We start from the raw sequence: 205998 nt of genomic DNA on the forward strand, positions 1-205998 counted from the left end.
GTACAGTTGAGACAAGTAAACCTGGTTCCAGTTGAAAATTATATTGCTGACAGCTGTGATCAGTTAGACTGGATTCTGGCTCAACTCGTTCCATTTGAGACCAGAGGGGTGGTGTTGTACTGATGGGGAGCTGGTTGGAAGAGACCTTGTTTTCTGTGTATTTAGTGAAAGACCCATTTTCCCTTATTCTTCAGAGAAGGAGTCGACAATGATCTGGAGCTCAGTTTCAGAGTGAGTGCACACGCAAGCACCATCTGCATACTAGTTCGAAAAATAATGTTGGAGAGAATTTGGTTTTGGATTGAAGGTAGTGTAGATTCCCATCTGTTCTGTAGATTATCTCCAGACCTGTGGGTAGTTTGCTGGAGGTGAGGTGTAGCATTTCAGTGAGGAAAATGGAGAAGAGGGTTGGTGCAATGACACAGCCTTACTTGTCGCTAGTCTTGACTGAGAAGGGGTCTGTGTTCGTTCTGTTGGTGATGATCACAGTTTTCATGTCATTGTGGAGCAGACGGAGGATGATGACAAACTTCCGAGAGCAGCCAAATTTGCCATAAGCCTTCGTGGTTGAGAGAGTCAAAGGCTTTTGTGAGGTCAAAAAAAGGCCATGTGCAGCAGTTGGTGTTGTTTCCTGCATTTTTCTTGGATTTGCCACACAGTGAAGATCATGTCTCTGGTGCCTCTTGATGGGTGAAAACTGCACTGTGACTCGGGAGGAGCTCTTCAGCCACTGGGAGGAGGTGATTGAGGAGGATCCTTGCAATGATCTTCCCTGTGGTAGACCACAGGGAGATTCCGCTGTAGTTGCTTCAATCGGACTTGTCTCCCTTCTTCAAGACAAATCCAGTGGCAAGAAAGACGGTCCATAGGCAGCATCCTCTCCCAAGCCAACCTGGCCAACATCAGGGTGCTAATCACCCAAAACCAACTCTGCTGGGTGGGACATGTCATTCACATGACTGACAGCAGACTACTGAAGCAGTTCTTCTATTCAGAGCTTGGGCGTGGCAGGAGACTCCCAGGGGGACAGTGGAAACACTTTAGATACTTACCTGAAGTCCGGGGCAGCGGCAGTCAGCGGCAGACCTGGGAGCAACCGAGGCTGGGGCAGAGCTGTTGAAATACAGAGCGGGGCTCAAGGCCCTTCACTTACCTGAAGTCCAGGGCAGTGGCAGTCAGCGGCGGACCTGGGAGGAACCGGGACTGGAGCGGAGTTGTTTAAATAGAGCGGGGCTTGATGCACCTTTACTTACCTGCTCTACGGCAGCGAGGCCTGGACAACGTATGCCAGCCAAGAGCGACGTCTCAATTCATTCCATCTTCGCTGCCTTCGGAGAATAATTGGCATCAGGTGGCAGGACTATATCTCCAACACAGAAGTCCTTGAAGCGGCCAACACCCCCAGCTTATACACACTACTGAGTCAGCGGCGCTTGAGATGGCTTGGCCATGTGAGCCGCATGGAAGATGGCAGGATCCCCAAAGACACATTGTACAGCGAGCTCGCCACTGGTATCAGACCCACCGGCCGTCCATGTCTCCGTTATAAAGACGTCTGCAAACGCGACATGAAATCGTGTGACATTGATCACAAGTCGTGGGAGTCAGTTGCCAGCATTCGCCAGAGCTGGCGGGCAGCCATAAAGACAGGGCTAAATTGTGGCGAGTCGAAGAGACTTAGTAGTTGGCAGGAAAAAAGACAGAGGCGCAAGGGGAGAGCCAACTGTGCAACAGCCCCAACAAACAAATTTCTCTGCAGCACCTGTGGAAGAGCCTGTCACTCCAGAATTGGCCTTTATAGCCACTCCAGGCGCTGCTTCACAAACCACTGACCACCTCCAGGCGCGTATCCATTGTCTCTCGAGATAAGGAGGCCCAAAAGAAAGAAAGAAAGAACTTACCTGAAGTCCGGGGCAGCAGCAGTCAGCAGCGGCTCTCTGGCTGTGTCAGCGTGCGCTCTGTTTGATAAGTGGATAAATAAAACCTACCAGTGACGTCACGGGAAATCTGTGGGCTGATTGGTCAATGGGTGGCGGCTGTTGTTGCCTGTAGATAGCTTAGATAGAGCAGAGTAAAAAAAAAAGTTCTTTAAAAAAAAGCCCTCGGATAGCTACCTGTAATTTATTAGTGATTACTAGTTGTAATAATGCTGTTTGCACAGAGTGAGGCTGTGAGTTGTGTGTGGTAGAGGTCTGCTACCCGACCCGATCCCGACGGGATTCGGCGACATGTATCGGGTTCGGGTCGGGTCGGGCCCATCTTCAGGGTCAGGCTTTCGGGCTCGTGTCGGGTCGGGCCAAGTCCAGGTCGAGTCGGGTCGGGTCGGACCGGACACATATGGTAAGTGCTCTGCTGGTAAGTATTAAAAATAAAACAAAACTTACCTGAGATGGGAGTCCGGGCGAAACTGAGTCTGTGGAGTGAGCGAGTGATGTCACTATGACATCATCGCACAGGCGCTGCAGCTTCTTGCAAGTTTGATGTCAGGAAGGTAAGTAAAAGGATGGTCGGGTCGGGCTCAGGTCGGGTTGAATAGTGGCGGGTTCGGGTCGGGACGGGCTCGGGGCCAAATCGGAGGGACTCGGGCTGGGTGGGTTTGGTCGGGTTCGAGTCGGTTTCTTTTGCCCGACTTAAAACAGGCCTCTAGTGTGTGGGGAATTTCGCAGGTTTGGGGAGGGGGAGGTGCTCTTTGGTCTCTTTCTTTTCTGCCTTTTCAGCCTCCACGGTACAGGGGATAAAGCTGATTGCAAATAGCTGGTAAGTTATTACACTAGTTAAATTTAAGTAATGGCAGGGCAGCTCGGCCAAGTGGAATGTGCCTCCTGTGGTATGTGGGAAGTCGCGGACGTACCATGTGACCTTGACGAACATATCTGCAGGAAGTGTCTCCGGCTGCAGAAGCTTGAGCCTCGGGTTTCGGAGCTCGAGCAGCGGCTGAAGTCATTGTGGCGCATCCGTGAGGCAGAGAACTTTGTGGATGGCACATTTCAGGATGTCGTCAACCCGGAGCTTAAGACAACACAGGCAGAGAGGGACCGGATAGCTGCCAGATAGACAAGAAGGTCAGGGAAGGTAATGCAGAAGCCCGCAGAGGGCATCCCATTTTCTAACCGGTATTCAATTCAGAGTACTGGTGGGAAGGAGGGTTTCTCTCTAGAGTGCAGTGAGAGCCATGACTGGAACAGGAGGGAGGGAAAAGGACAAGAGAGCAATGGTGGTGGGGGATTCTATGGTTAGAGGAACAGATAGGCGTTTTCTGGGTCGCAGACATGATTCCAGGATGGTATATTGCCTCCCTGGCGCAAGGGTCATGGATATCACTGAGTGGCTGCAGGGCATTCTGGAGGGCAAGGGTGCACAGCCAGAGGTCGTGGTCCGCATTGGTACAAACAATATAGAAAGAAAGAGGGATAGGGTCCTGCAGGCTGAGTTTAGGGAATTTGGAAAGAGATTAGCAAGCAGGACAACAACGGTAATAATCTCCGGATTACTCGCAAGGCCACGTGCTAGTGAGTTTAGTCATAGGAAAATACACCAGATGAATGTGTGGCTGGAGAGATGGTGCAGGAGGAAGGGCTTCAGATTTCTGGGGCATTGGGACCAGTTCTCAGGTAGGTGGAGCCTGTATAAGCCCGTCTACACCTGAACAGGACTGGGACAAATATCCTTGCAGGAACGTTAGCTAGTGCAGTTGGGAATGGTTTAAACTAGATTGGCAAGGGAATGGGAACCTGAGTGTAGTCTTAGGACAATTTCAAGGCAGGAAACTTGACTCAGAAAATTAGCAAAATTGGCGAGTGACACTACAAGACAGAAGAAGAAAAGGTTAAAAAGTGTGCAACTCGGGAATTTGGCAGTGTTAAAGGATATTTATTTAAATGCAAGGAGTATAGTAAATAAAGCAGATGAGTTGAGGGCACAGATAGACACATGGCAACACAATATCTTTGCTATAACAGAAACTTGGCTTAAGGAGTGGCAAGAATGGCAGTTCAATGTCCCTGGATTTAGGGTGTTCAGGTGTTATAGGGAGTGAGATAATAAAGGAGGGGGTGTCGCATTATTAGTTAAGGAATCAATAACAGATTTGAGGAGGGATGATATGCTAAATGAATCATCAAATGAGGCCATATGGGTGGAGCTCCGAAATAAAAAGGGGGCAGCCACATTACTGGGAGTGTACTATAGACCCCCAAATTGTGAGAGGGAAGTAGAAGGATAAATATGTAGGCACATTTCTGAGTGCAAAAACTTTATGGCGGTGATGGTTGGGGATTTCAACTACCCCAATATCAACTGGGATACAAACAGTATGAAGGGCACAGAAGGGACAAAATTTTTGAACTGCATTCAAGAGAACGTTTTTAGCCAGTACGTAACAAGCCCAACGAGAGGGGGCGCATTTAGTTTTCAGTAATGAAGCTGGGCAAGTGGATGAAGTAACAGTGGGTGATCATTTTGGAGATAGTGACCATAATACAGTATGTTTTAGAATCATGGAAAAGGACAAAGATAAAACAGGAGCAAAGTTTCTAAATTGGAGGAAGGCAAATTTTACGAATCTGAGAGGTGACCAGGCAAAGGTGGACTGGATACAGCTACTTGAAGGAAAATCAGTGGCAAACCAATGGAAGGCATTTAGGAGCAAGATATTACAGGCACAGTGTAGGCATGTCCCCAAAAAGATAAAGGGTGGTGCTGCCAAATGTCGAGCCCCCTGGTTATCTAGAAGCTTACAGGGTAAGTTAAAGCAGAAAAAGAAAGCTGATGACAATCACAAATATCTTAATACTTTAGAAAGCCTAGAAGAGTATAGAAAGTGCAGGGATGAAATAAAAAAGGAAATTAGAAAAACAAAGAGAGGACATGTAAAATTATTGGCAGGTAAATCAAGGAAAACCCAAAGATGTTTTATCAGTACATTAAGAGTAAAACTAAAGAAAGGGTCGGGCCTATTAGAGATTTACAGGAAAACTAATGCATGGATGCAGAAGATGTGGGCAGGATTCTGAATGAGTTTTTTGTCTCTGTCTTCACAAAGGAGAGGGTTGATGCACACATTGTAGTTAAAGAGGAGGAGTGTGAGATATAAGATATGAGCATAATGAGAGAGGAAGTGCTTGAGGATCTGACATCCCTGAAAGTGAATAAATCACCAGGACTGGATGTTTTGCATCCCAGTCTGTTAAAGGAAGCCAGGGAGGAAATAGTGGATGCGCTGAGGATCATCTTGAAATCCTCACTAGATATAGGCGAGCTACCAGATGATTGGAGCTCTGTGAACATTGTACCTTTGTTTAAAAAGGGTGCGAGGGATAAACCAGGTAATTATAGGCCAGTCAGTCTGACCTCAGTGGTGGGTAAATTGTTAGAATCTATTCTGAACGACAGGATAAAATGTCACTTAGAAAGGCACTGATTAATCAAGGATAGTCAGCATGGATTTGTTAAGGGAAGGTCATGTCTCACAAACTTGATTGAGTTTTTTGAGGAAGTAACAAAGAGCATTGATGAGGGTAATGCAGTGTATGTGGTTTACATAGATGCTAGTAAGGTATTTGACAAGGTCCCGCATGGCAGACTGGTCAATAAAATGAAAGCCCATGGAATACAGGGAAAGGTGGCAAGTTGGATCCCGAATTGGCTCAGTGACAGGAAACAAAGGGTAGTAGTCGACAGATGTTTTTGTGAATGGAAAGCGGTTTCCAGTGGAGTTCCACAGGGCTCAGTATTGGGTCCCTTGCTGTTTGTGGTATCGTCAATAATTTGGACTTAAATGTGGGAGGCATGATTAGGAAATTTGCTGATGACACAAAAATCGGCCATGTAGTTAATAGTGAGGAAAAGAGTCGTGGAGTCCAGAATGATATCAATGGTTTGGTTGAGTGGGCAGAAAAGTGGCAAATGGAATTCAATCCTGAGAAGTTGAGGTGATGCATTTGGCGAGGACAAATAAAGCGAGGGAATACACAATAAACGGGAGGATATTGAGAGGGGTAGAAGAAATGAAAGACCTTAGAGTGTATGTCCACAGGTCAATGATGGTGGCAGGACAGGTAGATAGAGTGGTGAAGAAGGCATATGGAATTCTTTCCTTTATTGGCCGAGGTAAAGAATACAAAAGCAGGGATGTAATGCTGGAACTGTATAAAACGCTGGTTAGGCCACAACTGGAGTATTGCGTACAGTTCTGGTCACTATTATACAGGAAGGACATAATTGCTCTGGAGAGAGTACAGAGGAGATTTACAAGAATGTTGCCAGGGCTCAAGGGTTGCAGCTGTGAGGAAAGATTGGATTGGTTGGGATTGTTTTCCCTGGAATTCAGGAGGCTGAGGGGTGATTTGATTAAGGTGTTCAAAGTTATGAGGAGCCTTGAGAGAGTAGACAGAAAGGACCTGTTCCCCCTGGCGGGGAGGTCAATTACCAGGGGACACAGATTTAAGGTGATTAGTAGAAGGATTAGAGGGGACATGAGGGGAAACTTTTTCACCCAGAGGGTGGTGGGTGTCTGAAATTCACTGCCAGGATCGGTGGTGGAGGCAGGACCCCTCAATTCTTTGAAAAGGTACCTGGACATAGGCCTAAGGTGCTGTAACCTGTGGGCTATGGACCAGGTGCCGGATTAGTTTGGGTGGATAGCTTATTTGGCCGGAGTGGATGTGATGGGCTGAATGGCCTCCTTCTGTGCTGTATTTTGTTCTATGTTTTATGTCTTCAAAGACTCACCGAAGAGATTAAACATCCCTGTCGACTTGTGGGAGTCCCTGGCTCATGAGCATCCGAGATGGAAAAAGTTCATTCGGGCAGGCATGGTGCACCTAGAGGGACTTGCCAGGAACATACAGAGGTGAAGTTGTGGCATTGGAGTTAGCACACAAACCTCCAAACTTCTCATCTACCTGACCCTTCAAGCACCACCTGTCCAGCATATGGCAAAATCTGCAGATCACGCATTGGAGTAACCAGCCATCTCAGAACCCATCGAACCGGAGTGGAATCAAGTCATCCTCAATCCTGAAGGACTGCATGTGAGGAACAAGAGTGTAGCTACACTGCACATCCTGTGCGTCTGTGACACAACATAACTGCAATGTACAGCTGAACTGACACCAGTCTGTTATTTTGCATTGAAAAGAAACCACATGGAAGAGAGAGCCTCAGTGTAACTGGAGCAGAGAGTGTCAGTGTAACTGGAGTGGAGAATCTCAATACAAATTCTGGAACAATGTGATTCCAAATGGATAGCAGTGAAATTGCGACATTTATATAGAAGTAAAAGTCCAGCAATTTTCAATATGTCACTGAGCTTGTGTCCAAAGTGAAAGTAATGCCGACCAGAGCATAGAAATTGAGACATTCCCTCAGTGACTTTCTCATTTTAAAATGAGTTTATATGACACAAACAATTAAATTTGTGTTTTAAAATAATCCAGCTGCTAGGTTATTTTAAAACACAAGGTTAAAGGCTTGCAGCCTCCTTTTCATCTGGGGGTGGTCACATTACAATTTTTGTCTTACATAGGGAGCAGGTGTGATAATTTTGGAAAAATAAATGCATTAAAATGTCTTACTATTCATCAAAACAACAACAAAAGTGAATTTTTGTGAAGAAGCTTGAAATAAAACTAATTTATTGATTACTTTCTCGTCACTATGTTGGACACTAATTTAGTGAGATACCTGGCATCATATTTGCTTGCACAAATAGTCAAATATCTGCACAAATATCTGCAAGCAAATTTATTGTCTATCTGCTAGGAGTGATCTTGATCGCTCTCTCTCTCCCTTTCATGCAAGCTCCCACCTGCCAAGAATGAGGCACATTAATTTCACTACATGGACATTAAATTTCAAATTGTTGCTGGGAAGAAGAGAAGGCCTATTACAAGGGCTGCCAGACAGGCTGGAAAGACATTTTTCATATTGATAGACAGTACTTGAAAGGACAAAGGGGATACTCCCTGCTCAAATTTAACCCGCAATGGATTTTTAATCACCAGTGTGTCGAGGAGACATTCCAAGGTCTTCTAGGACAAGACAATTCACAAGGGGCAGGGCTAATTAGGCCATCTGGTCACATGACTAACTGGCTGCTGCACTTTTTTTGAACTCGCCACAGAGAATTTTAACTTAGAAAGCTGTTTGCTCCTGGGCTGAGAAGACCTCTCTTCTGCCTGCTCCCATCTCATTCTCACAGAACTCCAAAACCAACTGAAGACACATGAATCCCAAGAGAGAAAAGTCTCCGACATTGAACAAGGTTAAAGAAGAAAACTGAACCCCAACGAAAAGTAGGACTACCTACAATCAAGGACTCTACAGCAAGCTCGAAGCACAGTAACAAACCCCCGTCAGAGGACGCCTCAAAACTTTTCACTTTATTTTTCTTCTGCTCTTTTCTGTCCCAATTTGCATGTGTGTATCACATGTGCATGTTCGCGTGGGCGAGTTGTGTATCCATAGGCGTTAACCGAATTCGAGTTTAAATTTAATAAAATTTCACTTTCTTCTTTAAACCTGAGAAAACCTGGTGTGCTGGTTTCTTTGCCTTATAATTGGAAAGCGGTGAACAAGGATTCACCAATGGGGAGCTAAAAACAGTGTGTTTAAAATTAAACCCTGTTAAATTAAGACCAGGTGAAGGCTGAAAGGGAACCCCTGGACCTCTTTCTCACCTGGTCGTAACACCCTCCACTCACTCTCCCTCTCTCTCTCTCTTTCTGTCTCTCTCTCTTTACCTCTCTTTCTGTGTTTCCACCCCTTCTGTGTTGCTCCCTGCCCTCTCTGTGCTGGCCCCCTCTTTTGTGTTGTCACGCCCTTTTTATGTTTCCCATCCTCTCTGTGTTGTTCCCTCCCCCTAACCATGTCATCCACCTCTATTGCTTCCCCCCTCATCAATCACCACTCCGTGCCATCTCCCCACATTGTTACCCCCGTTCTGTGTTGTCCCCCTCTCTGTTTTGTCCCCAGTGCTGTTCCCGCTCTCTATGACCTTCCCTCGCTTTCTGTCCCCCATCGCTCTCTCTATCCCCCCTTTGTGTTTCTCCCTCTCTTTGGTTGTCCCTCCCTTTCTCTGACGGTTGCTGATAGTGGGAACTTTAAACTTAAAAAAAAAATCACAACTGTCAGTTTTAGAGTTGATAGGTGCTGAGAGCAGGAACAGCAACTTCCAAACTTCAGACAGCTGAAGGGGTTTTCCGGTGGGCTTTCAAATAAAAACATTGGACCGCAGGAAAGACAGGAAGCTGTCTGAAGTTTGGAAGCCACTACTCCTGTCAGCTGTGAAACTTTTTTTCAAGCTGGTCTAGTTGCAACGAAGAAGCCAATGGCTGATTTCCAAAATCCCAATGTCGGAAATCTTCCATTTGGTGGAAATTTCTCGTCCCTGAAATTGCCAGTCACGGACGTCAATATTTTTTTTACCACGGACATTGGTGTCCATGTACGGACATGTTGCTGACACCTGATTAGAGCACACTGTCCCATATTTGTACAAACACACTCAGAGGACTGATTTGCCTGAGCTCTTGATTGGTGCAGTTTCACTCGGTGCTATCCCCTTTAAATATTGCCGCTGTTGTCAAACCTGTTGATGCAGAAGAACGGCACTTTGCTACTGAATACAGTGAAACTGATGTAAGTAACATGCAATGGGAATACTTATTATGGAAATGGATTTATTAACAGAAGAAATACTCTGGGAACTTGATATCACCAGACCCTTTTAAACAGCGTAAGGGACCAGATTCGAACTGTGGAAGAGTCATTGCCTGGTGAGAAGCTGAATCGTCATCGACCAAAGTCCCGGGGCAGTACACAGTTTGAACACTTTTGGACAAAACTGTTGTCCTCAATGTTTACATTCAGCGCCTGAACAAGTGGAAGAATCATTCATCATTGTACCAAAAATGGACAATAGAGAATTGGCTTTTTCTAGGTTCTCACAGAATGGCCACCAAACGCACCCTCCAGCTGACATGATGAGTATTTGATCAAACCATGACACTAAACTCATGTAACACTCAGATGTGCTGATGATTTGTGGATTTTGGTTGTTGTGAATTAAAGTTCTCTGTGGGGTTCTGGGTGTTTTTAAACTACCAAGCAATTGCAGCTAAATGGAGAACAACACAGTGCATGTGTAGTGGGTGAAAACTGTACTTTTTGCTTGAGGTCTATTCTGACAAAGTCTAATTTCTGAGTCAGTTGTTTCCTCTTTTCCCCCAGGCTGTAAACAAAGAACATGTGGGTGAAAGTGACGAGAATGTGGAGCGAGGGAACTGGTCCTCGAAGACTGACTACTTGCTCTCAGTGATCGGCAATGCTGTGGGTCTGGGCAATGTCTGGAGATTCCCTTACCTGGCTTACAGAAATGGAGGAGGTACTGTAGTGAAATCCAAAATACAGGGCAGAGAAAGGCTGAAATAAATTCATTGATTGATAAAGAATATTTCATTCAATGTACTGTACTAAATAAATGATACAAAGCTGAACATTGTTGAAATAAGGAACAATGAATTGAATCTCACAGCTTTACATTTTTGTCTATTTATAAAAAAAAAATTTTGAGGGATGTGGGTGATGTGACAAGGTTGTATTTACTACCCATTCCTCGTCGAACTATCTCCCCTTGACATTCAACGGCATTGAATCCCTCACTATCAACATCCTAGGGGGTTACCATTGACTAGAATCTGAACTGGAGTCGCCATATAAATACTGTGGCTACAAGAGCAGGTCAGAGGCTAGGAATCCTGCAGTGAGTAACTCACCTGCTGACTCCCCAAAGCCTGTCCACCATCTACAAGGCACAAGTCAGGAGTGTGTCCTGGATGGATGCAGCTCCAACAGCACTCAAGAAACTCGACACCATCCAGGACAAAGCAGCCCGCTTGATTGGCAGCCATTCACAAACATTTACTCCCTCCACCACCGACGCACAGTGGCAGCAGTGTGCACCATCCACAAGTGCACCACAGCAATACACCAAGGCCCCTCAGGCAGCAGCTTCCAAACATTCGACCTCTACCACCTAGAAGGAGAAGGGCAACTGATGCATGGGAACACCATAACCTGCAAGTTCCCCTCCAAACTACACACCATCCTGACTTGGAACTATGTCACCGTTCCTTCAGTGTCACTGGGTCAAAATCCTGGAACTCCCTTCCTAATAGTACTTAGACTACAGCAGTTTAAGAAGGCAGCTCACCAGCACCTTCTCATGGGCAATTAGGGATGGACAATTAAGGCTAGCCTGGCCAGCAACGCCCACATCCCATGCAACGAATCATAAAAAAATGCTGCTCTGAGGGCAGTAAGAGATAGTCACATGGTGTGGAAATGGAGCCATGTGTAGGTCAGTCCAGGTAGGGGTGGCAGTGATCTTTTCAGCTGAGGACATTAGTAAATCAGTTGGGTTTGCACAACACTCCATTACCTGTTATTGTCATTTTTTAGTTGCAGTCCACAGATTCCCAGATTTATTGAATTCAATTTCACAGTTTGTCTTGTGGAGATTTGAACCTGTGGACTGTAGGGTCCTAGTCCAGTAACGGCACCACTGCACTTACAGTGCTTCTCCATGATTCCCTTACCTGACTTGCAAAACTGCAGGAGGTATTGTTCACCAGGACGTTACCAGGGATGAGGGACCTCCATGATGAGGAGAGGTTGGAAATGTTAGAATTGTTCTCCTTTGAGCAGAAAAGATTAAGCAGTGACGTAAAAGTTTTTCAAGATGATGAACTGTTTTAAGAGAGTAGATAGAGAAAACCTATTCCCTATGGCAAGTGGGGCAATAGAGATTTAAAATCATTGACAAACAATCTAGAGTGGAAATGAGGAGAAATGCTTTCACTCAGAAAGTTGTCGGGATCTGGAACACATGACCCGAAAAGGTGGGGGAAGCAGATTCCATAACTAATTTTAAAAGGGAGTTGGGCAGGGATTTGAGGATGAGGAACATACAGGATTTTGGACAAAAAGCAGGGATTTGGGACAAAACATGACTGCTCTGTCAAAGAGACAACACAGGCACGATGGACAGAATAGGCTCCTTTTGCGCTGAAGGTTTCTGCTGTTCTTTGATTCTATGATTAGCTGGAGAACAGGGAATGACTAAAGTGATTATTCTCCCATTCCCTTCCACAGATAAAGCTGGAAACTTCATGTATGGGCAACTGCGACCTGTTGTCTGCAATTCCTGTGCCATGTGGGAACTCCAGGACTCTTCATGTCTCTTGGGGCACCACATGTGCAGGAATTGTCCCCAGCTGCTTCAGCTCGAGCTCAGGATTCCCGAGTTTGAGGGACAGCTGGAGTCACTGCGGAGAATCAGGGAGCCAGAGAGTTTCTTGGATCATATTTTCCAGGAGATTGTCACCACACAGACATTAAGAGTAGTTGTGTGGCCATGCAGAAGTCTGTGAAAAGGCAGGAGGTGCAAGAGTCTTTGGGTGTGTGCAACCTTCTAGCAGATACTTTCAGGGGAGACGGTGACATAGTGGTAATGTCACTGAACTAGTAATCCAGAGGCCCAGGCCAATGAACTGGGGGTACAGGTTCAAAGCCCACCATGGCAGCTGGTAGTATTTAAATTCCATTAATTAATACAAATCTGGAATTGAAACATCGATTGTCATAAAAATCCATTTGGTTCACCAACGTCCTTTCAGGAAGGACATCTGCCATCCTTACCTGGTCTGGCCTACATGTGATTCCAGACCCAGGCATTGTGGTTGCCCTTTAACTGTCCTCTGAAATGGCCTAGCAAGGCACTTAGTTGTCAAGGGCAATGAGGGAGGGCAACAAATGCTGGCCTTGCCACTGATGCCCACATCCCATGAAAAAAAAAACATTGGAGACTTCTGGAAGTGATGATACCCCGAACGAATGCAATCCAGAGCATGGCACCAATGGGCAAGGGACTGCACAGGAGGGAGCAGCAAAGAGTAGACATGAGTCATTATAGAAGATTTCATAGTCAGGGGGACAGACGGGCATTTCTGTAACAGTCATTGTGAGTCCTGCATGATGTGTTGCCTCCCTGGTGCCAGGGTAAAGGACATCATGGAGAGGGTGCAGGATATTCTGCAGGGGCAAGTGAGGCAGAAGCTGTGGTACACATTGATACTAACACCATAGCAAGGGAAGGCATTGATGTCCTACGGTCAGATTTTCAGGAGGTAGGGAGGAAGTTAAAGAGTAGGAACTCAAAGGTAGCAATCTCTGAATTACCCACAGTGCCTTTTTCTACTCTTACTAAGGTGTGGAAAATAGGGAAGATGCATGTGTGGCTAGAAGCATGGTGCAGGAGGGAGAGCTCAGGTTCTTGGGGCATTGGGATCAGTTCTGTGCAGAAGATACCTATTCAAAAGGGACAGGTTGTGCCACAAACGGACTGGGACCAATGGCCTAACCTTTGCCAGCTCTGATGAAAGGTCACTGACCTGAAATGTTAACTCTGCTTCTCGCTCCAGAGATGCTGTCTGAATTGCTGAGTATTTCAGCACTTTCTGTTTTTATTCCTTCCGGCGAGGTTCACTAGTGCAGTTGGGAAGGGTTTACCTAAATTGGCAAGGGAATGGGCACCAGCATATAGAAGTAGAAAAGAGGAATAAGGTGCATGATGTGAGGGCATTGGACAGTACGACAGAAGGGAGTAGTTCCATATTAGATGAGAGCAGACTGAGAAGGACTAGGTGGAATGCAAAGGCAGGATTACAATGCTGTATGTAAACATACAAAGTGCAGTGAATAAGGTTGGTGAGCTACAAGCACAGATAGCAGGATGTGGCAATAACGGAAATGTGGCTTAAAAATGGTGAGGACTACTACTTAATATACAAGGACATAACATGTTCAGAAAAGCTAGAGAAGGTAAAAAGGGAGGTGGGGTGTTAGTACTGATTGTAGTGTTGGAAAGAGAGGATTTCCTTGAGGGGGCAAGAACAGAATCCATTTGATTAAAGTTGAGAAGCAAAAACAGTATGATCATGCTACTTTGGGTACAGGCTTCCAAATAGTAAGAGAAAGATAGAGGAACAATTCTGCAGGGACACCACAGAGATGTGCAAGAACTATAGAGTGGTGATATTGAGGGACTTTAGTTACCCAAATATCGAATGGGATAATGTTAGAGTAAAGGGAAAGGAGGGGGAGGAATTTCTGAAATGTGTTCAGGAGAACTTGCTTGATCAGTATGTTCTTGGCCCAACTAGAAAGAGGCATTGCTGGATCTGGTGCTGGGAAATGAGGTGGGCCAAGTGGACCAAGTGTCTGTCAGGAGCACTTGGGTAAGAGTGATCATTGCATCATACGTTTTATACTAGTAATGCAGAAAAGCAAGCAACAATACAAGGTACAATGTCTAAATTGAAAAGGCTTAATCTCAATGCAATGAGAAGGGATCTAGCAAGGGTAAAATAGAAGCAAAGACTGACAATTAAAACTGTAATGGACAATGGGTTATCTTTAAGGAAGAGATGCTTCAGGTACAGGTGAGGTACATTATAATGAAGGCGAAAGATATTCTTGGCCAGTCTCCCACATTCTGCCCTCCATAAACTGTGTCCGAGGTTGCACCAATTCCTGTTCACCCATCAGCCTGTGTTCACTGACCCACATTGGCTCCTGGATAAACAATAGCTCGATTTTAAATTCCCATTCTGTTTTCAAATCTATCCAAAGCCTTGTCCATTCCTATCTCAATAATCTTCTCTAGCCTCACAACCCTTTGTGATGAGTTTATTGATGAGGTTACAGAGACGGTTGATGAGGGTCATGTGGTTGATGTGGTGTGTATGGATGTGAAGGCATTTGAGAGGGTGCAGGAAGGATTTACAAGAATGGTTTTGGGGATGAAGGACTTCAGATAGGTGGATAGATTGGAGAAGCTGTGTTGTTCTCCTTAGAGAAGAGAAGGTTGAGAGGAGATTGAGTAGAGATGTTCAAAATCATGAGTAGATAGAGAGAAACTGTTCCCATTGGCAGAAGGGTCGAGAACCATTTTTCAATTCTGTTCTTCTCTGGACTCCTCCACTGTTGCTAAATTATCAGACTGCTTATCTGACATCCAGTACTTGATGTGCAGAACTTTCCTCCAATTAAATATTGGAAAGACTGAAGCCATTGTTCTTGGGCCCCGGCCCAAATTCCATTCTTTAGCTACTGATTCCATTCCCTTCCTTGGCAACAGTCTGCGATTAAGCCAGTCTGTTTGCAAACTTGGTGTCACATTTGACCCTAAGATGCACTTCCAACCTCTTTTTGTGTCGACACTAAGTCCTCCTATTTCCACCCTCATGACATGGCCAAACCTCACCCGTCTCAGCTCATTTGATGCTGAAATCCTCATTCTTGCCTTTGCTACCTCTAGACTTGACTAATCCAATGAACTTCTGGCTGATCACCCACATTTTACTCTCCATAAACTCGAGGTCATCCAAAACTCTGCTGCCTGTGTCTTCGCTTGCGCCAAGTCTGTTCCTCTATCACTCCTGTGCTCGCTGACCTACATTGGCTCCCAGTCCAGCAAGATCTTGATGTTAAAATTCTCATCCTTCTTTTCAAATCCCTCCATGGCCTCGCCCCTCCCTATTTCTGTGATCTCCAGCCCCATAACCTTAGACGGTATCTGCGCTCCTGTAATTCTGGCCTCTTATCCATTCCTGATTTTAGTTGTTCCACCATTGGTGGCCGTGCATTCAATTGACTCAGCCTCAAGCTCTGGAATTCCCTCCCTTTCTGCCTCTTCACTTCACTTTCCTCCTTTAAAACACTCCTTAAAACCGACCTCTTTGATCAAACGTTCGGTCATCTGACCTAATACTTCTTTGTGGCTTGGTGTAATACTTTGTTTCATAATGTTCCTGTACAGCAGTTTGGGACATTTTATTATGTTCAAGGCACAAAATAAATATACATTGTTCTTGTATTAAATATTCTACGGTGGTTCTGTTATTGTTTGACTGATAGAACCCAAAGTGATATAGAGAGTGTCTTCGACCTGGGCGAATATTGCCAGTGGGATCCCATGGGGGTCTCTTTTGGCATCTCTTTTGTTTATCGTCATAAATGGTCTGGAACTAGGAGTCACACACACAGAAGCTAAATTTGCAGATTATACAGATGTGATGAAGGTGGAAAAAGAGAGAAAAAAGTTTGGCAGTGCTCAAGGGTATCTATTTCAATGCAAGGAGTATAGCAAATAAAGCACATGAACTGAGGACACAGATAGACACGTGGCAGTATGATATCATAGCTATTACAGAGAGACAGGAATGGCAGCTCAACGTTCCTGGTTACTGGGTTTTCAAACGCAATAGAGAGGGGGATAAAAAAGAAGGGGGAGTGGCAATTTTAGTCAAGCAAACTATTACAGCTGTGGGGAGGGATGAGACGTTGGAAGGTTCATCAAATGAGGCCAGAGAGATTTAGCTAAGGAACAAAAAAGGGAGAATCACACTGCTGGGAGTGTACTAAAGACCCCCAAACAGTCAGAGAGAGATAAAAGAGCAAATATGTCAGCAAATCTCTGAGAAGTGCAAGCACAATAGGGCAGTAATAGTAGGGGATTTTAACTATACCAATATTAACTGGAATAGTTTTAGTGTGAAAGGAATTGAGGGAGCAGAATTCTTGAGATGCATTCAGGAGAACCTTTTTGCCCAGTATGTAGCAAGTCCAACAACAGATGGCACAGTTTTAGACTTCATTTCCTAAAACTAAGATAGGCAGGTGAAAGAGGTGGCAGTGGGAGAGCATTTTGGTGGTAATGATCATTATTCAGTCAGTTTTAACATAATTATTGAAAAGGACCAAGATAGAACAGCAGTTAGAGTTCTCAATTGGGGCAAGGCCAATTTTACTAAGCTGAGGAGTGATTTAGCATAAATGGACTGGAAACAGCTATTTAATGGTAAATCAGTGGGAGTCATTCAAACGCCAGATTCAAGGGGTTCAGAGTAAACTTATTCCCACAAAGTAAAAGGGTGAGATGGCCAAATCGAGAGTCACATGGATGTCAAGGAGCTTACAGAGTAAGATAAGGCCGAAAAGGAAAGCTTATGTCCGACACCGAGAACTCAAAACGAGAGAAAAGCGAGGAGTATAGAAAGTGAAGGGGTGAAATCAAAAAGGAAATTCGGAAAGCAAAGAAAGGGCATGAAAGAATATTGGCAAGCAAAATCAAGTTGAATCCAAAGATGTTTTATCAATACATTAAGAGTAAGAGGATAACGAAGGAGAGAGTAGGGCCCATAAAAGACCAAAAAGGTAAACTATGTGTGGCGGCGGAAGATATTGTTATGGTTCTTAATGAATACCGAGCGTTTGTCTTCACAAAAGAGGGGATGAAGCAGATGTTGTAGTTAAGGAGGAGGAGTGTGAAGTATTGGATGTGATAAACATAGGGAGAGTGGAAATATTAATGGGATTAGCATCCTTGAAATTTAGTAAATCACCAGGGCCAGATGAAATCTATCCTAGACTGTTAAAAAAGCAAGAGAGTAAATAGCAGAAGGTCTGACCATCATTTTCCAGTCCTCACTGGATATAGAACTGGTGCCGGAGGATTGGAGAACTGCTAAAGTTGTACCTTTGTTTCAAAAGGGAGCGAAGGATTGACTGAATAATTACAGGCCAGTCAGTCTAACCTCAGTAGTGGGCAAATTATTGGAATCTATTCTGAGAGACAGGAAAAACTGTCACCTAGAAAGGCACAGGTGAATCAAGGATAGTCAGCATGGATTTGTGAAGGGAAGATCTTGTTTGACCAACTTGATCGAAGTTTTTGAAAAGGTAACAAGGAAGGTAGATGAGGGTAGTGCAGTTGATGTGGTCTACATGGATTTTAGCAAGGCTTTCAACAAGGCCTACATGGCAGACTGGTTAAAAAAATAAAATCCCATGGGATCCAGGGAAATGTAGCGAGGTGGATACAAAATTGGCTCAGTGGCAGAAAACAAAGGATAATTGCTGACGGGTGTTTTCGCGGATGTTTCCAGTGGCATTCCGCAGGGCTCAGTACTGGGTCCCCTGCTTTTTATGGTATATAGTAACGATTTGGACGTATCTGTAGGGGGCACGATCAAGAAGTTTGCAGTCGACACAACGATTGGCTATATGGTAGATAGCGAGGAGGATAGCTGCAGGCTGCAGGAAGATATTGATGGTCTGGTCAGATGGGCAGCAAAGTGGCAAATGGAATTCAACCTGGAGAAGTGTGAGGCGATGCATTTGGGGAGGTCAAACTTCTTTGGCCTCCTTATCTCGAGAGACAATGGGTAAGCGCCTGGAGGTGGTCAGTGGTTTGTGGAGCAGCGCCTGGAGTGGCTGTAAAGGCCAATTCTAGAGTGACAGGCTCTTCCACAGGTGCTGCAGAAAAATTTGTTTGTCGGGGCTGTTACACAGTTGGCTCTCCCCTTGCGCTTTTGTCTTTTTTCCTGCCAACTGCTAAGTCTCTTCGACTCGCCACACTTTAGCCCCGCCTTTATGGCTGCCCGCCAGCTCTGGCGAACGCTGGCAACTGACTCCCACGACTTGTGATCAATGTCACAGGACTTCATGTCGCATTTGCAGACGTCTTTAAAGCGGAGACATGGACGGCCGGTGGGTCTGATACCAGTGGCGAGCTCGCTGTACAATGTGTCTTTGGGGATCCTGCCATCTTCCATGCAGCTCACATGGCCAAGCCATCTCAAGCGCCGCTGACTCAGTAGTGTGTATAAGCTGGGGATGTTGGCCGCCTCGAGGACTTCTGTGTTGGAGATACGGTCCTGCCACCTGATGCAGCGAAGATGGAATGAATTGAGACGTCGCTCTTGGCTGACATATGTTCTCCAGGCCTCTCTGCCATAGAGCAAGGTACTGAGGACACAGGCTTGATACACTCAGAGTTTTGTTTTCCGTGTCAGTGCGCCATTTTCCCACACTCTCTTGGCCAGTCTGGACATAGCAGTGGAAGCCTTTCCCATGCGCTTGTTGATTTCTGCATCGGGAGACAGGTTACTGGTGATAGTTGAGCCTAGGTAGGTGAACTCTTGAACCACTTCCAGAGCATGGTCGCCAATATTGATGGATGGAGCATTTCTGACATCCTGCCCCATGATGTTCGTTTTCCTGAGGCTGATGGTTAGGCCAAATTCATTGCAGGCAGCCGCAAACCTGTCGATGAGACTCTGCAGGCACTCTTCAGTGTGAGATGTTAAAGCAGCATCGTCAGCAAAGAGGAGTTCCCTGATGAGGACTTTCCGTACTTTGGACTTCGCTCTTAGACGGGCAAGGTTGAACAACCTGCCCCCTGATCTTGTGTGGAGGAAAATTCCTTCTTCAGAAGACTTGAACGCATGTGAAAGCAGCAGGGAGAAGAAAATCCCAAAAAGAGTGGGTGCGAGAACACAGCCCTGTTTCACGCCACTCAGGATAGGAAAGGGGTCTGTGAGGAGCCGCCATGTTGAATTGTGCCTTTCATATTGTCGTGGAATGAGGTGATGATACTTAGTCGCTTTGGTGGACATCCAATCTTTTCTAGTAGTCTGAAGAGACCACGTCTGCTGACGAGGTCAAAGGCTTTGGTGAGATCAATGAAAGCAATGTAGAGGGGCAAAGGAATACACAATAGATGGGAAAATACTGAGAAGTTCGGAGGAAGTGAGGGATCTTGCAGTAAATGTCCACAGATCCCTGAAGGTAGCAGGACAGGTTGATAAAGGTGGTAAAGAAGGCACATGGAATCTTTCCTTTATTATCTGAGGAATAGAATAAAAGAGCAGGGAGGTTATGCTGGAACTGTATAACTCATTGGTTAGACCACAACTTTACTGTGTGCAGTTCTGGTCATCTCATTGCAGAAAGGATATAATTGCACGAGAGAGGGTACAGAGGAGATTTAGGAGGCTGTTGCCAGGACTGGAAAAATGCAGCGATGAGGAAAGATTGGATAGGCTGGAGCTGTTCTGCTTGGAACAGAGAAGGCTGAGGGGAGATCTGGTTGGTGGAGGTCTGGAATTCACTGCCTGAAAGAATAGTTGAGGCAGAGACGCTCAACTCATCCGGAAGGAGTCTGGATATGCACCTCAAATGCCGTAATTTGCAGGGCTATGGACCAAATGCTGGAAGGTGGGATTAGAATAGGTGGATAGTTTTTCAGCCAGCACAGACACAATGGTCCAAATGGCCTCTTTCTGTGCCTTAAACTTTCTGTGATGTCTATGGTGAACTCCAAAGGTGAACAAGATAAGCTACATTGAGAAATAAATATCCTTGGGAATTGGGCAGACAAGTGGGATATGACATTAAATATAGAGAAATGTAATGTGTTTAGCAAAGGGATAAAAATTTCAGGAAGGGACTATAACTTAAATGGAAAGAAAGTTATGTGCACGGGAAATGAAAAAGACCTGGTAATAAATTGAAACTATCACAACAGTGTTCAATGGCTTTGAATAAAACAAATCAGGTGTTGGGATGTATTAAAAGGTCAATATTGAGGCCAACTAGTGAGATAATTCCATCATTTTATAAATCATTGATTTCACCGCACTTAGTGTACAGTCCTGGTCACCACACTGTGAAGGATATTGCAGCTATTGAAAGGATACAGAAGAGAGAAACAGGAATGATTGAGGGAATTGGATTAGGAGGAATGATTATGTATATTGAGGAAGTTCTCGCTGAAAAAATGAAGATTGAGAGGTGATATGAATGTTGTTTTTAGGATTCTAAAGGGTCCAGGTAATGTAGACCATGACAAGATGTTTCACCTTGTCCAGATCAGTCGATACAGAGGACACAGCCTTCACTTGACAGGGTGTAAATTTTAAACTAATCTGTGGCAACATGGCCTCGATATTAAATCCCCACGATGGGCAGGAGAGGGTCAGGGTTCATGGGGGTGGCGGGGATGTGGGTGGTGGGTGGTGGATGGTGGCAAGTGGCTAAACCATCCAATGGTAACATAGCAGTAAAGTCACTGGACTAATAATCCAGAGGCCTGAACTAATGATTCAGAAACATGAGTTCAAATCCCATTATGGCAGCTGGAGAATTTAAATTTGGTTCATAAAATAAATCTGGAAGATAAAGTTAGTATCAATAATGGTTGCCTCTTAAATGCCTTGTGAAATTGCTTAGGAAGCTTCTCACTGTGTTCAAGAAGGCAACTAATAACTACCTCCTCAACAGCAATTAGGGATGGGCAATAAATTCTGGCCTGACCAGTGGCTCCCTTATCCTGAGAACGAATGGATTAAAAAAATGAATGAAAACCAAACCTAACCCATCATGCACACTGCCTTTCATTTTTTACAGAGTCTCTCTGGACAGGCAGGGCACTTCATGAACATATTTAAATCAGACTCCACTGTAATTGGAAGCCCGATTCGAAATACACTGCCAAGTTGCCTTGGGAATCTCCCTCAACAGTGAAAGGGAGGCAGGCAGTGCAGGCGCCACATTTTAAGTGTCTTTCTCAGCTCTCCTTGTGGGCCAGGAGGAGCAGGAGTGCTACCCCTACCCTTCAAGGAAGCCTTCAGCCTTCACTCTCCCGATCACAGCCTCCCTCCTCCCAATTGGAGATGTCCTCCCATAGTCCATAGTCTCACTCCCCCCGCAATAGGGCAGGAATAATGGGAATTTGGACTCATGACCTCATCCTTTCGTTACTGTTCAGTTTTATTTTGAACCCTGTTAAAGGAACAGGTGCAGAAAGGCTGGTTTGGATTTCCACTGGGAATTTCATTGGGGACGAAACAGGTGGAAAACTGATGAGAATAGATCACACTCTGAATTCAGCTCAAGGGAAAAGGTCCAACACAGACATTGTGGCTTCGTCTAAAAATAGCAAGGAAATTCAGGACGATGAGAGATCCTCCATTTCCTGGTGAAAAATCAATGCCAGATGTTTGCACTGGGAGCACAGACTGTATTTTTACCTCCAGCGCTGATCCCATGATGAATTCCCTGTAAACTACTTGTCTGTGCTGAAATAGAGCATTGATTTGTGTCAGATTTCATTTGAGACTCTCAAGTGAAAGGAACTGGGGTCTTGGGGGTTATGCAATAAGATAGGAGCTCGAATGTTCATTGTGGCTGTTTAGTTTTACAATCTGATGCTGAATAAACTTACAATCTGCAGTCTACTGTTCTGTCAATGAAAATACTAAATTCCTGTGTTAACATGAAATAAATTGTTTAGTTGGTTAACAGTCAGAGGGCTGAATTTTTGCCACGGAGGGGGAAATAAGAGTCACGTTTGTTTTCGTGTCAGTGGGAAACTGATTAAAGTTATGATTTATGCTGGGGACTCCTTAATTGGTATGGAGACAGCTTTCCTGTCCACTTAGAGTCAGTGGGAACAGGAATGGAGGTGGGTCATTTGAAATGTGGGATTAATTTCAAGATTCACGGGAGCCATCACCATGGCCGCTGGTTATCCGGAGGGAGAGATCTGTGGTTTGTGCCAAAGTCTTCCACTGCACCAGAGGGAAGAGAGATGTCACAGGGGAGGTGGAAGCCTAGCACCCTGGGCAGGGCTGCCACTCATTTCATTGATGCAGACGTGGATCTAATGCTGGAGGGTGTGAGGGAGGGGATGGAGGTCCTTTTCCCAGAGGGTGGCAGTAGGAGGCCACCTCTTGGTGCAGCAGGGGCACCTCTCTGTTTAGCATCATCTCCCTCCGCCTTCAATTCCTCCTCCTCTCTCTCTCCTGCTCCTGGCCTGATGAGCTGTCTCCTTCCAGGACCTCATCATCCTCAAGGGCCACCTCTCTATGGAGTGCTGTATAATGGAGAGTGCAGCAAACCAACAGAATGACTGTGACCCTTGCAGGAGTGCATTGGAGGGCACCACCCAACTGGTCCAGGCACCAAAATTGTGTCTTCAGTGATGGGGCACAGATGTCTGTGATCATCTGCCTGGAGAGTCAGTCTCATGTAGCACTGGGTCACAGTCATCTCCAGATAGCTCTGTCTTCAGCGGTGGATCCTGCACTGAGGGCATGGCCTCTGTTGCCTTTCTGCCCCTCTTTCCTTTACCATTCCCTCCTGATCCTTGAGGTTCCAACCTTCTTGCAGATATTGTTGCCCTTCATCACCACTGGGCCCAAAATCTGAGAGTCATGCTCCCATTGCCAGCTGCAGCTTTCCTTTGAGACAGGTGGCTGTCCTATTACCCCCTGTTCTTCTGCCCCCGCAATGCCTGGAGGTGACGACCCCATTCATTCAGAATGCCCACTTGCCTCGCCACATGTGCAGCACCAAAGGCACCTCCTTATCAAACTCTGACTCCCTCTTTGCCCCACTGACCCTCTTATAGGGCCAGGTTGATGCCCTCGGGCAGCCTTGACTGGCTCCCCACTCTGTACCCACCTCCATTCAGCTGATCAGAAACTGAGCTTCTGAAACCCATACGTCCCTTTAAGTACTCCACCCTCCCCCTCCAACAAGCTTTTAGTGAGCTTTTTAACTAATTTACTTGGCCTCAATAGGGAAGAGAACAGGATTTTTGTCCTGCCCCCCCACCACCCTGGTGAACATTGCCAGCACTCAGAACAGCGTCCTGTAACTGACATGCTGGCCGGCACTGGTATTTTCAGGGCACCCGCCTCCAATCCCGTCATTGGGGAGCCCTGAAAAATCAGCTCTCTGCAGAGCAATTCAATCAGTCCCATTCCCCAGCTCCATCCCCATAGCCCTGAAAGTTTATGTCCCTCAAGTGCCCATCCAATTTCATTTTAAAATCATTGGTTGTCTCCGCTTTCACCACCCTTGTAAGCAACAAGTTCCAAGTCATTACAGCTCACTGAGTAAACCTCTCTTCCTCACATTCCTCCCTGCATCTCTTGCCCAAAACCTGAAATCTCTGTTCCCTAGTCCTTGTAACATTAGCTAATGGGAACAACTTTGCTTTGTCTACCTTATCTAAAACTGTCATAATCTTGCACACCTCTATCAGATCTCTACTCAATCAACTTTACTCCAAGGACAACATCACAGCTTCTCCAACCTAACCTTGTAGCTAAATTCCCTCATCCCTGGACCCATTCTGGTAAATCTCCCTTGCACCCTCTCAAGGACCTTCTCAACTTCCGAAAGTGTGGCTTAATCAGAGCTTTATAAAGGCTTCGCAAAACTTCCCTGCTTTTGTACTCAATGCCTCTATTTGTCAAGCCCAAGATCCCATTGCTTTGCTACCCACTCTCAATACGTCTTGCCAACTTTAAAGCTTGATGCACATGAAGGCCAGGTCCCTCTGTCTTGCATGCACTTTAGAACTGTACCATTAAGTATATAATGCCTCAACCTATCCCTTCTGCCAAAATGCTTCACCTCATATTTCTCTGTATTAAATTGCATTTGCCACTTATCTGCCCATTCTGCTGCCCTCTCTATGTCCTGTTGCAGTTGGTTAGCATCATCCTCACTGTCTACCACACCTCCAAGTTTGGTTTCATTGGCAAATTTTGAAATTTCACTCTGTATTGCAACATTCAAATCATTTATGCATCGCAAAAAAAGCAGTGGTCCCAGCACTGACCCTTGGGGAACACCACTGTCTACCATCCTCCAGTCTGAAAAACAACCATTTACCACACTGGCTGTTTCCTGCCCTTAGCCAATTTTTTTTAATCCAAGCTGACACTGACCCTCATGTCATGAGCCTCAGTTTTGTTAACCAGCCTTTTATGTGGCATTTCAAGCATTTTTAAAAATCATATAGACAACATCCACTGCATTCCTTTCATCAATCTTCTCTGTGACTTAGTCAAGAAATTTAATTAAATTAGTCAAACACAATCTGCCTTTTACAAATCCTTGCTGGCTCTCCCTATTAACTCAAACCTTTCCAAGTGCCTGTTATTTTTTCCCCTGATTATTGTTTCTGAAACCTTATCCACCACAGATATTAAACTGATTAACCTGTCATTAATAGGATTATCCTGACACCCTTTCTTGAATTTGCCTCTCTCCAATCCTTTGGTGCCTCCCCTGTATCTAGGGAAGATTGGAAGATTATGACGAGCTCTTCCGTTATCTCCACTCCCACTTCCTTTAGCAACCTGAGATGTAAACCATGCAAAGCAGGTGATTTATCCACTCTAAGCATTACCAACCTTTCCAGTACATCCTTCTGATTAATTTTAACCCCATCCATTACCTCTACCATCTCCACTTCCACCACTACTTTGTCAGCATCCTCTACCTTAGTAAACACAGGTGCAAAGTACTCATTAAGTATTCTAGCCTTGTCCAGTACCTGTAAGCATATATCACCCTCTGTTTCTCTAAAAGGACCCACCCTGCCTCTTATTACCCACTACATACTATTTCCATGAGGATAGAAGATTTTTGGGTTCCTTTTTTGTGAACTACTATTTGATTCTCATATTCTCTCTGTCAGACGTATTTCCTCTTCACTTCCCTTCTTGACTGATTGTATTTGGCCTGGTTCTCGCTTGAAGAATTCATCTGATATGCATCATACACCCTCGTTTTTTTTGTTTCAGCATCTTCTCTATCATGTTTTGGGTCAAAATCCTGGAACTCCTTTCCCAACAGCGCTGTTGGTATACCTAGACCCCAAGGATGGCAGCAGTTCAAGAAGGCAGCTTACCACCACCTTCTCAAGGTCAATTAGGGATGTGCAACAAATGCTGGCCTTGCCAGCAATGCCCACATACCATGAAAGAATTTGAAAAACTATCTTTGAGGTCCTACTTTTTAACTTCCTCCCTAACTCTTGAAAATCTGACTGTAGGATGTCAATACCTGCCCTCTTTATGTTGTTGGTACTGACATGTACCACAATCCCTGGATCACTCCCTTCCCCCTGCAAAATATTCTGCACCCTCTCCATTATGTGCTTTACCCTGGCACCAAGAAGGCAACAAACCATATGGGATTTATGATGACAGTTACGGAAATGCCATTCTGACTATTCTGACTAGTAACTATGGAATCTCCTATAACGACTGCATTTCTACTCTGCTATTCCTGCCCATGCGGTCCCTTGCCCATTAATGCCATGGTCTGGTTTGCATTCTGTCAAGGTGTTGTCAATCCCAGCAGTCTCTGATGCTGAGTACTGGTTTGAGAGTGACACACAGCCTGAAGACTCCTGTACTTTCTGCCTCTTCCTACTCTTCTGTGTGGACACCCATTTGCTATCTTGACCTCTCACTGCCTGTGGGGTGATCACCTTCTGAAACATAGGATCCAAGAACCTCTCCAGCTCCATGATGCTCTGCAGTGACTCCAGCTGCCCTTCAAGCTTAGAAATCCTGAGCTTGAACTCAATCACTTCCAATACACATGGGTCCCCCAAGGCACATGAAGTGCCCTGAAGTTCCCATATAACTGGAATTGCAAGAAACAGGTCTCAGCTCAGATCCATGATCTAGGGAAAACATCTTTATTCCCTCTTTTAGAATGGAGTTACTGCCTTGTATAAACTACAACTTTTATCTCGACCTGCTCTGTGTGAATACTCAATACTAATTCCCTTATTATACTTACCCTGATTGAAATTTGTAAAATTAGTTCAACTTGTTAAGTTGTAAATTAATTACAGTTCTTTAAAGTTTCCTAGTCTGAGTTTAAAGCACTGCCCTATTTTAAAAACATAATACTCACCAATCAATCACCTACCAGCTGCCCTTGCTTTTTTGGAAGTACATTGATCGGGTCTGTCCTGTTCTCACCATCTTCTACTCTCCGTCGCTGCTGGCGGTGTCTCTGATCAGGTCCACTCCAAAACTGCATGAATATTACTTTATTTTCCAGGTGCATTTCTTATTCCCTACACGGTCATGCTGGCACTCGTTGGGATGCCAATGTTTTTCTTGGAATCTTCCTTTGGGCAGTTTGCCAGCCTCGGACCCGGTGCAGTGTGGAAAGCCGTGCCAATGTTACAAGGTAAATGTTTATTGAGCAATAGAAACTCGGCAACAGTTTAAATGATTTAATAGAGTTTAATTCGTATTGATATACTGGTTAAATTTTCCTCATCCGATGGTGCTTTCGGCCATCCTTGCTGAAATACTGCTCATAATCTGATCTGTCGTAGCCTTTGCAGAGTCAGATACAGACAGACAATGAAAAGCCAGACTCAGAATGAAATGTTTTTTGTCCCTCATTCCAAATTTAGTCAGATATTAGTCCCTCTCTCAATAAAATAAGTGAAGAGGTTCTTCAGAATGGGAATCCCAAAGGAGATCTTAACAGACCAGATATTCGCTTTGTGTCCAAACTAATTAAAACCTTTGTACCCAACTCCACATTTAGAAGGTAAGGAAATTCATGTACCATCGTCAATCTGATAGCCTTGCAGAGAAGTTCAGGAGAACTCGCAAGAGTATGGTGAAATTTATTGTGTTTAAGGATGAGAAAACTGGAATACCCTCCTGCCATATCTCATGTTTATGAGGTCCCTAGTCTCAACAGGGGTGTTTGGGCTGTGAAACAGCAGCACAGTGGTAGCTTTACTAGATTAGTAATTCAGAGACATCAGTTCAAATCCCACTATGGTCGCTGGTGGAATTTAAATTAAATCAATCAATAAATCTGGATAAACTATAATGGGAATGATTTTAAGAGCCCTCTGCTTATCTTGGCAGCGAGCTCAAAAAATGGCAGCCCCTACGCCAGAGAGCCGCCGTGATCTCGCACGTGGCAGCTCATTTAAATGGCTGGGATGACCCGCCTCCCCCAATCACATGGCGGGGCGGCTGTCCATCCCCAGCAATTGTATCAGCTGCCTGTGCACTGGCACTGGTGCCATTTTTAAAGGACTTTAAAGGACCAGCCTTGCTGGTCAATTTGAGTTTTTGATAAACGCCCCCCAAAATGTATTAAATTAATTTCTAATGCCCCTTTCCCAGCCGCCAATAACAATTACCTTATATATTTGCACTTCCCCCACCCAAAATACTAACCTTCCATATTTGACTGTCCCCCCGCAGACGACACAAAGTTTGAAGTTCACCCCTTCCCACCATCCACCACACCAATGACATTTATTTGACCCCGTCCCTCCGCCCCCCGCACTGAAAACCTTCACTCCTTCCCCCTCCCCACCAGTGTCACACTGCCTTTCCCCGAACGGGGAATTGAAGGCGTGGGAGTGCGGACTGCTGTGCCGAAGATTGCAGCAGGCCCTAAAGATTGCAGGTAAGTCCATTTAAATTTATGCATGTAATTAATTAAAATAGTGAACTCCAGGCCCGGTCACCCAGTGCAGGCGGGCTGCCACAGAGACTCGCCACCACAAGGATCGGGCAGGGACTTCTTGACATTGGGCTCCGTGGCAGACCACTGCCAGTCCTATCTTTTGGCCCCCTTCCCGCCACTGAGCCAGACATCAAGTGCTTGGTAAAATACAGCCCAATGTCAATAATGGTGACCATAAAACTGCTGATTATCATAAAAACCCATCTGGTTCACTAATGCCCTTTTAGTGAAGGAAATCTTCTGTTTGTCATGCCCAGTAAAGACATACCATATTCCTACTTTAAAGATACAAACTTTATTCAAGGTAGAATCTTTAAAATTGACTTTACCTTTAACAAAAGTGAACAATGCTGTAAAAGGTGGCCACCGAAGGTCAGATGACCCAGCTTGTGTATGAGACACAAGCAACATCACAGAAGGCAGTTGAACCAGGGGCTGGGAAAGATCCAGCCAAAACAAGGAAGGAGTCCTGCTGCAAATGCTACATTTTAACTTGATGCAGCACAAAACTGAAAGTGACCCCGTCACCTCCAATCAGAAATCTTAATCAGAAATCTACAACATCTCAACAAGTCAAGACTAAAACAATCCAGTCCTGTATCTTTAAAAAAGACTGTTCTACTTAGAAGATTCAACAAGTTTGCTGTAAGCCCTGAATACCCACTCTTTACCTTCTATCTTCTCTTGAGAGTGCATGTGAGAGTAAATGCATACATGAGTGGTGTTATGAACATTTCAGGGAATGAATATAGCTCAACAAAGAGTTACTCTTCCGTTTTAAACCGACAAGAAAACCTGTCACTGTCTGTTTATTTGGCAACTAAAACACTCATGGGTTAACTCATCATTTTAAACAAAACACGATTGCAGTCAGTTGGGAGGTGACCAGTGGGAATCACTCACACCCATTACCACCTGGCCAGAATGCACCCTTACCCAGTCTGGCCACATATGACTCCAGACCCACAGCAATGTGGTTGGCTCTTAACTGCCCTCTGAAATGGCTGAGCAAGCCACTCACTTGTATCTAACCATTACAGAAAAGTCAAAGAACAATAAAACCGGATGGACCAACCCTCATCGGCTTAGGCACCAGAAACATCACAGACACACCCTGCCCAGTCAACACTGCAAAGTCATCTTTGCTAGTATCTCAGGTCTTGTGTCAAAATTAGGAGAGCTGTCCCACAGACTAGTCAAGCAACAGCCCGACATAGTCATCGTCATGGAAACATACCTAGCAGACAATGTCCTAGATTCCTCCATCAATATCCCTGAGGTTGCAGCACAGTGGTATAGTCAGGAGGGAGAGGCCCTCAATGTCCTCAACATTGACTCATGATCCCATGAAGTGTCACAGCATCAGGTCACATATGGGTGAGGAAACCTCCTGCTGCCTATCACCTATTGCCTTCACTCAGCTGAAGCATCTGTACTCCTCCGTGTTGAACACCACTTGGAAGAAGCATGGAGGGTAGCAAGTGCACAGAATGTAGTCTGTGTGGGGGACTTCAATGTGCTTCACCAAGAGCAGCTCAGTACCACCATTATTGACTGAGCTGGCTGAGTCTTGAACAGCATATTTACTGGACTGGACCTACGGCATGTGGTGATTTAACAAACTAGAGGGATAAACTACTTGACCTCGCCCTCAGCAATTTACCTGTCGCAGAAGTCAAATGGGAATCAGGGGAAACTTCCACTGGTTGGAGTTATACCTAGCACAACGGAAGATTGTTGGAGGCCAACCATCTCAGTCTCAGGACATCAGTGCAGGAGTCCCTAGGCTATTGCCCTAGGCCTAACCATTTTCTGCTGCTTCATCAATGACCTACCCTCTATCATAAGGCCAAAAGTGGGAATGTTCGCTGATAATTGCACACTGTTCAGTATCATTTGCAACTCCTCAATTACTGAAGAAGTCCATGCCTGCATGCAGCAAGGTTTGGACAACATTGAGCTGGGCTGCTAAGTGGCAAGTAACATTCGGGCCACACAAGTGTCAGGCAGTGACCATCTCCAACAATAGAAAATCTAACCATCTCCTCTTGACATTCAATGGCATTACCATTGTTGAATCCCCCACCATGAACATCCTGGGAGTTGCCATTGACCAGAAATTTAATTGGGGTACTGGAACAGCCATATAAATGCTGTGGTTACAAGAGCAGCTCAGAGGCTGGGCATTCTGCAGCTCATAACTCACCTTCTGACTCCCCAAAGCCTGTCCACCATCTACAAGCCACAGTGATTAATTGCTCTACACTTGCCTGGATGGGTGCAGCTCCAACAACACTCAAGAAGCTCGACACCATCCAGGACAAAGCAGCCCACTTGATTGTCAACCCATCCACTGCCTTCTACATTCACTCCCTCCACTACCAACGCACATTGGCAGTAGTATGGACCATCGACAGGATGCACTGCATCAAATCACCAAGCCCACCTTCGACTGCACCTTCCAAACCTGCAACGTTTATCATCTAGAAGGACAAGGGCAACAGGAGCATGGGAATGCCACCATCTGCAAGTTCCCCTTCAAGGCACACACCATCCTGGCTTGGAACTACATTGCCGTTCCTTCACTGTTGCTGGGTCAGAGACCCGGAACTTCCTTCCTAACAGCACAGTTAGTGTACCAATACCAGATGGAATGGAATGTTTTAAGAAGGTTGACTCACCACCACCTTCTCAAGGACAATTAGGTTTGGGAACAAATGCTGCATTGCAAACAATGTTGACATCCCATGAACAAATGAAATAAGCTTGATGCAATCCTTAGCATCTGAGAGAGGAATGGAAGGAACAAAACCATTTCTCAAAAATATTGTGGAATATGCAGTGGAGGCAGCAGATTGAGATGGTTGCACCCTTAATGAGGGTTAATTTAGAGAAGGCACAGAAAAACCAGAAATCTCAGCACAATGAAGAGGTTGTGGTCAGGAGGTACCAAACAGGCGACCACTTTATGTTTTTGGCTCCATACCTGAAAACAAACTTTTTGTCTGGCAGCTCTGAGCTTGAGGTTATCAGGGTTGTGGGCCCAGTGAACTATAAGATCAGACAGCTTTAGAGAAGAGGTCCTGAGCAGATACAATACATAAACCTCCTGAAGTCAGAGAGAGAGAAAGATAAAAAGAGAGAGAGCGCGGCCGCAAGGGGGAGAGCGAGAAAGAGCGAGAGTGAGACTCTCACTGTGATGAAGGAACCACTATGGGGGGGGTCTGACCCCAACATATAGGAACTAGTTCACCTCTCTAGTGAACTGACTGATGTTCAGTATCGACAGACTCAGGACATGGTACTCCAGGACCACAGTGTTTTCACTTGACCAGGGAGGCTGAGGATAAGTTGCCATGAGCTGGTGACACCACCTGGGGTAATAATACAGGTAAGACCTTGTTCAAACCCAGAAGCCAAATGGAGGGAGGTTAGCCAGGAGATTAAAAGGATGTTGAGACTCAGTGTGATTGAAGAAACACATACTGTATGTATTAGTCTCATTGTTTTAGTTCTGAAACCCAATGGAAACTAATGGCTCTGAAATGATTTTCAGAAACTCTTTGAGGTATATAAATTTGATGCTTCCCTGATGCCCTGGGTGAATGAGTTTTATAGGAATTTCAAAGGAATATAGAAACAGAGAAGGCCATTTAGCCCCTCGAACATGTTCTGCCATTCAATGAGATCATAGCTGGTCTGCAACATAACTCCACATACCTGCCTTTCCCTCCATATCCCTTAATGTATTTGGTCAACAAAAATCTAATCAATCCTAGAGTTAAAATAAACAACTGATCTAGCGGTCTCATTCTGGTAAATCTATACTGCACTCCCTCCAACACCAATATATCCTTCCTAAGGTGCGGTGCCCAGAACTGCTCACAGTACTCCATGTGTGGGCTAACCAAGGCTTTGTATAACTGAAGCAGAACTTCTATCCCCCTTGTATTCTAGTCCTTTGGATATAACGGGCAGAATACATTAGTCTTTGATGATTTTCTGTTCATAATATTTCGACCGTCATTGATTCTAACTTTTCACCATTTAGAAAGTATCCTGCTGTATCCTTATTAGATTCAAAGTTGGTAAAATCACATTTTCCTGCATTAAAATCCATTTGCCAGTTTTGGCCTTTTATTTAATCTATTAGTACCTCTTTGTAATAATATGCGGTCAGAACAATATCACCTATGTTTTTGTGTTGGCAAATTTGTGATGTGCCTTTCTATCCCTTCATCGTGCCTGTGCCAGCTGAAAAACAATCCACCTATTCTAATCCCACCTTCCAGTAATTGGTCCGTAGCAGATCACGGCAGCTGAGGTGCAAATCCAGCCTCCATTTGAAAGAATTGAGGGTTTCTACCTCATCTACCCTTTTAGGCAGTGAGTTCCAGACCCCCATCACCCTTTGGGTTCAAAGGTCTTTCCTCATCTCCCCTCTAATTTTTCTACCTTTTTGATTTCCTTTTTGGCCTCCTTGTCTCGAGAGACAATGGGTAAGTGCCTAGAGGTGGTCAGTGGTTTGTGGAGCAGTGGTTTGTGCAGCAGCACTCAAGGCCATTTCTGGAGCGACAGACTCTTCCAGAGGCACTGCAGGTGAAGTTGGTTGTCGGGGCTGTTACACAGTTGGCTCTCTCCTGACACTTCTGTCTCTTTTCCTGCCAACTGCTGAGTTTCTTCGATCTGCCTCTCTACAGCCCTGTCTTTATAGCTGTCTGCCAACTCTGGTGATCGCTGACAACTGGCTCCCACGACTTGTGGTCAGTGTCGCAGGACTTCATGTCACATTTGCAAATGTCTTTAAAGCGGGCACACGGACCGCCGGTGGGCCAGTGAAGAGCTCGCAGTACAATATGTCCTTGGGGATCCTGCCATCTTCCATGCAGCTCACATGGCCAAGCCATCTCAAGCGCCGCTGACTCAGTAGGGCGTACATGCTGGGGATGTTGGCTGCCTCGAGGACTTCTGCATTGGAGATACGGTCCTGCCACCTGATGCCAAGGATTCTCCGGAGACAGCGAAGATGGAATGCATTGAGACGTCGCTCTTGGCTGACATACGTTGTCCAGACCTCACTGCCATAGAGCAAGGTACTGAGGACACAAGCTTGAAACACTCAGACTTTTGTGTTCCATGTCAGTGCGCTATTTTCCCACACTCTCTTCGCCAGTCTGGACATAGCAGTGGACGCCTTTCCCATGCGCTTGTTGATTTCTGCATCGAGAGACAGGTTACTGGTGATGGTTGAGCCGAGGTAGGTGAACTCCTGAACCTCTTCCAGAGCGTGGTCACCGATATTGATGGATGGAGCATTTCTGATGTCCTGTCCCATGATGTTCATTTTCTTAAAACTGATGGTTAGGCCAAATTCGTTGCAATCAGCCGCAATCCTGTCGATGAGTCTCTGCAGTCACTCTTCCGTGTGGGATGTTAATGCAGCATCGTCAGCAAAGTCCTGATGAGGACTTTCCGTACTTTGGCCATCGCTCTAAGACAGGCAAGGTTGACCAATCTGCCATCTGATCTTGTGTGGAGGAAAATTCTTCTGAAGACTTAAACATGAGTTCCAGACCTCCACCACCCTCTGGGTGAAAAGGTTTTTCCTCATCTCCCCTCTAATTTTTCTACCAATCACTTTAAATCTATGCCTCCTCGTCACTGACCTCTCTGCTAAGGTGAATAGACCCTTCACCTCCACTCTATCCAGGCCCCTCAAAATTTTGTACATTTCAATCAGATCTCCCCTCAGCCTTCTCTGTTCCAAGGAGAACAACCCCAGCCTACCCAATCTTTCCTCATAGCTGCATTTTTCCAGGCCTGGCAACATCCTCGTAAATCTCCTCTGTATTCTCTCTAGTGCAATTACATCCTTTCTGTAATGAGGTGACCAGAACTGCACACAGTCCTCAAGTTGTGAGTTATAAAGTTCCAGCATAACCTCCCTACTCTTATATTCCATACCTCGGCTAATAAAGGAAAGGATTCCATATGCCCTCTTAAGCACCTTATCGACCTGTCCTGCTACCTTCAGGGATTTGTGAGCATTCACTCTAAGCTCCCTTACTTCCTCGACACGTCAGTATTTTATCATTTATCGTATATTCCTTTGCCTTGTTTGACCTCTCCAAATGCAACACCTCACACTTCTCCAGGTTGAATTCCATTTGCCACTTTTCTGCCCATCCTCCTCGCTATCTACCACACGTTCAACCTTTGTGTCGGCTGCAAACATCTTGATCATTCCCCCTACATTTACGTCCAAATTGTTAATATATACCACAAAAAGCTGGGGACCCAGTACTGAGACCCGCATACCGCCACTGGAAAAAACCCTCCAGTCGCGAAATCACCCGTCAACAATTACCCTTTGTTTCCTGCCACTGAGCCTATTTTGTAGCCACCTGGCTGCATTTCCCTGGATCCCATGGGATGTTATTTTTTTAACCAGTCTGCCATGAGGGACCTTGTCGAAACCCTTGCTAAAATCCATGCAGACCACATCAACTGCACTACCCACATCTATCTTGCTTGTTACTTCAAAAAATTTGATCAAGTTGGTCAAACAAGATCTTCCCTGAACAAATCCATGCTGACTATCCTTTATTAACCTGTGCCTTTCTAACTGGCAGTTTAACCTGTCGCTCAAAATAGATTCCAATAATTTGCCCACTACTGAGGTTAGACTGACTGGCCTGTAATTATTTGGTCTATCCTTCGCTTCCTTTTTAAACAGGGGTACAATGTTAGCAGTTCTGCAATCCTTCGGCACCACACCTGTATCCAGTGAGGACTGGAAAATGATGGTCTGACCTTCTGCTATTTCCTCTCTTGCTTCTTTTAACAGCCTGGTGTACATTTCATCTGGCCCTGGTGATTTATCAAATTTCAAGGATGCTAATCCCATTCATACTTACTCTCTCCCATTGTTTATCACATCCAGTACTTCACACTCTTCCTCCTTAACTACAGTATCTGCATTGTTCCCCTGTTTTGTGAAGACAGATGCACAGTATTCATTAGGAACCATACCAACATCATCCGCCCTGACACATAGCTTACCTTTCTGGTCTTTTATGGTTCCTACTCTCTCCTTCGTTATCCTCTTACTCTTAATGTATTGATAAAACATCTTTGGATTCAACTTGATTTTGCTTGCCAATATTCTTTCATGCCCTTTCTTTGCTTTCCTAATTTTCTTTTTGATTTCACCCCTCCACTTTCTATACACCTCGGTTTTCTGTAGTTTTGAGTACTCGGTGTTGGACACAAGCTTTCCTTTTCGGCCTTATCTCACCCTGTAGGTTCCTTGACACCCATGCTCTAGATTTAGTCATCTCACCCTTTTTCTTTGTGGGAACATGTTTATTCTTAACCCTTTGAATCTCCCCTTTAAATGCCTCCCATTGTTCTGACACTGATTTACCTTCAAGTAGCTGTACCCAGTCGACTTTCGCTAAATCACTCCTCAGTTTGGTAAAATTGGCCTTGCCCCAATTGAGAACTCTAACTCTTGTTCTATCTTGGGCCTTTTCCATAATTATGTGAAAACTGACTGAATTATGATCACTACTACCAAAATGCTCTCCTACTGCCACCCCTTCCACCTGCCCATCTTCATTTCCAAAAACTAAGTCTAAAACTGCGCCCTCTCTTGTTGGACTTGCTACATGCTGGGCAAAAATGTTCCCCTGAATGCACCTCAAAAATTCTGCTCCCTCAATTCCTTTCACACTAAAACTATTCCAGTTAATATTGGAGTAGTTAAAATCCCCTACTATTACTGCTGTATTGTTCTTGCACTTCTCAGAGATTTGCCTACATATCTGCTCTTCTATTTTCCTCTGATTGTTTGGGGGTCTATAGTACACTCCCAGCAGTGTGATTGCCTCTTTTTTGTTCCTTAGCTCAATCCATATTGCCTCATTTGATGAATTTTCCAACATATCATCCCTCCTCACAGCTGTAATAGTTTCTTAACCAAAATTGCCACTCCCCCGCCTTTCTTATCCCCATCTCTAATGCGTTTGAAAACCCAGTAACCAGGAACGTTGATCTGCCATTCCTGTCCCTCCTTAAGCCATGTTTCTGTAATAGCTATGATATCATACATGTCTATCTGTGCCCTCAGCTCATCTGTTTGATTTGCTACACTCATTGCATTGAAATAGATACCCTTGAGCACTGCCAAACTCTTATTTTCTAACCTTTGTTTCCTCTGTCTTCCAGACTCATCCATTAATTTTCTGCCTTCCATTTTGATTTCTGATCTTGTCCCAACTGAGTCTACCCTCAGATCTCTATCCCTAACAGCACTTGCAAAACATCCCGCAAGGAACTCAGTCTCGGTTCTGTTCAGGTGCAATCCGTTCGGCCTGTACAGGATCTATTTCCCGCAGAGCCGGTCCCAATGTCCCAGGAATCTAAAGCCCTCCTTCCTGCACCATCTTCCCAGCCACACATTCATCTGCCTTATCCTTCTATTTCTCTACTCAATTGCGCGTGGAACTGGGAGTAATCCGGAGATTATTACTTTTGAGGTCCTGCTTGCTAATTTCTCACCAGCTCCCTAAACTCTGACTGCAGGACCACATCCCTCTTTCTACCTATGTCATTGATTCTGATGTGGACCACGACTGCTGGCTGTTTACCACCCCACCCCCCTTCAGGATGCTCTGCAGTCGCTCAGTGACATCCTTGACCCTGACACCAGGGAGGCAACACACCATCCTAGATTCACGTCAGCAGCCACAGAAATGCCTGTCTGTTCCCTGACTATTGAATCACCTATCACTATGGCTCTTCCAGTCTTCCCTGTACCCCACTGTGCAGCTGAGCCACCCATGGTGCCATGAACTTGGCTCTGCCTGCACTCCCCAGGTGAAGCATCACTGTCCTCAGTATTCAGAACTGAATACCTGTTGGATAGTGAGATGGACTCAGGGGTCTCCTGCACTACCTGCCTGATTCTTTTTGACTGCCTGGTGGTCACCCATTCTCTCACTCCCTGCATACTCTTAAGCTGTGGGCTGACCACATCTATAAACATGCTATCCACATAGCTCTCATCCTCATGAATGCACCGCAGTGTCACCAGCTGCCGCTCAAGTTCCAAAACCCAGGGCTCGAACTACCACAATTGAAAACACTTCCTGCACAATTGGTTCTCCAGGATATGGGAAGCATCCTGGAGCTCCCACATAGCACAGGAGATGCACTCTCAAGGTTGAAGCACCCCTGCCATTCCTTTATTTATTACTTACCCCTTTGCTACTGCTAAAAAGACCTTATCAATGCTGCTACAGCTTAGAGTTATGAATAAAACCTTACTAATACTGATCAATTCTACTGAAATCAATACAGTTCAGTAGTTAAAATAAACCTGACTCAAACAAAAAACTCATCAGCTACTCATTTGTTCCTTATTATTAATACTTAATTTATATACTGTTTTAGTCTGCCAGTTGTTGAGATGCTATACCCAACTATTTACACACCCACCCGAACAGTGGTGTGCAAACCCAGCTATTTACTGATACTCCCTAACAGGAGTTACTCACCAACCAATCACCTTGCAGCTTTCCAATGATGCCACTGTCCACTTTGTTTCCGGACTCTAGCGGGCCTGGACTCCTGTCTGCTCCGCTCTCACTGCTTCCCGCTCTGAGTGAACTCTCGCTCACTCTCTCCCGGTCTCTTTGTGCTCCGTTCTGCTCTCACTCATGCCCGCTCTCTGAGTGAACTGATTTTTATGGCTCCTGAGGGGCTCCAACAGCACATTGTCATGCCATTGGATTGCATGGAGCCCTACATACCTTCCAAAGCCTCATGGACCAAGTATTAAGGCTTCATATCTGGTATTCTGCACTTGGGTGGTGTCATCTATACTCCAGAATTGGCTTTGCTTCGACATAAGTCCGAGGCAGTATTAGACAGCCTAAGGATATTTGAGCTTCTGTCACATTGGGCTGTCAGAGTCCAAATCCAGAGGGTAGGGTGTTGGGCAGTGAAACCTCATGTAAACTAAATAGAAGCCATAAAAGCCTGGTGCTGAGAGGTAAGAAGCAAGTCAGAGAGATTTTGGGGTTATCATTTATTCCCAATGAATTATTCCAGACTTTACCTCCTCAGCAGCCCTGTTACTGACCTGACAAAAGCTAAGGCACCAAACTGGGTACAGTAGAGCACAGAGGCAGAGGCTACTTTCAGAGACCTGAGCCAAGTGCTGTTCACTAATTCTGTGCTCATGGTCTCAGATTTTAGAAAATAATCTTTGTTGCAAACCGATGCTTGGTTATGTTGTGTTTGGGAGGAGTAATCTCTCACATAGTTAAAGGAGAGGCACATCCCATGCTCTCTGAGCAGAACACCAGAACCTAGGAACAACAGTAGAAAAATGTCAATGAAATGGGCTGTAGAAACTTTATGGTACTATCTACTGGGGCGCCTATTTTCCAAGTGACCGTTCATGCCCGATGTGGTTCAACAATGGAACAAATGCTCAAGTTAGCGGGGATTTTTGTCTTGCATACCTGATTATTCGAGCTGGGATACCTCATGGGAATGTCAATGCCCTCTTCGGGTCATGCAGCAGGGCGCTTGAGCTGGTGGCTCTATAGTGGTGGGGAGAGTGGGGTATTGGACTGTATCAGAGTGACTGAAGGCTGGTATTTCAGTTGCAGGATGAAGGCCCTGATCCCAGAGGAAGGGTTTGGCCCCTTTGAGAGCCACCCCTTTAAAGATATTTGTACCTGGAGTGGAAGTAACTGCAGTGGGTGGAGACATTCCTCAGCAAACTAAGCATAAAGGGGGAAGTTCAAGAGAATTAGGTGTTGAAATAGGCTGTGAGTTGAAGAGATGAAAGACGTACTGTGTGGTCTTGCTTTGTCCCATGTGCATTAAAAAAAGGTGTTTGGAACTTGGATTTCGCAAGAGCTTGTAAGAACATAAGAAATAGGAGCAGGAGGAGGCCAGACAGCCCCTCGAAGTTCATCCACCATTCAATGATCATGGTTGATCTTTGACCTCAATTCCACTTTTCCACCATATCCCGAAATCCCATATTCATTGATTCCCTCATGTCCAATAATCTATCAGACTTCAATATACTCAATGATTGAGTAACCACAGCCCTCTGGGGTAGAGAATTCTAAAAAGATGCCCAATCCTCTGTGAAGAAACATCTCCTCATGACTGCTTTGGTTAAAACTTAGTCCGGAGTTGGTGGTGGAAGTCCTGGTTCAATTTCTCAGAGGGGGAGTTTAAGGTGATGTCATGCAGACCCTCACCTGCCAAGAATGATTTTAAACTGTTTCTGTAGTGAAGAAATGACTTGTTTGAAGATCACCAGACACTTGGCTGGAAGAACATAAGCATATTAAGAGACAGTGCTTGGAGAGACAAAAGAATTGCTCACTGATTCAATTAACAGAGATTGCTCTGGCCAGTGGTTCCACATCATGTTGGTAAGAGACAGCCCTACACGTCCCCCCTCCCCCGCTGCACCCTCCCGCCACCCCCCCCACCCCCCCGCATCACCCCCGAGAGCTTTGAAATCAACAAAGGCAGGACTGGTTAAACCAAAGGGGCACATGACTGACTGGCTGATCCAGGCTTTTGAATGAGACACAGGACAGTTTGAACTGAGACTGAAATTTGCAACTGAAACTGGAACAAGGAAGCCTCTCTGTCCTGGCTGTCCATCTCTCGCTTTCTCCCAAGCCACCGGACCCACGGAAAACACGTTAACCTCAAGAGATAAAAGACTCCGACAATCGAAACAAGTTGAAGCGTGCACTGGACCCTAACGAATTGCAGGACTTACTGGCAACCAAAGACTCCACATTCAACTTAAAGGACTAATTATAATCCCGATATTGCCTCAAACTTTTCCCGTTTATTCTTTTCTCCTTTTTCTGTCTCTATCTCTGTGTGTGTTTATCACGTATGCATGCTGGTGTGGTCGGGTCACATATTCGTAGTTGTTAACTGGATTAGAGTTTAAAATTAATAAACTTCCACCTTTCTTATTTAAATCTAAGAAAAGCTGTCTGATTTCTTTGCCTGACAATTGGAGCTGTGAATTGAGGGGGAGCTAAAAACATGGTGTTTCTAAAATTAAACCCTGTTTTGGTTAAACCAGGCAAAGGCTGAGAGGGAACTCCTAGACCCCTTCTCACCTGGTCGTAATAGTGACCTTGCAATCTTTCTGCCTCAGTCGTTTAAAGATGGTACTGACAGGTCTCCTTCGTAAGCTGGATCAATCTCATAGCTTCTGTGGCTGGAATGGCTTTCTGTCTGAGTATCCCTGAGAGAAAATACCTTCCTTTAAGGTAAAATCTTATCAGGTTTTGGTTTCAGTCAGGTGGTTCAAGACACTCCCCTGGGTGTTGATGCAATGTTCCAGGATGTGGGGACCATTTTTACATTACGGTGTCTGAATGAGGTCCATTTTGATAAATAGCTGTTATTTCACACCTATTATCTTGGCCTTGGCTTCAGAGTCACTATGTCTGCAAAAGCCTTTGCTCGCCCAATGCTTGATTATAGGAGTCGTCAGCATGGAATGGGCTGTTTTGCATGTCAATGTGCCTCCTCAAGGTTATCCCAGACATAAATAATTGTTCTGTCTTCAACAGACAAACATGTTTATTGGGAGTACAGGAGGGGATCACTTGACCTCTCCCTCCATGTTGCCAGGTAGCAAAGTGTGAACTTTCTTGTAGTTTAATTCAACAATTTATTTTTATTTCATAATTCCTCCAGTTTATTTATATTTCATCACTGTTCCTTCTGTGAACAGAACATCTTCCCACAAAAAAAGGAAAAAAATGAAATTCCTAGGTATTTCACTTTCTTGCGTTTCTTGTTTTTCAGAAACAAAGAAAGTAAACATAGGTTAGCACACATCCGTACACATTCATTCCATGCATTCTTCAGGTTTTCAGTCCTGATTCTTTCATAGTTGCTGGTAGTACAGTGTTTAAATTCTAGACAGGGCGTCTGCAATAATGTTGTTCTTCCCAGCTATATCTACAATTTTCAAGTTGAACAGCGGGAGAAGTAAGCTCCATCGGAATAGTCTGGTATTTTTAATTTGGAATTTTTCCAGGAATATTAGGGGGGTTGTTGTCAGTATAGATTTGAATTTCTCTCTGTTATTTACATAGACTTCAATACGTTGAAGGGATGTTAGGAGTCCCAACACCTCCTTCTCATTGTGGAATATTTACATTGGTCTTTATATCATTTTGTGAAAAATGGCCAATCGGTCTCTTGAGGCCTGCATTGTCATTTTGGAGTAAGACCGCTCCTACTCCAATATTGCTGGCATCAATAGCCATCTTATAGCATCTGTTAAAATCTGGGGCTGCCAATAAGGGGTCATTGGTTAAAATCACCTTCAACTTTTCAAAACCCAGCTGGCATCACTCTGACCACACTACTTTTACATTTTTCTTTCACAAGTCAGTTCAGGGTGGAGCTCTTCAGGGTGCTGAAGTTGCGAACAAATCTTCAGTAGAAACCATACATTCCCAGGAATCGCATGATTTGCTTCTTAGTCTTGAACAGGCAATCTATCAGGGCTTTCACTGTTACTGCCCTTGGCAAAACCTGATGTTGGCCTACAATGTGGCCTAAATAGGTTACTTTTGTCTCAGCAAACTCACTCTTTGCTCAATTGGCCATGAGGTTAGCTTGCTGTAGACCATACACATTAGGAGCAGAAGTAGGCCATTCGGCACCTCGAGCCTGCTCTACCATTCAATAAGATCATGGCTGATAAATAAGTTCCGGTTTCGAATTCCACACTCCCATCTACCCCCCATCCCATCTTTGATTCCCTTCCCTAACAAGAATCTATCTGCCTCTGCCTTAAAAATATTCGATGACCCCCACCTCCACCACCTTCTGAGGCAGAGAATTCCAAAGTTGCACAAATCTGAGAGAAAAAAATTTCTCCTCATCTCTATCTTAAAAGGGCAACCTTTTAAAACAGTGCCCCCTGGTTCTGGACTCACCCACAAGAGAAAATATCCTTCCCACATCCACCTTGTGAAGACCGTTCAGGATCTTATATACTTCAATCAAGTCTCTCCTCACTCTTCTAAACTCCAATGGAAACAAGCCCAGTCTGTCTAACCTTTCCTCGTAAGACAACACTCATTCCAGGTAACAATCTAGTAAACCTCCTTTGAATTGCCTCCAAAGCATTCACATCCTTCCTTGAATAAGGAGACCAAAACTGCACACAGTATTCAAGATGTGGTCTCACCAATGCCCTGTATAACTGAAGCATAACATCCTTACTTGTATTTTCAATTCCTCTCTTCATAAAAGGATAGCATTCCAGGAGCCTTCTTTATTACTTGCTGGACCTGCATACTAACTTTTTGTGACTCATGCACTAGAACACCTAGATCGCTCTTCACCCTTAGAGAGTTCTCAAATGATCCAAGTGGTCTTCCCAAGTATCACTGTAAACTAACAGGTCATCCAGGTAGATGACTGTTATTTAAACCAGCTCTCTTTGGCCTCCTTGTCTCGAGAGACAATGGGTAAGCGCCTGGAGGTGGTCAGTGGTTTGTGAAGCAGCGCCTGGAGTGGCTATAAAGACCAGTTCTAGAGTGACAGACTCTTCCACAGGTGCTACAGATAAAATTGGTTGTCGGGGCTGTTCCACAGTTGGCTCTCCCCTTGTGCTTCTGTCTTTTTTCCTGCCAACTGCTAATTCTCCTCGACTAGCCACACTTTAGCCCCGCCTTTCTGGCTGCCCGCCAGCTCTGGCAATCGCTGGCAACTGACTTCCACGACTTGTGATCAATGTCACAGGACTTCATGTCGTGTTTGCAGACATCTTTAAAGTGGAGACATGGACAGCCGGTGGGTCTGATACCAGTGACGAGCTCGCTGTACAATGCGTCCTTGGGGATCCTGTCATCTTCCATGCGGCTCACATGGCCAAGCCATCTGAAGCGCCGCTGGCTTAGTAGGGTGTATATGCTGGGGATGTTGGCCGCCTCGAGGACTTCTGTGTTAGAGATACGGTCCTGCCACCTGATGCCAAGGATTCTCCTGAGGCAGCGAAAATGGAATGAATTTGGACGTCGCTCTTGGCTGACATACGTTGTCCAGGCCTCGCTGCCATAGAGCAAGGTACTGAGGACACAGGCTTGATACACTTGGACTTTTGTGTTCTGTGTCAGTGCGCCATTTTCCCACACTCTCTTGGCCAGTCTGGACACAGCAATGGAAGCCTTTCCCATGCGCTTGTTGATTTCTGCACCAGCTACCACCCGGTTAATTCGTGTCTGAAATGTTGCTGATGCATTCTTTAACCAAATGACTTTACATTGAAATAAACCATTGGGGGTTACAAATGTTGAGATTTCTTTTGCTTGAGTGGTCATGGGAACTTGCCAGTTTCCTTTTACTAAATTAATTTTACTAATGTCGGTGGAGTTTCCTACTCGGTCAATGCAGTCTTCACTATGAAGGATTGGTTATGAGTCTGTTTGGGTTACTGCATTAACTTTGCAGTAATCAATGCAAAGTCTGGGTGATCCATTGGGTTTAGGGATTTGTGCAATAGGTCAACTCCAGCTGCTTTGACTGGGTTCATTTGAATCATTGTCCAACATATAATGGATTTTTGGCGGACCTGAGACATTTTATCAGAACTAAAAACCGAAAACACTGGAAATTTGCAGCAGGTCTGGCAGCATAGGAAACATAGGTAATAGGAGGAGGAATTGACCATTCGGTCCCTTAAGCCTGCACTGCCATTCAACTAGATAATGGCTGATCTTCTACCTCAATGCTATTTTCCTGCACTATCCCCATATCCTTTGTCTTTAATATCTAGAAATCTATTGATCTCTGTCTTGAACATACTCAATAACTGAGCCTCCAGGGGAAGAGAATTCCAAAGATTTTAAGTGAAGAAATTCCTCCTCATCTTCGTCCTAAATGGCCTACCTCGTACTCTGAGACCGTGTTCACCTGGTTTTAGACTCTCCCCCACCCCTCTGGGGAAACATCCTTCCTGTATCAACCATTTTGAGCCCTGTAAGAACTTTTTAAGTTTCAATTATATCGCCTCTCATTCTTTTAAATTCTAGAAAACACAGGCCCAGTCTCCCAATCACTCCTGATTGATTCCTGGCATGGCATGATTATCCTGTCTGGTGAACCTTTATTGCACTCCCTCTATGGCAAGTATATTCTTCCTTGGTTAGGAGACCAAAACTGTACACAATACTCTGGGTATGGTCTCCCCAAGGCTCTATATAATTGCAGCAAGACCTCTTTACTCCTTTACTCAATTTCGTTTGCAATATTGGCCAACATACCATTTGCCTTCCCAATTGCTTGCTGCACCTGCATGTTAGCTTTCAGTGACTTAAGAACAAGGACACCCAGGTCCCTTCGGATATTAACACTTCCCAATCTCTGAGCACTTAAGAAATACTCTGCATTTCACTTTTTCCTACCAAAGTGGATAATTTCATATTTATCTGCCATGGTCTTGCCCAGCCTTCCCCCTGAAGCCTCTTTGCATCCTCCTCACAACTCATATTCTCATCTAATTTTGTGTCATCAGCAAACTTGGAAATTACTGCATTTGGTCCCCAAAAACCAGATCATTGATATAGATTGTGAATAGCTGTTAACCAAGCACTGATCCTTGTGATACCCCACTAGTCACAGCCTGCCTACTTGAAAAATGATCCATTTATTCCTACTCTCTTTTCTGTCCATTAACCAATTTTCAATCCATGTCAGTATGTTACTTCCAATCCCATGTGCTCTAATTTTGCTTGCTCACCTCCTGTGTGGGACCTTATCAAAAGCCTTCTGAAAATCCAAATACATCCGCTCCACTGGTTCTCCCTTATCTATTCTGCTAGTTACAACCTCTAAAAACTCCAACAGGTTTGTCAAACATAATTTTCATAAAGCCATGTTCACTCTGCCCTATCCTACCATTATTTTGTAAGTGTCCCGTTATGACATCCTTTATAACAGGTTCTAGCATTGTCCCTATGACTGATGTCAGGCTAACAGATTTGTAGTTCCCCATTTTCTGTTTTCCTCCTTTCTTAAATAGTGGGTTTCATTTGCTACCTTCCAATCTTCAGGAAGGGTTCCAGAATCTATAGAACTTTGGAAGATGATCATTAAAGTATCTACCTCTTTCAGCACTCTGGGGTGTAGGTCATCAGGTCCAGCAGATTTATCAACTTTCAGTCCCACTAATTTCTCCAGTATTACTTCTTTACAAATACTAATTTCTTTCAGTTCCTCATTCTCGTGAGTCCCTTGGTTTTTTAGTATTTCTGGGCGTTTTTTTGTATCTTCCTCCATGAACACAGACACAAAGTATTTGTTTAGTTTGTCTGCCATTTCTCTATTCCTCAGTCTCTGCCTGTAATGGGCCTACATTTGTCTTTGCTAAACTTTTCCTTTTTACATACCTATAGAAGCTTTTACAGTCTATGTTTATGGTTTTTGCTAGTTTACTTACATATTCTATTTTCTCTTTCTTTATCAGTTTCTTGGTCCTCCTTTGCTGAATTCTCAAATGCTCCCAATTCTCAGGATCACAATTTTTTTGGCAACTTTATAGGCCCTTCCTTTGATCTAATGCAATCTTTAACTTTTCTTGTTAGCCAGGGTTGGCTCATCTTTCCTGGTTGGGTTTTTGTGCCTCAAAGAAGTATAAATTTGTTGTAAGCCATGTATTAATTCTTTAAATGCTAGCCATTGTCTGTCTACAGTCACACCTTTTAATATATTTTCCTAATCTACCAGAGCTAACTTGTCCCTCATAACTTGGTAGTTTCCTTTGTTCAGATTTAAGACCCTAGTTTTGGTTTGAGCTGCATCACTTCCAAATTTAACATAAAATTATATCATATAATGGTCACTCTTCCCGAAAGGCTCCTTTACACTGAGATCATTCCTACTCTCTTTTCTGCCCATTTCTCATTGCACAATACCAGATCTAAAATAGTCCATTCTGTAGTTGTTTCCTCAACATACCATTCCAGAAAACCAACTCACATACATTCCAAGAATTCATCCTCCACGGCATTAGTGTTAATTAGGTTTACCCAGTCTATATGTAGGTTCATGTCCCCCATGATTACTGCATTACCCTTGTTGCATGCACCTCTAATTGCCTGATTTATGCCGTGCCCTACATTACCACTACTGCTTGGTGTCCTATAAACAACTCCTACCAATGTTTGCTGCCCCTTGCTGTTTCTTAGCCCTACCTAAACTGATTCTACATCTTGATCTTTCGATCTAAGATCCTCTCTTCACTAATGTACTGACCTCATCCTTTGTTAACAGCACTATCCCACCTCCTTTTTGCTTATCCTTCATAAATGTCAAATACCCTTGAACATTCAGTTCCCAACCTTGGTCATCCTGCAGCCATGTCTTCTATTTGTTTACTTCTATTTGTACTGTTGCACTCTTAAGTTTGTATGCTCTGTCCCTTCCTGCCACACTAATCATCATTACCCTTATTGCTACCTTGCTCTTTTGACTTCGCATATCTTCCTTCACTTGATCCCTTGCCCCAATATTTAGTTTAAAGCCCTCTCTAATGCCCTCATTACACAACTTAGGGGAACACCAGTCCCAGCACGGTTCAGGTGAAGATTGTCCCAATGGTATATCTCCCACTTTCCAGGTACTGGTGCCAGTGCCCCATGAATCGGAACCCATTTCTCCCACACTAATCTTTAAGCCACGCATTTACTCTCTAATCTTATTTACCCTATGCAAATTTACTCATGGCTCAGGTAATAATCTGTTTTTTTTAAATTTAGTCCCTATGCAGGACCTCTTTCCTAGTCCTATCTATGTCATTGGTACCCACATGGACCACAGCAACTGAATTCTGTCCCTCCCACTGCAAGTTCTTCTCTAGCCCTGAGCAGATGTCCCAAATGCTGCCACCAGGCAGGTGACATAGCCTTCTGGACTCTCGCTCTTGACCTCAGAAAACTGTGTCAATCTTCATTACTATACTATATCCTACTATCACTACATTCCTATTTGCTCCCCCTGCTTGAATGACTTCCTGTACCACGATGCCATGGTCAGTTTGCGCATCCAGCCTGCAGCCCTTGTTCTCACTCATACAAGCTGAAAGAACCTTAAACCTGTTGGACAATTGCTAGGGCTGAGGATCCTCCACTTATTTCTACTTGGTCCCCTTACCTGCCTCATTTGCAGTCACACTCTCCAGTCCCTGACCACTGAGCAAATCTGAAGACCCTATCCTAAGGGGTATGACTGCCTTCTAGAACAAAGTGTCCAGGTAACTTTCCACCTTCCTGATGCATCGCAGTGTCAGTAGCTCTGTCTCCAGCTCATTGAATCTGAGCCAAAGCGCCTCGAGCCATAGATACTTACTGCAGATGTGTATGCCCTGGCATCCACCAGATCCCACATACTGTAGCCACATCGCCTGCTGTGTCATCCGTATGAGTTAATTAATTTATTTCTCTTAATTAATAAGACCCCACTACTACTATTGGGGAGATGGTGGCACTGTGGTAATGTCAGTGAGCTAATAATCCAGAGGCCCAGGTAAATGCCCTGGGGTCATGGGTTCAAATCCCATCACTGCAGCTGGTGGAATTAAAAATAAATTAATGCATTAAATTAATTTTTAAAAACTGGAATTGAAAGCTGGTCTCAATAATGGTGAATTGAAACTATCATTGATTGTCTTAAAAACACATCTGGTTCATTAATGTCCTTTAAGGGAGGAAATCTGCTGTTCTTGCCTGGTCTGGCCTATATGTGACCGTACCCACAGCAATGTGTTTGGCTCTTAACTGCCCTGCGAAATGGCTTCACATACCACTCATTTGCCAAGGGTAATTAGGGGTGGGCAACAAATGCTGGCCTTGCCAGTGATGCCCACATCCCATTAAAGAACAAAAGAAAACTAAGCCCATGACTACTAATCAGCTTTACCACTGCTAGGAAACCTTATTAGTAAATTACCCGAGTCTCAGAAAATTCATATTCTTATTATTTCAATTAATGTTCAACTAACCTCAATTAAATTTCCTTAGTTTAGATAAGAGAAAAAGAGGAAATATTTACCAACCAATAACTTACCTTCTTTGCTGTAACATCACATGTCATTTTTTTTCGGAAATAAAAACAAGAAATGCTGGAACCACTCAGCAGGTCTGGCAGCATCTGTGGAAAGAGAAGTCGAGTTAACGTTTCGGGTCAGTGACCCTTCTTCGGAACTGACGAATATTAAAAATGTCACAGGTTATAAGCAAGTGAGGTGGGGGTTGGGCAAGAGATAACAAAGGAGAAGGTGTAGATTGGACAAGGCCACATAGCTGACCAAAAGGTCATGGAGCAAGGGCAAACAATATGTTAATGGTGTGTTGAAAGACAAAGCATGAGTACAGAATAGGTGTTAACAGACTGAATATTGAACAGCAGCAAGTGCAAACATGAAAAAAAACAATGGGTAAGCAAACTGAACAAACTAAGATGAAATGAAATAAATGCAAAAAAAAGGTTGTAAAAAATGTACAAAAGAAAAAAAGAAAAAAGAAAAAGCAACTAAAAATGAAAGTAAAATGGGGGGCTGTCATGCTCTGAAATTATTGAACTCAATGTTCAGTCCGGCAGGCTGTAGTGTGCCTAATCGGTGGATGAGATGCTGTTTTTGTTCGGAATGTTCTGAACCCACAGACTCACCACCCTCGCTCTTCAAACTCTCACTGCTGTCTCTAGGTTACCCTTTATTTCTGGGAAGAAACTTGCATCCTCTACAGCTACTGGAGACTGAAAAAGGAGCACCTCTTTTCCCCCTCTGCAGTGAATTTCCACACAAACCAAATTCCCACCTCACACTCTGACTACGTCTCACTCAGACAACATCTCCTCTTCATGGTTACACTGTGTGGTTTAAAAACCTGACTGCTTTTCGAGAGCATCTGTTGAATCACTAGCTAGCTTAGCTTTTTGCAACAATGGTTAACACCTATTGCACCAACTATTTTCAGCTGATTGGCAGATAATTACCAGGCAGCTCCCTGTTTAACAAGGCAATTTAACTAACTTGAAGTTTGGAAGGTCTGTGTCAGAGTCTGACTCTAAACCTAAATTGAAACTTGAGAAAAACTTGCAAGAACTTACCACATGAACCAAATTCCCACCTTCACACTGTGATTACATCTCACTCAGGCAAAGTCTCCTCTCTGCATGCCCCTTACTCCGTCATATGTGGAGAGAGAAACAGAGTTAACATTTCAGATCTGTGACCTTTCATCAGAACAATTTATCACGACTCAGTCTATATGGGTGTTGTTTTATAGATGAGGTCTCTCCTACATCTACATTCTGTATAATTAAAGAGGTCTGACCTGGTTTGTCCCTACAAACTTCCTCAAACTCCTTTAGCGGTGTTGCTAGGTCCTTTCTCTGCCGGTCAGATAGATAGTCAAATATGGTGTCTAATCTCCTTAAAATGTCTGTATTTTCCAATTTTACTGTAGGGGGTTCAGTTTGAGAATTTTCTGTGTTCCCTTCCTCTCCTAGTTTGTCTTCACTTGTATTGTCCTCCTCTACTGTTCTCACTGTCTGACATACACTCACTAGTCTGTCTGGTTCCCGACTGTGTTTTTTTTTAGCATATTTATGTGGCACAGTCTTTGTTTTTTCTCCCATCTGATGTGTTAATGTGACAGTTCACTTCACTCACCTTTTTCCCTACACTGTATGGGCCACTAAATCTGGCTTTTAGGAGTTTGCCCGATAATAGGAACAGAACCAGATCCTGGACCCCTTGTTTAAATTCTCGAGCGAGAGCCTTTTTTATTCTGCTTGCCGTTTCCTGTTTTCCTGAGAGGCTTTCAGGTGTTCTTACACTAATGCACACACTTTAAAAAGTCTCTCATGAAAAGTGGACCAATAATTTATTCATGAAGTTTCCTCCCTTTGATCTCAGAAATTTTACTTGATTAATTTCAGGGGGCTTCTCACCTCATGTCCAAAAACCAATTCAAATGGGTTGAAGTCTGTAGATTCATGAGGTGAATTGCTGATACTGAACAGCAAAAACGTTAACCATTTGTCCCAATCATGGGGGTACTTACGACAATCGGCTCTGATCATGGTTTTCAGGGTTTGATGACTTTGTTACAGAACCCCTTGTGACTATGGGTGATATGTTGAAGATTTCAGCTGTTCGATACAAAGGCTGTGTATGACATCTTGGACTGTTCAGGACATGAAATTAGTTCCTTGATCGGATTGAATTTCTTTGGGCAGTCTGTATCGGGTGAAATATTGCATCAGCCCCTTAACTGTGGCTTGAGCTGTAATTTTCCTCAAGGGTATGGCTTCTGAGAATGAGGTGACCGTATCCATGATGGTTAGGAGGTATTGGAAAATTGTCTTCATTTTGAGTAGAAGTCCCACACAATTGACCAGATCTCTGCTGAAGGGTTCCTTGAGAGCGGGAATGGGGATTAGTGGAGAAGGTTTGATTGTAGGTTGTGGTTTCCTAACAACCTGGCAGGTATGGCAGGCCCTACAAAATTTAACCACATCCTTGTGGATTTGAGGCCAGTGAAAGTGTTACCTTATCTGCGCCTGGTTCTTTCGGATACTCACGTGCCCAGCCATAGGGATTTCATGAGCAATCTTCATGATATCCCTGAAATACCTAGGAGGAACAAAAATTGGTGGGTCAGTGCTGACTCCTGCTCTGCAGGTTGCTGAGGAGGTCTCCATTTCCTCATTATTACTATATTTTTAAAGTAACAACTTTCAGGCATTTTTTTCTGCCTCTGCCTCAAAACAGGCAGTCTGTGTGATTGTTTTTTTAAACAGGGTCTGCCTGTTGGGCTTCAATTAAAGAGGATTTACTGTATACTTCCTTCTCCCTAAAATCTTCAAAAATGTTTCAGCCAGCCTGACCCCAGGGTCTTCTGGCTGAATTACTGGCTCAGCTCTCTCTGGGAAGCTTGCTTGGCCATGGACCTGGTTACTACACAGGCAGGGAATAATCCAGGGACTTGATCCCGTATTTGTTCTGTCTCCCTGGCCTCATTTGGCTGGTCTAAGAACAGTAGGGCTGCTACCGCTTCACCTCCAGCCACATTATTGCCTAACAGCAAATCTATTCTGGCTACAGGCAGACTAGGGACAATTGTCACGGTAACCAGTCCAGAGACTAGGTGGACCCGATAGAAGGGCATGGACATGTTTCTGCCTTCAATGCCTTTTACCAAGACCTTCATTTTTAACGGGCCCTCTGGTGGAACGGTCATGCCTTTATCTAACAGTAAGGATTGTGTGGCCCCTGTATCTTGGAGCAAAACAATGGATTTGCCAGTCTCATTAGAGAAGTATGGGGATACATTTCCTTTCAAAACAAAAACCTGATGACTGTCAGGAATTTTTTCTGCTTCTGGGCTAGCCTTGAGAACTCCCACAAAACCCACTGGCTTCCCCTTCAATTTCCAGCAGTCGGCTTTCACACACCTTGCTTTTCTATAATGGGAACACAAGGGTCAGTGGAAAACATTCCTGCCCTCTACACTTTCTTTCTTGACTTATGGAGGGCTTCCTGTATTCTCATTTTTAGTTTCCCTTTCACTAGCGCCCCATCTATGTCACTATCCTACTTTTTGTTCTTCCTGGACCTCTGGGAATTATTATTAAGGCAGGGTTTTCCCTGAGTAAAGGGTTTATGTGTGAGCTCATAGTCGTCTGCCATTGCAGAGCTTCTCTCACCATTGTAAGCCTTTGTTCCTCGATATGCGTTTTTATATTAATGGGAATGCTAGTTTTAAATCCTTCTCATAGGATTACTTCTCAAATCTTCAGATGAGTTTTCTAATTTTAGTGATCTTATCCAGCAATCAAAAGTCATGTGTTTAATTATTTCAAATTTGATAAAGCTTTGAGCACGTCTTTTCCTAACACTTCTAAATGTTTGTCAATAGGCTTCAGGGACTAACTCAAATGCATTCAAAATCCACCCGGGATTACAGGTATCTCTGAGTAATACAACGTTCCTCGGACTGCTGTTCTCGCCACATCCTGAGATCCCACACACTGCTATGCGCCACCACATGTACACACTGGACCTCTCTCTCCAGAAGCACCGCCTCACCTTATCTCAAAGCTGTTCTACTCTGCAGTTTCATTTCATCCTTCATCTTATCTAAGGCATTAACAAAAAACTTTTTTTCTTCCTTTCAGGTGTTAAGGAATGCAAGCTCCAGCAGCTGATGGGGACTAATGCCCCTCCAGATCCTTCTTCCCCTTCACTATACCCTCTGACCCAACCCCTCTCTGACACTGAACGTTCTGTACTCAGCAATGAATTTCGTGCTCGGTATGACATTGAGCTCTTCTTCCTTCTTCCATCGCCTCCGCCTCTGGGCTCACTTCTTTGACCAGGAGTCCTCCCCTGACCAGCAGATCCATTCACCTGCCTCTATCATTCTCCCTCTACCTGGACCCCTCCATCTGGCCTCTTACCAGCTCTTGATCTTTTCATTGAAAACTGTCGGCGAGACATCGGCCATCTCAATTTCTCTGCTCCCCTCACTCATTCTAACCTATCCCCCTCTGAACATGCCGCATTCCGTTCTCTCAGGTCTAACCCCAACATTGTCAAAAACGTGCAGACAAGGATGGTGCTGTTGTTGTCTGGCATACCGACCTCTACCTGGAAGAGGCTGAGCGCCAACTCTCAGACACTTCTTCCTACCTCCCCCTGGACCATGACCCCATCACCGAACATCAAACAAATGTCCACAGGACTGTCATTAACCTCATCTCCTCTGGAGATCTTCCCTTTACGATTTCCAACCTCATAGTCCCACAACCCTGGACAGCCCGCTTCTACCTCCTTCCTAAAATCCACAAACAGGACTGTCCTGGCAGACCCATTTTCTCAGCCTGTTCCTGCCCCACTGAACTTATTTCTACCTGTCTTGACTCTCTCTTTTCTCCCCGGTCATTACCACCCACCGCGTAAAAAAGTGCTTCCTCATATTCCCCCTGCATCTTTTGCCCAGAACATTCAATCCGTGTCCTCTCATCCTCGTACCATTTGTTAATGGGAACATTTTTTCCTTGTCTAACTTAACTAAGCCTGTCATAATCTTGAACACTTCTATTAAATCTCTCCTCAATCCCTTTGTTCTAAGGAGAACAAACCCAGCTTTTCCAAGAGAAACTTGTAACTAAAATCCTCCATCCCTGGACCCATTCCGGTAAATCTCCTCTGCACCCTGTCAAGGATCCTTGCTAAAGTCTGGTGACCAGAACTGCATGTAATACTCTAGTTGGGGCCTAACCAGAGCTTTATAAAGGTTCAGCATAACTTCCCTGCTTTTGTACTCACTGCCTCAGTAAACTGTTCAGAATTAAAGTACAGCTTGTCCCAACCTATAAATAATACTCGAGAATTACACAAATAACAGCAGAAATTACAAATAAAAACAAGAAGTGCTGGAAATACTCAGCAAGTTTAGCAGCATCTGTGGAGAGAGAAGCAGAGTTAACATTTCAGGTCAGTGACCTTTCATCAGAATTCCAATGCTGACTGGCAACTAGACACAATTGTTTTGTCCAATCATCTGAATTCACTTGAAAGAACTGATTTCAAATAAATAGTCTTTAATCTAATCTCTCATTCCTCATTCCATTTTAAGGTCTGGGTGTAACTACGCTCCTGTGTTGTGCAATTGTTGACATGTCCTACTCCTGCATCATCGGCTACAGCCTGTACTACTTGTTTGCTTCCTTCCAATCGCCCCTGCCGTGGGCAGACTGCTTCAGCTGGTGGGGTGCAGATGAAACCTGCAGCAGGATTCCCAAAGGTAATGTGTTAACTTCTATTGGCTAAAGTATAAACACTGACGATTCACATTTCATTCTGTCAGTCTGAAAGAGAGAGAAAAGTTGACAATAGTTCCAGTGACCATCTTCATTTTGATCATACAGCAGAAATGCTTGGATAGAAATCAGCAGCAGGAATTATGGGCTGGATTTTATCAAGCCCTCGATGTTGTGATCTGTGGTCGGTTGGGAGGGGTGGAGGTGCCTGAAGATGGCTCCGGATGAGGCCTGTCACGGTCCTCGACACCAGCAGGACCCAGCCCAATTCTCCTGGCGGCAGTGAGGCTCCGTGGTGCCCCCCACTGCCGCTGGACAACGGGATCTCAATTTAAATATGAAACTCAATAAATTTAAATACACTTCCCTCCAATCTAGAGGGCCCATCATGATCTTCAGCACAGTGGCCAGCATTCCCATCCAGGGAAATGTGGTGCCACACTGGTGGGGAGGGAGGCGGAGATAAATTTGTCAGTGCAGGGTGAGAATGGTGTCAAATGCACGTAATGGGGGTAGAGGATGGTGGGAAGGGTTGAAGTTTAAACTTTGTGCAGTTTGGGGGTGGGGGGAAGGTCAGATGTAAAAGCTGAGAGTTTTGAGGAGGGGAGGTGAAGGGCAAACTGTTATTGTGATTGTTTTTGGGGCAGTGGGAAAGGGGCATAAGAAATTATACCGGCTGCAGAAGCTTAAGCTCTGGGTTTTGGAACTTGAGCGGCGGCTGGCGTCACTGTGGTGTATCTACAGGACTATGTGGATAGCACGTTTCAGGAGATCGTCAAGGTAGTCACCCCAGAGCTTAAGAGAGCACAGGCAGAGAGGGGCTGGATAGATGCCAGATAGACAAGAATGTCAAGGCAGGTGGTGCAGGAGTCCAGAGGGCATCCCACTTTCCAACCACTATTCAGTTCTGATAACCGATGGGAGAAAGGGTTCTTCTGGAGAGTGCAGCGAGAGTCATGACCAGAGCACCATGGTTGGCTCAGCTTTGCAGGGAGGGAGGAGAAAGGACAAGAGAGCAATAGTGATCGGGGATTCTATCGTTAGGGGAACAGACAGACGCTTCTATGGTCGCAGACGTGATTCCAGGATGGTATGTTCCCTCCCGAGTGCAAGGGTCATGGATATCACCGAGGGCCTACAGGGCATTCGAGAGGTCAAGGGTGCACAGCCAGAAGTCGTGGTCCACATTGGTACCAACTATATAGGAAGAAAGAGGGATGAGGTCCTGCAGGCTGAGTTCAGGGAGTTAGGAATGAGATTAGCAAGCAGGGCCTCTAAGGTAGTATTCTCTGGACTACTCCCAAGGCCATGTGCTCGTGAGTATAGTGTGGCTGGAGAGATGGTGCAGGAGGGAGGGCTTCAGATTTCTGGGGCTTTGGGACCGGTTCTGGGGAAGCTGGGACCTGTAAAAGCCAGACGGTCTGGACCTGGACAGGACTAGGACAAATATCCTTGCAGGAAGGTTTTCTAGTGCTGTTGGGGATGGTTTAAAGTAGAATGGCAGGGGGATGGGAACCTGAGGACAGTTTCAGATCGGACAATTTCAGGGCAGGGAACAGGAGGTAGAAAATTAGCCAGTGACTCTGAAAGACAGAAGAAGCAAAGATTAAAAAGTGTGCAGCACAGGAATTTGGCAGTGTTAAAGGGTATTTATTTAAATGCAAGGATTATAGTAAATAAAGCCGATGAGCTGAGGGCACAGCTAGACACATGACAACACAATATCATTGCTATAACGGAAACTTAGCTTAAAGAATGGCAGCTCAACTTCCCTGAATATCGAGTTTTCAGGCAGGATAGAAAGGGAGATAAAAAAGGAGGGAGGTGTAGAATTATTAGTTAAGGAATAAATAACAGCTTTGCGAAGGGTTGATATGCTAAATGAATCACCAAATGAGGCCATATGGGTGGAGCTCAGAAATAAAAAAGGGGCAGCCAAACTAATAGGAGTGTACTATACACCCCCAGAAAGTGAGAGGAAGGTAGAAGGACAAATATTTAGGCACATTTCTGAGTGCAAAAACTATAGGGCAATAATAGTTGGGGATTTCAACTACCCCAATATCAACTGGGATACAAACAGAGTGAAGGGCACAGAGGGGACAAAATTCATGAACTGCATTCGAAAGAACTTTTTTAGCCAGCACGTAACAAGCCCAACGAGAGGGGGCGCAATTCTAGATTTAGTCTTCGGTAATCAAGCTGGGCAAGTGGATAAAGTAACAGCGGGTGACCATTTTGGAGATTGTGACTATAACACGGTAAGTTTTAGCATAATCATGGGAAAGGACAAAGATAAAACAGGAGTAAAAGTTATAAATTGGGGGAAGGCAAATTTTAAGAAACTAAGGGTTGACCTGGCGAAAGTGGACTGGATACAGCTACTTGAAGGAAAATCAATGGCAAGCCAGTGAGGGGCATTCAAAAGTGGGATACTACAGGCACAGTGTAGGCATGTCCCCACTAAGATAAATGGTGGTACTGCCAAATGTGGAGCCCCCTGGTTATCTAGAAGCTTGCAGGGTAAGTTAAAGCAGTAAAAGAAAGCTTATGATGATCACAGAAATCTTAATACTTTAGAAAACCTAGTATAAAAAGTGTAGGGGTGAAGTAGAAAAAGGAAATTAGAGAAGCAAAGAGAGGACATGAAAAATTATTGGCAGGTAAAATCAAGGAAAACATGAAGATGCTTTATCAGTACATTAAGAGCAAGAGGATAACGAAGGACAGGTTAGGGCCTATCAGAGATGTACAAGGGAACTTATGTATGGATGCAGAAGATGTGGGCAGGGTTCTTGAGTTTTTTGACTCTATCTTCACAAAAGAGAGGGTTGATGTAGACATTGTAGTTAAAGAGGAGGAGTGTGAAATATTAGATATGATCAGCATAATGAGAGAGGAAGGACTAGAGAGTCTGACATCCTTGAAAGTGGAAAAATTGCCAGGGCCGGATGGAATGCATTCCAGGTTGTTAAAGGAAGTCAGGGAGGAAATAATGGATGCGCTGAGGATCATCTTCAAATCCTCACTAGATACAGACGAGGCACCAGACGATTGGAGGTCTGTGAACATGGTACCATCGTTTAAAAAGGGGGTGAGGGATAGGCCAAATAATGTAGGCTAGTCAGTCTAACCTCGGTGGTGGGTAAATTGTTAGAATCTATTCTGAGGGACAGGATAAACTACCACTTAGAAAGGCATGGATTAATCAGGGATAGTCAGCATGGATTTGTTAAGGTAAGGTCATGTCTTACCAACTTAATTGAGTTTTTGAGTAAGTAACAAAAAGGATTGATGAAGGTAGTTCAATGTATGTGGTCTACATGGACTTTAGTAAGGCATTTGACAAGGTTCCACATGGCAGACTGGTCAGTAAGATGGCAGCCCATGGGATACAGAGGAATGTGGCAGGTTGGATCCCAAATTGGCTCAGGAACAGGAAACAAAGGGTAGTAGTCGACGGATGTTTTGTGAATGGAAAGCTGTTTCCAGTGGCATTCCACAGGGCTCAGTGTTGGGTCTCTTGCTGTTTGTGGTATATATTAATGATTTGGACTTAAATGTGGGAGGCATGATTGGGAAATTTGCTGATGACACAAAAATTGGCTGTGTAGTTAATAGTGAAGAGGATAACCGTAGACTCAAGAAAAATATCAATGGTTTGGTTGAGTGGGCGGAAAAGTGGCAAATGGAATTCAATCCAGATAAGTGTGAGGTAATGCATTTTGGGAGGGCAAGCAAAGTGAGAGAATACACAATAAATGGGAGGATATCGAGAGGGGTAGAAGAAGTGAGAGACTTTGGTGTGTATGTCCACAGGTTCCTGAAGGTGGCAGGGCAGGTAGATAGACTGGCGAAGAAGGCATATGGAATGCTTTCCTTTATTGGCCAAGGTATAGAATTCAAAAGCAGGGATGTAATGCTGGAATGCTGATTAGGCCACAGCTGGAGTATTGCGTACAGTTCTGGTCACCACATTACAGAATGGTCATAATTGCTCCGGAGAGTGTATAAAGGAGATTTATAAGAATGTTGCCAGGGCTTGATGTTTGCAGCTATGAAGAAAGATTTGATAGGCTCGGGTTGTTTTCCTTAGAAGTGAGGAGGCTGAGGGGTGACTTAATTGAGGTGTACAAAATTATGAAGGGCCTAGGCAGAGTAGACAAGAAGGACCTTTTTTCCCTAGCAGAGAGGTCAATTACCAGGGAGCATTGATAGAAGGGTTAGAGGGGACATGAGGAAAACTTTTTCACTCAGACGGTGGTGGGTGTTCAGAATTCACTGCCAGGAATGGTGGTGGAGGCAGAAACCTTCAATTCGTTCAAAAGGTACCTGGACATGCACCTGAAGTGCTGTAACCTGCAAAGCTACGGACCAGGTGCTGGAAGATAGGATTAGGTTGGGCGGCTAGTTTTTTCGGTCGGCACGATGGGCTGAATGGCCTCCTTCTGTGCTGAAATGTTTCTATGGTTCTATGATTCTAATTTTGGGGGATCTTCTTTTAAACATTTAAATATGCTGGCAGATTTAGCTGCCCTTTAAAAATGGCGCCAGCGCCTGCGCACAAGCAGCTGACGCCATTGCCGGGGACAGACCGCCCGTCCCTGCCACGAGACTTGGGGGAGGTGGGGGGGGGGTGCGCGGGGAGGCAGGGATAGGCCGCCCTGCCTATTTAAATGAGTCGCCGTGCTTAAGATCGCGGCAGCTTTTTGGCGTGTGGTCCACACGGGTGGGCCGCCATTTTTTGAGCTCTTTGGGCTCTTAAAATCCAGCCCCATGTTACAGTGTCATTAGAATTTTAGGATAGTCAGTAATAAATTCTTTTTTGAATACAGGAGAGGTTTGGAAGGAAGTAGTTGCTCATGAGAAAAATGAATAAACTGAGAGGTATCAATTCACCATGGGCTTCAGAAGTGAAAGGGAGATAGTGAATTTGCATCCCAGATACACCTGGTCTGAATTTCTTTACCATTAATTTAAATGAGGAATAAACCTACTGTGTCTCTTTCTTCCTGTAACTGTGTCTCTGCTCACCATCTATTCTCTAATTCTTTCTATTGTTTGGGGGTATTTCTACTGTCTCTGTTTCCCTTTTTTTATTCCTTTGTGTTTCACTGTTTCTGTGTTTGTGCAGGAACGTTTTTAGCACTTTCTCCCTTTAGGTGAGTTTTTTCTCCAGTGTGTCTTCCATCTTCTGTTTATTTCTTACTCTATCTGCCTCTCAAACTCTGCATGTTTGTCTCCTTTATTTCAATGTCTTTTCCTTTCCTTTTATTCTCACCCCCAGTGATTCCTGCTGCTCAACTCAGGACTCAAAACCCTGTTTATTTTGGGATATCAAAGCCTGATTCTGTCTGAATGGATCCTGCTCTGTGAGTGGCTAGGTGAATAGATCCTGCTCAATGATTGGCTGGGTGATTGGATCCTGCTCAGTGAGTGACTGGGTGAATGGATCCTGCTCCGTGAGTGGCTGTGTGAATGGATCCTGCTCTGTGAGTGGCTGAGTGAATGGATCCTGCTCATTGAGCAGTACAGTGATTGGATCCTGCTCAGTAAGTGGCTGGGTGAATGGATCTGGTCAGTGAATGGCTGGTTGAGTGGATCCTGCTCAGTGAGTGGCTGGGTGAATCAATCCTGGTTAACTTCAGTCTTGTTGGAGGTGGTCATTGCCTGGTACTTGTGTGGTGCATATGTTACTTGCCACTCATCCCAAGGCTAAATATTGTCCTAGATTTGGTGCATGTGAGCACAGACTGCTCCATTATATGAGGAGTTGTGAATGGTACTGAACATTGTACAAGCATCAGCGGACATCCCTACTACCGACCTCATGATGGAGCGAAGGTCGTTGATGAAGCAGCTGAAGATGGTTTGGCCTCGGACACTGCCCTGAGGAACTCCTGCAGTGATGTCCTGGGGCTGAAATAATTGGCCTCCAATAATCACTGTTGTGAAAATTATTCTTTTTTGTTAAAAATATTTTCAAAAGAATTAATGGTTAAGCTGAATAAATATTGGACCAGGTTTTTTTTCAAAAGGAAGCCATCAAGAGGACACTGAGGGAGCCAGGTTGTCACGTGGCTCGGGTTGGAGATGGAGCAGAAACCTTGGTAATGGGCAGAAAAGTGACAAGCACTCCTTTGATTAGACAAGCCCAGTAGTACCAGAGAAAACCTGGAAGGGCAGCAAACTGACAAGATTTCTGTGTCAGTGTGTGTGTGTTTTACCTTCTGGAAGGAGTTAAAGTCAAGTCTGAAAAAAAAGTCAAGAAAGGACAGCAGACCACAACCCAGCTCACTTTCCAGAAAATCCCAAGGAAAGACCCTGTGAAGTCTACTGTGTCGATTCGTTATGTTCCCTGCATTTCAAGAAAGCCAGATAAAATAATTCCCAATGTCGTCGGAAGAGAGGTGTTCGAAAGATTTCAGTGACCTGTCTGCATGTGCTCAGAAGTTAGACTGTTTGCCAGTTAGGAACAACAGATCTCATCTGCTGTTTCATTCAAAAACGAGCAAGTAGTTAACCCAAATGTTTTTTGTCTGCAACAGAGCTCTGATCTAAATATGCCTTTTTATTTATTGGTTAACCGGTCTGTGCGTGTGTGCGCGCGCGTGCGTGTGTGTGTGAAGGGATTAAGGTAAAAAGGGACTTTAAAATTTGGCTAAGGTAGAAAGCGGACTTTTAAAAATTTAAAATTGGATTTTTTAAAAAATGATCTGTGTGATACTGTTTTTACTTTATTGCTAGTTAAAACTTGTTTGATGATAACTAATACATTTTTATCAAGCAGAGGGCACATAGAATTAGTAAAATGAATACATGGCTCAAAGACTGGCATGGAAGAAGTGGGTTTCAGTTTGTGGGGCACTGGCACCAGTACTGGGAAAGTAGGGGCTGTACCATTGGGACGGTCTGCCCCTGAACCATGCTGGGACCAATGTTCTAGCAAACCACATAACTAAGGAAGTAGAGAGAGCTTTAAACTAAACAAGGGGGTTTAGGAGATCTGGATGTAGAATCGGTTTGGGTGGAGATGAGGGATAGTAGGGGAATGAAGTCACTAGTGAGAGTGGTCTACAGGCTCCCTAACAGTAACCACAATGTGGGACGAAGTAAACAAGAAGAAATATTGGGTGCTTGTGATTAAGGGTTGGCAATAATCATGGGTGACTTTCATCGACATATAAACTGAAAAAATCAGATTGACAACAGTAGCTTGGATGAAGACTGCATAGAATGCTTTCAAGATAGTTTCTGGAGAGCAGGTTGTATTAGACTTGGTATTGTGTAATGTTACAGGATTCATTAATGACCTCAGAGTAAAGACCCTTCTAGTTAGCAGTGACCACAATATGAATTTTACATCCAGTTTGAAAGACAGAAGAGTGGATCTAAGACTAGTATTTTAAACTTAGATAACAGCAACTACGTAAACATGAAAGCTGAGCTAGCTGAAGTGAACTGAGTTATTAGGCTAGGAGATAGATCAATAGAGAAGCAGTGGCAGACATTTAAGAGGAAATTTCAGAGTACTCAGGGTAAGTATATTCCTACTATAAAGAAAAATTCGCAGGGGAGGACCCATCATCCATGGTTAACTAAAGAAGTTAAGGAAAGCATCAAATTTAAGGAAAAAACATATAATTGCACAAAGATGAATGGCAGGTCAGATGATTAGTCAGAATATAAAGAACAGCAGAGAATGACTAAAAGGTTCATCAGGAGAAAGAAATTAGAGTATGAGAGGAAGCTAGCTAGAAATGTAAAAATGGATAGGAAGAGTTTCTACAGGTATTTAAAAAGGAAAAGAGTAAGTAAAGTGAATGTTGGTCATCTGGAGAGTGAGAAATGGGAGTTGATAGCAGATAATAAGGAAATAATGAATGAAATGAGCAAATATTTTGCTTCTGTCTTCACCGGAGAGAACACAAAAAAAACATTCCAGTAATAGCTGTAAATCAGGAGGTGGAAGGAACAGAGGAACTTGGTGAAATTACAATCACCAGGAAGCGGTACTGACCAAGCTGATGGAGCTGCAGGCTGACAAGTCCCTGGGTCCTGATGGGTTTCATCCCAGGGTCTTAAAAGAGGTGGTGAATGAGGTAGTTGGTGTTAATCTTTCAAAATTCGCTCGATTCTGGAAAAGTTCCATCAGACGGGAAAATAGAAAATATAATCCCTCTATTCAAGAAGTGGGGGGAGGCAGCAAATAGGTAACTATAGGCCGGTTATCTTGATGTCTGTCGCAGTGAAGGTGTTAGAATCGTTCATTAAGGAGGTTAGAACCGGGCAATTAGAAAACCTCACGGTAATCGGGAATAGTCAGCATGGTTTTGGATAGGGGAAATCATGTTTAACCAATTTATTGGAGTGACATGTGCTGTGGATGGACTGTACTTGGATTTCCAGAAGGCATTTGACAAGGTGTCACATAAAAGGTTATTGTGCAAAGTAGGAGCTCATGGTAACATATTAGCATGGATAGAAGATTGGTTGGCTGGCAGAAAACAGAGAGTATGCATAAATGGGTCCTTTTCTGATTGGCAGGATGTGATGAGTGGAGTTCCACAGGGGTCTGTGCTGGGGCCTCAACTTTTTACAATTTGTATCAATTACTTAGATAAGGGGATCAATTGCATGGTAGCTAAATTTGCAGATGACACAACAATAAGTAAGAAAGTATGTTGTGAAGAAGACATAAGGAGGTTGCAGACCGAGCAAGATAGGTTGAGTGAGTGGGCAAAAATCTGGCAGATGGAGTATAATGTGGGAAAATGTGAAGTTGTTCACTTTGACAGGAAGAATGAAAAAGCAAAGTATTACTTAAACAGAGAACGACTGCAGAATTTCGAGGTGCAGAGGGATCTGGGTGTTCTAGTGCATGAGTCAGAAAACGTTAGTATGCAGGTGTAGCAAGTCATAAAGAAGGCTAATGGAATGCTATCCTTTATTACCAAAGGAATTAAAAATAAAAGTAAGAATGTTATGCTTCAGTTATACAGGGCATTGGTGAGACCACATCTTGAATACTGTGTGCAGTTTTGGTCTCCTTATTTAAGGAAGGATGGAAATGTATTAGAGGCGATTCAGAGGAGGTTTACTAGATTGATACCTGGAATGAGTGGGTTGTCTTATGAGGTAAGGTTGGACAGACTGGGCTAATTTCCACTGGAGTTTAGAAGAGTGAGGGGAGACTTGATTGTTTGGTTCCTTATTGCTAAATAAAAGCAATATGGTGACAGGGAATAGATTCTGAAGATTTCTTTGTCGACTTTCAAATGCATCATCCTCGACATTGTAGCAGTCTGTGGTCTCAAAAGCAGCATGTCATTTGCAACGTGGTGATAGCGACACACGAGGAAGATCACAGCTCCAAGATAATACTAATACAGAGAAGCAAAGAAACAGTACTCACAGGGGCCAGCAATTTCAGGCAGGACGTCGAGACCAGCGATCTCCCCCATCGTAGTCCAACGCAGACAGGACAGCACAACTCATCATTGAGGGCAGCCGCAATCTGGCACAGGCAATTTCGACAACTGTTCACAAAGTTGGTGCTCAAGACACAGTGACTCCATGAAGGGAGTTGCTCAGAGTGACGGTGGCCGGAAAGAAACAGCAGAAATTAGGCAGAATCGTGCTCGGAAACAGTGAACCAGGTTGGTTCTTGTTGAGGCTGCGATTGGCATTGCCATCACATGCCGGGTGTTTTCCTGCCATTTGCGCTTCATGCACTGCAGGAACAGCTTTTGGGTGTGGTGGAAACTCAATGCCGCAGACACAGTAAACCTGCAGGTTTCTCTTTCCCTCCAGGGAAAGGCTCAAGCCAAAAAAAAAAGAAAGGCTGCAATTTAAAGTGAAAAGATCCAGCTGCATTTTGACACTGGGAATTTGACATCATGTCCACAAAATATTCTTCCATGAATTGGAAAGCCCAAGGCCTCCTCCACAAGTTTCAACTCTTTAAACAACGCCTGGAGTTGTGTTTCTTGGATCTGGCCATCATGGAGCTGGAAAAGCAAATGGTTAAAATAAAAATAGCAATCGGTAAAGACAGGTTACACCAGATTAACACCTCGGGACTTTGTGAAGCAGAGCAGAAGGACCCAGCAAGTCTATGGTCCATGTTGGAGGACTCGCTCAAAGTCAGGATTAATTTCAGAATTAGCTGGTGACATGCAGGCAGCAAACAAGAGAGACCATTGACCAATTCATGAGCAGATGCCAGGAAAAAGGCAAACTCTGTGAATTCTCAGAGGTGGAATTATCAGAACGGATTATGAATTTGGTGGTTGCATCTACCCTGATAGAAGCTTTTCAGAAAGAGCTACTAGACAAGGAAAAATGACATGATGCTGAAAGTCTCCTAAGAGAAGGCAGGAAATTTAAAGTAATTGCTGCAAGTAGGCAGTGCATATGGGCCCTTGGTACTACAGCTATAAGTGAGGTAACCAGGACAACTCAGCCAGGCAAGATATGTGGCAAGTGCAGCCTGATGCACCAACCAAGGAATTTCCCTGCCTTCATGGACAACTGCAAGGTCTGTGGCAAGAAAAGGTACTGGACAAGGCTGTGCAAGAATTATCTCTTTGCCAACACTTCGTAGTTGAAACAGATAATAAGTCATTGGCGATGATCTGGTAGAAACCACTGACAAGTGTGTCTCCACAGCTGCAAAGGCTGTTGATAAAAGTGCAAGGATATGACTGTGAAGTCAAAAACAAACCAGGGAATCTCATGGTGACCTCTGATGCTTTAAGTAGATTACCTAATCCCAGAAAGTGTGAAGATGTCCCATTAGATGTCCAGGTTGATGAGATTGACATCGAGCTAGAGGATGTGTACCACATCAATCTGATACGTTTCTGGCAGAAAAAATATGAAGAATTATGGGAAAAAAGCTCAACTGACCCAATCTTGAAGACACTGTGACAACTCATTTTTAAAAGATGGCCTGACAGCAGACAAGAGTTTCCTGCAGAGCTCAGAACTTTCTGGCCATACTGGGATGACTTGGATATTTCTCGCTGTGTTATCTTCAAAGGGAGGCAGGTAATCAGTCTGTAGAAGCTTCACCCTGACATCCTCTCACAGTGATATATCGGCTATAGAGGTGTTGAGAAGTCTATAAGACTTACGTTTGAGATTGTCTACTGGCCGGGTATGATCATTGTGCGAGTTACGTGATGCTTGCCAGTAGCACCAACCATCCCATTGTAAAGAGCCATTCCTTCCTCATGACATTCCGTCTCAACCTTGGTCAAGAATAGCCACCGGTCGCTTCACAATCAAAGGTGATGATTACTTGCTGGTCACCAATTACTACTGTAAATTTCCGGTAATATGTCAGTTAAGGGGCACTTCCAGCTGATCAGTTTCCAACACCTTCAGTGCAATTTTCAGCTGGTTTGTTTCCCCGGAAGAGATAGAATCAGACAATGGTCTGCAATATATTGCCAAGCCATTTCAAGACATGTGCAGGTGATAGGGTGTAAAACATATCACTTCTTCACCGCATTAACCTAGATCGAGTGGCCTAGCAGAAAAAAATGGTACGTACAGTCAGATCATTGATTGTAAAGTGTCGTGAAGCAACACAGGATCGACATGTTACACCTGAGGGTGACACCAATTGAGACAGGGCTGCCATTCCTTGCTGAAATCATATTTGGAAGACAGGTTAAGTCAGCACTTCCATCTCATAAAATCCTCCTCGATACAAGATAGGCTCCTGATAAAACAAGAGAAGCTGAAGACGACACCTGGTAAGCATGCAGAGGTGGAACTAACACCATTACCGACAGGGCAGAAAGTTGGGTAATTCATCCACAAGAAAAAGTGTGGTTCCCTGCAGAAGTGTCCAGAGTCTGCAATGAACCAAGATTTTATGAAGTAACCACCCTCAATGGAGCAGTGCTAAGAAGAAATCAAAGTCAGCTAAGAGAACTAGTTAATTATACTGTGCCTGACAATCCTATTGCATCGAGAACACGGTCACACTCAGATCTGCAGAATGTAGCACGAGAAAATGACCAGTGTAACAATCGAGCACAGGATGACTGTCAAAACACACACAGAAGTCAAGCAAAGAAAGCTGATAAGTCCAGTTCTTCATCTGGCTACACTGTAACAAGATCAGGTCGAGTCAGTAGATTGCCTGTACTGTTCACACACACTTTACTGAAGAACATTAGAGTTAATGCATCTGTAAATATTTTTTAAGGTCGTTTCATTCCATTATGCACATGGTTTGGTCTGAATTTTACAGATCGCCCCCAACGTTGGAGGTCATGGCAGGGGGGCCTGAAAATGCCTCGGAGAGGGCCCCCACGCACCTCGACGCTGAGAGGGCCCGGCCTGATATTGCCAGCAGTGGCAAGGCCTTGTGGTGAGCCCTGCCCTGTCGCTCAGCGACAGGACTGCCATTTATTTATAAATAAATTAAAATCAATGAATGAGTTATATTTACATTACCGCCGTCTGTCCCGGTGCGATCTTAGTGCCACTGGCCGGCACTCCCACGCCTTCAGACCCCAGTCCGGGGAAATGAGGCGGAACAGTGGTTGGGAGGGGGGAGGAGGTAAGATTCTCAGTACTGGGGGGGGCAGAAACGGGGTCAAAGAAACATAATTGATGTAGGGGATGGTAGGACGAGTTTCAGGTTAAAGTTCATGCACTTTGTAGGAGGGAAGATCAGGTGGTCAAGGTAAATGTTTTGAGGGGGAGAGGGCAAGTAATTAATTTTATGGTTATTGGAGGGGTGGGAGAGGGGCAAAATTAATGTATTTAATTTTTTATTAAGTGTTTCTTTAAATATTTAAATTGAATGGTAGGGCTTGAAGCCCTTAAAAAATGGTGCCAGCGCCTTCACACGGGCAGCTGGCGCCATTGCCCGGGACGTACAAAGCGCTGGCTTTGTGACGTGTGGCCCACCTGGGTGGACCGCCATTGTTTTCTCCCGGTGCCAGTTTTGGCGGCAGGAGTATAAATTTCAGCCCTTTATTTTATTTTTTTTTCGAGATACAGCACTGAAACAGGCTGTTCGGCCCACCGAGTGTGTGCCGACCAACAACCACCCATTTATACAAACCCTACAGTAATCCCATATTCCCTACCACCTACCTACACTAGGGGCAATTTACAATGGCCAATTTACCTATCTGCAAGTCTTTGGCTGTGGGAGGAAACCGGAGCACCCGGTGAAAACCCACGCGGTCACAGGGAGAACTTGCAAACTCCGCATAGGCAGTATTCAGAATTGAACCCGGGTCCCTGGAGCTGTGAGGCTGCGGTGCTAACCACTGCGCCACTGTGCCTTTATCTTTTGTGTATTTCCATTTTAAGAAAAGGGGATGTTATGATATTGCTTTAGCAATGTAAGTACTCCACACAGCATCACAGGAAGTGATGTCATTCAGCATGTGATTATTTAGTTGGAATTGAGCACGACAGCTAGTCACATGTGTAAGACAGAGTCTCTCTTGTAAATATGTTACTGTACAAATGAAGAACTCACAGTTTATGACCACTCAACTTCAGATTGCTTGGTTCCTTATTGCTAAATAAAAGCAATAACACACCGATCACCCTCCCTCAGCTGATGAATTAGTACTCCTTCAAGTTGAACATCACTTGGAAGTAATACCGAGGGTAGCGAGGGCACAGAATATACTCTGTGGGGGATTTCAATGTCTATCATCAAGAGTGGTTCAGAAGCACCACAACAGATGGAGCTGACTGAACCCTGAAGGACATAATTGCCAGACTGGGCCTGTGGCAAGTGAACAGAGAACCAACAAGAGGGAAAAACCGACTTGAACCTCGTTCTCACCAACATACATGTCTATGACAGTATCAATAGGAGTGAGCATCACACAGTCCTTGTGGAGATGAAGTCCTGGCTTCACATTGAGGACACCCTCCATGTCATGTGGCATTACCACCATACTACATGGGATAGATTCAGAGCAGATCTCGCAGCTCAAAACTGGGCATCCATGAGCTGCTGTGGGCCGTCAGCAGGAGCAGAATTATATTCAACCACACCCTTTCACCACTTGGCCCAGCATATCCCTTACTCCCCATCCCCACCAAGACAGGGAACCAAGATTTCCTCAATGAGAAATGTAGGGCAACATGCCAAGAGCAGCACCAGGCATATCCAAAAACAAGGTGCCAACATGATGAAGCTACAATACAGTTACATCCATGTTTAACAGCAGAAGCAGCATGTTAGAGACAGAACAAAGAGCTCCCACAACCAACATATCAGACCAAAGCTCTGCAGTTCTGTCACATTCAGTCATGAATATCCTTCCCTCATCACAAGGTCAGAAGTCAGGATGTTCACTGATTGTCCAGTGTTCAGTTCCATTCACAACTCCAGATAATGAAGCAGTCTGTGTCTGCATGCAGCAAGTCCTGAACAACATTCAGGCTTAGGCTGAGAAGTGGCAAATAATGTTGCCTGGCACTTGTGTGGTGTGATTGGCTATCTCCAAGAAGAGACTCTAACCACCTCCTCTTGACATTGAAGGCAATACCATGTGTCTGCGTGGGTTTTCTCCGGGTGCTCTGGTTTCCTCCCACATGCCAAAGACTTGCAGGTTGATAGGTAAATTGGCCATTAGCAATTGCCCCTAGTATAGGTAGGTGGTAGGGAAATATAGGGACAGGTGGGAATGTGGTAGGAATATGGAATTAGTGTAGGAATGGTATAAATGGGTGGTTGATGGTCGGCACAGACTCGGTGGGCTGAAGGGCCTGTTTCAGTGCTGTATCTCTAAAACTAAAACTAAAACCATCACTGAATTACCCTGTCATCAACATCCTGGGGGTTAACATTGACCAGAAACTTAACTGGACCAGCTCTATAACGCCTGTGGCTACAAGAGCAAATCAGACACTGGAAATTCTGTAGCAAACAGGAACACAAGAAATAGGAGCAGGAGTAGGCCATTCGGCACCTCGAGCCTGCTCCACCATTCAATAAGATCATGGCTGATCTGATTGTGGCTGTAACTTCATTTTCCTGTCTGCCCCCCATAACCATTGACTCCTTTGTCAATCATAAAAACTGTCCAATTCAGCCTTGAATATATTCAATGACCCAACCTCCACTGCTTGCTGGGGAAGAGAATTCCAAATGCAAAAACTCCTCTGAGAGAAGAAATTCCTCACCTCCCCTTAATTTGAAACTGTGTTCCCTAGTTCTAGATTCCCTCATGAGGGGAAACATCCCCTCAGCATCTACCCTGTCAAGTCCCCTAAGAATCTTATACATTTCAATAAGATCAACTCTAAATCTTGTAAACTCCGATGAGTGTCGGCCCAACCTGCTCAACCTTTCCTCATAAGACTAACCCCTCATCCCAGGAATCAGCCAAGTGAACTTTCTCTGAACTGCTTCCAATGCAAGTATGTCCCTTCTTAAATAAGGTGACCAAAACTGTACACAGTACTCTAGGTGCAGTCTTACCAATGCCTGGTACAGTTGAAGCAACACTTCCCTACTTTTACACTCCATTCCCCTTGCAATAAAGGCCAACATTCCATTTGCCTTTCTAATTACTTGCTGTACCTGCATGCTGACTTTTTGTGATTCATGTACAAGGACATCCAGGTCCTTCTGTACTGTAGCATTCTGCAGTCTCTCTTCATGTAAATAATATTCTGCTTTTCAGTTCTTCCTCACGTTTTACCACATTATGCTCCATCTGCCACTGTTTTGCCCACTCACTTAATCTATCTATATCCCTTTGCAGACTCTTTGTATCCTCCTCACAGCTTGCTTTCCTACCTATCTGTGTATTGTCACAAATTTGACTATAATACGGGCAGTCCCTTCATCCAAATTAATAATATAGATCATAAGTAGTTGAGACCCCAGCACTGATCCCTGTGGCATTCCTCTAGTTACAGTTTGCATCCTGAAAATGACCAATTTATCTTGACAGTCCATTATCCACGCTGACACCATGAGCTCATATCTTGTGTCGTAACCTTTCATGTGGCACCTTATCGAATGCCTTTTGGAAATCCAAATACACTACAGCTACTGGTTCCCCTTTATCCACTCTGCTGTTACATGCTCAAAGTACTCTCAATAAATTTGTCAACCATGATTTCCCTTTCACAAAACCACAAGACTCTGCCTGATTGTAGTGTGATTTTCTAGATGGCCTGCCACTACTTTTTTAATAATGGATTCCAGCGTTTTCCCAACAACAGATGTGAGGCTAACTGGCCTATACGTTCCAGCTTTCTGTCTCATTCCTTTCTTGAACAGGTGTTGCATTTGTGGTTTTCCAATCTGTTGGGACCTTTCCAGAACATTGGAAGATTACAACCATTGCATCCACTTTTTTTAAGCCACACAGATTCAGACCATCAGGCCCAGGGGACTTGTCAGCCTTTAGTCCCATTCATATTTCCATTTCTTTTTCTGTAGTGATAGTGATTGTTTTAAGTTCCTCCCTCCCTTTTGCCTCCCAATTTTCGACTATTCTTGGGATGCTTTTTGTGTCTTCTTCTCTGAAGACAGATACAAAATACTTGTTCAAAGCTTCTGCCATTTCCTCATTTCCCATTATTAAGTCTCACACTCTAATGGACCAATGCTCACTTTACTATTCTTCTCCTTTTCATATATTTGTCAAAGCTTTTACTGTCAGTTTTTCTATTTCTTGCTAGTTTTCTCTCAGAATCCAATTTCTCCCTCTTTTTTTTCATTTTTTTTAAGTCATCCTTTGCAAATGACTCATCTCCTGATTCCCCCAAACCTTTTCCAGCATCTAAAAGTCAGGAGTGTGATGGAATACTCCTGACTTGCCTGGATGGGTGCAGCTCCAACAGCACTCAAGAAGGTCAAAACTATCCAGGACAAAACAGCCCACTTGAGTGGTACCCCATCCTCCACGTTAAACATTCACTCCCTTCACTATCAGTGCACAATGGCAGCAGTGTGTACCATCTACAAAATGCACTGCAGCAACTCGCCAAAGCTCCTTTGACAGCACTTTCCAAACCCACGATCTCTGCCAGCTAGAAGGGCAAGGGCCACAGGCACATGGGAATGCCACCATCTCCAATTTCCCCTCCACATCACACACCATCCTGACTTGGAAATATATCATCATTCCTCTTCTTCACTGAGTAAAAATCCTGGAAAACCTCAGTCCTTTATCACATGGACTCCAGTTCATGAAGGCAGTTCTTGACCCCCTTTTCAAGGCAAAAAAATTAGGGATGGACAATAAAGGCCTCCATTGCCAGCAATACCCTCATCTTGTGTGAATAAATATATGTTTTTAAATCCTGTTCAGCGAGTGGATCCTGTCTCTTCAGTGGTTGATGATCGGATCCTGCTTGGTTTGTGGCTGGTGAATGGATTCTTCTCAGTCAGTGCAAGCTATTGAGCGGATCCTGCTCATTTAGTTGCTCATTGATTTGATCCTGGTCAGTGTGTGGGTTGGTGAGTGGATCCTTTTCCATGAGGGGTTCAATGAACAGATCCTACTGTGAATGGCAGATATGGTGGATGGTTAAACTTTCCTCAATCCCGGGTGATGGGGAGGGTAGGGAATAGAGTCTAAATATTGCACTTGTTTCATCCAAGATGTGTAGAAGCTTGTTGTGCTGTATCTTGCTGTTTGTGGAGGTGAGAGATTTGTGTAATGTTGGTTTTTATGATTATTTGTGACCTGTTTTGTTATGTTGACTAAGAGCAAAATACTGCAGATGCTGGAACTCTGAAATGAGAACAGAAGGTACCAGAAATACTCAGCAGGTCTCTCTACGCAGATGCTGCCAGACCTGCTGAGTATTTATGGCACTTTGAGTTCTCGTTGTTCTGTTGACTGTCATGTTTAGAGTGTTATAGGAGGGTGGAAGAGGAGATATCATATTAACTGTATCTTGGAGACATTTCTTCTTGCAATATGTTTGAGTAGAATCTGATTGAAATTGGGGTAATATTTTGTGGAATATGATTGGTGAATAATGAAAGGAGGAAATAACTATAATTAGAATGGAGAATTAGAAAAGAGCGAAACAGAGTTAACCATTAGGGAAAAGAAAAAAACACTTCAACAATGAAGAAAATTGGCAAATAGTCTTGTGTCAGCATGTAGATGATGGTTATATGGTTTAGGAGGAATTACTGGAGTAGTGGTTAAGCCACTCGACTAGTAACCCAGAGGCCAAGGCTAATGCCCTGGGGACAAGGGTTCAAATCCCACCATGGCAGCTGGTGGAATTTAAATTCAATTGATTAATTAAAAACTGAAATTGAAAGCTAGTCTCTTTAATGGTGCTACGAAACTGTCATTGATTGTCGTAAAAACTCATCTGGTTCACTCATGTCCTTTAGAGAACGAAATCTGCCATCTTTACCTGGTCTGGCCTACATGTGACTCCAGACCCACAGCAATGTGATTGTCTATTCATTGCCCTCTGAAATGGCCTAGCAAGCCAATCCGTTCAAGGGCAATTAGGGATGGGCAACAAATGCTGGCCTTGCCAATGACACCCATGAAAGGATAAAAGAAATGTTATGTGTTACTATTGTGTCATGTGGTACCAATGTGTTAAATGCACTTGGATCATGTGTCCCCATTGATTCATTGCTGATCTCTCACTATATGGGTTTTATTAGGAATGAGTGGAGTGGATTAAAGCTGAACTTCCATTGGAAACATGTTGACGTCCTGAAGTGGGTTCTTTGATAACCTGAGACCTTCTGTGATAACCCATGATCTACTGAAGGATACTTTTATCCCTTAATCTTATATTGTGATTACTAGTAGTACAGAATGTCAAATAAAATCTACTATTTCAAGCAGAGTGAGCAGCAGAGCTGGACTGTGCTGTGAGTGGAGTGTGCAGACTGTACCTCTGTGTTCAGACCCATCTGTAACCTCACCCATGTAATAAAAGGGATCGGACTGATTCAGTCAGAGTGAAATGGTGACCTTGATTATGTCACTAGGGATAACAGCATGGTCTAATGAGAATTTGGACAAAAACTGGAAATAAAAAGCTATCAGTAAAACCAACCATCACCAACAATAACTTGCATTTATATAGTGCCTTTAACACAAGAAGATACCCCAAGGTGCTTCACAGGAGCATTATAAAGCAAAAGTTGACATTGGGCCAATATAGGCAATATTAGGCAGACAACAAAAAGCTGGGTAAAAGGTGTAAATTTTAAGGAGCGTATTAAAGAAGGAAAGAGAGGGAGAGAGGCAAAGAGGTTTATAGAGGGAATTCCAGTGTTTAGAGCCTATAATCACTGATAGTTGAGCAATGAAAATTGGGAATGCTCAAAACGTCAAAGGTAGATGAGTGCGGATATCTTGGAGGATGTGTGAGACTGGAGAAAATTACAGAAATAGGGAGGAGCAAGGCAGTGAAGAGATTTGAAAATAAGGATCACAGTTTTAAAATGGAGATGTTGGGAGCCATTGTCTGTCAGTGAGCACAAGGGTGATAGATGAATGGAACTTGGTAAGAATCAGGACTCAGAGTAGAGATTTGGATGACCTCAAGTTTATTGAGGTTAGAATGTGAAAGGCTGGACATTAGTGAGTTGGAATAGTCAAGTCTGGATGAAAGCTCCAGGAGCACGTGAGCTGAGGCAAAATCAGAGTTGGTTGATGTTCCGGTGGTGGTGATGGATATCTATTGGAAACTCATCTCAGGGTCAAATCTAACACCAAGATTGTGAACAGTCTAGTTCAGTCTCAGACATTTGCAGGGGAGAGGGATGGAGTCTGTAGCTAGGGAACAAAGTTTTTAGTGGGGAATGAAGACACTGGCTCAGTCTTCTCAATATTTATTTGGAATACATTTCTGTTCATCTAGTATTGGATGTCAGACAAGCCATCTGATAATTTAACAATGCTGGAGGAGGTGACAGAGATGACGGTGAGGTAAAGTTGGGTGTCATCAGCTTACATGCGAAAACTAATGCTGTGTTTTCAGATGATGTTGCCAAGGGGCAGCTTGTATAGGAGAAGATCAAGGATTGATCCTTGGGAACATCAGAGGCAATGGTGTGTGAGTGGGAAGAGAAGTCATTGCAGGTGATATCCTGGCTGTGACTAGATAGATATAAATGGAACGGGTGAGAGCAATCCCACCCAGCTGGACGACAGTGGAGAGATGTTGGAGGAGGATGGTTTGGTCAATCATGCCAAAAGTTGCAGACAGGTTGAGAGGGACGAGCTGGGATAGTTCACCTTGATCACAGTCACACAGGACGTCATTTGTGACTTTGATAAGAACTGCTTCCGGACTGTGCGGGGGCGGAAACCTGATTGGAGGGATTCAAGCATAGAGTTCTGGGAAAGATGGACACGTATTTGGGAAACAAGAACATATTCAAGGACTTTGGAGGGAAAGGGAAGTTACAGGTGGGGCAGTAGTTTGCAAGGACAGAGGGGTCATGTATTAGTTTTTTGAGAGGGTTGATGATGGCAGATTAAATGAGAGAGGGACAAGACCTGAAGCAAGAGAGCCATTAATAATATCAGCAAATCTGGGAACCCAGGAAGGGAAGGTGGGTGATCAGCTGTTTAGTGGGAATAGAGTCAAGGGAGCAGGAAGTGGCTCTTGTGGACAAGATGAGCTCAGAGAGGATATGAGGGGAGATAGGGGAGAAAATACAGAGAGATGAGTTCTGGGCTAAGGCAGGAGGAAACTTTAGAGGGTGTTTGGCCCAGTCGGTGAGTGGAAAGGAGGGAAGTGACAGAGGAAGCTAATTGGATGGTCTCATTCTTAATAATAAAAGTCCATGAGCTTCTTGCACTTATTGTTAAATGTGAAGGTGGAGGAGGCAGGGGAGAGGGGTTAAAGAAGATGGCCTGCAATGAACAAGCCGGGAGTAAGCTTTGCATTCCCGGATGATACTGGAACAGTGAGCGATTTTAGCAGTTGAGAGCAGGACCCAATAGTGATTTATGCGATTCTGCCAGCTGAATGGCTAAACCAGTTGTCTGCCATATCTGTTCATGTCTGCATGCCTTGGATTTAGAGGAGTGGTGATGAAGGCCATAGAAAGGGGAACAGCCACAGTGACAAAATAATGGTTTTATTGGGGACTAAAGCATCAAAGGTGGAGGTGAGGATGTGGTTGAGCAAATCAGTAGCTGAAGATATGTCATGGTGAGCAGAGAGCTAAAAGCTAGACAGTTAGGAAACTTTTGGATTGTCAGAAAAACCCAACTGTTTCACTTACGCCCTTATCTAGTCTGGACTATGAGACGACAATCCCACCCCAACATAGCTGACTCTTAATTACTATCTGACATGCTCTCGTAAGCTACTCAGCTAAGATTGGCAATAAATGGCTGCCCTGCCAATGATGCACATTGTTACGAGTGCTTCCATTTTTTTGTCAAATTTTGCGGAGGTATTTAACATTCTTACAACAAAAGATTTAACATCAGCTTCTTTCAACAAACCTTAAACAGACTGAATCTTTCCCATATCTCCTTTGTTTATCCTTCTCTCCCTTAAACCAATATCCAATTCCTGACATTTGCTACTAAAATAGTCTTTAATTTAAACTGCAAAAAATAAGAGAACAGACTTTGAATTGGAACTCCAATTAAAGCAGTGTTTTAAACTTCAAATTGGATTTCCGCCAGACATCTTCAGACCTTCAAGGCTGAAGCTTATCTCTTAGAAAATTGTTCATTGCCTTTTCACAGTTGCAAAACGAACTTTTAAAATAAAAATAAAACTTTAACTTAAAATATAATTAAATTTTATATTCAATTCCTGGGTGCACAATCTTAAATTGAACTAAACACTCAAGAATCACTTTTCACACTTACTCAATTCCAAACAACGTAGAAAATTGATTCCTGTAGTGGGTTATGAATTCAAAGTACCAAAATCTGTCAAATTCCCTGTCCTGATACCAAGGAACACATAGGTTCAACTAGTTCACAACCAAAACATGCCTCAAGGCTCCCACAAAATATACACATGTAAAAATAGAACAAGTAACAGACTCATGCTTTCAACATTAAAGCCAGACAACAAAGAGTTAATGACTGTCAGTTCTACAGAACACAAGCTGCACATCCCAAGGACATTCATTTCATTCATGGAGGCTTCCAACATTCACACATTCGAATCAAAAGACACAGTAACTTGTTTTTACTCACTTGAAATTTCACTAAAACATAGTCTTTTTATGTCACTCTGTGATAAACTTAGTCATGGAGCCCTCTGGCCCCCAGTTATTAATGGGCCATAGCTAAGGCCAGGGTGGGGGCCAAAGGCTCGATTGGGGGTTCGGTGGGTGGTCATCCCAAGGACTGTAACCATTATCATGGTACTTACTGGCCTTATCTGCCAAGTCGGCCCGATTAAAGTCGTCATTGTCATCATCATCCCTAGCCACAAACACGCATCTTATATCCCTTTGAGCTGAGAGTTGAGACTGCAGTTTACTTATCTCCTGCTGACATTTTGTATGATCCGCTGACTGGTACACCCGCTCCTTCTGTGAGTGGTGTAGAACTGTCAATGTGGTCTGTAATCAGAGCATTTCTTTTCCGCTCTTGTGAGAGAAACTTGGTTTATAAATTAGTTTGAACTCGGTGAGGCCATTCAAAATAACTTTAAATAGAACTACAACCGAGTCCCTGTTCATGTGCCAATTATGTTGTGCCTAATATGCACTTACTTTGAAAGAATCCATGGAATCTGATTGGTGAAAGGGATATCAATATTTTATTCACACACTAAATCACCAAGTACAAGCTCTCACTAACTTGCACAATATTAAGAATCATCAAAGCACAAGCAGTCACTACTTGTACAGTATACTACCTGTCAAGGCACGAGGTGATCAGTCTCGCACTTGCGGCTGCTTTTCTGTTCTCTGAGCCCTTGGCTCAGGGGTATCTTCTCGAGTGTTCTTTCCCGGGGTTCTCGTGCCTTCCCCAGTTTCAGTCACGGGTTAAATCTTGTTTCCAAGACCCTCCCTTTTTACTTACTCATAGGCGTCTGGTATAATGACATAATGATAATTCCTTATTTGGTTCAGTGAGAACATGGTCAGCATTTCTTTACAGGTTTCCAATGTTGACTGTGGGTCTAATCGTATCTCATGTCCATGGTGACTCCTTTATCTGGCACTTACAAGGACAGTGTCTGGAAACACCTCCTGTTTTTCTATACTGTCTACAATTTCTTGGCCATCTTTGTGCTGTGGCTCCTTTCTGCCCAGCCCCCCTATGCTTCAACACACTATGCATTGTTGTGTGGCTAGCCCCTTTTTTTCAACTAAGTTCTTATCTGTTTTTACTGTATGTGTTTTTACTGGGTCTACAGTTTTATTCTGGGATAAAAATCGAGTCTATGATTGACCGTATTGGTAAGTGGGAAAAAAATTAGATATATGTGGCAATACAGGTAGACAGGGTGGTGAAGAAGATGCCTGCCTTCTTCGGCCGAGGCATTGAGTACAAGAGTTGGGACGTCATGTTACAGTTGTACATAACGTTGGTTAGGCCGCGCTTGGAGTACTGTGTGCAGTTCTGGTCGCCGCACTACAGGAAAGATGTGATTAAGCTAGAGAGGGTGCAGTAAAGATTCACAAGGATCTTGCCTGGTTTGGAGGGTTTGAGGTATAAAGAGAGATTGGATAGGATGGGTCTGTTTTCCCTGGAGTGAAGGAGGCTGAGAGGGGACATGATAGAGGTATATAAAATTATGAAAGGCATAGATAGGGAGATAGTCAGAGTGTGTTTCCCATGGTAGGGGTGAGTAAAACTAGAGGGCATAGATTTAAGGTGAGAGGGAGGAGGTTTAAAGGGGATCAAAGGGGTACATTTTTCACACAAAGAATAGTGGGTTTCTGGAATGAGCTGCCAGAGGAGGTGGTGGAGGCAGGAATAGTAGCGATATTTAAGAGGCATCTGGACAAGTACTTGAATGAGAAAGGCATAGAGGGATATGGAATTAATGCAGGCAGGTGGGATTAGTATAGACAGGGATTATGGTCGGCATGGACGCAGTGGGCCGAAGGGCCTGTTTCTATGCTGTACGACTCGATGACTCTATGACTCTATGTTGTGACCTGTGGAGAAGTGGAACTAGAATAAACAGTGCACTCCTCCCACCTCAGTTGTAACAACATGTACCAAGAATTAGTTATTTTTTTAAAATTCCCAATGAAGTGTAATTCTAAAACACATTCCACATTTTCTAGATCCACTCTGCAATCTCACTCTGGATGATGGATATTTTGAAATAGTTAATACAACATGGCTGCATGCAAACAATGAAACTTGTCCAAATGGATCAGAAATCTACATTCCTCACCAGAGTCCAAGTGAGCAATACTGGGAGTAAGTAAATTACTACAGATAGCTGCACCTATAACCTGCACAGCTGTACCAGTAGCTTCCTCTTGGGAAGGTTAGTTGGGTGAATGTCCTGTTTAATGAGTGAAAAGCTGTTTGATTTAGATAGAGATACTATTTACATTATACACCGATTACAAAATAACATCACAACAGGGGCTCTTTCACGAGTTAACATCTCCCTGGTTTCTAACGCTGCAGGTTTACTTTAACACTATTTATTCAATGAAACCTTTATTGAACATTTTTTAAATTTTCTTGCTATTCAAAGAAGAGATTGACCACAAGAGCTCCTAAATGTTTCCTGGTTCAAATTATCTGTGATTGATATCCCTTTCCCTGTGTTTTTAATTGAATATAGTTTTGTGTTTAACCCAGAGACCTGGGAACTGAATTGAGGGAAACTGTCTGGGAGCAGGTACCATGTTAAACTATATGATGGATCTGAATTCACTGGGAGACACAATGACTAACGCAGATAGTTTTAACAGTGTGTTGTAAGGCAGTCAGAGAAACACTATCAGGAACTCCTTCAAATCATTTTTTCAAGGAATCTCATCAGCACTCAATGTTTAAACAAACTTTATATTTTAAAAATCTATAAAAATAGAAGGAAAAGCAAAAGGATATCAAATGTAATCTCCATTTTAATTGAACCACCAGAGAAAGTGCAGGACGATTTTACAAGGATGTTAACAGAAATCAAGGGAATGTTACTATCAGAAAAAAATTGACCAGGTTGGAGCTCTTTTCTCTGGAATATTATCAGCAAGATTATGAAAATGTTTAATAGAGTGGATGAAGAGAAATTGTTTCCACTTGTGGGTGAATCCAGAACAAGGGGTCATAACATACGAGATAGTGAAAATCAAAGTTAATTATAAAGTAATTTCTCCAGAGATTGGGCATGTGGAACTCACTGTCACATGAAGTGGAGAATAGGATCAATGCTATTGACTGGGGCTGTGTGAGAAGATGTCACTAGAGTGGGAGAAAGTTTGTGTGAAATATAAATACTGGGATAGTCCAGTTGGGCTGAACATCCTGTTATTTTGTTTTAAATTCAATGTAACTTCTAAAAATGGAATTGATTCTCTTTAACTTGGAAATCTTTCAAATCTATGAATATTTTACTTAATGCTCAGATACATTCTACCTAATGGTGACTGTGTGTAATGAACTGTATTATTATAATCAGATGTTTTCTGTTGTCATTTTATTCAGTAAAGTGGTTTTACGCCGTACCAGTTCAATTGATGAGACTGGGGAGATCGTCTGGTATTTAGCCCTCTGTCTGCTTCTGACCTGGCTGCTAATTGGGACAGCGCTATCTAAAGGAATCAAATCTTCAGGAAAGGTAAAACAATTGGTGAAGAATAGAATTAAAACTAGTGACAAAGTGCACATTTCTGCAACAATACAACTGGAATTTATAAATCATCCGTGAAGTGGGCTGGTTTATCTCACAGATGATGTTAACTATTTGGAGAGTGTGAGATCTATAATTCCTGAGCACTGTTGGCCTGAGTGAGATCTGAAAATCTTTCTCCTGAGTGAAAGAACAGCAGCAATTCCCCAAACGCCTGAAATGTGTCCCTCATTCTAAGGGTTTCAGTCACTGATACAGGACTTTGGGTGAATTTCCAATTGCTCTGGAAGGCTGGGCAGGGCTGGATAAGTGATTGAGCTGATTCAGGTCATGGTTTTATTTGAGTGAAATGAGATTTGTCTGGACAATGAGAATGGCAAAGAAACCTGAGGAGTAAATGTGAGGAGTTAAACAAAATCTTCATACTCCATGTTCTAATTTCCTGTAAAGATGTGTTATTTCACCTTGTCTAGATGCTAAGGGAAGTAAGTGTAGAATTTGGAGAGGTACTGGCTATAATATTCCAATCCTTTAATGTAAACTTGGCACTAAAGGACTGGAAGATTGCAAATGTTGCATCCTTGTTCAAAAAAGGGGAGAATAAACCTGGCATTTACAAGTTAGTCAGATTAACGTCAGTGTTTTGAAAGCTGTTAGAAACAATAATCTGGGAGAAATGACCAGCCACTCAGACACACAAAGCCTAATAAAGGAGAGCCAGCACAGATTTATTGAGGGCAAATTGTGTCTGACTAGTTGTGCTTTTTGATGAATAACAGAGCGTGGATGAGGGCAGTGCAGTTGATGCTGAGTATATGGACTAACAAAAGCTGTTTGATAAAGTACCACATATTAGGCAGCTCATGGGATCAAAGGGGCAGTCAAAGCATCGATGCAGAATTGACGAAGGGATAGGAAAGAGTTGTGGCGAATGGCTGCTTTTGGGACTGGAGGGAGATATCCAGTGGTGTTCTCCAGCATTTATTACTAGGACCACTGCTGTAGTTGATAAACATTAATGACTTGGGCTTCGGTTAATGGCACAGTTTTGAAATTTTGCGAATGACACAAATTTTGCAAGTGTAATAAATCGTGGAATGGTGAGATGCATGGCAGATGAAATTTAATGCAGTAAAGTGTGAGATAACACATTTTTTGGTTGGAAGAATGAGCAGAGACTCATATATGCTAAATGGTACAATTTTAAAGGTGGTGTAGGAACAGAGAGACCTGAGGGTGTGAGTGAATAAATCTTTGAAGGTGACAGGATAGGTTATTAAAGCATTCAGGATCCTGAGCTTGATAAATATGGGCAGAGAGAACAAAAGCCAAGAAGTTATGCTGAACATATATATCAAACACTAGTTTGACACCAACTGCAGTATTGTCTACAATTCTGGGCACACTATGTTGGGAAAGATGTGAAGGTTTTGGAGCAGGTACTGAAAAGATTTACTAGAATAGATCGAGGGATGAGGTAGGTAGACTGGACAAGCTGCGATTGGGCTCCTTAGAGAAGAGAAAGGTAAAAGGAGATCTGATGGAGGTGTTTAAAATAACTAAGGGTTTAGACAGAGTAACTAAAGATAAACTGTTTCCAATGGCTGAATGATCGCTAACCAGAGGGCACAGAGTTAAGGTGATTGGCAAAAAGAACCAGAGGCGGCATGAGGAAAAACTTGTTTGGCACAGTTGAGTGATTAGAATTTGGAATGCTCTTTCTGATAGGGTGGTAAATACAGATTCAACATTCGATTTCAAACAGGAATTGGATAAATATTTAGACAAAGGTTGTCGTGATCTGGGGAAAGTGCAGGGAGTGGGACTAGTTAGATTGTCCTTTGAAAGAACTGGTGCGCAGACTTGATGGGTAGAATGGCCTTCAATGCTGTACTATTCTGATTCCCTGTAAATTAGATATCAATATGTTGGAATAATATTGTACCATTTAAATTTGGTAACAATATGAAGCTCAGTGTCATGTAGTTATTGCTTCTCCAATTCTTCTTCTGCTTCATTCTCTGCACTGATTATAATCCTATTAGTTTACCATTCAATTCGATTCAATACTATAAATGTTTACCTAGATACAGGAAAATCTAACAAGCTGCTCTCCATGGTCAGGTGGTTTATTTCACTGCAACATTCCCTTATGTGGTTCTGATCATACTCCTGATCCGAGGTGTTACACTGGAGGGAGCCGATAAAGGAATTGAATATTACATTGGAAGGCAGTCAGATTTCTCAAAACTGGCTGATGCTGAGGTAAACACATCAGAATAATCCATCGAATATCAGCTGTAATTTTCAGTCAAACTGTTTTGTGTTTCATTCTATTTTCCTTCATGATTAAGATACACATTGTAAGAGCAGTGTGTTGCTTTTGAGATCTTGGTCAAACCTGGGAATATGAATTTTAATTGTTGAAATAACCAGACAAAAGTTTTCATTCAGATCTTGTGAACATTTCATAGAGTCATAGAGGAAGAGATATTAAGGGATGTGATGGGAAGAGAGAATATGTAATAGAACAGGTGAGATGCAATGAAATTGGACTGGATGGGATGGAATGGCTGCCATATTGCATTCTTGATACCAAGTGATTTTTAGTTTCTTGTAATAGATTCATCAAGAAAATTTCTTGTTAATTATCAGACCAATCCATGCATTTAAGTCATTTACTTTCACCAAAGTAACATTTAACTGAACAATCAGAATTATAGCAAGTGTTTTTAATTGATATTCAGATCTGATTTTTAATTTAGTCAGACTTTGTTGCCCTTTAGATATGGGTCTTTATTGTGTGATGAAAATCTTTCATTTGCTGCTTGTTTCAATAAAGAAAATGGAGTCAGTGTTCATGTTGCTAGTAAAGAATTGAGTCACTCACTAGAAAACATGGCTGACAGTGGAAAGCATCGAAGTTCCTGGAGGGAATTTGGCAGCAAGTCGCAGACAGGGAGATAGATTATTGGCACGACTGTTTAAAGCAGATACAACTGACCAGAAGGAGCTTCATTCAGTCAGCTCAGCATTAAGCTGTGGGACTAACCCATTCCATGTTCCTTATGGTTAATGTAGTTTTATCTGTTGAATGAGTTAAAGTGAAATCTTCCGGTGCTGATTAATTCTACCTTCTATTTACCAGGTCTGGAAAGATGCTGCAATACAAATTTTCTTTTCTTCCTCAGTGGGTTCTGGCAGTTTAATAACACTGTCATCCTACAACAAATTCCACAACAACTGTTACAGAGATACCATCATTGTCTGTGTTGTTAATTGTGCTACGAGTGTGTTTGCTGGATTTGTCATCTTCTCCATCCTTGGACACATGGCTCATGTACAAGACAAGCCTGTTTCAGAGGTTGCACAATCAGGTAACTGCAGTCAAACTTATTGCCTTCCGTTAAAATATTTCTAAACATGTCTGGGTTCCACAATCTGAGCCTTTTCATTCTGTTGACAAGATCTGGATCCAATAGTTTTAAACAGGAAATAGTTGCAGAACAAACTGGACTATCTTTACAAAATAGAGGAGGAGGCTCCTGAAGTGGTTGAGAGTGAGGTGAGAAATTTGTGATGGAGGAAAGGAAAATCTTCGATAAGTTAGTTAATCGAAGTGAAGACAAAGCTTCAGGCCTGACAGGATATAAATTAGGATCAGGCAGGATCTGAGGGAGAAAATTACAGTGGCCTTATGTTCATGGACTTCCTGTGATTATGGTCATAATAAAGGGTTATTTGTCCTGCAACAATAACCACTGTGTGATTCAGGCCTGAGTGGTTTTAAACAACAAGCTTTAACACACATTGACTAATAACAGTCAGGTTATTATTCAACTGTCCTACAGATTACATTAAATGATATGCAATTAGTATAACTTGGGTCTTAGGCCCAGATTGATCCATTCTTCTTCTCAAAGCTACCTACAAGGTGAATGAACTTCTGAGTGTTCCCACTAAAAGCTAGTGTGCTCTCAAAACAGGTTCTATTCTTATACTCGTCAGCTACCTTAGATTGTGCATGGTCATATCAATATCTCACGAGGCTGCAATGTCCTAATTATTGTTAGAAAAGCAAAATACTGCAGATGCTGGGATTCTGAAATAAAAACAGAAAATGCTGGAATTCCTCAATATGTCTGGCAACATCTGTGGAGAGAAAAACAGTGTTAACATTTCAGGTCTGTGACCTTTCCTCAAAACTAATGAAGTGACTGTGGCTCTTAACTTTTATGCACCTGGTTCCTTCCAGGCTGCTACTGGAGCTATAAGCAACATCTCACAGTGTGTGGTACACTGCTGCATAAGGGAGGTCACTGAGGCTCTCTATACAAAGAGAGAAAGCTTCCCTTTTGCCTGAAACCGTAATATTACTTGATCCTTTTAGTGTGTGATCTGTTGTAAGAATCACAGGACTACAAGTAATATCTAAAATAAATGTCCCCCTCTCTCGATGTCTCTCACCCACTCCCTAGCAGCTAGGTTATTTGAAAACATGAGTTTATAGGCTTGTGTTAAGCAACTGTGAGCAGCACAGTGGCGCAGTGGTTAGCATCGCTGCCTCACAGCTCCAGTGACGCGGGTTCAATTCTGGGTATTGCCTTTGCGGAGTTCTCTTTGTGACTGCATGGGTTTTCGCCGGGTGCTCCGGTTTTCTCCTACAGCCAAAAACCTGCTGGTTGATGGATAAATTGATCATTTTAAATTGCCCCTAGTTTAGATCAGTGGTAGAGGAATTGTGGGTAATATGGGGTTAATGTAGGATTAGTATAAATAGGTGGTTGTTGGTCAGCACAGACTCGAAGGGCCTGTTTCAGTGCTGTATCTTAAAATGAAATCATTTTAAAATGGCAAAAATCTCTTAGGGAATGTCTTGATTTCTATCGTCTAGCAGGCATTACTTTCACCTGGGTCACAAGCTCAGTGACATGTTGGAGTTGCTGGACTTCCTTCTATATAATTGTTACAATTCCACTATTATCCATTTGGAATCACATTAGAGTCATAGAGTCATAGAGAGATACAGCACTGAAACAGGCCCTTCAGCCCACTGAGTTGGTGCCGACCAACAGCCACCCACTTATACTAATCCTACATTAACCCCATATTCCCTACGACATCCCTACCATTCTTCGACCACCTACCCACACTAGGGACAATTTACAATGACCAATTTACCTATCAACCTGCAAGTCTTTGGCTGTGGGAGGCAACCGGAGCACCCAACGGAAACCTACGCGGTCACAGGGAGAACTTGCAAACTCTGCACAGGCAGTACCCAAAACCGGACCCAGGTCGCTGCAGCTGTGAGGCTGCTGTGCTAACCACTGCACCACTGTGCCACGCCATTGTTCCGGAACTTGTATTGAGGGGAAAATGGGCAAGAAAATACAAGGAAACTCCAGAAGTCAGCACTGTATGTTCTTCATGAATACCAGAGTACAGTGTAATGGGGCTGTGTGATATTGGCAAAACCAGGATGCTGCTGACCCATATGCGATAGTTAGTAAATACAATGTAATGGATAGCTTTAATAAAGCTTAATCTATGCTGTACTGTCTATAATTCCTCAACAGAATCCATGCTTCATTTGCAGTTTTAAAAACTGCTGTGGAACATATAGTAACACTTTATTATACTTCAATGACCATTTTAGAAACAGTAATTGGCCAGAATTTTATGCCGCCACATTACACAGGGCGGCAGCAGCGAAAAATTACCCACCCGCCACAGGCCAATCAAGGCCCTTAAGTGGCCAGTTAATGGCCACTTAAGGACCATTGCCCACCTCCATGCCAATTTTACTTGTGGCAAGCGGGAACCCTGGAGCCGGGAGAAGCCACCTAACTGTGCGCGATGGAGGGCCGCCCCCACTATCCCAACCACCCCCAAGACCCAACACGCACCCTTCCCTCCAATCGACCATACATGCCTCGCCGGGGCTAAGAGCTGCCGGCCTGTTGATATGTGATGGGATGTGGGCATCAGTGGCTGGGCCAGCATTTATTGCCCATCCCTAACTGCCGCTGAGAAACATAGAAACAGAGAAAATAGGAGCAGGAGTAGGCCATTCGGCCCTCCGAGCCTGCTCCGCCATTCATTATGATCATGGCTGATCATCCAACTCAGTAACTGTTCCCGCCTTCGCCCCATACCCTTTGATCCCTTTAGACCCAAGAGCTATATCGAACTCCTTCTTGAAAACATACAATGTTTTGGCCTCAACTGCTTTCTGTGGCAGTGAAGTCCACAGTCTCACCATTCTCTGGGTGAAGAAATTTCTCCTCATCTCAGTCCTGAAAGGTTTACCCCATACCCTTAGACGATGACCCCCTAATTCTGGACAAAACCACCATCAGGGACATCCTTCCTGCATCTACCCTGTCAAGTCCTGTTAGAATTTTATAGGTTTCTATGAGATCCCCCCTCACTCTTCTGAAATCCAGCGAATATAATCCTAACCGACTCAATCTCTCCTCATATGTCAGTCCCGCCATCCCAGGAATCACTCTGGTAAACCTTCGCTGCACTCCCTCTAGTGCAAGAACATCCTTCCTCAGATAAGGAGATCTAAACTGCACACAGTATTCCAGATGTGGCCTCACCAAGGCCCTGTATAATTTCAGCAAGACATCCCTGCTCCTATACTTGAATCCTCTCGGAATGAAGGCCAACATACCATTTGCCTTTATTACCACCTGTTGCACCTGCATACTAACTTTCAGCGACTGGTGTATGAGAACACCCAGGTCTCACTGCATATTCACCTCTCCCATTTTATAGCCATTCAGATAATAATCTGCCTTCCTGTTTTTGATACCAAAGTGATTATATACTGCATCTGCCATGCATTAGCCCACTCACTCAACTTGTCCACACTGAAGCCTCTCTGCATCCTCCTCACTACTCACCTTCCCAACCAGTTTTGTGTCATCTGCAAATTTGGAGATATTACATTTAGTTCCCTCATCTAAATCATTAATGTATATTGTGAATAGCTGGGGTCCTAGCACCGATACCCACGGTACCCCACTAGTCACTGCCTGCCATTTGGAAAAAGACCCATTTATCCCTACTCTTTGTTTCCTGTCTGCCAATCAATTTTCTATCCATCGCAATACACTACCCCCAATCCCATGTGCTTTAATTTTACATGCTAATCTCTTATGTGGGACTTTGTCGAAAACCTTCTGAAAGTCCAAATAAATCACATCCACTGGCTCCCCCTCATCAACTCTACTAGTTACATCCTTGAAGAATTCAAGTAGATTTGTCAAGCATGATTTCCCTTTCGTAGATCCAGGCTGACTCTGCCCGATTCACCCACTGTTCTCCAAGTGCTCTGCTATAAAATCTTTGATAATGGCCTCTAGAATTTTCCCCACTACCGATGTCAGGCTAATTGGTCTATAATTCCCTGCTTTCTCTCTACCTCCCTTTTTAAATAGTGGGGTTATGTTAGCTACCCTCCAATCTGTAGGAACTGTTCCAGAGTCTATAGAATCTTGGAAGATGACCACCTTGCATCCACTATTTCTAGAGCCGCTTCCTTAAGTACTCTGGGATGCAGACCATCACGTCCTGGGAATATATCGGCCTTCAATCTCATCAATTTCCCCAACACTATTTCTCTACTCATGCTGATTTCCTTTAGTTCCTCTCTCTCACTAAGCCCTGTGTTCCCCAACATTTCTGTTATGATATTTGTGTCCTCCCTTGTGAAGACAGAACCAAAGTATGCATTTAGTTGGTCAGCCACTTCTTTCTTCCCCATAATAAATTCCCCTGTTTCTGACTGTAAGGGACCTACATTTGTCTCCAATCTTTTTCTCTTCACATACCTATAGAAACTTTTACAGTCAGTTTTTTATGTTCCCCACAAGCTTGCTCTCGTACTCTATTTTCCCCTTCTTAATCATTCCTTTGGTCCTCCTTTGCTGAATTCTAAACTGCTCCCAATGCTCAGGTCTGTTGTTTTTCTGGTGAATTTATATGCCTCTTCCTTGGATCTAATGCTATCTCTAATTTCCCTTGTAAGCCATGGTTTGGCTCGCTTCCCTGTTTTACCTTTGCGCCAGACAGGGATAAACAATTGTTACAGTTCATCCATACGCTCTTTAAGTATTTGTCATTGCCTATCCACCGTCATCCCTTTAAGTAACGTTTCCCAATCCGTCATAGCCAACACGTGCCTCATACCTTTGTTGTTTCCTTTACGAAGATTCAGGACCCAAGTCTCAGAATTAATTATGTCACTCTCCACCTTGATGAAGAATTCTATCATATTATGGTCGTTCATCCCCAAGGGGTCTCGCACCAATAGATTGTCAATTATTCCTCGCTCATTACACAATACCCAGTCTAGGATGGCCTGTTCTCTAGTTGGTTCCTCAATGTATTGGTCCAGAAAACCATCCCGTATACACTCCAAGAATTCCTCCTCTACAATATTGTGACTAATTTGATTTGTCCAATCTATATACAGATTAAAGTCACCCATAATTACGGATGTTCCTTTATCGCATGCGTCTCTAATTGCCTGTTTAATGCCATTCCCAACATCACCATTACAGTTTGGGGGTCTATATACATCGCCCACTGACATTTTTTGCTCCTTATTGTTTCTCAGCTCTACACATACAGATTCTACATCAGAGCTAATATCTTTCCTCACGATTGCCTTAATTTCCTCTTTAACCAGCAATGCAACTCCACCGCCTTTTGCCCTTTGTCTGTCCTTCCTAAATAGTGAATACTCCTCGATGTTCATTTCCCATCCCTGGTCACCCTGCAGCCATGTCTCAGTTATCCCGACTATATCATACCCATTTACATCTATTTGCACGATTAATTAATCCAATTTATTGCGAATGCCCCGCGCATTAAGGCACAAAGCCTTAAGGCTTGCCTTTTTAACATTACTTGTCTCGTTCCCACTATTTTTCACTGTGGCCCTGTTTGATTCTGGCCCTTGATTTCTCTGCCTATCACTTTTTTTACTATTCCCCTTACTGTCTTTTGTTATTGTCTTTGATCCCCCCTCCTCTGACTCCTTGCAAAGGTTCCCATCCCCCTGCCATTTTAGTTTAAACCTTCCCCAACCACTCCCCCTAGGACATCAGTCCTGGTCCTGCCCAGGAGTAACCCGTCCAGTTTGTACTGGTCCCACTCCCCCAGAACCAGTCCCAATGTCCTAGGAATCTAAAACTCTCCCCCTCACACCATCACTTCAACCATGTTTTCATCCGATATACTCTGCTATTTCTACTCTGACTAGCACTAGGCACTGGTAGTAATCCTGAGATCACTACTTTTGAGGTCCTGCTTTTCAACTTACTTCTTTGCTCCCTATATTCTGCTTTCAGGACCTCATCCTTTTTTATACCTATGTCGTTTTTACCAATGTGTACCACGACCACTGGCTGTTCACCCTTTCCCTTCAGAATGTCCTGCAACCACTCTGAGACATTCTTGAGCTGCCTTCTTGAACTGCTGCAGTCCATGTGAGGTAGGTACACCCACAGTGCTGTTAGGAAGGGAGTTCCAGGATTTTGACCCAGCGCCAGTGAAGGAACGGCGATATAGTGCCAAGTCAGGATGGTGTGTGACTTGGAGGGGAACTTGCAGGTGGTGGTGTTCTCATGCATTTGCTGCCTATGTCCTTCTAGTTGGTAGAGGTCGCGGGTTTGGAAAGTGCTATCTAAGGAGCCTTGGTACGTTGCTGCAGTGCATCTTGTAAATGGGACACACTGCTGCAACAGTGCGTTGGTGGTGGAGGGAGTGAATGTTTATGGATGGGATGCCAATCAAGTGGGCTGCTTTGTCCTGGATGGTGTTGAGCTTCTTGAGTGTTGTTAGAGCTGCACCCATCCAGGCAAGTGGAGAGTATTCCAACACACTCCTGACTTGTGCCTTGTAGGGCTTTGGGGAGTCAGGAGGTGAATTACCCGCCAAAGGATTCCTAGCCTCTGACCTGCTCTTGTAGCCACGCGTATTTATATAGCTACTCCAGTTCAGTTTCTGGTCAATGGTAACCCCTAGGATGTTGATAGTGGGGGATTCAGCGATTGTAATGCCATTGAATGTCAATGGAAGATGGTTAGATTCTCTATTGTTGGAGATGGTCATTGCCTGGCACTTGTATGGTGCAAATGTTACTTGTCACTTATCAGCCCAAGCCTGGATATTGTCCCGGTCTTGCTGCATTTCCTTACGGACTGCTTCAGTATCTGAGGAGTCACGCATGGTGCTGAATATTGTGCAATCATCATCGAACATCCCCACTTCTGACCTTATGATTGAAGGAAGGTCATTGATGAAGCAGCTGAAGATGGTTGGGCCTAGGACACTACCCTGAGGAACTCCTGCAGTGATGTCCTGCAGTTCAAATGATTGACCTCCAACAGCCACAACCATCTTCCTTTGCGCTAGGTTTGACTCCAACCAGCAGAGAGTTTTAGATTTTTTAGATTTAGAGATACAGCACTGAAACAGGCCCTTCGTCCCACCGAGTCTGTGCCGACCATTAACCACCCATTTATACTAATCCTACACTAATCCCATATTCCTACCACATCCTCACCTGTCCCTATATTCCCCTACCACCTACCTATACTAGTGGCAATTTATAATGGCCAATTCACCTATCAACCTGCAAGTCTTTTGGCTGTGGGAGGAAACCGGCGCACCCGGAGGAAACCCACGCAGACACAGGGAGAACTTGCAAACTCCACACAGGCAGTACCCAGAATTGAACCCGGGTCACTGGAGCTGTGAGGCTGCGGTGCTAACCACTGCGCCACTGTGCCGCCCTGATTCCCATTGACCTCAGTTTTGCTTGGGCTCCTTGATGCCATACTCGGTCAAATGCTGCCTTGAGGTCAAGGGCAGTCACTCTCACCTCACCTCTTGAGTTCAGCTCTTTTGTCCATGTTTGAACCAAAGCTGTACTGAGGTCAGGAGCTGAATGGTCCTGGCGGAACCCAAACTAAGCATCACTGAGCAGGTTATTGCGAAGCACGTGCCCCTTGATGGCACTGTCGATGAGACCTTCCATCACTTTACTGATGATTGAGAGCAGACTGATGGAGCGGTAATTGGCCGGTTTGGACTTGTCCTGCTTTTTGTGGAGAAGATCTACCTGGACAATTTTCCACATTGCTGGGTAGATGTCAGTGTTGTAGCTGTACTGGAACAGCTTGGCTCGGGGCGCGGCAAGTTCTGGAGCACAGGTCTTCAGTACTATTGCTGGAATATTGTCAGGGCCCATAGCTTTTACAATATCCAGTGCCTTCAGTCGTTTCTTAATATCACGCGGAGTGAATCGAATTGGTTGAAGTCTGGCATCTGTGATGCTGGGGACTTCAGGAGGAATCATCAACTTGGCACTTCTGGCTGAAGATTGTTGCAAATGATTCAGCCTTATCTTTCGCACTGATGTGCTGGGCTCCCCCATCATTGAGGATAGGGATATTTGTGGAGCCATCTCCTCCAGTTAGTTGTTTAATTGTCCACCACCATTCACGGCTGGATGTGGCAGGACTGCAGAGCTTAATTCTGATCACCTAGCTCTATCACATGCTGCTTATGCATTTTGGCATGCTTTTTTGAGGTATGTCTGGTGCTGCTCCTAGCATGCCCTCCTGCACTCTTCATTGAACCAGGGTCAGTCTCCTGGATTGATGGTAATGGTAGTGTGGGGAATATGCCAGGCCATGAGGTTACAGATTGTGGTTGAGTACAATTCTGCTGCTGCTGATGGCCCACAGCACCTCATAGAAGCCCAGTTTTGCACTGCTAGATCTGTTCGAAATCTATCACATTTCGCATGGCGGCAGTGCCACACAACACGATGGAGGGTATCCTCAATGTGAAGGCAGGACTTCGTCTCCACAAGGACTGTGCGGTGATTACTCCTACCAATACTGTTGGGGACAGATGCATCTGCGACAGGCAGATTGCTGAGGACAAGGTCAAGTATGTTTTACTCTCTTGTTGGTTCCCTCACCACCTGCTGCATACCCAGTTTAGCAGTGATGTCCTTTAGGACTCAGCCAGTAGTGGTGCTACCGAGCCACTCTAAGTGATGAACATTGGAGTCACCGACCCAGAGCATATTCTGTGCCCTTGTCACCCTCAGTGCTTCCTCCAAGTGGTGTTCAACATGAAGGAGTGCTGATTCATCGGCTGAGACAGGAAGTAGGTGGTAATCAGCAGGAGGTTTCCTTGCCCACATTTGACCTGATGCCATGATACTTCATGGGGTCCAGAGTCAATGTTGAGGACACCCAGGGCAACTCCCTCCCGACTGTATACCACTGTGTCGCCACCTCGACTGGGCTGTCGTGCCGGTGGGACAGGACATACCCGGGGATGGTGATGATAGTGTCTGGCACATTGTCAGTAAGGTATGATTCTGTGAGTATGCTTATGTCAGGCTGTTGCTTGACTCATCTGTGGGACAACTCTCCCAACTTTCACACAATCCCCCGGATGTTAGTTTGGAGGACTTTGCAGTGTCGACAGGGCTGGGTTTGCAATAGTCGCTTCCAGTGCCGAGGTCAATGCCAGGTGGTACATCCAGTTTCATTCTTTTTTATTGACTTTGTAGTGGTTAGATACAACTGAGTGGCTTACTGGGCCATTTCAGAGTCAACCACATTGTTGTGGGTCTGGAGTCACATGTCGGCCAGACCAGGTTAGGACAGCAGATTTCCTTCCCGAAAGGACATCAGTGAACCAGATAGGTTTTTACAACAATCGCTTCATGACCATCTTTAGACTAGCTTTTAATTCCAGATTTATTGATTGAATTCAAATTCCACCTTCTGCTGTGGTGGGATTCGAACCCATGTCCCCAGAAAAATACCATGGATTTTTGGGTTATTAGTCAAGTGACAATACCACTATGCCACCACCACCCCAGGGACAGCCTCCCAGGTAAAAGCCTTTCTACTTACCTGCTGGATCCAGTTTGCCTGCTTCACATGCTTCACCTGTGATCGGACATCCGCCTCCCCCCCCCCACCCCGCCCACCCAACAACCCCACCCTCCTGACCCTTCTGATCTCCTTCTCCTCCCTCACTGTCTCTACTGATCTCCCCTGTGGTCTCCAGTCTCTCCCTCACTACTGTCTGCTCCCTGGCTGTGGCCAGGTGTTGAAGGCCTACTTGTCCGACAGCCAGCCAGTCTCTCAATCCAGCTGGCTGTGGCCAGAAAACAGAAACAAAAAATGTTAATCAGGTCCGGTGGATAAATTTAGCAGGAACTGAGGGGAGTCCATTCTTCCGTGTTTCCTGACCTCAAAGCAGCACCACTCCCTCCCGCACTCCCTCCCGCCTCCAAGCTAATATCCATCCCATAGAGATTGTAGGTAAATGGGTGTTGGGAGTGTTGGAAATTGAGCAGTGAATGAGGTTAATGCTGCAGTTGGTAGGAAATGCCATTTGAAGATGAACTCACTTGACAAGTCATATGAGATTGTTAAACTTCTTCCTGTAGAGGAATCTTTACTCACTCTTAAGCACCATTAATTGTACCATATCAATGTATCCACTGTTTAGGTTTCGGTTTGGCTTTCATTACCTACCCAGAGGCTCTTGCACAGTTGCCATGGGCACCTTTATGGTCCATTTTATTTTTCTTCATGCTGGTCACTTTGGGACTCGACACTCAGTTTGCAAGTTTAGGTAAGGGCATCATTATTTAATTGAATCTATCTGTTTACACTTTATAAAAAGGAAATTATATAAAGTATTATGTTTGTCACATAAGGTGATAAATTTCTTCTGGTAATGTAATTGGATGAATGCTTGATGTATTTGTGTATCAATTCTTTACTCACTGTCTTACTGCACTCAGTAATGTTCAGATTCACTGCTTTGTAACTTATTTTCAGGTCTATATTAATCCATTCAGGCATCAGCAATATTCACGATTCAAAACCAGACAAACTGGAAATGAGGCCAATACACCTCCAGTAAACCACCAAACTATTAGTCATGTCAAAGCCAATCAGCAGATGATGTCAGGTGCTGGAAAAATCAGCACAAAACCCCATTATTGTGAGCAGGAGCACAGAGACCTGAACCAACACATTCTACTGTATCATCATGAAACTGACAGGCTGGGTGTAGCATCACCAGGAGAGGCAGCTGATTTATTGAGACCCAGTTTAGATCATGGGCCTCAAGATCACATGTGTACAGTGTGTAGGGCCATCAGCAAGCCATGCAAAATTCTGTTGATCAGTTCCAAACTGCCTTCATTCTGAGGTTGGTTAATATTCAGAATTTCATTCTATGTCACTCATGAGTTGAGCTATGGATTACATGAAATCCACACCAGAGAGAGCAGTAGCTTCTGCTACAGTGAAAAAACTTAGTAAATGGCTGTAGTAATAAACCCTGGCTTGATTGTGATTTCATTCTGCAAATGTAAAGAGTTTCAAATATTGGAAATGCCCATCTCACTGTTCGGGACCGCAAGCACAATAAAGGTGAGAGTTCTGCCCCATTCCCTTTGGATGGATATTGTCCATTGTATCCCAGCATCCCATTTATTAGATTGATCGCACACCTACTATTTCTTCTGTATAGGTGCAAAGTAATAATACCCCTGACTAACAAAAATCTAGCAATCGCAAATTTGAAAATTTCAATTGACCCCCAGTCACAACAACCTTTTTGTGAGAACGAGTTCCAAATTTCCACTGCTCTTTGTGTGAATAAATATCCCCTGACATCACCCCTGAATGGCTAAACTCGAATTCTAATGTCATGCCCTTCATCATAAACACATCAATTCACACCTGAATCATACACTCAGGGAAATACGAGTCTCGTTTATGCAACAACTGCTCATCATTTAATCCTTTTAGCCCCAGTATCATTCTACTGAATCTGTGCTGCATCCCTTACAGAGCCAGTATATCTTTCCTGAGGACTCCAGAACTGCGTACATTACTCCAGATACAGTCTCACCAGAGCTTTATACATTTGAAGCACAACTTCTACTCTTTTGTATTCCAAACTCCCTGAGAATGAAGAATAATATTCCATTAGCCTTTTAATTACAGTTTGCAGCTGTCCACTACTTTTGAGTGATTTCTATAGTTAAACCCGTAACTTTCTCTGTTCCTCCACAGTTCCTAGTTTCTCACATTGCAGAAAATTTTCAGATATATCTATTTTAAGTCCAAAGTGAATGATTTGCACCTTCCCCCTTTGAAATCCATTTGTCACTTTTGTCCACTCACTAAATCTATCGATGTCTCTTTGCAACTTTGTGCTCCCATTTGCACAATTTACTGTGCTGTCTATCAATGTCCTCAGCAAACTTGAATATATGGCTTTCCATTCCTTCATCGAAGTCATTGATAAATATAATGAAAAGCTGAGGCCTCAGTACAGACTCCTGGGAGGCATTACTACTCACATCCTACCAAATGGAGTACATACTGTCATGCAGACCCCCACCTGCCAAGAATGAGGCATATTAATTTTGTCATATGAACTTTGATTTTAAACTGTTGCTGGAGTGAAGAAATGACTTGTTAAAGGGATCACCAGACCTTTGACTGGAGGACATTACATACTAAGAGACGGTGCTTGTGGAGACAAAGTACTACTCCCTGGTCCAATTAACCCAAGTGGATTTTTATCACCAGACATTGAAGGTGTAGGGAAACTCGCATTCCAGGGTCTGCTATGATGATACAATCCACAAAGACTGAACTGGCTAAACCAGCTGGTCACATGACTAAACGGCTGGTCCAGGCTTTTTGAATTAGACACAAGGCTTTCTCCCAAGCCACCGAACCAATGGAAGACATATAAACTTCAAAAGAGAAAAGACTCCTACATTGAAACAAGTTGCAGCATGCACTGGGCCCCAATGAACGGCAAGACTTACCGGCAACCAAAGACTCCACATTGAACTCAAAGGACAGTAACTATAATCCAGATATTACCTCAAACTTTTCCCCTTTATTCTTTTCTACTTTTCTGTCTCTATCTGCGTGTGCGTTTATCGCATTTGCACGCATCACACATTCGTAGTCGTTAACTGGATTAGAGTTTAAGATTAATAAACTTCCATATTTCTTGTTTAAATCTAAGGAAATCTGTCTGATTTCTTTGTCTTACAATTGGAGCAGTGAAGAAAGAATAACCGAGGGGAAGCTAAAAACACGGTGATTCTAAAATTAAACCCTGTTACAGTTAGACCAGGCAAAGGCTGAGAGGGAGCCCCTAGATCTCTTTTTTAACTGATCATAACAATGTCCAAGATCACTACTCTCTGTCTCCTACCCCTTATTAATTCCCTATGTATGCCTCCAAATCTATGTTCTTACATTTTTGCTAACAGTCTGTTGTGTGGAACCTGATCAAATGCCTTCTGGATAAATTACAATCATAATCAGGTTAATCACCTCAAAAAATTCAAATAAGGTATGACGATATAATTTATCCGTTCCAGATCCATGTTGGCTCTCCCTGATCAGTTTATATTTGTCCAGTTCTCAGTTACTCCTGCGAATAGATTCTACACCATCAGATTTCTGTGTTCCTGGTGCAAACACAGCTTAAGCATAAGCAAGTCTTGTGGTGATATTCATCTTAAACCTTGTTCAGGGCTGACTGACACATTCTCTGCAATATTTCAGAGAGCGACTCATGGATAGAGGAATCCATCCTCATCTGCTCCTCTGGTCTGCAGGGCTTCAGTCTCTCTAGTGGTGGGTTTCTCTGGGATTGTGTAAATTATTATTCATTACTGATCGCATTTAACAATTTTTATTTCATCAGAAACGGTTATAACAACCCTGCTGGACCAATTCCCTAAGGTTCTACGATCAAAGCGCATATATCTCACAACTGGTGTCTGCTTGTTATGTTATTTCCTTGGCCTTGTATGTGTAACACAGGTATGCTGTCTTTTAATAGTTTGCTATGATTTCCACCTATAGTGCTGGTTATAACTTCAGGAAGTCAGAAATTTTGCAGGATTAAGTAATAACAAAGCACATTGTGTTTTGAATCTGCTGTTTTTCCATTTATTTAATATTGAGCAGTGATGGTGTGGAACTGTCTGACCTCCTGTATACAAAATTATGAGGGGCATTGATAGGATAGATAGGAAGAAACTTTTTCCTTAAGTGGAGGAATCAATAACCAGGAGGCATAGATTGAAGGTAAGGGGCAGGAGGTTTAGAGGGGATTTGAGGAAATATTTTTTCATCCAGAGGGTGGTTGGAATCTGGAACATACTACCTGAAGGGGTGGTAGAGGCAGGAACCCTCACTACATTTAAGAAGTATTTAGATGAGCACTTGAAATGCCATAGCATAGAAGGCTACGGAACTAGTATGGGAAAATAGGATTAGAATAGCCAGGTGCTTAATGGCCGGCACAGACACGATGGGCTGAAGGGCCTGTTTCTGTGCTGTAGAACTCTATGACTGTATGACTCTATGACCCTTCCTCATCTGCTGTTATTAAATACAGAGCCTGACGACAAGGCAGGTTTGGGTTGTACTTGAGTAAAAGCACAAATATTTCATATCCAGCAATCCATCACTTTGAAAATTAGAGTGCTAAGCTATTCTCCAGCACCACACCTTCTAATGTTCCATTTTCATTTTAGGCTGGGATTTACTGGATAAACTTAGTTGATCATTTCTGTGTTGGATGGGGCCTCATTACAATAGCTCTGCTGGAACTCATCAGTCTAAGCTGGATCTATGGTAAGTACAACAGGGAAAGAACTGAAACAAAATAAAGTAAAATCAATTAATTCAATTAAAAATACTGGTGTCGATCTTTACGTTGCTTCAGAAAAACAAGATAACTGAATTAGGTGATGTGATGTAGATCTGCCATTCATATCTGAATGAATTCAAGGCTCTCCTTAGTTATCAAAGATTTAGTTCTTTTTTTAAATGCGTTCTTGGGACGTGAGTGTCACTGACAAAGCCAGCTTTTATCGCCCATCCCGAATTGCCCTCTCTTCCCCTTGCAGTATTCCGCAGGAACCTTTCTCTGTCATATCCTGATCCACTCCTCAGTCAACCCCAACAACCCCTCACCTTCCCACAGCATCTTTCTGTGCAAGCACCTTTACCTCCTCTCTCCTCACTGTCCAAGGCCCTAAAAACTCCTTCCAAGTGAAACAGCAATTTACTTGCACCTCTTTCAAATTAATATACATCATTTGCAGCTCAGGATTGGTCTCTTCTACCTTGGAGATACCGGAAGCAGATTAAGTGATCCAGTTTGTGGAACATCTCCGTTCAGTCCGCAAGCGTGTCTCGGAGTTTCCAGTCACCTGTCATTTTAATTCTCCGCTGTGCTCCCACTCTGATGTCTCTGTCCTTGGTTGTTCCAATGAATCTCAATGTAAGCTCGAGGAACAGCACTTCATCTTTCGACTGTATACTTTACTGCCTTCCAGACTCAACATGAAGTTCAACAATTTTAGATCAGAACATCTGCCCCCATTTTGTTTCCTTTTTCTTTGCTGGTTTTGGCTTATCTCTCTTGTTTCTCTCTTTCTCTGCTTTCAACATTCTTCCATTTACATCTCCTCTAGACACAGCTTTTGTTTCTTTACTCACACCATTACCACTCCCTTTGGTTTTGCACCATGAATTCATTTGTCATTTAATCTCTCTTGCCTTCCACCCTATCACAGACCTTCCCTTTTATTTTTCTCACCCTCTTCTCCTTCACTTGTTTAACACCTATTATATCTCTACTTTTTCCAAGTTCTGATGAAAGGTCATTGAACTGAAACATTGGGCTGAATTTTCCCAGCCTGGGATGACAAGAACACAAGAAATAGGAGCAGAAGTAGACCATATGGCCCATTGAGCCTGCTCCGCTATTCAATACAATCATGGTTGGGCTTCAATACCACTTTTCTGCCCGCTCCCCATATCCCTTGATTCCCTGCAAGACCAAAAATCTATCTATCCCAGCCTTAAATGTATTCAATGATAGAGCATCCACAAACCTCTGGGGTAAAGAATTCCAAAGATTCACAACTGTTTGAGTGCAGTAATTTCTCCTCATCTCAGTTCTGAATAATTGGCCACTTATCCTGAGACTGTGTCCCCGTGTTCTAGATTCCCTGAGCAGTGGGAACAATTTCTCAGCTTCTACCCTGTCAAGCCCTTTCAGAATCTTGTATGTCTCAATTAGGTCGCCTCTTATTCTTCTAAACTCCAGAGAATATAGGCCCAATTTACTCAGCCTCTCATCATAAGACAACCCCCTCATCCCAAGGACCAATTTAGTAAATCTTCGCTGCACTACCTCCTGTGCAATATATCCTTTCTTAAATGTGGAGACCAAAACTGCACACAGTATTCCAGGTGAGGTCTCACCAAAGTCCTGTACAATTTTAGTAAGACTTCTTTATTCCTGTACTCCAATCTCCTTGCAATAAAGGCCAACATGTCACTTGCCTTCCTAATAGCCTGCTGCACCTGCATGCTAACTTTGTGCGTTCCTTGTACGAGTACCCCAAAGTCTCTCTGAACATTAACACTTACCAGTTCCACACCTTTAAAAAATATTCGGCTTTTCTATTTTTATGACCAAAGTGAACAACTTCACTCTTCCCTACATTTTGCTCCATTTGCCATCTTGTTGCCCACTCACTTCACCTGTCAAGATCTCTTTGCAGCCTCTCAACATCCTCCCCCAGCTTACCTTTCCACCGAGCTTTGTGTTATCAGCAAACTTATACACATTACTCTCTGTCTCTTCATCCAAGTCATGAATACAGAGTGTGAATAGCACTGATCCTTGCAGCACCCCACTATTCACTACTTGGTGGAATCGAAGGCAAGGAGGCCTGGGAAAATAATGGAGAGCTTCATTGGGATAGCTCCCCAAAGAAATCCAACAGCCAGGGAAGTTTCCCATGGGTGGGCAGGACCCAGATTAGCTGCCCATATCACAGAGGCAGGCAGCCAATTAAACTGATTATAGACCCAATTAGGTTCAACTTTGCAGGTGTGCCAGCATTTGATGGCCGACAGACTGGTCCCCCACCACTGCATGTGGAGGCTGTCATCTCTATGTAGGCGGCCTCCCTGCAGTAGCCCAGGGGGCCATTAGAACCGAAAGTTGCAAGCCCCATTGACGGCAGGACAAGCAGGCAGGAAAGACTGCACCCGCAGCACAAACCATTCACTCGGAGTGGTTTCCCCTCCACTTCGAAGGAGCCAATGGCTTCAGCCTTAATAATTTTAACTTTAAATGCATGGGTCCAATGGCATCTCCATGTTGAGGCCCCCTCACGGTCCCTGATCTGCCTCAGGATTGCCTACCTCTCTTGGTGGGGTTGCTGAGATTCCAGAGCTGCCAGCTCTCTGATTGTGCCAGCAGCATTGAGAGCCTGTCCGTCTTCCTTAACAGGATGGCGAGCACAGAGGTGGCCGATTAGGAGGATGCCTCCAGGAAGATTGTGCCATCGGGTGTGCTGCTGGTAAGTGTGGGCTTGGGACTCCATTTGGTCCTAACGGCGGGGGTCCAAAAACCCATGAGGAAATCCAGCCCATTAATCCTGTTTCTATCTGCATAGATGCTGCCAGACCTGCTGAGTATTTCCAGCATTTTCTGTTTTTATTTCTGATTTCCAGCATCCATAGCATTTTGCTTTTTAACAATATTTTCAGTCTGCTCCTACATATAGGAGGACAAGTGAATTTCCAGTGAACGGCCACCACTTGAATGTAATTAAATATACAATTACCAGACAATTAACAGTTGTTGTTGAGGTAAATTTTCCTGCAGCCATTTTCCTGTTAATTGCTGATGTGGATGTCATCTAAACATCCTCAGCCCAAGCTGAACAGCTGTTTGTCGCCTCACGCAGTCAGTCAGTTTCTCCCAACTATCAGTGCAGATGAAACAACAGGACAGGCTGTGTTTCAGTGTGTTTATAATGTTTCACCTGACCTCCTGGGATCCATTTGCTATTCATCAGCTCAGAGCAGAGGACTCACTTTGATAGTCCATCCTCCCCCATTCTGATAAGAGGGAACCTGCCCATCTCAGCACAGATCTGAAACCTGAGACTGTCCTAGAGTGAGCACCAGTTCTCTTGACTCTCTACAAACATTTTATCTTCATGAGTAATCAGGTTGGTGGAAAGACACAATTTACTCATCATGTTTGAAATCCTGAGTAATCCCTCCTCTAATTTAACCTGTTTATTAGCGACACCCAATACAAAATGAACTTCTACAGTAAACAAACTGCCCTGAAGACAGGACTAACCAAGTGATTGTGTCTGTCTGCTTTCTTGTTGTCCACAGGGATAAACAGATTCATCAAGGACATTGAGATGATGATTGGGGAAAGGAATTGGCTCTTCTGGCTGTGGTGGAGAGTGTGTTGGTTTTTTATTTCTCCATGCGTGTTGACAGTAAGGAGATGTTATATTACTGCTCAGTAACTTATTGCTAACTAATAAATTCTAAATAAATAAAGATTAGAAATGTCAGCACAGGAATGGCAGTGAGTTGGGACGACAGCATGTGGGAGTTTGTGGACAGTGAGCCTGTCCCGAATTAACACAACTACAGAACATGTCTCTATTTTGAGACACTGCAGCACAAAGCTGTTGAGTTTCAATGCAAGTTAGACATATCATTACACATAACGGAGGGGGAGCAATTATCTAGATAGTTTTCTCCAGAATACAGAAACATCTCAGAGGAAAGTTCTGGGGCAAGTGACTGTCAGTCAGCAAGGTGAGAGCCACCTCGGAGAGGTAGGGTCGGAGGTCCCTCAAACAATGATCATATCTAACAGGTAAAGTGTAGCTGCTACTTGTGACAATAGGATGACTGGTGCAGAGAGAATGGTCAGAATGTTAACCATGGCACCATGGAGCTGGAGGCACTCCAAGTAGACGGGGGAGGGAGGGGGAGGTGGTGAGAACAATATAAATAGAAAGGATGCAGTCATACAGGGTGTGATAATCAGGGAATAGAGAGCATTTTCTTAAGTCACAGTCCAGGACAGTGTGTTTTGTGCCTGATACAAAGGTAAAGGATATCTCATAGCAACTGGAGAAGAACTTGGAAAGGATGGGGAGGACCCAGTTGTCACGTCCACGTCAAGTAACATTTGCGCCCCACAAGTGCCAGGCAATGATCATCTCCAACAAGAGAGAATCTAACCATCTCCCCTTGACATTCAATGGCATTACCATCGCTGAATCCCCCACTGTCAACATCCTAGGGGCTACCATTGACCAGAAATTGAACTGGAGTAGCCATATAAATACCGTGGCTACAAGTGCAGGTCAGAGGCTAGGAATCCTGCGGCGAGTAACTCACCTCCTGACTCCCCAAAGCCTGTCCACCATCTACAAGGCACAAGTCAGGAGTGTGATGGAATACTCTCCACTTGCCTGGATGGGTGCAGCTCCAACAACACTCAAGAAGCTCGACACCATCCAGGACAAAGCAGCCCACTTGATTGGCACCCCATCAACAAACATTCACTCCCTCCACCACCGACGCACAGTGGCAGCAGTGTGTGCCATCTACAAGATGCACTGAAGCAACGCACCAAGGCTCCTTAGACAGCACCTTTCAAACCCACGACCTGTACCAACTAGAAGGACAAGAGCAGCAAATACATGGGAACACCACCACCTGCAAGTTCCCCTCCAAATCACACACCATCCTGACTTGGAACTATATCGCCGTTCCTTCACTGTCGCTGGGTCAAAATCCTGGAACTCCCTTCCTAACAGCACTGTGGGTGTACCTACCCCAAATGGACTGCAGTGGTTCAAGAATGCAGCTCATCACCACCTTCTCAAGGGCAATTAGGGATGGGCAATAAATGCTGGCCTGGCCAGTGATGCCCACATCCCATGAATGAATATAAAAACAAAAGCCCAATAACAGAGTAGAAAAGAGTGGAGGACCAATGAAGAAAATATCAGTAGCTAGGAATTAAATTAAAAACAGTACCTGACAGGTGGTAATCTTTGGATTACTACCAAAGCCATCTGCAACTTGACTGAGGGACAGACAGAGCAGGAAGGTGAATGTGTGACTGAAAGAGTGGTGTGTGAAGGAGGGTTCCATTTTCTGGCAGACCAGTTCCAATACTAGGACAGGATGGAGCTGTCCCACTGCAGCAGGCTCCACCTAGTTCACAATGGGATGAGAGTCCCAACCGGAAGGATAAATAGAGCTGTGGAGAATATTTTAAACTTCTAAGATGGGGAAAGGATCTGCTGAAAATAACATAAGCTTGAAGATAAAAGAGATAGCAGATGAGAGCAAAGATCAGAACAAGGTAAAGAATAGGGATAATGTAAAAGGTTGGGGAACAGAGACACTTTGGAACATAAGCATAAAATGGCTATTAAAAATAAAGTGAGTGAAATGATTAATAAAAACAAAGTAAATTACCTGCACAACAATGTGCACGGCATCTGAAAGAAAGTGGGGGAACTAAAGAGAATAATTTCTATCGAGGAGCCAGATGTGGTTGGGATACCTGAAACATGGTTACATAAAGAACAGGATTGGTAGTTAAATACTGAAGGCTTTAACGTTTTTAGAAAGGATAGAGAAGGAAGAATGTGGGGTAGGTTGGGAAGTGGAAGTAGCTGTACTAATTATAGATTAACATAATGACTGTAGGGAAAGGCACATCACTGCATTAGAATAGAAAAAGAATCCATATGGATTAAAATAAAATATAAGAAGAGATCGATCATGCTGATCGGGGTATTCTATAGACCATCTAATAGTAGAAGAGAAGTTGAGGGAGAAGTATCTAACCCAATCAAAAACTGAATAAAATACAGGGAATAATAATTATGGGAGATTTTACCTCCCACCAAATAAACTGGCAAGAAGTGACAGGGAAAGAGTAAAAAGGAATGGAGTTTTTACAGTCTTTTCAGGACTCAGCAATTAGAAAACAGAAAGAGATGTAACACTGCTGCATCTAGCAATAGGAAATGAACCAGAACAGATAAGAGAAGTGAATGTAAGGCACATCTGGGCAATAGTGATCACAACCCAACAAGGTTTAAGATAAAGATTGCATAAGACCAAAGTAAGCAAAGACCAAAGTAACAGATTGAGAAAACAGCCACATTTGAGGGGATGAGAACAGAATTAGAGAATGTAAATGGGAAACAAATTGGCAGGGAAAGAGAGAGAACAACAGTGGGAAATATTTAAAATAGAGATCTGTATGGCTGGATTTTACCAGCCCCCCAACGTTGGGCTCATGGCGTCATGGCGGGGAGGGGGCACGCAGAAAATACCTCCAAGAGAGGCTCACCACGGGCTTTGATGCCGGGAAGATCCTGCCCCATTTTACCGGCGGCGGCGAGGCCTTGTGACGCCCCGCACTCCCACCGCTAGGCGACAGAACTTTGATTTAAATAGTCAGATAAATGTTACTGAATGAGAAATCACTTACCTCAGCCTGATGGCCATCCCACACCAATACTCCGTCTGGATGCTGGAACTCCCGCGCCTTCGGTTCTCCGTTCAGAGATCCGAGTCGTAACACTGGTGAGGAAGGGGGAGGAGTGAGGTTTTCAGGTGGGTGGGGGGCAGGGAAAACTGTTCCGATTGGTTGCGGGGATGGTGGGAAGGGATTGAGGGTCAAAGTTTATGAAGTCCAGGGGGAAAGTTCAGGGGAGGGCAATTTATATATTGATGAATAATTGGGGTGGGCTGTGGGAGAGGGGATTCAAATTGTAACTTTATTTTTTGAAGACCGGAAGCTTTAAAATTTTCAATCTGACTGAAGGGCTTGAAGCCTTTTAAAAATGGTGCTTGCTTTTGCGCAGTGGCACTGGATAATGTTGCTGGGGACAGAGTACCCACCCCCTCTACATCACCGGGGGCAGGCATTCCGCCCCCTCCATGTTAATGAGCCGCCACGTGAAATATCACAGCGGCTCCGCGACGGACATCTCGTAGGTACGTTGCGCGCTCTTGAAGCTCACTGCCGATCATCCAGCCCATAGAGTCGGGGAAATATGACTCAAAAGTTACCCACAAAAGTAACAAACTAACCAATAATGGGCTGAAATTTATGATGACAGTGTACGTAAACAATGGCGGAGCTGTCGCGATATTATGCGTGGCGGCTCATTTAAATGGTCGGGGTGGACCGCCCACCCTGATGATGTGGAGGGAGTAGGCGGTCCCTCCCCAGCAATGGCGTCAGCTGCCTTTGCACAGGCGCTGATGCCATTTTTAAAGGGCTTCGAGCCCAACATGCAATCTAATATTTAAAGGGAAGTGATGTTAAAAAATAAAGTAAATTGATCCTCACCCTCTCCCACCCCCCCAATAACCATAGAATTAACTACCTGCCCTCTTCCCCTGCCAAAACTTACCTTGTGCACCTGACCTTCCCCCAAAGTTCAGAAACTTTAAACTTTACCCCTTCCCACCATCCCCTAGACCAAGGAAATGATTCTGAAGCTGCTTCCCCTGCAACCTGCACTGAAAAACTTAACCACGTCACCTCCCCCACTCCTGCATTGGAAAGTTTACCTGCTCCCCCATCCCTACCAGTGTTCCGAACTAGTAGTGGGGAAGGGGGGATCCGAAGGCACGGGAGTGCCGGCCACCGGCACCAATATTGCTCCGGGACAGATGGTGAGAGAATAGGTTTCATTAATTCTTTTATTTAAATTTATTTGCATACGTTAAAGGTGATCCTGTCACCGAGCGGCAGAGTCCGCCACCTGCAATATTGGACCAGACCTTCCCGGTGTCGAGGCCCATGGTGGGCTTTTGCCAGAAGCATTTTCTGGCCCCCCTTGCCATGACCCCTGACCTCAGGGGGTCTGTAAAATTCTCCCCAATGAAACACATTGGATGAAGAAAGAGATAAGGGTGAAATTGAAACTAAAGAAAAATGCAGGTCCTCAATACATAGACAATAACAGAAAGGATGATAAAAGGGAATATAAAGAGGTTAGGAAAGAAGTCAAAAACAATTAGCAAAGAAAAGAGGAACTACTAAATTAAATTATCAAAGAATGCAAAAATAGAGAAATATTCTACAGTCAAATATATATAAAAAAAAGGAAATCAGGACAGAGATAGGCCTACTGAGGGATTCACAAGATACATTCACAGGTAATAACAGTGAAATGGCAGATATATTGAATAATTACTTTGTTTCAGTATTTACAAAGGACATGATATTCAAAGAAAAGATCAAAAATATGTAAAGACATTTAAGATAGAAAGTGAAGAGATAATTGATAATCTAATCAAACTGAGAGGATAAAACCCCTGTTCTGGACGGATTGAATCCACACGCATTAAAAGAAGTTAGGAAAGAGGTAGCAGAGGCGTTATCACAAGATTCAGTATAAAAGGGAATAGTGCAAGAGGACTGATGGACAGCTAATGTGATTCCTATTTAAAAAAAGCAAGACAGAACAAGTCCAGGGGACTATCGACCAGTTAGCTTAGTGTTGGTGGTATGAAAGATAATAGAATGCTTACCCAAAGCTGTAATAGAAAAACATCTACAAACTGAAAATATAACAAAGAATAGTCAGCACGGATGTCAAAACAGAGGTCGTGCTTGACTAGTCTTATTAAATTGTTTGAGCAAGTACTGAAATGGTAGACAATGGTAATGTAATTGATGTAATATATTTAGTTTTTCAAAAGCCTTTCAATTAGATATTGTACAGTAGAACCATAACTAAAGTCAGAGCATGTGGAGTCAGGGAACACACGTCAAATGGTCAGTAAGCTGGCTCCAAAATGGAAAACAGACAGTAGGGATTAAAAGTTAATCAGACTGACACAAGGAGTTGGGCTGAGACCATTGTTGTTCATCATAAGCGATTTGGACTCAGGAATCGGAAGTACAATTTCAAAATTTTTGGTTGATACAAAATTAGGAGAAATAGGGCTGAATTTTAGAAGTCCTCCACCGAGATTGGTGGCAGTCGAAATGATAGCCACCTGCCCCTGTGGGCTGCACATTGCAGAGCTGCCACGATCCAAAGTGTGATCACGTGGAGTGGGTGGCTGTCCTTTCCCAGCAGTGGCATCAGCTGCCTTTGCACAGATGCTGATGCCATTTAGAAAGGGCTTTGAGCCTGACCATTAAATTTAAATATTTAAAGCTAAAGTGAACGAAAAAATATTAAATACATTTATTTTGCTGCACTCCCAGCCCCTAATTATAATTAAATTAATTAATTTCCCTCTCCCTCACCAAAACACTTACTTTGTCCACCTGACCTTTCCCACCCCCAAAGTGCGTAAACTTTAACCTAAAACCCTTCACACCATCCCCTAGACCAATGATATCACTTTGACCAGGCTTCCCACACTCCCGCACTGAGAAACTTACCTCCTCCCACCTCCTTGTTTGCCCGGTCGGGGATCCGAAGGTGCGGGTGTTCTGGCCTGTGGCAGGAAGATCGCACTGGGATGGAAGGCGGTGGCATAAGTATAATTTGAGGCATTAATTTTAATTTATTTTAATATGTAAATGGAGGCGTCCAGTCACCAAGTGGTGGGGAGGGGGCCGCCAAAAGGCCTTGCCACCTCCGGCAATATCGGGTGCATTGCAGCCCTCTCCTGGAGGCATTTTCCGTCCCCCGCCTCAAAACCCAATGTCGGGGGGGTCTGTAAAATTCAGCCCCTCTTGATACTGAGGACAAGTATGTCAAAGTACAAGTGGTGCAGTGGTTAGCACCGCAGCCTCACAGCTCCAGCGACCCGGGTTCAATTCTGGGTACTGCCTGTGCGGAGTTTTCAAGTTCTCCCTGTGTCTGCGTGGGTTTTCGCCGGGTGCTCTGGTTTCCTCCCACATACCAAAGACTTGCAGGTTGATAGGTAAATTGGCCATTATAAATTGCCCCTAGTATAGGTAGGTGGTAGGGAAATATTGGGACAGGTGGTGATGTGGTAGGAATATGGAATTAGTGTAGGATTAGTATAAATGGGTGGCTGATGGTCGGCACAGACTCGGTGGGCTGAAGGACCTGTTTCAATGCTGTATCTCTATCTCTAAGACACGAATAAACCTGGCGTACGAGCATGTAACTGGCAAATGAATTTCAATATAAATAAATGTGAGGTGGAGCATGTTGGTGAAAAGAATAAGGAGGCCACATACTCCTTAGAAAATAAGGGCTGAACTTTACCAGCTGTCCGACTTCAGGGATCAGGGGTCGTGGCGGGAAGCCCCAGAAAATATTTCTGGGCGACGCCCGCCTCGACGCCTGATGCCAAGAAGGCCTTGCCGCCTTTACTGGCAACGAGGCCTCGGTGCACACCACCCCGCCCCCCCCCCCCCCCCCATCCCCCCATTGCACGGCGGTGGAGCCTTAATTTGCATATTAAAATTATTGCGAATACATGCTAATGAAGTTACCTGGACCGGGCAGCCGTTCCACACCGATATTCCGGCCGGTGTCCAGAAGTCCCGTGCCTTCAAATCCCCGTTTTGGGGTGTTAGGTGGAATGACTGAAATGATCACTCGACACCTCAGTAATTCAATCGCCAAATAGTCTTTATTTTTACACCGGTGAGGAGACAATCTCTACTGGTCAAAGCAGGAGACTTCTTCACCGATACAAAGATTCATGCGATATTTATCCTTTGTGTTACATTGATTACGATGCATTTCTTTAAACTTCTCCAATCACAGTTAAAGCATGTACACTTGGGCTCTGCCTATATTACTAATATAACTTTTTGACAGTTTATCCATATTTTGCTGATATAGCAGTGACCGTTGTTCCACTAGGAGCCTTTTTCAACAACATGTTTTCCTCATCTATTTTTGCGACCCTGACCCTTGATGCAGACATGTCTGTTTTCAACCATACATCATTCCTGACCCAGTGTTCCTCTTATTCTTTCCATCTGTCTTCTTTGTGATCAACAGTTGTCGAGAATTATTTTGGTTAATTGCTGTTAGTGTCAGCAGTTATCAATCCTATCGTTAATCTTCTGATTTGTAGCAACTTGGAACTAACAATGTTCAAATGTCCCCCTTCAGGAGATTCAAGGTGAGACACTGGTGGGGAGGGGGGAGGAGTGTAATTTTCAGGTTGCGAGTTGGGGGAGTGGAGAAAACTGATTCAATTGGCTGAGGGGATGGTGGAAAGGGGTTGAGGGGCAAAGAATATGAAGTTTGGGGTTGAAAGGTGGGGACCGGCAAAAAAAGGTTTTCCGGGGGGGTTGGAGATGGAAATAAACTTATTGGTTGATGATTGGGGTATGGAACAGGGGCTTTGATCTCTACTTTAATATTTTTACTGAAATGACATGTGGTCGTGACTTTAAAATATAACATCAGCTGTCAGGGCTGGAGGTCTTTTAAAAATGGTGCCGGACACCTGCCCGATGGCGCCTACGTCGTTACTGGGGACAGACCGACCACCCCTTCTTTGTCAGCAGGGATGGCTGCTCCACCCACTCCATTTAAATGAGCCCCCACACGAAATATCGCGTTGGCTCATTTCAGGTGGGGGCTCAGCGACGGTGGATCCAAACGGCAGACCGCCGAGATCAAGAACGTGCCGCCGCGATATCATCAAAAATAGTGACCGTTTATTAAGACCATTTTTAAAAAAGCAGTGCTGGAATTCATTTCTGAAGTGAAAGAATTGAAAAGTAAACAAGCTGGGGGCTAAATTTGGAAGCCCCCCAAAAAACAGGCACAAGGATCATGATGCATGATGAACACATGCCTGTTGATTCCAATGCACACAGAAGGTTAACTTTGTATTGCCTGCTCATCTCAATGATTGCAGCATCTACCCAGCACTAACCATGATTGGCTGGATGCATTAGCAAGGAGTTAAATATTGTGAGTGGCTAGCATCACTTAAAGCAAGCCTGCACCTCTTCAAGGGGGACAAGTCAGGCAGCATCTGTGGACAGAGAAACAAAGTTAACATTTCAGGTCTGTGATCTTTCATCACAACTCTTTTTTGGCAGCAGCTGTAAAGAAAGAAACAGAGTTAGTGTTTCAGAGCTTTGACTTTTCATCCTGTTAAAGGGGAGCTGCATTGTGGCTGGAGCAGGTGTTGGCAGTCATGTAGGAAGTGAATCTGAACACGAAAACAATGAAGAATGGCACAGCATGGGAGAGCGCAAGAGGAGAAGACAGCCGTGGAGGTCAATGGTCGATGTACATTAAATGTATCCTCAAATGCCACATCCTACCAAATGTACCCCAAGCCTCAGACACTGCTCAATTCATCACATCCCACCACTCACCGACCAACAATCTCTATCAATCAGGACTCAGACCAAACACCCAATCACTTCAACAAAAATAAAATACTGCAGATGCTGGAAATCTGAAATAAAAACAAAAAGTGCTGGAAATAAACAGCAGGTCAAGCAGCATCTGTAGAGCGAGAAGCTTCTCTCTCCACAGATGCTGCCAGACCTGCTGAGTATTTCCAACATTTTTTGTTTTTATAACCCATATACTTCACTTCACCCTCATGTGCTTAGCACTGCTGCAAGCCTCACCTCACATCTCACAGCTTGCACACACTGCCAGTTATTCAACCATGATGGCTACGCCACCCAAACAGATTACCCTATATCCCTCTCTGACACACTCAGGCACACAACCAGAAACAGCAGGAGTTAACTGAAGGAAAACAGGCTTGTCCTAACCTCTCATGGAGGAGACGATACCGGCCACTTTTGTGACGTGAACTGCTGAGGCTGTGGCCAGTGGTGAGGCTAAAACAATCAAAGATGATGATATCTTCATAGCCAATCCTCCTCCTCACATCCCACCTCCTCCTCATTCACACTCTCTTATTTACAAGCTGCAGATGATGTAACCATGCACCTCTTATCTTCTGCACCCTCCATGATCACAACCTTACCCTTGTGCCATTCTTCTTTCAGATACTCGAGAAGTACAAGCTGCCTAATAATTGGAGGAACAGCAAGAAGACAGTGATGTTAACAATGAACCATCATATAACTAACTACACATTCACAGTCACTAGCTCACAGACTGATGCTGTGCATCATTTAGAGAATAGATTGGAGGCAGGATCTGCATATAGTGCACTCGTCTCCTGCAGCCAGGGGGCAAGGTTAACACAGGTGCCAGCTTGCTGGAGGGTGAGATTGCACATGAGTTCTGCTGTGGAAGACTCAGATGGGGACTTTGATGGGGCAGCTTACAGAAGAATGCTGATAGATACGCACAATGACATGTTTATTGCATTGGGAATCTGCCAGAAAGCCTATGGTCAATGGCAAGGAGCACGGAGGAGTCGAGCACCAACTTTTCTCAGAGCTTGGAGCCCATTCTCTCCAACAAGAAAGTGGTGGCCAACACTGCTCGCACACTTGTGGGCCCAACCATCATGCAGCATTTGATGGCAGAGATCACAGCTTCCATTGCAACCGAAGCAGCAGCCAGCCAACATCTGAGTGCTGCAGTGGAAGCTCAGACTGCTACCATCATGGCTGTAGATTATAGTGTACAATGGGACTTGCAGGTATCACAGCACTCCTGCAATCTAACCTGCAACAAATTACTAGGATTGCTGAGGCACCGTGGAGCATGAGCCTGATGCCCTCTCTTGGAGCCAAAGCATTCATCTTTCACTGAAAGTTTGCAGTATTCCACCAGCCATGTTGCAGCCACTGGGCAGCAGTGCATAAGAGCACAAGGACAGGCAAAGGCACATGGAAGGCAGGCACTATGGGAATGCACAAGGTTGATTAACTGCACAGATTAGGGTATTATTTCATTAATAAATTTGGTTTGGAATGTTTATTTTGTGATGGTCAGTGACAGAGGGAAGGTAAAGTGTGGGACTGTTGGTGAATGGGGAATTGGGGTTTGCGGTTACTCGTATCACATTCAGATGAGTTCTTCATGGGCAGAAAGGGGCTGTCTAAGTTGCTTCCTCCCTTCCTCATTCTCATACCCCTGCTCCTTAGCTGGTGGCAAAGGCTGTGCCCTTGAGATGCCAGTTGTGCAGCATGGAGTACTGCCAAGGTGTGCAGCATGAATACTGCAAGGTCCCTCCATAATGGTCCAGGCGGAAGTGGCATTGGTCTGCATTTTATCCTGGCGATGGGGGTCCCGGCAGAAATCCTTTGTGGGCACCCTTTGTCTACTCTGCCATGCACTGGAATTGAAAGGGATTCCACTCCCTCAACATCCAGCTGGTGAGAGACCACAGGCAGCCAATAATGCAGGTCAATGCTTGGTATCCTGGCAGCCGCCATGCTGCCTTTATTCTGCAGTAATCTGCTGAGCCAACCAAAGGGCAAAAACGAGGTGACAAAGGTATCCATTGACAATAAGGCTGATGATGCCAATGTGCAATGCACCCACATGCACACACATACAGTGAAAGCCATGCTGCTGTATGAAATATGATATTGCAGACCTTCGGCATGCTGAAACAATGTGTTGCCCTGGCCCTCTGCCTGACTAGCCCTGGGTGACCCCAAACTCACTCACCTATCCCGGGGCTTCCTGCAGTACCAGCAGTGGCCCCACTCCTGGTGATGCTGCTGGTACTGCTGCACTGCTGGACCTCCGATTGGCTGGCAGTTCTGGAGGCATAAGCTCATTGCTGAAAGAGACGGCAGGAAGTTAATTGCCTGCCTGCTGTGAAATGGCTTTGGTGTTCCAGCAGTCAACAGCACCCTGCCACATGGGGACACCTGTAATGCCAGCAAAGCTGTGTGCTCAGTTAGCCTACTTCTCTCTCATAAGACAGGATGAAATGTTGTTAGCTCTCAATGAGTAGAGAGTTTCAGTGACCTCCCCTGCACAACAGTGAACGGCAAAGTACAAGATGTTCTAAATATCTCCACCTGGAAGTGGTAAGATGTATAAAAGTTCATTGCCACAGACACCTTCATAGCCATTGACAAAGCAGTCCTTACCCTGCTCTGAGGTTGCAGTTGTGGCTCCAGCAGGTGTCAGATTTGAGTGAGGACATCTTTACTGATGTGCAGACATCACCCGCATTGTCCCTCACTGAGGTTGGGGTCGAATTTCTTCCTGAACAGCCTGGGTGGATATGCCCTCTTGCTGAGATACCTCCTCCCCTCATCTTCCTCCCTCTTCCAGCAGTTTGGTCCTGCTCTGCGTGGCCTCTGTTCATTCTCCAAAGTCATACTGTATTCCAAGGGGAATGGTGGCTAGAGCACCCTTGGCTGGAGCAACTAGTTTGTGCAAATGTCTTGAAGTCAGGGAAGTGTCCGACAGCTCCCGCCACAACACTCACTGTCGACTTCAGCAACTTCAAACAACTATAGAAAGCACTAAACACTTATACAATCAATGCAACAGCCTGAAGAAATCAATGAACAACTCATCTGTAAGTAGAGTTGGAGTCAATACGACACAAAAGGAGGCCATTCAGCTCATCAAGTCTATGCTGGCTCTCTATAGAGCAATCCAGTCAGTCTCATTACTCTTGCAAGTTTATTTTCCTCAAGTGTCTATCCAATTTTCTTGTGAAATCATTGATTGTCTCTGCTTCCAGTACCCATGTAGGCAGCGACTTCCAGGTCATTACCATTGGGAAAAAAAGTTCTTCTCACACGCCCCTGGATCTCTTGTCCAAAACCTTAATGTGTGCCCTCCAGTCCTTGTACCATCAGCTTTTCATCCTTTTTTAAACCTATCGTATTCTTGTACACCTCTATCAAATCTTCCCTCAACCTCCCTTGCTCGAAGGAGATCAAACGCAGCTTCTCCAAACTAATCTTGTAGCTATGTTCCCTCATCCCTGGAACCAATCTGGTAAATCTCCTCTGCACCTTCTCAAGGACCCTCGCATCCTTCCTAAAGTGTGGTGACTGGAACTAGTTGCGGTCAAACCAGAGCTTTATAAAGCTTCAGCATAACTTTCTTGCTTTTCTGCTCAATGTCTCTTTTTATGAACCCCAAAATCCCATTGCTTTGCTAACTATTTTCTCAATCTATCCTGCCACCTTCAATGATCTATGCACATGATCCCCCAGCTCCCACTTTCCCTGCACACTCCTTGGAACAGTGCCAATTGAGTCGATGTTTCCTCTCCCTATCACTCCTGCCAAAATGCATCAACTCACACTTCTGTTTTCCATCTATCACTTGCCTGTCCATTCTGCTAACCTATCTATATCCTTCTGCAGTGGATTTGTTTCAACGTCACTGTCCGCCATACCTCCAAGTTTGGTATTGTCAGCAAATTTTGAAATTTTACTCTGCATTACAATATCCAAGTCATATATAAATATACACAATCTGCACTAAGGTAGGTGTGGGTGTGAAGAACACTGGGCAGATCGCACCTCCTTGTGATGACGAGGTCTATTTGGTGCCAGACCTTGGGCGATGCAATGATACCTTGTGGTGATGTCTGCATTGGAAGAAAGTGTTGTTGATGCAGAGTTCATTCAGGGCACAAAGCTCAAGAAAGTGTTGTCAATTATCATTGATCTTGCCAACCCCATGACGACTGAAGCACGTTGGCCATGAATAATTGTCTGCCCCAACACGTGCGATGAAGTCACCCGGGATGAATAGCCTCTTACCATCTGGGATAGTCTTCAGAACGTCACCGAGGGAGTCATAGTCAAAGTATCACCCTAGCAAAGGCCCTCCCCTTGGCACTAAGGAGTGAGATGCCCCTGTAGAAAAGCAGAGGGAAAGCAGCTACAACACTAGCATCTATCCAGCAATGTGGAAAATTGCGCAGGTATGTCCTGTACACAAACAGCAGGACAGGTCCAAACCGGCCAAATGCCACCCTATCAGTCTACTCTCAATCATCAGTAAAGTGATGGAAGGTATCATCAACAGTGCCATCAAGCGGCACTTGCTTAGCAATAACATGCTTAGTGATGCTCAGTTTCGGTTTCGCCAGGGCCATTCTGCTCCTGACCTCTTACAGCCTTGGTTCAAATATGGACAAAAAAGCTGAACTCAAGAGGTGAGGTGAGAGTGACTGCCCTTGACATCAAGGCTGCATTTGACCGAGTATAGCATCAATGTGCCCTAGCAAAACTGAGGTCAGTGGGAATCAGGGGGAAAACTCTCAGCTGGTTGGAGTCATACCTTGTGCAAAGATGGTTGTGGTTGTTGAAGGTCAATCATCTCGTCTCCAGGACTTCACTGCAGGAGTTCCTCAGTGTAGTGTCTGAGGTCAAACCATCTTCAGCTGCTTCATCACTAACCTTCCTTCAATCGCAAGGTCAGAAGTGGGGATGTTTGCTGATGATTGTACAATATTCAGCACCATTCGTGACTCCTCAGATACTGAAGCAGTCCATGCAGAAATGCAGCAAGAGCTGGACAATATCCAGGCTTGGGCTGATAAGTGGCAAGTAACATTCATGCCACAAGTGCCAGGCAATGACCATCTCAAGCAAGAAAGAATCTAACCATCTCCCCTTGACATTCAATGGCATTACCATCGCTGAATCCCCCACTATCAACACCTTACGGGTTACCATTGACCAGAAACTGAACTGGAGTAGCCATATAAATACCTATGGCTACAAGAGCAGGTCAGAGGTTAGGAATACTGCGATGAGCAACTCACCTCCTGTCTGCCCAAAGGCTGTCCACTATCTACAAGGCACAAGTCAGGAGTGTGACAGAATACTCTCCACTTGCCTGGATGGGTGCAGCTCCAACACACTCAAGGAGCTCAACACCATCCAGAACAAAGCAGCACGCTTTATTGGCACCTCATCCACAAACATTCATGCCCTCCACCACCGACGCACAGGAGCAGCAGTGTGTACCATCTTCAAGATGCACTGCAGCAACGTACCAAGGCTCCTTAGCCAGCATCTTCCAAACCCGCGACCTCTAGAAGGACAAGGGCAGCAAATGCATGGGAACACCACCACCTGCAAGTTCCCCTCCGAGTCACACACCATCCTGACTTGGAACTATATCGCCGTTCCTTCACCGTCACTGGGCCAAAATCCTGGAACTCCCTTCCTGACAGCACTGTGGATGTACCTACCCCAAATGGACTGCAGCGGTTCAAGAAGGCAGCTCACCACCATGTCCTCAAGGGCAATTAGGGATGGGAAATAAATGCTGGCCTAGACCACATCCCATAAATGAATGTAAAAAAAAATGCTACCACCTTTGATCAACTTGCAAAATGTGCATGGGATAACACCAGGCTAACCCTTAGGACCAAGCTGATGGATTTCCAAGGTCCGTGTCCTCAGCACCTTGCTGTATGGCTGTGAAACATGGGTGATTTACAGCTACCAGGAAAAGAAGTTCACTAATTTCCATCTTATCTGTCTGCAGCACATTGTGGGTATATCCTGGCAGGACAAAATTATAAATGTGGCAGTCCTTTCAAAGGCAGAGCCCCTAAGTGTCTAAGGACTTATCAAACAGAGGCGGGTACGGTGGATCGGACACATCTGCAGGATGGAAAACATTGGGTACCCAACGATCTTCTGTATGGTGAGGTAGCCGGGGCCAGACGACCAGTGGGGCGCCAAAAGCTCCGCCTCATGGAGCCTTGTAAGCGTGACATGAAGGCCCCGAATGTTGACTATCACACTTGGGTGTCACTAGCTGGCAAAAGAGGAAAATGATGACCTATCCGATGGGCTGGTGTGCACTGCCACAATGACCAGTTACTACGGCAGCTTGGCAAAAGGCGTCATTGTCAAAAACAACAACTCATGGCGTCACTTGGCAGCTTCACGTGAAGCACTTGTGGCAGAACCTGCTCCTCAAAGATTGGCCTTCATGGCCATCAGCCAAGGTGCACCAAGAGAAGACACCCCAACTAAATGGATTGTTTGCTGCGTGTCCATCATCTTTCATAGATGGAAGGATGCCAACCTATATAAATATGCGATATAGAAAAGAACCTGGTCTGGCAAACATGTGACTCCTCTGTCACACTATGTGACTGAACCTTATTGCCATCTGAAGCAGCAAAACAAACCAGAATTGCTACAATATTTGATAATAAGGAGAAAATCCGATAGACCTATTTGCAATGGCCCAGACATCAGTTATAAAACTACAGCAAACTCAGTCAGGTTGACCCTACTGATCCTCGTCTCCAACATCTATGACTAATAATCATGTTCATTGAGTTGTCTCATTGTCCAGTCAAGCAACAAACTGGCATCATCATACTCACAGAATTATACCTATCAATCAACATCCCAGATTCCTCTCACCGTAATCCCAGCAGGACAGACTCACCAGAAGTTGTGGCACAATGGTCTACAGTGGTGAGAGAGTGACTTTGGGAGTAGTTAATATTAAGTAGTTGATGATCCCTCTAAATAGCACAAGTGGGCAGGGGTCTGGTCTGTGCGAGTTTGGGAGGGCATTAGCTGGAGCATTGAGCTTCAAAATACCACCACTGGGATCAAATCAACATTACACACTGATTGACTTCCTGATCTGCCTGCTGTGCATACTTCCAGGGCATATTTACCCCTGTCACCAATATGGCATCCATCACAATTCACCCCACAACTGTGCATGCACTGTGGATGCTATTTTGAAGCTCGAAACTATTTGGCCTTTTCCTCTGTTCTCCAAGCTTGGTTTATAAAATTGTAAGAGCACAGGCCGATCTATATTTTTACGATGGTAAATGATGTCCTGGCAACTCGTCTCTTAGCAGATTATGAGCCGTTTTCTCGAACTGGGTAATTCTCAATCTGTTTCCAAACTATGTGTTGATCATACCTAGACACAAGATTCAAATTCCCTTCCCTCCACTATCACTGTAACACTCAAAACCAAGAAAAAGGATGGTGGGATAGATTTACAAAGAACAAAGAAAATTACAGCACAGGAACAGGCCCTTCGGCCCTCCAAGCCTACGCCGATCCAAATCCTCTATCTAAACCTGTCGCCCATTTTCTAAGGGTCTGTATCTCTTTACTTCCTGCCCATTCATGTATCTGTCTAGATACATCTTAAAAGACGCTATCGTGCCCGCGTCTACCATCTCCGCTGGCAATGCGTTCCATGCACCCACCACCCTCTGCATAAAGAACTTTCCACGCATATCCCCCCTAAACTTTTCCCCTTTCACTTTGAACTCGTGTCCCCTTGTAATTGAATTCCCCACTCTGGGAAAAAGCTTCTTGCTATCCACCCTGTCTATACCTCTCATGATTTTGTACACCTCCGTCTTTCTAATGAAAATAATCCTAATCTACTCAACCTCTCTTCATAGCTAGCGCCCTCCATACCAGGCAACATCCTGGTGAACCTCCTCTGCACCCTCTCCAAAGCATCCACATCCTTTTGGTAATGTGGCGACCAGAACTGCACGCAGTATTCCAAATGTGGCCGAACCAAAGTCCAATACAACTGTAACATGACCTGCCAACCCTTGTACTCAATACCCCGTCCGATGAAGGAAAGCATGCCGTATGCCTTCTTGACCACTCTATTGACCTGCGTTGCCACCTTCAGGGAACAATGGACCTGAACACCCAAATCTCTCTGTACATCAATTTTCCCCAGGACTTTTCCATTTACTGTAAAGTTCACTCTTGAATTGGATCTTCCAAAATGCATCACCTCGCATTTGCCCTGATTGAACTCCATCTGCAATTTCTCTGCCCAACTCTCCAGTCTATCTATATTCTGCTGTATTCTCTGACAGTCCCCTTCACTATCTGCTACTCCACCAATCTTAGTGTCGTCTGCAAACTTGCTAATCAGACCACCTATACTTTCCTCCAAATCATTAATGTATATCACAAACAACAGTTGTCCCAGCACGGATCCCTGTGGAACACCACTGGTCACACGTCTCCATTTTGAGAAACTCCCTTCCACTGATACTCTCTGTCTCCTGTTGCCCAGCCAGTTCTTTATCCATCGAGCTAGTACACCCTGGACCCCATGCGCCTTCACTTTCTCCATCAGCCTACCATGGGGAACCTTATCAAACGCCTTACTGAAGTCCATGTATACGACATCTACAGCCCTTCCCTCATCAATCAACTTTGTCACTTCCTTACCATTTAATTCATCTTAAAACATTCTAATACTTGGTTAGACCACACTGGGATGAGACAGGGGAAAACCGGCGTGGTCACACATCAACTATTCACGTCAGGGGCCCATTTCCTCTCTCTCCGTCCTCTACTAGTCTGATTCTGATTTCGCTGATGATCGGCGGTCGTCTGTTGAGATCCCACTTCTGACACCAAAATGTTAATCTGAGTTCTTTTTGCCTTCAGTCTGGTTCAGTAAATATACCGAGTCGGATGTGTAGGTAAAATCAATTACTTTATTTGCGCAGTCGCCAGCGGACTTACTCTGAGAACAGCGGCACTGACTCCACCAGAGTCTGTCGGGTCCCCCCCCAGAGTAAGTGAAGTTTGTGATACAGGTACTACTGTTTAAACATTAAGATTCATGCTACACCTCCTTGTTTAACCAATCAGTGCGGTACAATTCGACTTCACCCACGTGGTGACATGCAGTACATCTGTTACTGAGGTTACAATACACTCCATTCTCAATACATACTTGTTACTAATAAAATATTGTTTTGTACCAGCAAGATTAAAAGAAAACAGACATTAAGACAATTAGCAAAGGAAGAAGAGTTAGAAACTAGATACTGATTTTGATTCCCACAGATACTGCTTTTGCTTTCCACAATTGTCATAAGTCCTGAGATCCTGTAATCTCTATCAAGTCACATCATGAAGTAACACCAAGCAGCAACAGTATACAGTGATAGTGTGGCCTTTCATTCCTTATCATCACTCACACAGGGATGGCCAGCATGTCTCACAGGAATCCATTTGTTCCAAACCACAAGGAGTCACACAATCAAGTCATGAATGAACAAATGTCCTTGCAATTACCAGTGCCTGTAAGTTTAAACGATCTCTCACTCTCAGCCTTTACTTTTAACTATTTCATTGCAGTTTCTCAAGCTTTAAATCATTTCATCAGAGCTCAGCAAAGTGATTACTCCTAACTTGGCTATATTTCCCATCTAGCATAGTGCCATGCCTTTCTGCTCACTTCCACAGGATTAGTGTGCACAGTGTGGTCTCCATTATTATAAAAAATATAGGGGCACTGGAGAAAGTGCAAAAAAGATTTACAAGGATGATAATAGAACTGAGGGGTTATAATGATCAGGAAATACCGAACAGAAAATAGAAGCCTGCGGGGGGTGGGGGAGGGGGGGCGACCTGATGGAGGCCTTTAAATTTATGAAAGGTTTTGATTGGTTTGATATAGAAAAAATGTTTCTATTTGTGAGGGAGACCAAAATTAGGGGCCATAAATATAAGAAAGTCACTGATAAAGTCAATAAAGATTTCAGGTGAAGCCTGTTTACCCAGAGAGCAATTAGAATGTGGAATTTGCTGCCACAAGTTGAGACAAATAGCAGAGGAAGCTAGATAAGTACATGAGGGAGAAAGGAACAGAAGATTATGCTGATAGGGTTAGATAAAGAGCAGTGGGAGGAGACTCATGCGGAGATTAAACACCAGTATATATCTGTTAGACTGAATTGCCTGTTTCTGTGCTGTACATTATGTGTAATTCTGTTTTACCATTTAGTGATTGAAACTGAAAATAATCAAGCTGGAGATAATCGATCTCATTCTGCTTCTGATCTTGTTTTGTGTAATTATTTTAAACAGACAGTCCTGTTCTGGACATTAACAACATTCACCCCACCAACATATGGACCTATTGAGTACCCTGTCTGGGCAACAGCACTTGGCTGGTGTATGGTAATCTTCTGTATTATGTGGATCCCCATTGTGGCTATTGTGAGAGTTTTCCGATCTGAGGGCTCCACCTTGTGTCAGGTAAGGATATCTTTTAAAGATTAGGGAATAGAGTTTCTGAAGTTCTCCCAGTTCTCACTGTACCTTCAGTGATAGATCAGCGGAAAATTGGAGAAATGGCATAAACAATCATTTCAGGTTTTATGTTGGGTTTTCTGGGTATTCTAACAATCTTTTAATCCCAGTCTTAATTTATTCTGAATTGATTAATGTCTTTATTAAAATAATATCAATCAGAAAACCTAGTTGGTGAAATTGATCTCCACAGCGTTTCTGGTGCTGGCGCTATGGAAACCCCAAACAACTAAAGTGGCACCATTTGTGTGTTGGCCATTTCCGGTGTGGCCCACATGGTGCCCCATGCTGGGAAGGGTGCTCGCACGGGCGTGCCTTGCGTGTGCCAGAAGCACAGAAGAGACCCTATCATGAGGTCAAATCGCCATTCCAGCTGATCAGACACTCAATTCACGAACTTGCTCTGCATGAGCACTGAACACCAGGCTAATCACTCAGCACTGAACAGGCATTCTGCAGCATGAGGGCCACCTCCTCCCCTCTATTCGTGTTATTTAAAGCTCCAGCCACCAGCTTGCAGGGGAGGTACTTTTGATTTACGTCTGCTTAGGCAACATTAGTGGAAGTCCTGTGGATTGTGTTTGGGGGTGTCTTGGTGAGCTGCTGCGTACTTTCAGGGAGGCAGCAGGACCCAACTCTGCACCAGGTATTACAACTGTGGTTTCAGTGCCTCTGGGTCTGCAACATGACCATCAAGCTGAGCGAAGGCTGCAGAGAGAGGAATCCGTCTGAAAATGGAGGAGGAGAAGGAAGAGGGCTCCCCACTGAAAGTCCTGCACACCACAGGTTTTTAGAGATAACTTCTACCTCCACCTGACCCAGAAACAATGTCTGAGGCAATTCAGATTTAACAAGGTGACTGAACTGTGCCACCTCCATCAAACCAACCTGGAGCCTCACACCATGGTGAGGATGGCACTGCCAATGGGTATAAAGATTACAGTGGCATTAAACTGTTATGCGTTTGGTTCTGCCCAGGCCGGAGTGGGGGACATTTCCAACATATCCAAGCCCACCTCTGGAAACACATCTGGAGAGGTGATGGAGGCCATCTGTGCAGGGAGGGGGCGAATACACTGTTTTCTCCCTCAGCAGAGAGAAACAGAATAAGTGGGCACATAGCTTTGCCAGGACACTGGAATTAGGGATGCAGGGCACCATCAACTGCATGCACATGGTTCTGTGACTCTCCAGATCAACGGGAAGAGGTAAAGAAAACACAAGGCTACCGTTCCATCAATGTACAGTTGGTGTGCAACGATGCACAGAGAATCATGTTTGTGAATGCCCATTATCCTGGCAATAGCCATGATGCCTTTGTTCTGAGGTAGTTTGCTGTACCAACTTCCTCAGGCCTGTACTGAGATCCAGAGGATGGATCCTCAGGGACAAAGGCTCACCCATGTACACATGGCTCATTACTCATGCTCTGCCACTCAATCAAGCAAGGACTTATAACGAGAGCTGAGGAGCCACTGGAAACATCGTGGAGTTGCCCATCGGCATGCTGAAGCAAAGCTCCTGATGTCTGGACCATTGTGGGCGAATGCCTCCAATACTTGCTGAGGCAGGTGTTCAAGCTCATGGTGGTCTGCTGTACCCTCGATTACATCACCAAAATGAGGGCACAGCCATTGCCATCAGGAATCCAGAGGCTACCTCAGGAGGAGTAGGAGAAGGAAGAGCAGGAGGCAGTAAGGATGCATCCTGGACCCTTCACTCCGGACGTGCTGTCTAAGAACACCTGCTTAGACCCTGGTTTCCATAAAACTAGGTCCTTTATCACCATGGATCCACCTTTCCCCAGTGTTACAGAGACACACCATCTCAGTATCCCTTGGTCTCCATCTTACAATTAAAGCCACTCAGAACAACTCTTTCATTAACTTCTATATGCAAAAACACATCCAATTCTACAAACAGAAGTGAACTATTCACTCTTGTGCATTCGCTTGGTATCTATCTTGCAGGTATCTTTGCCAGTCCTAGTGTTCCTACTCAGTGCTACCCCAATGGCTGGTGGAAGACTGTTGACTTTCAGTGAGGGAGACTGCAGTGGTCCTGCAGGACGACCACAAGCATCTCTGGGCCGAGAAGGTCTGACTTCAGACTGCACAACCTTGGCCTGGGCGGCAGCAGTCAGGGCTGTCTGACAGACAACAGCAGGGACAGTGGCAAAGTGGCAGCAGTGTAAGTGTGAATGCTGTCACCCTGAGTGAGAATAGCAGGTTTATTCTCAATGGAGCCACAGACACTCCAACATTGCAGTGTTTCTGCAATCCTAGTAATCTGTTAGAGGACAGATTTCCAAATGGCTGTAACACCCTGCACACCCATTTAAACACTGGCATCCACAGCCATGATGGCAGCAGTCTGAACCTGCATGGCAGCAAGATGACCTTGCATGATCTCAGCCTGAGCTTCCATTGCAGCACACAGACCTTGGGTTGCTGCTGTTTGTGCTGCAATGGAAGCTGAGACAGCAGCCATCACATGCTGCGTCATGGTGGGGTCCACAGTGTGTGAATGGATTTGGCCACCAGTTCCATGCTGGAGAGGATGGGCTTCAATTCTAAGCAACACTTAGTGGCAAATTAGTGTCGGACTCCTCCATGCTCCTTGACATTGACTGCAGGCCTTCTGGCTGGCTTCCCAACACATTAAGTATTACAATGTGTATAGCCATCAGTGTTCTTCTTTAGACTGCCCCATCCAAGTGCTTATTTAAATCCTCTATAGCAGAACTTGTGTGTGACCTCACCCTCCAGTGAGCTAGCACCTGCACTATCCCTGCCCCCACCCAAGCTGCAGAGCACTTGTGCCCAGTGACACATCAGGTGCAGATCCCATTTCTGTGCTATCTCTAAATTATGTTCAGTGTCAGTATCTGAGCTGGTGGCTGCAAGTGTGAAATCGAGGGACATCATGTCTTCACCTTCACTATCGTCCTGCTCATCCACCACTGCCTGGCCAGGTTGCAGTTCTTGCGTATTTGAAAGTAGGAAGGCACAAGGGTAAGGTTGTAGTGAGGGGAGGTAGGAAGGAAGCAGGAGATATATGCTTACACCATCTGCAGCTTGTAAATCAGAAGAGATTGTGGAATGAGGGGAAATGGGATGTAAGAAGGGAGATTAGGTCTGAGGATACAGTCACCTTCAATGGTTTCAGCCCACCACTGGCCATGGCCTCAGTAATGGCCGTCCCAATAATGGCCACCACTGCCTTCTCCACAGGTGGTTTGTAGATGCAGCCACTCATATCCCCTTCTGGTTAGGCATCAACTTGTCCTGCAAGAGAGAGAGAAGAGCCTAGACTGAATTCCTTGTGAGACGTTTTGCTCGTGCTGTTGGAGAAGGTTTAAACTAGTTTGGTGGTGGATGGGGACCTGAGGGCAGACTCAATTGGGACAAAATCAGAAATGAAAATGGAAGGCAGAAAATTAATGGATGAGTCTGGGAGACAGAGGAAACAAAGGTTAGAAAATAAGAAAAAAAGAGTTTGGCAGTGCTCAAGGGTATCCATTTCAATGCAAGGAATATAGCAAATAAAGCAGATGAACTGAGGGCACAGATAGACACGTGGCAGTATGATATCATAGCTATTACAGAAACATGGCTTCAGGAGGGACAGGAATGGCAGCTCAACGTTCCTGGTTACAGGGTTTTCAGATGCGATAGGGAGGGGAATAAGAAAGGAGGGGGAGTGGCAATTTTGGTCAAGGAAACTATTACAGCTATGAGGAGGGATGATATGTTGGAAGGTTCATCAAATGAGACCATATAGATTGAACTAAGGAACGAAAAAGGGGCAATCACACTGCTGGGAGTGTATTAAAGACCCTCAAACCGTCAGAGGGAGATAGAAGAGCAGATATGTAGGCAAATCTCTGAGAAGCACAAGAAAGGTGGCACAGTGGTTAGTACCGCAACACACATCTCCAGGGACCCGGGTACTGGGTACTGCCTGTGCGGAGTTGACAAGTTCTCCGGTTTCCTCCCATCGCCAAAGACTTGCAGGTGATAGGTAAATTGGCCATTGTAAATTGCCCCTAGTTTAGGTAGGTGGTAGGGAATATGGGATTACTGTAGGGTTAGTATAAATGGGTGGTTGTTGGTCGGCACAGACTCGGTGGGCCGAAGGGCCTGTTTCAGTGCTGTATCTCTAAATAAATAAAAAAAATAGGGCATTAATGGTAGTGGATTTTAACAACCCCAATATGAACTGGGATAGTTTTAGTGTGAAAGGAATTGAGGGAGCAGAATTCTTAAGGTGAATTCAGGAGAACTTTCTGCCCAGTATGTAGCAAGTCCAACAACAGAAGGAGCTATTTTAGACTTTGTTTTAGGAAATAAAGATGGGCAGGTGGAAGGGGTGGCAGTGGGAGAGCATTTTGGTGGTAGTGATCATAATTCAGTCAGTTTTCACATAATTATGGAAAAGGACAAAGATAGAACAGGAGTTAAGAGTTCTCAACTGGGGCAAGGCCAATTTTACTAAGCTGAGGAGTGATTTAGCGAAAGTGGACTGGAAACAGATACTTGAAGGGAAATCCGTGTCAGAACCATGGGAGGCATTCAAAGGGGAGATTCAGGGGGTTCAGAGTAAACATGTTCCCACAGAGAAAAAGGGTGAGACGGTCAAATCTGGAGCCCCATGGATGTCAAGGAGCCCACATGGTAAGATAATGCAGAAAAGGAAAGCTTATGTCCAACACCGAGAACTCAATACTACAGAAAGTCGAGAGGAGTATAGAAAGTGGAGGGGTGAAATCAAAAATGAAACTAGGAAAGCAAAGAGAGGGCATGAAAGAATATTGTCAAGCAAAATCAAGGTGAATCCAAAGATGTTTTCTCAATACATAAAAAGTAAGAGGATAACTTAAGGAAAGAGTAGGGCCCATAAAAGACCAAAAAGGTAACCTATGTGTAGGGGTTGAAGATATTGGTATGGTTCTTAATGAATACTTTGCGACTATCTTTATAAATGAGGGGGATTATGCAGATATTGTGGTCAAGGAGGTGGAGTGTGAAGTATTGGATGTGATAAACATAGGGAGAGAGTAAGTATTAATGGGATTAGCATCCTTGAAAGTTGATAAATCACCAGGGCCAGATGAAATGTACGCTAGGCTGTTGAAAGAAGCAAGAGAGGAAATAGCAGAAGGTCTGACCATCATTTTCCAGTCCTCACTGGATGCAGGTGTTGTGCCGGAGGATTGGAGAACTGCTAACATTGTATCCCTGTTTAAAAAGGAAGCAAAGGATAGACCGAATAATTACAGTCCAGTCAGTCTAACCTCAGTAGTGGGCAAATTATTGGAATCTATTCGGAGAGACAGGATAAACTGTCACTATGAAAGGCACAGGTTAATCAAGGAGAGTCAGCATGGATTTGTGAAGAGAAGATCTTCTTTGACCAACTTGATCAAATTTTTTGAAGAAGTAACAAGGAGGATAGATGAGGGTAGTGCAGATGATGTGATCTGCATGGATTTTAACAAGGCTTTTGACAAGGTCCCACATGGCAGACTAGTTAAAAAAAAATACAATAAATTGGATCCAGGGAAATGCAGCAAGATGGATTCAAAATTGGCTCAGTGGCAGGAAACAAAGGATAATTGTTGACGGGTGTTTTAGTGACTGGAGGGCTGTTTCCAGTGGCGTCCCGCAGGACTCAGTACTGGGTTCCCTCCTTTTTGTGGTATCTATTAACGATTTGGACGTAAATGTTGGGGGCATGATCAAGATGTTTGCAGACGATGCAAAGATTGGCCTTGTGGTAGATAGTGAGGAGGATAGCTGTAGGCTGCAGGAAGATATTGATGGCCTGGTCAGATGGGCAGAAAAGTGGCAAATGGAATTCAACCTGGAGAAGTGTGAGGTGATGCATTTGGGGAGGTCACACAAGGCAAAGGAATGCATGATTAATAGGAAAATACTGAGAAGTATAGAGGAAGTAAGGGACCTTGGAGTGAATGTCCACAGATCCCTGAAGGTAGCAGGACAGGTCAATAAGGTGATAAAGAAGGCATATGGAATCCTTTCCTGTATTAGCCGAGGTACAGAATGCAAGAGCAGGGAGGTTATGCTGGAACTGTAAAACTCATTGGTCGGGCCACAACTTGAATGCGATGTGCAGTTCTGGTCACCTCATTACAGAAAGGATGTAACTGCACCAGAAAGGGTACAGAGGAGATTTATGAGGATATTGCCAGGACTGGAAAAGTGCAACTATGAGGAAAGATTGGATAGGCTGGGGTTGTTTTCTCTGGAACAGAGAAGGCTGAGGGGAGATCTGATTGAAATATGCAATATTTTGGGCGGCCTGGATAGAGTGGAGGTCAAGGGTCTATTCACCTTTAGCAGAGAGGGCAGTGAAAAGGGGGCATAGATTTAAAGTAGAAAAATTAGAGGGGAGATGAGGAAAAACTTTTTCATCCCGAGGACGGTGGGGGTCTGGAACTCATTGCCTGAAAGGGTAATTGAGGCAGAAATCCTGAACTCATTCAAAAGGAGTCTGGATATGCACTTGAAGTGCTGTAATCTGCAGGGCTATGGACCAAATGCTGGAAGGTGGGATTAGAATAGGTGGACCATTTTTCGGCCAGCACAGACATGATGGGCCAGGTGGCCTCTTTCTGTGCCTTAAACTTTCTATGATTCTATCATGCGGCTGACATGGTTGAATAGTTGGCAGTGTGTGCAAGCTGTGAGGTGTGGGTGTGAGATTTGCAGCAGTGCTAAATGTGTGAGGGTAAGGTGGAGCACATCAATGTTCAGGATAAATGCTGATTGATATAGATTTCGATAGGTGAGTGACATGGGTGTGGTAATTTGAGCAGTGTCGAATTGTGCAGTTGGTAGGTGTTACGACCAGGTGAGAAAGGTGTCACGGGGTCTTTTACTCTCTTTACCTGGTCTTATTGTAACAGGGTTTAATTTTAAATACACTGTGTTTTGAGCTCCCCCTTTGGTGAATCCTTGTTCACCACTTTCCAATTATGAGGCAAAGAAATGAGCATAAACAGACTTTCTTAGGTTTAAAGAAGAAAAGTGAAATTTATTCAACCTTAAATTTAAACTCTAATACAGTTAACGCCTACGGATATACGCCACGCCCACACTAGCATGCACATGTGATACACACATACAAATAGGGACAGAAAAGAGCAGAAGAAAAATAAAATGGAGTGGTTTGAGGCAATATGATGAGTTTCTTGTTTACTGTGCTTCAAGCTCACTGTAGTTGTTTTGTAAGTTGTATTGCTTTTCGTTGGGGCCCAGTATTCTTCTTAAACCTTGTTCACTGTAGGAGACCTTTCTCTTTTGGGGTTCATGTGTCTTCAATGGTTTCCGAAGCTGGTGAGAGTGAGATGAGAGCAGACAGGAGAGAGGTTTCTCAGTCCAGGAGAAAGCAGCTTTCTGATTTTCAATTCCCTGTTGGAAGTTCAAATTCAAAAAACTCCAACAGTCAGCCAGCCTTGTGACTAAACTGGCCTGACCACATCTGTTTATGTATTCGGCCATCTTTTTAGTTAATCTAGAATGCTTCAACATCTGGTAATCAAAAGTCCATTGTGGATTAAGTTGGAGCAGGGAATAGCTCCTTTGTCCTTTGAAGTACTGTTTGTTGATATGCTCATATCTCTTTCCAGCCAAAGTCCCCAATTGTTTGTTTAAAGCAAGTTCTTTCTTCACCAACATTTGTTTGAAAGTCAATGTTCACGTGGCAAAATTAATTTTCCTCATTCTTGACGGGTGGGGGGCTTGCCAGACAGTTGGAAATGACATTAGAAGCTGCATTTACTACCTTGACCACATGTGTGAGGTTATTGACCATCTTGTGGCACTGCATCCAGGTGCTCAAGGTTTGACACCTGGCATTGACCAATGTGACTATCTGCTCCAACTGCCTTCTGTGTGTATCTGGAGGGCCTCCTGGCCCCCTGCAGGTTCAGGACATTTCTCCACCTTTCTACCTCCTCCACTGCAGCATCAGAAAATCCTAGAGCACGCTATCTCCCATGTTGTGCCATTATTAAGTATTTTCCAGTCAGACTCAGTTGTAGAATGACTTCCATGATCTGCTTTCACACCTCTCCTTCAGGAGGTACAATCTGACTTTAATTGGTCCGGGCCTGTCCCAATTTCAGGCACCTGCTGATACCTGAATCCAGTCCACAGCACTGTTCATGCTGGCTGCATGCTGCAATAATGTTCATCAGCAGACCTAACGAGGTTGATCAACTGTCTACAACACATTGAACGAGCATGGGTTAATCGCGCATTGTGATTCCCAGCCCAGTTTTAGGGACTATCAAACTTAGCCCCCAATGACTATGATTCCCTGAGTGAAGTTTCTTCCCATTACTAAATATTGGGATCACCTGAACCTCCCTTCACAACTCAACTTCCTTGTTGGATCCAACTGCAGGATAATCTGGTTAGGATCAGGGTTTTTCTTCTAGTTGAATGTTAATGGTCAGTAAAAATCAGGCAGAAATAATTAACCATTTCACTTTTCCTTTCACAGAAAATCTCTGCCGTTTGCACATCAGCTCCTGATTGGGGTCCATACTTGGAACAACACAGAGGGGAAAGATACAGAAACAGGCCAGATTCTACAGAATCCCCTAACTGTGTGCAACTTCTGGCTACTTCTAAAGTGTGAAATTTTAAAGGAACAGAATTGCTGAGCTATTTGAAAACAATGGTCCTAAAAATCCATTTCTAATCTGGTGTAATCCCACCGAAACCTCAGTGGGAATTCTCTAGAAAAGCCAGCAATTCAGTCAGGATCCAAACACACTGGCCGGAATTTTGCGCCCCCCACCCAAAGACCGGGCTGGTGGTGGGGCCGGGGGTGGGGGGAGCGTAAAATGGAGTGGGAGGCTCAGGGGGCCCTTCGCTACCTGCTCCCACCTCCACCGCCATTTTACAAGTGACAGCAGCGAGAAACAGACCACCCGCCCCAGGTCAATCAAGGCCCTTAAGTGGCCAATTAACTGACACTTAAGGGCCTTCACCCGCCCGACAGGGATTTTACGGTTGGCAGGCGGGTGGCCCAGACCTGAGAAAAGCAGCCTGATCGAAGTAGGCAGCCTTCTGATGGCCTCGGGGGGGGGGCTGCCCTCCTGATTGGGCACCCTGTGCCTGATGGAGGGCTGACCCAACAGCCCCCAATACCCAACACGCCCCCCACTCCCCCAATTGACCCCCTGTGCCTTCCCAGGGTCCAAACGATCACCCCTGCCACCACCCCCCGCCCCCCGGTGAGGCTCAAAAAATGCACCTCTTTTCCAGGGACATCCTTCCTCTTCATCTTGAAGCTGGGTTGCTGTCCCAGCAGTGGCCAGCGCTCCCAGTGCTGCTGCTGGGACTAAGAGCTGCCAGCTCCATTAGGCGCGACTTCCTGCCTCAATGAGGTGGAAATCCCGCCTAAGACAAATTAAGTGTCTGGAGAATGTAAAATCCGGTCTGGATCCCCAGTCCTAGCAGAGGCGGGATCACCATCGACTTTTCAGTTGGTGGACGGCCCCCTTCCGGCAAACAAAAAATTCCGGCCACAGGCTAACAGTTTATCTCTCTTCAACTATTTGCTCTATCTCTTGATGTTTTCTATTTAAATCACTTTAGGATCTAACCAGTGGACTGTTTTTCTCTCTTAATTCTTCTTGTGTTGCACCATGCTCTCTTATTAAATTCAACCCTAGTTCCTCACTGTCATGTTTGATGTAGGAAAGTTTCTACATGTTAAACTTCCAATTTATTTTCTGTTCACTGTGATCTAACTTCCTGCAGAGTGAGCTCTTTCAGGCTCAACTGTTGTGTGAGCTCCAATTCTTTCCAAGTTAGCTGTCGCTAGCTCTCCCTGCACTGACTGTTTGAATTCCATTTGCTCTATGCTTAACTTCGATGCAAGGAAATACATCAAAGCAACAAGAGAAGATCTGTTGGTTAATTTTGATTGTTCAGTCCGTCCACTTCCTGACTTCTCACAAGTATCATTTATAACAGCAACATGCAACTACTTTAACATTCCAGGAGACATCTCCACCTGCAACAACTCATCAGGAATAATGGCTACCTCTGATTAATCAAAGTTTAACACTGGCTAATAACTATAACCATTGATTATCCAGCATGAATTCTATACACTCAGTTATCCTTGGTTTGTAATATATCTCTATAATTTATAAACCACTCAGATTTCGGTCAGGTATCTTAAAGCATAAACAGCATATGCTTAGAACATCAGGTGGCTCAGAATTGTAGGATAGTAGCTAAGGATCATGAAATCGCTCAGTTAAAACTATCAGACCTTAGATAATATGAGATTTTAAATCTTGTTTGGTCTGTTTAATTTTTCAAAGATTGCTTTGCTCTCAGGTTTGTGAAGTGAAACTTATGAGAGGCTTTACAACAAATGTTTTCCGAAAAACTTCATGGAGAGAAAATCAGGTTAGGATGTAGATGTCGTTCCCAGGGATATCATCCCACTAGACTAATAGAAGAATGGGATCTTGCTGAAGGGTTGGGTGAAGGGGCTACAGCAGGGAGGGCCACAAGAACAGGATAGTCATAGAAAGCATGTGGGAACATGATTGGGATGAGCGAGACACGGATAAATGGAAAGTTGTCATTATGATGACTTCATTGGACTTGTCTTCCTGCCATAGGAAGTCATAGTGTGCTGTATTAACTCCATCATTTTTCTTTACTCCTGAGTTACCTCAGAAAATTGCATTGAACCCAATGAATGTCCATGGAGCTCCGAAAATTCAGGTGGAAATGTGTTTGAGGGAGGGAACTCAGAATGCAGTTATACAGTTTGGACTTCCGATTCCACTCCTGTCATTGAATCTTAAAACTATACACTATAGAGTGCTGTCTAACTGATCTATAGCAAAATACAGTCATGGAAAGGCATAGAGAATGGCTGGGAGAGTGAAGATCGTGGGAAACTTTGTATTACACAGGACAACACAGTTAGAATCCTCTCACGTTTTCATCATTATTATATTTGTTCTTATTTTCAATCACATTGAAAAGCTTTGTTTATGTAAGAAATCCTCAATAAATAAAAAGCTGTATATGCAAATGAATATTGTGCTCCTGAGCCGTGAGTTAAGATTGGATTGGAAATGTGAGCTGAAGTGAGATACGATATCTCTGTAGGCTCAACAGGCGAGATATACAAAAAAGCAGTTTACAGGCTCCTTACTGATTATTGTCAACCTTCAGCTAAAGGTAACTTTGATCTTGTTATAAAAGTGTGGCCTCAATGTGTTTGAGTAATGAGACACTCTGTCTCCATTACTATCTCATGTTTAGAGGATCATTGCAGGGTTCATTGTCTGGTGTCTGTTTCTACCGCTTTATGGAATATGACAGAAAGGATGATTGATGTGCGGGTCAAAAAAGGGCAATGGAGGAGGTGGTGGGGTCTCAAGGTCATGTAAAAGCTGGTGATTGTACAGTATCCAGAGCAACACTGAGCTCTTTAAATGTTATCACAGGGCCCTTTGAGAGTGCACCTCGGAACCGTGTCGATGTAGAGCTTTGTCGGGTCTGTTATAATTGTACTCTTGCATTTTAACATCTTTACCATTTATATTGTAACTTCTTAATAAAACCTTTGTACTTGGGAACAAAACTGTTCTAGTCTCTGTGCAAGACACCAAACATTACACACATTCACAGTTTATAAGGTAACAAATTAAAATATACCTTTAAAAGATGAATCCCAGTTTAACATTGCCCCCAATAACCTTGGGAGATTCAGATCCTGGCTGTCACACTTCAAACACTGTACAACCACCTTGTGTAGGAATGGCAATAAATATATTCCAAGGAAGAAGATGAATCCATCAGCCCTGCCCTCACCTTGACCCCTCACTCAGGAAATGTCTGTGGTTTTAAAGACCAGCTTGGGTCTGCAAATGAAACCCGACCTGAGCCCGACAGAACCACATCTGACATGAGCCTAACCCAGCCCGAGTTCTTTCATTTTTTCCCACGCCCGACCCGACCCGACTCTACCCTACCATCAGTTAATCTAGCTTCCTTTTTTCATTTTGTTGCTTATCTGAACAAGCTTAAAAAAACTGTAACTAACGACTTGTAAAGTCCAAAAAGTACATTAAGATTGGAGCCACGTACCAGAAGTGGTGATAGAGTGTGACTGACCCAGCCTGAACCGACCCGAGCCCAAATGCTGGACCTGGAAAGCAGCCCGACCTGACCCGAACTCGACACGTCGTCGGGTCCCGCCGGGTTCAGGTCGGGTAGCCACGTTCTATGTGGTTTTACTGTCCAGTGTTCGGTTGAAGAGAAAATGATGTCGAACTCAGCTCACTGAATCAGCTCACACCACCAAGGCCGGATTGAATCTGAGTTCACCTCACTAACTCTCAATGGGAATACCCACAAGCCAATGAGTGAATGAGTTTACCCTGTCTTACCAAATCATCAAAGAAGTCAGACAATAAGCCAAGTGTTATCTTACAAAATCACAATTTAAAGTTAAACATTGAACATGTGAGTAATGAATAGGTGGATGCAGATGTTGTCAGTGTCATCCATCAGTTTAAATAGCAAATCATTAATGGACAGAGATATTTCACAAAATGGGTAGCAACGTTTTGTTGGTAATTCTATGGTGTCACATTAATTCAGCATTAACAGAGTCACTGACTTGTTACATTGTGGTGGAGATCAGTGTTTGAAACTATTAGAAATTAGAGAGGCTACACCAGGGTTAATTCCTGAGATAACTGATAAGTGAACAGCATTATACAATTGGTCTAATGGATAAATAAATACCGAGATGCTGATAACTAGTAATGTTTCCTGAGTTTATAGTGTGAGAATAAGAAATACTGAAATGTTGTTTCTACAGCTTGTGGAAAGTTACCAAGAAGTCATTTGTGCACAACATAATGAAATCACTGAAAAAGAGAACTGATAAGGATATGTAAGTGGAGACCTTAAGACAGTACATCACTGACAAAGAGAACTGATAAGGGTATGTAAGTGGAGACCTTAAGACAGTACATCACTGAAAAAGAGAATTGATAAGGGTATGTAAGTACAGACCTTGGGACAGTACATTACTTAAAAATTGTGCTTAGGCAGATAAAAGAGAAACAGCAAGAGTTAGAACAAAGGATGTAGTGAATAAGAAACTGCCCCACTAAGATAAAGGCTGACAGCTGCAAGTTAAAACACACAATGGAGAGCCAAATAAGGTAAAACAACAACAAGTGTTAGGGGCTAGAAAGTTAGAGTAGGGGGAGAAGTAAACAGAGGAGGAGACTGTAGCAACCATAGGATAGGTTAGTGTCATAATACGTTACAACCAATAATGTAAAATAAAGGCGTGGACAAATGGATTTGTATTGTATAAACATGAACTGAATATGTTGATCGGGGTGCCTGCTTGCAGGACACCCGATCTTGCAAGAACGTTAAATAAACTTACTTCTTCAGAGTTTGACTTGATGTAAATTATTATTAAGTGGGCTACGTTTCTCACAATAGTCAACACACACATAACAAAATACAGACGATTCATTTACTTCCAAGGCCATGTAGTGTTTACTTTCCTGAAATGTTAGCACATGTTGAGTGGTATATGTTGTGTGTTGCTGTTGTTGTTTAGTGTAGCTAGGGCATTGCAGATAAAGTCTAGTAGTCTATAGTAGGTCAACTAATGACTCTTTATTATATTGTGATGGAAACCACACCTGCCAAATGGAAACATATTAATTTCATCATCTGGAACTCTATTTGAATGCTGACTGGACATTGAAAATAACCTGTTTAAAAAGACCACAGAGCAGTGGCTGAAAACTTGCATTCTGAGATACAGTTGCACAGAGAGCCAATGGAAGTGCCAGATGCTGTCTGAAACAAAGAGATAGTCACATGACTATCCAGCGAGCCAACCTAGGAGTTGTTTGAAATATGAATCACAGAAAGGTTTTGAGAGAGACTGCTTTTGAAAACCAAAAGAGAAGCACAGTCTCTGTCTCTCTCACACACAAAGTTCCAGGGACCCATGGAAGTAACTTCAGACTCAAGACAGAAGACCCTGCAGTGTTCTGGTGCCAGTGAAACAAGCTTGAAAGTGTGCATTGGGTCCCAACTGAACTGCAAGACTTAACCTCAGTCAAAGACCTTGCATCTAACCCAAACCAGTAACTGAATCCCCTCTACTACTTCGAACCTTCCACCTTTTCATTCTTTCTCCTCCTCTGTAGCTATGTGTGTGTGTGTTTATCGCGTATGCATGCTAGTGTGGTTGTGTCATGTATCCTTCGTAGTTTTAACTGAGTTAGAGTTTTCAGGTTAATAAAGTTACACCTTTCTTGTTTAAATCTCAGAAAACCTGTCTGGTTGATTCCTTTACAATTACAATTAGAGAGCCGTGAGCAAGGACTCACCGAGAGGAAGCTAAAAATATTGTGTTTTAAAAGTTAAACTCTGTTCCGGCCAAACCAGGAAAAGGCCGAGAGGGGAGCCTTCCTCACCTGGACATCACAGAAATTTGGGGGCTCCTCTGGGATTGGACCCACAGACAAACGGGAAATTGGAAGTGTGAAATCAAATTGATCCCAATCAAAAAGGAGAGAAAAGATTTCAATACAGATTTTCTTGTGGTTGTGCTGGAATATTAACATATTCTTGACTGAAGCCAGTAACTGCCCAAGCCAGGGTGAAGTAACTTGGGATAATTTAAAGGCACTGTCTATCGAGCTGATGAGAAACATGGCTGAGCAGAATGAGATCACAAGTCCAAGCTCCTAAGACTAGTGACCAAACATTTTCCCCTCGAATCCGAAGAAACAGAGACATGGTTAGAAATAAACTCTGAAAGGGTTTTGCTAGCTGTCAGGCAAACTCCACCTGCCAAGACTGAGGCACACATTATTTCACCACATTAACATTAAAACTTTAAAAATTGCAATCTCTGACAGGAAGGACATTTGCATAGTACCAGACAATGTGAAAACAAAGGGAGCCAATCCCTGTTCCTCCAGTACACTGAAGTGGTCAGATCAGTTTTAGTCACATGACTGACTGGCTGTTACAGGGTTTTTGAATTCCTAACAAAGGGTTTTGAAAAGAGACAAAGTCATGTGCTCATGGAGCAAAGACCTTCTCCTGGGACTGAGAACATCTCTCCTGTCTGCCTGCCTTCATCTCTTCCCATGGAACTGAATCTTGTGAAAACACCTGAAACTAAAAGAGAGAAATATTTCCTACATGAACACGGTTTCTTAAGATGAATACTAGGCCCCAACAAGGCAGAAGACCAAATTTTCAATCAAGGACTACAGCAAGCTCGAGAATCAGTAACAAGATATTGCCTCAAACTGTTCGACTTATCTTTTCTTCTGGTCTTTTCTGTCCCTATTTTTGCATGTTTATAACACGTGTGCATGTTGCATGAGCCTGTTGTATATCTATAGGCGTGAACCATATTAGAGTTAAGTTTAAGGTTTAATAAATTTCATCTTTCTGCTTAAAACCAAAAAAAGTCTGTGTGTGCACAGTTCTTTGCCTTATAATTGGAAACTGTGAACAAGGATTCACAGAAAAGGGAGCTCAAAATACTGCATGTTTAAAAAATAAAACCCTGTTACAATAAGACCAGGTAAAGGTCACAAAAGACCTCTAGACATTGCTCCTCTGGTTGTTACAGAAATTGGGTGCTAGTGTCCTGATTGTTACCCACAGACAAACGAGTGAAAATTGAAGTGGGGAGCCAAATTGTTCCCAATCAAAATGAACAAATCAATACAGGTTTTCTTATGGTTGTGTGTGATTGTATACCAACATGTCTGCAACTGAAACGAATGACTCTCCAAGCCAGGGTGAAGTAACTTGGAATAACTTAAAAGCACTCTCTGTGGAGGAGTGAAGAAAAATGGCTGAGCAGTGTGGGATCACTGTATGTGGCAAGGCTAGGAGGTCTGAACTCCTAAGACTACTAGTCAGCCATTTTTCCCTTGAATCTGATGAAGCAGAAGCAGTGTTAGAAACAGAGCCAGACAGGGTAATTATAGCAAAGGAAACTTGAATTAGAGGAAAGAAAAAAAGAGAGAGACGGGTGAGGGAGAAAGAGAGAGCCTTCCAAATGTAACATGAAGAAAAACAGAGACAGGAGAAGGAATGAGAGAGAGAGAGAGAGAGAAAGTGTATTTTGGAAAGAATCCAAAGAAAGACAGTTGAGGCAACTTGAGTTAGCTAGGGGGCAACAGAGTAACCCTAGTGAAAGCACGGCCAATAATGGAGGATCAGAATTCAGACTTGGGTACAAGATTGCTAAAACTCACCCAATTGATTCCAAAATTCAATGAGGAAGATGTGGAAGCATTTTTCGTGTCTTTCGAGAAACTGGCAGGGCAGCTAAAATGGTCAGCTAAGACCTGGTCTCTTTGACAGCAAAGCAAACTAACTGGAAAAGCCCATGAGGTCTATTCCTCGCTGCCAGATGAGAGTTCATCAAACAATGAACTGACTAAAAATGCTATCTTCGGGGCATATGAATTAATACCCGAAGCCCACTGCCAGAAGTTTCGAACCCTCAAAAAACAAGCTAATCAAACCTATCTGGAGTTTGAAAGAAGTAAGCAGCTGGCTTTTGACCAGTGACTGAGGGCTTTAAAAATATAGCTCAGCTATGAGACTCTCAGGCAAGTAATCCTGTTAGAGGAATTTAAAATCTCTCTCCCATTCTCAATAAAGACCCATGTAGAGGAGCAGCGGGTTCAGGGAGCCCGGCAAGCAGCCGTTCTGGCCAATGAATTTTCATTCATCCATAAGTCGATTTCCCAGGGGAGAACCTTTCCTAATCACCCCCACAAATCCGAAAAGGACAAAGGATGGGAAAGTGATAGAAGCCCAGGCAGTCCTGGGAGAGAAGGTAAAGTAGGAGACACAGGGGGCCCTTCTCCAGCCAAAAAGGAAGGTGCTGTGAGCAAGAGTGAGACCCGGAGATCTGTGTGCTTCCACTGTAACAAGGCAGGGCATTTAAAAGCTGACTGCTGGAAATTAAAGAGGAAACCGGTAGGGCTAATCAGGGCACACCTGTTCAGTGAAGATGAGGGCCTGATGGAAAACATGGAATGGTCTGTGGCATTGAATGCAGTAAGTGTGCAACCCAGGAAGCTTACTACGGCTAGTGCAGGAAAAGTTAATAGGGTTCCTGAGGGTTATCAGGGTTTTGTATCTGAAGGCAAAGTAACCCCATATCCCTTGAGTGGGGCAAGGAAGCCCATAGTGGTTCTCAGGGACACAGGGGCCACCAGATCCCTTTTACTGGGAAAAGGCCTGCACTTTCACCCACAGAGTGCTGTGAACACCAAAATGGTGGTGAATGGTATTGGAGGGCAGTATATGCCTTTATCTGTACACTAGGTGCACCTGGAGTACGACCTAGTTTTGGGACCACTGACTGTAGGGATTGTCCCCAGTTTGCCTGTGGACGGGGTTGACCTGATCCAAGGTAATGATTTGGGTGGAGTGAAGGTGATAGCCCCCCCAGTAGTAAAAGAAAGACCTCAGGATGTCAGAGAGACAGGGTGGTGGCAGGAGACGGTCTACTGCAGAGTCCTTGAATGTGTAGTGGATCAGGCCCTGATCAAACCAGCTGCCCCAGAGGAGACTGCATTGACACTGCAGGCAAATGACCAGAAGGTTTGCCTTGCTGAGACTTTCTTTGGAAAATTAGGAGACCCAGGGAATGAATTAAGTGGACTTTCCCGAGGTGAGGCTCAACGCGCCAACCCAGTATTGCAAGGGTTAGCACAGGCTGCCCAATCGGAAATTGAAGCAGAGGGAGACCCTGATTGCTACTATTTAAAAAATCAGGTACTGGTGAGGAAATGAAGTCCCCTTCACAGACCTGAGAGCAAGGAGTGGACAGTAGTTCGCCAGTTAGTGGTGTCACAGAGCTACCGGGGATAAATATTAAGAAGAGCACGCGAGACTACAGTGACTGTACATGCTTGTATAATAAAGACAAAAACCCGCTTAAGGCAGCAATTTAACTGACTGAAACTCCACCAAGATATGGTGGAGTATTGCAGGATTTGCCACATGTGCCAGGTTGAGGGGAAACCCCAAACTACAGTGAATCCTGTACCCTAAGTGTTAGGAGGACCCTCCAGCAAACGTGCTGGTGAACTGTGAGGGACCCCCACTGAGAACAAAAGGGGGCAGGCAGGCACACGGCAGGCAAAAGTTTGGAAAGAGAAGGGGAGAAAATAACCCTGAGGGCAGGTTCAAGGAAGTCTGGGAAGAATCCCAGATGAAAACCCCTACCTCCCGGTCAACCAACCCAGAAAAATGTGAAATGTTAGACCCCACATCCTCCTATGTAAATACAGACACTAGAAGCACCCCACCAGAGTTGCTAACAGCATTTACAGGAACCTGCAGAGACAAAGAGAGACCTCTAGGGACAGAGAAACTGTGAGGGTGATGCCTCACCTAGTCGAAGTGTCACAGGAGAATACAGTTAAGTCTGCACAAATACCTGCAGGGTGGAATATCCCAGAGAACAAAGGTGGGAGTAACAGAGACTCCTCCCCACAGTCAGTGGGAAAGGGAACCACCCATCCCCTGAAGCCAAAGGTCTTTGCATGAATCAGGGAGTTCAGGATGGACACCCACCCCGCATTAACTCTCCTGGAGGAAATAAAAAGGGAAATTAAAGCAGCCCTGACTCCCCAGAACAGACCATCTTAATGAGCTTCAAGACTGGTGAATGAATGGAAATGAATGAGAGAAATGCATGGTTTCTTTCTGTACCTTATATTTCACTCAAACTCTGAAATGGAAAGTGCCATTTTCTTTAAATTACATTTCATTCCCCTGGGTGTGGAGGTGCCAGCAAACCCCACCTGCCAAGACTGACGCACACATTATTTCACCACACGAGCATTAAAACTTTAAAAATTGCAATCTCTGACTGAAAGACATTTGCATTGTACCAGACAATGTGGAAACAAAGGGAGCCAATCCTGTTCCTCCAATACACAGAAGTGGTCAGATCAGTTTTAGTCACATGACTGACTGGCTGTTGCAGAGTTTTTGAATTCCTAACAAAGGGTTTTGAAGAGAGACAAAATCATGTGTTCATGGAGCAAAGACCTTCTCCTGGGACTAAGAACATCTCCTCTCCTGTCTGCCTGCCTTCATCTCTTCCCATGGAACTGAATCTTGTGAAAACATGTGAAACCAAAAGAGAGAAAGATTTCCCATGTGATCAAGGCTTTTTAAGACGAATACTGGGCCCCCACGAAGTGCAAAACCATATCTCCAATCAAGGACTACAGCAAGCTCGAGAATCAGTCACAAAATATTGCCTCAAACTGTTCCACTTTATTTTTTCTTCTGCTCTTTTCTGTCCCTATTTTTGCATGTTTATATTGCATGTGCATGCTAGCGGGAGCCCGTTGTATATCCGTAGGTGTGTACTGTATTAGAGTTAAGTTTAAGGTTTAATAAATTTCATCTTTCTGCTTGAAACCAAAGAAAGTCTGTTTATGCTCAGTTCTTTGCCTTATAATTGGAAACTGAACAAGGATTCACACAAAGGGGAGCTCAAAATACTGCGTGTTTAAAAAATAAAACCCTGTTACAATAAGACCAGGTAAATATCACAAAAGACCCCGAGACATTGCTCACCCGGTCGTAACACAAGCAAAGATACAATTGGAACAGAGGAAACTTGAATTACAGGAGACAGAGAGAAATTTCCAGAAGGAAGAGGAGGAAAGAGATCGAAGGCGGCTTGAGTTAGCGATGGGGCGACAGAGTAACCCCAGTGAAAGTATGGAAAATACAAGTCGCGCGGGGCTGTGCACTGAATTTTTCAAGTTTTCCCCACTGATTCCAAAATTCAATGAGGGAGACATGCAAGCACTTTTTGTATCTTTTGAGAAACGTGCAAGGCAGTTAATATGGCCAGCTGAGAGCTGGACTCTTTCGTTGCATGGTCAGGTAACCGGAAAAGCCCATGAGGTTAATTCCCTGTTGCCAGATGAGAGTTCATCAAATTATGAACTGACAAAAAACAATATCCTTGGGGCATATGAGCTAGTACTGGAAGCCTACCACCAGAAGTTTCGAACCCTCAGGAAGCAGACTGATCAAACTTAATTGGAGATTAAGAGAAGTAAACAGCTGGCTTTTGACCAATGGTTCAGGGCTCTTAAAGTGCAGCCCAGCTACAAAAGCCTCAGAGAGGTGATTTTGCTGTAGGAATTAAAAAACTCTCTCCCACTCTCCATAAAGACACATGTGGAGGAACTAAATGTACATAGAGTGAGGCCAGCCGCAGCTCTGGCTGATGGGTTTGCTCTAATATACAAGTCGGTTCCCCAGGGGAAAACCTTTCCCAGTCACCCCCACAAATCCAAAAAGGACAAAGGGTGTGAAAGTGATAGGAGCCCAAGCAGTCCTGGGAGAGAAAGAAAAGCAGAGAACACGGGGGCCCTCCTCCAGCAAAAAAGGAATGTGCTGTAAACAGGAGTCAGACCCAGAGACCTGTGTGCTTCTATTGTAATAAAGCAGGACATCTAAGAGCTGACTGCTGGAAACTATGGGGAAAGCCTGCAGGGTTAATCAGGGCACACCACGCTCAGTGAAGGAGAAAGGACCCTGATGAAAGCACAGCTGAACAAGCTCTGGCTTTAACTGCAGCAATAGCAAGACCCAGAAAACATATTGCTCTGGGTGCAGGAAAATTTAACAGGATTCCTGAAGGTTATCAGGATCTTGTGTCTGAAGGGAAAGTAACCCCATACCCCTCGAGTGGGGCAAGCAAGCCCATTGTAAGTCTCAGGGATACAGGGTCCACAAGATCCTTATTGCTGGAAAAAGGTCTGACCTTTCCCCCAGAGAGTGTAGTAAATATAAAATGGCAGTGAATGTTATTGGAGGGCAGTGCACACCTGTACCTTTACACCTGGTGCACTTGGAGTGTGACCTAGTTTCGGGACAGGTGACCAGAGGGATTGTTCCTAGTTTGCCTGTAGATGGGGTTGAACTGCTCCTAGGTAATGATCTGGCAGGTTGAAGGTGGTAGCTTCCCCAGTAGTGAAAGAGAGACCGCAGGAGGTCAGAGAGACAGGGCAGTGGCAGGTGACGTTCGCCTGTAGTTCCCCTGAATGTGTAGTGAATCAGGCGCCCCAAACCAGCTCCCCCAGAGGAGACTGAATTGGCACTGCAGGCAGATGACCATGAGGTCTGTCTGTCTGAAACTTTCTTTGGATAGTTAGAGGACCCAGGAAATGGATTAAATGGATCTTCCCTAGCTGAGGCTCAGCAAGCCGACCTAGTACTGAGAGAATTAGCACAGGCTGCCCAGTCTGAAATTGAAGCAAAGGGAGTCCCTGATTGTTCCTATTTAAAGAATGAGGTACTGATGAGGAAATGCAGTTCTCCTCAGAGACCTGAGGACAAAGAGTGGATAGTGCCGCATAGGTACTGGACAGAAATATCAAGAATGGCCCATGAGATTTCCGATTACAGTGCTGGATATGTTGGTAAACAAAAAACCAAAGCCTGCAAAAGATATCAGTTTGACTGGCCAAAATGCCGCAATAATGTGGTGGAGTACTATAGGAATTGCTGTATGTGCCAGATTGAGTGGAAGCCCCAAATTGCACTGAAACCTGCACCTGAATTCCTGTATCGGCTTTTGGGAAATCCTCCAGCAGAGGGCTGGTGAATTATAAGGGACCACTGCTGAGAACAGAAGAGGACAGACAGGCACAGGGCTGGCAGAAAGTTAGAGAGAAAAGGGGAAAAAGGAACAAAGAGGACAAGTTAAAGGAGGTCCAGGAGGATTCCCAAATAAAAACCCCTACTGCCCAGTCAGCCAACCCCGAAATGTTTGAAAACTTAAACCCCACATCCTCCTATGTAAATGAGGACACCAGAAGCACTCCACCAGAGTTGCTTAAAGCATTTGCAGAAACCTGCTGGGACAAAGACAGTCCTCAAGAAGGCTGAGAAACTATGAGGCAGATGCCTCACCTAGTCAAAGTGCCACAGGGGAGTGCAGCAGAATCTGGACAAATACCTGCAAACAGGAATGTCCCAAAGGGAAGATTAGTAAAGAATCCACCCCCACAGTCAAGAGAAAGGGGAACCAACCATACCCTAAAGTGAAAAGTCCTTACATGACTCCTCAGAGCACTGAAAGAGAGATCAGAGTGGATCCACCCACTGTGACTCCCATGATCAGAGGTCCAAACCGAATTAAATCTAACCATCCCCCTGCAGACCTAGACAATCATGCAAATGTGCAAACTGAAAACCTCCCCAAAAATCACATATTTATTGGGATGTGCGTTCCCAATGTATTGTAGGCTGAAAATAAAGAAACTTTAAACCCCTGGGGCAACACATAGCTTTCTCAGACCCACCTCAAGGGAAAAGGAGCAGTTTAAAGCAACACTGTGACAAAGGAAAGACTGGCTGCAACAATTTTAACATTTCTGAATGAATGAGAATGAATGAAAGAAATGCATGTGTGTTTTCCTGTACTTTCTCTTCGTTCTAATTTATAATGAAATGCTTCCCCTAATGTCACATTTCATTCAGCCGGATGTGGGGTGTGATGGCAACCACACCTGCCAAATGGAAACATATTAATTTTGTCATCTGGAACACTATTTGAATGCTTATTGGACATTGAAAATAACTTGTTTAAAAAGACCACAGAGCAGTGGTTGAAAACATGGCTACACATTTGTATTCTGAGAGACAGTTGCACAGAGAGACAATAGAAGTGCCCTCTGGTTCAATTAGCCAGATGAGTTTTGTCAATCATGATGATCAAACAACATTGAGAGTCGTTGTCTATGCAAGAGCCAGCATTCCACCCTGGCGCCCCCTACCCACTGAGTGTGCCTGATAAGCTTTGAAGAATCAACAAATCTCACAGGCGATGCTGTCTCAAACAAAGAGCTAGTCACATGACTAACCTGCTGGCCAACCTGGGAATTGTTTGCAATGTGCATCACAGAAAAGTTTTGAGACAGACTGCTTTTGAAGACCAAAAGAGAAGCAAGGTCTCTCTCATTGTCTCTCTCTCACACAAAATTTCAGGGACCTACAGAAGTAACTTAAGCCTCAAGACAGAAGACCCTGCAGTCTTCTGGTACCAGTGAAACAAGTTTGAAAGTGTGCACTGGGCCCCAACGAGAACTGCAAGACTTAACTTCAATCAAAGACTTTACATACAACCCAAAACCAGTAACTGAATTCCATCTACTCCTTCAAACCTTTCCCCTTTTAATTCTTTCTCTTCCTCTGTATCTATTGTATGTGTGTTTGTTCTATATGCATGCAAGTGTGGTTGCTTTGCATATTCTCAGTAGTTTTAACTGAGTTAACGTTTTAAGGTTAATAAACTCAAGCCTTTCTTGTTTAAATCTGAAAAAACCTGTCTGGTTGATCCCTTTATAATTACAATTAGAGAACAGTGAGCAAGGACTCACTGAGGGGAAGCTAAAAACTGTTTTAAAAGCTAAACCCTGTTACGGCCAAATCAAGAAAAGGCCGAGAGGGGAGCCCTAGACCCCTTCCACATCTTGTCGTAACAATATATACACATTAATATTTACACTTTGCTTAAGCCTCCTTTGCTAGTATCCTGCTGCTACCTCTTCTTCCCCAAGCCTATTACTATGTGACTATTACATCATCACCCTTACAGTGGGAGGGGTTGCTCTCACTGTTTCCAACATTAACCCTTACATGTCCTTATACCACATCTCCCCGTAAATCTTTATTCGACATTTTCTCAAACATATTTTCATTCTTGACTTATCTGCTACCCTTTCTCATCCCATGTCTCTGATTTCATAGATTTAGTCTGTTTGGAGGTTTCACGACTCTCCCTGATTTGGTTGTAGTCAGAGTGGGATGATCTGTAGTCTTCCTTGTAAGTCTGGATGGTTAACTTGGTTGATCTTCGCAAAAGATTGTAGTATTCTGTTTTCTTTGGGTTTGTTCAACTTCATCTGGGTCTTCTAAATGAACGATTGGCTGTTGCTTCTGGGGAATAGGGATAATGTTTCTCCTATTTCTACATATGTTTCCTTCTGTTGTGTGAACCACACATGATCTCTGGGAGTTTTCATCTCTGTGGATGACAGTCCTTCCCTTTCTAGGTCACGTATCCCTGCTCTCTGGCCATCATTCAGTTTTGTTAAGTCTCTGGCACAAAATCTTTTGTTGTAATTTCGAATTTCTTGTGTTCTATAAGATTTTTCCTGGTCTCTTACTCTCTCATAGTCCCAGACATTCAGTCCTGGAAGAAATTTCTTAGGCAACACAGGAACTTGCGTCATCTTCCTGCCCATCAGTAACTCTGCAGGTGATAGTCCACACATCAACGGTGCAGACTGATAAATTAGAAGTGAGGTTGGAAGATCTTCACTCTTCTTCAGAAATGACTTGATGATTCTTACAGTTCTTTCTGCTTCACCATCCGACTGTGGATAACGTGGTGAACTTGTGAGATGTTGAAATCCCATTCTTGTCACAAACTGTGTGAAATATTCATTCGCAGACTGTGGTCTGTTGTCTGCCAGTCTTTGTCACGGATACCAAGTGTCACAAAGATGTTTTGTAGAACTCTTATAACTGCTTCTGTTGTTGTTGAATATAACCTTGAGAAGTCATCAATGATGATTATGTAGGACCTTCACTGAATATGAATAAATCCATATCTAGATGTTGCCAAGATCTGGATGGAAAATGAGGAGTTAACAGAGGTTCACACGGTTCTGGTCTTTGTATTACATGGATCTGGCCGTTCTGGATCAGAATTTCAATGTCTTTGGATATTTCTGGCCACCACATTGATGATTGTGCTCTTGCTCTGCACTTCGTTGTTCCCATATGGCCTTGGTGTAGACACACTAAGATATCCAATTTCAATGAACTGGGAATGACTAGTCTGTCATTGTAAACTAGCAAGTCATCAAAAATTGTGAAATATTTCCCATACTCGTAGAAGGTTTTCCTGGTTTTCTTGCAATGATGATCTTGTGGCCACCCTTGCATGCAATACTGCCTGACGCAAATACATTCTTCTTGCAATTTCTGTATGTTTGCTGGCCAGTCTTGTGCGGTATATTGTAATAAGACTATTTCCTGCATAAAATTCACATCTTGTTGTGTCGATGGTCTACCGTCGCTCTTGATAGCACATCAGTAGATGTTTGTTTCTTTTCCTGGACATATACTGTCTTATATGTATATCTCATCAATCTTAAACCAAATCTTTGGATTCTTGGAGGCATTTTTGCGATCTCCTTTTCATCAACAAAGATACCAAATGTTTATGGTCTGTCTCGATGAGGGCTCTCAATCCGACAATATAATCAGAAAATGTCTCACATGTCCTTGGCAAGTGCATCTTTTTCAATTACCTTGTTTCTGTGTCAGACAAAGCTCTAGATGTGCAGCATATTAGCCTATGAGAACCATCAGGTTGCTCCTGAAAAAGAACTGCCCCTAACCCAGCTGAGGATGCGTCTGCCGCTATCACCGTTGGTAGGGTCCGGTTATAGTGTGCCAAGATGTCCGGTGATATGAGCATGTCTTTAACCTTCTGGAATGCTTGTTCCAGGTGTGAAGTCCAACACCATCCTTGCTGTTTTCTGAGAATTTGTTTTCGTGGTTCTCTTACCTGCCATGGATCTGCCATTATATCTTTACTGCTCACTATCTGTCCCAAGAAACTAATTGAAGTCTTGGAAAATTTGCATTTCTCTTTCAGAGTTAGCCCTGCATCTTAAGTCTCTGTAAAACTACTCGGACTCTTTGGTCATGTTCCTCACTGTCCACCCACGTATCAGGATGTCTTCCATGTGACAATTCCTTTGAACCTCTCTAAGATGTTAGACATAGATCTTTGGAGGATTTCTGGTGTGGAAGTTATTCCAAACAGTAACTGATTGAAAAAAAACCTCACGTAAGGTATTATAAATGTGGTTAGTAATGTTGAGGTCTCATCTAACGGTACCTGCCAAAACACACAATTGATGTTGAGTTTGGTAAAGACGGTGCTCTGAGACAATTTTGCGAAGCTGTCATCCACTGTGGACATTGGGTGAATGTCACGTGTTACTGCCTTGTTATAGAGTCATAGAATTATACAGCACAGAAACAGCCCCTTCGGCCCATCGTGTCTGTGCCGGCCATCAAGCACCTATCTAATCTAATCCCATTTTCCATCACTTGTCCTGTAGTCTTGTATGCTATGGTGTTTCAAGTTACCATCTAAATACTACTTAAATGTTGTGAGGGTTCCTGCCACTACCACCCCTTCAGGCAGTGTGTTCCAGATTCCAACCACCCTCGGGGTGAATTTTTTTTTCCTCAAATCCCCTCTAAACCTCCTGCCCCTTACCTTAAATCTATGCCCCCTGGTTATTGACACCTCCGATAAGGGAAAAAGTCTTTTCCTATCTAACCTATCTATGCCCCTCGTAATTTTGTGTACCTCAATTAGGTCCCCCCTCAGCCTTCTCTGCTCTAAGGAAAACAACCGTAGCGTATCCAGTATCTCTTCATACCTGAAATGCTCCAGCCCAGGCAACATCCTGGTGAATCTCCTCTGCACCCTCTCCAGCGCAATCACATCTTTCCGATAGCGTGGTGACCAGAACTGTACACAGTACTTCAGCTGTGCCCTAACTAGCGTTTTATACAGCTCCATCATAATCTCCCTGCTCTCATATTCTATGCCTCAGCTAATAAAGGCAAGTATCCCATATGCATTCCTAACCACCTTATCTACCTGTGCTGCTGCCTTCAGTGATCTATGGACAAGTACACCAAGGTCCCTCTGATCCTCTGTACTTCCTAGGGTCCCACCATCCATTGTATATTCCCTTGCCTTGTTAGTCCTCCCAAAATGCATCACCTCATACTTCTCAGGATTAAATTCCATTTGCCACTGCTCCGCCCATCTTACCACCCGATCTCTATCATTCTGTAATCTAAGGCATTCCCCCTCACTATTTACGACACCACCAAATTTCGTGTCATCTGAAACTTACTGATCATACCTCCTATCTTCACATCTAAATCATTAATATACACTACAAACAGCAAGGATCCCAGCATCGATCACTGTCGTACACCACTGGTCACAGGTTTCCACTCGCAAAAACAACCCTCGACCATTACTCTCTGCCTCCTCTCACTAAGCCAATTTTGGATCCACTTTGCCAAATTGCCCTAGATCCCATGGGCTCATCTTCTTAACCAATCTCCCATGTGGGACATTATCAAAAGCCTTACTGAAGTCCATGTAGACTACATCAACTGCTTTACCCTCATCTACATATCTAATCACCTCCTCGAAAAATTCAATCAAGTTTGTTCGACACGATCTCCCCCTGACAAATCCATGCTGTCTATCCCTGATTAATCCCTGCCTCTCCAAGTGGAGATTAATCCAGTCTCTCAGAATTTTTTCCAATAGTTTCCCAACCACTGATGTTAGACTCACCGGCCTGTAATTACCCGGTTTATCCCTGCTACCTTTCTTGAATAATGGTACCACATTCGCTGTCCTCCAGTCCTCTGGTACCTCTCCTGTGGCCTGAAAGGATTTGAAAATTTGTGTCAGAACCCCTGTTATCTCTTCCCTTGCCTCATGGAACAGCCTGGGATACGTCTCATCTGGGCCTGGGGATTTATCCACTTTTAAGCCTGCTAAAACAGCTAATATTTCCTCCCTTTCAATGCTAATTTGTTCAAGTATATCACAATCTCCCTCCCTAATCTCTACATCTACATCGTCCTTCTCCAAAGTGAACACAGATGAAAAGTAAACATTTAAAACCTCACCTATGTCCTCAAGCTCCACACACATATTGCTACTTTGGTCCCTAATGGGCTCTACTCTTTCCCTGGTTATCCTCTTGCCCTTAATATACTTATAAAAAGTCTTTGGATTTTCCTTTATCTTGCCCGCCAATGTTTTTTCATGTCCCCTCTTCGTTCTCCTGATTACTTTTTTAAGTACCCACCTACACTTTCTATACTCCTCTAAGCCGCTTTTTTCGACACTCTGAATCTGCCATAAGCCTCCTTTTTTTCCCTTATCCAATCCCTTGACATCCAGTTTTCCCTGGATTTGTTGGTCCTACCCTTCACCTTTACGGGAACATGTTGGCCCTGAACTCTCACTATTTCCTTTTTCAATGACTCCCACTGGTCTGATGTTGTCTTTCCTATAAGTAGCTTCTCCCAGTCCTCTTTGGCCAGATCCTGTTTTATCATATTGAAATCGGCCTTCCCCCAATTCAGTACTTTTATTTCCGGTCCCTCTTTGCCCTTTTCCATAACTACCTTAAATCTTAGAGTTATGGTCACTATCCCCGAAATGCTCCCCCATTGACAATTCTACCACTTGTCCAGCTTCATTCCCTAGGCTGAGGTCTAGTACCACCCCTTTTCTTGTCGGACTTTCTACATGCTGGCTCAAAAAGCTCTCTGTATGCACTTTAACAATTCCGCCCCCTTTAAGCCTTTTGCACTAAGACTATCCCAGTTGATATTGGGAGGTTGAAATCCCCTACTATTATTACCCTATTATTTTTACACCTCTCTGAGATTTGCCGACATATCTGCTCCTCTATCTCTCCCTGACTGTTTGGAGGCCTGTAGTACATTCCCAGCCAAGTGATTGCCCCCCTTTTGTTTTCTTTGTTTTTAAAATTACGTTAAATCTACACAAATACGTCGAGTTCCATTTTGTTTCGGGACAGGGGCCATGGCCGAACACCACTCCATTGGTTGTGTAACTGGAGAAATGACTCCCTGTCTGGTCATCTCTTTCAACTGGTCTTGAACTTGATTCATCAAAGGGTGAGGTATCTTTCTGGGTGTGAAGATACACACTGGCCTGGCATTGTCCTTATGTGTGATTCTATATTCTGTCTTGAGTCTTCCGAGACCTGTGAAAAGTTTCGGGTAGTCTGCTTGAAAGCAACTGTTTACCTGTGGCTGTTTGACATCATGAATTTTTTTCATCAGATCAGGTCTAAGCATACTTTTCTACTTAGCAAGGAAAATTCTTGGTTTTGCAAGATTTAAGAGGTCTCCATAATTTATCTCCCTCTATATTGGAGAATTGCTTGAAGCGTACCCTTCGCTTTCAGTTAACTCCCACCTGGACTATTTATTTAAAGAAACCAAGGACAATAATAGAGGCGGAGTTGTATTCTGGTTTGAAAATGTGTGTCTGCCGGTTGTAGGCAATGTCTCATCAACCATGGCTCTTGGTCTGACAGAACTGTGAAACCAGCACCTGTGTCCCTTCTAAAATTCATTAGGTATCCATTTAGGTAGATGTTTCCCATCCAAAATCCTTGATTTGGGTCATTCACTTCTCCTAGGAAATCTCCTGGTTCTTTTTCTTGTAGAAGTTGGTGCACTTCATTTACCGCGCTGAGTGAAGGCGTTCTGCTTTATAACTTTGCGCGAAGAGGTCTTGCTCTCGCACATTTTCCCATAATGTCCAGTCTCTTTACAATTGAAGCACTCTTCTTTACTAGCGGGACACTGCTCCCGTCTGTGGATCTTCCTGACTCCACAGCGCTGGCATGGTTTCCCAGTGTCGTGCACCTTCTCACCTGTCTGTGGCTTTTTTTTGACAGATTGCCTCTCCATCTTTGGCTTCAAGAACTGTACGGACATTGGATTCCTTCTTGTCGAAGATATTTTAATAACTCATACGGAGACTTCGAGATTCGTTACTAGGAGTTTATTTGCGTGATATCACGGAGAGCCCGTACAGTCCGCACTGTCAGCAGCACTCTCTCGAACACTGAAGAGTGCTTATATTTATACACCAAACTAAACAACTTTGCGCTATCAGTTCACATTCCCTGACATTTAGCATCCCAGACCCCATCAATTGTGCTTGAGTCTTCCTTTCATCCTCATCAAGCTTGCATTCCTGAGTGCTTCGTGCAATCTGCAGTTACATCAAAGCAGCTGTCGTATAGTCTGATAAGAGGGGCCCTACATTCCTTATCAAGAGGAATTGACAGCATACATTTCACAAGAGCCCATTGTTGCAAACCACAAAGTGTTACATGATTATACCACAAAGGAACAGATGTCCTTATAATTACAGGAATCACAGGCGTCAGCTAGTCTACTTTAACTATTTCATACCCACTTAGCAAGCATAATGCTTTTACTTATTTCCCATGATTATTATTTTCTTCCACACTTCTAATCCAAGACTGTTCTTCAGCTTGCAGAATGGCTTTGTTTTGTCTTCGTACTTCCGCTTGTCATATGATCTGAATTGCCTTCTCAAGTTTAAGGTCATCTTTGGAATGCAAGAGCTCTGACAGAGATTCATCAGCAATTCCAACAAGTATTTGGTCCCTTATCAGTTGTGCCTTTAATTCTATATATTCACATCCTTCTGCCGATCTATATAGATCATTTATAAAGCAATCGATGGATTTGCCTCTTCTCTGGACGCTCCTGTCAAATTTCACTCTCTCCAGAATTTTATTACTGCATAGGTTAAAATATTTGTCAAAGGCTTGAATGTACAGCTTCAAATTTATCTGAAAACTTGCTTATCCCTTGCCTCACAATCATACTGCCTGCAATTGACCTTAAATAATAAAAAGAGTGTTCACTTGTTCTGTTTCTGATTTGGTGTGGAGTTGGGAAGCAGTCCTAAATTATAGGAATCTTTTTTTCCTTGAGGCCCAATTTTGCACCTGATTGGGTCCTTCCTGATTGTGGAAGCCTTCAGGCATTCCCAATTTTAAATCCATTCTGTTCCTTATGCTTTGTTCGGCTTTGTAGGGTATTCCCCTTTCTTTTTAAATTGTACAGGTTTCAATGGAGGTGTTCATGCTCTTTCTGGGGTTTTCCCGTGCTTTCTGATCATTCCCGTGCTTTCTCTCCACAGTCTGACTGAGTAATGTCTGCCGACTCCACCTGACTCCCAAATCGCCTTTTCGCCCAATCGACCTCTCTCCCCACTTTTTCAACCAATGCACCGATACCAAGAATGGACCCTTTGAAATTCACTCACCCAATCCCGGATTGTCGCCCGGCACTGAGACTCAGAACCCGATCGCTGAACCTGAATGCTTTGTTGCAGATCACCATGCTTCTGTGGTGCAGTCTGAAAGCTGCACGGCTGACTCACCGACTATCTGCATCTCCTTCGGCTGCGGTACAGCTCTGGAGCTCATAGCAGTCTCCTGACAAGCTCTGCTGTTCTCCTGGTGCTACTGCATGAGGTAAGGTGATGTTCAAAACCTCTCCTTAGAATCTAACTCTTGGCACCCTGGTAACATTCTGGTGAATCTCTACTGCACTCCTTTCAAGGCCAACATATAAAATATGGTGCACTGCTCATAACCGTACACAAAACACCAAATGGTGCTACCCTACACCATGGGGGTAACATATTGGCATGAATAGAAGATTGGCTAACTAACAGGAAACAGAGATTAGGTATAAATGGTTCATTTTATGGTTGACAAGATGTAACGAGTGGTGTGCCACAGGGTTCTGTGCTGGGGCCTCAACTTTTTATTTTTTTGTTTTCCGCAATCACCTTTGATGTGCACCTTATCAAATGCTTCCTGAAATCTAAAAACAATACATCCCCGTTATCCACAGCACATGTAACTCCCTCAAAGAATTCCAATAAATTGGTTAAACATAGAGACATAGAGAGATACAGCACTGAAACAGGCCCTTCGGCCCACCGAGTCTGTGCCGACCTTCACCACCCATTTATACTAGTCCTATATTAATCCCATATTCCCTACCACATCCCCACCATTCTCCTACCATCTACCTACACTAGGGGCAATATACAATGGCCAATTTACCTATCAACCTGTAAGTCTTTGGCTGTGGGAGGAAACCAGAGCACCTGGCAGAAACCCACGTGGTCACAGGGAGAACTTGCAAACTCCGCACAGGCAGTATCCAGAACCTAGCCTGGGTCACTGGAGCTGTGATTGTAACCACTACGCCACTCTGCTGCCAACATGATTTCCCTTTCACAAAACCATGTTGACTCTCCCTGATTACCTTGAATTTTTCGAAATGCCCTGCTATAACATCTTTAATAATAACTTCTAACATTTTCCCTGAGACAGATGTTAAACTAACTGGCCTGTAGTTTCCTGCTTTCTGTCTCCCTCCCTTTTTGAATAAAGGAGTCACTATTTTCCAATCTAACGGAATCTTCCCCAAATCTAGGGAATTTTGGAAAATTAAAACTAACGTATCAACTATCTCACTAGCCACTTCGTTTAACACCCTCGGATGAAGCCCATCAGGACCCGGGGACTTGTCAGCCCGCAGATCCAATAATTTGTTCAGTACCACATCCCTGGTGATTGTAATTTTCTTGAGTTCCTCCCTCCCTTCCATTTCCTGACTAAGAGATAATACTGGCATGTTAGCTGAATCCTCAATAGTGAAGACCAATACAAAATAGCTATTCAATTCATCTGCCATCTCCTTATTATCCATTATTAATTCCCCAGAGTCACTTTCTATAGAACCAATTCTCAATTTGTTAACTCTTTTCTTTTTTAAACATGTATAGAAACACCTACTATCTATCTTTTTATTTCTAGCTAACTTTCTCTCATACTCTAATTTTACCTCCTTTATCAATCATTTAGTCATTCTTTGCTATTTTTTATATTCTGTCCAATCTTCTGACCTGCCCCCCATCTTTTTGCAATTATAGGCTTTTTCTGTAAGTTTGATACTATCTTTAACTGTTTTAGTTAACCACAGATGGCGGATCCCACCCTTGGAATTTTTCGTTACAGTTTTCCTGCCAATCTTTGAGTCTAATTTACCTGGGCTAGATCCATTCTCACCTCATTGAAGTTGGCCCTCCCCTAATTAACTATTTTTACTCTGGTTTGCTCCATGATCTTTTCCACAGCCAACCTAAACCTTATGATATTATGATCATTGTCCCCTAAATGTTCCCCTGTTGAAACTTGATCCATTTAGAGTTATAGAGTCATTTACAGCACAGAAGGAGGCCATTCGGCCCATCGAGTTCATGCCAATTTTCTGTGGCACTCCTCTACTCAATCCCCATTCACCTACAAGTTTATTTCCTTCAAGTGCCCATCCCATTTCCTTTTGAAATCATTGATTGTTTTCATTTCCACTGCCCTCTTTTCCAGGTCATTACCATTTGCTGCGTAAAAAGGTCCTTCCTCACAATCCTCCGCACCTGTTGCTTAAAACCTCCAATCCTTGTCCCCTAGTCCTTGTACCATCAGTTAATGGGAAGTGTTTCCTTGTATACCTTATCTAAGCCTGCCATAATCTTGTACACCTCTATCAAATCTCCCCTCAATCTTCTTTGCTCCAAGGAGAACAACTCAGCTTCTCCAACCGAACATTGTAACTAAAATTCCCCATCCCTCGAACCATTCTGGTAAATCTCCTCTGTACCCTCTCAAGGATCCTCACACCCTTCCTTAAGTTTTGTGGACAGTACATAATGCCATACTCTATTTAGGGCCTAACCAAGCTTTATAAAGGTTTAGCATAACTTGTACTCAATGCTTCTATTTATGAAGGCCAAGATGGTATATGTTTTGTTAACCACTCTCTCATTATGTCCTGCATCTTCAAAGATCGATGTCCATGCACCACCACCACCTCCCCCACCCCCCCACCCCCCCCAGGTCCCTCTGCTCTTGCAAACTCTTTATAACTTGCCATTAAGTCTATATTGCCCACCCTATCCCTTCTGCTGAAATGTATCACCTCCCACTTACATACAAACATACGAGTATATGAATTAGGAGAAGGAGTAGGCCATTCAGCTCCTCGACCCTGCTCCACCATTTGATAAGATCATGGCTGATCTGATTGTGGCCCCAACTCTACTTTCCTGTCAACTCACAATAACCTTTGACTCCCTCGTCAATCAAGAATCTATCTCACACGGTCTTAAAAATATTCAATGACTTAGCCTCCACTGCTCTCTGGGGAACAGAATTCCACAGACTAACAACCCTCTGAGAGAAAAAAAAATTCTCCTCATAGCTGCCTTAAATTGGAGGCCCCTTATTTTTAAACTGTGTTCCCTAATTCTAGTCTCTCCCATAAGGGAATCGTCCTCTCAGCATTCACCCTGTCAAAATCAACTCAGAATCTAAGATGTTTCAATACGATCACCACTCATTCTTCTAAACTCCAGTGGATACATGCCCAACCTGTCCAAGCTTTCCTCATAAGATAACCCCTTCATCCCAGTGATCAGTCGAGTGAACCTTCTCTGAACTGCTCCGAATGCAATTATATCCTTTCTTAAGTAGGGAGACCAAAACTGTATGTAGTACTCTAGATGTGGTCTCACCAATGCCCTGTACAAGTGTACCAAAACTTTCCTACTCAATTCCCCTTGCAATAAATGCTAACATTCCATTTGCCTTCCTAATCACTTGCTGTCACTGCAAACTAACATTTTGTGAATCATGTACCAGGACACCCAGATCCCTCTGTACCACAGAGTTCTGCAATCTCTATCCATTCAAATAATATACTGCTTTTCTATTCTTTCTGCCAAAGTAGAGATGTTCACGTTTTCTTTCTCTGTATTAACTTCCATCTACCGCTTGTCTGCCCATTCTGCTAGCCTATCTATACCCTGTTGAAAGTGTCTTATATCATCCTCACTGTTTGCCATTCCTCTAAGTTTTGTATCATTGGCAAATTTTGAAATTCCATTCTGTATTCCAAGATACAAGCCATTTATATGGAGCAAAAAGAACGTTTGCCACGTCTGCTGTTGTGTGTGTGTGTGTGTGTGTGTGTGTGTGTGTGTGTGTGTGTGTGTGTGTGTGTGTGTGTGTGTGTGTGTGTGTGTGTGTGTGTGTGTGTGTGTGTGTGTGTGTGTGTGTGTACATTGGGAGAACCTGCACTGTTTGGAGATCAATCAATAGTGGATAATTACGGGAGCGGAGCGGAGAGCAGTCCAGGCGCGCTGGAGTTTGAAAACAAAGTGAGCAGTGACGTTACAGGAAAGATGCAAGGTGATTGGTTGGGGAGTAACTGTTGTTAGGGAATAATTCTAAATAGCTGAGTAAGTAACAAAAAGTAAAGGGAAAAGTCTACAGTTTTTTTTAATATCATAGGTAGTTTTTTTTTAGGGAATCAAGGTCCCTCATGTAAATCACCTAATTTTGGGGTAATTTTAGGGGATAATTTAAGGGTAAGTCATGATAGGGCAGCTCGGCAACGTGGAGTGCTCCTCCTGTGCAATGTGGGGGGTCAGGGACACTTCCAGTGTCCAGGGCGAACACGTGTGCAGGAGGTATCTCCAGCTGCAGCTACTCGAAATCCAGATTTCGGATCTGGAGTGGTGGCTGGAGACACTGTGGCGCATCTGTGAGGCTGAGATCATCGTGGATAGCAGGTACAGGGACGTGGTCACACCGCAGGTAAAGACTGCTCAGGCAGAAAGGGAGTGGGTGACCGCAAGGCAGAGTAAAAGAACCAGGCAGGTAGTGCAGGAGTCCTCTGGGTCCATCTCCTTATCTAACAGATTTTCCACTTTGGATACTGTTGGGGGAGATAGCTTCTCAGGGGAATGCAGCAAGAACCAAGTCTGTGGCACCACCGGTGGCTCAGCTGCACAGGAGGGGATGAAAAAGAGTGGAAGAGCTATAGTGATAGGGGATTCTATCGTAGAGGATACAGATAGGTGTTTCTGTGGCCGTAAACGTGACTCCAGGATGGTATGGTGCCTCCCTGGTGCTCGGGTCAAGGATGTCACAGAGTGGCTGCAGGACATTCTGAAGGGGGATGATGAACAGTCAGAGGTCATGGTACACATTGGTACCAACGACATAGGTAGAAAGAGGGATGAGGTCTTGGAACAAGAATACAGAGAGCTAGGTAGCAGATTAAAAAGCAGGAACTCACAGGTTGTAATCTCTGGATTACTCCCAGTGCCACGTGCTAGTGAGTATAGGAATAGGTGGATAGAGCAGATAAATGCGTGGCTGAGGAGATGGTGCAGGAGGGAGGACTTTAGTTTCCTGGATCACTGGGTCTGTTTCTAGCAAAGGTGGGACCTGCACAAGTTGGACGGGTTGCACCTGAACCGGAACGGGACGAACATCCTTGCTGGGAGGTTTGCTAGTGCTGTTGGGGGTATTTAAACTAATTTGGCAGGGGGACGGGATACAGAATAGAGGTACAGTAGCAGTTGATGCACGGTCAAATATAAAAGAGAAACTGAGTCAGTCTGGAAGGTAGAGCAAGTCTAGACCGATTAAGGCACAAGAGAAAAATGCAAGGTTGGATTACATCTATTTTAATGCAAGGAGTCTTACTAATAAGACAGATGAATTGTGGGTGATGATTAGCACATGGGATTATGATATTATTTCTATCACAGAGACATGATTGAGGGAGGGGCAGGACTAGCAGCTCAATAATCCAGGGTATAGAATCTTTAGGCGAGACAGGGGAGGGGGTAAAAGAGGAGGTGGTATTGCACTGTTGATCAAGGAGTCAATTACTGCAGCAAGGAGGGATGATATCTTAGAAGATTCCTCAAATGAGGCCATATGGGTAGAACTTAAAAACAAAAAGGGGGCAATCACTTGGCTGGGAGTGTACCACAGGCCTCCAAACAGTCAGGGAGAGATAGAGGAGTAGCTATGTAGGCAAATCTCAGAGAGGTATAAAAATAATTGGATAATAATAGTAGGGGATTTCAACTTCCCCAATATCAACTGGGATAGTCTTACTGCAACAGGCTTAAAGGGGACGGAATTCTTACAACGCATACAGGAGAGCTTTTTGAGCCAGTACGTAGAAAGTCTGACAAGAGAAGGGGCAGTACTGGACCTAATTCTAGGGAATGAAGCTGGACAAATGGTAGAAGTTTCAGTGGGGGAACATTTTGGGGATAGTGACCATTAATCTGTAAGATTTAAGGGAGTTATGGAAAAGGACAAAGATGGGCCGGAAATAAAGGTGCTGAATTGGGGTAAGGCCGATTTCAATCTGATAAAACAGGATCTGGCCAAAGTGGACTGGGAGCAGCTACTTGTAGGAAAATCTACATCAGACTAGCAGGAGTCATTCAAAGAGGAAACAGTGAGAGTTCAGAGCCAACATGTACCCCTTAAAGTGAAGGGAAGGACAAACAAGTCCAGGGAACCCTGAATGTCAAGGGATATAGAGGATTGGATCAGGAAAAAAAAAGAGGCTTATGGCAGATTCAGAGTGCTGAAAAAGCGGATGCACGAGAGGAGTATCGAAAGTGTTTGTGGGAGGGGGTGGTTACTTAAAAAAGTAATTAGGAGAGCAAAGATAGGACATGAAAAAGCACTGGCGGGCAAGATAAAGGAAATACTCAGGTATTTTATAAGTATATTAAGGGCAAGAGGATAACCAGGGAAAGAGTAGGGCCCATTTGGGACCAAAGTGGCAATCTGTGTGTGGAGCCGGAGAACATAGGTGAGATTTTAAATGTTTATTTTTCATCTGTGTTCACGATGGAGAAGGACAATGTAGGTGCAGAGATCAGGGAGGGGGATTGTGATATACTTGAACATATTAGCATTGAAAGGGAGGAAGTATTAGCTGTTTTAGCAGGCTTAAAAGTGGATAAATCTCCAGGCCCAGATGAGATGTATTCCAGACTGTTATGTGAGGCAAGGGAGGAGGTAACAGGGGCTCTGACAGAAATTTTCAAATCCTCTCTGGCCACAGGAGAGATATCAGAGGATTGGAGGACAGCGAATGTGGTACCTTTATTCAAGAAAGGTAGTCGGGATAAACCAGGTAATTACAGGCCGGTGAGTCTAACATCAGTGGTAGGGAAACTACTGGAAAAAGTACTGAGGGACAGGATTAATCTCCATTTGGAGAGGCAGGGATTAATCAGGGATAGTCAGCATGGATTTGTCAGGGGGAGATCGTGTCTACCTAACTTGATTGAATTTTTCGAGGAGGTGACTAGATGTGTAGATGAGGGTAAAGCAGTTGACTTTTGATAATGTCCCACATGGGAGATTGGTTAAGAAGGTAAGAACCCATGGTATCCAGGGCAATTTTGCAAATTAGATCCAAAATTAGCTTAGTGGCAGAAGGCAGAGGGTGATGGTCGAGGATTGTTTTTGCGAGTGGAAGCCTGTGACCATTGGTGTACCACAGAGATCAATGCTGGGACCCTTGCTGTTTGCATTGTACATTAAAGATTTAGACGTGAATATAGGAGGTATGATCAGTAAGTTAGCAGATGACACGAAAATTGGTGGTGTTGTAAATAGTGAGGACGAAAGCCTTAGATTACAGGACAATGCAGATGGACTGGTAAGATGGGTGGAGCAGTGGCAAATGGAATTTAATCCTGAGAAGTCTGAGGTGATGCATTTTGGGAGGACTAACAAGGCAAGGGAATATACAATGGATGATAGGACCCTAGGAAATACAGAGGGTCAGAGGGACCTTGGTGTACTTGTCCATAGATCACTGAAGGCAGTAGCACCCCAGCAGATTAGGTGGTTAGGAAGGCATATGGGATACTTCATTAGCTGAGGCATGGAATATAAGAGCAGGGAGGTTATGATGGAGCTGTATAAAATGCTAGTTTAGACACAGCTGGACTATTGTGTATAGTTCTGGGCACCACACTATAGGAAGGATGTGATTACACTGGAGAGGGTGCAGAGGAGATTCACCAGGATGTTGCCTGGGCTGGAGCATTTCAATTATGAAGAGAGATTGAAAAGGCTAGGGTTGTTTTCTGAGCAGTGAAGGCCGAGGGGGGACATGATTGAGGTATACAAAATTATGAGGGGAATTGATAGCTTTGATAGCAAGAAACTTTTTCCTTTAGCAGAAGGGTCAAAACCAGGGGGCATAGATTTAAGGTAAGGGGCAGGAGGTTTAGAGGGGATTTGAGGGAAAAAAAATTTCACTCAGAGGGTGGTTGGAATCTGGAACACTCTGCCTGAATAGATGGTAGAGGCTGGAACCCTCACAACATTTAAGAAGTATTTAAATGAGCACTTGAAACGCCATAACATACAAGGCTACGGGCCAAGTGCTGGAAAATGGGATTAGAATAGTAAGGTCCTTGATGGCCAGCACAGACACAATGGGCCAAATGGCCTGTTTCTGTGCTGTATAACTCTATGACTCTCTGAGTTACAATAGTACGACAGAATATTTATTTACAGTACAACCAAATATTTATTTACAGTATAATTGAATATTTATATATTTACAATACATTAATTTACAAATATAACGAATTAGGTTAACTTCTCTACCACTACCTGAGCAATAATTGTCCTCAAGGGAATGGTCTCTGGGAATCGAGTAACCATATCCATAATAGTGAGTATATATTGGTGTTCCGCTTTTGTTTTTGGTAAGGGTCCTAACGCAGTCTACCAACACCCGACTAATTGGTTCCCCAATAACTAGTATGGGAATTAGAGGTGTTGGTTTTATGGCAGATTACGGTTTTCCCACAATCTGGCACATATGTCATGTTTTACAAAACTGCACCACTTCCTTGCCAGTAATAACGTTGGCTTATCTGTGATTTGGTCTTTTGGATCCCCATATGTCCTGCTATAGGAATTTCATACACTAACCTTAATAATTCCTGGCAATACTTAGGTGGTACCATAATCTGTCACACAACCATTCACTCTTCATCCGCAGGTCTGTGAGGAGGTCTTCACTTCCTCATCAGAATCCCATCTTTTACATCACAGCCTTCTGGAACTCCTTTTGCCTCAGCTTCTGTTAGATCTGATTGTGGCACTTTACTTCATTCTGGATCAGCTTGCTGAGCTGTGAACAGAGAAGATTTATTAAACATTTGGATTATCTAAATTGCCAAAGTAAGTTTCAGATATTCGGCTATCTGTCTGTTGTGTCAATTGTATCTCCAACAATGGAACTTGTTTCGCCATTGCTCGGGTTACTACACACAAAAGAAAATTCCTGGAACTTTTTCCTGTAACTGTTCTGTCTCTTTAACTTCACTTGGTTTCTCAGTGACTGAAGGAAAAGCTAATACTTTTGCTCCAGCCAAAACATTCTCTAGGAGTAGGTCAATTGCATCTACTGGCAAACTATAGACAACTCCTACAGTTACTATCCCAGACATTAGGTCACACTCTGGGTGCACCCAATACAAAGGTAGAGGTATATACTCCACACCAATACCATTCACTAAAATTTTAACATTCAGTGTGCTCTCTGTTGGAAATGTTCTACCTTTCCCCAGCAAAAGAGTTTGGTTACTCCTGTATCCCGAAGGTTTGAGGGATAGGGAGTTACTTTTCCTTTCAGCAAGAATTCCCTATAACTTTCAGGTATCTTATTCTCAGCACCTACATGCACATTGGTTTTGGTATTTGGCTTTACAGCTGCAGTTCGAGCTACGGTCTGGTCTGCTGTACTCTCAGTCAGAGCCCCCTTCTTTGCATTAACTTTGTGTCCCCCAACAATCCCATGGGTTTACCTCGAAACTTCCAGCATTCTGAACAAAGATGTCCCACCTTGTGACAATGATAACACTTAGGTTTGCAGACCTCACTTCCACCCTCAGCATTTTCTTTTCTGGCCTGTGGGAGGGATCGTGGGGCATTCCCAGCTATCCGTTCTTGTCCCCGGCTCCTTGCCTTCCTTTCACTCTCCCACCTTCTATACATCTCGGGTTTGTGGGGTTGAGGGACTAAGTGCTTGGGCTTATACACAAGATCAAAATCATCAGCCTGTCTGGCTCTTGAAACCTTCTGGTTTTCTACATGAGTTCTCACTACTGGAGGGAGTGAACTTTTAAATTCTTCCAAGAGAATCAGTTCTCTACGGTTCTCATACATGGCTTCCATCTTTAGTGCTGGTATCCAACAATCAAAGTTAATTTGCTTGACCCTCTCATATTCTACATAAGTCTGCCCAGACAATCTCCGGAGCTTCCAAAATTTCTGTCGGTAAGCTTCAGGGACTAACTCATATGCAACTAGAATAGCCTTTTTTGCCATTTCATAAACTGCAGAAGCCTCCTCAGAAAGCATGGCATAAAATGTGGCACAGTGGCTAGCACCTCAGCCTCACAGCTCCAGGGACCTGGGTTCAATTCTGGGTACTGCCTGTGCGGAGTTTGCAAGTTCTCCCTGTGAGCGTGTGGGTTTTCGCCAGGTGCTCCAGTTTCCTCCCACAGCCAAAGACTTGCAGGTGATAGGTAAATTGGCCATTGTAAATTGCCCCTAGTGTAGGTAGGTGGTAGGGAATATGGGATTACTGTAGGGTTAGTATAAATGGGTGGTTGTTGGTCGGCACAGACTCGGTGGGCTGAAGGGCCTGTTTCAGTGCTGTATCTCTAAATAAAAAAAATTTCATGAGCTCTGCCCATCAACCTGCTTTCCTTTGGCCATTTCATTTGTAATGACTATCTTTTCAAAAGAAATTAAAAATGCCTCTGCGTCCCTTTCCTCAAACTTAGGGAGCGCTTGTACAAATGTGAACAGCTTTTCGCTGGGTACTCAGCTGCAGTCAGATTCTTCCTCACCAGAATCTTCACTGGAGTCAGGACCACCCTGTTGTTTTAGTTCCAGCTTTCTAGCTTCAAGATCCCTTCCTTCTTTTTCTTTTTCTCTCTGAAATGCTCTTTCTTTCTCCTTTCCAATTTTTCAAATTCAAGTTTTTTCATTGTCAATTCTTTTTTTTTTAATTCATTCATGGGATGTGGGCATCACAGGCCAGGCCAGCATTTATTGCCCATCCCTAATTGCCCTTGAACTGAGTGGCTTGCTAGGCCATTTCAAGGGCATGTAAGAGTCAACCACATTGCTGTGGGTCTGGAGTCACATGTAGGTCAGACCAGGTAAGGACAGCAGATTTCCTTCCCTAAAGGACATTCGTGAACCAAATGGGTTTTTACAACAATCAACAATGGTTTCATGGCCATCATTAGACTAGCTTTAAATTCCAGGTTTTTAAAAATTAATTGAATTCAAATTCCACCTTCTGCTGTCGTGGGATTTGAACCCATGTCCCCAGAGCAATACCTGGGTCTCTGGGTTACTAGTCCAGTGACAATGCCAGTACGCCACCGCCTCCCCGCAAATGTTCAAATTTTCTTATTGTTATTTCTTTTTCTGTTTCCTGTTGAAGCTAAAGTTTTTTCCGATTCCTGTTCCTGCTCAAGTTTTTTTCATTTGTAACTGAATCTTAACTAATTCACTTACACTACCCTCTAAATTGCTGCCTTCTTCTTCCAATTTCAAATGTTGGGCTCTTACTTGAATTATCTCTGCTTTTTTAGCATCTGATTTCAATTCTACCCCCAATTGTTCTGCCAATGCCATTAGTTTAACCTTGGTTAAGCTTCTCCAGTCACTGAGGGATATATCCTCCTTCCCCAGGAAGGTTTCAGCAACTGTTAAAGACATTCCAGTGGTGTAAACTTTCCCCTATTATACAAGAAAACTGGTTCTTTTATTTTCCTTTCTCAATTACTATTACTCCACTTACAATTGAAATTTTTATCAGCGTTGGGTTTAATCATGGACGAACCCCCAATTAATATGTTCTGACCGAGGCAGGAGGAGTATATTGTTAATTCAGTCCCACTTCTCCAAAGGTCACAACATATCAATTAATTTTCCCACTTACTGAAACAGGCAATTAGATACTCTATTTGTCCCCAGAATAAAGCACACCAACCAGGTTTCTTTAATAAATAATAACATCATCTGTTTATTATAAACCAAGTTTTAAATCATAGAATTATACAGTGGAGAAGGAGGCCATTCAGCCCATCATGCTTTTGCTGGCTATTTGAATGAGCGATCCAATTAGTCCCACTCCCCCACGCTTTCTTCATTACCCTGCACATTTGTCTTGTACTGTGGATAAAGCAAGCTCTAAATTTTGGATCCACTGTAAGAGACAAGCAACAGTCAAAACAGAAAAATTGCTAATTTTTTGTAGTTTACAAATACCTAATTGTTATCTTATTCAGATCAATTTGGATCAATTTGACGTACTCTTCCCAATTAAGCTTCCGTGCTGGGACACAATGGGCTGGATTTTACCAGCCCCGCGATGTCAGGGGTTATGGCGAGGGGGCCCCAGAAAATGCCTCTGGGAATTCCCGCCACGAGTCTCGATGCCGGGAAGGCTCCGCCCCATAATACCGGCAGCAGTGAGGCCTTGTGGCGGCCACCACACAACTCGGACAGAATCAGGATTGAAATATGTTAATTTGTGAATTAATTACCTACCTGCTCCCGTCGGCCGTCCCGCTACCATATTCCAGCCGGTACTCCCATGCCTTTGGATCTAAGACAGGAGATCCGAGGCGGGACACTTGTGGGGAGGGGGGAGCAGGTAAGTTTTCAGGGTGGGGTTGGGGGAGGGCAAGTAATAATCTGTTTTGTCAGTGGGGGTGGGTAGGAGAGGGTATCACAACTCTTATTAAGTTTTTAAATTTTAATTCACACTCCCTATTATTTTAAAAATGTTAATGAATTGCAAGGACTTGAAGCTCTTTAAAAATGGCGCCTGTGCCTGCGCCGGAAGCTATTGCTGGGGATGGAGCACTTGCCCTCTCGCATGTCATCGGGGCAGGGGGAGGGCGGTCTGCCCCAGCCATGTAAATGAGTGCCGCGCTAAACATCGCAGTGACTCCATGGAGTAAATCACGTGTGTGCGCTCCACCGTTTTTGAAGCTGGCCACCGATCTCGGAAAAATTCAGTCCAATGTCTCTCCGTGTATGTGTCACCCATTATATGATCGACAACATTATAGCAAGAGGTATTAATGGTGGCTGGAGTATCAACATTGATGTGACAGCTTTGGCTCAGTTAGTAGTCCTCCTGCCTATAAAGCAGCATGTTTAAGCTCCACTCCAGGATTGGAGCACATTGCAGTGGCTGATGTTTCAGCATAGTATGACAAGGTGTGCTGTATTGTTAGAGGAGCTGTTGTGGATGAGACTTAAAATTAAGGCCCCATTTACCTATTCAGGCGGGTGTAAAATATGCACAGTGATTTTCAAGAAGAACAATGGAATTACCCTGGGCAAAACTGTATCCCTCAACCAAGACTATCAAAACAGATTAACCATTCATTTATCACATTTTCTGTTTGTGGTCCCTTGCATGTGTGAAAATTGTGTAACAAGTGACTGTACTTCAAGTTAACTCATTGACAAGGATGTGAAAGGAGCTGTATAAATGATTTTGTTACTGCATCTAGCTGTCTAATGCTGGTATCAGGCTGGAGTGTCAAACTGATGTTCATGTACGGTCATTTGTTGGAAAGTAAGGACTTACATCCAATTTCTTTTGGAGTACTGTCCTCCCTAACAGTTTGTTGAGACGTCTATTCATGGTTGGTGGCCTTGACTTCAGTTTCACTTCATGAAGCTTTATGGGATTTAAAGCAATGGGATTTTAAATTCTGAATTGGAATATTATTGTGACTTTGTGCCAGTATTGTTGGGTGGTCAGAAATCATTATTTACCCCGGGCTGCCCATCAGCTGGTATGCACAGTCAATTCAACATCAGCTTGCATTTCTATAGCATCTTAAACGTAGTAAACCATCTTAAAATACTTCACAGCAGCATAATCAGACAACTGTTGACAGTGAGCAACATAGAACAGGTGACCAAAAGCTTAGTCCAAGAGGTAGCTTTTAAGATGGGACTCAAAAGGAGGAGATGAAGATGGAGAGATTTAGGGAGGGAATTCCAGAGCTTTGGGGCTGGATGGCTGATGGCAAGGCCAGCAATGGTGGAGTAAAGGGTCTGGGGAATGAACAAGAGCGAATATAGTTAACTGAAAAATGTGGGCAATTTGGGTTCGAATCTCATGCCCACATCTGATTATCATACATACCACACTCTCCTCTATCTACACCATTTGTGATTGAAACTACTTCCTGCCTGACTGTTAAGGCCCGCTAAAAAACACTGATTGTTTTTCTGACATTTACATGCATGATCTGCAGTAAATTGCCCCCCTGAGAAGATGTAATAATGGAGGTCTTGCAACTTGATGTCTGTGCAGTGTTGAATGTGCTGCACCCTGTCCCATACCTAATTATTGCTTCTTTCTTCAGTCACAATATCGTGGCTTTCTTGTGAACATTACAATTTTGCTGATATAAACTGCTGGCTCATTTACTGTGAGTTTCAATTAAGTGATTAACAAAACTGTTTTCTCCATCTTGCTTTCAAATGTGCAGTTTCATGTAAATGGAATTTAATCGAGTAAACTTTTTTTGTACTAGATCTGCATGTATCATTTTTTTACACACGTCACCACAATATTGTAACATCACTAATTGTATTGGAATTAGTGATGAATCAACTTAAGGGAAAAAAAAGGCAATGGCAGAAAATACTAACCTTTGACTAGTAACTGATTATGTTGACAATTCTGTAAAGCTGGTAGCGAGTAATAAATAACTTTTAAGATAATTGGTGAAAGCAATATTTCAGAGAATAAAGAAAATGATTGTCACCGGAGCTTTCTATTTTGCACACTTTTCTGCTGTGACAAAACAATCTTCATGTAAAACAAATGATATCCATTTTAGCAGAAGGATAAAAAGTGCTTTAACTCCCTGTCGCCATTAACATAGAGAAATTAATACTACATTTGTCTGCTGAGGGGCATAATATGTTGACTGTGGAATATTGACCACATATCACGCAGAGAGTTAGAGCAACTTTTTTTGTATTGTCATAGTGAAAAGTTTTGCGAGTTGATGAGTGTCAAGAGGTCAGTGCAAACCTTCCTAATGCAGCTTTGTTTGATGAGATGACAGAACCAGCTGTTCGGAATAATTGCTGCCAGATAGGTTTTTGCACATGTTTTGAAAGCATTTCTCTCAATGCTGGGCTTTATACACAACACACAATCAAATGCAAACACAGAAAGTGCTGGAAATACTCAGCAAGTCTGGCAGTATCTGTGGAGAGAGACTCTGCTTCTCTCCCCACAGATGCTGCCAGATCTGCTGAGTATTGCCAGCAATTAGTGTTTTTATTTCAGATTTCCAGCATCTGCAGTATTTTGCTTTTATTTATTTATTACACGATCAAATGTGTTTTTCACTGTATTGTATTGCTTAAGTTTTTGGATCAGACTAAAGATTTCTAAATAGCAAAGGAAAAGGATAATGCGTTACTTGCTTAGCCAAAAAATTGTGGGCTGAACATCCACACAAAATGTGCAAATAAAACACACAGGCTACAAAATACAATTGTGTACCACCCATATTTTCAGCATTATGGGTGCTGTTTCAGTAATAAAATGGCGTTCATCCTGGGTGCAAACACACTTCTGGTGTGGACTGTGCTGGGCAATATTTTGGGTCGGTCATTACACCAGTGCTGGAAGAATGCAGCGGAACGATGCAGAATAGGCTGATCGTGACGTCAGTCAGTGTAATACTGGTTTGACACCAGCGCTGCCATTTTCAACCTGAATGCTCCAGCTAACAGTGTCTTTTAAACATGCACAGCTGAATATGCATTCAGCAGCAGGAAGGACACCCCCACTATTTAAAAGTGTCACGAACCACAGCTGAGTTACTGATTGATTTACTGACTACTGCTGAGTTAGCAGAAGTGTGACGAGTGTTCCGCAGAGATCAGTGCTGGGACCTTTGCTGTTTGTAGTATATATAAATGATTTGGAGGAAAATGTAGCTGGTCTGATTAGTAAGTTTGCGGATGACACAAAGGTTTGTGGAGTTGCGGATTGTGATGAGGATTGTCAGAGGATACAGCAGGATATAGATTGGTTGGAGACTTGGGCCGAGAAATGGCAGATGGAGTTTAATCCGGACAAATGTGAGGTAACGCATTTTGGAAGGTCTAATGCAGGTGGGAAGTATACAGTAAATGGCAGAACCCTTAGAAGTATTGACAGGCAGAGAGATCTGGGCGTACAGGTCCACAGGTCACTGAAAGTGGCAACGTAGGTGGATAAGGTAGTCATGAAGGCATACGGCATGCTTGCCTTCATCGGTCGGGGCATAGAGTAAAAATTGGCAAGTCATGCTGCAGCTGTACAGAACTTTAGTTAGGCCACACCTGGAATATTGCATGCAATTCTGGTCGCTACACTACCAGAAGGACATGGACACTTTGGAGAGGGTACAGAAGAGGTTTACCAGGATGTTGCCTGGTCTGCAGGTCATTAGCTATGAGGAGACGGAGGTGGAGGGACGACATGATAGAGGTTTACAAAGTTATGAGTGGCATGGACAGAGTGGATAGTCAGAAGCTTTTTCCAAGGGTGGAAGAGTCAGTTACTGGGGACATAGGTTTAAGGTGCGAGGGGCAAAGTTTAGAGGAAATGTGCGTGGCAAGTTCTTTACACAGAGGGTGGTGAGTGCCTGGAACTTGCTGCTGGGGGAGGTGATGGAAGCAGGTTTGATCGGGACGTTTAAGAGGCATCTTGACAATTGTTTTTTTATTCGCTGGTCAGGCCAGCATTTATTGCCCAACCCTAACTGCCCTTGAGAAAGTGGTGGTGAGCTGCCTTCTTGAACCGCTGCAGTCCATGTGGGGTAGGTACCCCCACAGAAGGGAGTTCCAGGATTTTGACCCAGCGACAGTGAAGAAACGGCGATATAGTTCCAAGTCAGGATGGTGTGTGACTTGGAGGGGAACTTGCAGGTGGTGGTGTTCCCATGCATTTGATGCCCTTGTCCTTCTAGATGGTAGAGGTAGCGGGTTTGGAAGGTGCTGTCGAAGGAGCCTTGGTGCATTGCTGCAGTGCATCTTGTAGATGGTACACACTGCTGCCACTGTGCATCGGTGATGGAGGGAGTGAATGTTTGTAGATGGGGTGCCAATCAAGTGGGCTGCTTTGTCCTAGATAGAGTCGAGCTTCTTGAGTGTTGTTGGAGCTGCACCCATCCAGGCAAGTGGAGAGTATTCCATCACACTCCTGACTTGTGCCTTGTAGATGGTGGACAGGTCAGTCAAATACATGAATAGGATGGGAATAGAAGGATACGGTCCCCGGAAGTACAGAAGGTTTTAGTTTAGATAGGCATCAAGATCGGCGCAGGCTTGGAGGGCTGAATGGCCTGTTCCTGTGCTGTACTGTTCTTTGTTCTTTGTTTGTTTGGTTGGTAATTTGTACTGCTATTTAAAATTGCTGAAGTCGACAGGGAGTGGTGTTTCAAACAGTCAAGTTCTTGGTCCTGATTTCAAGGGTTTCACTCAGACTACTTCCTTCCAGTAGCAGGTGCTGTAATTTTTATCCCCCTTGGTCTGCAGCATGCCAGGGAGAATGAGCAGAGGTACCACAGAGTAGGACAAGCTGCTTGAAGAGGGAGGAGGAAGAAGGGGGAGAAGAGTTCTCAGCAAGAAGTCATATTCACCCAGACTCTTCAGGGAACATTTCTCCTACCTTAACCTTAGTGAGGAAAGTGCATTAGATGTCTCCGCTTCACGAAGGAAGAGCACACTGAAATCTGCCACCTGTTACAGGTAGATCTATAGCCTCACAGCAGGGCAAGGACAGCATTTCCAGTGGCTGTAAACATAATAAGAACATAAGAACTAGGAGCCGGAATAGGCAATTCAGCCCCTCGCACCTGCTCCGCATTTCAATACAATCATGGCTGATCTCATCTCGGCCTCAACTCCACTTTCCTGCCCATTCACCATAACCCTTCAACCCATTACTAATTAAAAATCTGTCTATTTCCTCCTTACATTTACTCAATTCCCCGGCATTCACCGCACTCTAGGGTAGTTAATTCCACAGACTCACAACCCTTTGAGAGAAGTAATTTCTCCTCATCTCTGTTTTAAATCTGCTGCCCCTTATTCTAAAACTATGACCTCTTGTTCTAGATTGCCCCACCAGAGGAAACATCCTCTCTACGTTTACTTTGTCAATCCCCTTAATCATCTTATATACCTCAATTAGATCTCCTGTCATTCTTCTAAACTCTGGAGAGTAAAGGCCTAAACTGCTCAATCTCTCTTCATAAGACAAACCCCTCATCTCTGGAATCAATCGAGTGAACCTCCTCTGAACTGCTTCCATTGTAATGGGGCCAAAACTGTACACAATACTCCAAATGCAGTCTCACTAATGGCTTGTACAGTTGCAGCAACACTTCCCTCCTTTTATACTCTATTCCTTTAGCAATAAATGCCAAAATTTCATTTGCCTTCCTTATTACCTGCTGCACCTGCATACTGGTTTTCTGCGATTCTGCACCGAAGCACTCTGAAGTTTCTCTCCATTGAGATAATAATTTGCCTTTCTATACTTCCGACCAAAATGGATAACCTCACACTTATCCACGTTAAACTCCATCAGCCAAATTTTGGTCCATTCACCTTACCTATCCATATGTAAATTTCTTATTTCTTTATTGCAACTTCCTATCCCACCTATTTTAGTGTCATTTGCAAATTTGGGATAGCACCTTCTATCCCTGCATCCAAGTCATTAATATAGATTGTAAATAGTTGAGGCCCGAGGACCGAACCCTGTGGTACCCCACTAGTTACATCTTGCCAACCAGAAAAGGACCCATTTATTCCGACTCTCTCTTTCCTGTTGGTTAGCCAATCCTCTATCCAAGCTAATAAATTGCCCCTAACCCCATGTGATCTTACCTTGTGTATTAACCTTTCGTGCTGCACCTTATCAAATGCCTTCTGGAAGTCCAGATATACTACATCTACAGGATCCCCATTATCTACTTTACTTGTTACATCTTCGAAGAACTCTAGCAAATTAGTCAAACATGATTTATCCTTCATAAAACCATGCTGACTCTGATGGATTGCATTTTGACTTTCTAAATGTCCTGCTTTAATTCCTTATTAATGGATTCTAACAATTTCCCAATGACAGATGTTAAACTAACTGGCCTGTAGTTTCCTTCTTTCTCCCTCCTCCTTTTTTGAATAAGGGTGTTATATTAGCATTTTTCCAATCCACTGGAACCTTTCCTGCATCCAGGGAATTTCAGAATATTATAACCAATTAATCCACTATCTCCACTGCCACTTCCTTTAAGACCCTAGGATGTAGGCCATCAGGCCCTGGGGACTTGTCTGCCTTCAATCCCAATAGTTTTCTCAGTACGTTTTTCCCCAGTGATGATGATTGTTCTAAGTTCCTCCCTTTCTATAACCTCTGCATTACTTGTTACTATTGAGATGGTACTAGTGTCCTCCACTGTGAAAACAGAGGCAAAATTCTGCTTTAGTGTCTCCGCCATTTCTGTGTTCCCCACATTTAACTCCCCCATCTCATCCTTCAAGGGACCATCATTCACTTTCGCTAATCTCTTCCCTTTTATATACCTATAGAAGCTTATGTTATCCGTTTTCATATTTTGTGCTAGTTTTCTTTCATAAGTTACCTTTGCTCTTTTTATTACTTTTTTAGTAACCCTTTGTTGATCTTTAAAAGTTTCCCAATCTTCCAGCATGCCACTGGCCTTTGCAATATGGTAAGCCTTAGTTTTTGTCTTTCTGTTATCCTTAACTTTCTTGCTTAGCCGTGGATGTTTTCTCCCCCCTTACAATCTTTCTTCCTCTCTGGAATATATTTTAGTTGGGAGGAATTGAATATCTCCTTAAACATCTGCCACTGCTCATCAACTGCCCTACCCTTTAGTCTTCCTGCCCAGTCCACTAGAACCAAATCTGCCCTCATGCCTATGTAATTACCTTTGTTTACCTCCAGAATGCGAGTGTTCGCCCTCAAACTGAATTTGAAATTCTATGATCCCTCTTCCCTGGAGGATCCTTAACTATGAGATCATTCATTAATCCCACCTCATTACACAATACCAAATCTAGAATAGCCTGCTCCCTGGTTGGTTCCACAACATATTGCTCCAAAAAACAATCTCTAATACATTCAATGATCTCTCCCTCGAGGCTAACCTTGCCAATATGATTAATCCAGTCTATATGCATATTATAATCACCCATGATTATTACCATACCTTTCTTACAAGCCCCCAGTAGTTCCTGGTTTATCCTGTGCCCCAATGCGGAACTACTGTTTTGGGACCTATAGATTACTCCCACCAGGGGCTTCTTTCCCTTGCTATTTCTTATTTCTACCCAGACTGATTCTACATCTTGATCTCCAGTGCCTATATCATTTCTCACTACAGCACTGATCACCTTCTTCACTAACAAAGCTGCACCACGTCCTTATCCTTCCTGCCTGTCTTTCCAAAATACTGAGTATCTTAGATATTCAATTCCTAAACCTGGTTTCCCTGCAGCCACGTCTCAGTGATCACCACTAAATCATACCCATTTGTCTCTATTTGCACTGTTAACTCATTAATTTTATTCCGAGTGCTTTGTGCATTCAGATACAAAGCTTTTAAATTTGTTCTATTATCAAATTTCCCTACTCTTGTACGATTCCTTGGTGCAATATGACATTCACATGTTCTGTCCCTTCCTTTTAGTTTCTGGTAACAATCAGCCTCATCACTAACCTGCACTCCTACCTTCTCCTTTAACTTTGACTTCCTAATTTTCCATGCAACTGAACCCTCCCCCCCACTATTTAGTTTAAAGCCCTATCAACAGCCCTAGTTATGCAATTCGCCAGCACTCTGGTTCCAGCATGATTCGGGTGGAGCCCATCCCATCAGAACATCTCCCTCCTTCCCCAGTACTGGTGCCAATGTCCCATGAATTCAAACCCATTCCTCCCACATCAATCTTTGAGCCACGCATTTACCTCTTTAATCTTATTGACCTTGTGCCAATTATCTCGTGGCTCGGGTAGTAATCTAGAGTTTATTACCTTTTTGGTTAGCTTTTTAATTTAGCCCCTAGCTGCTCATATCCCCTCAGCAGAACCTCGATCCTCATTCTACCTATATCTTTGGTACCTACGTGGACCATGACAACTGGATCTTTCCCCTCCCACTCCAAGTTCCTCTGCTGACCAGATGAGATATCCTGAACCCTGGCACCAAGTAGGCAACAGAGCCTTCGGGACTCTCGATCCTGGTCACAGAGAACAGTGTCTATGCCCCTGACTATACTATCCCCGATTACAACTATATTTCTCTTTTCTTCCCCCACTTGAATGGCTCCCTGTGCACAGTGCTATGGTCAGTTTGCTCATCCTCCCTACAGTCCCTGCTCTCGTCCACACAGGGAGCAAGAATCTTGAACCTGTTGGAAAAGGACAAGGGCTGAGGCTCCTGTAACATTACCTCCTGGATCCCTCTACCTGCCTCACTCATAGTCACACCCTCCTGTCCCTGACCACTGGCCGAGTGGTAAAGGAGATCTTAGCCATGAATGTTTTTGTGTCAGGTTCTTTACAGGCTGCAGGAGCTGATGTATCCAATATCTCCCAGTTTACCATCCACTTTTGAGTGAGAAAGGTCACTGAGGCTCTGTGTGCAAAGACAGATGAATACATTCCATTTCCTATTGCCAGAGAGAAACAGGTGGAGTGAGGAAATAAAAACAAGAAATGCTGGAAATCCTCAGCAGGTCTGGCAGCATCTGTGGAGAGAGAAGCAGAGTTAACGTTTCAGGTCAGTGACCTGTCTTCAGAACTGGAGTGAGGACATAGCTTCAGCAGGACTGCATGCTTGCCAATGGTGCAAGGTACCATTGCTTGTGGGCACTATATTTAAATTTAGAGATGTACCACAGAAGGTTCCACCCCTCAATGTCTTGCTGGTGTGCAACATACACAGCACATCATGCAGGTCATTGCCAGCATTCTGGCAGCAGTCACAGCCTTCTTTCTGTGGAAGTCTGCTGTACCATCTGCTTCTGAACCAACTCAAGAAACCAGGGAGTCGTACTGGACGATAAGGGCTATCCACTGACAACATGACTCAGGACTCCACTGCACAACCCACACAAACAACCCATGGGCAACATACACATAACACAATTCATGCTGCCAGAGAAAATGTATCAAGCAGACCACTGAGGTGCTTAAGCGACACTTCAATTGCCTGGACTGCTCTAGAGGAGCCCTGCAGTACTTGGCAGAGCACATGTCATGCTTCGTCGTGATCTGCTGCATCCTTCACAACCTCACTCTCTTGAGGACACAGCTCTTGCCACCAGGTATAGGGCGAGCAGCTGAGGAGGAGGAAGAGGAAGAGGAGGGATGGTTGCCCGTGATCATCTGACTGAGGTACCAGTAAACGTAACCTCAGTTCTCTATGCACCAACAGTCCCGCTCCTTACCTTCCCTCTGTCGCTGACCATCAGAGTCCACTTGGCCACAATACAAAAATAAAAGCCACACAAAACAAATGCTCCAAACTAGCTTTATGAATCAAACCATCCAATATTGGATACAAAGGTCAGTTCCTCACTCTTGTGCATTCCCTCAGTGTTTGTCTGTGTGCCTTTGCCTGTCCCAATGCTCCGACACACTGCTACCCCAGTAGCTGCAGCATGGCTGGTGAAGGCTGCTAACTTTCAGTAGGGGGAGATTGCAGATAGACTTTCAGGATGACTTTCAACAGATTCAGACTGCACTACCTTGGCATGAGTGGCAGCAATCTAGCTGGCTGGCTGAGAGGCAACAGCAAGGGCACAGGCAGAATGGCAGTGGTGGGAGCACAAATGCTGTCATCCTGAGAGAGGACAGTAGGTTAGCACTCCATGGAACCACTGCCACTCTCTCCAGGAGGCACCTCAGCAATCCTAGCAAACTGTTGGAGCACAGATTGCTGGACTGCTGTGACACTTTGCAAGCCGCTTTAAGCACTGGTATCCACTGCCATGATAGCAGCAGCCGGATCCTGCATGGTAACAAGCTGCGCTTGCATAGCAAATAGCTGAACTAGCATGCTTTCACACTGAGCTTCCACTGCAGCACCCAGACAGTGGGCAGCTTCTGTTTGTGCTGCAATGGAAGCTGAGACATCAGCGGTCAGACAATGCATCATGGTTGGGTTCACAAGTCGGCTAATGGAGGTGGCCACCACTTCCACACTGGAAAGGATGGGCTCCAAGTTCTGCACAGATCCCTGTGTGTAGTTGGTGCTGGACTCCTCCATGCTCCTTAACAGTGACAGCAGGCTTTTTAGCAGACCTGCCAATGCACCAAGCATTTCACTGTGCACATTAGCCTTTTTCTGTACACAGCCCCAGCGAAGTCCTCAACTGAGTCCTCTGCAGCAGAACTTGTGTGTGACCTTGCCCTCCATCAAGCTGCCATCTGCTCTACCCTTTCCCTCTGCCCTGGCTGCAGACCATTCATGCCCGCTGACTCATTAATACAGATCCAGCCTCTAAGCTACACTCTAAAGTACGTACAGTGTCAGTGTTTGAGCTGGTGGCTGTGAGTGTAAGATTAAGTGATAGTATTTCTTCATCATCAGTCTCCTCTTGCTCTCCCACTTCTGGTTCCTGCATCACTGCCTGGCCAAGTTACTTTTCTTGGCTATGGGAAAAGAGAAAGTTACAGGGGTCAGGTTGTGGAGAGGGATGGGCAGTGTAAGCAAGTATCTTATCAATCAGAAAATAGTGTGAGATAAAGGGGAAGTGGGATGAGAGAAGCAGGATTAGGTATGAGCATATCATCATCTTCGATGGTTTCAGCCCCACCACTGACCTCAGTCTTGGCCATTCCAATGATAGCGAACACTGTCTCCTCCAAGGAGTTGAGGTCAGGCAGCCATGCCTTTCGCCCAGTGATATGCTGCTGCTGTCTGATGTTGTGCACTACCTTGTACTGCAAGAGAGGTGTGTCAATGAGTGTGGTGCAATGTGTTTGGTTGATGTACCTGTCATGGTTGAATAGCTGACAGTGCGTGCAAGTTGTGAAATGAGGCTTGCAGCAGTGTGAAGTGTGTGAGGGTGAGTAGAAGCTATGAATGTGAGGTATGATTCATGGTTGATAGAGATTGTTGGTAGGTGAGTGAAGAGCGGTGGTGAATTGAGCAGTGTGAGAGGCTAATGGTTCTGTTGTAAAGATGTGGCATTTAAAGTTGACCTTGACTGCTCGCATGAGGTCATGGAACTTCTTATGGCACAGCATCCAGGTCCTCGGGAGTAGACTCCTGGCATTGACTGTGCCTTTCTCACTGCCTTCACCCTGTATCTGGACAGCCTCCTGGCTCCCTGTGGATAGAGAACCTCTCTCCTCAAGTCCACCTCCAGCACCAAGGTCTCCAATGCTGTGTCAGAAAACCTTGGAACATGCTGTCCACCTTGTTGCAGCTTATTCCGTGTTCTTGTTGCTCAACACTCTTCCCTAGACATTTCCAGCACCTGATATAGCCACAATACACCTCCCCTTTAAGAGAAACAAACTTCCTTAAGTACTGCAGGCTAGCTCTAAGTGGTGTTAATCTCTCATGATTTTGTGCCCCTTGCTGTGGCATACAGTCATTCAAAAGTGCACTTAGCAATGACTAAATCATTGAATTGAGACAGCAGCACGATGCTTGTGTGCTTTCTGCATTGGAAGTGACAGGCACAGGTTAATGGTGCATCATGATCCCGACCACTATTTTTGGGCCTTATCGGATTTCATGGCTCAACACTTTGTTTTTGATTTTAGGAATAGGAAATATAGGAAAAATATATTGTAATGCCATCCTCCGCCCACTAGCGGTGTTGGCCATTGATGTGTTAATCAAATGGGATGTTTATATAGAGACAGGGTGATAGCCATGTTGAAAGTGCCAATCATGGTAAAATAAGACATCCAGCACAAGGCTGATGACAACAACCCAAATCTCTCTCAAAGATTTTATTTGAATTTGTTCTTTGAAGTTTAGTCAATGCCATACTTCTTGCCCAAAGAAGGTGAGACTTTTAGTTCTTCATATCAATTATTCGGGGAAGGGTACGTTTTTAGAAATACTGAAAGAGCTAAGATAGCCTTCACATGGCCTGAATGACCATCACCTCGTCCAGGAGGAAGGTCCCATGAATCATTCATCCAGGGTGATCTCTTGGACAAGTTCTGAATGCCTGGAGGGGGAAGAATATTCCAGATTTTTATCCGTCATTGGTCTGGGTTCCTAATTTCTTTTTTACCTCTCTCAGGAAATGGAGAAATGGAGACGAATGTATGCACAATTCTGCCGGACAGACTGGATGGACTAGTAACTTCTTTCCTGTCTGGCACCTTTGGTGAGTTCCTGAGTCCATCTCATGAACTTTGTTACAGGTGTAACATAATTACCCTTCCCCAGGAGAACCAAACAAATTAAAGCTGCACTTCATCACAATTTCATAAGCAGGCCAAAAAAAATGGAAAAAAAATTGTCCTTTTTTTGCAGATAGGAGAAATTTTAATGGATGTTGAAGAGTAACAATGTACCACTGCCTACTGAACACACACATTATATATCACCTACTGAGCACACACATTATATATCGCCTACTGAGCACACACATTATATATCGCCTACTGAGCACACACATTATATATCGCCTACTGAACACACACATTATATATCGCCTACTGAGCACACACATTATATATCGCCTACTGAACACACACATTATATATCGCCTACTGAGCACACACATTAAATATCGCCTACTGAGCACACACATTATATATCGCCTACTGAGCACACACATTACATATCGCCTACTGAGCACACACATTACATATCGCCTACTGAGCACACACATTACATATCGCCTACTGAGCACACACATTACATATCGCCTACTGAGCACACACATTACATATCGCCTACTGAGCACACACATTACATATCGCCTACTGAGCACACACATTACATATCGCCTACTGAGCACACACATTATATATCGCCTACTGAGCACACACATTATATATCGCCGACTGAGCACACACATTATATATCGCCTACTGAGCACACACATTATATATCGCCTACTGAGCACACACATTAAATATCGCCTACTGAGCACACACATTATATATCGCCTACTGAGCACACACATTATATATCGCCTACTGAACACACACATTATATATCGCCTACTGAGCACACACATTATATATCGCCGACTGAGCACACACATTATATATCGCCTACTGAACACACACATTATATATCACCTACTGAGCACACACATTATATATCACCTACTGAGCACACACATTATATATCGCCTACTGAGCACACACATTATATATCGCCTACTGAGCACACACATTATATATCGCCTACTGAGCACACACATTATATATCGCCTACTGAGCACACACATTATATATCGCCTACTGAGCACACACATTATATATCACCTACTGAACACACACATTATATATCACCTACTGAGCACACACATTAAATATCGCCTACTGAGCACACACATTATATATCGCCTACTGAGCACACACATTATATATCGCCTACTGAGCACACACATTATATATCGCCTACTGAGCACACACATTATATATCACCTACTGAGCACACACATTATATATCGCCTACTGAGCACACACATTATATATCACCTACTGAGCACACACATTATATATCGCCTACTGAGCACACACATTATATATCGCCTACTGAACACACACATTATATATCGCCTACTGAGCACACACATTATATATCGCCTACTGAGCACACACATTAAATATCGCCTACTGAGCACACACATTATATATCGCCTACTGAGCACACACATTATATATCGCCTACTGAGCACACACATTATATATCGCCTGAGCACACACATTAAATATCGCCTACTGAGCACACACATTATATATCGCCTACTGAACACACACATTATATATCGCCTACTGAGCACACACATTATATATCGCCTACTGAGCACACACATTATATATCGCCTACTGAGCACACACATTAAATATCGCCTACTGAGCACACACATTATATATCGCCTACTGAGCACACACATTATATATCGCCTACTGAGCACACACATTATATATCGCCTACTGAACACACACATTAAATATCGCCTACTGAACACACACATTATATATCGCCTACTGAACACACACATTAAATATCGCCTACTGAACACACACATTATATATCGCCTACTGAGCACACACATTATATATCGCCTACTGAGCACACACATTATATATCACCAACTGAACACACACATTATATATCGCCTACTGAGCACACACATTATATATCGCCTACTGAGCACACACATTATATATCACCTACTGAGCACACACATTATATATCGCCTACTGAGCACACACATTATATATCGCCTACTGAGCACACACATTATATATCGCCTACTGAGCACACACATTATATATCGCCTACTGAGCACACACATTATATATCACCTACTGAACACACACATTATATATCACCTACTGAACACACACATTATATATCACCTACTGAGCACACACATTGGGGGGAATTTTATGGGACCTGCAAGAGCAACATTCATGGTGAACAGGGTGACTTAATTAGGCAGGAGGCAATATTTCAATCTCCCTATGGCGGGTTCAAATTTAGAGATGAAGTCAGTGGCGTGTTTGTGGTGGGTTGAGCCTCACGCCGTCCTGTGGCAGGTTCCAAATTTTCATACATTTGCAGACCATGAATACTCATTACCTCATAATTAATTGAAATTAAGTGCTACCTGCCAGATTCAGTCAGCGGCGCACGGAGATTTTGTGGCACCTATTTCACATGTATTTAAAGGTGGCATGAACCAGTCGGATTTGTACAGATGTGCCTGAGGTCAGTGGTTTTCTTTCTTGAACTTTTCAGCACTGGCTGGTGGAGGGAACGGTCACAGTCACAGGGGACAGTGTGATTAGGTAGGGGGCAGGTCCAGAGTCATGGTCTGGTATTGCACGACCTCATAGGGCGGGGCACAGGATTGGACAACTGCTTTAAGGTTGAAGACTGGAGGATTTAGGGTGAGAGTGGCATTTTGATGGTGATGAGTGTAAGCACAGCAGGGAGAGATGGCATGTAGACATCGATAATTACATGGTCTAGTGTAATGGGGGAGGTTCAAGAGTCACAGAGGAGGGTTGCAAGGTAATGTTGGGTGGGTCAAGGGTGATGGAGGCAAGCTGGAAAGTGGTAAGAGGAGGGTGGAAGGTGCTTTGAGTCAGACGCGCACCATGTTGCAAAAGGAGACTAAAACTCATGTGGGCACGCAAAAAGCACAGATCGAAGTGGGAGGAGGCCAGTGTTGGGTGGGTGGAGTTGCTGCTGAGCACAATGGGAGGCGCACAGAACCTGTCTACTCCTGAGTTCAATGGTTGAACATCACGGTCAAAGAAGTTTTCTTTTCAATGTTGTTCAAATAGTTATAAAGCTGCAATGACATTGTTCTCATACACCCAATTCTTTTACAACCTCGGAAGCAAGAGCAGAGGATGTGACAAAGGAGAGTTCTTGCCACTCAGCGTCTGAGGCCGCCATGCCAGCAGCAAGCACAAGGCGGGGTGGCTGCTCAGAATGTTATAGAAGACGGGTGCTGGCACGTCAACGCGTCCTCAGGACAGGAACTAACTACCTTCAAATGTCCAAGAGGCAATGCCAGAGAATTCTGAGGAATGTAAGTGATTATGGGATCATTCAGCAAGACCTGCAACCATGTGGATTTGGTGCCAGTTGCCCTCAAGGTGACAGTGGCACTCGAGTTTTTGTAAGTGGTGCTTTCCAGGGCTCAACAGGTGGCATATGTGGCATCTCACAGGCTGCCACTCACACGTGCATAAAAGGAGGTGACCAATGCCCTATTCCATCGTGCAATTGATTTCATTCATTTCCCAGTAGATGAGGACAGACAAGCAGCAAGGTCAGCAGTCCTCGGCACCATCATTCATTTCCCTAGAGTACAAGTGGACAATACAATTGCACTCATGTGGCCATTAGAGCTCCATGAGACCAGTCAGCTGCATTTGTAAATCATTTGAACTTTAAACGTTCATCTGGTTTGCGACCACAGGCGGCAAATCATGCAGGTCTGTGTTTATTCCCCAGGGAGCTGTCACGACACAAACATTTTTGAGAAATTCTCAACTCCTGGTAATTTTAGAGGCACTAGCCCAGGTTGACGGCTGGATCCCGTGTGACAAGGGTTACCCCTGCGGACACGGTTAATGACACCAGTGAGACATCTCCAAAGCGCAGCTGAAGAGTGATACAATGCAGCTCACGCCTCCACCAGAGCTATCATCAAACACACCATTGGTTTGCTGAAAATGTGTTTCCACTATCTTGACTGGTCAGGAGGGGCTCTGCAGTACACACCACAGAGGGTCTCACGAATAGTCGTTGTCTGCTGTGCACTGCACAACTTGCCAATGCAATGCAGACGCATTTTGCAGCAAGAGAAACGGGTGGAGCACCTCTCCTCCTCAGAGGAGGATGATTTAGATGAGCCTGAGGAGGAGGCCAGGAATGTGAATGAGCCTTTAATGGATCCCAGGGCTATGGAGAGATGTGCATGGGATACCAGGGACAACCTTATATTCGCACATTTTGGCCAAGAGTGAGGCACCTGCATGATTATTGTTCCAAAGCCAGAACTCTATTGCCTTCCTGGGATGTTGACCTACCCCTCTCCAGTACTCCAAACTCAAAACAGGCATCCTCTGCCAGCTACAATGCACGGAGAGTGGAGCTTTTTGACCCCACTCGCTAGTGAATGCTGAATCCAAAGATATCTGTGCCGCACCTGGACATATGCTTATCAACCAGCCTTGACCACTCAATCAGAAACAGCACCACCATAACATTACTTTGAGTCCACATGCACCATCTAACGCTCTGGGATGTGAGTTGACTCAGACAAACTCCTTTGCAAGGCACAGAAGGGAGGAGCAGCTGAACCTCCATATGAAGCCATGTCCCACAGACTGACGAGTGCAAAACTGCACACTCAAACGACCAATCAGTGAAGAATGAATGCACAATCAAAAAACTTTCATCAATAAAGTCCAAGTCCATTACTCCTCTGTAAACATCAGAGCGTATCAGCCATGAGGCGTGCCGTTATATTTAGCTAACTAGGCAAGTTTCAAAAATGACTAAAATGTACAAAATAATAAAGCAGAAAAAATATATTGTGAACTATGTGCATGTGTAAAATTGCTGAATTGACGACCCGTGCCACTGTCGTGCTCATATTCCTTAAGTTTATGCTTCCTCCCACTCTGTCTTGGTGCAACTCCAACATCTACAGCTGAGGTGGAGGCAGTCTGTTCATTGCGATGCCACATTACTGTGGATGACCATGACGGGTGTCCTCCAGAGATATGGGGCCTTGAGGGCTCCATCCCACTGGAGGTCTCTTGCATTTCTGCAGCAGCATCCCCCGGGACATGCCTGCTGGAGGTAAGGGGGCCAATTTCAGGGGTAGGGGGAAGAGGAGACATCACTTATCATAGAACATAGAACACAGAACATAGAACAGTACAGCACAGAACAGACCCTTCGGCCCACGATGTTGTGCCGAACCTTTAACCTACTCTAACATCAAACTAACTACCTACCCTTCATTCTACGATCATCCATGTACCTATCCAAGAGTCGCTTATTCTGGGAGTATCATGAGAGAAAGGCCCCAGGGCAGCTGGCTTGAGGTCCTCCTTCATCTGGGTGCACAATGGCACCTGCCTGTCTCCCTGAAGGAAAGGGGCCCCTGAAAGTAGGTCCAGGTACCTTGCCCCCTCTTGCATAGACTCTTCTGCATCAAGCCCAGGGCTATAGCAAGGAAATGCAGGTCAAAGCGCATCTATGTGTCGAGTGCTCCACCTGGCCCTTCATGGCCGTCGCCACCCTCTCCAGGGAGGAAGCCATACGTCACATGTCTGGGACATAGTATCATAGAGTCGTAGATTTATACAGCACAGAAACAGGCCCTTCGTACCATTGTGTTTGTGCTGGCCATCAAGCACCTATTCTAATCCTATTTTCCAGCACTTGGCCCATAACCTTGTATGCTATGGCGTTTCAAGTGCTCATCTAAATACTTCTTAAATGTTGTGAGGGTTCCTGCTTCTATCACTTCTTCAGGAGTGTGTTCCAGATTCAAACTACCCTCTGAGTGAAATTTTTTTTCCTTAAATCCCCTCTAAACCTCCTGCCCCTTACCTTAAATCTATGCCTCCTGGTTATTGACCCCTCTGCTAAGGGAAAAAGTCTCTTCCTATCTCACCTATCAATGCTTCGCATAATTTTGTATACCTCAATCATGTCCCCCCTCAGCTTTCTCTGCTCTAAGGAAAACAACCCTAGCTTATCCAGTCTCTCTTCCGAGCTGAAATGCTCCAGCCCAGGCAACATCCTGGTGAATCTTCTCTGCACCCTCTCCAGTGCAATCACATCCTTCCTGTAGTGTGGCGACCAGAACTGTACACAGTACTCCAGCTGTGGCCTAACTAGCGTTTTGTACAGCTCCATCATAACCTCCCTGCTCTTATATTCTATGCCTCAGCTAATAAAGGCAAGTATCCCATATGCCTTCCTAACCACCAAATCTGCCAGGGTGCTGCTGCCTTCAGTGATCTATGGACAAGTACACCAAGGTCCCTCTGACCCTCTGTACTTCCTAGGGTCCTACCATCCATTGTATATGCCCTTGCCTTGTTAGTCCTCCCAAAATGCATCACCTCACACTTCTCAGGATTAAATTCCATTTGCCACTGCTCCGCCCATCTTATTAGCCCATCTATATTGACCTGTAATCTATGGCTTTCCTCCTCACTACTGACATGGCAGACGTACGGCTTGCATGGTCTCCTCTATCATCCACACAAAGCTGTTCATGACCTCTGACATCTGTGATGTATGTTCCCTAAAGGTTCGCTTCATTTCCAGCCTTGACCAGAGGACCATGATCAGTGTGGGGCTCAGCGGGAGCCTGGTCCCCAGCAAACCTCCGAATGCCAGGGGACCCAGCTGGCACATGTTCCCTCAGCTGCTCGGACATGTCTGTGTCATGTCCACCAGATTGTGACCCTGATTCTGCATGCAAACCCCCACAGATCCTGTGGATGTAACTGTGCTGGCGGAGGATGCAGAAGAGGCAGGTGACAGAGTACCCTCTGGGGCATTGCTTTTATCACCCCCCCCACCCCCACTCACCAACCCCACATACGGAGTCAACAGTTTGCTGGCTCATCATCATCCTCATCAAGTGATTGCGGGCACCTGCAATGGAGAACAAACAGAACCACATTAATCATTACAGCATAAGTGCATCACTTTTTCGCGTGATCATCCTATATGCCCATATGGCAGCAACAGTAAGTTTGGCTCTTCATTCCTACACCTAGACGATCCAGTCTCGCCTCCCACAATGGCTTGTTCTCCCTCCCCTCCTGCTATCTGGACCGCCTCCCCCCCTGCTGGGGTCAGGACTCTTCGATCTGGAACACCACCCCCTGTCTTGGTGCGCTCACACTGATTGCGGGTCTGTTTGTCCCACACGAGAAAGTGCTAAGTTAATGACATGTCAAGTTACTCCTAACCCCTCTTGTCTGCATCAATCCTCATCACACGTACTGGCCTGTCAGTTACACGCTGCATCCAAACGCTACCAAACTCCAAATCTCCACGTTCTCTGGCCACAATTGCTATGTGGCACCAAGGTTGATCAGCATTCACGTGCTTGGCATGGATGCCCACTGACAGATATAAAGATTTGAGGACCCCACGAGATACCATTTGTCAGGATTTGGCCATATCACTTGCCCTCGCCTATCTGAGCAGGTCAGTGACCCATTTCCTGCACTGCACTAAAGTACTATTAAACCCCATGGTTCAACATCTCCTCTGCCACCTATGTCCAGGCTGTCTTGGTCAGGCGGGAGGGTCTTCTGATGCCATCTGCAGGAAAGAGGACCTCGCGCCTTTCCCTGACATCCTGGAGGAGAACCTGCAGGGAGGCATCACTGAACCATGGGGCTAGTCTCTGCCCACTTGCAGACATGGTGGTGTTAGGAATGAAATGAACCAAACAATTACAAAGTGGGGTGATGATGGTGTTGAAGAGATGTAAAAATTGGTGAGAGTGGGTAAAATCTTATACTCAGCTGAGGTGAAAAAACGTAGAAAGATTATTTATAGCCCTGCTGTACATGATGCTTCACTGAATGACGGTGGGTTCCACCAATGTAAAGTGTTCCCCATCACATGATCTCATGTGTCTCCTGTACCTGCCGTCGGCCCTTTGATTTTCAGTTATATTCACAACCAGCAAAAAGGGAGGGAGCGGAAATGCCGCCCATTTCTGGTTCTGCCATCGGTAAAGGTGCAACATGGATAAATTCTTTCCCATTATATCACCACCTACTGAGCACACTCGTTATATCACCTACATTACTGCCGTCGGCTGTCCCTCGATTCGAGGATGACGTCTATTCAGGGTCAGGAGTTTCTGCTGTGGATCCTCATGCAACTGAACAGGCCGATTCTCAACCTGTAGATCTTCGGGCACATGGAGCATGAGGTAGTGGGATCCGGAGTGCGGGATTTTCTTCCTTTTCATTCCTTCTCTGCCGCTGTTCTGCCTCATCATTAAGGTCTTTAGACTAGAAGCATGATGCAGCTTGATGGACAGGTCATCGCCATTTTGAACGATTGGTAGCAAGTTCTTCCCTGTCATCAATGTCAATGCTGCCGTGCTTCAAAGAGAGCTTCTGAGTGTCTTTGAAGCGTTTTCTTTGTCCTCCCCGCAATGCTGGCCATTTGAGAGTTGAGAAAACAGGATCTGGCAGGGGAGACAGTTTTCAGTCATCCAGACACAGTGTCCAGTCATCGAAGTTGGTTTTGCAGGAATTTTGCCTGAATGATTATGCAGCTGGCTTCGAGAAGAACATCAGAGTTTGCTCAACGGTCCTCGCATTGAATCCGGAGGATGTAACGGAGGCATTGCTGAATTAATTTTGCAAGTGATCTTATGTGCCACTACACACAAGATGGCAAGATGGCTCCTGGGCTGGAAGCTCCCTTGCTGTTCAACTCTATCCATGGCCATCTGCTCCCATCCCTAACGTTTTCTCCCCCAATCTGCCCTCTTAAACTGTTTAAATTCCCCTGGCTCTTTAAATCAGTTCATTTTAGCCCTATCTAAAAGTTAACAGTTAGTTTAGTGTATGTTACCTGGGCCCACTGCCCTCCCCCAGCCACACCTGCTCTTTGTTTTCTCAATGAAATTGATCCGGATGAAACTGACGAGAACAGCTGCCGATACTTTAATCTCCGATCCTGCTGTCTTCACAGTCCAGAGTGTCTGCAGCCACGGCATGCGGTAAGTCCATTGAGGTGAAGAAGGAGCTGCGGGACCCGAGAGAAGTCCTGTGAAAAGGTGCCCCGAACACCCAAAACATCCACGAACGGCCCCCCCCGGCCGCAACTTCAAAGCGCCCGCGGGAGATGGCTCGGAGAGCATCTGCAGCGCACTGTCGGCAATGCTGCATGCCTTTATTTAAACCACTGCAAAAAAAAAAACCCTTAGCAAATGTAATCACCTCTAAGTCTGCCAAATGATGCTTCACCTCCCGAAGGACGTGGATGAGCTTTCCGGACGTCGATGGTGGGCACTGAGGAAATGGCTTATTACCTGCACCAGATTCCACCCCCCCTCCCCCCACCTTTACCCCCCTTCCACCCCCCCCACCCCCGTCCCCTTCCCTGCTCCACCCTCTCAGCTCACCCCCTCACAACCCCGTCCCAGCCCGCCCCCCCCTCGCACCATCTTCACCCCGCACCCCCTTCCCCTGCACCCCCCCCCCACCCCCTCCCTCTACCCCTCCCCCTTGCATCCCCTCCTCCCACCGGCACCATCCTACACCTGCGTAGGGGCCCCAACAACCCCACTGCCTTGTGGGCGTCTCGGGAGAGACCAAGGCTAAGGGAGTAAACCCTAACAGAAAATCCGGAGCGGAACCCCGTAGGCGGTCATGTGTCACCTTTGGCATGTTTCCGGCAGTTCCTGCAGCCATACTGGTGCCAAACGTCGTGTCCTGCACTCCTTTGGACCCCACCAGAAAGGCCGAGAGGGGGGTTTTGACGACTGGGCAACTCTCAACCTCCATAAATTTGCCCAGGCATGCGCCATGGAGAGGTCACTCCATAATTGCCTCACAGCGACTGAAACAACACGGAAGGCCGCAGTTACGGGTTATAAGTCCAGATAAATTGGCGTAGAAACTGGGCGCCACGGGTTGCCTTTGTCGGTGGGAGAGGTCATTGCACCTCACTGGACAGCTACCGCCCGCCTCAAACCGGGCAGCCCCCGGTCAATAAGGTTCTGTCCCGCCACAGTCTGCCTGCTTCAATGGGTGCTTGGAGCTCAGGGTCATTGCCCGAAAGGTGGACTGATACACCGCACCAAACAACATGAAAAAAGGAAAGAAGGTACCAGCCCTTCGCTTTGCAAGCTGGAACGTCAGAACTATGTGTCCTGGCCTGTCGGAAGACCTTACACAAATCAACGATTCTCGGAAGACCGCCATCATTAACAACGAGCTCAGTAGATTCAATGTGGACATTGCAGCACTTCAGGAGACTTGCCTCCCCGCGAGTGGCTCTCTAGCAGAGCAAGACTACACCTTCTTCTGGCAGGGCAGGGATCCTGAAGAACCAAGACAGCATGGAGTGGGCTTCGCCATCAGAAACTCCTTGCTCAGCATGATAGAGCCTCCCTCAAATGGCTCGGAACGCATACTGTCCATCCGACTGCTCACCACCTCTGGTCCAGTACACCTACTCAGCATCTATGCTCCAACACTCTGTTCCGCACCTGAAGCTAAAGACCAGTTCTATGAACAACTCCATAACATCATTAGCAGCATCCCCAACACCGAACACCTATTCCTGCTGGGGGACTTTAATGCCAGGGTTGGGGCCGACCATGACTCATGGCCCTCCTGCCTTGGGCGCTATGGCGTTGGAAGGATGAATGAGAACGGGCAGAGACTGCTTGAGTTGTGTACCTATCATAACCTCTGCATCACCAACTCGTTCTTTCACACTAAACCCTGTCACCAGGTTTCATGGAGGCACCCAAGATCACGTCGTTGGCACCAGCTAGACCTCATTGTCACAAGGCGAGCCGCCTTAAACAGTGTTCAAATCACACGCAGCTTCCACAGTGCGGACTGCGACACCGACCACTCCCTGGTGTGCAGCAAGGTTAGACTCAGACCAAAGAAGTTGCATCATTCCAAGCAGAAGGGCCGCCCGCGCATCAACACGAGCAGAATTTCTCACCCACAGCTGTTACAAAAATTTCTAAATTCACTTGTAACAGCCCTTCAAAACACTCCCACAGGGGATGCTGAGACCAAGTGGGCCCACATCAGAGACGCCATCTATGAGTCAGCTTTGACCACCTACGGCAAAAGTGCGAAGAGAAATGCAGACTGGTTTCAATCTCATAATGAAGAGCTGGAACCTGTCATAGCCGCTAAGCGCATTGCACTTTTGAACTACAAGAAAGCCCCCAGCGATTTAACATCCGCAGCACTTAAAGCAGCCAGAAGTACTGCACAAAGAACAGCTAGGCGTTGCGCAAACGACTACTGGCAACACCTATGCAGTCATATTCAGCTGGCCTCAGACACCGGAAACATCAGAGGAATGTATGATGGCATGAAGAGAGCTCTTGGGCCAACCATCAAGAAGATCACCCCCCTCAAATCTAAATCGGGGGACATAATCACTGACCAACGCAAACAGATGGACCGCTGGGTTGAGCACTACCTAGAACTGTACTCCAGGGAGAATGCTGTCACTGAGACTGCCCTCAATGCAGCCCAGCCTCTACCAGTCATGGATGAGCTGTGATGCCATTGATTCCCTAGCCAGCGGAAAAGCCCCTGGGAAGGACAGCATTACCCCTGAAATAATCAAGAGTGCCAAGCCTGCTATACTCTCAGCACTACATGAACTGCTATGCCTGTGCTGGGACGAGGGAGCAGTACCCCAGGACATGCGCGATGCCAACATCATCACCCTCTATAAAAACAAAGGTGACCGCGGTGACTGCAACAACTACCGTGGAATCTCCCTGCTCAGCATAGTGGGGAAAGTCTTTGCTCGAGTCGCTCTGAACAGGCTCCAGAAGCTGGCCGAGCGCGTCTACCCTGAGGCACAGTGTGGCTTTCGTGCAGAGAGATCGACTATTGACATGCTGTTCTCCCTTCGTCAGATACAGGAGAAATGCCGTGAACAACAGATGCCCCTCTCCATTGCTTTCATTGATCTCACCAAAGCCTTTGACCTCGTCAGCAGACGTGGTCTCTTCAGACTACTAGAAAAGATCGGATGTCCACCAAAGCTACTAAGTATCATCACCTCATTCCATGACAATATGAAAGGCACAATTCAACATGGTGGCTCCTCATCAGAGCCCTTTCCTATCCTGAGTGGTGTGAAACAGGGCTGTGTTCTCGCACCCACACTTTTTGGGATTTTCTTCTCCCTGCTGCTTTCACATGCGTTCAAATCCTCTGAAGAAGGAATTTTCCTCCACACAAGATCAGGGGGCAGGTTGTTCAACCTTGCCCGTCTAAGAGCGAAGTCCAAAGTACGGAAAGTCCTCATCAGAGAACTCCTCTTTGCTGACGATGCTGCTTTAACATCTCACACTGAAGAATGCCTGCAGAGTCTCATCGACAGGTTTGCGTCTGCCTGCAATGAATTTGGCCTAACCATCAGCCTCAAGAAAACGAACATCATGGGGCAGGATGTCAGAAATGCTCCATCCATCAATATTGGCGACCACGCTCTGGAAGTGGTTCAAGAGTTCACCTACCTAGGCTCAACTATCACCAGTAACCTGTCTCTAGATGCAGAAATCAACAAGCGCATGGGTAAGGCTTCCACTGCTATGTTCAGACTGGCCAAGAGAGTGTGGGAAAATGGCGCACTGACACGGAACACAAAAGTCCGAGTGTATCAGGCCTGTGTCCTCAGTACCTTGCTCTACGGCAGCGAGGCCTGGACAACGTATGCCAGCCAAGAGCGACGTCTCAATTCATTCCATCTTCGCTGCCTTCGGAGAATACTTGGCATCAGGTGGCAGGACTATATCTCCAACACAGAAGTCCTTGAAGCGGCCAACATCCCCAGCTTATACACACTACTGAGTCAGCGGCGCTTGAGATGGCTTGGCCATGTGAGCCGCATGGAAGATGGCAGGATCCCCAAAGACACATTGTACAGCGAGCACGCCACTGGTATCAGACCCACCGGCCGTCCATGTCTCCGTTATAAAGACGTCTGCAAACGCGACATGAAATCGTGTGACATTGATCACAAGTCGTGGGAGTCAGTTGCCAGCATTCGCCAGAGCTGGCGGGCAGCCATAAAGACAGGGCTAAATTGTGGCGAGTCGAAGAGACTTAGTAGTTGGCAGGAAAAAAGACAGAGGCGCAAGGGGAGAGCCAACTGTGCAACAGCCCCAACAAACAAATTTCTCTGCAGCACCTGTGGAAGAGCCTGTCACTGCAGAATTGGCCTTGATAGCCACTCCAGGCGCTGCTTCACAAACCACTGACCACCTCCAGGCGCATATCCATTGTCTCTCGAGATAAGGAGGCCCAAAAGAAGACACACAGTCCAAGTCTCACTGCAGTACAGGAGTGTGCTGACGACAACTGTTCTGTACCCAAGGACTTTTGTTGACTTGCAGAGGTCTTTGTTGTCAAACACTCACTGCCGTAGTGTGTAGAAGGCTGAGCTGGCACAGCTGACCCATACGCACATGCAAATTAAGAGCAGGAGATCCAGTGTTGGATCTCCTCATCAATGGTGGCATTTTGAGAGAGGTGGCTGCCAAGGTATAGGAAATGCTCAATATATTCCAGAGTCTCTCCTTCAACATATATGGGAAGTGGAATATTTGGCTGACCAGGTGTGGGTTGATATGAGTTTTGTTTTGGCAACATTCAAAGTCAGGCCGAGTCTCTTGTGTGGAGAATTGAAGAGATCAAGAGCAGCTGACAAATCTGGTGCAGAGTGGGCAACGACACTGCAGTCATCCTCAAACTGTTTTTTTTTTAGAACATTACAGCGCAGTACAGGCCCTTTGGCCCTCGATGTTGCGCCGACCTGTGAAACCATCTGACCTACACTATTCCATTTTCATCCATATGTTTATCCAATGACCACTTAAATGCCCTTAAAGTTGGCGAGTCGACTACTGTTGCAGGCAGGGCATTCCATGCCCCTACTACTCTCTGAGTAAAGAAACTAGCTCTGACATCTGTCCTATATCTATCACCCCTCAACTTAAAGCTATGTCCCCTCGTGTTTGCCATCACCATCCGAGGAAAAAGACTCTCACTATCCACCCTATCTAACCCTCTGATTATCTTATATGTCTCTATTAAGTCACCTCTCCTCCTCCTTCTCTCTAACAAAAACAACCTCAAGTCCCTCAGCCTTTCCTCAGAAGACCTTCCCTCCATACCAGGCAACATCCTAGTAAATCTCCTCTGCACCCTTTCCATAGCTTCCACATCCTTCCTATAATGCGGTGACCAGAACTGCACGCAATACTCCAGGTGCGGTCTCACCAGAGTTTTGTACAGCTGCAGCATGACATCGTGGCTCCGAAATTCGATCCCCCTACTAATAAAAGCTAACACACCATATGCCTTCTTAACAGCCCTATTAACCTGGGTAGCAACTTTCAGGGATTTATGCACCTGGACACCAAGATCTCTCTGTTCATCTACACTACCAAGAATCTTCCCATTAGCCCAGTACTCTGCATTCCTGTTACTCCTTCCAAAGTGAATCACCTCGCACTTTTCCGCATTAAACTCCATTTGCCATCTCTCAGCCCAGCTCTGCAGCCTATCTATGTCCCTCTGTTCCCTACAACATCCTTCGGCACTATCCACAACTCCACCGACCTTAGTGTCATCCGCAAATTTACTAACCCACCCTTCTACACCCTCTTCCAGGTCATTTATAAAAATGACAAACAGCAGTGGCCCCAAAACAGATCCTTGCGGTACACCACTAGTAACTAAACTCCAGGATGAACATTTGCCATCAACCACCACCCTCTGTCTTCTTTCAGCTAGCCAATTTCTGATCCAAAGCTCTAAATCACCTTCAACCCTATACTTCCATATTTTCTGCAATAGCCTACCATGGGGAACCTTATCAAACGCCTTACTGAAATCCATATACACCACATCCACTGCTTTACCCTCATCCACCTGTTTGGTCACCTTCTCGAAAAACTCAATAAGGTTTGTGAGGCACGACCTACCCGTCACAAAACCGTGCTGACTATCGCTAATGAACTTATTCTTTTCAAGATGATTATAAATCCTGTCTCTTATAACCTTTTCCAACATTTTACCCACAACCGAAGTAAGGCTCACAGGTCTTTAATTACCAGGGCTGTCTCTACTCCCCTTCTTGAACAAGGGGACAACATTTGCTATCCTCCAGTCTTCCGGCACTATTCCTGTCGACAATGACGACATAAAGATCAAGGACAAAGGCTCTGCAATCTCCTCCCTAGCTTCCCAGAGAATCCTAGGATAAATCCCATCTGGCCCAGGGGACTTATCTATTTTCACACTTTGCAAAATTGATAACACCTCCTCCTTGTGAATCTCAATCTCATCTAGCCTAGTAGCCTGAATCTCAGTATTCTCCTCGACAACATTTTCTTTCTCTACTGTAAATACTGACGCAAAATATTCATTTAACACTTCCCCTATCTCCTCTGATTCCACACACAACTTCCCACTACTATCCTTGATTGGCCCTAATCTAACTCTAGTCATTCTTTTATTCCTGATATACCTATAGAAAGCCTTAGGGTTTTCCCTGATCCTATCCGCCAATGACTTCTCCTGTCCTCTCCTTGCTCTTCTTAGCTCTCCCTTTAGATCCTTCCTGGCTAGCTTGTAACTCTCAAGCGCCCTAACTGAGCCTTCACGTCTCATCCTAACATAAGCCTTCTTCTTCCTCTTGACAAGCGCTTCAACTTCTTTAGTAAACCACGGCTCCCTCGCTCGACAACTTCCTCCCTGCCTCACAGGTACATACTTATCAAGGACACGCAGTAGCTGCTCTTTGAATAAGCTCCACATTTCGATTGTTCCCATCCCCTGCAGTTTCCTTCCCCATCCTACGCATCCTAAATCTTGCCTAATCGCATCATAATTTCCTTTCCCCCAGCTACAATTCTTGCCCTGCGGTATATACCTGTCCCTGCCCATCGCTAAGGTAAACCTAACCGAATTGTGATCACTATCACCAAAGTGCTCACCAACTTCTAAATCTAACACCTGGCCGGGTCCATTACCCAGTACCAAATCCAATGTGGCATCGCCCCTGGTTGGCCTGTCTACATACTATGTCAGAAAACCCTCCTGCACACACTGGACAAAAACTGACCCATCTAAAGTCCTCGAACTATAGTATTTCCAGTCAATATTTGGAAAGTTAAAGTCCCCCATAACAACTACCCTGTTACTCTCGCCCCTGTCGAGAATCATCTTCGCTGTCCTTTCCTCTGCATCTCTGGAACTATTTGGAGGTCTATAAAAGACTCCCAACAGGGTGACCTCACCTCTCCTGTTTCTAGCCTCGGCCCATACTTCCTCAGTAGACGAGTCCTCAAACGTCCTTTCTGTTGCTGTAATACTCTCCTTGATTAACAATGCCATCCCCCCCCCCTCTTTTACCATCTTCTCTGTTCTTACTGAAACATCTAAATCCCGGAACCTGCAACATCCATTCCTGCCCCTGCTCTACCCATGTCTCCGAAATGGCCACTACATCGACATCCCAGGTACCAACCCATGCTGCAAGATCACCCACCTTATTCCGGATGCTCCTGGCATTGAAGTAGACACACTTTAAACCGGGTTCTTGCTTGCCAGTGCCCTCTTGCATCCTTGTAACCTTATCCCTGACCTCACTACTCTCAACATCCTGTACACTGGAACTACAATTTAGGTTCCCATCCCCCTGCTGAATTAGTTTAAACCCCCCCGAAGAGCACTAGCAAATCTCCCCCCCAGGATATTGGTACCCCTCTGGTTCAGGTGAAGACCATCCTGTTTGTAGAGGTCCCACCTACCCCAGAAAGAGCCCCAATTATGCAGGAAACCAAAACCCTCCCTCCTACACCATCCCTGCAGCCACGTGTTCAACTCCTCTCTCTCCCTATTCCTCGCTTCGCTATCACGTGGCACGGGCAACAACCCAGAGATAACAACTCTGTTTGTTCTCGCTCTAATAGATATACATAGATCATGTATATCTATGGTGGTCAGTTTAGTGTTGGCATGTAGGAGACTGAGGTTAAAGAGTTTTCCATCTAGGCGGTATTTAATATTCACACCAGTAGGCAGGTTATCTCTGACAAGGTGAACAGCCACTGTCAGGTAGATTGTAAATAGTATGGGGGCTATCATACAGCCTTGCTTGACCCCAGTCCAGATTTTGAAGGTGTCAAATCTTTGAAGCACAATCCACAGAGCCTCACAATTTAATGTGTCAAATGTTTTGGTCAGATCGTTGAATGTAATGTAGAGTTCCAGGTCAGAGGTTCCTCTGGAAAGTCTGAAGCTACATTGTGTCTCTGGGAGGATTTCCTCAGCCATAGGAAGTAGGCGATTCAGGATGATCCGTGTCAGGATTTTCCTGCTATGGACAAGAGGGAAATACCTCAATAGTTTCCACAGCATGATTTATCTCCCTTCCTGAAGATAGTTACAATTGTCACTTTCCTGAAATCCGATGGGGGTGGGGGGCAGTTCTTTTTCCTCCCAAATCTGTAGGTTGAGTGCATGGAGACTTGATGTGAGCAAAAGCCCACCAGCTTTGAAGACCTCACCTGGAATACCATCGGGGCAGCAGGTTTAGTTGTTTTTCATCCATTTGATTACACATTATATCACCAGCTATTGAGCACGCACATTATATCACCGCCTACTGAGCACGCTTATTATATCACTGCTTACTGAGCACGCTCATTATAGCGCTGCCTCTTGTGCATGTGCATTATATCATTGACTGAGCATACACTTAACATCTCAACCTACTGCACATGCTCAATATATATCACTTATGGAGCACACAATTTTATCAACGACTGAGCACACACATGATATCACCAACTGAACATACAGATTATCTCACTGCCTACTGAGCATGCTCATTATCTCACTGCCTACTGAGCATGCTCATTATCTCACTGCCTATTGAGCATGCTCATTATCTCACTGCCTATTGAGCATGCTCATTATCTCACTGCCGACAGTATGAACATTATCTCACTGCCTACTGAGCATGCACATTATCTCACTGCCTACTGAGCATGCTCATTATCTCACTGCCGACTGAGCATGAACATTATCTCACTGCCTACTGAGCATGCACATTATCTCACTGCCTAATGAGCATGCTCATTATCTCACTGCCTACTGAGCATGCTCATTATCTCATTGCCTACTAAGCACGCAGATTAAATGACCGCCTGCGAGGTTTACATATTTGCCTGGCATGCGCTGATCGAGACAACAGTCATCAGGAGCTGTTTGAATGGCATCCCAAATGGCCCTTGGCAATGACGGAGAGGGTTGTACTTTAACGTGGCATCGAGTTAGTTACCACATGTGAACACAGTCCCCACTGCAAGTTTTTACCTCCCACCCTGATGCAAACAAGAGACTCCAGACAGAATGGCTGAAATATTACGCCACCCCAGAGGGTCAGATGGTGGCGTGGGGGCAGCGTAAAATTGAGGGGGTTGCTCCGGGAGGCCTAACCGCCCCTATTCTGCCCCCTGCCAAGTTTACGGAGGTCCGGCGGGGGGTGGGGGGTGGTGGCGGTGAGAAGAGGCCTGCCCACCCAAGGCAATGACCCTTAAGTGGCCCAGCAATAGCTGTCGGCCTTTCCGCACCCCGGGGTGGGGGGGGGGAGGGTGCCTGACAATCGGGCACAGGGTGCCCGATTGAGGGCCGCCCCCGCCTCCCAACCCAATCCCGGGATCCAAGACGCCCTCCTCCCCCACAAACGCTCACCCTAGCCTCACCAGGGCACGACCGATTCCCCTGGTGAGGCTGCCCAAACTTACCTTCTGTCCCGGTTCCACTGCGTCCTCCTCCGTTGGCTGGGCTGCAGTCTCAGCAGTGGCTACCGCCCCCGGTGGCGCTGCTGAGACCAAGAGCTGCCAGCTCGCTGCTTGGCCGGCAGCTCACTGAGGCGGGACCTCCTCCCTCAAGTGGGTGGAAGTCCCGTCTTGGGCCAATTGAAGCCTGGGGATCCGTAAAATACGGGACACATCCCCAGGCTGGGCAGGAGCGGGATCGGCATCGACATTTACGTCGGAGTCCGGCTCCCGACCGCCCAGCTTAAAATTCCAGCCAAGGAGAGATTTTCCAGTCCAGTTTTTGTGTCATATTAACTACAGATTTGAGATTAATTTTCTTAATTCTTGGAATCAGGTGTTTTGTACTAATTGGAGGATGGCAATTGGAGGAAAGCTGACGATGCTGCTTGAACATCTCACACTGAAGAGTGCCTGCAGAGTCTCATCGACAGGTTTGCGGCTGCCTGCAATGAATTTGGCCTAACCATCAGCCTCAAGAAAACGAACATCATGGGGCAGGACGTCAGAAATGCTCCATCCATCAATATTGGCGACCACGCTCTGGAAGTGGTTCAAGAGCTCACCTACCTAGGCTCAACTATCACCAGTAACCTGTCTCTAGATGCAGAAATCAACAAGCGCATGGGAAAGGCTTCCACTGCTATGTCCAGACTGGCCAAGAGAGTGTGGGAAGATGGCACACTGACACGGAACACAAAGTCCGAGTGTATCAAGCCTGTGTCCTCAGTATCTTGCTCTATGGCAGCGAGGCCTGGACAACGTATGTCAGCCAAGAGCGACGTCTCAATTCATTCCATCTTCGCTGCCTCCGGAGAATACTTGGCATCAGGTGGCAGGACCGTATCTCCAACACAGATGTCCTTGAGGCGGCCAACATCCCCAGCTTATAAACACTACTGAGTCAGCGGCGCTTGAGATGGCTTGGCCATGTGAGCCTCATGGAAGATGGCAGGATCCCCAGAGACACATTGTACAGCGAGCTCGCCACTGGTATCAGACCCACCGGCCGTCCATGTCTCCGCTTTAAAGACGTCTGCAAACGTGACATGAAATCCTGTGACATTGATCACAAGTCGTGGGAGTCAGTTGCCAGCGTTCCCCAGAGCTGGCGGGCAGCCATAAAGGCGGGGCTAAAGTGTGGCAACTCGAAGAGACTTAGCAGTTTGCAGGAAAAAAGACAGAAGCGCAAGGGGAGAGCCAACTGTGTAACAGCCCCGACAAACAAATTTTTCTGCAGCACCTGTGGAAGAGCCTGTCACTCTAGAATTGGCCTTTATAGCCACTCCAGGCGCTGCTCCACATACCACTGACCACCTCCAGGCCATTGTCTCTCGAGATATGGAGGCCAAAGAAGGGAACGAAGATGGCAATGTGCAATGATATCATTCTGCAGTTCATTTCAAGTCTTTCATAGTGTTGCAGTAGGTCTTCAACATTCATTAATGTCAAAGGTTGATAACAGGAATATGGTGATTTCAGTCTGCCTTTGCCTAAAGGATACACTGGTTAGCGGTAGATTAGCTGATGTATTCTTCCAGAAATTATCTGTTTGCCTCCAAGCAAAATAGTATGTGCAATCAATGAGAAATGTTGTAGATTAGGGCAGTTTCTTTCAGCAAGAGCTTTAAAAAAGATTTTTAAGTAAAACTTGATTAATTAGCAGTTAAAACTGGTGTAATAAGTCAAATAGTCAGCAGGCTAAGTACACTCGACTATTATATTGTACTTTTATGGATTGATATGGGTTTCAGAAAGAATATTTTATGTGCCATCGCCAAGAAAAAGACAGTTAGGAGCAGTGTTAAATAAGGGGTTGTGATATACTAGAGAGAGACAGTCAGAAAAGGGTATTTATTATGGGGAACAAAGAAATGGCTGACCAACTAAATGAATGCTTTGGTTCTGTCTTCACAAATGAGGACACAAATATCATACCAGAAATGTTAGGGAACACAGGGCTTAGTGAGAGAGAGGAACTGAAAGAAATCAGTATTAGTAGAGAAATGGTGTTGGGGACATTGATGGGACTGACGACCGATAAATCCTCAGGGCCTGATGGTCTGCATCCCAGAGTACTTAAGGAAGTGGCCCTAGAAATAGTGGATGTATTGGTGGTCATCTTCCAAGATTCTATAGACTCTGGAACAGTTCCTACAGATTGGAGGGTAGCTAATGTCACCCCACTATTTAAAAAGAGAGGTAGAGAGAAAGCAGGGAATTATAGACCAGTCAGCCTGACGTCGGTAGTGGGGAAAATTCAAGAGTCCATTATCAAAGATTTTACAGCAGAGCACTTGGAGAACAGTGGTAGAATCGGTCAGAGTCAGCATGGATTTACAAAAGGGAAATCATACTTGACAAATCTACTGGAATTCCAGCAGCTGGTGGAATTTAAATTCAATTAATAAATAAAAACCTGGAATTGAAAGCTAGTTTCAGTAATAGTGCCATAAAACTATCACTGTTTGTCATAAAAACCCATCTGGTTCATTAATGTCCTTTGGGGAAGGAAATCTGCTGTTCTTATCTGGTCTGACCTACATGTAACTCCAGACTCACAAGAATGTGGTTGACACTTAACTGTTCTCTGAAAAGGTTTAGCAAGCCACACAGTTGTCAAGGGTACAATTAGGGATGGGCAACAAATGCTAGTTTTGCCAGTGACGCCCACATCCCATGAAAGAATATAAAGCAAAGGAAGACCAAAATGATAGTAATAGCTGAAAAAGGGAATATGAAAAAAAACCTGTGAGAGATATCAGTATGAATGCATTTTACAATTCTATTAGAGGAGAAAGGGAAGTCAAGGTGTTATGACTCGGTGAGAAAGGTGTCTAGGGGTCTGTTACTTCCTTCACCTGGTCTTCTTGTAACAGGGTTTTATTTTTAAACACACTGTGTTTTGAGCTCCCCCTTTGTGAATCCTTGTTCACAGCTTTCCAATTATAAGGCAAAGAAATGAACACAAACAGGATTTCTTTGGTTTCAATCAGACAAATGAAATGTATTAAACCATAAACTTAAACTCCAATACAATTAACGTCCATGGATATACAATGTGCCCACACTAGCATGCATTCACGATACACACATGCAAATAGGGACAGAAAAGTGTCGAAGAAAAATAAAATGGAGAGGTTTGAGACAATATCAGAAGAGTTTCTTGTTTACTGAACTGAATTTAAAGTTCATAGAATTAAAGAAAAATTATTAGATTGGTTAGGAGATTGATCAGATGCTCGAAGACAGAGAATTGGGATATTAAGCATACATTCAAATTGGAAGGAAGTGGAGTCACATATAGTTCTGTGGTGGGATCTCAACTATTAACTATATTTATTAATGACTTGGATAACACAACAGAGAGCCATATTTACAAGTTTTCAATGACATAAAGATTTGTGGTATAGTTAGTAGTGTAGATGAGAGCATGAAATTACAAATAGACTTTGATAGATTAACTAAGCAAGCAAAACTGTCACAGCCAAGTGTGAGATCATCCAGTTCAGAGCAAAAAAGGGTAGATCTGAGCATTATTTAATTGGTGAAAATCGAAAAACAATGAAGATCCAAAGAAATTTAGGGGTTCATGTACAGAGATTACTAAAATGTAGTAGTCAGTTACAACAAATAATCAAAAAGCTAATGGAATTTTAACCTTAATAACTAGTGGCCTAGAATATAAAGGGTAGGAAGTTATGCTGCAAAAAAGAAAGACTGGCATTTGTATAGAGCTTTTCATGACGACTGGATATCTCAAAGTGCTTTACAGCTGATGAAGTATTTTTGGAAGTGTAGTCACTGTTGTAATGTAGGAAACATGGCAACCAATTTGTGCACAGCAAGCTCCCACATGCAGCAATGTGATCATGACCAGATAATCTGTTTTAGTGATGTTGACTGAGGGATAAATATTGGCTAGGACACCAGGGATCACTCTCCTGCTCTTCTTCAAAATAGTGGCGTGGGATCTTTCACATCCATAGTGAGAAGGCATCGATACAAAACCCTGGTTAGACTATGTCTGGAGTATTGTGTACAGTTCTGGGCACTGCAATTTACAACGATATATTGGCTTTGAAAGGAGTGCAGCACAGATTCAACACAATGTTACCAAGGCTCTAAAAGGCAGATTACAAGGGAAGATTACATAAACTAAACTTGTATTCCCTTAAATATAGAAAGTTAAGAGATGATTTGATTGATGTTCTTAAGATTTTGCAAGGATTTCATGGGGTAGATAGAGAGAAACATTTTCTGCTAGTGGTGGAGTCTAAGACAAGGTGGCAATCTCCAAATCAGAGCCAGGACATTCAGGACAGAAATTATAAAACTCTTCTTCATGCAAAACGTGGTTGAAGTGTGGAACTTGTTACAATCCCGTTGGGGACCATTTACATTTAAAAAGCGCCAGTCAAATTCCCAGTTATTACTGAAAGAATTTCAAGATTTCATGTTTTAAACAAAACCTTTACTGTACAAGAGTTCAACAAAGCAAAATGCTACTAACTTAACACTACAACTTGTGATATTTAGATTTTAATCTTAAAATCTTGCAGAACAATTCTGTTTGACTTTTACTTCCACCCCAGAGTTCCCTATACTTTACAAGATCTTGGTGGTTTGTTCACTTCTGGGACCAATCTAAAGTATATCACAACTCTTCGGAATTCACTTTGATTTCCTTAATTTCTCAGCTGTCTTCTGAGATATGAGATCATCTCCCGAATCTTGACTTCCCAGCTTGAGCATGGGCCTGCGTCAAATCAGAAACACTCCTGGCTCCCGATGGCCTCTTTGCTTCTGAGTCCAGCAGACTTCCAAAAGCCAACTGCTTGACTGAAGCCAATAGCTTGACCAAAAGACAACTGCTTTTCCAAAAGCCAACTGACTCACTGTATCAGCAAGTACACAGATCAAAAAAAAACAGACACCCCCTCCAGAGCAAGTGGTACATATGGGATGTCCCAGATAGCAATTTATACTAAGTATTTCCAACTTCAAATCTTCTCTTTATTCTGGGAAATCATATGAGCTGTTTAAATCCCTGATTGTGGTAGCTGCAGACACACACTATCCATCAACAAGTTAAGAGGGGTTCCCATTGTTTAGGGCCTGTACACTTCCCTCTATGAGCTTACTAAATAAACATGGACCAACCCTTTATTTGTAACTGCCCTAGGCTTGTTTGCCAGCTTCTCAAACCAGGTGTGTTCATTTGTCTTGCATTAAAATTAAAGTTACCTCTAGAAAATGAATATGAACCATGAACCAAGTGATCATAACAAACTATCTTCCACAAAAAGCATTGAATGTGAGCTCAGTGAATAATTTTATATCTGAGATCAATTGATTTTTGCTAGACAAGAATATGGAGCCAAGTCAGGTAGAAGAAACTAAGATACAGATCAGCGATGATCTTATTGAACAGCAGAACAGTCTTGAGGGGCTGAATGGCCTACTCCTGTTGCAATGCTCCTAGCAATAAGTTGCAAATTATTAAATCTCTGTTAAAGATTCAGTTGACTTTTGTATCTTTTCTGTCTGAGCAGCTTCATGTGGAGCCCAGTTTGGTGCTGATGTGTGAGCTGTGGTAATTCCTTGTCACAAGTAAACAGAGTTGATCAATAGTTTGTGTTTGATGTTTCTGGACTACAGCTGTAACATCAACTGCCCATATCCATGCCCTGTTCCCTGCACTCACTCCTATGTTACTGTTACCCTTTTACTGACGATGCTCAATAGTGCAAAATTCACATCTAATTAGACCAGAAAGGCTTCTCAGCTAAAAGCCATAAATGCTTGTGTAGATACACAAGACTTTTATTGATCAAATGTTAGAAACTCATTTAAAGAAATACAACTGCGGAAAAGAGCATCAGAGGGATATAAAGATATGACATCTCCTTACATTTTTGTGGGGGACCTTCAAAAGTAGATGATGGACTGAATCATATAGAAGCATAGAAGCATATAAACAGTACAGGACAGGAGGGAATTCATCCCATCAAGTCTGTGCTAGCTCTTTCAAAAAGGAATCCAGTTAGTCCACTCCTCAGTTCTTTCCCCATATCACTGTAATTATTTTCTCCTTCAAATATTTATCCAATTCCCTTTTGAGTGCTTCTATTGAATCTGTATCCACCAATCTACCAATACTGCATTCCAAATACTAACCATTCATTGCATAAAAAAGCTTTTCCTCATAACAGCTCTAGTTATTTTGCCAATTAACTTAAATCTGTTTGGATCTATCAGCATTTGGAAGCAATTCCTCTTTACTTACCCTATCCAAACCCTTCATGATTTTAAAAATCCTCTATTACATCTCCTCTTACTCTTCCCTGCTATAAGGAGAACCCCAATTTCTCCATCTATCCACATAACTATAATGTCAGCTTGATAACACAGGGAGAAGCAGGCTGAACATAAAAAGTACAGAGAAGAAATGACAAAGAATATTCAAGAGGCAAAGAGAAAGTAAAAGGATAGCTTGACAACTAACATACAAAACAATCCAAAGGTCTCCGATAGGATAGGGAAGTTGGATTGTAAAACAGATAATCCAGCCCCAAGATATTCAAGCTTCATGAATGAAATTTCCCAGAACATTTACTGACGGTTAGAAATGACTGACAGAAAAAAGCTTCCATCAGATTTGTCAGTCAAATAGGCCAGTTGAATGTGAATAGATTCTCTTTGAAATTAGGACATAAAAAAAGAAGGCTTTGCACCCCATCGTCTGTAGCAGTAGCAGTAGTAATGGAAGCAGTCTCTCCTTGTCTTTCTCAGATTCTCTTCATTCCATGTAGTTTCTGTTTACAGAAGAAGATTCTTTTTGCCCTTCTCTGTAATAATCTTTATCGAGCCATGTGCAAATTGGCATAGGGCAAATAAGATTAGAGAAATTAATGTGCGGCTCAAAGACTGGTGTGGTAGAAGTGTGTTTCTGGTTCATGGGGCACTGGCACCAGTACTGGGGAAAGTGGTGGCTGTACCGTTGGGACGGTCTACACCTGAACTGTGCTGGGGCCGCTGTTCTAGCAAGCCGCATAACTTGGGAAGTAGAGAGGGTTTTAAACTGAATCGTGGAGGCAAGGGATCAACTTTGGGAAGATATGGTAAATCAAGGAGTAGAGACAAGGCAGCAGAGAAAGGTATTAATATGGGAAATGATAAACAGATTGTGACTGAAAGGGAGAGAGTACACAAATCTAACAGTAAATCAACAGATAAGGCTAGACATTATAAAAATAATAAAAGGACAAAACTAAAGACTCTGTATATGAATGCCTGTAGCATTTGAAACAAAACAGATAAACTGAGAATACAAATAGAAATAAATAAGTACGATCTGATGGCCATTACAGAGACGTGGCTGCAGGACGACATAGATTAGGACCTGAATATTGAAGGGTGCACGGCATTTTGGAAGGACAGGAAACTAGGAAAAGGTGGAGGGGTAGTTCTGTTAATTAATGACGGTGTTAGCGCAATAATGAGGGATGACCTAAGTTCAGGAGACCAGGATGTAGAAGCAGTTTGGGTAGAGATGAGAAATCATGAAGGCAAAAAGTCACTTGTGGGAGTGGTGTACAGGCCACCTAACATTAACCACACTGTAGGACGGCGTATAAAGGAAGACATAATGGCAGCTTGTCAGAAAGGTACAGTGATAATTATGGGGGATTTTAACCTACATATTGAATGGAAAAATCAGATGGCAGAGGTAGCCTAGATGAGGAGTACATAGAATGTTTTTGGGATAATTTCTAGGAACAATGCATTCTGCAGCCAACCAGAAAGCAGGCTATACTCGACCTGGTATTGTGCAACGAGATAGGATTAATTGATAACCTAATCATTAAGGCACCCCTAGGTAGGAGCGATCATAATATGATTGAATTTTACATTCAGTTTGAGGAAGAGAAGAATGGGTCCAAGATGAGTATTTTAAACTTAAATAAGGGCAATTATGAGGGCATGAAAACAGAGCCACCTAAAGTGAACAGGCAAATCAGGTTAGGAATAGGTCAACAGAGTTGCAGTGGCAGACATTTAAGGGATATTTCAGAATACACAGAATAGATACATTTCGACGAGAAAGAAAAAATCCAAGGGTGGGATCCGCCATCCGTGGTTAACTAAAACAGTTAAAGATAGTATTAAACTTAAAGAAAAAGTTTATAATTGCGCAAAGATGGGAAGCAGGTCAGAAGATTGGACAGAATGTAAAAAAAGCAAAGAATGACTAAAAGATTGATCAGGAAGGTAAAATTGGAGTACAAGAGAAAGCTAGCTAGAAATATAAAAATATAAAAACAGATAGTAAGAGTTTCTATCGATAGTTAAAAAAGAAAAGTGTTAACAAAGTGAGCGTTGGTCCTGTAGAAAGTGAGTCTGGGAAATTAATAATGGATACTAAGGAGATGGCAGATGAATTAAACAGATATTTTGAATTGGTCTTCACTATTGAGGATACAATTAACATCCCAGTATTAGCTGTAAGTCAGGAAATGGAAGGGAGGGAGGAACACAAGAAAATTACAATCACCAGGGAAGTGGCACTGAACAGATTGTTGGAGCTGCAGGCTGACAAGTCCCCAGGTCCTGATGGACTTTATCCCAGGTGTTAAACGAAGTGGCTAGTGAGATAGTTGGTGCATTAGTTTTAATTTTCCTAAATTCCATGGATTCGGAGAAGTTCCGTTAGATTGGAAAATAGCGAATGTAACTCCTTTATTCAAAAAGGGAGGGAGACAGACGGCAGCAAACTACAGGCTAGTTAGCTTAACATCTGTCTTAGGGAATATGTCAGAAATTATGAAAGATGTTATAGCAGGGCATTTAGAAAAATTCAAGGTAATCAGGCAGAGTCAACATGGTTTTGTGAAAGGGAAATCATGTTTGACCAATTTATTGGCGTTCTTTGAGGGAGTTACATGTGCTGTGGATAAAGGGGAACCAGTGGATGTATTGTACTTAGATTTCCAGAAGGCATTTGATAAGGTGCCACATCAAAGGTTATTGCAAAAAATAAAAGCTCATGGTGTAGGGGATAACATTTGCGCATGGGTAGAAGATTGGCCAGCTAACAGGAAACAGAGAGTAGGCATAAATGGGTCACTTTCTGGCTGGCAAGATCTAGTGAGTGGTGCACCACAGGGATCTGTGCTGGGGCCTCAACTTTTTACAATTTATGTAAATGACTTAGATGAAGGGACCGAAAATCTGGTTGCTAAATTTGCTGATGACGCAAAGATAGGTAGGAAAGTAACTTGTGAAGAGGACATAAGGGGGCAAAAAAGGGATATAGATAGGTTAAATGAGTGGGCAAAGACCTGTCAAATGGAGTATAATGTGGGAAAGTGGGAAATTGTCCACTTTGGCAGGAAGCAAAAAAAGGAAGCATATTATCTAAATGGTGAGAGATTGCAGAGCTCTGAGATGCAGATAGATCTGGATGTCCTAGTGCATGGATCGCAAGAGGTTAGTAGGCAGGTACAGCATGTAATTAGGAAAGCTAATAGAATGCTATTGTTTATCACGAGGGGAATTGAATACAGAAGTAGTGAGGTTATGCTTCATACAGGGCATTGGTGAGACCACATTTGAAGTACTGTGCACTGTACTGGTCTCCTTATTTAAGGAAAGATGTAAATGCATTGGAGGCATGACAGTGAAGGTTTACTAGACTAATACCTGGAATGGGCGGGCTGTCTTACGAGGAAATATTGGACAGGCTAGACTTGTATCCGCTGGAATTTAGAAGAGTAAGAGGTGACTTGATTGAAACATATACGATCCTGAGGGGTCTTGACAGGGTGAATGTGGAAAGGATGTTTCCCCTTGTGGGAGAATCTAGAACATGAACTTATTGCATGTTGGTGCAGGCGCGAAGGGTCAAGTGGCCAACTCCTGCTCCTAATTCATGTGTTTGCATAGAATTCATGCTGAATAATCAATGGTTCTAGTTATGAGCCAGT

At 44.2% G+C, this 205998-nt stretch overlaps 1 protein-coding gene and 1 long non-coding RNA gene across 2 annotated transcripts; one reads left to right on the top strand and one right to left on the bottom strand.

Moving 5' to 3' along the window:
- The first annotated feature begins 9911 nt into the window (after positions 1–9911).
- LOC137377789 (sodium- and chloride-dependent neutral and basic amino acid transporter B(0+)-like) lies at positions 9912–132463 on the top strand. Its single transcript, XM_068047847.1, has 14 exons — positions 9912–9981; positions 10229–10384; positions 26785–26916; positions 53964–54131; positions 78380–78518; positions 79758–79890; positions 82027–82167; positions 83051–83279; positions 93469–93594; positions 96715–96833; positions 97553–97652; positions 101235–101344; positions 120598–120768; positions 129355–132463. The coding sequence occupies exons 1-14, from the start codon at positions 9912–9914 to the stop codon at positions 129490–129492; spliced, it is 1932 nt and encodes a 643-aa protein (XP_067903948.1). The 3' UTR covers positions 129493–132463.
- LOC137377790 (uncharacterized) lies at positions 83023–133283 on the bottom strand. Its single transcript, XR_010976487.1, has 3 exons — positions 132984–133283; positions 83915–84004; positions 83023–83124 (listed from the first exon to the last, which is right to left on the bottom strand). It is a non-coding gene; the product is annotated as an uncharacterized lncRNA (long non-coding RNA).
- Positions 133284–205998: the final 72715 nt, after the last annotated feature.

Source organism: Heterodontus francisci, chromosome 15 (genome assembly GCF_036365525.1).
Source record: "Heterodontus francisci isolate sHetFra1 chromosome 15, sHetFra1.hap1, whole genome shotgun sequence".
NCBI lineage: Eukaryota > Metazoa > Chordata > Chondrichthyes > Heterodontiformes > Heterodontidae > Heterodontus > Heterodontus francisci.

What these genes read in the sequence shown, in the direction of transcription:
- LOC137377789 (XM_068047847.1), top strand. Translation starts at nt 9,912, where the DNA reads ATGGACAATAGAGAATTGGCTTTTTCTAGGTTCTCACAGAATGGCCAC. An exon ending in CTGCAGCAGGATTCCCAAAG is followed by an intron (nt 54,132 to 78,379) that starts GTAATGTGTTAA and finishes CACATTTTCTAG; the next exon opens with ATCCACTCTGCAATCTCACT. An exon ending in CCAAGTGAGCAATACTGGGA is followed by an intron (nt 78,519 to 79,757) that starts GTAAGTAAATTA and finishes CATTTTATTCAG; the next exon opens with TAAAGTGGTTTTACGCCGTA.